General features: G+C 43.7%; 4 protein-coding genes across 6 annotated transcripts; all 4 read right to left on the reverse strand.

Annotated features, from left to right (window-relative positions):
- Positions 1 to 1372: 1372 nt before the first annotated feature.
- ube2f (ubiquitin-conjugating enzyme E2F (putative)) lies at positions 1373 to 123916 on the reverse strand. 2 transcript variants are annotated; one of them, XM_056289225.1, is made up of 10 exons: positions 123735 to 123916; positions 121183 to 121375; positions 106213 to 106242; positions 103786 to 103851; positions 63889 to 63956; positions 47418 to 47488; positions 45999 to 46056; positions 29614 to 29646; positions 26377 to 26439; positions 1373 to 3030 (listed from the first exon to the last, which is right to left on the reverse strand). In XM_056289225.1, exons 2-10 carry the CDS (start codon positions 121295 to 121297, stop codon positions 2980 to 2982), a joined length of 555 nt encoding a protein of 184 aa, XP_056145200.1. In that variant the 5' UTR covers positions 121298 to 121375; positions 123735 to 123916; the 3' UTR covers positions 1373 to 2979. The 2 variants fall into 2 exon arrangements, with proteins under 2 accessions (XP_056145200.1, XP_056145201.1); XM_056289226.1 differs by lacking the exon at positions 103786 to 103851.
- Positions 123917 to 158464: 34548 nt separating this feature from the next.
- On the reverse strand, positions 158465 to 183417 carry LOC130121228 (putative methyltransferase DDB_G0268948). Its single transcript, XM_056290107.1, has 6 exons — positions 183307 to 183417; positions 182693 to 182853; positions 174278 to 174494; positions 166441 to 166544; positions 158674 to 158811; positions 158465 to 158561 (listed from the first exon to the last, which is right to left on the reverse strand). The coding sequence occupies exons 1-6, from the start codon at positions 183415 to 183417 to the stop codon at positions 158465 to 158467; spliced, it is 828 nt and encodes a 275-aa protein (XP_056146082.1).
- Positions 183418 to 192023: 8606 nt separating this feature from the next.
- On the reverse strand, positions 192024 to 194774 carry gdf3 (growth differentiation factor 3). The gene is made up of 2 exons (XM_056288906.1): positions 194507 to 194774; positions 192024 to 192877 (listed from the first exon to the last, which is right to left on the reverse strand). Exons 1-2 carry the CDS (start codon positions 194772 to 194774, stop codon positions 192024 to 192026), a joined length of 1122 nt encoding a protein of 373 aa, XP_056144881.1.
- A 9240-nt stretch (positions 194775 to 204014) lies between these two features.
- trappc10 (trafficking protein particle complex subunit 10) lies at positions 204015 to 229877 on the reverse strand. Of its 2 annotated transcripts, XM_056289347.1 has the most exons (24): positions 229721 to 229877; positions 228023 to 228104; positions 227654 to 227789; positions 225342 to 225541; positions 223335 to 223530; positions 222835 to 222946; positions 221636 to 221883; positions 218009 to 218155; positions 217273 to 217387; positions 216579 to 216655; positions 216318 to 216409; positions 216033 to 216173; positions 215314 to 215423; positions 214685 to 215217; positions 212419 to 212560; positions 212149 to 212307; positions 209965 to 210194; positions 209455 to 209475; positions 209173 to 209273; positions 208715 to 208838; positions 207822 to 207986; positions 207515 to 207695; positions 207122 to 207316; positions 204015 to 205470 (listed from the first exon to the last, which is right to left on the reverse strand). In XM_056289347.1, the coding sequence occupies exons 1-24, from the start codon at positions 229779 to 229781 to the stop codon at positions 205223 to 205225; spliced, it is 3816 nt and encodes a 1271-aa protein (XP_056145322.1). In that variant the 5' UTR covers positions 229782 to 229877; the 3' UTR covers positions 204015 to 205222. The 2 variants fall into 2 exon arrangements, with proteins under 2 accessions (XP_056145322.1, XP_056145323.1); XM_056289348.1 differs by lacking the exon at positions 209455 to 209475.
- Positions 229878 to 239338: the final 9461 nt, after the last annotated feature.

Consider the following 239338-nt stretch of genomic DNA (forward strand, 5'->3'; position numbering starts at 1 on the left):
AGCGGAAGTATCAATACATGAACTCAACATCTTGAAAAGTCCAACATAAAGTACAAAACGTTGGGCTTCTGCCAGCACGCCATAACAACAGATGGGGTATCACGTGTTGTTCTTGTTTACGTTCCTGGATTATGTCCGTGCACTGTTGTAGAATCTTCCAGAGCCATTGGCCTGGGTTTGGACACGGTGACTGACTTGGGTTATGGAGGGCGACTTAAAGAAATGTTTAATTTATGCTGAAAGACTCAGCGATTGGGTGCCGGTATTCCAAAAGAGTCAACTAAGGCCATGATGGAGTGATACGCATGGCCTCAGAATTACTGTTTGCCTTACGCACAGAGTGGCTGAATGGACCTGCACTGTGCCAGGAAAATAACTGGGTATGTCCACATGCACACGCCACAGACTCACTCGTGCACTCACACATATACTTGATATCCGTCATTGTCTCAGGCTTTGTTTTGGCAGCTGCCTGTAACAGTTCTTTTTCTCCGCTTTTGGGTGAATGACACTCATCTTTGCACTGGTGTCCTTTTCCTGGGCAGGTACAGCAGCAGAACGAGAAGGGACAGAAAATGATCACAGCATGCTAACAGGAAGTCACATTGTCTCAACACATCAGCATTCAGGCAAGCAAACACACACACACACACACACACACACACACACACACACACACACACACACACACACACACACACACACACACACACACACACACACACACACACACACACACACAAGCTTAGGTATTGGGGCACTGAGCTAAAGCTGCACCCTCTTGCTTTAACTCTTCTTCTACAGTCCTACAACATGGGAACCATACAAACACCCAAACTGCGCTGTTGGTGTACTCTGGGTTTGTTGTCTGCAGTGAATAATGGTCACTTCAGAATAGTCCTCGATACTTATTCTGCACACTGCAAACGCATACGTGGATAAGCAGGAGCAAAAAGGATCACGTATCCCTGCACAAACAAATCACCTACACCCACACAGACACACAAACACATTCTTTTACAAGCATTAAGTTCAATCTCAAACACCTAATGTTCAACATCTTTAGTAAAATGCACCACTGGCAGATCACATACACTTTGCCTCATGCAAATGTGTGAATGCTAAGCTGAATAGCGTGAAGACAGACATTATGTTCTGAGATACTGCGAGCACACACACACACACACACACACACACACACACACACACACACACACACACACACACACACACACACACACACAGGCTCAATGTGGGAGCCTATGTGTTTGTGTGTATATGTTCACATGTACAGACTCACAGATGCATATGGGTATGTGTGCATACACACCTACATATCACACACACACACACACACACACACACACACACACACACACACACACACACACACACACACACACACACACACACACACACACACACACACATTACATCTAAGGAACTGTCCTGCAGCAGACAGACAGGATCAGGCTTAACCTGTAATGCATCTTTGTCATAGCAAGCCAATGTCCACCGCTCTTTGCGAGGACCTTATGTCTTTGAAAGGTCCTTGTGTCCAACTATTGAGACAAAAATGTTTTGACATGATTCAAACACTCTGACTCGGTGATGAGTTGTTTTCGTCACGGAAAAATGTCGGTCACAGAGGGTGACTGTAAACGATGCAAAGGGAGGTGTTTTAGGTTGCACACTTAACTCATAAAACACAAGTAGAAAAACTCACTGGACACAGGCATGGGATTAGTAGATTCTGTGACGCACAGAATAAAGCATTTAATGCATTAAATGTCATCCAGACCCAAGTATGAATGACCACTTGCTCCACCTCCGTCATGTGTTGGCAGGGCATGTGCGTGTGTATGTGTGTGTGTGTGTGCGGGTTGTTGGAGAGTTGAAATATAACAAAGACAGATGGAGGACAACAGAAAAGGAAAAGAGCGGCAGTTGGGAAGAGAGACAGAAAGAGCGAGGGAGAGGACTTGAAAGCACTGTGCAACATATGGCTGGGGTAGTAGTGGTGGTGGTGGTGGTGGTGGGGGTGTCAGCAGTCAAGGTGCTTCCTGCCTTCGACTGATAAAAAATGGCAGTCCGTGGTATCTCTTCTTCTTGATGTCATCTTTAATGTTGTTTTCTCTCCCAGCTGTATCCCACCTGAGCTATGAACAGACAGGAGCTGATGGGTGTGTGTGTGTGTGTGTGTGTGAGAGTGTGTGTGTCTGAGGCACACAACATGGTGGGAAAAGGAGGGGGGCTTTGACTCATTCACATGCTGTCAAGTGGGGGGGTTCGGCTGCAAGCTTTCCAGTGTGAATGTTCACAACTCACTTGTTTGTGTGTGTGTGTGTGTGTGTGTGTGCTAGCATGCTTTGTCTCCGTGTGTGTTAGCGTGCTTTGTCTCCTTTGCAACACAAACATGGCAGGCACTGGAGCTGATAAAACATGATAATCTTTCTTTCTCTCGTCTGGTCGGTTGTTAAAAAACAGGAGAACTTGGTTTAAATTTCTCCTGAGCTGAGTTTTTCATTCCCTCGCTGCACGTTAGCATGGCTCACATCTGATTGGCTTAGACAGCAGGGGGCAGTCCCGCTACTGGGCAATAATGCTGCGACGAACAGGCATTGGTGTTAGCACAACACTCATCCAATCAGTCAGGATTGGGTGAGTGTTTTCTCTTCCATGTCACAGAGGTCCTTCTTCAAACACATCTATTTTTTTTTCCTTTTCTCACTTTTTAATTTCCGTCCCCCCCCCCCTCCTTCAGCGGCAGAGAGGGTGTTGCAGCTGGGTCAAAGCTGGGGTCAGCGTGCGATTGGTCGACGAGATAATAGGGGAGGTGTACGAGTTCAAGGGTCGGCGGTCGTTTCGCCACCATGGAGGCATTGGGAGGGACAAGCAGAGCTGTTCGGTTGGTTGATTTGCAGGTTGGTTGGTGCAGAAAGTTTGCAGATAGACGGTGATTGGTACAGGATGTGTCTATCATCTGGCATAGTGCTTGATGTAATCTTGAACCTTATTCCGGAAATCCTCCTAGGTTGTAAAGAGAGAGAGAGGGAGAAAAAAGGGTGGGAGGTAGAAAAAGCTTAAATTAGATAAAGATGGAAATAAAATGGCGAATAAGTCGGGCAGTTTACAACGAAACGAGAAAGACCATCAATTACACAACTGATCCATCAATTTATTCACACTTTATGCAAGAAATCGAACGATTCAAACCCAAAATTTACACAATACAGATGGACAAAATGTCCTCCTTTACAAAATAATGATTTAGCGTGTCATACAATTTTGAGCTCAAACACTTTTAAAACCAATTTCTTTCTTCCAGCTAGGGTTTCTGTGTACTCTGGACTTGCTGTAAATGATGTTGACATCTGAAGTGGGACCACATAGACTGTTGCACAGGCTGGAAACAGAACGTAGTATAAATAAAACTATGGGTTATGTCAACCATGGTACCTAGAATCATTTTTTTTTAAATTTGATTTCTCCCCAATTGAACCTGGCCAATTACCCCACTCTTTCGAACCGTCCTGGTCGCTGCTTCACCCCCTCTGCCGATCTGGGGAGGGCTGCAAACTACCACATACCTCCTCTGATACATGTGGAGCCGCCAGCCGCTTCTTTTCACCTGACAGTGAGGAGTTTCACCAGGGGGATGTAGCGCGTGGGAGGATCACGCTATTCCCCCCAGTTCCCCCTCCCCCCCGAACAGGCGCCCCGATCGACCAGAGGAGGTGCTAGTGCAGTGACCAGGACATATACCCACATCTTCATGTTATGTCCGACCAAGCTGGAGGTAACACAGGGATTCGAACCGAAGATCCCCGTGTTGGTACTCAACGGAATAGACCACTACGCTACCCGGACGCCCCGATTTTTAGATTTGTAACTATATTCAATTGGCTTAATAAGAGAAACCAGCTGGATTAGGCTTGGATCAAATCACTGGTGAAAATGTCAAAAAACAAAAAAAAAACAAAAAACTGTGGTCTCTTGCTCTGTGTTTATATTTCTTTCCTTGGACATTGTCGCTTTTCCTCTCTCTGCTCCTCCAAGCCTCCCCCTCTCTGGCTGTGGTGACCCTCCTTTCACCCCCCCACCCCTAAAAACCTGGTCTCCGTCACTCATCCCTCCAAGTAATGTTTGCCCTCGTTCCACTCCTCCCTTGCCCTCTGCCATCCCTTATTTGTGGTTGCTTTGCCTCTCTATTCCTGGCCCTCTGCCTCCTCATGGGATTTGTGTTTTCCTTTTACCCCAGCCAATCCTCCCACCACTCCTTTTCCCCCCCATCTCCATCCTGCCTCCATTCTCCTCACTCTCTTTTTCCTCCTTTCCCTCTATTGATTCTTCTATCAACTCCTCTTCCTCTTCTCTCCTGTGACACTCAGTGTTTCCTTCTCTTATTCTCCCTCTCCTTCACCTGATTGTATCAGAGCTCAAAGCATCAAGAAATCAGCTGCCCCTTCCAGCCTTCCTCCTGGTGGTCTGTGCTCCCCATTTGTGTGTGTGTGTGTGTGTGTGTGTGTGTGTGCAGGGGGGAGTTACTTGAAATGGACAGGCTGGGGATCTCTCCAGATCTTGCATGGTTAAAGCTACAATCCTTAATATCCTCTTTTTTAACTACTGACACCAAATTTCACTTTCAACGTGTTCATTCTATGTAAGACGTCATTACATTACAGGCTAAAGACATGCATGTTAGGGTTAACACTCCTGTCTGTGCCCCTGAGCAAGGCAATGGAAAGAAGAACTGGGGTTGGTCCCCGGGTGCTGCAGCTACCCACTGCTCCTATACAATAGCATGGATTAAATGCAGAGAACACAATCGTGGTAACCTTTATGAAATAAAGTGGCTTTCTTTTTATTTTACTCAGATGCATTTCTCACTTTTCATAATTGGAGCTCATCCAACACTGTGTTGCCGCTTGCTTCCAAACCAGTGTGCCAGCACATCAGTTATATTTGTTGGTAAAAGAATATAAACATCACATCATGATATGATCCAGTACCCCGAGTGAGCATTCACACATCATTTTCTCTTTACGAGGTAAAAAAAATGTCGCCTGTGACTCTTACTGCAGTTCCTCCCTGCTGCATTCCACCCCTCTTCTGAGCTAAATTACCACCTCCCTTCTCTCTCTCCACTCGTTTCCTCTCCTCTGACTTCCTGTCACCCTCTCATCCCCTCATCACTGCTGGGCCCCGGGCCCCTAAATCCCATCATGCTCTACGGTATGCGTCCTGCTGTGAAAAATTAACTCTCACAGTTGGGTCTCCCAATGACATCAGGGCACTGATTTACCAAGAGAGCCACGGTCACTCTGTAACCCACACACACATCCCTGCAGGCTCCTGGGTAGTCACTAGACTACGACAGGTGTGTGTGGGTGGGTGGGTAAGGGGTGCAAAAGAGAGCAAGAGAGCAGGAAAAAGATGGAGAGAGATTGAGCCAAGAACAACAACTGGATGACAAATAAACAGCAGTAACTTCATCTATGATGACAAGAGGCTCAGTTACCGCACACACAGGGGCAACACCGCTGCTGAGGAACATATGCCTCCAACTGCTTAGTGTGGTAACCAAACACACAGACCACGCACATGAACACATGGGACATGTAATTTCACATGAACCTCTCTCTCTCTCTCTCTCTCTCTCTCTCTCTCTCTCTCTCTCTCTCTCTCTCTCTCTCTCTCTCTCTCTCTCTCTCTCTCTCTCTCTCTCTCTCTCTCTCTCACACACACACACACACACACAAATTAATTCTTGCAGTCCAGTTTAAGTGTCAAATAAATCCTTGCTTCAGAAACCAACCACAAAACAATATGCAGACAGCACAAAAAACATATAATAGGAATAAGATCTCCTTTAGAGTTTTGGGGAGGGACAAATTTAAGGATGAATAAATTCAGTCATATTCTTCTGTGCATGTTTTTAAGTCAGTAAAACCACAATGAAATTTTATTAAAACATATGGGGGGGAGTTGGCCCCAGATTAGGACACTTCACACAAATATAAACAGTAACAGAAAATTCCTTCCTACAGCAGCGTAGAATAACACAAATTGTGTGTTAGACTAAACAAACAAAAGGTTAGACCTGTCTCAATGGTCCCCCGTTCAAACTGAAAAAAAATACAAGACTTGGATTTTGTTCAATTCAATTCAATTTGTAAAGTTTTTGTTTTTGTTTTTGTTTTGTTCATTGTTGTTGTTTGGGCGGCACAGTGGCGCAGTGGTTAGTGCAGTCGTCTCACAGTAAGAAGGTCCTGGGTTCGAGCCCCGGGGTAGTCCAACCTTGGGGGTCGTCCCGGGTCGTCCTCTCTTGCTATGTCCTTTGCGTGGGTTTCCTCCGGGTGTTCCGATTTTCTCTCACAGTCCAAAGACATGTAGGTCAGGTGAATTGGCTGTACTAAATTGTCCCTAGGTGTGAAAGTGTGTGTGTGCGTGCGTGTGTGTGTTTGTGTGTGTTGGCCCTGTTACGGACTGGCGGCCTGTCCAGGGTGTCTCCCCGCCTACCGCGCAATGATTGCTGGGATAGGCTCCAGCATCCCACGACCCTGAGAGCAGGATAAGCGATTTACATAACGGATGGATGGATGGATTTTGTTCAAATTGTTTCGCCTGAATGGACAGACCAGTTCCAATTACCGACTCACACACAAACCTGGAGGCCTTGAAAAACTAACATAGGGTAGTGAAAGGACAGAGGGCCACAACTATGTTTGACATGTTGGGTAAAGCCTCATTATATTATCTCATGCAAACAACAAGTTCGCTGTGAAAATGCCACCATATACTTTCTTCCCCCCCGTTCTTTATAATAAGCCATCTCTCTCACAGTACTTTGTGAGAGAATTTGGCTGAGACTGCAACTTTGTAATTAGTTTGAGGATTGCAAGCGAGTTTCAGTTTGTTGCAACTTCTTCAGACTACAGCCAGCCCCTTTTTATCCAGCCCTGCCACCACTTCACCCGGGTAAAGAAATTAACCCTCCCCCAGTGATTTATACAGGTACTATATAGAAATAATACACTGCCTTCTGGGGATGCAGATGCAGGTGAAAGCCTGCAGGAGCTCGTGGCTTCCCCTAAAATCTGCCAGAACTGGGGAAACAAAGTGAAGGAAAGTCCCCGACTACACGAGGCACAAGTGGAGAGAAGGGAGGGGAGGGGCGAGGAAGCGAGGGAGGGTTGGGAGCTCAGGTGTGAGTGTGTGAGTGAGTATGTGATTGAGAGAGAGGGGTGCAATTTCTTCTTATATGTGAAACATTTGAAAAACAGCACCTTTTGTCAAGGAGCTGGAACATGTGATTCCAGAGTACAAGGGAATGGACGACGCAGGTAAGCTGCGGGTGGTCCTGGGAGGGGGGCCAGCGGCGAGCATTGCAGCAAGATTTATATTTTCCTGCCACAGCCTGAGAGACAGTGGGCGACGGCACCTATCACTGTTTGTTATTTGCTGTCGTCATTATTTAGCGAATGCCTCTCAGCAGACACTTTTGGTCCGGGGTGATGTGCGGGCTGTAGGTGCGTGCATTCTCAATGAGTGTGGCACCCTGGGGCCGAGCGCACGGCCTTGGCGTTGTTGGTGCTGTGTTCTTGCCAGCTAGGCTGTGGAATCATAAACTATTATTGCTACTGTTGTCTGATATCATAATCATTGTTGTTGTTGCTGTTATGAAAATCATTGTTGTGTTGTGCTGTTTTTTTACATGCTTTGGCAATATGTACAAAAATGTATGTCATGCCAATAAAGCAAATATTGAATTGAATTGAGAGAGAGAGACAGAGAGAGACAGAGAGAGAGAGAGAGAGAGAGAGCGAGAGCGAGAGAGAGATTTTCAAGCAGCCTCACAGTTCTGTTTTCCTCATTATTAAGTTCCTCATTATAAATGAGACAGGCATTTCTGTGAGTCCGTGCCTCCGCTTTAAAGCCTTTTGATACACCTCCACAGGCTTTGGGCAGAGGGGAGAGTGTGTGTGTGTTTGATGAGTGTGTGTGAGAGAGAGAGTGTGTGAGAAAGTGTTACTGCAGTGTTACCACTGGTGTACCATCATGTTTCAGTCAGGGCTTTCAGTAACGAAACTCACCCCACCAAGCACACACTTGAAATAATTCTAAATGTAATCTGAATAAGTTACTCCTTTGGCATACTGTGACTGAATACACTGCTGATTACTTTTAGAACAATGTACTCAGTATTCAGGCACTGAACACTTTTTCAAAGTATTCTGCCCAACCCCATTCGGTTGATTGATTTTGACAAATTTGTCAGGTTAACACAAGTTTAAAACAAAACATTTTGAAGTTTGAGTGCAGTTGTTGTGAAGACGCATCTTCATGCAGTACAATACAACATGGCTTTAAGAGAGTACGCCTCTCAGCCCTTACCTGAACTTGTTACCAATGCCTCCGCACACCCAGCCATGCATCATAGCATACATCAATAAATCACTCAATACTTGGCTCATTTATTATTGCCCAAGCAGAGAACAAAATCCAGTGGGACATAGGTTGGCAATTAAGACAAGGCAGCTATATCCAGGACATTTGTTTATGTCAATGGCAATTAACAGACAGGCACAGACACATATGTACAAAGATATGCACACAAGCCCAATGGTGGGTATATGGGGACCACCAAGTTACAAGACTGGGCTTACACTAACTTACTTTGTCTTCAAAGGATTAAAACATCCACCCCCCCCCCCAAAAAAAGAAGACTAATAATGCATAACAACGCTTCTGATGAGTCAAGGTCTCTGGTTTCTTCCAACCTACGCTGATGTCACTTACTCCTGCTGTGCACTAATAAGACTGTACAGAGCTCAAAATACTGCTCTATCCAACACCACACAACAGTTACGGGCAACAACATGCTTATCGGGATGCAATAAAAACTGTGCATGTAGTCGTGTAAATGGCTATTGATTGGAGCTAAGCCGGACTCTTGAAGTTTAAAGAGGGAGAGAAAGACATTGAGAGTGAGAAGATGAGATGATGAGAAGGAGAGAGAGAGAGACAGGAGGGGGACGGAAAGAGTGAGAGAGATGGGGGTAGAGATAGACTGATAGACAGTTGGACTGGTGTCTGGAGGAGACTAGAAACAAATCAAATGAGCTCTATGGACCTTCATTAGGATGCAGAACAACAGGGTAGCACAGCTCGAAACAACTCAGGGCCTTCTTAATGAAGACATCCATCCATTATCTGAACTGCTTATCCTGCTCTCATGCTGGATATCCCAGAAGGTTCCACTTTCCTATTGTTAAGACTGTGATACAACTTCACTCAAATTTTCCTGAACTTTGCAGAATATGCAAATTAAATAGCTGGAAAGGCTACTTCCTGGCATGCAACGGTATAAAACCTGAAACTACTCCCTGTACCTGAAGAAAAGAAACCCATCATAAAACAGACATGCTTCTTTCTATTCTGGCAAAGCTGCTGATATTCTGTCAGTCAGATGAAATACACACACCCACACCCACACCCACACCCACACACACACACACACACACACAAAACCCATTCCCAGCTGCATCATACTAATCCCATAATAAACACCTTGTCAAGGATGTTCCGGGATCCACATCGACCACATCATTTAAATGGCTTAACAAACACATTCTGGTGTGTCAAGGCAACCCTTTTGAAAAGAACATCTAATTCCCAGAGTACAGCTGAGCACTTTTCCTAAACAGAGGATCACAAAGATCATCCATGATTTAGAGGATGATCACTCCTTAATAATAATAATAATAATATTAATAAAAAAAAGCCCACCTGGTTAGCAGAAACAGGACTTAACCCCCCCCCCCTCCACCACCACCACCGCTATATAGCTGATATTTTTTTCCTGGAGAAGAGACTGCATAAACAGAACAGCCTTGGATAACGAAGTTACTAGAGCCATCAATGTAGTAGGGACCAGACAGTAACACTATGTGGTTTATTTGGAGATACTATGTGCATCTGCAGGCCACATTCTCTTTTCCCATTCATCAAGAATGGACTGTGATCTTTTTTTTTTAGACCCCCCCCCCTATTTCTCCCGAATTGTACCCAGCCAATTACCCCACTCTTCTGAGCCGTCCTGGTCGCCGCTCCACCCTGTCAGCCGATCCAGGGAGGGCTGCAGACTACCACGTCTCCTCCGATACATAAGTTGCCAGCCGCTTCTTTTCACCTGACAGTGAGGAGTTTCACCAGGGGGACTTAGCACGTGGGAGGATCACGCTATTCCCCCCCAGTCCCTCCTCCCCCCCGAACAGGTGCCCCGACCGACAAACCAACCGCAGGAGGCGCTAGTGCAGTGACCAGGAAACATACCCACATCTGGCTTCCCACCCGCAGACACGGCCATTTGCGTCTGTAAGGACGCCTGACCAAGCTGAAGGCAACATGGGGATTTGAACCGCTGATCCCCTTGCTGGTAGGCAACAGAATAGACTGGACTGTGATCTTTAATTTCATATGATGCAGACGTGTGGCTGAGGGCAAGTTCCCTGCTATTCTACCTCTCAAAAAAATACTTACCAATGTGCAAATACTATTCATAGCCATTAATACTGCTAAAATAAGAATCTGAACTATTGCTCTCCTGGCATAGTGCAGCCTAATCATTATTTATAAATGCAGACAAATCCCTCAGGGTAAACAAAAACTAAACTGCTACAATCTTTGTATATGGAGAGCTACAAAAAGCAAAGAACCTTCTTTAGAATAAGGACATCACTCCCATGAAATGCAGATGGCTCGGGGAGACTAATCGAGAATTTCTCCAGTTTTGCAACAAATAAACACAAACAGGGCTGGGACGTTCGGAGAGTGCATGTGAAGCACATAGATGACATTTACATGGTAATCTGAGTAATGGCTCACTGTTAGCGTTAGGTTTCTATGCATCTGCAAAACTTCATCACAATGCTTCTGTGTAGATTAACACAGTGCTTGATGACGTTCTATCACAGCACATTCATGTGCATTTCTCTTACTGACTCACTCAGGAAACAGACACACAGTTCATTAAGTATCACATGTGCATGTATGAATCTTCATGCGTTTTTTTTTCATAAACACGTGGACAATATTCTGACTTTTTTATTTTCCTCCCTTTTTCTCTCCAATTGTATCTGGCCTATTACCCTACTCTTCCGAGCTGTCCCAGTTGCTACTCCACCCCCTATCCCAATCCAGGGAGGGCTGCAGACTACCACATGCCTCCTCCGATACATGTGGTCACCAGCAGCTTTTCACCTGACTGAGGGGTTTCACCAGGGGGATGTAGCGCGTGGGAGGATCACACTATTCCCCTCAGTTCCCCCTCTCCCCCTGAACAGACCAACCAGAGGAGGCGCTAGTGCAGCGACCAGGAAACATACCCATATCTGGCTTCCCACCCGCAGACACGGCCAATTATGTCTGTAGGGATGCCAGGCCAAGCCAGAGGTAACATGGGGATTTTGTTAGGGTTTGCACCCGACCCCAAGAGCACAAACACAGAAGGCACAATATAGCGGGACCAACAGGCTAATTTATTGAAGAGAAAACTCAGGAAGTCCACTTTCACCAGGAAACGCGAAGTCCACCTTTAAGCCGGGAACCGTGGAGTCGCCCTTTAATCCGGGAACAGTGGAGTCGGCCCTTAATCCAGGCAGGAGGGGGGGGGGTAAACAGGAGGATACCAAAGGAGAACGGAAAATCACAGCAACGCTGGAGTGAAGAAATCCTCTTCGTAAACGGAAAGCAGCGCACAGGGGAAGGGGAGCAACGAGGAAGGTCCAACAGAGAAATCTCCAGGGAAGATCCAGGTAAGTAAACAAACTTCGATGAGCAGGACAAGCACAAGTACTCTCCCAGGGAACGGCACGAACTGGCAACAAGCTGAGAGTGACACAGCCAGATATAGGGAGGTGATTGCCAACAGGTGAGTGGAGGGGTAACGAGGAAACAGGCATCAGGTGGAGTTGGCAGAGCTCCGGGTACGCTTACACTGCAGAGCGGGTGTGGAGCGGGGAGACGTTGAGCCTTGGCCAAGGTTACACTGCAGAGCGGGTGTGGAGCGGCGAGACGTAACAGTACCCCCCCCTCTACGGGAGCCACCTGGCGACTGACCTGGCGCCCCCGGGTGGGCACGGTAGAAGTCGGCGAGGAGAGAGGGATCCATAATGAGCTTCCGCGAAATCCAACTGCGCTCCTCAGGTCCATAACCTGCCCAGTCCGCGAGATACTGGAACCCGCGGCCGCAGCGCCGGACTTTAAGCAGCCGGCGGACCTTCCATTGAGGATGACCATCTACAAATTCCGGAGGCGGAGGCTCAGGAACCGGGGGCATAAGAGGACTGCTGGAGACGGGCTTAACTCGAGAGACGTGGAAGACAGGATGAATGTGCATGGAGGAAGGCAGCTTCAGCCGAACAGCTGCCGGGCTCAGGACTTTCTGGACTTCAAAAGGACCAATGAAGCGGGGCGAGAGTTTCTTGTCGGTTGTCTGGAGGGGAACGTCCTTCGTGGACAGCCAGACCCTCTGTCCCTTCTTGTACTCCGGCGCAGGGGTACGTCGCCGGTCAGCCCCTCTGCGAGCGCGCTCCCCAGCCTTGAGCAGTGCTGTCCGGATGGTCCTCCAGACACGCTGACAGCGTCGCAAGTGGAGCTGTACGGAGGGAACGGCCACTTCATCCTGCTGTGGGTCGAACAGGGGAGGTTGATACCCCAGGGATGCCTCGAATGGAGAAAGTCCAGATGCAGAGCTGACCAGGGAATTGGTGGCGTACTCTACCCACGGTAGGTACTCACTCCAGGTGGAGGGCTTGCTGTTACATACACAACGCAACGCTGTCTCCATGCTCTGGTTTGCCCTCTCGGTCTGACCATTTGTTTGGGGGTGGTAGCCCGAAGACAGACTTACTGTGGCTCCGATGCCTTTACAAAATGCACGCCACACTTGTGAGGTGAACTGAGGACCTCTATCGGAGACTACATCTGATGGCAGGCCATGAAGCCGGAAGACATGTTGCATCAAGAGGTCCGCGGTCTCAGCAGCCGAAGGAAGTTTGGGAAGGGCTATCAGATGGACGCCCTTGCTGAAACGGTCTATGACGGTGAGAGCCACAGTGTTTCCCCGAGAAGGTGGTAGTCCGGAAACGAAATCCAAAGCCACGTGAGACCAGGGGCGGCTAGGAATAGGGAGTGGCTGCAACAGACCAGATGGCGCCTGGTGAGAGGCCTTGCTGCGGGCGCAAACAGTGCAGGCCGCTACAAAGCTCTTGACATCCTCCCGCATAGTTGGCCACCAGAAGCGCCGAGCGATGAACGACTGGGTACGACTAACTCCTGGGTGACAGGAGAAACGACTGCTATGACCCCACTGAAGAACTCGAGACCGAACAGCATCTGGGACGAAGAGGCGACGGGGTGGCACGTTACTCGGAGCGGGTTGAGCACGTTGGGCAGTGCGAACAGCCAACTCAAGACCAAAAGTGACCACACCGACCACTCTAGCCGCAGGGAGGATGGGTTCAGGCTCTTCAAACGCGCCTTCCTTCGGGTGTAGCCGAGACAGGATGTCAGCCTTTACGTTGCGTGTCCCAGGACGGTAAGTCAGAACATAGTTGAAACGACTAAGGAAGCCAGCCCACCGAGCCTGACGACTGTTGAGACGTTTGGCTGCCCTCAGGTGAGTCAAGTTCTTGTTGTCCGTCCAGATGAGAAACGGGTGCTCAGCGCCCTCGAGCCAGTGGCGCCATTCCTCCAGAGCAGCCACTACAGCCAGTAACTCCCGGTTTCCAACGTCATAATTCTGCTCGGCCGGCAGAAATCGGCGGGAGAAAAAGGCGCAAGGTTGGAGTTTCTGGTCCTCAGCCGACCGCTGGGAGAGCACCCCCCCTACGCCTGAATCCGAGGCATCAACCTCTACCACGAATTGTCTCTTGGGGTCAGGATGGAGCAGCACTGGGGCCGAGGTGAACCTTGTCTTGAGGACTTGGAAAGCAGAGCTGGCAGCAGGAGACCAGATGAAGGGTTTGGCTGGGGAGGTCAACGCAGTAAGCGGTTCTGCCAGCTGGCTGTAGTTGCGAATGAATCTCCGGTAGAAATTTGTGAACCCTAGAAAACTCTGCAGCTCCTTACGGTTGGTAGGTTCCGGCCAGTCCACCACTGTCTGGACCTTGCGGGGATCTGCTCTGGTCCGTCCCTTCTCTACGATGAATCCCAAGTAATCCACAGAGGGGGAGTGAAACAGGCACTTCTCCGCCTTGACGTAGAGTTGGTTCTGGAGGAGGCGCTCCAGTACCCTGCGAACATGCTGGACGTGTTCCTCAAGAGACTGGGAGAAAATGAGGATGTCGTCCAGGTAAACGACGACAAACACATCCAACATGTCACGGAGTACATCGTTCATAAACGCCTGAAACACTGCTGGTGCGTTTGTGAGTCCGAACGGCATCACCAAGTACTCATAGTGGCCTCGGGGTGTTTTGAAGGCGGTCTTCCACTCATCGCCTTCCCTGATTCGCACGAGGTGGTAAGCGCTCCTCAGGTCTAGCTTGGTGAAGATGGTCGCCTGTGAGAGAGGCTCAAAAGTCGAACTCATAAGTGGAAGCGGGTACTTGTTCTTAATGGTGATTGCGTTCAGTTGCCGGTAGTCAATACAAGGTCGAAGTCCCCCGTCCTTCTTCTTCACAAAAAAGAACCCTGCAGCAACAGAGGAAGACGAGGGCTTGATGAGACCTGCAGCAAGGGACTCGGTGATGTACTCATCCATGGTCGCCTTCTCAGGGAGTGACAAGTTGTAGAGGCGGCTACTGGGAAGAGTAGCCCCAGGACGGAGATCAATGGCGCAATCATACGGGCGGTGAGGCGGGAGTGACTTAGCACGGGTCTTGCTAAATACCTCACCAAGGTCATGATACACAGGGGGCACGGAGGAGAGATCAGGAGGCAGGGGAGTAGGCGAGCTCAAAGGCGTAGCACTAGGAGCTGCACGAAGGCATTGGGCATGGCAAGTAGAGCCCCATCCAAGGACTGTGCCTGTGGACCAAGAGATGTGGGGTTCATGGTGTCTGAGCCAGGGGCGTCCCAAGATAACTGGATTAAGCGGGGAACGTATGATGTAAAATTGCATTGTCTCTGTGTGGTTACCTGCAACGGTGAGAGTAACGGGGACGGTCCGCTGTGTGATACAGGCTAATCTCCGGTCATCCAAGGCAAACGCATCAATGGGGGTCCCAAGAGACTCAAGGGGAATGTCTGCCTGCGAGGCAAAGTCAAGGTCCATAAAACTATCATCTGCTCCGGAATCAATCAGGGCTCCAAGGGAAAGTCTCTGGCCCGCCCAGACTAAGGCAATAGGAACAAGATGGCCGCGAGATTCGGACCCACGGGAGAAGGAAAGGCGGCTTACTAGGATCTCCCTTGGTCCTGGTAAGCCTACTCTTTTGGCCGTGAGGGACAGTCGCGGAGTCGGTGCCCCTTAAGACCACAGTACAGGCAAAGACCTGCCTTGAATCGGCTCTCCCGTTCAGCAGGAGTAAGTCTAGCACGTCCTACCTCTATCCGCTCTTCTACATCCCCAGGTGGCGTTGTCGCGAAAGAGTCAGAGGAGGGATTGGCCGGGGAAACGGGAACAGCGGTTCGGTCTGACGCAGAGGTAGTTCTGGGATTGAAGGAAGTTCCACGCAAGGCCTTCTCACGCTTTCTCTCCCGGATACGTCCATCAATGCGGATAGCGAGAGCAATGAGGTCATCCAGAGATGAGGGTTCTTCTCGGGTAGCAAGTTGATCCTTCACCGCCTCGCTCAATCCTCTACGAAAAGTGGCACGCAGGGCCTGGTCATTCCATCCGCTCTCAGCGGCAGCCAGGCGGAAGTCGACGGAGTAATCTGTGACGCTGGCGCCGCCCTGCTGGATGTTATTCAGTCGTGAGTCAGAATCCCGACCGCTTACCGGATGGTGGAAAACCTTACGTAGCTCTGCGACAAAGTCTCTATAAGAGTTACAGTAGCTGGCCCCCATGGACCAAGAAGACGTAGCCCACTGCGCTGCTCGACCACTGAGCAGGTTGGTCACGTAAGCGATCTTAACAGCATCACTGGAGAACACGGTGGGCTGGTGTGTGAAAACAAGCTCACACTGCATAATGAAGGTAGAGCAAGTTTCAAAGTTACCGTCAAATGGGCGTGGACTGGTAATGATGGTTCCACGGGGTAAATAAACAGGAACCGGAGGATCTACTGGAGCGGCGGCCACAGGGGGCGCACTTGCTGGCGGTACAGGCTGGTTCAGCTGCTGGTTGGCAAGAGCTGCTGAAATGGTCTGCAGTTGTTGCATGATCTCTGCCTGCTGACTCGCCATCGCCGCCTGCTGGACAGCTAAAGCTTCCACAGAAGCTTGCAGGGGTTGAACTTGAGACTGGAGACCCTGCACAGCAACCGAAGCCTCTTGTAATTGCTGGGAATGGGCGTTGGTAATCTGAATTTGTTTTACTAGGGCTGCTTGCACCGGATTGGCTGTGGGTGTGCCGTCTGTGCTGGCTGGGGTCGTCATGGCCAGTTCGTACTGTTAGGGTTTGCACCCGACCCCAAGAGCACAAACACAGAAGGCACAATATAGCGGGACCAACAGGCTAATTTATTGAAGAGAAAACTCAGGAAGTCCACTTTCACCAGGAAACGCGAAGTCCACCTTTAAGCCGGGAACCGTGGAGTCGCCCTTTAATCCGGGAACAGTGGAGTCGGCCCTTAATCCAGGCAGGAGGGGGGGGGGTAAACAGGAGGATACCAAAGGAGAACGGAAAATCACAGCAACGCTGGAGTGAAGAAATCCTCTTCGTAAACGGAAAGCAGCGCACAGGGGAAGGGGAGCAACGAGGAAGGTCCAACAGAGAAATCTCCAGGGAAGATCCAGGTAAGTAAACAAACTTCGATGAGCAGGACAAGCACAAGTACTCTCCCAGGGAACGGCACGAACTGGCAACAAGCTGAGAGTGACACAGCCAGATATAGGGAGGTGATTGCCAACAGGTGAGTGGAGGGGTAACGAGGAAACAGGCATCAGGTGGAGTTGGCAGAGCTCCGGGTACGCTTACACTGCAGAGCGGGTGTGGAGCGGGGAGACGTTGAGCCTTGGCCAAGGTTACACTGCAGAGCGGGTGTGGAGCGGCGAGACGTAACAGATTTGAACCGGCGATCCCATTTTGGTAGGCAACAGAATAGACCGCTTCGCTAACCAGACACCCAAATATTCTGACTCTTATAAAGGAAACCAAGCTAACGCTGATCACTAATACAAATACTTAAAGTGATGAGATATTAACAAGCCTCCATATCCTGGTTAATATCTACAGGCAGTGTGCCATCCGTCATATTCATTTTTCTGATAATCATTAACTGCTGTGTTTACAGTGTATAGTGTTTCAATTTACCACATGATAGATGGAATATTTATATATTCTGAATGCTAAATGGTTTTTGCTGAGCATGTAAACAATGGCCCCATGTAATAGCTTCTCCACCCTGTAAGCAGATGAGAAAACAATCATTATGCTAAACACACAGGCTCTTTCTGGTCATTAAGCCTTTTCTATTCTGGTGTCATGTTTACTAATATTCTTTATTTTACACACACACACACACACACACACACACACACACTCCATTCCCTGTGAGGAGGCTTTTTATTAGCCTCTTTAGCCAGCAAATGCATCCAGAGTGCAGCCGCTGGAGGAGTTCCACTTCAAAACACACACACACACACACACACACACACACACACACACACACACCCATGCATCAACACATACACAGGACTCAAAATAAATAAGCACACACATACATACACACACACACACACACACACACACACACACACACACACACACACACACACAGTGCAGAAGCTGTAGCGCTGTGGGAGGGAGTCAGAGTTGCAGAGTTGGATGAGTCCATGTGTTGAGCTTTTCTGACTGCAGAGAACCATGAATGTATGATACAGAGAGAGAGAACAGGGGTGGGGGAATAAAATGACAAGAGGAGAGAGAGTGAGAGAGCGGGAGAGAGAGAGAGAGTGTGGGAGAGAGTGTGGGAGAGAGTGAGAGAGAGAGAGAGAGAGAGAGAGAGAGAGAGAGAGAGAGAGAGAGAGAGAGAGAGAGAGAGAGAGAGAGAGAGAGAGAGAGAGCATGAGTGCATGGTAATGAGTGAGGTGAATAGTGAGAGAGAGGGAGATGCTGGAGGGGAGAGAGGGTGAAAAAGTGTTAAATCATAGGGAGGAAAATAAAATAGGGTGACCAGAGAATGAGGGGGACATAAAGAGGGGGGAGGTCAGAGATAGATGTAAAAGGAGGGAGAGTTTAGCGACACAGAGAGACTGGAAAGGGAAAGGAAATTCCGTCACTGCAGCAAGTCAGTGGACATAGACATGTCAGTGAGAAACTCTCTTTCCCTCTCTCATTCAACGCACACACACACACACACACACACACACACACACACACACACACACACACACACACACACACACACACACACACACACACACACACACATTTGCAATGAGAAATGTTTGATTCACCAGAACCATTTATCAAGGGACAAATGACAAATGGTCACTCATCACATATACAGAAAGACCAGTGTGACCCCCCCCCCACATACACACAAACACACACGCATGAGAAAACCTCACATTTCCCTAAAAAAAATTATTTTTATAGATATCCTGGACATGGATTTAGGATATTCCCATAATCTAACAAATTGTCATGGAGGCATCTGAGACATTACATATCAGTTATAGCCCACTACCACTAGTTGGCGTATTCCACCCATCAGGGATAAGAAGTGTTGAGTGAAACGATGCAGTTGGTCAAAACTGAAATGAGGCTTTACCACAATATGCTGGAGCTGAAATGACAGAGACAACACTGCAGTGTTACTTCCAGTGGAAATAACTCTGAAAGCAACTACTACTGAATATACCTAGGAGGAAAAACAACCGTTTGTGGCATATTTTCTTTAAATGTGGAATAACACCGCGTTAACAATGGATTCTGTGGATTCTCACTTCTTCTCGGGAGAAAACTGTCCCTCCACGTTTGCCCTGAAAATGTTGTTTGAGCATCAAGGTCCTCAGACATAATGAGGGAAAATAATTCGATGTTTTTGTGAGTGCTTAAACAGCACTGGCGGCAGACATGCAGGCATGACTAATGTGCAACCCCTCTGTGAAAACCCCCAGCGTGAAGAGCTGAGAGGTCTAATTGGTGAGGTGAATAAATTCGCAAGCAAACAAAAGGAAAACTACTTACCGTGCTTGTTCTGTACCATCTACTTGGCTTCTGCAGCCTTTATAGAGACAGTTTTAAACAAAACAAGCAATCAGAAGTGGAGTGAATTAGCGGGGGAGGGAGTGTGTGTGTGTGTGTGTGTGTTGTGTGTGTGTGTGGGAGTCTTTGGAATAGGAGTGCAGGTTCAATGTTAAGAGGCCTTTTACTAAAAAGTACCCCCAAAAAGAATGCATTTGGGTTTGTGCGTGCCGGAGGGAGAATGTGTGTGTTTGCCGGCACAGCATGTTGTGAATTTGTAATGCACATGCATATGGAGACATCACACAACAGCCACAGTGCTGCATCATCTTCAGTCCACACACAGTTTGCACAGACATGCTTGGTACATGTAAAGTAGCTTTTTTTTCCCTCCAAACACAGTGTGTGTGTGTGGCTTTTTAAATAACATAAGGGCATCGAATACCAGGTTTTTGTATGCACGTAGAGTACTTGGGCTTGATCCCAAGTAATTCACATCACTGCCTCATATTCACTTACCTCTTCAACATGAGGGAACCGTGAGGGTGGAACATTTTTTTTAACAGTTAAAAGAAAAGTCGTTTTTTTTAAACAACCTGGGTCTTATTTTCATAGTTTTTGCCATAATCCATATCATTATATAATTTATGATACCCTTTTTTCTTTCTTTCTTTTTTTAATTTCCCCCCTTTTTCTCCCCAGTTGTATCCGGCCAATTACCCCACTCTTCCGAGCTTTCCCGGTCATTGCTCCACCCCCTCTGCCGATCCAGGGAGGGCTGCAGACTACCACATGCCTCCTCGATACATGTGGAGTTGCCAGCCGCTTCTTTTATCCTGACAGTGAGGAGTTTTGCCAGGGGGATGTAGCACATGAGAGGATCACACTATTCCCCCCAGTTCCCCCTCCTGCCTGATCAGGCGCCCTGACTAACCAGAGAAGGCGCTAGTGCAGCGACTAGGACACATACCCACATCTGGCTTCCCACCTGCAGACATGGCCAACTGTGTCTGTAGGGATGCCCGACGAAGCCCCAGGTAACACAGGGATTCGAACCAGCGAGCCCCATGTTGGTAGGCAACGGAATAGACTACCATGCCACCCGGACGCCCTATGATAACATTCTACTCTCTGGCTTCATGGTGAAGATCTTGGATCCTGGACCACTGCTGGACACAGCTTTACAACGGGCCATCACGACACAAGCTTCAACAAGTCCATTTATCCTGACTATTAAACCACGTATTTGGAAGTGAAAATGACAGTGTGAATTAGAAATGATTACCTAAACTTTCAAATACTATCAATGGTTGATAACAGAGGTTTTTTGGGGTGCTGTTTTTATTGAAGGGAAAGGTTTTAGGCTTGTTCTCAAGACGTCGTCGAAAAGCTCTGTCTAGTGGTGGTCCCAGGTCCAAAATGTTCAAAATGAAGTCAGTGAGTAAAATTATGTCAAAACTGATTTGCATAATGGCAAAAACTACAAAAATACAACCTAGACTGTAAAAGAACAGAATGCTAATGTTGAAGTGCTGCAGCAGGAGAATAATGTCTCAAATCAGACTTTATCACATCTGCACAGGGGTCAGTCCAGTCACGCTTTATGTTTCCAAAACATCAAAAAACGTGGTAAGATATTACTTTTAAGTTTTTCCAAGATATTTCAAGTGTCTACTTTGCATTTCATGTGTTTTTATTCAAGAGCTTTGCAAATGCATCTTTCAGATTTTACTCAGAAATGTCATTCGGCAAGTGTTTTCACTGGACACTGATACCAGAGGCACCAGATGCTGAGTACAAACAAAAATCAGCTGCAAAACATTTTAAGCTGTTGAACCAACACAGTGTGCCAGCATCATTATGTGATTAAACATGCTAAATTCAATAAAAGTTATTTTAATGTTTCTCCAAATTCCTATGTGATACAGCAAATGTGAAATTACGTTTGTGTTCAGCTAGACATTGTCCATCATAATCTCTCATTTTTTTTCAGGGAGCAAAACGGTTGAAAAAGTTTGTTGTCCAGTGAATTTAATCTATTTTAATACTATCTGTTAAAACAACTCAACTAGAATCCACCATCACACTAATAATTGATTACAGTAGACAAATTTTACTACAAAAAAAGAAGAAAAAAAATCAATATTTTTATTTTTTTTAGGTTGCACACCATCACTTTTGTGAAGTCGCCTCTAATTTTACAGGAAAACGGTGAAAAAAGATACATCATTTAAACTTTCAATTTACTTTTTGGTAAATAAGTGAATGTCACATGGTATCAGCTAAACTGAACCACATCTTGATACAGATATTCACAAAACAGGAAAAGACAATTCCTCAAAAAATAAATCACAGCCAAATAAATATTTAAAAACAAAACTTTAATGGATCATTTTGAGCTGCAAGTGGTTCATCAAGTGCAAGTCGAGGGGTTTCCTCACAATAATCAATAGGTGCTGGGGTTAGCTTCATGACTGCTGCTATTTGCTTAAGTCATGCCCTTCAGTTTCTCCAATTAAAACACCACTGTTCCTTCTCCTCTCAGCTGCATGTATGGGTGGTGAAGATGTAGGAAAGTGATCGGTCCTGCTGGCTTGCTTCCCGTGGTGGTAGCTAAGGTACAATAAAAGAAACGTTTAATACACTGGTTCAAATATACCTTGACTCGGTAACACTGAAATCTAATTAACGTGTGGAATATTCATGCTAATTTAACATTCATCGTTACATAGGTTGGAGCTGTAATGCTACGCATCTTTGTAGTGCACACTACTGGTATTGGGTGTTGTTGTATAACCAAAACCAGTAATTTTACTTTCCATCTCACACACACACACACACACACACACACACACACACACACACACACACACTATCAAGGGGTACCTTAAAATGTCAGGAAATTGTAAGGCTATAAAGAGGGAGACATCATCATAACTACCTGGGTTTGACTAAACTGTGTTTCTGGACACCAGACATCACAGCCTGTCAACCTCCAGACTGCATAATTTGATGACAAAAATGCCGCTCGCTCCTCCTTGCTAGCCTCTCCTCCCTTCCAACAGAGTCAGGCCTCAAGTTTGCCCTGTACCGAGAGCATCTTTCTTTATCTGAGAGATGCATCTGTAAAATAACGGAAAATCTGTTGTATTTGTAAAAATAGAATTTTGTCTTGAAATGTTGTACATTAAATATAAACATTGTGTAAAATTATAAAGTTTTCCAAAAATACATAAAATCATTGATTCAGTCATTGAGTAATGTGGATGACATCTTGGTGAAGTAACTAAACTTTGTGTTTCTGAATGACATGACAAATTTATTACACAATCATCTCTAACAGACCATTGCTTGGCTATCTAAGCAAAGCACTAACTTTTACTATAACCTTCAATTATTAATTTTTATATGCAATAAAGTATTTTTTTCATAAAATCACTTATCTCTTTTTGGGCAACTTTCTGAATGAAAGGCAAATCTTTGCCACTTTGTACCAGAGAGCAAAAAAGTGAAATGATCAAAAATGTAAAAGAGAATTACTCACCTTGTATCCCCTTGTAGTGACCTTCAGGGGTCCTCTTCGTAATATAACCAGTTGTCACATGACCCTGATCATGTGATATGGCCAAACATGGCCTGGGAATTTCATGTTGCTGAATTTGATGAAATTCGAATTTGCGGACAAAAGACTTTAATTTTTTCATATTTCAGAATAAAAATATCTTGACCATTCTTTTTACATGTTGTAAAATAACTTAAGACTGAAGAGGTCACTTAATTGAGTAATGAAACGTATCTGTCAATAAACGCTGTATCCAGATGAACTGATTCAATCTTCTTTGATTTTCTTACCTGGATTATTGAGCATACATCAAGACATGTAAAATAACATTTATTCAGTTATGCCAGGAGTGTTTGTTTTTGTGATAATTTTATAAGTTTTTCTAGTTTGATTTTTAGTGCGGACAGTGTTTCTGAATGACATTTTGGCAACAGAATTATGTAAAAACATGACTTTAACACAAGCACTTATCTTATTCTATAAAGGAAACCTTCCTCCATGAATTCATGGCACATTTACACAGATTAATGATAATTCAAATCAATTTATTGCTTGTGGACACAAACATTCACATGGCACGCCACTGACCCAAATATACTTCTATGTTCAGACACGGGGTGGCCAAGGGTTGGCTGTAGATTTGAACGAGACCACGATTTCCTTAACTTTCCTTAAGCGCTTCTGGCGACAAAACACAAGTGTGTTAGCACTGTCAAAAGCTTGTAACTGACACTCATCCTCAGGAACACTTCATTTGTCATTTCACTTCATGCACTTGTGTATGTGAAATGAAAGGAAATGCCGTTTCCCCTAGCCCACAGCAGTACAACACAAAGACAAAAACACATCCAAAAACTACAAGAACACAATAATCCAAACTAACACATATATCAAAACGAAACAAAAAATCCCACACCGTGTCTCAATCACAAAAACACACTCTTGCGCGTGCACGCGCGCACACACACACACACACAAAACACAGACTAAAAGGTCTATGTGGTACACTGATCTTAACTACCCCTGTAGACCTGCATACCTCTGGCTCATAAAAAAATGATGCTCTTCAACTGATGCATAGCATGACCACATGTATATCAACTCATGCAAACATGTAATGGCCATTAACTGCAGCCATTATCACACACTGGCAGGCACATCTCGGAGCTATATCACAAAGAAGGATCTATAGAGTGCCAAAGGTTAAATACAGTACACTGAAAGACTTTCAGCTGACCTCAAAGTAGACTCGACTCAGTGGTCTCCACTGGAGGTCCAGTTTGTTTGGCTGGACCTCCAGGAGAGCAATTAGTGACAAGTGCTCTGAGGACTCACTGCAATGCCCCAAAGCTTACAAACACTGTCTGATGTATAAAGAGATTGGGGAGCGCAGTTAAGGGGTGAGAGAGGGAGAGAAAGACAGCGATAAAGAGAAAGGTAGTGAGAGAGAGAAAAAAAACGAATGAAAAGGAGGGGGAGTGAGAAAAAAAATGAGAAAAAGGAGACAAAATAGTGTGAGGGAGAGAGAGAAAGAAAAAAGCAGAGAAGACTCTATCAGTCAGTGTGCCTGCTCTTTCTTCTGAAGTGTCCTGCAGAGATGTTTGGCTGAGCGTAAGGTGGGCACTTGGTGTCACACAACCAAACTCCCTTCTGTTAAAATGTTGATAAAACAATGATGAAAAAAGATTAACAAAGACTTACTGCATGCGTGGGTTTGTTTTGTGTGTGTGTGTGTGTGTGTGTGTGTGTGTGTGTGTGTGTGTGTGTGTGTGTGTGTGTGTGTGTGTGTGTGTGTGTGTGTGTGTGTGTGTTGTGTGTGTGTTAAGGGTGGGCAGTTCAAAATGTTATTTGCATCACAGTTAGCCAAAAAAAGATCATAAAATCTATGAACCTACTTAAAAAAAACCAAAAAACAAACAAGACAGGCTTCTCCTATTTCAGAAATGACACGTTGCTATTTTTTCCTGTCATCGTTTTTCTTTCAGCTTTTCCTTTTATTTACACTACAGTAGCTGATTTTTGTTACCACAGTTATCATTGCATGTCTCCACAATTAAAAAAAAAAAGGTCAAATCCTGCAAAACCTTTGTTCATGGATGTAAGAGTCAAATTTACTCATTCATGTGCAAATACATGCACATTGATGCACGCAAAAACAACCACGTCTTCGCACACCTAAATATATAGTTATATATGCACCAGACGCACAAACTCACATATCCAGACACGATCGCAGATGCGCAGAGTAATTTGTAAGGCCTGTGTAAATGAGAGTGCATAAACTCAGAGACCTCATTCAGGGAGATGATTTGACTTTCAAATTCCAAAACCTGCTGCTAGCTGCACAGGCACAGAGGTAAACATGGCCATGTTCAAGTACCTGCCAAAAAAGGGAAAACTTTTTTCCAAGTACCCCAGAGGAAGGCTGAAATATACAAATTATTCTCCATCTGCTTCAAATGCACAAGGTTTGTGCATTAAATTTAATCTCGTCTGTTCCCTGTACAGAGCTTTTAAATGCATTTTCTGTAAGCACCTCTCTGGTCAGAAACACTTCTTTGTGCTTCCACTCACCAAGCCTTTGTAAAACACACCCTACTATTACAGTTACAACACAATACTTTCTAAAGACCCAAGGAGTTTGACCCATCCATCCATTATCCAAACCACTTATCCTGCTCTCAGGGTCACAGGGATGCTGGGGCCTATCCCAGCAGTCATTGGGCAGTAGGTGGGGAGAAACCCTGGACAGGCTGCCAGTCCATTACAGGGCCGACACACACACACACACACACACACACACACACACACACACACACACACACACACACACACACACACACACACACACACACACACACACATTCACACCTAGGGTACAGCCGATTCATCTGACCTACATGTCTTTGGACTGTGGGAGGAAACCGGAGCACCTGGAGGAAACCCACGCAGACACGGGGGGGGGACATGCAAACTCCACACAGAGGACGACTCGGGATGACCCCCAAGGTTGGACTACCTGGGCTCAAACCCAGGACCTCCTTGCTGTGAGGAAACCACACTAACCACTGCGCCACTGTGCCAACCGAGTTTCACCCAACATGCAGAAAATGACTTTACACAAAAAATGTGTCTTTCAAAGAGGCTTTACATGAAAACTAGTTGTGATATTATTGGTGATATTATGGCGACTGCAGAGGTAGGCAGGGAATGGGGAACTTGTTTGAGGAACCATGGTGCATACTTGTAACTGCGAGCAGTGTGTGAGAGGTAAGCATAGAAATCTACTTAGTTGGACAGCCTTGCTTAAGACTCAAGCCATTATGGTTATGTGTTTAATCAAGAGGAAATCACTGACATTATGGCACGTGGACACTGTTGGATGAGATCCCTCACACCAAACCACCGGTGGACGTGGGCATATTCCACTTTACTGTCACCTGAATTGATTGTGGAAACTAATAAAACAAAGTTTGTGGTAGGTGTATTTAATCTTGTCTTTTCTGACCTTGTCTCTCAGGTGATGCTCTGCTGCGTCAATATTCAGAGGGTCATCAAAGTTGAGCAGATCCTGGTTAAAAGAAAGAGAAAGGGAGACAGAGAAGAGTGACCGAGAGAACCGCATTGGTATTGTAGGCAGGGAAGGGGCAACTTGTTTGCGGAATACAGTTTCATAATGTTACTGTCAATCAGACAATTTTGAAGTTTCCTGAAAAGTAAAAAAAAAAAACAACCAAAAAACCAAAAAAAAAGTCCAGAAAATGTCCTGGTAGGAATGGCTGCACATTACATGTCTTGATGCATGCTCAATAATCCAGGTAAGAAAATCAAAGAAGGTTGAATCAGTTCATCTGGATACCTGGTGTCCAGATGGATGGATTGCATTTATATAGCACTTTTCTAGCTGCAAGGGCCACTCAAAGCACTTTCTTGAGGGGACAGATCATAAATTTTACTAACACCACATCTAAATGTTCACAACAAAAATGAACTGATTCAACCTTCTTTGATAAACTGCACATTACAGCACTATTCGCTGTTTGTCGCTTGCATCCAGTAACTTCTCCCTGACACTGTGGCCTCTGGCTGTCAGAGGTTTTACCCCGGAGTGACTCCTACAGCAAAAACAAATAGTACAATTACCCTGTTGCTGGAAACATGCCACGTGTGGCAAGCAAAACGAGAGGGTTATAGGAGATATACAATGGCGTCCGGTGTGAGAGTTTGTTTTTTGATGAAGAGCTAAGCTACAAAGCGTGACCTGGCATGGAGGCCCATTATAGTCACCATCCTTATCGTAGACATCTAATTCCTCAGGGTAGGGAAGGTTAAGCATCAAAATGTAATTTAACCCCTAACAGCAAAATTGGAAACACGACTGCAGTGTAATAGCTACTAGATGAGCTAAAGTAATGTAATTACGCTCAGTTAATTTGGATGGCTTTGTATCCAAAGAAGATTTTCTTTCTTAACCAGCGTGGTCAATTTGGAGAATGTGATTCCAAATGCATTATCGTCAAAATGTTTGTGTGTATAGTCAACAAGTCAACCCTTTAGGCCCTCCTCTCGTCAACATACCCCTTGAAATGGGACTTAAGTATTTTTAAGTAACTGCAATGTTTTTCAGTTAACAAACAGATAGAAATCAGATACCAGCCTCTCTAATTCATGTAATTCCTAATTTTACAACCCCGGCTGTCCTCAAAACGCCTGGCACAAACCAAGCATCAACAGCCAGTTGGCGGAGGTCTCTGGCAGCCGTGATGTGTAATCTCATCCTCTTTGTTTTCTTCTTGCTTCCATGTGATGTGACAGGATAGAAAGGGTTATTCATAATTACAAGGAAAATGATTTCCCCTCCGGTAATAATTATGGGCTTATTAAAGCTGCAAATGAGCTATAAAGCTGTAAACAACAACCTTGGTTGATTTGATCCTCTGTTTGGATTGCCTTACTCAGTATTTCGTTCAGACCTTCTTCCTTGGAAATGCGAGAAACGTAAAGTGGATCAGGTGTGGCAGCAGGAGCTCTCCCTGGCATCATCAACTTATACATTTAGCAATAGGAAAACAGTTGAATAATTTTTGATGATGTGCAATGCTAATTCCCAGACTGTTTCCATCCTCCATCCTCCATCTTGAGCAACAGGTTTTAGAGTAAGTGGTCTTTCACACCAAACACAGCATGTGCCGCGCTCGCTGCAGCACAACTTGAGTAGCCTTTCACACTGAACGTGGTGAGCTTGCTGAAACTCGCAAAAGAGGCAAACTTTTCAGACAAATCAAAGAAGATTCAAGTTGTGCTTTGGAGGAATATTTCAATTGACACCAGAGCCACTCATTCTCCCTCATCAGCTTTCTCCTCGTAACAAATCTGTACTTGGGGCGTCCGGGTGGCATAGCAGTCTATTTCGTTGCCTAACAACATGGTCTCGTGTTACCTCTGGCTTGGTTGGGTGTCCCTACCGACAAATTGGCCGTGTCTGCGGGTGGGAAGCTGGATGTGGGTATGTGTCCTGGTCGCTGCACTAGCGCCTTCTCTGGTTGGTAGGGGCGCCTATTCGGGGGGGGAGAGGAAACTGGGGGGAATAGTGTGATCCTCCCACGTGCTACATCTCCCTGGCGAAACTCCTCACTGTCATGTGAAAAGAAGCGGCTGGCGACTCCACATGTATCGGAGGAGACATGTGGTAGTCTGCAGCCCTCCTTGGATCAGCAGAGAGGGTGGAGCAGACAACCGGGGCGGCTTGGAAGACCGGGGTAATTGGCCAGGTACAGTTGGGGAGAAAGAGGGGGGGGACAAATAAAAAACCAAACAAAACAAAAAAACTCTAATTATCAGATGCACATTACACAGACAACTGCAGTATCTATCTTGCCATATTTTGGTTTACAAAAATAATATTTTGAATAGCCTTATAATAAAATGTAAATTATGAAAAAAAAACATATTTCTAACATGTTCAGTTCCTGCTAAAATCAAGCATTACTCCAGTTTGCCTATTTTGTTGTGTCATTTTCTCCATTTCTATTGGGCATGGTGTCTTATGTCACAGCACTTTTGTGTCAGGCAAAAAACAGACAAAAATGGGTTTAATGGTGAAGTTTGCATATTTGGTGTGAAAACAGCTTAAATGGGCACAGAAATACTACTCTACCAAATCACCCAATCACTTCTTGCTAAATTAGGAGTTTTATGAGGTCCCTAAGTATTTAATGTCAAAAAGTGATTCCAAGTATCCATCCATCCATTATCCAAACCGCTTATCCTGCTCTCAGGGTCGCTGGAGCCTATCCCAGCAGTCATCGCGTGGCAGGCGGGGAGACACCCTGGACAGGCTTACAGGCCATCACAGGGCCGACGCCGACACACACACACACACACACACACACACACACACACACACACACACACACACACCCCTAGGGACAATTTAGTATGGCCGAGTCACCTGATTTACATGTCTTTGGACTGTAGGCGGAAACCGGAGCCCCCGGAGGAAACCCACGCAGACACAGGGAGAATATGCAAACTCCACACAGAGGACAACCCCCCCCCCCAAAAAAAAGGTTGGACTACCCCGGGGCTCGAACAGGACCTTCTTGCTGTGAGGTGACAGCACTAACCACTGTGCCACAGTGCAGTGTGTGTGTATATATATATATATATATATATATAAAATAATGATTCCAAGTAATTTGTCAAATCCAATATTGCTCAATAAGTTGAAATAAATTAAACTTACGGTAAACAAAGAGTTCAGTCCCCAGACAACATCCTAGAAAAAAGAAAAAAGAGCATTAATGAATATTAAGAAATACAATAGTTACATTCTATCACTTTTACACCTGCCTGTGCTGAACAGATGTATAGCACAGGAGTATAAGACAGAGACAAAGACTTGGATGAACAGACAGACGGACATAACTTGGCAAATAAAAGCTGCCATAGATAAAGAAATAGAATGAATAAGTAATTGGAGAGATGAGTTAATGACAGTGCAGCAACCAGTTCATCAGTTAGGACAGCGGTCAGCTGAGTAACTTAACAAGTTATAGAAACCAATATGATGAACAGATCCCTTGACTGCGCCAGCTACTGTCATCATATTAAATGAACACAAGATGTTCCAAAAATGGCTCTGCTAATTCCCTTCCTGATCAAAACCACACAGAAATGATTAAGATGAGGCGTCATTAGCATAGATAGCTATTATGAACATGTTAATGGATTTTACATGCTCTAATTTGCAGTTTGCTGTGGACTAAGGAAGAGAACAGAGAGGGGACAGAAAGAGGAGACTGCAGACAAGAGACGGGGCTGCAAGAGTGAGAAGGAACAGAATTAATGAATCATACAATTGTGAGAAATATTTATAAAAGCATCTGAAATCCTAAAAAGCATGTTAACTGTTACAGGAAAAAAAAACTACATGGATTTTTTTTAGTAGAAATTTGCTTTCTAAGTGGGTAGCTTTGAAAAGCTACAGGTCCCTCGTTTATTTCAGCACTGGGATCCAAATTCAGTTCAGATCAACTTTACTGTCATTGTTCAAAGTACATGCACAACAAACAATGAAATGTGGAATTGGATACTCTCAGAATAGAGTACATTTTGGTCTGGTAAGTGAACAACGGAGGTGCAAGGAACCATTATGTGCTACTACTTCTACTGCTAACAGTACTGGCGTAGTTAATATATCACTTACATGGTTCAAATACAACTGGCGTAAAGTGATATGTATAGGGTAACAGAGCAGTAAGGCAGCGAAAACAAGAGTCCTACAGATTAAACAGAGCTAAAACTAATGATATGATAGTAAAATCAAACCAACCCAACCACTGAGGATGCACAAGCCAGTGCATTCTTAGTGCTGGTCCCAAGCCCGGATAAATGGGGAGGGTTGTGTCAGGAAGGGCATCTGGCATAAAACATTTGCCAAATCAAATATGCGGATCAGAAATCAGATTTGCATAGTAGATCGGTCGAAACCCGGTTTACCAATGACCACCACCGGTACTGTTGGCCAGCAGGGTGCTGGTGGAAACTATGCTACTGTTGGGTGAAGGAGAAGGAGAGGGGGAACGCATGTCCAGTGCCAGCGGGAGAGGAGGAGTTTAGAGGTGAGAGTTGGAACTTTGAACATTGGCACTATGACTGGTAAAGGGAGAGAGCTGGCTGATTGATGGAGAGAAGGAAGGTAGATATACTGTGTATGCAAGAGACCAGGTGCAAGGGGAGTAAGGTCAGGAGCATCAGAGGAGGGTTCAAACTCTTCTACCATGGTGCAGATGGGAGGAAAAATTGGCTAGGGGTTATTCTGAAGGAAGAGTTTGTCAAGAGTGTGTTGGAGGTGAAGATAGCGTCAGACACAGTGATGAGTATGAAGCTGAAATCGAAGGTGCATTGATGAATGTTATCAGCGTATACGCCCCGCAAGTTGGGTGTGAGATGGAAGAAAAAGATGAATTCTGGAGTGAGTTGGATGAAGTGGTGGAGAGCGAACCCAAGGAGGAGAGAGTGAGAATCGGTATACACGCATACACACATATACATCACCGAGTTAATTACTATGACTCCCACATTTCAATAAGCAGAGGAACAACCCAATGACCGCATAAAAAGAGGCAGATGCTGGTGAGAGACTAAAAGGACAAAGGGGAAGTCATCACAAAACAGAAAAATAAACTAAAGCAGAGAGAGAACTATCTGTAGGTGTTACTGGGCACTGCTTACAAACTCTTGCTGCCAGGCCCCCTGAATGACAGTTTGGATTTGCATTGAAATTAAAAAGCCAGCTACATCTTGCCCCCCCCCCCCAATATCAGGGTTCATACACATTTTTTTTTACCAATAAATTTCCATGACTTTTCCATTCCTTTCAGGCAAATTTTCATGACCATAGATTCTCTGAAACATCTGTGTATGAAAAATACATGTATACATGACCTATAAACTCTGAGCCGATGCATTTAGTCTTCACCTCAGGCCCATTCCATAGCTTGACGTGCATGTCTAGCTGTTTAGCCTGTACATGGTGGTTCAGGCTTTCATCAAATTCCATAACATACAATTTTTGCTTCAATACTTTGGACAAAGTCAGTTTCTTAAAATAAAGAGCCAGTCCAAAAGTACATGAGCACTTCGCATTCACCACATGCAAATCTGGCAGCTATCTGGCTGTCGGGGAACATGACTTGAAAAAAAAACTGGCTTGTGTCGTCACGTGACTTGTAGGAATAGTGAGAATTAGCCACCTATAAGCGCCCACAGTACCTCTGCAGTTCAGTTAGGCCTTCGTTTCTGGACACAGTCCCTTGTTTGATAGTGGACTAGGAAGGACTGCAGCTGGCTGCGGGTGCCACGTTGGTCACCAGGGTGAGAAAGCCAGTGATGGGGTTAAGAGTTGATTCGCACGCAGCAGCAGCCTGGCACTTAGCTCCTTTAGCATGGCTAGCTAGCGTGCCCTCTCCTACGTTTGAAATGTAAAACGTTTTACTTCAATGTCCACATTCTGCACATCCTCGGTCGTGGGGCCTCATTTATAAAACTGTGCAGAGGATTCACAGCAAAAGGTTGCATATGGACAAAACAGAAAGTGCTTACACACAAAAAAAAATCTGATTTATAACAGCGCGTACGCATGTCCTATGCAGATTTCCCTTTATAAATCACATTCAACTCCAAATGTGGTGTGCCTGTGTGGTGTGAGTGAGGTCACTTAGACAAGTGATGAAACGTTTCTCTCTCAATAAACGTCTCCAGATGAACTGATTCACCTTTCTGTGATTAAGGAAAATAGCACTTAAATGGCTTGAGAAAGTTAAGTTTGCAAAAAGTGGCGAATAAGCCTAATCATTTTGATTTTAAATTCAGATTCAGACAACTTTATTTAGCCCAGAAGGGCAATTCAATTTCACAATCTACCCAAGCCATACACAAACTCACAGACAAGTGGCAATCAGTAGTATGTCCGAGACAATAGACAAGGGCAAGAGATGCACACTGTCACCCTTGTGGCCATGTATGTAGACTCACACGAGGACCAGAACAAGGACAAAAATTCACATAAGTTAAAAGAATAGAATGAATGAATGAATCCTCCTAAAATGCATTGCACATTGTATTCCACCACTACATTCAGTGAACGCATAGGCCCACAAGCCATGTGACAAACAGACAAGGGTATAAATCAACGATTGTGGTTTAAAACAAAATAAGGCATTCATATAAAATGACTACTCTCGGCATTTAACAGCCTCATAGCAGAAAGAATGAAAGACTTACAATAGTGATTTGTTTTCGTAGGGGGCGCTTTATAGTGCCGGCCTGAGGGCATTACAGTGAATTCACTGGACAGGATGTGGTCAGATTGGCTAATAATTGGTTTTGCTTTCTGGGTCACACGTTTCTCCCAGAGGGAGCACAATTTTACTCCAGTTAAGGTGATGCTCCTAATGAGAGCAACTTAAACCTTAGTAAAAAGTTGAGGTTCAGCACCTTGCTTAAAAATAATAATAATGATAAAAATAATATCAAAGAAGGTTGAAGCAGTTCATCTGGATACAAAGTTTATTGACAGATATGCTTCATCACTCAACTGATGAAGTTGAATGATGAGTTTCTTCCCTGGATCATTGAGCATGCATCAAGATGAAGATGATAAAAAATAATAATAATAGTTCATTCAGGAACACTTGAGGGATAGTGCAGAGGGTCTGACCTTTGACCCCTTGAATTAAGCTAAACTCTGTTCTCTTTGCTATCCTGCCTTTATTTGTGGTTGGCTGGAATAAAAATGATTATAGGCATACTCCTTTGCTTTTCGACACTGTTTAACAAGATGACTCATTGTTTTTGTATCTGTGTGTGCGTGCGTGTGTGTATAAAAAGAATTTGACTTGCATCACATTGTCAACAACAAAACAACACAAGAGGCTTACAAAAGGATTATAAGCAGGAATGAAAAATAATGAGGGCAGAAATGTAAAAATAATGTTTACATTGTGTGTGTGTGTGTGTATGAATGCAGTACAAAAGTAATCATTGAATGTGTTCCAATGTATATTTTTGGAAATATATTCAAGATAAATGTTCCAATGTAGGGCTAAATGAAGGTGTGTGTGTGTGTGTGTGTGTGTGTGTGTGTGTGTGTGTGTGTGTGTGTGTGTGTGTGTGTGTGTGTGTGTGTGTGTGTGTGCGTGCGCTAAAACAGAGGACACAGGTGGCCAGAATTGTACTGTAGAGAGTGTCCTCCTACGTTCAAAAATAAACGAATGAATAAATGAATCAATGAATAAACAAATAAAAATTAAAAAACACCTCCCTCACCCTTTGTGGGTAGCCACTTCAGCTTAGCGCTTAGTCACTTTTACCCATAAACTTCCACACACTCTTCCGCTGTCGCACACTGATATTTACTAACACACTTGAATTCAGGAAGCTGACTGCAACGCACTTACAGAGTTGCCTGGTTGGACTAAATAACACCAGATTGAATTTTGACTTGGACTAACCTCACAGGCAAAACACACACCCATGAACCCTCTCAAAGATGCAGGCACAGGGGACAGGCTTGCATTGTGCATGCAAACATAAATAAACACATTCGAAATTAGGGCACTAAATTTATCGCACGGTTGCTTTTTTAATTTTTCCATTCTGGATGATTACTTTTCAGACACGAAACACACAAAACACACACACACCCACACACACACACACTTTAAACTGATTATGAGTACTACAATGCAATGTAGCCCCGCTGCACCTCATAACAATTGCCACTGTAAAGAATGCCCTTTTTTGTATTATTGCGATAACGGACACACAAAAACATGTAAGTACAGATTTACATGTGCATATGTAAAGCAGTTCTCCTTGTGGGGCCTTATTGGAATCAATGCTGAGCAGAAGAAACACAAACAACAGGTTATCGTACTCAGCTTGAATATACTGTGTTTGTGTGTGAGAGAGAGAGAGAGAGAGAGAGAGAGAGAGAGAGAGAGAGAGAGAGAGAGAGAGAGAGAGAGAGAGAGAGAGAGAGAGAGAGAGAGAGAGTGAGAGCGAGAGCGAGAGCGAGAGAGAGTTTTCTGTTTATCTATATTTGTGAGGACCAAATGACCCCAAATCTTCATCATGATTGTAAAATGTCAAACCAGCTACCAGGTCCCCACAATGAAACCCATTATTTCTGAGCTAAGGGTTGGGCTTAGGACTAGAGTTGTAATTGTAGTTATGGTAACTTTATGTCTGGTATTAAAGTTAGGCATTAGGCATCTCCTCTGCCTTTTTAATTTGCTATTAAAATTAGATGCTGGGTGCAAGAAGCTGAGATGTTTGGTAGAGTCAGATGACATCAAGATTGAAGGTCAATGTCAGCTGAGCGAGGGGGCAGACCTCCCACTATCTGTCAGATGTTATTCCTAAATATCCCTGTCAAGCTAGCTGATCATCAAGCTCAGTAAAAACCACATGAAAATGAATTGGGTTTTTTTAATTAAAACTAATTCTAGTGCCTGTTAACACATCCTATCAGAATTGAACCTAGGTTTTTTGACACTTGCATTATCACCTCCTGACTAGCTCCTTGCTTGTGTTGTATTAGCTCTCAGATGTACACTACCGTTCAAAAGTTTGGGATCACCCAAACAATTTTGTGTTTTCCATGAAAAGTCACACTTATTCACCACCATATGTTGTGAAATGAATAGAAAATAGAGTCAAGACATTGACAAGGTTAGAAATAATGATTTGTATTTGAAATAAGATTTTTTTTACATCAAACTTTGCTTTCGTCAAAGAATCCTCCATTTGCAGCAATTACAGCATTGCAGACCTTTGGCATTCTAGCTGTTAATTTGTTGAGGTAATCTGGAGAAATTGCACCCCACGCTTCCAGAAGCAGCTCCCACAAGTTGGATTGGTTGGATGGGCACTTCTTTGAGCAGATTGAGTTTCTGGAGCATCACATTTGTGGGGTCAATTAAACGCTCAAAATGGCCAGAAAAAGAGAACTTTCATCTGAAACTCGACAGTCTATTCTTGTTCTTAGAAATGAAGGCTATTCCATGCGAGAAATTGCTAAGAAATTGAAGATTTCCTACACCGGTGTGTACTACTCCCTTCAGAGGACAGCACAAACAGGCTCTAACAGGTACTATTTAATGAAGATGCCAGTTGGGGACCTGTGAGGCGTCTGTTTCTCAAACTAGAGACTCTAATGTACTTATCTTCTTGCTCAGTTGTGCAACGCGGCCTCCCACTTCTTTTTCTACTCTGGTTAGAGCCTGTTTGTGCTGTCCTCTGAAGGGAGTAGTACACACCGGTGTAGGAAATCTTCAATTTCTTAGCAATTTCTCGCATGGAATAGCCTTCATTTCTAAGAACAAGAATAGACTGTCGAGTTTCAGATGAAAGTTCTCTTTTTCTGGCCATTTTGAGCGTTTAATTGACCCCACAAATGTGATGCTCCAGAAACTCAATCTGCTCAAAGAAGTGCCCATCCAACCAATCCAACTTGTGGGAGCTGCTTCTGGAAGCGTGGGGTGCAATTTCTCCAGATTACCTCAACAAATTAACAGCTAGAATGCCAAAGGTCTGCAATGCTGTAATTGCTGCAAATGGAGGATTCTTTGACGAAAGCAAAGTTTGATGTAAAAAAAATCTTATTTCAAATACAAATCATTATTTCTAACCTTGTCAATGTCTTGACTCTATTTTCTATTCATTTCACAACATATGGTGGTGAATAAGTGTGACTTTTCATGGAAAACACAAAATTGTTTGGGTGATCCCAAACTTTTGAACGGTAGTGTACGTCGCTTTGGATAAAGAAGTCTGCTAAATGAAATTGTAACATTGTAAGTAGAATTAGGCTCGGGGTTAAAGTTAGGTTTAAATTTGGGTTATCTTTGGTTGAATTTAGGGTTAAGGTCGGGGTTATGGTTGGGGGTAGTATTAGAATTAGGGAGAGGGTTAAGTCTAATTTTAGGGGTTAATAACTTGGGATGCACTGATATCCCTTTTCTCTACTGCCGACACCGATTCCAAATACTAGTCATTAAGTTTCAGCTGAAGCCAGGTCCCGAGTCCCGGGTCCCGATCCACTGCATTACTTTTGCATTACAGTGCAGACTTAAATCATTAGTTTAAGTCTGGGGTCAGTGGGCAAAACGATTGAGAGAGAATCAGTTTTGTTTTTCCCCATCAATAAAGAAATACATTGCTCATTGCATCCATGTGCCAAAAATGCAGTAAATCAAGCCACTTTGGTTTTATTTATGACGTTACGCATTGCTTTTGATATTGGATTTTAGTCTCAGGTAAAATCTCCAATACCAATACTCCATTTTAGCCTGGTATTAGCCTGATACCCAATACCAGTATCAGTACATCCTTAACTCTAACATATTTTCGGTCCACATGAGGATAGAAAAACAAATGTGTCTCTGTGTGTGTACCTCTGTCTATGCGCTCCCTCGTAGAAGTGGAACTACAGAGCATACTGTGTGTGGATATTCCCTGACGCCCACTAACCAGCCCCCAGCTATGGGTTAAATAGTGCCACTGCCTAGTGGATACCTTGGGAGAGGAATAGGCTACGGGAGTAAACCCCTACAGAAAATCAACGTCCACAGTGCTGTTGTTTTTTGTTTTTCTTGCCCTTTTGTATCTGTCTAAGTGGGAGAGTACTGCTGGCATTGTGTGTGGCTGCCACTTCTCCCTCTCGTAGCCCCCCTTCCCATCCACCCTTGTATGTTTGTGCTATGTTAACCTGTTGTCTTGTTTCATCCTGTTTATTGTAAAGCAACTTTGAGTGTTAGAAAAGCGCTATATAATATTGATTTATTATTATTTGTATTATTATTATTATTATACTGGATGCCTTTGCAAAGGCATACAAGCAGCTTGGCCTGACCATTAACATAAAAAAGACCCATATCCTCTACCAACCCCCACCCAACAGAAATATGTCTGATCTGCCCCCACCTATCTCGGTAGACAACACCAGACTCAAAAACGTGCAACAGTTCCCATATCTTGGTAGCCTTCTCTCCTCCAAAGCCAACACTGACATTGAAATACACCATTGTCTCAGTTGTACCATCCGGGCCTTCTCAAGATTGAGTAAAACGGGTTTTTGAAAACCACGACCTTCCGGCCAGAACAAAAATTCTGGTGTACGAAATGGCAGAGCTGCCCACCCTACTGTATGGGTCAGAAACCTGGACGACATATGGTACCTGAAGGCACTCGAGGCATACCAACAGCGATGCCTCAGTAAGATCCTTAACATCAGCTTGGATGATAAGCGCACCAACTTCAGTGTCCTCGACAAGGCCAACATGCCTACTATAACTATATTATAACATCGCACAACAGCTGAGGTGGATTGGCCATGCCCTCATGTCTGACTCTCGCCTCCTGGAACAAGTCCTTTACTCTCAGCTCATGACAGAACGCTGTGCTCCTGGAGGACAAAAGAAGTGATATGAAGATAACATCAAGGCCCAAATCAAAGAGTCTGGCATCGACCTTAACACCTGGGGACAAGCAGCAAAAAACAGGGAGGTCTGAAGACTGGCTGTCCATGAAAGTATTGGGTTCTACAACCATGGCCTCCACCACGCAACTGAAAACAAGCACAGACTCAGAAAGGAGTAGATTACCATAAAGGCACAAACCAAATCCTCAACCATTTCTTCACACCCTTGCCCACATTGCCCCACAACATGCGGCTCCTGGATCGGCCTCTACGACCACCTGAAGACCCATAAGGAACTAGAAGGAGGACCCCGAGTGACCGCTGATTAGGGTGACCTCTGTCTATGTGCTCCCCATCCCTGACAAATTATCGCTACCCTTGACACAAACCATGATTGAAATCACCACTTGGCCAGAGAGGCAGAACAACTGATAGGGTACAGTGTACATGCCAAATCACAGTCCATCTGTTTCTCTCCAAAAGGCAGATGCAATGGCAACAAGGGACCAAGTGGAGAGGGGGAAAGAGAAAGAGATGGTGAGAGAATTAAAAATAAAGTTGTCTACCTAGAGTGTTCGTAAAAGTGTAAGAAACAGGTCATTTGTCCTTCTGTCTACTGCACATTGCAACCAGTGTAGCAGCAAATAGAACCAACTACACTTTGCTGAAATTATGCCAAACAATGTATGCTTTTTGAGTCTTTTCATTCTGTAGCTCCATTTTTTGAAAATCAGGCTTTGAAGGACCCTAAAAATGTATGGTAAATTGATGCAACATGTATAGCATGTCTTTTTATAGATGATTTAGATTCATAGAGTGTGTCATTCAGCCCAACTTACAATCTATGGATAGGGAAAGGCTTTGACAACATGATATAGAGTTTGAACCCAAGTTTTGTGGAGTAATTTAGCAGAGCATTTTAAACTTTCCACAAACCGTCCAGGTAGCGTGGCGGTCTATTCCATTGCCTACCAACATGGGGATCGCCGGTTCGAATCCTCGTGTTACCTCCGGCTTGGTCGGGCATCCCTACACACACAATTGGCTGTGTCTGCGGGTGGGAAGCCGGTTGTGGGTATGTGTCATGGTTGCTGCACTAGCGCCTCCTCTGGTCAGTTGGGGCACCTGTTCAGGGGGGAGGGGGAACTGGGGGGAATAGCGTGATCCTCCCATGCACACTACGTCCCCCTGGTGAAACTCCCTACTGTCAGGTGAAAAAAAGCAGCTGGAGACTCCACATGTATCGGAGAAAGCATGTGGTAGTCTGCAGCCCTTCCCGGACTGGCAGAAGGGGTGGAGCAGTGACCAGGACGGATCGGAAAATAGGGTCAGTCATAGTTTTCAGTCGCGTGACTGACACAGAGCCCTGGCAGGCAAAACAAAGTTCCAGCATGGCGGCCAACAGTGGAAACTCTGTAGAGCAGCAGCACAGACCTGTCAATTTTCCAGCTGTTCCAAGCAACGACTATTTGGATCACCTTACGAAAGAAGAAAAACAAAGATATATTACCAAACTACAAGTGTTGGGCACTTGCGATCCATATACAGCACCCGCCACATTATTTCAGTCTCTAAAAACAGCGAAGTCCCTGCCAGAGCTCCAATTTGGCGATGTTTACATATATCTTGTGGAGAATCCCTCTCCTTACACTGCCGCCAGGATGAAAGCTTACAAAAGTACAGACAGTTATATGTATTTTCGTTCTGGATGGATCAATAATGCTGCCGTTTGGGAAGTGTTTTGCCCACCAGGTGGGCGTTCGAATATGAATATGACATCACGTGAAAACTATGGATTGGCCAAGTACAATTGGGGAGAAAAGGGAAGAAAATTCGTGAAAAAAAAAAAAACTTTCCACAAATCACCTTTGACTCAAAGGCCCACATTTGTCGGTAAACATATTTAGAGGAAACCAAACCAGAATGAGTTTCACCAGGCACTTGAACAACACAAAAGAAAAACAAAACAAGCACGAAACCATACAGACCCATGGCGCACCTGTGCTGCACATGTAGGTGGAGCTAGGCAGTGTTCAATAAGAAAGGGGGCTCTGTGAAAAGCGCGTCCCACGGAGTCAGTGTGGATTGATACATTTAATAAAACGGAAGCATTTTAGTTAGATTATTATTATTCCAAGGAATTTTGAAATCTATATAGTCAATATATCAAAGACTAACGAGCACACATTTACTAAGTGGCCTTCTCAGGTCGTCCATGAGTGAGTGAGTGACCACATTTTGCAACGCAAAACCCACGGTGGCAGTTGTGCGGCGCCTTGGGGAAAAACAACTCTATAATATTTATTTTTGAAATTTTTGGTTTGCAGGGAAGATTTGGCAAAACAACTCGAGTCAAAGGAATACCAGCTTACCGACTGCTTGAAAATGGTTGAATTACCGAAGTGGGTAGCAAATAAATTGAGAAGCAGAACTTGGGCAAAAATGTGGCAAGATCGCTTGCCATTTGGTGTACACTACCATTCACAAGGCCTTACGCCACAAGATCCTCACATACCGATTAGCATAGATGATTACCATGAAAACGGAAACCCTGACCAACCACGAAATTATTTGTGCCTTGCTATAGGTTGTTTTTTTTTTAATCCCCCCCTTTTTTTTCTCCCCAATTTTAGCTGGCCAATTACCCCATTCTTCTAAGCCATCATTGCTCCACCCCATCTGCTAATCTGGGAGAGCTGCAGACTACCACATGCCACCTCCTGTACATGTGGAGTTGCCAGTCACTTCTTTTCACCTAACAGTGAGGAGTTTCACCAGGGGGGGCATAGTTCCCCCTCCCCCCAGAACTGCCCCCCCAACCCACCAGAGGAGGTGCTAGTGCAGTGACCAGGAAACATACCCACATCCGACTTCCCACCTACAGATATGGCCAACTGTGCCTGTAGGGATGCCCAACCAAGCTGGAGGTAACACGGGTATTCGAACTGGCGGTCCGTGTTGGTAGGTAACGGAATGGACCGCTACGTTACCCGGACACCCATGCCTTGCTATGGGTTGAGCTACACAGGAAAACAGAAAGAAACCAGTTAACCTGAAGAAAAAGCTTTCGCTACATGTTTGTAAAACTAAGAAATACGAGAGAAATCACAAGAATATTTACTGTTTTTTTGACTGGACAACTCAGAGGTTCAAATAAGAGTTTCTGACCAGGCAAATATGAGACACCCTCTTTTCTGCCACAGAGTAAAGTTGTCTCCAACAACTTAAGAGAAGACTTAAAGGAAAACTCTTACCACTGCCAAAGATATCTCTCTATCAAATTTGTCTTGCTTACCCCATCTAAACCAGCCCCTTGTCCTACAACTGTCTCCATGTCATCTTTTTTCCTGGAGCACATGACTACACGTCCCTGTCAGTCTCTCCACTTTCTGTTATCCCTCACGGTCTCAAATACAGTCTTACACCCCCTCCCTCCTCAAGAAGGGAGGGAAGGTCAACTGCATTAGGGAACCTTCTGGGAGATGTTAAGTTAAAGAGCTGAAAAGATCACGAAAACTTGACTCATTATGTGAATGAGGTTAAAATTGTCATCTGGGTTGGAAGATAGAAGGTGACTGAGTGCCACATGGGCTCTCACTCATTAGCTCAAGCACTGTGATTGTACCAACAGGATGCAGGTGTTAATACTGTAAACTTGTGTTTATAAGTTCCTGCACTTTCATTTGTTCATTTCAACATGTCTTGCTTGCCTTGTGTTTTATATTTGTACGCGCTTCATGCACACATGTATGGCAGCACACAAACCCATTAGGATACAGATGTGTGTGAACACACCTGCATCCAAACAACTCAACATAAACACATGCATTATAGTATACCTACACACAGACACCTGGGAACACACGCACATACACATGCACACACACACACACACAAAAAAAAAATCAGATGCCCATATGCTTAAAGCTTCAGTTTTCAACACTGGTGTCTGCAACGCCAGAAGTCTTTACTAGAACTTCGTGAAATATCTGCCAGCTTTTTCTACCTGAAAATATTTAGCTTTAAAATTAGGTCTCTAGTGGACACAACATTTATTCACATGTTGAGTTTTTTTATTTTATTTAATTTTTTTAATTTTTTTTCTATTTGGGCATACATTGGCAACATGCGAGATATTTTACTGGCTGTAAAATGTTTAAATGGCAATAATTCCCATGATTTTCAGCAAATAGAGCTTGCTCATTTCTACATGGTCAGATACATCTCTTGAAATGTGAGAGAAAATATCCCTTAGAAAGGTGGAGATTAAGATGAGGAATGAAATGTGCAAAGTGGTACAACAAAGACAGAAACGGTGCAAAAGATGTGAAATAAAACCAAGAGGTGAAAGAGAGACAGGGAGGGATGGGGAGTAAATGACAGATGAGTGAGCAGTCTGCAGAATACTCTTAACAACTTTTGTGGTCAATAATTCCACCTTCTTCTTGCCTAAATCCAGATCAAAACACTCGTTCTCGTTCAGGTATTTGTAGACACACCTGAAAGAGAAGGAGTGTTTTGTCATAGACTAAAATAGTGAGAAACTATATGTACCAGGCATAAAGGGAGTGAGCTGCTCCCAGCTGTATTTGGATGGACAATATGGATCACCACTATAAGATATGGGTAACATCAACACTACCATTTTATTACACTGACATGACAGGTCTAGGCCCTTAGCATAACACAAATATACAGGAATCAACAGACAACCATTACCATGTTCATTATATTTTCCCCTTCAAGACAGCAACTTGTCACAGAACAATAAACAAGATTCCCTAGATCCCCTCTAACTACTTTAGTCGATTGGAGTTACAAGGGTGTGTGCCTGTGTGTATGTGTGTGTGTTAATTTGATTTATTCATGTTTCAATAAATAGTTGGATAAATGTAGGTAGGGGGATGGTCATGTGTGCCATCATACATGCACAGGTTAATGGGAAAAATAAGCTCTGGCTCGCAGCAACAGCTCATTACTCAAAGATGCTTGGCCACCAACACACACCACACATAAATATCCAAAAGTCGCCTAAACATCATCCAAATATGCAAAGGCACTCAACTCTAAGGGATAAAAAAATTAGACAAAAATGCCAGGAGCCTGGGATAAAATAAAGATGACTGAACAGACCAGTGTACTGTGCCTAATATGGCCTGTTGGGAGGAAATAAATAATACATGCCAAGTACCAGTCTAAAGGAATATTCCCATCAAATATCTAATTCTGGCAAACCTTATTATCCCTCTGTCCCCATTGACTGCCTGCCATGAATGTGAGAAGAGATCTGAGATGAATCATTGTAACTTTAGTCAAATACTCTGAAATAGGTGTGGGGACGTGCTATCCACAGAAATAAAGAACAAGCCTGTTCACTTTATTCAGTGCATCATCTGTGTAAATCAAATCCAATACTTGTCTGAGCATAGCTAAAGTGGCCCCAATGTGTGGTAGGAAAAGGAAAGTGCAGGCATGCTGCCTGATTTTTCAAACCAATAGAATGAAAACCTTAAAAACACTCTTAAAAGGGGCGTCCGGGTAGCGTAGCGATCTATTCTGTTTTCTACCAACATGGGGATGGCTGGTTCAAATCCCTGTGTTACCTCCGGCTTGGTCAGATATCCCTACAGACACAATTGGCTGTGTCTGAGGTGGGAAGCCCAATGTGGGTATGTGTCCTGGTCGCTACACGAGTGTCTGCTCTGGTCAGTCAGGGCACCTGTTCAGGGGGGGAGGGGAACTGGGGGGAATAGCGTGATCCTCCCACGCGCTACGTCCCCCTGGTGAAACTCCTCACTGTCAGGTGACGAGAAGCGGCTGGTGACTCCACACGTATCGGAGGAGGCATGTGGTAGTATGCAGCCCTCCCCGGATCAACTGAGGGGTTGGAGCAGCGGCCGGGATGGCTCGGCAGAGTGGGGTAATTGGCCGGGTACAATTGGGGAGAAAATGGGGGGAGAAGCTAAAAAAAAACAAAAAACAAAAACAAAAACAAAAACAAGAGACACACCGAAAGAAAGAAGGAGAGAAAGAAAGGCGAGGTTGTGTTCTAACATCTTTGTCTCTCCACAAGCAGGAAGGTATAGACAGACAAGTAGACAGACAGGTCGGCAGACAGACAGTGGAGAGGGCAGATACTAGAGAACTTTAGCCATGCTTTGAAATCGCAGACAGAGGTTGTGGGTCAACTGTGAAACCATTACATATAATACAGCTCTTTGGAGGTGGGGGCAACTGGGTGGGAGGAAACCAAAGATAAATCTGAAGCAGAACCCTTGGAGGAGACTTGGAAGAGCCACACAATGTCTTCAGGGACACATTCCACTTCACTTCCAAAGCCAAGCTTAAGCAATAAGCACCTTATTTACATATTTCCATTATCAACAGGCTTTCAAGAGTGCTTTATGACAAGATATGGCCTGGATTTCCCTTTGTGCAAAGGAGTTTTCCGATATAAAGGAGGGAGCAGAGAGGACTGCTGACATTTTGCCGATGATGGTAGAGTTTAAAATTGGTATGTAGGGCTCAAGATTGTGAACACATTAAGTTGCACTGTGACACCTCTATTCAATGTAACTTTCATCAAAAAGTTGCAGGATGATAAAGGGCGTCCTTTATATGCTACGGAAAACTGTTTTTAAACTACTTTCAAAAAAGTTGATGAATCAGAGTCAAGGTTAATGTGTGTTCGAAAAAGTCAGAGCTGAGGCCTTTTAAGAACAAAGTTAAAAAGCCTTCATTTCCATGTCTGTGCTCTGTAGTTCAGCAAAGGAAATTCCCTTCTTGTTCTGAAAGAATTTTCAATCATTCCTGACCGTATTTCGCATTTCCCCAGGTTATTAAGATGCTGTCAGTTTCTATGAGTTGGAGGTTATTCAATGACTCAGTGGCTTGCTTGATTTATCTGGCAAAATATAGTAATTTGCCACCAAAAGGAAAATTACACAGGCGTGTGCTATGATTAGTGTTCTTTTTAGCCTATTGTAGCCTGGACCTAAATTGTGTAAATTCAGCATCATTCAGCCTGGCATATTTTCATGTGTACATTTACCTTAAATGTTTATGTTACTCTCAGTTCAACATCATGGTTTAAGAGACACCAATATATGGAAACATATATATAAAATTTATTTTATTTTTATTTTGAGATACTTTATAGATACCCATGGGGAAATTAAGCTCTGCATTTAACCCATCCTAGCTGTGTAGCTAGGAGCAGTGGGGGCAGCTGCTGTGCAGCGCTCGGGGACCAACTCTAGTTCGTCTTGCCATGTCTTGGTCAAGGGCACAGACAGCAGTATTAACCCTAACATGCATGTCTTTTTGATGATGGGGGAAACCAAAGAACCTGGAGAAAACCCACCGCAGACACGGGGAGAATATGCAAACAACACATAGAGGATGACCTGGGATGACTCCCAAGGTTGGACTACCCCGGGGTTCAAACCCTGGACCTTCTTGCTGTGAGGTGACAGCGCTAACCACTGCGCCACTGTGCTGCCAATTACTCCACTACACTATCGTATGCTTGTTCCTTGAGCAAACAAACTATAGTCAACAATCAAAATTTGATAAACATCTTAATGTGAATGGCAGGAGAGGGAGATTTTGTTTATTTCTTTAATTAAAAAATTAATACTTACCTTTAAAGTTCTGGTTGGTGCCCAGCCTGTGCCATCAATAGAATGTTCCCGTAACAAGCTACAGACACACAAAAATACACAATCACATTCACTTCATCTGCCCAGGATATTTCTGACACTTAGCAGCCATGTGCGGTCAGTAAGGTTTTATTGTTTGTTTCCGCAACTGATGCCACCAAAAGAAATCACAACAATTTTTTTTTCCACGTTGATTTTCACTTTGGGGAAATTGATTAAGGCATAAATGTATGTTGCTCTGAGATGGTCTGGGTCTGGTGGCCTGTCAAGGGTGTCTCCCTGCCTGCCGCCCCATGACTGCTGGGATAGGCTCCACTTTCCCTGTGACCCTGAAAGCAGGATAAGCAGTTTGGATACTGGATGGGTGGATAAATGTACGTTAAGGGCTTAACTTTAAAATGTGACAGAAAAAGTGGTCTGGAGTTATACTAAAGCACAATAATAGCCTTTGTAATTTTCTAGTCACTGTAACTGGAACAAAACAGCAATATTTTTTTATATTTATTCCAGCCAACCCATTTTTCAGAGAGGGAATACTTCAAAAGTTTGGATGACACTTGATTTCTTTTCTCTGTGAATGCTGCCTCAGAGGAAAAAAGAAAGCACTTCCAGCATAGTGTTGACATTTTTTGTGTTCCCATTCCGCTCTGCTCTGGCTTGGCAAAGCAAGATAGATCTGAAAATTAAAACTGAAACCACAATATGAAAACAATGTTCAATAACCTGTAGCTCTGCTCCAATTTCTCAACACTGCTGGCAACTGCATCTCCTTGTCAGTGCCAACATCAGTCATGACATGGTGCTAGTCAGATCAACTGAGGTGGTATCTGTGCAGTTGAAAGGTTCTCTACATTTGTCCAGATGACTGAAATTCTAAACTATAAACATATTACATGTGTGTTACTTCCAGCAGGATTTCATCAATGTTTCAGCACTGTTAAAAATGGTTATGTGATGCTTTTGATTGTAAGATCTCGAATGTATTTTACATGTTCAGTTTAAGTGAGCACGTCTGAGGGCGAGGAACCGTTTTACTGATGTAGTTTGACAGGTTTTGATTGTGAAGGGTGCATATTTCCTTTTTTGTAAGTGAATGAATGGCCTATTGTGTTAAAGAATGAATGAATGAACAAACCAGAATGAACTGGACAATGAATGAAGGTCACAGCTGTGTAAGGATGAGGGGGAATAATGATTTGGATACACAGTGGAAAAGAACAATGGACTGAATGGCCTGACACTACTTACTCCTGTCTCAAAGCATCCAAGTGTGTGTGTGTGTGTGTGTGTGTGTGTTTCCTAAGACAACATTAAAAAAAGAATCATACAGACAACTGTCAGAAAACTGGGGGGAAAAGATATGTAAATAGATCAAGGAGTCATAGAGCATTCATGGGGTACCTCAGACAGATCTCCCCGGTCTCTGCAATGTTGGGGTGCCATATTCTGGTCAGGCATTTCACTTTGGGAGGCTGGAGAGAGACCCAAAGAGAGAGAAAGGTAAGAAAATGGGAGAAGGAGGGAGAGAGAAGCTCGAGATGGGGCAGTTGAATTGAGAGTGATGCAAGGTTATAGGCTGGGAGGGAAGGAGGGAGGGAGAGAGAGACAGACAGAGTGTAAGAAACAAAAGCCAACAAGCTTGGCCAAAGACAGAAACACACATACATAACCGAACCATTGCAGGCCAAAAGTTATAAATTACCAAATAGCATGTCAAATATGAATATGGGAAGACATGTGTTTTCATCTGAAATACTTCAAAACATGTATCAACCCAGGACATGTCTCCCTTGCAAGCACGTGTGCATGCGCGCGCGCACGCAGACACACACACACACACACACACACACACACACACACACACAACCTGGCACATGCCAAGGACACTTCAGTTTTCCCCGCTTTGCAACTTTCCTCACCCACTTTTTTTTACACTTATATTTATTGGATTTTGCATTTTACAAACCACATAATCAACATACAAAATAAATCCAGTATTATTCCCATCCCTCCCCTGCTCCCTAACATGTCTCCAATGCCCCCCCCAACATCCTCCAAAATGACATCAAGTACAAATAAATATACGACAGATATACAACAAACAAAAACCTCATTCACATAAACACAGACAAGGGAGAACTTTTTTTTAAACTAATGATAAAAAAATACACTAATTTTTATCTTTTTAAACTAATTCTTAGAACTGCTACAGTTCTGCTCCAACCAAGAGATGAGTAGGTTATGAACTATGCCAGTCTGTTATTTGGGTTAGGTTATCATAGTTGGTAAGAAAAGGCCTCCAGACTCTTTCAAATTTAGTTGCATTCCCCTTCACTGTAAATTTGATTTTTTCAAGCTTCGGGTAAAACATAATCTCTTTAAGCCATCTTGTATGGGACGGTAGCGCCGCTCTTTTCCAACTGAGGAGGATGAGATGTCGAGCTAACAGAGTAGTAAAGGCAACCACACTGCACATTTCAGTCGACCACAACAGGGCAATAACGGGCTGAGGCACAACAGTCATATTATGCATGTACTCACCCACCACCTTTTTACTGCATTCTCTAAAGCTGATCAGGGAATGAAAACTTGAAATCATATCATAGTCAAGTGTTGGAATCAGACAGGTGGAATTTACTTCTCTACCCCAGAGTCACGTTGGCAGCCTTGACTGTGTGCAGCATAGCGCCCCCAAAGAACAAAGACACTGTCACAGATGTGAAGCACAAGTCTTCTTACAAAACTTTCAATGTTGTGTTTTAATGACTCGTAGCTGCTGCAGCGCATTCACCGCCTACTGTCTCGTATCTGCATGTGCAAACACACAGCTAAAACAATCCTAAACAGCTTGTGTGTCTTTGTTGTGAACACAACGATACAGGACCATTGTATTACATTTCTACTTTGAAGAGGGCTCACTATCGACTGCAAATTTTCAACCAAGTGGCAACGGTATCCCGATCGGACGCTTAACATGGACATCGTAAAACAGATGGTTTTGCACTGGTTCGACAGAGCTTGAGCTAGCTTGTATGAATCACGTTTATAGCCAATCAACATCCCAGAGACACAAGATGACAAACCAGAAGCACTTAAAAACTTTCACCAAACGTTTAAATTGTTGAGCAAATTGAAGGTGACAGAACACGTCTCATTCACATCTGTTACTGATGGCGTTTCCGGTCTTCCATTCTTGACTGCAAACCCACAACAGAGCAATATGAGAGGAATTTTCCTCCCAAAGAAAACACAAATATAACAAATCCGACAATAAAGCTGATATCCGAAAATCATCATACCTTGGTGATGGGTCAAAATGTTTTGTATTATCTGCTAAACTCATGACGGCTTGCAAAAAGTCAGAGACAAACTGTGGAGACAATCTGTCTGTTACTTGGGTTTGTGCCAAGTGTTTTTGTATCACAACGCATTAATAGGTTTATAGTCATATTTTTGAATTTATTCATCTCTTATTAAATAGTGGTCTACTTTCACACTTTACATTTTCTAACCATGCCAATAAAGATTCCGTGAACATTGATAATAATAATAATAACAATAATAATAATGCATTTTATTTGTGGGCGCCTTTCAGAGCACTCAAGGACACCTCAGTTAAAAAAACAAAAATAAGCAGCACTGTATCAGACAGCATAAAATCAAAGCAAAGCAGGGTAGACAATAAAACGTTAATACAACAGGCAAGTATATAATCATCATCAACACCAAACTCAATAAAGTGTGTATCAGACGGAATATGCCAGTTTGAAAAGGTACGTTTTGAGATAGGATTTGAAGGTTGAGAGTCAATGTTGTGAATGTCTTGTGGGAGAGCGTTGCATAGACGGGGGGCAGAACGACTGAAGGCTCTCGACCCCATGGTAGTCAAGTGGGCCGATGGTATAGTGAGTTAGGAGAGCAGAAGAGGATCTGAGAGTGCGGGAGGTCGTGTGGATATGAAGGAGTTCAGAACGATATGACGGAGCTAGGTTATTAAGGGCCTTAAAGGTGAGAAGCAGGATCTTGAAGTTAATACAGTAGTGATAGTAAACAGATAGCAAAACATAAATAAAACAAGTGACGGTATAGTGAGAAAGAAGAATGAGTAATTGTAGTATGACAAACAGAAATAAATAACAACATTGGGGGGGGGGCGTAGTGGTCTATTCTGTTGCCTACCAACATGGGAATCGTCAGTTCGAATCCCCGTGCTACCTCCAACTTGGTCGGGTGTCCCTACAGACACAATTGGCCGTGTCTGCGGGTAGGAAGCCCAATGTGGGTATGTGTCCTAGCCGCTGCATTAGCGCCTCCTCTGCTTGGTCGGGACGCCTGTACAGAGGGGAGGGGGAACTGGGGGGAATAGCATGATCCTTCCACATGCTACGTCCCCCTGGTGAAACTCCTCACTGTCAGGTGAAAAGAAGCGGCTGGCAACTCCACGTGTATGGGAGGAGGCATGTGGTAGTCTGCAGTCCTCCCTGGATCGGCAGAGGGGGTGGAGCAGCAACCGGGACGGCTCAAAGAGTGGGGTAATTGGTCGGATACAATTGGGGAGAAAAGGGGGAAACCATCAAATAAATAAACAAATAACACTGAGTGATTGGTAGAAGCTGTGAAACTGTGGCAGTGAGGAAGAGGCAGAGAGAGAGTCAGAGGAAGTTTATCTCAGCATATTTCAACAGAGGCAAAACTCAGCACTAGCAAGTCCCCGGTCATTTTCTTAGCAGGAACCGAGAGCTGTCTTTAACGAGTGTCGCTTGTTGGACTCAACCTTTGCCCCGTCTAAACTTTATCCTGTACTGTGCAAAAAAAAAAAAATGCAAAAATGCCCCCCCCGTGCGTGCGCGCGCGCACACACACACACACACACACACACACACACGCAAAAAGTGATGCACTGTCTTTTTAAAAAAAAATTTTTTTTTTAGATACTTTATTGATCCCTTTGGGGAAATTACACTCTGCATTTAACCCATCCTAGCTGTGTAGCTAGGAGCAGTGGGCAGTCGCCGTGCAGCACCCGCAGACAAACTCCAGTTTGTCTTGCCATGCCTCGATCAAGGGCACAGACAGGAGTATTAACCCTAACATGCATGTCTTTTTTTTTTTTTGGAGGGTGGGGGAAACCGGAGCACCTAGAGAAAACCCACCACAGACATGGGGAGAACATGCAAACTCCACACAGAGGTCGACCTGGGATGACCCCCCCCCAAGGTTGGACAACTCTAGGGTTCGAACCCAGAACCTTCTTACCGTGAGGCGGCAACGTTAACCATGTACCACAGTGCTGTCCGGTGAATTTGAATCACGGTGAATTTAGCAATTCACCATGATTCAAGCTTGCTTCTGAAAGTTTCTCCCCCCCCAATAACAAAATATAAAACAGAAGTGCAAAGGTGAAACCATCCGCACAGGAACATTTCTTATGCCTGAAACAAAAAAATCAACACAGGGGGTTTAACACCTGCACCATAGAGGTGTACATGGTTGTTTTTACACTCATAGGCATCAGCTGGTCTGCCCTGGTTGGTTGTTTTTTCTTATTTTGTTTTCAATTTACTAAAAAAATGTTTGATAGGCAGCATCAGATTTTTAAAAATGTCAATATTTCTTTGTAGATTCAGGAGACCAGAAGGCTGCAGAACAACTATACTGAAGCTACCAGTCTTAATTTCTTTGATGGAACATTTTCAGCAACGACCTTTCTTCCATATGGAATAGAAAATATCTAAACTTAAATAAAAACAATCACCTTTGCAAACAAAAATGATTATGAGCTTTGATGATGTTTGATAGTTTTTTTGTTTACAAGGTAAATTTTAATTTAGTTATTTTGGTTTCACCGATGAAAAATGTCAGTTAAATTAACACTGAAGGTATATTATCTGTTATAAAGAGAAAATGGTGCAGTCTGAGACATCCATCAGCAATCACATTGAATGTTTGACTATACCTACGTCAACTACACACTATTAGAAATAATAACAGGATTAAAGGATTAAAATGGATTGCACCTCCTCTCTTCAAATCTGTGCTGTTTTCCCTTTTTTACTGTCCTAATCTTTTCTGTAATTTCATTTGTTTTGTTTTATGCATCAAACTTTATGACACGTCAATCATCTTATTCAGTGTACTTTCTGCTTTATTTGTCCAGTCATCGTTCATTGTACTGTTTTTTATTTTGCTGTTAGGCACTTTTAACATTTGTTTTAGGAAGAGATATACAAAAGAAAATGAAAATAGAATTATTCATCGATTTATTTATAATACTTTATCATTTCCTCAAAGCTACACTTCCTCGGGCCTTTCAATGCATATCACAAGGCTGCAGTAGCATAAAGGAATGAAGGCTTGATGCCGAAACACTTAGATTTTGTCAACTGTCATGTATCAAACTATTTAAAACTACTGAAGATACAAAATTAGCAATTGTCCTTCCTTGGTTGTGCGAGATCCCTCCTTGTTACTGACAATATCACAACAAGGCCAGACAAATATGTAAGAAGCGATAAAACAGAGGGCTGGCTGCAGCAGACCACTTGAGGCTCTGCAGCAGACCACTTGAGGCTCTGCAGCAAATTTAATCCCCAGTGGGTGCAGTTTGTTGTATCTGTATAAACTTGGACTGGTGGCCTGACCAGGGTGTCTCCCCGCCTGCTGCCCAATGACTGCTGAGATAGGCTCCAGCATCCCCACGACCCTGAAAGCAGGATAAGCGGTTTGGATAATAGATGGATGGCTGTATAAACTAATTTTAACTCAATTAAACACATAGTGGTGATAAAAAAACTTTAAAAATGGGACGTTTCGGCATCAAGCCTTCCTTACTGGATGCCACTACAGAAGTATCGCTCACAGCCATCAAGCATCACAACTGCCAAATAGATATAGGGTAACTTTAAATAGGATACAGATCCCAGTAGGTGGCCTGCCAGATATAATAACAATAATAACAATAATAATAACTATTTATATAGAGCTTTTTAAAAACACGTTACAAAGTGCTTTACAAAGACATAAAAACAAAATAAGTTACCAGATAAACAGTAAATAAAAGTAGAATTGATATAGTAATAATGACAAGTGACGTATGGATTACTAAAACACGGCACGGCATGGTGGCCCAGTGGTTAGCTCTGTCGCCTCACAGCAAGAAAGTCCTAGGTTCGAACCCCGGAGTTGTCCAACCTTGGGGGTCATCCCAGGTCATCATCTGTTTGCATGTTCTCCCCGTGTCTGCAGTGGGTTTTCTCCGGGTGCTCCAGTTTCCCCCACCATCAAAAGAAACATGCATGTTAGGGTTAATGCTCCTATCTGTACCCCTGACCAAGGCAATGGGAAAAGAACCGGAGTTGGTCCCCGGGAGCAGCATGAATGCGGCAGCCTACTGCTCCTAGCTACACAGATCACAGCTAGGATGGGTTAATTTGCAGTAAATCAATTTCCCCAAGGGGACTGATAAAGGAAAGTTAAAAACAAGTCAAATAAAGAGGGAAGAATAGCTGATTCAGGGCGGCACGGTGGCACAGTGATTAGCGCGGCCGCCTCACAGCAAGGTCCTGGGTTCGAGCCCCGGGGTAGTCCAACCTTGGTGGGTCATCCCGGGTCGTTTTGTAGACTTTTAGCTAGTTATGGTTAAACGTTGTGCCTGGGGCACTTGTAACAGTGACACTTGTTACCCAGAGAGGTTGGAAGGAGATGTACATTCTCTTTCCTTTTCCAAAACCAAAATCAAACCCTGAAAAGTGTAGGCTGTGGATAAAGCTATGTGGACATCCTCAAATCCAGTTGAAGCCCTCAAAGATAAACAAGCACAGCTTTGTCTGCTCCAAGTTAAGTAATTACTTTTATTAACCGTAAAATAATGTTAAAGCTTGATGGACTTAGCAGCAGTAACTAAGGGTGGCGGGCCTAGGCGAAGGGTCAATTACTAACAGACCTCTGCCGGACGATCTCAGGCTGCATTCAGGCTCATAAGGGGTTAGTAAGTCAGAGATATAATTAGGGGACAACCCCAAAAGTGCTTTAAAAGAAATCATTAAAATTATAAAATCAATTCTAAAATGCACAGGTAACCAATGCAGAGATACTGAAATATGTGCTATGTGGACTCTTCTATTGGATTTTGTAAGTAACCTTGCTGCAGCATTTTGAACTAGTTTAAGTTTAAGTCAGAAAGGAACACAGCGAGTTAAAGTAGTCTAAGCAGGATGTAACAAAAACATGAATGACAGTTTCCAGATTCTTAGCAGATAAACAAAGATCTAGTTTTCAAGTTATTACCAAGTTGCTGAAAGCAAGAGATTGAATGACTGACTTCACTTGTTGGTCAAAGTTAAGTTTGTTGTCAAAGATAATATCCACATTTCTGCACTAGGTTTTGATGCAATAGGAAAGAGAACTTAAGTAAGAGCAGAAGTGCTCACTGGAGGGGTCTGGACTTATGATAATGGCTTCTGATTTATCTGAGTTTAACTGAAGAAACTTTTGAGAGAGCCAGTGTTACGGCCACGGGTGTGTCCGTATAGTTTTGTGTTCCCTCCTGTATCTAAACCTCACTCTGACTCTACATTCAGGTATCCGCCAGGTGCTCCTCATCACCTAACCAACCGGTCAACGAATCCAATCTTCATCAGCTGTTCAGTCTCCCATTTAAACCCCCACATGTCTTCAGTTCACCGGCCAGCTAGTTTAGTTTGTGTGTTGTAGCTACTTTGTGTTTGTAATGTCTGGCCCGTTTTTGGTTAAGTTTGCATTTTGACTATTTTGAGTTATGTTCAGTTGTTTAGCTCTTTTGGACAAGGGGATCAAGGTAAGATGCCCATGGGCAAACACCCCATCACGTAGCTTACCTCTGTTAGACACACTAGGTTAGCAGCAGTTGCCACTTTTTGTCTTTAGGTTTGGTGCTTTTCAGCACTGTCAAGGGTGGGGTACTGTTGTTAGTAGTTTATTGTTTTGGCAACCGTTCGGTTCCCTTGTCCTGTCATTGTCAATAAATATATTTATTTTATTATATTTATACGTTTATGTCTCACTGTGTTGCACCCTCACCTCACTGTTACTCAGTACACTAATAGTTGCACCCTCTCCAGACCGAGGGTCGTAACAATTGGGGGCTCATCCGGGATATTGGCGGCTTTGGTCTGGCTAGTTGCTATTTCCTGTAGTGTGCTGTGTTGGGTGGTGTTAAGCACAGTGTTCATTATTGTTTAGTTTTAACAGGTGTTGTTGGTGTGTTCTTGGTTTAGTGGTGGGTATGGCTGTGGCTGCTGGTCCACTTCCTTTCGTCCTCTGCCATGGTGTTGGTCCTGGTGGCAGACTTTTGTGCCGACGCAGACGAGATCCGATGCTAGGGCGGAGCTGCCGGCCAGGCTGTTGTGGTTCAATCCCTGGTCCCCTGTGTTGCACTCGACGTGGGTGCTGACACCCGCCTGAGAGGCAGGCTGAGTCAAGTCTCCAGTGGGAGATTTGGGGGGCGGGATTTGTGGCAGAGAGAGGCTGGAGGGGAGTTGCAGACGGTAGACCTTTAGAGCTGTGAGTGCGGGGCGCGCTGCGCTCTCTGCTTCCACCACCAGCTGGTCCATGCTGGCACACCTTGTGTTGTGACTGTTTGGTCACGAGTTGTAGCTGGTTCACCTGTGGGTCTAACGCAGCTACGTCATTTGGCGTGGGTCGCCACGGTGACCGAGGTGTGGTCACGAGTTGTAGCTGGTTCACCTGCGGGTCAAACGCAGCTACGTCATTTGGCGTGGGTCGCCATCGTAACTGTGTGGTTTTTGTGTGGTCACGAGTTGTAGCTGGTTCACCTGCGGGTCGAACGCAGCTACGTCATTTGGCGTGGGTCGCCACCGTGACGGTGTGTGTGCTACTTTGTGTTGTCTGTCAGTAACTTGTTGTGGTTGAGAGCCACTTTGTAGGTGACCGTGGGAAGGTGCTGGCCATTTTTAGGTCACATTTTTGATGTAGCAAAGCTACTTGTGGTGACCCTTTGTTGTGGCTGAGGTGCTCCACCTTTTTGTTTGGTCACATGTTGCTCTTATGTAGCACATTGTCAGTTTTTTTTTTTTGGTTCTTGTGGGGTTTTTTTTTTTGTTAACAAGCCTGTAGGGGCTTGTTTTTATGGGTGGGGGTGTTACGGCTATGGGTGTGTCTGTATAGATTTGTGTTCCCTCCTGTATCTAACCCTCACTCTGACTCTACATTCAGGTATCCGCCAGGTGCTCCTCATCACCTAATCAACCGGTCAACGAATCCAATCTTCATCAGCTGTTCAGTCTCCCATTTAAACCCCCACATGTCTTCAGTTCACCGGCCAGCTAGTTTAGTTTGTGTGTTGTAGCTACTTTGTGTTTGTAATGTCTGGCCCGTTTTTGGTTAAGTTTGCATTTTGACTATTTTGAGTTATGTTCAGTTGTTTAGCTCTTTTGGGCAAGGGGATCAAGGTAAGATGCCCATGGGCCAACACCCCATCACGTAGCTTACCTCTGTTAGACACACTAGGTTAGCAGCGGTTGCCACTTTTTGTCTTTAGGTTTGGTGCTTTTCAGCACTGTCAAGGGTGGGTTACTTTTGTTAGTAGTTTATTGTTTTGGCAACCGTTCGGTTCCCTTGTCCTGTCATTGTCAATAAATATATTTATTTTATTATATGTATACGTTTATGTCTCACTGTGTTGCACCCTCACCTCACTGTTACTCAGTACACTAATAGTTGCACCCTCTCCAGACCGAGGGTCGTAACAGCCAGGTTTTAACATCTGCAAGACAGGTTGAATTTTGACCAGTTGTGCTGTGTTGTGTTGTTTGAGTCAAATGTGAAATAAATCGAGAAGTCGCCCACATAAAAATAGAAACTGATATTGTACTTATTAAAGATTTGACCTAGAGGTAAAAAATAAATGGGAAATAATAAAGGGCCAAGGACTGAGCCTTGATGCACTCCATAGGAGAAATGGGAGGTGGAGGATTTAAAATCATCAATGGCCACACAGTATTTCTTGTTAGAAAGATTGGAGTAAAGCCAACATAAATCTATACCTGATATGCCAACCCAATGCTTAAGATGTTCAATTACAATCCCATGGTCAACTGTATCACAAGCTGCAGTAAAATCTAAAAGCAATAAAACAGATTTTTTTGGTCATTGTCGGCTGTTAAAAAAATATCAATAAGAACTCTAAGAAATGCTGTCTCAGTCCTATTACCCACCCTAAAACCTGACTTAAATTTATCAAAGAGCCCGTTGCCGGGTCGGCGGTGGTGTAGCGGTCTAAGCATCGGCTTTGTGTTGATGCAGTTGCCCACTGGGGACCGGGATTTGCGCCCCGGTCTCGTCAGATCCGACTATGGCCGGACTCGAAGAAGCAGCAGTAATTGGCAACGCTGTCTTCAGGAGGGGGGCGGAGTCTGCTTGTGTTCGTCACATGACTGCGTCTCTGTGTGTGTCGGAAAAAGCAGTGGTTCGGCCTGGATTCGCCTTGTCACGAAAGTGGGGAGGCATCTCCTTTGAGACTGCCGGCTGGAGAGACGCAGTTGGCGAACGCATACAGTATGAGGGTGGGTGTTTGAACTAAATTGGGATCGATTGGCCACTAAATTGGGAGAAAAAGGGGAAAATCAGAAATAAATTTATAAAGAAAGAAAGAGCCCATTGCCATTCACATGATTAATGAGCTGCCCAGCAACTATTTTTTCCAAGACATTAGCCAGGAAGGGAAGTTTAGTTAGGTTAGAAGTTTGGATATGACTTTCAATCAAATGCAAGTCAAACAAGCTCCGATTAGATTTGGAACATCACATGGCAGTCAGGCTGAAAATGGGGCTCTTCGTAATCCCTTAGCAGCTAATGTTTTATAATATAGGGTTTTATCCAACATCCAAACAACCTCATCTGACCCACTGTGCTGTCTGTTTAAATTTGTTGTTATTGTACTCCAGGGCCAGCAGAAAAACATAAAATATGTTGAACGGCTCTCACCCATTTACAACCTTGACTAAAAGCAGCCATACATCCATGCAACTCTTAAAAAAGCCTTTACCGGCTCTTTAATTAAACCCCAGTTAAGCAGCTGCATGACTTGTGTGTGTGCTTGTTTAAGTGTGTCAGTGTAAATTGATTACATGTTCTAAACACACAAACACACAGCATGCACACACACAGAAGAGCACAAACATACAGGCATGCACAAAAGAGCTTGCACACACTGAGACAAAGACAGAATGCAACACAAGCTGACGTAGGAAGGACAATTACACACACAGAGACAATCACATATAAATAAATGCATACTGCATACACAAACACAAAGAGGAAGGCTGAAATAAAGCCAATGAAAGATGGATGGATGAACATATGAATACACTGATGGATAAGACACAAAGAAACAAAGAGGTGAGCAGAGGAGTATAACTGCTTCAAGCAGCAGCCATATTCACGCACGCACGCACACACGCACACACACACACACACACACACACACACACACACACACACACACACACACACACACACACACACACACACACACACACACACAGAGAAAGACACAGACAAAGACACACAGACAAGATATAAAATTCTACCCCTTGGACGACAGATTCTGTTCACTCCAAAACAAAATGTTTTTGAATTTACAATTAATTGTGCTTAATCAAGCATTCATTTTTGGATAGTCGGGAGAATTTCTTTGCTTGGTGTCTCCAAGGAATTCCAAAAACTGGTAAAACTGCATTGGCAACACGTGGAATTATTTGCTTCCCTAACCACCTTTTTTATGTGATGTAACCACAACAGACACATCCAATGGCTTTTGTTGTGTTAAAGCAAACTTTTATGAAAGATTATGAGACTAAACTACTTGTTAAGATAGCTGTGCACTGCACTGGTTAATATCTGCCACTTCATTGCCCTATGTGATGATGTTATGTAGGCCATTACATTTGAACAAATAAAATGAAAATAGGTGTGACGAATTAAAAGAATGAAATGCAATACATAGATAGATAGACAGATAATTTTATTTGCCACACAGTCAAGGCCGGTGGAATTTGTTTTTGGTACACTTTACACTCTGCAACACAATACATACATGGACAACAACAGACACTCCACATATTATCACAAACAATACAGTTACACAATAACAGAAATAAACATATCAGGCATACAGGTGGTATTTATGCCAGTAGTGTGTGAGGAGGGACTATAGGGAGGAATTCAGAGTCCTTATAGCTAGGGGAAAAAAACTGTTTGCGAAGCATTTAGTTGGTTGACAGTGACCTGTAGTGCCTCCCTGAGGGAAGGAGCTGGAAGAGGTGATGAATAGGATGTGAGAGGTCGGAGGTGATCTTCTTTGCTCACTTTACAGTCCAGTTAGTATGTAGAGATTCAACTGAGGGGAGTGGGTTGCCTATGATTTTGGATACCTTGTTGACAATCCGCTGCAGTTTTTTCCATGTTTGACTGTCTGTGCCGCTGTACTGTACTGTAATAGAAGATGTTATGATGGACTCGATATTGGCTGAGTAAAACAGAACGAACAGTTGACGTCTGATCTGATATTTTTAAGCTGCCTAAGAAAGTAAAGTCGTTGTTGAGCTTTTGCAATGATGTGTTCAGTGTTAATTTTCCATTTCAGGTTATTGCTGATGTATGTTCCAAGGAATTTAAAAGAGTCCTGGTAGTGATGGGGTCTCCATTCATTTGTATGGGTGTTTTAGGATTCGGCATGCATCAGAAGTAAATAATTAGTTCTTGAGTTTTGGCTGTATTAAGCAGAATATTGTTGTTTGCACACCAAGAGACAGCTTGGTCTACTTCAGTGCGGTACTGGGTTTCATCATTGTTGGAGATACGGCCTACAATGATTGTGTCGTCTGCATATTTTATTATTTTCACAGAGCTATCTGTGGATGTGAGGTGGGTGGTGTAAAGTGAGAAGAGCCAGGGGGAGAGAACACAGCCCTGAGGAGCAGCTTTACTGAGGGTAAGAGGGTGCGAGGTTAGGTTATAAACCTTCACCCTCTGTGGCCTGTTCCACAGGAAGCTCCGAATCCAGTAGCATATGGCTGGGTCAATGTTCATGTCCAAGAGTATGGTAAAGAGTTTGAGTGGGTTGATGGAGTTGAAGGTGGAACTAAAATCTATGAACAGGATGTGTGCGTAGGTGTTTGGTGATTCCAGGTGTTGCAGGGCATGGTGCAGGGCTATGCTAACTGCATCCTCAACAGACCGGTTGGCTTGATAGGCAAATTGATATGGGTCCATCATTGGGGAGGTGCAAGATTTCAAGTGTGACAAAATGATGCACTCAAATGCTTTCATGGCCACAGATGTTAGGGCAACTAGTCTGAAGTCATTGAGGCAGGTGATCTTTGAGGACTTTGGCACAGGAATGATGGTAGAGAGTTTGAAGCACTGTGGGACTGTACACTGACTTAGAGAGGTGTTAAATATGGTGGAAAATATTGGGGCCAATTGTGCTGCACAGTGGCTCAACAAAGCAGGACTGATGCTGTCTGGCCCTGCTGCTTTCCTAATGTTCAGCTTTTTGAATGTTGCTCTCACCTCATCCTCCTGGATGCAGAAGGTTGGCATTGGAGTAGGGGTAGGGGGGATGGCTGGTGGAACAGGTTTTTCAAACCTTGCGTTAAACTTATTTAATTTATTTGGGAGGTTATGGTCATTATCTGGAGGGCAGCAGGAGCGTTTTTTGTAACCTGTCATTTCCTTAAGTTTTTTCCATATTGCTCTGGAGTTACTGGAAGAGAATTGTTGTTCGAGTTATGTTGCGTAGCTGGACTTTGCTTTTCTTATTTCAGCACACAACTTATACTTGGCTGATCTGTACTAATCCCTGTTTCCGTTTTTGTATGCCCAGTTCTTTTCTTTGTGTAGGAGGTGTAATTCTTTGGAGAACCAGGGTTTTTTATTGCCGTAAAATGTCAAGGTTTCGGTAGGGATGCACATTTCCTCGCAGAACTTGATATATGACGTCACTGTGTCGTGAGTTCATCGAGGGAGTCACAAGCTACACTAAATTTATTCCTATTAGTGCATTCAAAACACCCTCGAAGCGTTTCAATGGCATCCATGGACCAGGATCTGACAGATTTGGATGTTTTCTTGATGGATTTAAGCTTTGGTCTGTATTTTGGGATGAGGAGTAACACAGCGTGGTCGGACTTTCCCAGTGGAGCCCTCGGGAATGCACGGTAAGCATTTGAGATTGAGACATAGCAGTGATCCAATGTTTTGTTTTCTCTGCTATGGCAAGTGACTTGTTGCTCATAGTTAGGTAGTTCGAGGGAAAGATTCATATGGTTGAAATCATCTAACACGATGACAGATGTGTCAGGGTTGAAGTTGGGAAATGTGTTGCGAGAATTCGCTAATGGCTGTGTTAGCATTAGCTTGTGGTGGAATGTAAACACCAACTAATACAATTGAAGCAAATTCTCTGGGAAGGTGATATGGTCTGCATTTCTAACTGATGAATTCAATATCATAAGGGCAGTAGCGATGAAGGATTGTTGTGTTGTTACACCAGCGCTGATTGACCATGAGACAAATACATCTGCCTTTTGACTTGTGAGATAGTTTGACTCACTTGTCGGCTCTGAAGATAGTGAAGCCAGGGGGGGTTACCACTTGATCAGGGACCGATTGATCTAGCCATGTCTCGGTGAAGCAGAAGGCTGAGCAGTCTCTGTAGTCTCTGTTGGTTTGTGTTAATGACAAAAGTTCATCCATTTTATTTTTTAGGGATCGCATGTTGAATAGGATCAGTGCCAGTAGCGGGGGCTGATAGGGCCATCTCCTGAACCTGGAGAGCACCCCAGTTCTCCGTCTCCCTGTGCTAGGTGTATTTCCCCAGAGTGGCGATCCAGTGTTGTTTACAACCAGTATATCCTCTGGAATATTGGCAGATAGTCCCAGACTGCCAAATGTAGTCCTGATCTACAGCAACTCCTCAAGGTTGTATTTTCATAGACTCGATGTTTTTCTGACATAAAACAGACAAAAGTGCAAGACACAGCAGCACAGCAGGAACAGGCCCAGCCTCGTGGTGGCCATCTTGAATGCATGCATAAAGGACTACAGATCATAAACGAGTGATGTTACGTTTTGCCTCAGGTTACATGATAATCCTGGGCAAAGAGCTCTTTGGTGATACCTTCCCCTTTATCCCCACACACATTGAGGAGTGATGAGACCACACAAATACACACACGCACGCATGCACACTCCAGACAGCATACAAGAAATACTGGGTCAGTTAGATGGCCCTGAAGTCTGAATTGATGTGTATCTCACCTTGTTTGTATATTGTGCGACAGCCACAGGGCCATTTGTTCCCTCCCAAGAATCAAACTGTATATCTAGGAGTGTTACAGTATGTTTATCAGCCCAATACAGGCTGTTGTTGACCACACACACACACACACACACACACACACACACACCATACTAGGACAAGATGGTACCACCCATTAGGGATGGGCATGATTAATCGATAATCGATAATTGATCGTTAGGAAATTAGTCAATCACGTGGATTTTTTTATCGATCAACGTCCATATCACATAGAGGTTGAATTAATGAATCTCACTCCGTGGCAGCAATGTTGAAAGAATGAATTTCACTGCCTGGCAGTAATGAGACCTCTTAACCAGGCGGGGGTGCAATTTTTATATCTGGAGACCGAAAACTGAGCTAGTACCAACCGGCTACCATATTGGAAAAATAGCCTTCAACATGTAGCGCGTAAAGCGAAGTGTGGCTAGCGCAGCCACCGGAGCCGCAGCCACACCGGCGTCTGCCATGGCACTACTTTTCGGGGAGCAGTACTCCACTCCACGCGACATTGGCATCGAAGTGGTTCAGAACTTTCTGAGGGAGACTCCCCCACCCCTGAATTGTAACCCCACAGACTGGTAGAAAGTGAATGGAGGGAGGTTCCCCAGGCTGGCGAAGTTAGCGCGAAAATACCTCTGCATCCCCGCAACTTCGGTCCCTTCGGAGCGAGTGTTTTCAGCGGCTGGACTGACGTCAGGTCACTAGGCTGCGTTCAGTCGCGTCTCACCCCTGAGCATGTCAACATGCTCATCTTGCTGAACAAAAACCAGTAGGCTGGAATTACTTGAATTTGTTAAGAGTGGACTGTGGACAGTTATCCTTTATGTGAGTAACTGTTATTTATTTTATCTCTCTCAGCTGGAGGCCTATTGGAGTCGTTCAAAGCTACATTTTGTGAAAAACTGTCAGCACTAAGTAGGCCTAATGTTTTTATTTTATTTTTTAATTTGCATATTTTATAAATAGCCTACATATAATTTATATTGTGGGGAATTGTTTCTCAAAGAGGCTCAATAGTGTTTAAGAGCGCAGCAGCATTGGCTCTTTAATTTGTGAAGAGATTTGACTCGGCCGGGCTCGTGGCTGCCTTTTTTATGCGTCGTAACAGAATGTGATATGCCGGTTTTTTACAATTAAACACTTAAACTTTAACTACCTTGTGTAAAAGCATTGTGGTTGTACTATAAGTTAACTATAAGTTAACTCCTTTGATTAATAAAGATTTAATTGAGGAAAAACACGCTTTCTTCGGTATTTCTGCCATAGGCATTTTTTTCATTAAAAGTAATTAACAATCGATAATTGATCGTTAATTTTCGCGATGATCGATCAAGGAAATTTGATCGTTTGCCCATCCCTACCACCCATGACAATTTTGTAAGCGTCACTCAACACACAACTAAAACAGGACATGATAGCAATGTTTACTCCCAAATAAACACACTTGAAGTTTTGAGGTTTATTTCACAAAAATGACAAACACTCCTGAGAAATGGCTAGACTACTCACCACCATGTTGTAGGCTTCAGGGACATCTATTTCAAACTGGAACTTTCCACTCTGGTAGTAACCCTCATCTGGAATAGGAGCAGCAGAGAGAGCAAGAGAGAGAGCAAGAGAGGGAGAGAGAGATGAGGAGACTTGGGGTCAATCAATACATGAGTAGATGGACTTGACAGTTTGATGTCCTCAGGGACAAAATTCTTTTCCATGCTTGGTGCATCTTAACAGCATACGGAAATACCGCACATTACTCAAATTATGGCCGTGTTGGCAAGAATTTGGCAATACAGGTGTCACGACTTAATATAATGTGTTATAACACTACAAATGCTGCAATACTTTGTCAAAACATTGGGAAACTGTCATGAAGAAAACACCTCTGTGCATAAAATCAGTGTGATCAGAGCCATCGCTAGCGTGGCACTAGTGACGCGTGCTGCTGTCGTGGTTCTGACCTGCAACCTAGTGGTGAGACGCAAGCAATACAATGAAGTTGTGCCATTGCCACATCTACCTGTGTAACCTCAAGAGTCGATGTAGTGTTTCTGTAAATCAATGCAATTTTATGTAAGATAGTATACTCAAGTGTCAGTTTTTTCTTCCACTCCTAACTCAAATACACAATGACACACAAACACAAACATGAAATGAATTTAGACTGGGAATCAGCAGGTACCTTCTGACTTGATATACAATAACATTTTAGAGCCGATTCAATATATGTTGTGATTTTTCAATTATCACGTTATCATATTGTGATTAGATATGACAATTTTTTCAGACTCCATCCCAACATCGAGAGTGAATGTGAAAACTGTAATAATGCAATCAAAATGTGCAACAAAATGCATTTATTTTATACCACATTGTTACAAATGCTTAAAACATTACTATACTTGCCTGAGTAAACATCCAAATAATGCGTATTCAAATGTTCAGAGATGTAGAAATGATTAGGCTACACCAAACATCTTCACAGCATCTGTTAATTGTGTTTCAACACGACAATGCAGGGGAAATGCTGTGATATTAAAATCATTATAGCTTAGTATCGTGATTTTGTACTGAATCAGTTTTTCTCACCACCCCTATAATAGACCACACAATGTTCACAAAAGGAGCAACATAACTGTTCTGAGATCCCATGTGTGGGCATCAAACTGATATATGACGTTAGAGATCCATTGCCTTTCCTGACCGTGAGGCTGAATTTTTTATTTTTTCCACATGCTAACATTAAATTTTTCCAAATGTGGGGGGTTTCTCTCCAAACTGCTGTATCGTCATTTCAGAAAGTAAAAAATAAATAAATTAAAAATGGTGTTTGATGTTAGTCGCTCATCATTCAACAAGCAGACATCAACATCCTGCAAAATGTTGCGGTTTCAAAAAATAGGTTCACTTTTTTTATCCAAACCTTCACAAAAACTTCACTGATCACTTCAATATTGAGAAAGCTATGCTGAATCTTCACACAGGGCTTCAACACAGTCCAATGGGGCAGTTGTTTCATCTTTCAAAACCCTGAAATACACACCCCAATTCCAATGAAGTTGGGACGTTATGTAAAACGTGAATAAAAACAGAATACAATGATTTGCAAATCCTTTTCGACCTATATTCAGTTGAATACACTACAAAGACAAGATATTGAATGTTCAAACTGATAAACTTTATTGTTTTTTGCAAATATTCACTCATTTTGAATTTGATGCCTGCAACACATTCCAAAGAAGCTGGGACAGGGGCAAAAAAAGACTGGGAAAGTTGAGGAATGCTCAAAAAACACCTGTTTGGAATGTTCCACAGGTGAACAGGTTAATTGGAAACAGGTGAGTGTCATGATTGGGTATAAAAGGAGCATCCCCGAAAGGCTCAGTCGTTCACAAGCAAGGATGGGGCGAGGTTCACTACTTTGTGAACAACTGTGTGAGCAAATAGTCCAACAGTTTAAGAACAACGTTTCTCAACATACAATTGCAAGGAATTTAGGAATTTCATCATCTACAGTCCATAATATCATCAAAAGATTCAGAGAATCCGGAGAAATCTCTGCATGTAAGCGGCAAGGCCGAAAACCAACATTGAATGCCCGTGACCTTCGACCCCTCAGGTGGCACTGCATTAAAAACCGACATCATTCTGTAAAGGATATTACCACGTGGGCTCAGGAACACTTCGGAAAACCATTGTCAGTTAAAACAGTTCGTCGCTACATCTACAAGTGCAAGTTAAAACTTCACCATGCAAAGCGAAAGCCATATATCAACAACACCCAGAAACACCGCCGGCTTCTCTGGGCCCGAGCTCATCTGAGATGGACTGACGCTAAGTGGAAAAGTGTGCTGTGGTCTGATGAGTCCATCATGGACGTCGTGTCCTCCGGGCTAAAGAGGAAAAGGACCTTCCAGATTGTTATCAGCGCAAAGTTCAAAAGCCAGCATCTGTGATGGTATGGGGGTGTGTTAGTGCCCATGGCATGGGTAACTTGCACATCTGTGAAGGCACCATTAATGCTGAAAGGTCCATACACGTTTTGGAGCAACATATGCTGCCATCCAAGCGACGTCTTTTTCAGGGATGTCCCTGCTTATTTCAGCAAGACAATGCCAAGCCACATTCTGCACGTGTTACAACAGCGTGGCTTCGTAGTAAAAGAGTTCGGGTACTGGACTGGCCTGCCTGCAGTCCAGACCTGTCTCCCATTGAAAATGTGTGGCGCATTATGAAGCGCAAAATACGACAATGGAGACCCCGGACTGTTGAGCAACTGAAGTCGTACATCAAGCAAGAATGGGAAAGAATTCCACCTACAAAGCTTCAACAATTAGTGTCCTCAGTTCCCAAATGCTTATTGAGTGTTGTTAAAAGGAAAGGTGATGTAACACAATGGTAAACATGCCCCTGTCCCAGCTTTTTTGGAACGTGTTGCAGGCATCAAATTCAAAATGAGTGAATATTTGCAAAAAAAAACAATAAAGTTTATCAGTTTGAACATTACATATCTTGTCTTTGTAGTGTATTCAATTGCATATAGGTCGAAAAGGATTTGCAAATCATTGTATTCTGTTTTTATTTACGTTTTACCAGTGGCGCCCCCAAGGGGTGGCCAGGGGTGGCCATGGCCATCCTGATACTATTCCTGCCCCCCCCCCCCCGCTGGCCCCCCAGCCACGAGTCTTATATGCATAATGTGCTTCTATCTGATATTTTACATTAGATGCTGTTCATTTAAATCAATAATGTATATTTTTCTTAACTCTCATATTGACAGTTTTCAACTAGCCTATACAGTATAATACAACAGCACCATAGATTTCCCGAAAATCAGTCATGGCTTTTGGTTTTGGTGTGCCACCCCAAGATTTTCAGTGGCCCCATTTGGCCACCCCTATGAAAAATTTCTGAGGGCGCCACTGCGTTTTACACAACGTCCCAACTTCATTGGAATTGGGGTTTGTAGTTTATCTCCTTTTCAAAAGCAAGAAACTTGGGGTTCAGTCAAACATATTTTAAAGAACGATCACAAACCACGATCTTTCTTTCTATCATATAAAGATGACTATTTTGCACTTCCACAAATACATTTTCCTCACTAAATCCATGCCAATCTCTGGAAGTATGTGACTGTATCTACAAGGACTACACGACTTCCTGTTTTCAAATTTGGACGTTTACAAATGTTAGGATTGTACCGTGTCAACTGCAAAAAGTCCTCCCAAATCAAATTGGATCTTGCTCTTAATGAAAACATTATGAATAAACATGAAATGGATGAAGCTATGTGTGATGGAGCCTGAAACTGGAATGGATCTACATTCCCATCCTGCACCTGCAAGATTACTCCCATCCTGATCCCATAACTCAGGAAAAAAAAAAAATCTACATCCTGTAACTAGTGTGACTTGCACCAAAACAGTTTGCATCCCATCCGGATCCCGGAAAAATGACTCCCATCCTTGTTTTGTTTTCTTGTTTTTTTTTTTTTTTTTTTTTGGTTAAGGGGTAGTCTACCTATTACATAATGCAACAATTTTGATTTGAGATTCTACCAATGTTCATCCCTTTGCCTATCGTTCTAGTCTCTGGACAGTACTTTTCCATGCTTGCTATAATGCGTGGCTTGAACTGTTCAGTGTCTCAGACTGTAGGTGTCAGAGAGCCATGGTGAGACAAGTTCATAAAACCATAGATCAGTGTTTCCCAACCTTATTTATGCCATGGCATACCATTCTCCACTATAGCCCTATTCGAACTAGAGGGGTTAAAACAGGGGTTGTGGTATTAAGAAATTTGTCAGGCTCATTTGAATGAGATAATTGGTATCTATAATTTCATTAAAATCACACATCCTGTTGGCAATTCCTTAATTACTGTACGTCCATGGGTGAAACTAGAAACTAAATCCAGTTTGAATACGGTCTATGACACAAAACATTCGTAGGCTGATAATAATTTACAATTACCAATTTAATTAAGTTTTACTGGATTAAGAACTAGTGCCTCAGACACTTTCCACAGACACTTTACTCATTCAGTATATCTGCACACTTGTATTGTATAGCAACTGCACTGCACATTGAACATATAAGGGATTAGGAACACTCTCATTTCATTTCATGTGCTTACGTACATGAAATGAAACAAAATATAATTTCCCCCATCCCACAGCAGTGCAACACAGATAAAAACACATATCCAAAACCTACAACACATATCAAACTACAAAAAAAAAAAAAAAAAAAAACAAAGAAGAAAAATCCCTTTCCTAGAGAACGAACGCCAGGATGACTGTCGGAACTGCCGGTCTGCATGGCCTAGCAGCTAGCTTAGCATGCCTCGCTTCCACATCCTGTCAGACTGCCCTCGGTGTTACCTCTTTGGGTGCAACTCTGGCCAGGCCATGGTTCCTGGGCCCACCAGATGCAGCAGACCAAGCTCTCCCAGCCGATCCAGCAACAGCTCTCCCAGCCATCAATCGAAGACATGGACAGATGTGAACAAAGACACTGCATGGACAGTACTGGGTGAGGCCGCTGCAAATGTGAATTCGCGCCGCCACCTTCCCACACCGGAAGCGGAAGCATATGTATTCACCGGGATATACCTTCGATATACTCTCTGGATATTTTTCTAAATTTCTAAATTTTATTGTATTTTTATTTTATTCTCATTTTATTATTATTGTTGTTCATTTTCTCTTGTTACACAGTTTTGGAGTTGCCAAAAATCATTTCACTGCTTACTGTATTTGTACATGAAGTATGTGAAAAATAAATATTTGAATCTTGAATCTTGTGAACATATCCTTTAAGCCCTGGGATATTCTAGTAGTTATGTTGGCCACTGGCACACGCTCCAGCATGGATCAAATCCCAGCAGAACTTTCTCAGCCATGTCTCCCCGGTCTATTTCCTCTCACTGTTCCTGATATCTAAATGCAACCAGAAAAATTCTACCAGGTGGGTGGATGGACCACAGAAGCCTGCACAAGTCAGCAGAGATTAACAAACTCGGCCGATATCATCTGTGTGTGACAGCAGCCAATGAATTCCGGGAGCTAAACTTCCATCTGAGAACTTAGCTCGGGGGAATAGAAGGCTACCTGTCATCCTTAAGGTCTATACATACTAGCTCTAAATGGAAGGATGACTTAGACCTGCTTTCCATTTCAAATTAGGTATTAGCACATATACAATCACACAAGCACACACATAAAATCACACACACAAGAACGCAAATGCAAGCTCAGGATCTGGTTAAACCAACTCTTTTCCGATACACCAAACCCTCTGTGACCAGACACACACGGAGGTTTACACGAACATGTACATGCATGTAATAAAGCCAGTGAGCTTCCTTACAAACACACATGTTTAGATTTTTTTTTTAAAATGCTGTTTTTCTCTGTTAACTCAAGTTATCTTTTGGTTCCTTCCTTATCCATCTACCTCTGCCACTTGGCCAAACACAAACACATAATCCACTCTCTCACCGGTCCATACAAAACCTTTAGAGCCAATTAGGATTTTTTTCCCCCCATGAGCACACAAGGACCTGTGTCAATAGGGGTCTTTAATGAGTCAGGTGGCATTTCAAATCTCTTGTCTTGATAAAATGGGGCCGTGTGGTTTAAAAGGGACAGCCATAAATGGATCAGGGCTCTCTGATGGGTAGTGAGATAGGTGGGCAGATAGCGAGATAGAGCGAGAGCTAGAGAGCGCGCGAGAGAGAGAGAGAGAGAGAGAGGAAGGAAGATCGGGGAAACAGGAGAAGTAAAGACAATTGCCCATGCCAGTTTAATTACAGTCCAACAACAACTCGTACAGCCACACCTGAGCAGTGACTCATACCTTAGACACCTTCTCATAGCAAGAATCAAGAAGAAAATTAAAAAGACAACAAGTTGGAGAAGGAGTGCAAGAGAAAGACATCATGACAGAGGAATAGAGTGAGGTCTAATGAAAGGGAGACATTGAGAGAGGTGATAACAAATCCAGCCACCTAGACTGGGTCAAAATGGGTAAAAAAAAAAGGTGTGTGTGTGTGTGTGTGTGAGCTTGCTTTTAAATAATCTTTCCATTATGCAAAATACAAATACAAGAAGAAAAAAAACCCAAGAAAACAAAAACCCAAGGCCCCCCCCCCCAGCACTCACAGAACAGAGAGATACACTCACCGGCCACTTTATTAGGTACACCTTGCTAGTACCGGGTTGGACCCCCTTTTGCCTTCAGAACTACCTTAATCCTTCGTGGCATAGATTCAACTAGGTACTGGAAACATTCCTCAGAGAGTTTGGTCCATATTGACATGATAGCATCACGCAGTTGCTGCAGATTTGTCGGCTGCACATCCATGATGCTAATCTCCCGGTCCACCACATCCCAAAGGTGCTCTATTGGATTGAGATCTGGTGACTGTGGAGGCCATTTGAGTACAGTGAACTCATTGTCATGTTCAAGAAACCAGTCTGAGATGATTCGAGCTTTATGACATGGCGCGTTATCCTGCTGGAAGTAGCCATCAGAAGATGGGAACACTGTGGTCATAAAGGGATGGACATGGTCAGCAACAATACTCAGGTAGGCTGTGGCATTGACACGATGCTCAATTGGTACTAAGGGGCCTAAAGTGTGCCAAGAAAATATCCCCCACACCCTTACACCACCACCACCAGCCTGAACCGTTGATACAAGGCTGCAAATTGTAGCCTCAGTTTCCTGTTCTTAGCTGACAGGAGTGGCACCCGGTGTGGTCTTCTGCTGCTGTAGCCCATCTCCCTCAAGGTTCGACGTGTTGTGCGTTCAGAGATGCTCTTCTGCATACCTCGGTTGTAATGAGTGGTTATTTGAATTACTGTTGCCTTTCTATCAGCTCGAACCAGTCTGGCCATTCTCCTCTGACCTCTGGCATCAACAAGGCATTTTCGCCCACAGAACCGCCGCTCACTGGATATTTTCTCTTTTTCGGACCATTCTCTGTAAACCCTAGAGATGGTTGTGCGTGAAAATCCCAGTAGATCAGCAGTTTCTGAAATACTCAGACCAGCCCGTCTGGCACCAACAATCATGCCACGTTCAAAGTCACTTAAATCACCTTTCTTCCCCATTCTGATGCTCGGTTTGAACTGCAGCAGATCGTCTTGACCATGTCTACATGCCTAAATGCATTGAGTTGCTGCCATGTGATTGGCTGATTAGAAATTTGCATTAACGAGCAGTTGGACAGGTGTGCCTAATAAAGTGGCCGGTGAGTGTATATTGAGTCTGTTGGTTATTGATGGTCAGAGCAAGTGCATAATATTTCTCAGAACACCAACCTGAATAAATGCATTTGTTAGACACCCTGCCCCCTAATAGTATATTCCACAAAAGGCCCCCAAATCTTTGCAAATTTAGAGGGACATTTAGACACAGAGTACCTGATGTCTTCCAAGTATAAACAGGAAATCATCTCATTGAGCTATTTTTCATGACGAGGGGATGAACATTTCCTTTTCTGCAAAATAATCCTTTTAGCTATAACCATTTAGAGGAGAAATAACAGAACTCAAGAAAAACACAACTACTCCATTGCAGCGCCCCTATTGGCCCCGTACATTTGTATGTTTGGAGCAAAACTGTGTAAATGACCAGAGATATGTACTCACTAAATGCTTTGGCTCAGTAATCACGATGCACATTAGAAACCTAAAATATACTTGATACACACAACAACAAAAAAAACTCAGATCCATATACACAACCCCTCCTTTCCACCATCATTAAGCAATGAGATCTTCGTTTATGTTTTATTCCCAAGAAATTACTAGATAAAGTCTGCCTCATGAATTTCAGGATTTTATCATTTCAATCCAATGTTCTGATCTTGAACTTTTTACTCTCAACCAAATCCTGTGGTCCATTTTTTAAAATCGTGAACACAGTAGTTTAAAGTGAAAAAGCAAATATGAATTGAACCTTGACATGTTAAATCATAATACAATGCATAATAGCACAGCATTATGTGGTTTTAATGCACACCCAATCAGAAACGAGCACTCTGTGACCATGGTATGGGTTATTCTCAATCACGTGACTTTTTCATTGACAACGAACAGCTCCGCCATGTTGGAGGACACCTAAACCTTAGCAACCACTGTTTACACTGACGTTCTCATTGTCGATCTGTGTTTACAAGAACGAAATTTTAAAAGAAAATCGGACAAATGGAAATAAAACATTGCAGTGTGATCCACTCTTTGAAAAAACAGTTTGCAAAATAATTTTTACAAAGTTCCAGCCTAACGGCACAAAGGATCAGATTCGATTTGAGGATTTTTGACTGTTATTGACCTTTGTGTTATTAAATATATTTGAAAAGAGAAGCCATTTAGAGGAAAACAAAAGATAGTCCGCTGTGGAGGCCAGGCTTTCTTAAAAATATAGTCTGCATGATTTCATTTTCATTTCCCTTTTTTGCTTTTTCTCCACGTTAGCTTTTTTATATAAGCCCCAGGCAAAAGTTGTCTATGGCTCATTATATATGTGTGTTAATAAATCTTTTGCTAGAACATTATTTTATTAGCATTAAAAGATTAAATTGGGACCAACGACGGTACTGGATACCTTTTTACTGTCCTAATTTTTTGTTCTCATCAGTAGACTAATTTGTACTGCTGGTCGGTGGTGCAGTGGTTAGTGCGGTTGCCTCACAGCAAGAAGGATGTGGGTTCGAATCCCAGGGCTGTGCAACCTTGGGAGGGGGGGGGTCATCCCAGGTCATCATCTGTGTTGAGTTTGCATGTTCTCCCCGTGTCTGCGTGGGTTTCCTCCGGGTGCTCCGGTTTCCTCCCATAGTCCAAAGACACGTACAGGTGAATCGGCCGTACTAAATTGTCCCTAGGTGTGAATGTGTGTGTGTGTGAATCTTGTTATGGACTGCTGGCTTGTCCAGGGTGTCTCCCCGCCTGCCGCCCAATGACTGCTGGGATAGGCTCCAGCATCCCGTGACACGAATTCAGATAAGCGGATGGATGGATGGCTTTTTGGCTGTTAGGCCAATCTCATGCAATTCCGCGATGGCTTCGATCAAGTATGACGTACAAGCTTTAGATGGAAAAACCAAGGAGAGATATATGGAAAAATTCGCACTTATCGATATGTTAGATCGATATGTTAACAAATTTACAAAACAAAAGCAGTTTCTTTCCCTGTTGTACTAATTATATTCAAACCATGTAATTTTAAGATGTAGCTTATAAATGCTGATGATGATTGACACACAGTTGAAAAACATCTAATAAAATTGAAATGTTGTCTTTATCTTTAAATGCTTTTGTTTCTTAAGAAAGTATATTATAAGTGTTATACAATGCGTAATATATAAGTTGAAAGTTGTATCAGTCTGAAGGAACTACTGAGTCACACACATTTGTCAATGCACAAGAAACCAAGGCCATTTTATCCACTGTTGTCATACCAGCACTATCCTTATTACTGAAGTAGTGTGTTGGTAAAATTTCTTGGAAAATTGTACATTTTCTCCGTACTAGGCCAATGGCACACTCCTCATGGATGCAGATAGATGCCGTTTTTTTTTTTGTTTTTTGTTTTGTCTCAATTACTAAAGGACCAAGTTGCTTTTTCCCTTTTGTAAGAGCAGGTATCTTAACTTCTGCATGATACTCATTTTTCATCTGTAAGATCTTCCCGACTTATCCTCGATATCCATTTTCTTCTTCTTTCCTCTGACAACCTTCAAGTTTTTTCTCCTTGATGGCTGATTATCTTTGGAAAGTGGAATTAGGAGTTGTTCCGCTCTCTGTCAGCTCAATAGGAACAACCAAAAACAGTGCAGAAATTAACCATTGTAAAATATCGAACCACGATAGCTATTCTTTATGAATCAAACCTTGAAACAAATTCTGTCCACTCTGACTGTTTAGAAAATGTTTAGCACCGCGCAGTGAGAGCAACACAGTATCCTACGGATTGGAGCCGTTGTCCTCCAACATGACGGATGTGTTGCCGTCACGTGATATGTGATGTAATATGAGAATAACCCATGAAAAATGTCAATGCACTTTTATGAACTCTAATTAATAGAGCATATTAACCTGGTTCAGTTCAAAATCCACTGTTAGGGGAGTTTCAATTTGGTGTTTGTCCTAGATTGTTAACTTCTTGATTAGTGAAGGGGCCCCATACTTCAAGACAGTATAGAATCATTGGTTCGATTACAGAATGGAATATTTTGAGCCAGGTTTTAACAGAAACGTTTAAAATTGAAGAGTGTTTGATGGTAATAAAAAGCCCCTCTTGATCAAAAAGACATGCATGTTAGGGTTAATAGTCCTGTCTATGCCCCTGACCAAGGCAATAGGAAAAACAACTGGAGTTGATACCTGGGCACTGCAGCTACCCACTGCTCCTATACAACAAGATGGGTTAAATGCAGAGAACAAATTTCATTGTAACCTGTACAATGACAAAATAAAATGGCTTTCTTCTTCTTTTGTTTTTAATCTCTCTCTCTCTCTCTCTCTCTCTCTCTCTCTCTCTCTCTCTCTCTCTCTCTCTCTCTCTCTCTCTCTCTCTCTCTCTCTCTCTCTCTCTCATTGCCAATAGATTCCCAACTCCATCCAGTGATAACAAAATGAAAATTTAATTGGGCCAGACAAACAGTCTGCTCTGAATTATAGATAACAGATGGAGAAGAGAGAGAGAGCAAGTGACAAAAAGAGGCAGTGAGATCCAGACAGAAAGGATGAGTGGTAGATGAGAGTGACGGGGAGGGGGACTAGACAGAAAGGAGATCTAGGCCCTAATCCTAGCCTTGAGGCCATGAATAAGTTAGGACCGTGAGCAGTGCTTCGGAACAATAACTCCAAGTACCATCAGTGCATAGACAGGTAGATATTAGGCCACACATACAAACTAACATCTACATAATCCAACTATTCAAGGCAATTCACAATTAATTCTTTCATTATGGAGGTCAAAGTGTACTCAGTTGACAACCAAACAGCAAAGAGCGTGATTGTGCTTTGCAAAAACACTGAGTTACTGGGTTTGTCATGGGCAACTACTTTTACCTTGCATAAGAATCCCAATGCACATAGAAAAGCAGTTTTTCCCACACGTCTAAAATATACTTGTGATGGTAGCGGGCAGGATCAAAAAATGGTCTACTACATGTGACAAACATCAAACACGTGTGAACTTTAACACAATATTTTGACTTTTTGAATATTTCTATTAATTTCACATAATGTATTTCACAGATGTATTTCACCCCTCCATCTACCCACATGGGAAGAATAAGACAAAGTTAAAAAAAAAAAAGGGTATAAAACACTCTTCAGTGTATAAGAACGGAACTGTTTGTCAGAGCACTGAATCTTTCTAGATTTTTCAAAGGGCTCCAAACCCTGTGCATATGGGAACGCCTCTGGTGCTGGTCCACTATCGATATTCACAGCCATGCAGCCAGATGCTCCCTTTTCAGTCTGTTTCTCGGGTCAGGTTTTGACCTGAAAAACAGACACGACTTTAAATTAACTATACAGAAATTAGATCCAAATATATTACGTGCTAAAAGAAAGATAAAATCCACTTACCCTGCTGAGGAAATCCATAAAAAAATCAGTAGTCTAACCTTTACTCATGTTAGTCTGTGTCTTTCTAACTGCCACAGTCCAAACAGAAAACAAATTATAATCTTTCTTATTTTGAGCCAGGACAACTTTTTTGCATGTTGCACAATGGTGAAGTTACTTGTGCTGAATACACTCAAGTCTTGTAGCTACCAACACAGCATATAGTTACCACTTTCTTTCATAGAATTTGAAGCTACAACCAAAGTCAGAGAACAATTACACAACAAGGAGAAAAGGAGTTGCTTTACCTGGTCCGTGCTTGTAAAATATCCACGATGTCCACATCTTCTAACATAATACCATAGAATGTCTCTCTCTGTGTTTCTCTGCAGAGCATGTACGAGATTGTCAGGAGACCCTTCTCGCGATAGCAGAATGAACAAGTATGCGAGGGGTAGAGTGACGGGAGATTGTCCACTAGTTAACTGATCGTGGATGGCGTCATTCTCTCGGACAGATAAAGAAAATTAAAATAAAAAATAAATATATTTTGGGGGCCGTTAATATACATGGCCAGCCCGCCCAAGTAAAGCCTATGTGTGGGAAACACTGAAAAGTGTAAATTACAACAAAACAGGTACTCTGAGATAGGTAAGAACACAAGTGGAATGGCACCTGATTTTTAACCGTTTTTCCCACTGTATCAAAGGGTATTAAGAGTCCTACACTCCTCAAAGGAACTAGTTTTCTATGACTCACTGTATGACTACATTGGGCAGCGAAGTCAATCTTATATTTTCTGAATGTTGGGGTGAGAAGCTGTCAGTCAGAGAGTGGTGGGATTATCAACAGGAGGTCTTTGTATTTGCAACGAGAAAAGTCAAACAAATAATAACAATAAATTGCATTCATAACGCGATTTATCTTGACAACCAAAGCACTTCATATTGAAGGGGGGAAACTCACCTCAACAACCACCAACATGTAGCACCCACCTGGGTGATGCACGGCAGCCATTTTGCACCAGAACGCTCACCACATTTAAGCTTAACATGGAGAGGGAGGGAATCATTGCGCGAATTACACAGGGGGGTGATTAGATGGCCAGATAGAGAGAGTCAGGTTGGGAGTTTTTTTTTGCAAGGATACTGGTGTACCCCCTATTCTTTGCAATAAGTGCCATGAGTTCTTTCATGACCCAACAAACGCAACTTGATTGATTGATTGATTGATGACCACAATGAGTCAGGACATCGGTTTGACGTCTCATCCGAAGGACGGCCTCTGACAGCACAGTGTCCCCGTCACTGCACTGGGGCATTGGGATTTTTGTTGTTTTATTAGGACCAGAGGGAAGATTTCCCCCTACTGGCCCACCAACACCACTTCCAGCAGCAACTCGGTTTTCCCAGGAGGTCTCCCATCCACGTACGAGCCAAGCCCACATCCACTTAGCTTCTGTCATTCAGCAGAACCAGGGTACATGTTGGTATGACTGCTGGCAAATATAAATACAGATATAGGTGAACACCAAGGTTCTCGTTTTGTTCTGGGAGTAGCTAGCCAATTGAGAGAAAAAAAACTGTGAAACCTTACATCAGCCTTTGTGAGGACAGCAAAACTCAGGCAGCTTGATCAGGCCAAAGAGGAAGTCTACAGGGGTAGAGATAGGATCCGGTACAACAAAGCCAGAAATGTACTCAAAAAGGAGATCAGAGTGGCAAAAAGGTACTACTCTTTAAAGTTTTAAAACAGGTTTTCTGCTAATGACCCATCATCAGTCTGGAGTGGTTTGAAAGGCATTACCAACTACAGGAGACCCCCCCCCCCACACACACACACACACTCTGCAGGGAACCATCAACTGGCTGTCGGTCTAAATGAGTTTTACTGCAAGTTTGAAAAGTAAACATTCACACCCTTCACCCTCTCCGTTCACAACACACAACCAACTGCACCCCCTGCTAGCCACTCCCCCCTCCCCACCGAGCCCCCACCCACACTCAGGATCTGTGTTGAGGACGTGCAACAGCTCTTCCAGATACAGAAGACCAGGAAGGCACCGGGCTCGCATGGCGTGTCACCCTTCCGTCTTAAAGTCTGGCCTGACCAGCTGGCCTCCATTTTCACACTGATCATCAACAGCTCACTGAAGCTGTGTGAAGTCCCCTCCTGCTTCAAGCGCTACACTATAATCACGGTCCCCAAGAAACCCCGTATCACAGGATTAAATGACTACAGGCCCATTGCCCTAACGTCTGTGGTCATGAAACCCTTTGACAGACTGGCGTTGGCCCACCTGAAGGAAATCCCAGGTCCCCTGCCCGACCCCCTGAAGTTTGCCTACTGAGCAAACAGGTCAGTGGATGATGCAGTCAACATGGACTACATCTTCCAACACCTCGACTCCCCAGGGACATACGTAAGGGTCCTGTTTGCAGACTTTAGCTCAGCGTTCCACACCATCGTCCCAGATAACCTCCACTCCAAGCTCACTTAGCTCACTGTATCAGCAGCCCCGGTCTACCAGTGTATTAAAAACTTCCTGACGGACAGGAGGTAGCTGGTGAGGCTGGGGAAAATCACATCCAATACCTGGACAATCAACACTGGCACCCCCCAAGGAGGTGTCCTCTCCCCTCTACTCTTCTCCCTCTACACAAATGGCCGCACCTCTGGTGACCCATCTGTTAAACTCCTGAAGTTTGTAGATGACACAACCATCATTGGTTTTATCTGGGATGGTGATGAGTCTACATATAGATGGGAGGTTGATCAGCTGGCCCTCTGGTGTGGCCATAACATGAAGCTGAACATGCTCAAACAGTGGAGATGACAGTGGACTTCAGAAGCCCCCCAACACTGCCCCCCACCATACTCAACAGCACGGTGTCTGCTGTGAAAACCTACAGATTTTTGGGTTCCACAATCTCCCAGGGCCTAAGATGGACACCTAACATAGACACAATCATCAAAAAGGCCCAGCAAAGGATGTACTTTCTCCGCCAGCTCAAGAAATGCAACCGGTCTCAGGAACTGCTGCTTCAGTTCTACACTGCAATCATCCAATCTGTCCTCTGCACATCCATCACTGTCTGGTTTGGATCGACCACCAAAGAGGACAGGGACACACTACAACAAACAGTTAAATCTGCAGAGAAACTCATTGGTGCCAACCTGCCCTCCATTCAGGACTTATATACCTTCAGACTCAGGAAATGGGCAAGCAACAACACTGCAGACCCATCACCCTGGTCACAACCTGTTCCAACTCCTCCCCTTTGGTAGGCACTACAGAACACTGTACCCAAAAACAACCAGATATAAAAACAGTTTCGTTCCGTGGGCTGTCATTCAAATCAATGCTTAACACTGTCAAATAAATCCAACTATTTGGTATATACTGTACTGTACATTGTATGTATACTGGTATGCTCTGTCATGTCCATCTACCTCAGGCATGTATGCAAGTAACCTGCTAACATTTATTTCAGCATCTCTGATATATTCTCTGCACCACTGCACAAGAAAGGATGAGAGAAAATATATTTTGTAGATTTGTGTCTGAGAAATGAAGGAATATTTTTCAGTCATAATTTGTCTTCAATCTCATTTTGTTAAAAGAAAATATTGTGAATTGTATCGAATAGTGAATTGTGTATCATTACATCCCTAGTGTCTGGCATATTCTGAGAGCTTTAATTCATTTTATTCTATTATATGTTGTTTATTTAATTTAACTACGCCCATTTTTCCATGTAAAGGCTAATCGCTTTGTTTAATCAAAATTGTCAAATTATTTTCCACTACTTGATATTTCGAGCATTTTTTATTTTCAACAAATTGTGCTATGGAAACAAAGATATTAAAATAAATAAATAAAACAGCAGACCCGCCTTTAGCCAAGGTAAGGTCAACTGCTCTCACTGCAGATAGAAAGTCTGTCGGTGTCACCACCACATACACGTCCTCATCTACTGGAATAGGGCATAAACAGTGGCGTACTGGCCACTGGGCATACCAGGACAAATCCTGTTGGGCTGTCGCATCAATAGGCCGGTGGACCATCAAAAAAACCCACACAGGCCCTGTGTGCCTGTCATTCAGGGTGGGCATGTTACTTTCCATTGCAAAAGTATTTGAATATGTTCAGAATCACCTGTCAAAAATAAAATATTATATCATTGCCAGCAATGACTAGGGTGCTAAATCTAGTCGACTATTCATGGGGCGGCACGGTGGCCAAGTGGTTAGTGTTGTTGCCTCACAGCAAGAAAATCCTGGGTTCAAACCCCAGGCCGTTCCACGTCCTCTCTGTGTGGAGTTTGCATGTTTCCCCGTGTCTGCATGGGTTTCCTTTGGGTGCTCCGGTTTCCTCCCACCATCAAAAAGACATGCATGCTAGGGTTAATACTCTTGCCTGTGCCCCTGACCAAGGCAGTAGGAAAAGAACTGGAGTTGGTACCTGGGTGCTGCAGCTGCCCAGTGCTTCTATACAACAGGATGGGTTAAACGCAGAAGACAAATTTCATTGTAACCTGTACAATAACATAAATAAAGAGGCTTTCTTCTTTTCTTTCTTTCTCTTTTACGTCATGCGCTTCCAAGAAAGAAAAGTTGACAGCTGAGTTAATAACTGTAATTAGCTTAATAGCCAGCACAACTGGAGACCAGTGGAACAAATTTAGAAAGTTGTTCCTCACAGCTATTTATGGTGAATGTTGAGTGGTCCACATGGTGGCAGAAGCAGTTGTTTGGCGAATGAACAGATAACTTGAAAGTAGGGCCTGGGCAATAAGACCACAAACTCTCGGTAAAACATAATTATAAACAGAGACTTGGCTGAAGAAAGAGATCATTTGTAGATCTTTTAACAACTGGTATTTAATGTTATCCTAGATCGAAAATGAACAAGATGCAAACATATTGTGAAAATAAGAATAAATTGTTTTCCTCAGTGTTTTTGGTTTTCTTTATGTTGTGTTTTTCTAGTTTTTCGTATTTACTCACTGTTTTCACATGTTCTCGATATTTTTATCTTTTCATGTTTTCTTGAAATTTTTGTTATCGCTGTTTTTTCGTTTTCTCAAACTTTTAATGTTTTCTTGTAATGTTCTTACAATATTGTTGTGTTTTCTACTTCTGAGCCATTGTATAATAACCCATTTCTAACTGAATAAGAATCAGTTTCTTTTTTGCCAAGTTTTCGCATACCCGAAATTTGACTCTGCATTTGCTCAGCGTAGCACTTAGACATAGCACAAAGAGGTAAAAGGTAATATAAATATGTATTCAAGTTTAGCGAAATGTGTTTCAAATTCCCAATCTCTTGTGTGCAAAAAATAGTGCTCGTCTATGCACAGAAGCTGTAGCAAGATGTGTCTGCAGTAGAAAAACCTCATGCATGTATGACAATATAAAAAATAGAAATATATCTATGTTGAGAGGGGGATAAGACAAATGTACACTGGAGAGAAAGGACACATTAATAGCCGTCAGAACAATGGAGGCTGACAGCTCCCTATCACAAACAATACCACACAATTGGGCTGCACTGTGAAGTGCAGCGCTGCATTTGCTAGAGTTTTAGGTAGACAGTCTCACAGGATGTGCATTGCTTTCTTCTTTTTTTTATTTTTTCTTGGCAGAGGAGTTGCCAGGTTGCTCCCTTATGTATTTTCTCTTTGTCCAGACAGCGGAAAAAGCTCAGCTGTTGGGCAGAGCAGCGGGATACTAAGGTGGCTCTTGCAGGATTCCAGCAAGATTCCATGCTTATCCATAGACAGCTGGGTAGACTTGTCACTGCCGTACCATTTTTACACAGGTGTTCACCAGAATTACCACCTTTTGCCACTAAAGCGATTGTTTGCCTTAATTAGTGTGTACTGCAAATTTTTCATCGTCATGCTACATAACGACTTATAACTGACACGATGTTACTTTGTGACTCGTTTAATTTGTAAATTGCCACCAATAAGCAAAATCATTCGGCTGGCCACCGACACCAACTCGTTTCCCCATCTTTGATTAGTGATCAGCACATAGGACGCATTGGCGCATGTTGTTGCACGCTAAGCATTTTTTGTAACGACATCCCCGTTTTAACTATATTAAGCGACTGTCACCAGTGTTGTTGTATACGGTATGCTACTAAAAAAGCTATTCACTGCAAAAAACCTATATTCATGGGGGGAGACTGAGCACAATGAACTCGAATTTTAATGAGCTAGTTTGTCTGATACTATAACGTATGATATTCAGCATTCCATCTGTGTGACTCAGCAAAATGAGACCATATGAGGAAGTGATAACAAAAAGAGTGTATTGCACGTGTACAGTGTAGAGAAACCATCAATGTGGTTAAATGGAGACAAGGGACTGAGAGTGTCCCCCCCCCCCTTTTTCTCCCACTCTTCCGAGTCACCCCAATCTCTGCTCCACCTCCTCTGCCGATCCGGGGAGGGCTGCAGACTACCACATGCCTCCTCCGATACATGTGGAGCTGCTGGCCGCTTCTTTTCACCTGAAAGTGAGGAGTTTCACCAAGGGAACGTAGCGCGTGGGAGGATCACGCTATTCCCCCCATTCCCCTTCCCCCCTGAACAGGTGCACCAACAGACCAGAGGAGGTGCTACTGCAGCGATCAGGACACATACCCACATCTGACTTCCCACCCGCAGAGACAGGTCTGTAGGGACGCACGACCAAGCCGGAGGTAACACGGGGATTCAAACTGCTGATCCCCATGTTGGTAGGCAACAGAATAGACTGCCACGCCACCTGGATGCCCCTGAGAGTGTTGTTTTTGACCCGTACATTTGGGGGATAAAATGTGTCGAGAGAGCGAGCGAGAGCAAGAAAGAGAGAGAGAAATGGCTCATGTTTGAAATTATTTCACCTCCTTGTCTGAGAACGTGATGGTTTCTGTACAGTCAGTAGGAAAAGGGGCAAAAAGTCTTTGTATTGGCACTGATTGAAAGAAACCCTTTTGAAAAGGTAAACATTACAAAACACATTTGATAGCAGCTAAATGAGAGTCTCAGCTTTTTCCAGCCACTCACTGATTTTCAACTTGATGGAGTAGAAAAAATAAACACTCTAAAATTATTTACGGCAAGGAGGTTAAACATTAGTGTTGATTTATCAATTTATAAACAGCATATAAATAACATGTTAAAGGAATCATAATACAAATGCAGAGTTCCAATGTCCTTGATAAAAAGAAAAAAAATTGGCACCAACACACACACACACACACAAACAATAATAATAATTGATTACATTTATATAGTGCTTTTCTAGACACCCAAAGCGCTTCACATTGAAAGAGGTAACTCACTTCAACCACCACCAATGTGTAGCACCCACATGGGTGATGCACGGCAGCAATGCACAGTATTAGCCGGTCATGGCCCAGAAGGCTAATATCCAGCATTAATAAACATACTGTTCTATAGTAGGGGTGTGCACAAGTAGTCAAATACACGGTTAATGTTGGGGGGTCCCCAATATTCTAATTCAGAAACAAATTTCAGTGTATTCTATGTATATGTGGTGTATCATAAAGATGCAATGGTGTAGAAATGCAGTCTAGAAGCTAGGTTCTGCTGGGTCTCCAAGATAATCTCATGTGTTTTCTCTGATAAATGCAATGACTACGTGACGTGTGGGACAATTTTAAATTCTTGAATTTGTTTTTATACCCATGGCTCTTGCCAGGGAGAGAAAAAAAACTGTAAAAGTTTCCATGATTCAGTATGGCATCAAAAAGGAAAAGTCAAGTCTGGCAATATTTTGATTAGGAAAACAATACTAATGTTGTGTGAAAGATCTGTAATGCTAACTGAAACATCCTACAGTCTGTTGACCCAACAAAATGTTACGAGAAGGCGGCTGCACATTGCCTTCAACAATGATATCTCAATGTTGACATTCAACAAAGCTTTTCATTGATTTTCACAGATGCACCACAAGTATTGGGAGGGTCCACAGCATGCTGTCCTGCTTTGTATCCAATAGAGGTTCGCCATCTGGTGGATAAAATGTGAGGGTAACACTAGCTCCCAATTCATGAGATGCTGATTTTGCTCCAAATCTAATTAATCTATCATGGTAAACCAAATGTCTGCTCATTAACCTCTTTGAATATTCAAATATCAGTCAGAATGTGTACTCCTATTGTATAGATCTTAGCCCCCCAGACCAAAGCAGTTTGCATAATGTTTTGTTTGTATGTGTAAATATTTGTGTGTGTGTGAGTGTGTGCGATTATTCACTTTGAGTTGCTAGGACAACCAACAGCAAGCTCCAACACTGGCATGTGTCCAATAGTTTAATGACATGACCCCAAACCCAACTAACCCTTACTCCCCAATATGCCAACCCACACCAACGATACACTGATGAGCAAAAACATATGAACACTCACAGGTGAACCAAATAATGCTGATCATCTCCAAACAAGGACACATTTTAAGGTCTGGGTAGATTAGATGGTAAGCGAACAATCAGTTCTTGTAGTCAATGTGTTGGATTCAGGAGAAATGGGCAGGAGTAAAAGACCTAACCTACTTTGACAAGGGCCAAATTGTTGTGGCCAGACGACTGGGTCAGAGCATCTCTGAAACAGCAAGGCTGGCGGAGTGCTCCCAGTCAGCAGTGGTGAGTACCTACAGACAGTGGTCATAGGGACAAACCACAAACCAGCGATAGGGTGTTGGGCATCTAAGGCTCATCGATGCATGAAGGCAACGAAGGCTATCCCATCTGATCTGAACCGACAGGTCTACTGTGGCACAATTCACAAAAAAGATTTTAATGCTAGTTACGGGAGGAATGTTTCACAACATGCAGTGCATCACACCCTGCTGCGTGTGGAGCTGTGTAGCTGCAGACCGGTCAGAGTGCCCATGATAACCCCTGTCCACCATCAAAAGCGCCTACAATGGGCATGCAAGCATCAGAACTGGATATAAGAGCAGTACATGCTAAAATAACAAAATAAAATACAATGGCAGGAATACAAGAACAAATGGAAATAATAGTGAACATATTTTGCAAACTCTCTGTAACAACACAAGTAATAACTAGACCATGTTTGAAAAGGGCGTAGGATGAAGTAAAGAACTTTTCTGGTCCTACCCCTTTCTTATACTTTATCAATCAAACCAAAACAAAACAAAACTTTCAAGACAAAACAAAAGTGGAAAAAAGAAAAGAAATGCCAATGCATAGAGATCAAAATAAACAAAATAGTACATGTCAAACAAGGCACCTTACACGTCATGTATCATGTCATGTTATTCCAGTCTACCTCTTTGTTCATCCATCCCATATCTATTCAATATGTTGTTTTTTAAGAGTTGTTTAAACTTACTTATTGATGTACACATCTTCATTTCTTTTTTACAGTTGTTCCATAGACTCGTTTGATGGATATACAATGAAGTTTTGCATTTGTCCTCACTAGTTTTTTGAATATACATATTCCTCTGAGATGGTGTTTACTGTCCCTCCTTTGGATCAACTTTTGGACACTGTTTGGTAACTGCTGATTTTTTACTCTGTACATGATTTGAATTGTTTTGAAGTCAACCAAATCCTTAAATTTTAGTGCTTTCAGTGTTCCCTGATGGCAGGGGCCTTTCAGCAGGATAATGCACCCTGCCACACTGCACACATTGTTCTGGAATGGTTTGAGGAACATGATGAAGTGTTCAAGGTCTGGCCTCAAAATTCTGCAGATCTCGGTCCAACTGAGCATATGTGGGATGTGATGGATCGACAAGCCCAGTCCATGGCGGCTCCATCTCACAACTTACAGGACTTGAAGAATTTGTTGCTAATGTTTTGGTACCAGATACCACAGGACACCTTCAAGGGTCTTGTAGAGTCCATGCCTCAGTGGGTCGGTGCTGTTTTGGCGGCACATGGAGGACCAACAGCATATTAGGCAGGTGGTCATAATGTTTTGGCTCATCAGTGTAAATAGCACTGTTTATTTGTTAACGGCTCCATTCCAGCTATGTGTGCATCAACAAAAAGAACAACAACGACGTAGCAGATGAACCCCAAATTGCTCTGCTCTCTCATTCGGGTGAGAAAACGGCCACTGCTCTCTGTGGGGGCAAATGCAGGGCAGGAGAGAGAGAATGGAGACATGAAGGGGGGGGGGGTAAAAGGGACAGAGAACAGGAGAAGAGCAAGCGGACTAAGGCACAAGTCTAACTGGAGGATAAGGAAAAGAGGGAGGGTAGGAATGATGAGTGGAAGACAGGTGAGAGTAAGGGTGAAGGAAATTCATACAGGATAAAGATGAGAACTTGCCTTGGATTAAGTTGACCAAGGAGGGATAAAGAGGGTTAAAACGGCAGTGCACAAACTGTTGAAAAGATAAGTGATCTCTATGGGTGTTTACCTGAAATTGTTTGTTGTGATATATCAAAATGACCAAGAAGTCTCCTTGACTAATACCAGAAAGTATGTATTGATTGCTGAACAACCTAATACCTATAGTAACCCTCACAGTTAAAGCGAGACATCCTTACACCTATTCTTTCATAAAGGTTTTAATGTTTATGAACATTAAAAGCATTATGGGTAGTTTTTCTAATTAAGGCATTAAAAAGTCATCTGTCTCATCCCACATCCTAAGCATCTAAAGGAAAGTTCAGATCAGTCAGTAAAATGTCATTTAATTCACGTCCTGCACACAAGCAAACCATATCAAATAACGGCATTTGAGGAAATCGATATTTATAAATCGTGTTATTCATGGAACGGTGTTGACTTCATAGACTTAACATTGACTTGGTGTTCTCCATACATTGGGAGAGGTACGAGATGTCAATAAAGCCTGTTTAAAAGGAAGTAAAAGTATTGCTGTGTTATTGTGAAAATTCAGCTCACTTAAAATCCTCACAGCTCAGCTCTGACTTTTCACATACTTCCCACAATCCTCTACTCTTATTCAGAAAGCATGAAGCCATTCATTCTATGATTGAATATTCATGTCAGCAGCATCTTGGATTCGGAAAGATGGGCTTGAAATTTTGACCCCAAGCAGTACCAGTTCAACTGCTCAGCCACAGTGAAATTTGGGTTATTGCGGGAGCTGAGCCAAATTTATCTGATTTCCGCTTCTCAAACACTGAACTTTGAGAAATGTTAAATATTATCTGATGGTAAAAACGGTTTGGCTTTACAGACAGAGTATTTCCTTTTATGGAATACAGTTAATGTCTGAGAATCCAAGTTGTGAGGTGAACATACAAAGTAAAAGTACACATGCAAATGGGATTGATATTTTCTCTTCATTCCATTTCTGTGTGCAACCCAAAACTTGAGGAGCCTAGCAAGCCAGAGGAAATCTCCCAACAGTATCAACGTGCAGAATGTCTCGCAGTGTTGTAAGTGTGATCATTTCATCAGCATTGTCTGGCTTGCAATGCCCAAATGCCATGAGTGAATATGTGAACTCCAAAGTGTTGCAGTAGCCCACATAACTAAACAGGGCTGGGGGAAGGGGCAGGAGTAAAAAAAAAAAAATTTCTTGCTCCATTTGGTTAATTAAGATTAATTGGGAAAAATGTAACTTGGCCTGAAAAAACATTGCAATAGATTTGAACTAAGAGCAGGGAAGGCATGGTTGAACTGTCAAGTTAGCCCTGATTTTATATGTGGGCCAGGAAAATACATTTCACAATCAAAACTGTCTCACCGTTAAAATATTAGTTGGATGTGCATGCTACATCAACGTTAGTAAATGAATTTATAATCTGGTCAAAAGATGTTGGATTACTTTTAGAGCAAAAGACATGCACCTCCTTTGTCAATTGATGCCAAATTTGGTGAAATTGCTGGGGGGGGGATTGTTTCTGTTTAAGACAGCAAAAAAAAAAGCAATAGTTGACATGTATTAGAATAAGCGGGTAGGAACTGGAGAGAGTGGGGCGGGGGAAGGAGGGTGCAGGAGATGAAGATACGACATGGTGGGGCTGAGAAAAAAGCAAGATTCAGAGTAAAATCAGAAAATACACTTTTGTTTAGCCCTTGTATTTATCATGTTTAGTTTTACTTCTATCTTTTATCTCATATCTTACTTATATCTTGGCAACAGGCATGGGCGCAAGTCCATGAATACTGGGATGGTGTCCAGCGCTTTACCTGTGCACCCGTCCATAGGGTTAGTGGTTGTGTCAGGAAGGGCATCCAACGTCAAATTTTGACAAATCAGTATGCAGATGACAAGGCCAAACTGGATCGGTCGAGACCCGGGTTAACAACGACCACCATCAGTGCTGTGCCCTCACAGGATACTGATGGAAACATGGGCAACATTACGGGGTTGGCAAGGGGGGGCAAATGCCCCCCCCCAACTCACAAAGAATAATTAAAATAATATATCACATAACATTATTTAAAAATATACAAATATTATTTGCTGTAATTAAACCTACTGTGCATCATGTTCTTCATAAATTTTATGTCCATTATAATTCTGTTATCCTCTTTCAATGTTGTATTATGTAAATTGCATTAACACAACATCCATTGCACGCTGTCCGTCTTGGGAGAGAGATCCCTCCTCTGTTGCTCTCCCTGAGGTTTCTTCCTATTTTTTCTCCCTGTTAAAGGGGTTTTTTAGGGAGTTGTTCCTTATCCGATGAGAGGGTCTAAAGACAGGATGTTGTGCTGCTGTTAAGCCCATTGAGGCAAATTTGTCATTTGTGATATTGGGCTATACAAATAAAATTGATTTGATTTGATTTGATTGTTACATTGCTGGGGGCAATGAAACAATCTGACGCGAACCATGTTAGCTAGCAATGGGAGGCTAATTGAAAATGTCCAGAGGTGTTAATATTTTATTAAGTTATTTTGCAAAGAGAACAAAAATAAATAAGGCTGAAAAGAATGGAAATGAAAAATCGCATCAGGACGATGCAACATTTCAGAGCAATCTGTGAGAAGTGGGCAATGCAGAGATGGAGCCTCCACAGCTTCAGCAACAAGAAGCAGGCAACGCCGTGGTGTTACAACCTGCAGCTCGAGATCCTATTCTTGGTGTAGGAAACTGTTTGAATTTCGTGGAGAATGCCCCCTACCAACCTATTCTGTTATTCCCAGCAACAGGAGGGGGAAGATTTCCAAAAGAATGGTATTGCAGCGAATTCGGGGGGCAGCTCGGGAATCGCCGCATCCAGGACGTGAACCCGAGATTTCCCACCATGCGGGCGACAACGTTAACCAATCAACTAAAGGGTCCGACCCGTTAGCCAAGGGCTACCGAGCCTGTTCATCCGTGATCGCTACATTACCCCCTTCCTTCGGGAGGGACATCCCCGGCCAGGCTGTCACAGCCGGGACACGAACTCGTATCTCCTGAACTGTGAGCAACAACGCTAACCAGTCGACTAAAGGGTCTGACCTGTTAACCAAAGGCTACCAAGCCTATTCATCCGTGAGCGTTACATTGCCCCCGTCCTTCGAGATTCGCGTCCCCGCGAATCGCTACAGCCAGGACGCGAACCTGGGGCTCCTGCACCGCAGGCGACAACGTTAACCAGTGGACTAAAGGGTCCGACCCATTAGCCAAGGGCTACCGAGCCTATTCATCCATGACCATTACAGTATGTTATCTACCCATGGCTTCTGTACAGCCCTGTCGCTGATTGGGCATTCTGTTACTCATGCCGTGCATTTAGCATTGCTGGCCACAACAAAGAAGAAACATTTCGAACGGTAGGATTTGGAAATTGGAAGAAGACAAATTGGAAGAAGGCATTGGAAAAATTCGGCGACCATCAAAAATGCAATACACACATTTCTGCAGCTACGAAGTTGACCGCTTACATTAATTCATTAAAAACTGGCAGCGTTGCTTCCCAAATCAGTACAGCACAATTACGTGGTTAAAAAAATCTTTGCCCCACCCAATTTTGGGGCCCAAATGTCGCCCATGGATGAAAACTATCAAATCCGCTGTGGTGACCCCTAGGAAACAGGGAACAAGCCGAAAGAAGAAGTTTTACTTATATCTTCTATTATACTTTTTTTCCTATTAGAATCCATTTTTCCTTTTGTAACCTAACCTACCCTAGATAAAGAGACACACGTGCACGCATGTGCATGCACACATATACACACACACACACAATATTCCAAGAAAGCACAACATACCGGACAAAATCTTGTTCACTGGTGACCGTGTGGAAAAGTGTACTCAGTGAATTTAACTTTCCAACAGTTTGGTTTGTTTCCTTACCTAGTACAATATTTCCTAACTGAATGCGTCAGCGACAAAATCTGTTTGACTGCATTATTTTCTATTGGAATGTCCAAACCGTCCGCAACCGATGCTGCACTGCGCAGTGCAATGCGGCACGCCGTTATGCGCTGAACTTTTGTCGGACGCCCTGTTTCTATTTACTTCCTGTCAGTTATGTTGAAAAGCGCTGTGTCATGTATGAGGAATGTCTCCAGTCTGATGTCGAGCGCACAGCTGATAGATAAATACGTGGTTGGTTTACATTACGGTTTCAGTGTGGACAGAGAGCATCTGATGTAACCTGACATTCAGACACTGGCATCCAGTTAGGACACACAATAGTCCAAGCGAGACACTATTTATTCAATAGACATATGAAGCAGGCTGTTACAGGGAAGTGTAGCCCTGGGATGTGTCACTGGCTGCCTATGTCTGTGCTTGAATGAGAGGCACGAGGAAACACCTCATGAGGCCTAGCCATAGTTTTCAGTCACGTGACTGACATGGAGCCCTGGCGGGCAAAACAAAGTTCCAGCATGGCGGCCAACAGTGGAAACTCCGTAGAGCAGCAGCACAGACCCGTCAATTTTCCAGCTGTTCCAAGCAACGACTATTTGGATCACCTTACGAGAGAAGAAAAACAAAGATATATTAACAAACTACAAGTTTTGGGCACTTGTGATCCATATACAGCACCTGCCGCAGTATTTCAGTCTCTAAAAACAGCGAAGTCCCTGCCAGAGCTCCAATTTGGCGATGTTTACACATATCTTGTGGAGAATCCTGTAGTGTATGGCGATACACACGAAAGCAAATGTTTTTATTTGCAGTAATATGTATTTTATGTTTGACCTCTGACCCTCGATATCTATTGGTTGTGTATGTTGTATAAATGTATGCGCGCCACTCTGGTGCGCGCCCTTGGAAGAAGACAGAGCAAAAGGGTCACTCGTGTTTTCGTGCCTGCTTAACGCAGTCGTTTTGTAATGTTACTACGGTCTAGCAAATAAAAGAGGAAGACCAAGATACACCTTGATCGTTGTATAATTCAGTTATCCTGTTGATACACGACAAATCCCTCTCCTTACACTGCTGCCAGGATGAAAGCTTACAAAAGTACAGACAGTTATATGTATTTTTGTTCTGGATGGGTCAATAATGCTGCCGTTTAGTAAGTGTTTTGCCCACCAGGTGGGTGTTCAAATATGAATGTGACATCACATGAAAACTACGGATTGTGGAGGAGAACCTTGAATGGCGCAAGGGTTCACCCAGTGGATGGTTGTTCTCCATCCACAGATGGTTTGACACATGCTGGTGGATGAAAACAACACGTTTGAGGGGAAAGATTTAACCGACTCCAAAACTGATATCTCATGTGGTTAAAGATTAGAGAGCTGAGAAGAAGCCACAATATGTGGCTCCTTGGTCTTTTGTACACTGGCCTTTCCTCCAGGTAGCTGTCCTTATTAGTGTTGTGCCCCCGACAAATGCAACAATTAATATGTGAATAGTGTAAAGTGCCTGGGTATTTAGGTATTACCTATCGTTATGTTTGTAGAGGCAGTTGATTTTCTGCAGCATGCACAGAAACATACCCAAAACCCTAACGTTCCCCACTTCAATATAAACTAAATATTTAACTATTTCCATAATCTGAGATACATCATTTTATTTAGGTATCTCAAGTAGGTCTTTTTTAATATTGAAGATTGTCATACTATTTTGCTTGCTTTTCTTTTTCATCTTAAGCTGTTTGCATGTCCCTGAGTCTTGACTGTAAACAGCCCACCAGGAGAATTACTTGGGTTTCCTTTATCAATCCCCTTGGGGAAATTCAGTTACTGCAAATTAACCCATCCCAGCTGTGATCTGTGTAGCTAGGAGCAGTGGGCTGCCACCTTCATGCTGCGCCCGGGGACCAACTCCAGTTATTTTCCCATTGCCTTGGTCAGGGGCACAGACAGGAATATAAATCCTAACATGCATGTTTCTTCTGATGGTGGGAGGAAACTCGAGTACCCGGAGAAAACCCACCGCAGACACGGAGGGGGAACATGCAAACTCCACACAGAGGATGACCTGGGATGACCACCCCCCCCCCAAGGTTGGACAACCCCGGGGTTTGAACCCAAGACCTTCTTGCTGTGAGGTGACAGTGCTAACCACTGAGCCGCCCAAATGTATAACTTACGTTATATGCATAAACTTGCTGTCAATAAACCCGAAGTGGATAATGTTTCATGAGTAGGAAATGACAACAAAATAATGAGTGTGCACGATAAACGGGCACAAACGCGCAGGTACAAATTGGGAAGGAGATGATGTAAAGTTCATCTTTTGTAGGGATGAGATCCCCATAACGCTGCTGGAATCGAAACTGTATTTGAGAGCTATCACCACTAGGTTTAAGCATCTAACACTGATGGGGCATGTGTGAGAGCCTTTTTCTTCTGTAAAAAAAAAAAAAAACCTCAAAATGTGCATACCAAGTAAATGTATCACTACATCTAAACCATTGGAATGAAATGAAAAAGCATGAAAAAGACTAAATGCTCTTAATATAAGCAGTGTTTCTGATATTGCCTTGTAAAGGCTATTAAGTTTCAATGTGGCAAGCTAAAGAAATAATAGAGAGTGGGAGCCAAGGAGAGAAAGAGCGAGAGAGAGAGCGAGAGCGAGAGCGAGAGCGAGAGAGAGAGAGAGAGAGAGAGAGAGATGCTTGATATATCTCTTCGTTCAGTAATCAGAGATGTCAGACAATTTGTTGCTATCACTGCTAAGCTAATATCAAAGATACTGCAATTATATTCATTTACATAATTATTCAAATAAATATACAGGAGTACAAACATGCAGACCGGGAACGGGACACACAAACACATGCCATGGATACAAATGGATGGATGTGCAAGAGAAGAGACTACATCCTCTCTCTACCTGCCCTTATTGTTTTAGTAGGAGTTCCATCTTTATTTTTTTTTATCAAGGCTGTGTTGACTCAGCAAACAACAGCCGTTTAATTATTTTACCATAAAATTAAAAAAAACAAGAGCTAGTTAGACAGACAGATGGATATGCACTTAGTGGCCCCTTTATCAGATGACACGCTCATTAATGGAAAATTGCAAATAGCCAAGCAGCAATTCTTGTGGCTGCCGCTCAAAATATACAGCATGTAGACATGGTCAAGAAGTTTAGTCATTCGACTAAATATTAGAAAGGGGAAGATGCATAAGCTAAGAGACTTTGACCGTGGAATGACAGTTGATGCCAGATGTGGTGGTTCCAGTGTCTCAGAAACTGCAGGCATCCTGAGATTACACACTACAGTCTCTAGAGTATACAGGGAATGGTGCAAAAACAAAAACAAAGAAAAAAACCACCCAGTGAGAGGCATTTCTACAAGTGAAAACACCTTGCTAACGAGGCAGGTCCATTACAGAGAATGGCCAGAGACTCATTCAAGCTACAAGAGGGCCACAAATACTCCAATAACTGCTCTTTGCAACAGTGGTGTCCGGAAGGACATCAGTAAACTTAAAATGTATCAAAACATGACATGGATTGGCTACAGCAGCAGAAGACCATGCCAGATTCGACTCCTGTCAGATGAGAACAGGAAAATGAGGCTACAGTAGGCATTGGATCACCAAGACTGGATGACTGAAGACTGGAAAAGTATAGTCTGGTCTGAAAAATCTTGACTTCTGCTTTGACATGCAGATGGTAGGGTCAGAGTTCGACATAAACAACATAATAAATAATAATAATGGATTACATTTATATAGCACTTTTCTAGACATCGAAAGTGCTTCACATTGAAGGGGCTAACTCACCTCAACCACCACCAATGTGTAGCACCACCAGGGTGATGCACAGCAGCTATTTTGCACCAGAACACTCACGGCACATCAGCTTGAGGTGGAGAGGGAGGAATCATTGAGCCAATTACATGGGGGGATGATTAGGTGGCTAGGTGGAGAGAACCAGGTTGGGAATTTTGCCAGGACACCAGGGAACCCCCAACTCTTTCCTACTCTTTGCGATAAGTGCCACTGATCTTTAATGAATTAGAATCAGAATACTTTATTATTTACACTTTATGTATTTATTATCTATGACCACAGTGAGTCAGGACCTCAGTTTAACATCTCACCCGAAGGACAACACCTCATACAGCACAGTGTCCCTGTCACTGCACTGGGGCATTGGGATTTGATATTTGTTGTTTTTTTTATTAGGACCGGAAAGAAGACTACCCCCTACTTTCCCACCAACACCACTTCTGGCAGCAACTCAGTTTCCCGGGAGGTCTCCCATCCAAGTACTAGCCAAGCCCATACCTGCTTAGCTTCTTTCTTTTGGCAGAGCCAGGGTACACGTTGGTATGGCTGCCGGCAATGAATGAATTAAACATGAATCCATCCTACTTGCTGTTAAAGGCACAGGCAGGTGATGATGGTGTACTGTTGCTGGGAATATTTTTGTAGCACACATTAGGCCACTTAATACAAACTGAGCATCAATTTGTATTAGGTTTGTACCTGAGTGTTGTTGCAGACCATGTGCATTCTTTTATGGCTACAGTCTACGCATTTTCCAATGCCTATTTCCAGCAGGATAATGCAGCATGTCACAAAGGATCATCACAAGCTGGTTTCACCAACATGACAGTGACTTCACTGTACTCCAATGGCCTTCACAGTCCACACATCTCAATCCAATGGAGAACCTAAGGGATGAGGTGGAGCAGGAGGTTTGCAGTAGTCACATGAAGCCAACAAATGTGCAGGCACTACGTGATGCTATCAAGTCAACATGGATCAAAACCCCTAAAGAATATTTCCAGTGTGTTGAATCCACACTGCAAAGAATTCAGGCTGTTCTGGAGGCAAAAGGGAATCCTAGCCAATGCTCAATTGTTACCTAATAAAGCAGCCACAAAGTAAGCAATTGTGGATGTGTGTATAGATAGGTAGGTAGATAACTAAATAGCTAGAAAGAGCAAGAGGAAGAAAATGAAAAAGAATAAGAGAACAGGATGTACAGAGAGAAATAGAGATGTGTGTGTCTAGGGAGTCTCTGGTTTTGAATTATTGACATTCTCCATTTCAGCTCCTCTATAGGAACATGACACCAGACCTCTTTATAATTGCAAAATTTTGCTTTTCTCTACACATTTTGCAAACAGAGGTCTTCCTTTAAACTTTACTGGTGTTGCAAAGCACTCAGACATGGGCTATGCGCACAGGCCATATGAAAGGCTTGTGAGGGGTTGGAAAATTAAAAGCTCATGTATATAAACATCCTACTATAGAAGCAAGATTGCCACAGTGACACTGTGTCTAACTCTCCACATCATAAATACTGTGGATCAAACACACTTCATGCTGAGGCAGAGCTCCGTTTTCAGTTGAGTGAGTATGTTTGCAGCCTCCTGGGGAGTTTAGCTCTCCTCAGTGATCTCTCTATGAGCCATTACAAAGTTCCATTAGAAACACAAATGAATATATATATACATACATACACACACACACACACCTCAAAATTTCAATACAACTTTTATTTCTCAAACTCTTCTTTTACCTTTGTATTTTCTAACTCTTTCAACTCTTTAAAGCCTTCTCTCATAACCAGCATCGAAGGCAAGAGGAGACACTTTTATTTATATTTAACAGGGTGGTACAAAACCAAACATTAAGCCACTGTAGGTTGCCTTTTTCAATTTAAATTACTGGTCTACGGCATGTTCTGCGACTACTCCAATCTAATGCACCACCGACAGCTTCAACATCCAGAAAACAATGATTTTCAACTAAATTAGCTTTAATTTCAAAAACTTTCATTTTCATGTGGCTTTTACCGAGCTTGACCATCAGCTAGCTTGACAGTGACATTTAGGAATAATGTCTGACAGATAGTGGGAGGTCTGCCCCCTCGCTCAGCTGACATTGGCCTTCAGTCTTGATGTCATCTGACTCTACCAAACATCTCAGCTTCTTGCACCCTGCATCTAAATTCAAAAGGTCAACTTGGGTCACTGTAAAAGAACTTGTCATTCAACCTTCATTGGGCATGAGGAGAACATAATGATGTGACAGAGCATGATAGGAAAACAGAAAAGGGCATAAAATAACTTGGGGAAATAAAATGTTGAATATAAATGAGGACTTAGAGAAGCACACCTGATGTTTTCTACTCTCGCAGTTCCTGTTCAGAGTTAAGCAATAGCTGCTTTCAACTTACATTCCATAACATTGTTCGAATGATTTTTCCAGCAAAGCTGGTTTACCCCATTGACAAGTACAGCTTATATCCTTTTTTTTTTTTTTTTTTTTTTTGCATTTGTACCCACATGACCACTTCCCATGCTTTCTGTCCATTGCTTCTGTCTCATTACACCCCGTTCATCTGTATTTAATTTTATGGTAGACTACAGCATCTGTACCACACAGCTGATCTCATTCTTTGCTCTGCATGAGATGAAAGTAACTATTTTAAATTCTAAATCTGTCCATTGTTCTTACATCTACTGGTTTACAAATAAATCTCCTGCTTCAGACAAATGTCTGATATGAAGAATAAGTTGCAGATACATTCCTTGTGATTAGTTCACTTACATGAGACTGATACAGCAATCTGATGGCTTTTGTTTAAACTACTGTCATCTGGTAATGCCTCCAAAAACATTAACATTAATAGGTCTTGAGTCGACAAATTGTTGATGCAACTATTACAGAATATCAACTCCAACTCGTGTTCAACATGTAAAATTGAGGGATGGTTTACGGGTATGTGTGAATGGGGTTAATGACGGGGAGGTTACTGAAAGAGTGAAAGTTGATCCACTTCACAGAGAAGGCATAAACAGATAACTTATTTATACAGCACTTTCCTAAAACAATGTTACAAAGTGCTTTACAAAGATATAAAACCAGACAAAGCAAAAATGAGAATAAGACCAAATAAGAGTAAAAATAAAAACTGCATAAATAAATAAAAACAAATATCAAACATTTGTAAAAGCTTTCATAAAAAGACAAGTTTTAAAACGAGATTTAAAAGAAGCTAGAGACTTGGTTTGTCTTTGTTCAACAGGAAGAGAGTTCCACAGTGTGGGGGCTCTAACAGCAAAAGCCCGATCACTCTTTGTAACAAACCGAGACCTTGGAATAACTAGCAGGGCTCCATCTGCAGATATTAATAGTTGAGGGGGCATATACCAGGTCAATAAATCACAAATGTATGTAGAAGCAAGACTGTTTAAAGCCTTAAAAATGAGCAATACATTTTTAAAATAAAATTGAGGGCGTTCGGGTGGCGTAGCGGTATATTCCGTGGCCTCCCAACATGGGGATCTCCGATTCGAATCCCCGTGTTGCCTCCAGCTCTGGTCGGTCATCCCTACAGACACAATTGGCCATGTCTGCGGGTGGGAAGCCGAATGTGCGTAGGTGTCCTAGTCACTGCACTAGCGCCTCCTCTGGTCTGTCGGGGCACCTGTTCGGGGGGGGGGATAGCATGATTCTCCCATGCGCTACGTCCCCCCGGGTGAAACGCCTCACTGTCAGGTGAAAAGAAGCGGCTGATCATCATCGCAACGCAATCGTGACAGCTCGCATTCCTGACATTCCTCTCTTGCTGTAGTTTGTAGAGTCGTAATATTGCAGGCAAAAGCAGGTTTAATAGTGTACTCTTTGTAGCTACATCGTACAATAAATGCTGCAGTGTAACCTTTTATATTCGACTTGCAATTGTCTATATTAGGATATGTTTTTTCAAAAAGCACAAAAAAGCATACTTTTAGGCGAAAGTTCATCTATTGTTTGATCACCTTGACATTATGTAGCATGGACGAGATTTTCAATAAAAATGTTCTATAAACCTATCTTCCAATAAATTCAAATGTCCAATATTTGCTATTATATGTTTTTTGACATCAATGACAAGTTAGCTAGGTAGCTAGCAACGCAAAAAAAGGGTCATGAAATGTTATTTTAAACAACCAGACTTTTCGTCCACGCTACATAACAAGGTGATCAACCAGTAACCGCCTAAAAGTATGCTTTTTTGTGCTTTTCGAAAAACATATCCTAATATAAACAATTGCAAGTCAAATATAAAAGGTGACCCTGCGCATGTATTTTACGATGTAGCTAAAATGAATACACAATTAAACCTGCTCTTGCAATATTATGACTCTACTCTACAGCGAGAGAGGAATGTCAGGAATGCGAGCTGTCACAATTCCACTGCAATCACGGCACCCAGACACATTTTGGCAGCCTGGATACGGGGCCGTGCCTATAGTCCCCGGGTCCTATATTCCCCGGGTCCTATGTTCCCCGATCGGGGAACATAGGACCCTTTCGAAAAAAAAAGGGTCCCATATTCCCCGTTTTCCCCTAAAAAGGTCCTATAATCCCCGTTGCAATAGACACCGGGGAACATAGGACCCTCTTTTGGAAAAAGGGTCCTATATTCCCCGCTGTTTCCAGGGGAACATAGGACCTTTTTCCAAATAAAGGGTCCTATATTCCCCGCTATTGCCAATCGAGGAACAAACCGGGGAACTTAGAACCCTTTTTGCAAATTAATTTCCTTAACGGGTCCAAAATAATAAAAACTGGGGTCAAGGCTGAGATGTAGGCTACGATAATCTATTCCTCCGCTGATTAAATTAGGCCGTATTACCATTGTTGGCTGTTGTATATCGCAGGCCACCTTGAGTGTGTATCCAAATTCGGCCTATAGAGGAGGCTGTAATTTGCTTTATTGTTATTTCTTACCAATATTTACTGCAGTAGGCCTAGTTAGTTGGCTCTCCGGCTCAGCATGGACAGTCGGCAACCAACGCAAGTTTGTCTTGCAGTAGGCCCGCCTACCAGTATAACCTAGCCATTTCCACCTTCGCTCAAAGTTCAATTTGCACAGCACTGGAGACTTCAGCCACTTTCTTGTTACTTTGCAGTTCGTTTTCCATATTAAATCACTTGGCAGACTTTCTTTCAAAAAGACTTTAATGATGAACTTTTTAGGCAGAGAACTTAGACCAGGACTTGAAATTTAGGACCAGCACAAAGTATCCATCAACGGGGGCTGCCTACCTTACACAATAGGCTAATTGCCCAATAATAATAATATGTGCTTCTCAAAAAACTAAAGGCTTGTGGAGGTGCTAAACCAAAAACATGAATCAAAGACGAACATCAAAGGATGTAAGGTAACACTCACCAAATGGTAAGAAAATAACAGAGGCAGTCCTCTATTTCACCATTTTATTGTCTGGCATCAGTCATTAAGGTTTCTGAAGAAGACCACCCGGCCAAGTTAATGACTGATGCCAAACAATGAAATGGTAAAATAGAGAATTGTGTCTTTTTTTTTCATTTGATGAGTGCTACCTTACATCCTTTGATGTTCTTCTTTAATAATAATAATAATAATAATAGTAATAGTAATAATACCAATAATAATAATAAGAAATAATACATAATAATAATAATAATAATAATAATAATAATAATAACAGCCTAATAATGATAATAATAATAATAGCCTAATTATAAAAGAGGCCTAATAACAAATAACAATTACAGGCACAATACTATCAATAGTAATGCTGATAATAGGCTATTAATAACAAAATGCTTCTAGTAAAAGCTTGGCTGAAAAAGGGTTGGTCTATGGCAGAAGCCCCCCAGAAAAGGCATGGTCTAAAACAAAAATCTCCAAGGCCTAACTAGCCTAACGTTAAGGCTTTTTTCTTCTTCAAAAAATCAAAATGAGTAGTCCTAGTCCATTAGGCTACTCAACAAAGAGGGGCTAAAACCCTGGATTTGACATTGCCGACGCTGCAGGACCCTTTGCGCATTATAGATCCTTCTGATTGGGACTGTTGGCTCCCTCGCAACTTCTGCAATCACCCCCTGTCGGAATTCTGCACGGTGCACCATTTCTCCGTCAGGGGGATGCACGTGTTCCCCAACATCGTGCACAATAATGTTAGCATCCACGTCCTCCACTTCAAATCTATTTGTGATCAGTGGCACTCTACAGTTCCACCTCCAGCACCTCCATCTAATGGTGTCTTGATTGGTGCGGTGCTTCTGATATCTGAAGTTCTCATGTACCAACACTTTGCCCCCTCGATCACCATCCATAACTATCGCCATTGTTTGTCTTCTTGTAGGCTAGTAAGCACATGACAGTGAGTCCACGAGTTATCACCGATAACAACCGATTGTTGCAAATTGTTGCAAGTTGGCGGGCGGTTTAGACATTGGTGAATTTTGATCATGTGGTTTAGAACGCCAGGAAACTTGCGTGCAGATGACCACACATCCACGACAAGTCTTAAATATTTCCAAACTCGAAATCATGTGTGCATTTGGCTATTTATAAATTATTTTTCGAGCAATATGTGTTTTGTGATTCAGCTTTAGCGTTGTTGATTAGCCTTTCATTCATATTTTGTCAAAAAGGCGTATTCATTAGCCTAGGCCCATGTCCCGTTATTTCTGTAGCATACAGCATCTTAGAATCTTAAGAGACCAGGCAGATGTTGTTATTATTTTATTGTTATTATTATTATCATTACAATTATGATGCTTAAAGGGCCTTACTGAGCAGATGGTTTCTATCTAATATCTGTCAGATGCTTTTCCCAATAAGCTGGTGTGGTTATAATGGGAACGACGGCTTTCTAGGGAACATAGAAGTGGGTCGGAATTGGCCTCTTGTCGGTATCAGCCAGCTTTTGCAGGAGTCTATCCCTGGTACAATGCGCTAGACCTCTGGGAGATGGACTGCTGAGGACGGAACACAACACCTATCCTCAGCTCCCAGCACTTCTCGCACAATGTGCTACTCATACGCTGAGTTGGCGGCACCCGGGATCGAACTCACGACCTTGCGATCCATAGGCGAGAGCTCTACCGACTGAGCTATGCCCGGGTACAGTTGCTCAAGGAACATAGGCTTACTATATTACATTCAGACACAGACGAGCCAGCTCACCTACTCGGCGAGGCGCATTTTCCTCGGTAAGTGACACATTTCGCGCATAAATATCAGAGAACTACCGCGGTGGGTTATGCGCCCAAATGTAAGCTATAGCCTAATAAATTGAAATTGGTGTAGTGTCTAAAGTTTCCACATACTTTAGCCAACCTGGACTTTGTGAGTTCGTTTTTGCGATATAAAAATAGAAATAGTATGATTCATTGTCTTCTTAATAATCTGCCCTAAATAATGCATTATTGAAAATGCACTTTTTGCGCCAAACAGCGTCAAACCTGCTGACCGGGGAACATAGGACCTTTCTTTATAAAAAGGGTCCTATGTTCCCCGGGTGCCCTAGGGGAACATAGGACCCTTTTTATAAAGAAAGGTCCTATGTTCCCCTGCACATACAAAACGGGGAACATAGGACCCTTTTGGGGAAAAGTGGGGAATATAGGGCCCTCTGTATACAAAAAGGTCCGATATTCCCCGGTCTCATACAAAGCGGGGAACATAGGACCCGGGGACTATAGGACCCGGGGAACATAGGGAGGACCCCCTGGATACAATTTGGCCTGACAGTGCCCTTGCCATGAAAGATATAACAGGGCTTTTTTTTCTTTTATATGTTTACATTTATCATGTTTGCTATATAATTGATGATTAGAGCGGAAATACATTTAGTAAATCCTGTTAACCTGATTGACTGCTTCATGTCTACTATAAACCTGGGTTGAGGTGTTAAATTAACACCTCACATTCTTTCCTCTACACAGTGGTCTGACAGGCAGCCGACTTTATTTTGTAATGTGTCTAACAAGTTAACATAGGAGTCATGAGTTATGTCCTGGTTTATGAAGGATTAGGTGCTGGTGAGACTACATGCACTATCAGCTTGTCTCTTTTCAGTTTTTTCAGTAATCTTTCTAATCCTTTGGGTCTGTGTTTTATACACAGATGAGTAAACAATGCTCTGGAGAGCTAGTGCCTGTAGGCGGCTTATTCAGTTTTTACTCAGATGGGAATTCAGGGCAATCCTTTCACTAGTGATCAGACTTTAAGATATGTGATTTCACTTTTCCTGGAAAAGGGAACAGAGGGAAAGATCTACACATCTTTCTAAGCCATGAAAGTGACACAAAAATTACCAGCCACAGGAAGTGAAAAGGAAGAAAAGAAGAAAAAAGTACATACAGAAATATTTATTCACTTCTATTTTCCTAGCCATTGCAGTCACTGCATCTAAGTTTCCCGCCAATGTTGTCCCAAATACTGAACCTTCTGACAAGATCAGACTGATCATATCATGGCTACTTGCAGTTGACTTAGCTCTCTCCCTTTCATCCTATAAACTACTGAACACATATACATGCAAACACACGCACAAACATAGAAACACATGAAGAAGCAAACACACATCTATCTGGTGGTAATCCATCTGGGAAGAATGAAAAGGAAGACGGGAGCCCCAAAAGAGTAGCTCTGCTGCATTTGGTTCATACGGTTTTCCAACAGGTAGTCTGATCCGCTAGAACATTTGCCAAACAACAAACTGACTGAGGAAATCGGGACGGAATTGCACAACGGGAACACCATATGGAGGGGGAATATTTTATTCTTACATGTCGTCCACGATCTAAGTGCACACACACCATCTGCCTCTTCACAGAGCAGACACACTACCATCGCTCTCTCGCTCAAACAAAGCTCCACTGCTCAGTCTCTCTCCCTTCTCTAACAGACTCAAAAGAATCCAGATCTCTCCCGCCCAGAGCATATGCACATTGCACCCATGCACGTAAACACGCACGCACACACAAACATGCACAAAGCACCCTTCATTTCTCTGGATGCGGTGAACTTGGGGGAATGCTTGTCATTGCTGTAGGCTGCGACTCAAAAAGGATGACAATGGCCACCAAGAAAAGGTGGCATTAGTGTGCATTCTTTATGCAGAGAGTTGTTGTATCAGTGAACATTGAGACTGATGGTTGCTAGAGACAGACAAAGACTTTATGTAGTTTTTTTTTTGGTCTTGCTTACTGTCACACTGTACATCTTATACGTACCATATGTAAGGTATTGTTGCATTTTGCCCTGCAACTCATTGGTCCTATTTCTGTTGTGGAACTTTCTTGTAGTAAGTTATATTTATTGTGCCTTTTTTGTACTTGGCAAGTGAATCTGATTCTGGTGCTGGTGGTAGATTTGTAAATGTATTTTTTTCTTATGGGCTGACAGTTCTTTCATTTTTATAATGGACTGGACAGCCATGAATACCTATCCAGTGTGACATACAGAAAAATAAGATGAAGTCCATGATCCATTAATAAAATCAAGCAACCTATAAAACTGATATTAACATATATCAATATTCAAAATAACAGCAGTACTAGGATCAGAGCCAGAGCACCTAGATATCAGATTCAACACTGTCCTATACTCCAAGAATTGTAATGAGCAATGGAGAAGCCATTGGTGGGGGGAAGAAAAAAAACAAAACACAAGCCATGGAGGTTTTTAGTCTATCTGTTGTTTCTCTTACCAGGAGACACCACCAGCTGGAAATGATGCAGCTTGTCCTCATCTGGGAAACTTGCTTTGCATGTACCTAACCAAGAGGGGTTTGGGATGAGGAATGAGAGAAGAAGCAAGCAGGTTTTAGTCCAAGGAACAGGGTCAAATTGTTCAATGGAGACTGTCCTTTCACCTGAAAAGCTAAAAGTCAACCCACCATGTTCAGCAAGGTGGATTGCAAAGATGTAAAATGTTTGGTTACATCAATATTGTATTTATGTTGTGCTGTTGTAAAACCCCTTGAGGCAAACTTGTAACATGTGATATTGGGCTATACAAATACAATTGACTTGACTTGACTTAGTGAGCATCTCCAGTGTGTTGTTAGCCCACCTAACTTGACCCACCTCACTGAAACTTCATAGTGAATGTGATTTTGTAGTGTTGCATGTGTAGTATAGTGTAGTGGTTCCCAGTGAATTACAGTATAGTGATTCCCAAAATAGCAATCGCTGCGCTGCACTCAGGGAGTCTTAGAAGTCCGCTAGCAAAATGGGGATGAGTATAATTTCACTGTTACTTCATTTGAAGATAGGACAGTGAGACAGTTCCACAAGAATGAAACGTATCTACCAGCTCCAGGAAGTGCTGCTCTCTTCTGTACCTGACCATCAACCCTGGCCTCTGACTCCCCTGCACTTGGGGGTTGGGGGGGGCATGCCAACTAGAATTCCTCAACAGTGTTCCATCATGTGTAACATTAATATACGCATTCATTATTACACCATCAGGAGTAATAACTGCATGCAGGTCCACGTATAATCATTGATGTTTGCCTTTGATAGATTTAGTTTAGTAAACAAAACATTGTAGTATAACATGGTTGCTATGTTAAAACCTTCCCTAATTGACCCTATACTGTTATTATCAATTATCAATTGAAGTCGTCACCTTAGTATTGCGTCTACTAAGGCATGGCATAAGAAGCTTAGCAAATTCAGCTGAAGGAGGCCAAATGGCACTTCATTCCCCCCTAGTGTTTAATGGGAGTTACTACAGTTGAAAGTTGCACTGATACCTTTGATGGCCAAAAGGCAGCGATCCCACCAGTTTAATTTCACTGGTATTTCATTGACGATAAAACAGTGAAACAGATCAACAAGAATGACTTTTATAAATCAAAGCTATTATTCTTTCACGTGGTATTAGTGAAATATAATAGCAGGTGAGATAAAACTTCGCGAATCTGTCAATTTTTTTTAACAATCTTTGTGTTGCTCAGGTGTTTTGTGTATCTGTCAGTTACACACAGTTTTTATCGAATGCTGTGTCTATACAGGAGGTCTTGCCATTAAAATAATTGAGATCTGCAGTCCCTGAATTTCCATGTACTCTCCATGTTCTCTTGGGTTTCCTCACATTGTCCAAACACAAGATGTGAAAATGAGTGAGAATGTGTCTTTGTTCATCCTGTGATAGACTGGCACCCTATCAAAGATTTTTTTTTCTGCCTTGCACCCAGTGGCCCCAGCATCCCAGGGCTGGAAAGGGTTGGTGTAGACTAGCAAATGAATGTTTGAATGAATAATAAATTTATTAAAATACCCCAACCAGCAGCTTTACATAATCAAGGAGCTGACTGGATGCAAGCCACAGCCAAAATAATTAATATCATATTTAAATTGCCCACACAGACGAAGGTCGTTTTCGGGGCTTCACCTTTACCAGATCCATAAATAATTTCGGCCCAACAACATCGCATTTGAATACCATCTTTGAAATGAGACAGCTGCCACTAAGTATGTAAATGTTGTACTAAATATGTCTACTGCATCATAGCCTCATGAAATTATGGTGACATTTTGTGTTTCTTAAATGTGTATTCTATAGGGTTCCACCTGCCACCCAATGACTGCTGGGATAGGCTCCAGCATCCCCGTGACGCTGAGCAGGATAAGCGGTTTGGATAACGGATGGATACAATAAATGTGCATTCTGCAGGGTGTCATTTGTTTTGTGACATTTGTTATCTGGCGGCTGTGCAAAAAATATTTTACAAGCAGACTAATGAATTATCACTACTATGTCTAGTAAACATTTATCTGAAGTGGAGATTATTTTTCTGGGAGAAAAGTCAAAAAGCTATTCTTGTGTCCCACAGTTCTCAAGGCAAACTAAGTGCACCACAACATTTATAAATGCCATACACTTTCATAGCAACCCTGGCGAGCTAGCCAATGGGTGAAATACTGACACACACTGATCCCACTGTTTGGCTGCAATGACTTCAGAGGAACTGACCACAGGAGGGAATTATTTTTCAGACATACGTCAACATGAGGTGAAACGACATTAACCTCTCTGTGGGGAACACAAGAGGAGTGATTACCTCTGGGAAAAGGACCTCGACTGTGAGTGAAGGGGTGCAGTTCAGGGAAGTGGTAGGTGTACTTACTAGGGAGGTTGGCTTCAAGTTCTGCAACTTCTGTAAAAAAAAAATTAAAAAAAACAGAAAAAAGTGAACAAGAGTTAGTGATAGATGACTACAGACGAAGCACACATGTGCAGTTTGAAACAAATGCGGTACACACGCAAAGACACAGATGCACAGCCAGACTGATATATATATTCGCTCACAGACACACATTAGGGCTGAATGATATTGAAAAGCAATTTACATTGTGATATTTTCTTCCATAAGTACTGCAATACTGAAAAAAAAGTTGGAATTATATAATTTCACCAGATATATGCAACTATTAACTTCAATAGCTCCATTTGGGGCAAATGAACTACTAGCAAAGATTTGGGTGATTTTAGAAGGGGGAAAAAAGCAGTTGTTCAATCTGCTCATCTATGACTGAGTGAAAGACAGCGGTATCCAGAAAGAATTCAGGCAATTATAGGAGGCTTCATATCATCGTCCTCCAGTTTAAAATACTGCATTACACTTTAAACTGCAATATCATATCAAGGGAATTAACATGACAAAATAGTGGATTTCACATTATTGCTCAAATACAAGCCTGTTAAATTGCAAACTTATTTTGAATGAGCCAAATTGGAAAAGAAATAAACAGCAACCATACAGCAGTTTCCTGAGTGGCTTATAAATGAATAAATGAAATAGAATTACACACCTCTTTAAATGATCTTGCTTGTTTTCATTTCTATCAAGCGGTTGAAAAGGTTCTAGCATAAGTGTGGTTAGTGGGGGTGCAGTTGGACCTGTCTCAAGGTGACGTAATTGGCTGCAGACAGGTTAAAACATGGCTGCACCCCAATCAAGACTCACACCAGAGACTGGAAGCGAGCTTAAAGCGCCAGGATGTAAACCCGCTCACTTGCCAGTAAAAGCCTTTCAACTTAGACTGAATACTGATACTGAAACAATACATATTATTCAGCTCTAACACACACACACACACACACACACGCACGGACGCACACATACACACACGTGCACACACACACACACACACGTGACCTCACAATCAAATAATCTCTCAAACACACACATGAAGAAGTGTATGATTTTTTTCGCCGCTAGTGTATTGTGACTCAGGTGTCTCTTTGGATTGCCTCCCCAACCTGCGATTAACATATGGCTTATGTTTAAACACTTGAGAATCCACTAACAGAAATTCAATTTCTTTGGCTTGCTTCTTCCATGTCAAATGTACAACCACTGTCATTAATCAAAAAGGGCATTTTAAGACAAATGGCCTAATTGCAAAAATTAATTGTGCTAAAGTCCTATGACTCTTGGGCTGGGTCAAAGTTGGATTTCCCTCATAAGAAATCGCCACAATTTATGTCTGAAGCCAGGGGCTATGATAACAACACAGACAGGGGCATTTGGCAATTATTTAGATTTTATGATGGGAAAGTCCAGCGGCACGGTGGCACAGTGGTTAACGCTGTCGCCTCATAGCAAAAAGGTCCTGGGTTCGAACCCCGGGCAAGTCCAACCTTGGGGGTCTGTGCGGAGTTTGCATGTTCTCCCCGTGTCTGCGTGGGCTTCCCTCGGGTGCTCTGGTTTCCTCCCACAGTCCAAAGACATGCAGGTCAGGTGAATCGGCCACACTAAATTTTCCCTAGGCGTGAATGTGTGTGTGTTGGCCCTGTGATGGACTGGCGGCTTGTCCAGGGTGTCTCCTCACCTGCTGCCCAATGACTGCTGAGATAGGCTCGAGCATCCCCACGACCCTGAGCAGGATAAGCAGTTTGGATAATGGATGGATGGATATATGGATGGGTTAGTCCAGTGATTGATCTCAACTATCTAAAGAGGGATCCCTCATCCAGCTGAATGGGTGAACAATAGGTACCAAGTGACCCAGCTAGCAAATCAGGTAACAGATTTAGATATAAAACACTGAATAACTACACTTGGTGATAACAAAACATTAAAAAACACAAGGTAAAGGATGCTTCATCAGGGATCCACAGTGAGACTATTAAGTCACATTGACTTTACTCAATGGGATAAACACCCCATTGAGACCTTGCATGCAGATTCTGTAAGATTCTTGGAGAATCTTACAGAATCCTACATGTCTACAAACAATGCATGCAGGACAGAATTAGGCCAATACCAACTAATACTGAAAATACACAAAAGAACAATTAACTTTTGGACACACCTAAAACTAAGTGCCCCCCCCCTTTATCATTACCAAGCCCTGCAATGCCAAAAGCTGAGGAGTAATAGGAAGCCCCTTACCCAACTGGTCCTGAGGCTGAAACCACAAACCTGTTCTATTAACACACCTCAGGAACAGAACACACCACCAATCAAACTCAATCAAATTACGGAACAGTTAAAACAAAACTACATCACCTATTGGAAAACACAAACAAAAACACAAAGCAAAATGCAGTTCTATCTGGCTCTAAATCAACAGTACACCATAGCAGATTTGAGCATGGTGACTGATCAACAACTAAAAAGAACTGCGACCGTGTACAGACTGAATGAGCACAGCCTTGCTATTGAAAAAGGGGAGACAGAGGAAGCCCTGGCTCCCTGCAGAGCAGAGGCTATGCTGTCACTGCACCCTCAGTGAGCCTGAAACAGCTACAATTCCTCACCACATGTGAAAAATATCAACATCTTACACAAGCACATTTTAAACAATTCCAGTTAATAGCAAAAGGTTTTCTTAACCCATTAGATGAAGAAAATTTACCAGTCCTACTAGGGGAAGACTCAAAGAGCTGTAAGTTAGCAGCAGTCTACATATGTTGCTGCCTGCCATTAAGACAGTGAGTGACAGTCACCTGACACATGTTGTCACTGTTATATTTGATGACAGTTTATTTGTTTTGTACTATGTTTCTTGGCGCACTATGTTTCTTTTGCTGTCATATATTTATTCGCTTTGTTTTCTAATGTTTAACTTTTCAAAGTTTAAACACTTGCTTTGGCAATATGTACTGTATTACATCATGCCAATAAAGCCATTTGAATTTGAACAGAGTGAGAGACAGAGAGAGACAGAGAGAGAGAGACCAATGCAAGGTTCAACCGCTGAGTTTAAAGACCCCCTTCCAGACATAAAATGCTGTGTGAAATAATAAATTGTCTGATGGGCTTTTTCTGCAAAATAAGTTCAATTATCTTGTTATAACCCTTAAAATAACATCTACTCCTCCCTCATTAAAAAAAAAATCCAGAATATATGAATATGCAAATTATCCCCGCTCCCCCAATTCAAATCTCCCCCACCCCTCCATCACTCACCGGCACCTGCTCACTGTCAACTCTGCTCATCAAACCGCCGCTTGTTTTCTGTTTTGCTTGCTACTGTACGCTACACAATCGCAAGTGGTAATATAGGAGTAATTCTGCCATATATGTTCGAACCAGAAACCGATTCCAAAGAAGAAAAAGAAAAGCAAATTGGACAGGGTCGCGTACAAGTGGACATGTCAGAATGGTAATGTATTTTATGCGTCACTCTACAATGTTAGAAACACAACGGTAATAGATAACATCAGCCTTTAGCTTGACTACATTATCAATAAGCTAATAATATGTTGCTAATGTTAGATAAACCTTTGTCCCGCTTGTATCATGCTCTGACAAGGTATCTACCTTTAAAGAGAAACACGCACATGCACGGTGAGGAAGAAATGCTTTGAAAACCATAGAAAGTCTCTGGAGAGAGAGAGAAAGAAAAATAAGCTTACTAGTTGACCAACATGTTGGTTTGTACTCGCTGTGTCCTCTGGATAAATGGACGGCACAGCGTCGGGCTTCAATACAAGTTTTGTGGCAAAACCACAAATACATTTTCAAAACAGAGCTCTTGAAAATTGCTACTGCAAACCTGTGTTTTCTCTGGAAGTTTTGCTGGGATGTTACAATCTTCCCAAATAAACTGTACCCATTTCTCTCGGATTTTCGGATCCTTTGGTAATAAATGAAGGCTCATTGTTTCTCCTTTTGTAAATTTAAAAGCCGAAAACAAAACATCTCTGCCATTGTCTTGAAAGTAGTGAAACTTCTAGCTAGCAAAATGACGATAAGTAGCTACACCTGGCTTCTCCTCTGGCTTGCATTGTCGAAGCGGGTGCACATAATAAGCACCACCCCATCCACAAACAGGTTTGGTTCTTTAGGTTTATGATGTATGAATCCTGCCTGACTAAATCCGTTTTTTTGAGTATGTCCTTGGTACACTGCAGTTTCAAAGCAGATATGCTCAGCCATGGCATTGACTGCTTATTCTGCTCCTAATACATCTCATAACATTACCCTAACACCACATGGGCATGATAACAAGGTTAAAAACTTGATTTTCATCAAGGGGGACTTTAAATATAAGGCACAATATATGCAGGGACAGATTTCTCTGAAGGCGCAGCACTAAAATTTACTTCTGGGACTGTCACTAAAGTACACACTGAGAAAAATTAGCTTTCCCTGGGCATATTCTATGGTACAAAATTCTGTCAATAGCAATGTCCTGTTTTAACAGCTTCAAATAATCTATCACCTTTATCTTGTAACCACTGCCTGGATCTCGTTTCAGAGGCTCATACGTATTCATGTCGCAAAGTAACGTCATAACTTTCTCATGATAGTCTGTCTGGTTTAATAAAGCAGTGTATCTGCCTTTGTCCGCCGGAAGGATAATGATGTCACTGTCATTACTGAGAGTCGTGAGTGAATTCCTCTCATCTCTGGTGATGCTGGACGGCAGCGCCTTCACATTGCTGAGGCAATTGAAACTTTCTTCCACAGTTGCTCTGCATCCGGGTCCAAGATGATGTTATGGATTACTGATTCCATGACTGTGATCAGTTCCACTAGCAGGATTTGCCTCAGCGCAACAGCAAAATTCAGCCCCTTAGCAAGGATGTCTTTCTACGCCTGGGTAAGTCTGTTTGTCGGAAAAATTCTTCACCCACTTGTCCACATCGTTGGCATGTGTCTGGTGTCCATCTATCTCTTTTGAGGGCGCCAGAGCGATGTCTCTGGCATTCAGCAAGTAGGTCAGACTTCTTTTGCTGCCTGGTTTTCAACTTTCCGTGTTGTGCTAGACAAGTCTTCCCCATGAACTCCATCACATGTTTGGAAAGTGTTCTCATCTAATCGCGACGTCAGTCTCTGTTGGATCTGCTCCTCTTTGGCTTTCAAAGCATCGATGGTAAAAGTAGTTTGTCTCACCTGTTCGTTCAACAGCTGGCTTTTGCTTTGCTAGCTCGGTGGCTTGACCAAAGATTTCATTTGCAGGCTCTTCCCGCTCTGTCTGCACCTGAGGCTGAATCTCAGGTGGTTTCTATAGTCTGCCATATTATGCGCTGTTTTTGAATGTTTCTGTGCTGTCACCTCAGTTAATTCACTTTAGCCACCAGGAACACACCACCAACAGTTGATGTTAGGGGACCTTTAAAATGTCTGACATACAAACTGGTCTGGCACTGAAATGACAGTATTTCTATCAATTTTTAAAAACAAAAATACCCACATATAATCAGATGGAAATGTCATAACAAAAGATTTTTCAGTGAACTGTCAACAAATATGGTACAATTCAGATACAATTAAACCTCAGATCAACTGAAGGACAAACTTACAAAAATAAATAAAAAAAAACATAAAAAGGGATACAAAGCGATAAAGTAGGCACATGTTGAACTCAACATTGCATAACCTGTCATATAACGAACTGGTCCAAATGGCTTTGGGGGTCAAGGCGTCAGAATACAGAAGTGAGTTTTCACAGTGTAAGTGCAAGCATCGTAATAGTGCAATCATTTCTGTGAAATCCAGGTTAAGTTGTTTTTCATGCATGTGTCAACAGATGTGAGCGACTGTGACATGAGCTGATGTGCTGAAATGCTGTGCCAGAGCCAGCTCATGTGTCCAAGTACTCCTTCAACTTTTCTTGAATTGACCTTCGCCACTTTGTCCTCGTGAAAACCAAACCAAGGACATCAGGGAGAGGACAACTTTAGCTACCCAGTGCAACAAATATAAAATGGAACATTCCAACAATCACTTAAGAACAAGTAAGATGTAAAAGAATTTTCATGGACGAAAAGAAAGGTGGTCTTGAAAAAAACTATAAAGGTATGAAGGCAAGTGGGAAGTGCGTGTTAAGGAAAAGAGGGGTGAAGGATATGAATATCAATATGATGGCTGGTAGAGACAGAGAAAAATTGAGATAGAGAGAGTAAAAAGAGACTAAATGGGTGTGAAGGTGAAAAGGAAAACCCAAAAGAAAGACAAGGGCAAGCCTTTGAAATTCATGAGTGTGGGAGGCAGGTGTCTCAAAGCTGACTGTCAGAGCACAGAGAGGAATTCATAAATAAAAGGTAGAGGAATTCATAAATAAAAGGTAAGAAGAAAGATGCAAAATACAGAGAGAGAGAGAGAGAGAGAGAGAGAGAGAGAGTGAGAGAGAGAGAGACCCAAAATTTTTCATTTGTACGAACGGATTTGTACTCTTTAATGAATTGTAGGTTTTCCAGCTGTTTTTTAAATGCTTTGGCAATATTGTTCATGTGACAGTCATACCAATAAAGCACACTGAGCTAAAAAAAAAGAATCAATAGAAAGCGAGACAGGGAGAGAGCTAACCAGAGACAGAAAAAAAGGTAGGCAAATGGAAACACAAGGAGGATACTACAATACATCTGCAGTGGGTCATCAAGGCGGCCCCAACATATCACTGGTACCCAGCCATAAAATAAATTTCTCACAAATCATCAGCAGAGATCCCACCCACCCCAAACATGGACTGTTCTCCCCCCTGCACTCTGGGAGGCATTACAGGAGCCTCAGAGCCAACACTACCAGGCTCAAAAACAGCTTCTTTCCCCAAGCTGTTACCCACCTGAACGTCTGTAAATATGTTTATACTCGTGCTCTTTTTTTTTCTTTTTTCTTTTTTAACTTATCTTTAGCTTTTAGTCTTCATCTGTATATCCACTACTACTACTACGTTCGGCTGGGGGGTCGCCACAGCAGATCATCCGTTTCCATCACTTCCTGTCCTCTGCATCTTCCTCTGTCACACCAGCCACCTGCATGTCCTGTCTCACCAAATCCATAAACCTCCTCTTTGGCCTTCCTCTTTTTCTCCTCCCTGGAAGCTCCATATTCAGCATCCTTCTCCCAGTATACCCAACATCTCTCCTCCACACATGTCCAAACCATCTCAATCTTGCTTTTCTTGCTTTGTCTCCAAACTGTCCTTCCTGAGCGGTCCCTCTAATATACTCGTTCTTAATCCTGTCCTTCATCAATCCCAATAAAAATCTTAGCCTCTTCAACTCTGCCACCTCCAGCTCCGCCTCCTGTCTTTTTGATAGTGCCACTGTCTCCAAACCATATAACATAGCTGGTCTCACATACATCTTGTAAACCTTCCCTTTAACTCTTGCTGGTACCCTTCTGTCGCAAATCACTCCTGACACTCTTCTCCACCCATTCCACCCTGCCTGCACTCTCTTCTTCACCTCTCTTCTGTACTTCCTGTTATTTTGTACAGTTGGCCCCAAGTATGTAAACTCATACATCTTCGTCACCTCTACTCCTTGCATCCTCACCACTCCACTGTCCTCCCTCTCATTCACGCATATGTATTCGATCTTGCTCCTACTGACTTTCATTCCTCTTCTCTCCAGTGCATACCTCGACCTCTCCAGGCTCTCCTCAACCTGCAACTTACTCTCGCTACAGATCACTGTCATCCGCAAACATCATAGTCCACGCAGACTCCTGCCTGATATCGTCCATCAACCTGTCCATCACCACTTCAAACATGAGAGGGCTCAGAGCCGATCCTTGATGTAGTCCCACCTTCACCCTGAACCCATCTGTCATTCCAACCGCACACCTCACCACTGTCACACTTCCCTCATATATATCCTGCACCACTCCTACATACTTCTCTGCAACTCCCGATTTCCTCATACAATACCACACCTCCTCTATCGGCACCCTGTCATATGCTTTCTCTAAATCCACAAAGCCATAACGTAACTCCTTCTGGCCTTCTCTATACTTCTCAATCAACATTCTAAAAGCAAACATTGCATCTGTGGTGCTCTTTCGTGGCATGAAACCATACTGCTGCTCGCTGATCATCACCTCTCCTTTTAACCTAACTTCTATAACTCTTTCCCATATCTTCAAGCTATGACTGATCAACTTTATACCTCTGTAGTTGCTACAGTTCTGCACATCGCCCTTATTCTTGAAAATCGGTACCAGTATGCTTCTTCTCCACTCCTCAGGTATCCTCTCGCTTTCCAAGATTGTGTTAAACAATCTAGTTAAAAACTCCACTGCCATCTCTAGTAAACATCTCCATGCCTCCACAGGTACTATGTGATCTGGACCAACTGCCTTTTCATTCATCCCCTTCATAGCTGCCCCCACTTCCTCCTTGCTAATCCACTGCACTTCCTGATTCACTATCCCCGTATCATCCAACTTTCTCTTTCTCTCTCATTTTCTTCATTAATCAGCCCCTCAAAGTACTTCTTCCACCTTCTCAAAACACTCTCCTCACTTGTCAGCACATTTCAATCTCTATCCTTGATCGCCCTTACCTGCTGCACGTCCTTCCCAGCTGGTCCCTCTGTCTAGCCAATCAGTATAAAGTCATTTTCTCCTTCCTTAGTGTCTAACCTCTCATACAACTCACCTTACGCCTTTTCCTTTACAACCTCTCTCTTCACTTTACGCTAAATCTTCTTGTACTCCTGTCTTTCTTCATCTCTCTGACTATCCCACTTCTTCTTTGCCAACCTCTTCCTCTGTATATTTTGCTGTACTTCCTTGTTCCACCACCAAGTCTCCTTGTCTTCCTTCCTCTGTCCTGGTGACACAGCAAGTACCCTCCTAGCTGTCTCCCTCACTATTTCTGCAGTGGTTGCCCAACCATCTGGTAACGCTTTACTACCACTCAGTATCTGTTTTAACTCCTCCCTGAACGCTACACAACAGTCTTCCTTCTTCAACTTGCACCATGTGATCCTTTGCGCTGCCTTCATTCTCTTCTTCTTCTTGGTCATCCTATATACCACCATCCGATGTTGCCTCGCTATGTTCTCCCCTGTCACCACCTTGCAGTCTCTAATCATTTTCAGATCGCGCCTTCAACATACGATGTAGTCCACCTGTGTGCACTTTCCTCCACTGTTATGTTCTTCCCTCTTCTTGAAATATGCATTTATGGTGCCAATTAGTGCTCCCTAAATTCCATCAGCACATTAAGTGTGCTACTAGGGGAGCAAATAAACTGGACAAGGTCTACTCCAACATCAAACAGGGCTACAGGGCTAAACCACTACCACACCTGGGCCAGTCTGACCATGTGTCCCTGCTCCTAATCCCGGCATACACCCCCCTCAGGAAAAGTGCTCTTACCACAACTAAGACTGTTAAAATATGGCCTGAAGGTACTGCTCATCAGCTGCAGGACTGCTTTGAAAGAACTAACTGGGATATTTTTGAACATCAGGACCTGGAGGAGTATACCACAACTGTCCTGTGCTATATCAAGAACTGCATGGACACTGTTACCGTGGACAAGCAAATCCGGGTTTATCCCAACCAGAAGCCATGGATGACAAAAGAGGTCCAGAGCCTGCTGAGAGACAGGAACACTGCTCTCAGGTCTGGTGATGGGGCACAATATAGTGCTGCCAGAGCCAACCTGAAAAGAAGCATCAGAGAGGCCAAGGCAGCTTACAAAAATAAAATTGAGGACCACTTCAACAGCAACAACACAAGGCAAGTGTGGCAGGGAGTTCAGCACATCACCAGCTACAAATCCAGCAACCTCACAGCTAGCTGCTGATGGTGACGCCTCACTGGCAGAGGGGCTTAACATCTTCTTTCCCCGCTTCGAGGAGAAGTTACTGGAGGCAGCCACGTTCCATCCACCAGCCTACAGCAGCCTCATCCTCACAGTGAAGGAGCATGAGGTGAGGCGCACACTGAGGGCGGTGAACCCGAGGAAGGCTGCGGGTCCCGATGGCATCCCTGGACAGGTGCTGAAGGCATGTGCAGACCAACTGGCGGGGGTCTTCACCAAGATCTTCAATCAGTCCCTAACCCAGTCCACCATCCCACCCTGTCTGAAGTCATCCACCATAGTCCCACTGCCAAAAAAGTCCACTGTCAGCAGCCTGAACGACTACCGACCTGTAGCACTCACACCCGTCATAATGAAGTGCTTTAAGAAACTGGTTCGGAGTCACATCATCTCAAGCCTCCCACCCACTTTCGACACACACCAGTTTGCCTACAGAGCAAATAGGTCCACAGAGGACACTATAGCCACATCTCTCCACACCGCCCTGACCCACTTAGAGCAGCAGGGGAGCTATGCCAGGCTGCTCTTTGTGGACTTCCTGCATTCAACACCATCCTACCCCTCAGACTGGTAACCAAACTGACAGAACTGGGCTTTGCTTATTCCATCTGCCTCTGGATTAAGGACTTTCTGTCTGAGCGCCCACAGAGGGTCAGGGTAGGCCCCCCACATCTCCTCAGCACTGGCTCCCCACAGGGCTGTGTGCTGAGCCCCCTACTCTACACCCTGTACACACACGACTGCACCCCCCCCTCACTCCAGCAACACCATCGTCAAGTTTGCAGATGACACTATGGTGGTGGGGCTCATCTCGGGGGTGGGGGTGAGTCTGCATACCGGGACGAGGTGGAGCGGCTGTCTGTGTGGTGCACGGAAAATAACCTGATCCTCAACACCTCCAAGACAAAGGAGCTGATTATAGACTACAGAGGAACAAAATGGACAGTCATCACCTTTTCTTCGGCGGGGACTGTGTGGAGAGTGTCAGACTTGCGGTTCCTGGGCATACACATAGAGGAGGGCCTGACCTGGAGTGTTAACACCACAGCGCTGGTTGAAAAGGCACAGCAGAGACTCTACTTCCTGAGGATCCTCAGGAAGAACCACCTTGCCACCTCACTGCTTGTGTCCTTCTACCGCTGCTCCATAGAGAGCATACTGACCTACTGCATCTGTGTCTGGTTTGCCAGCTGCACAGTAGCAGAGAGGAAAACCCTCCAGAGGGTCATCACCACTACCCAGAAGATTATCGGATGCCTACTCCCCTCCCTGGAAGACCTATACAGTTCCCGCTGCCTCAAAAAAGCCCAAGGCATCCTCAAGGACCCATCCCACTCAGGACACCATCTGTTTGAACTGCTGCCTTCAGGCAGACGTTACAGGACAATAAGAGCTCGGACAAACAGACTAAAGAACAGCTTCTATCCCCAAGCCATAACCGCACTAAATGCTGCTAAGTCTTGATTCCTGACTTTTTGTGCAATATGTTGGTGTCCAGTAGAGTGTAGAAATGAATGTGTGTGTGTTTTATGTTTTTTATTCTTTTTATATTGATCTTTGCACTGATAAGAACTGCACTTTCAAATTCCGTTGTACTTGCGCAATGACAAATAAAGTTCTATTCTTCTACTGCACCCCCCCTCACTCCAGCAACACCATCATCAAGTTTGCAGACGACTCTATGGTGGTGGGGCTCATCTCGGGGGTGGGGGTGGGTCTGCATACCGGGATGAGGTGGAGCGGCTGTCTGTGTGGTGCACGGAAAATAACCTGATCCCCAACACCTCCAAGACAAAGGAGCTGATTATAGACTACAGGAGGAATAAAATGGACAGTCATCGCCTTTTCTTCGGCGGGGACTGTGTGGAGAGTGTCTCAGACTTGCGGTTTGCATACACATAGAGGAGGGCCTGACCTGGAGTGTTAACACCACAGCGCTGGTTGAAAAGGCACAGCAGAGACTCTACTTCCTGAGGATCCTCAGGAAGAACCACCTTACCACCTCACTGCTTGTGTCCTTCTACCGCTGCTCCATAGAGAGCATACTGACCTACTGCATCTGTGTCTGGTTTGCCAGCTGCACAGTAGCAGAGAAGAAAGCCCTCCAGAGGGTCATCACCACTGCCCAGAAGATTATCGGATGCCCACTCCCCTCCCTGGAAGGGAGGGGAGTGGGCATCCGACTTTGGGTTATTGAGTATAGATAGATAGGTAAAAATTGCAGTTTTAACCATTTAAAATTAAATTGACAACACCCCCGTGACCCTGAGAGCAGGATAAGTGGTTAAGATATTGGATGGATGAAACACAGTAAACTGTGCAAAAAAAAATTAAGGGTCATAAGTAGTAACTTCCTCCTGCTCCTTTTCGAACATATAATATTTGTTGGATTCTCTATTGAGAATTGTTTGGTTTTATTCTTATCATTTGTTGTTTTTTGTTTTGTTTTTTTTATGCTTGGCCATTTTTTCTTTTATTTTGCATGTTCGAAATAAAGACATTTGATTTGATTTGACTTTCTGAGGCCACTGTGTCACACTCACTGAGCACTTCTTTAGAAATACCTATTTGTGCAAATACCTAATCAGCCAATCATGTAGCAGCAGTGCAATGCATTAAATGATGCCGATACAGGTCAGGAGCTTCAGTTAATGTTCCATCAACCATCAGAATGGGGAAAAAATGTGAGCTCAGTCATTTCGACCATGGCATGATTGTTGGTGCCAAGTTGATTTGAGTATTTCTGTAACGGCTGACCTCCTGGAATTTTCACACACAGCAGTATCTAGTTTACTCAGCATGGTGTGAAAAAAAAAATCAAGCAAGAGGCAGTTCTACAGATGGAAACACCTTGTTGATGAGAGAGGTAAATGGAAAATGGCCAGACTGGTTTGAGCTGACAAAGAGGCTAAGGTAACTCAGATAACCACTGTACAATTGTGATGAGCAGAAAAGCATCTCAGAATGCACAGCACATCGAACCTTGAGGCAGATGGGCTACAACAGCAGAAGACCACCATCTGGTTCCACTTCTGTCAGCCATGAACACAAAACTGAGGCTGCAGCGGGCACAGGCTCAACAAAACTGGACAGTTGAAGATTGTTAAAATGTAGCCTGGTCTGATGAATCTCGATTTCTGCTGAGGCACACAGATGGTAGGGTCAGAATTTGGCACCAACAGCGTGAAATCATGGACCCAACCTGCGTTGTGTCAACAGTCCAGGCTGGTGACGGTGGTGTGGGGAATGTTTTCTTGGCACACTCCGGGGCCCGTTAATACCAATCAATCATCGCTTGAATGCCACAGCTTATTTGAGTATTGTTGCTGACCATGTGCATCCCTTCATGGACACAATTTACCCATCTTCTAATGGCTACTTACAGCATGATAATGCACCATGTCATACAGCAGAAGTCGTCTCAAACTTGTTTCATAAATGACAATGAGTTCAATGTTCTTCAGTAGACTTCCCAGTCAGCGGATCTGAATTCGATGGAACACCTTTGGGATTTGGTAGAACGGGAGATTTGCAGCATGAATGTGCAGCTGACAAATCTGCAGAAATTGTGTGATGCAATCATGTCAACATGGACCAGAATCTCAAATGTTTCCAAAGAATTGAGGCTGTTTTGAGAGCAAAGGGAGGCCCTATCCACTATTAGTATAGTGTTCCTAATAAAGTGCTCAGTGAGTGTATGTGACAATGTATTCCACTGTCTGTCTAGTATGTGCACACATTTAGAATTAAAAGTTAGAAAAAAATACTTGACTTAATGAATAGGTTGAGTTTGTGTTGTTGGCTTGTTACTACTGCACAGTGATTGCTTTTGAATTCCCCGTTCATGTACCTAGGAAATGGGAGGCAACAGGATACCCCAGAAAGGACACACTTCACTGCAGGGCTAACACAGAACAAAAAACACAAACACACTCACTTCTCTGTTTATACAGATCAGCAGTCTAGAGTCTCTGATTTGCTGTCATGTGCATACCTTTGGAATGTGAAAGCAAATGGGAGTTTCCAGAGGAAAGCCATGTAGACAAGAGAATAATTTTTTTTATCTCACAAAGAACAGCTGTGATCCAACCCAGGACCCTCTTGCTGAGGGAACAGTTAGGTAACCACTAAAGGCACCACTAAGCGTACAAGACCGTACTTTGTGAGGACGACACCAACCACCAGAAAAAAAACACTTGATGCCTAAAACGTTCCTTCATATGTGCAATGTCACTGCTGGGTGCAGGTTATATGAAAAGCTGTAATTAGTTAAAATGGGCATGTTTGGAAAACAGGGCAAAGCATCACTGAAGTAGCGCAAGGTTCAACTGATCTAAAATGGGGCTTTCCCCATCTTTAATTTGAGATCAGTACGATAGACTGAGGTTCCATCCATCCATCCATCCATTATTTTGACCGCTTATCCTGCGCTCAGGGTCGCGGGGATGCTGGAGCCTATTCCAGCAGTCATTGGGCGGCAGCCGGAGAGACACCCTGGACAGGCTACCGGGCCATCACAGGGCCGACACACACACACCCATTCATACCTTGGGACCCTGGAGGAAACCCATGCAGACACGGGGAGAACATGCAAACTCCACACAGAGGATGACCCTGGATGACCCACCAAGGTTGGACTACCCCAGGGCTCGAACCCAGGACCATCTGCCTCTGAGGCAACCGTGCTAACCACTGTGCCACCATGCCGCTAGAATGAGGGTGCACATGTTTAATTAACCTAGTCATCAAAGATGAGCGCTGAACTAATAATATGCAATTTCATTCCATAATATTAAAATATTAACATGTAGAATTAAAACCACTGGTGGTGATATTCTAATACCATATGTCACTGGAAATACCACCGCTTTACCAAGCCAAGTTGCCGTGCTTCACGTCATTTTTTTATGCAGATAGCTTATTCTTATTTATCAGACAGTCCCACCAATCCAAAGGAAGACACCAGCTGTCATGCCTACCTCACCCTTCTTTGTTTTCCAAGAATAAAATATATTGAGCTTGCATGAATAAATGCAACCAGACAGAGAGAGATAAAGAAAGTGAAAGAGGTCCCTGGGTACCTTTGGTGAGGAGACGATCCCTGACCGAGACTCTGTGGGCGGAGTCGGAAGCTCCAGAGGTGCGGCCTGTCTTTCCCCCGTCGTCCCTCTTAAGCTTGCTGGCCAATGTCAGCATGGCTCCAACACTGCAATGTGCTCGGTACTGCCCCTGTGCTGTGCTGCGCTGCACCGCACCACACTGTAGCTCAACTTCCTGAGAACCACACACAAAGACAAAATGGAAAGGCTATGTTACATTGTATGATATGGTACAATATTTCAGTGATTAATAAAATGTAAATGGCACTTGAACATTTTCAATACCAGGTGTGATCACTTTTGCGTGTGGGGAAAAAATGGAAGGTCTACCCCTCCACAACCTGACAGCAATTCTACAACAGCAAAACTGTTCCAATTGTTGCAGTTATTACATTGGTTTTTTTGTTAATAATTAAAAAAAAACTTAATCCCACATCAAAGTGTCTAGATATAAAATTGGTCCTTTTTATCATCACAATTAATTGTGATGATATAAAGGACTAAACTGCTTTATGACCCTTTTGCATCTCATATTAACATTAAAAAGACTAATTGTGCATTTTGTGCAACAACTCAAGAGACAAAATACATTTTTACTGTACAACTCAAAACTAGTCACATCTGGACTGTCTTGCATTACTAAGTTTGTGTCAGACTCAGAACTTAACAAAATGCCAATGCCACATACCAGCTCAAACCAAAAGGTTTACATGTACTCACTGGCTTATATCAATTATTTACATAGATAGTATGTTATAATAATAATAATAATAACAATCATCATCATTACATTTATATAGCACATTTATATGTATGTTATAGAAAAGAGTCAATAGTAATGTATGACTAATAGTAATGTATGTGGTTGGAGGAACAGGAAAAACTGAGCTCATTAGAAGATCAAAAAGTAACAAGGCGATATAGAGAAACAATTCAAACCATCTCTGTATTATAAAAACCCATTAATATGACCTGTTAATGCAACACTTTCAAAGGAGTTAGTGGAGTGTCCACAATTTGTAGAGCAGCATTTTCCAGCAGGATTATTGAATGGTTTATGATTATAGAAACACTATTAGGTCCGGGCCACACCGTCTACCTGAGCAGCACGTGAGCACCGTGGAACCTCCTGCTTTTCATTTCGGTGCACATGTTAACAGGTTAGTACAGCCACACAGCACACATGAGCAAATCAAAATTCTAACAGAAAATTTTCATGCTAGAAAATCTGCACACAGGAAATCAACCAGGCTAAAGCACTTAACAAGATAGTCTGCCTGATGACATACGCAAAAAAACAAAAAACAAATGGATTTCCTCCAAGAACACAATCAAAATGATGAAACAATTCAGACTGTGGCGTCCTACAGTTTCCACTCTGCAGCAAAGGTCTTTCCAACCAATTTAAGTACACGGTCTGCGATAGCACACCAAGCAACTGCAGGAGAGCAGTCTCTGTGTCCAGTAGCGACACTGGGTTGGGGGCAGCATGAGAGTGGGAGGGTATCAGATATCTGAGAGCCCATGAAATGTGTGTCACTGACTCTGATCCCCCCCCCCCCACCTGCCTCAGTTGTCAATCATTTCACTCTGGCCCCAATTGCAGCATTCACCGTGCCACTAGCAAGCTAAATTTCCCAAGGGTGGAAGTAGTTGCCTCAAGTGCTCATAACAGGGATGGAGTAAACACACAGAACACACAGGCACCCATACAAATACATCTGTCAAGATTTAGCCTAGTCTTTCTGTGCACACACACTAGATTCTCACTCTCTGACATTCAAAAAAGTCATGTTCATAAACACACTCAAATAATTTACAAGTTTCGCACCTTTGTTTTTACCCAAAGTCAGTGACCTATTCAAATCATGTATGTATGTATGTATGTATGTATGTATGTATGTATGTATGTATAGGGTCGCATTTATAAAAGTAAAAACTTGAAATGGACTCTCGTAATAAATCTCATGACTCAGAAACCTATCAGGATATTCAGAAATAAGTGTGTAGTATATGAAAATAAAAAAACACCTTCTCTTAGAATTAAAAGTTAAGATGATGGATGGATGATGTTTACACTGTTCACACATGAGGAAAACGCGTTTGACGTGGAGCATCGTGCCTAGACACTTAGCTTTAAACCAAAGGGAGGGGGAATGGTTGGGGTTAAATCTAGCAGAATAGAAAACCAACAGCAATACTGGTGGTGTCCGAGGACCGGATTGGGAACCACTGCTTTAAACGGAGCGTTACACAGCTTTTTTTTTTCTTAGCCTGTTAATAGACCCATATCAGTGGAGTTGCTAGCACCAGAAAGCTTGGTAGAGTAGACTGGCAGGTGCACCTCAAACACAGCAAGCCTATAGGTGTGTCTCCACTTTGGTTTTTATCACACACGTTCTGCGCCGCTGCAAAAAGAAACGTCAGTTGCGCAGTTGGTTAGCGAATGAGTTTGTTTGTTAGCTAACCGGCTAACTCATATGACTGTAGAGAGAGAGTGTGTGTGTGTGTGTGTGTGTGGTGTATGATTTTACCTGCCGTCTGACAGACTGCGATCCGTCCTACACCATAATCAACGAACACTCCCGCTCAAGACGCTGGCTGCAAACCCAGCTTCAGACTACGAGAGGCACTTCTGAGGGCGAATAACCTTTTTTTTTTTGAATAAATTATTTAAGACTTTGGAGGTTAATATAAAGAAACTGGGGAATCGGGCTGTCAGAACTTCTCTCCGGTTAGCGAAGCGGCGGAAGTAGAATGACTGTGCCGTTCGTTATTGTCGTCCGGTTAGATATAGGCGGAGAAAAGAATTATAGTTCCGCAGAGCCGGGGATTTGTATTGTAGAGAGATGACGGTGTTAACTGAACATGATATAAATCATGGATATTGCTACGACATTCACATTAACAATAGTTAATGTAAATCCTCCAAAAGGGATTTAGTTTCTAGATACCCAAATCAAGGTTGAACAAAATAGTGTTTTTAATATAAACTGGGTACAGCCCCTTCATTCATGAAATAGAATGACAAATAAAAACATGTTACAACAAAGGTGATGAAATTAATCATTAAAGGGATTTATACCATAGGTAAACAAGGGCAGATTAAAGCCTTTCTAATGGGAGGGGAATGCCTAGTAGCGCTCTTGTCACCTCTCCCCTGTTGATTAGATTAAGTCAAGTCAATTTTAATTATAGCCCAATATCACAAATTGAAATTTTGCCTCAAGGGTCTTTATAGCAGTACAACATCCTGTCCTTAGACCCTTGCATCGCATAAGGAACAACTCCCTAAAAAAAAAAAAACTTAAACGGAGTAAAAATAGGAAGAAACCTCAGGGAGAGCAAGAGAGGAGAGATCTCTCTCCCAAGACGGATAACGTGCAATGGATGCTGCGTTTACACAATTAACATAATACAACATTGAAAAAGGATAACAGAATTATAATGGAATTATAAAATTTATGAAGAATAAGATGAGCAGGGGTGGCACGGTGGCGCAGTGGTTTGCGCCGTCATCTCACTGCAAGAAGGTTCTGGGTTCGAGCCCCGAGGTAGTCCAACCTTGGGGGTCGCCCTCTGTGTAGAGTTTGCATGTTCTCCCCGTGTCTGCCTGGGTTTGCTCCGGTTTCCTCCCACAGTCCAAAGACATGTAGGTCAGGTGAATCAGCCATACTAAATTGCCCCTTGAGGTGTGTGTGTGTGTGTGTGTGTGTGTGTGTGTGTGTGTGTGTGTGTGTGTGTGTGTGTGTGTGTGTGTGTGTGTGTGTGTGTGTGTGATGGCCTGCCATCCAATGACTGCTGGGATAGGCTCCAGCGACTGAGAGCAGGATAAGCGGTTCGGATAATGGATGGATGGATGTATGGCTGGATGATGAGCAGAATGCCAAGCAGTGTCCAAATGCGACCGGAACGACACAAGCCACGCGACCAGCATCACCATGTGAAAAAAACAAAATTAGTCACACATCTTAGTGAGAGAAGGATATAACATTTAAACAAACAAAATTACATGGATTTATGAGATATAAAAAAGAAAATGTGATGAGGGGGATGCCAAGCAGCGTCCAGGTGGTGACCACCGTCACCACGGAGACCTCGGAGGAGGACAGACTGCACGTGCACACAAGGGAGACTCACATGGCACCATTCATACACACAAAAAGAGTAACGAGAAGACATCATTCAGAGAGAGAGAAAGGACATGTGAGAGGACAGTTTGCAATGAAAAATAAAATAAAAAGATTAGGTCATGCTTACTCTGCCATGTCCTTAGCAGTAAACTGAATTTTTTTTTTTTTGGTTGCTGGAGGTCAAAGGCTATTTAATTTCGCCTAAGGAATATGAAAGAGAGAGGTGGTACAGTACAGTACAATATGCGTTTGTGTGTCAAAAAGTAAACACGAGAGAGGAAATGTCTTTGTATTTCTTCGTTCCCTCTTTGAATGAGGTGGTACACCATTGCTGACCCTATCTCAATAATAACATGCACCTATTATAGTATTTATGATTAAAAAGTTTGAAAACTCTGCGATGCAACACTGAATTTATTTTTTCATCAATGGGCACCAAGCAGCAGCAGCAGACAGCATACTATATAGAAAAAGCATCACAGATCTTTAGTCTTGGTGTTGCAGACCTCTAAAAGACAAAAATTATAGTCAGTGCCTCAACTCTTCTTGATGGAAGAAACTATCCACACTAGGTTAAAAAGACTTGAGATCAGATAAGCCACAGGGAACAAATCCCAACCGTTGTCCAACTTCTCAATCTCTTCTGGGGCTAAGTCATTCTGACAAAGAGAAGTGGAAAAGACCTTAGAAAGGATGGTAAGGCATCCAGCGTGAATGAGAGGTTAATTGCTGAGGCTAGCGTTGCATCTCCAACAAGGTTAGATGTAAAGTACAGTATTGCTCGTTTCCATCAGTGGTGATGGAGATTCCAGCCTCAATTGCCATGTGTGCACAGATCAGGTCATCAATCACTTCAAGCTAACAAAGGATAGAAGCCATTATATTTTTATAAATGCTGAAGCTAAATCATATACATTGTTTCTGTAAATTAAATTCTTACCTCTTTGGTGCTGAGCAGTACAGTCCCCTCAGCAGGATATATGTATATCTCCTTCTCTGAGCTGTTCACACATTAAAGTAATCTTACCAGCCATAATCTCAATAATGGCTGTCAGGCACCAACACCATTAACCAACAACAGTAATCTCTTTCTGAAATGCAAGTGGGGTGAACTGCACTGTGACCTTCCCTTAGATAGAGATTTCCTTGTCACCTCAAATGTAGGGGGAAAGATGAACCGAACAACTAATTTTGTTCTTGGAGCAGACCAAGCACACAATGCAGTTTTTTTTTAAACAAAGCTACATTTGAAAAGACTGTTATGGATGTGTCCATAACAAAGAACCATAAACCAAGGCTTTAACTATAAATAGGAACTGGTTCTTGATTGACTATTGTGGGTAAACGAAGGTTGAAGAGAGAGAGAATCTGGTATTTGTGGACGAGATGTTTATATTGAATTTCCTGTGTCTCTCTTAGACAGATCCAAGCTACTAGGCTTTCCAGTATGCTCACAGTGATGGAAATGGCTCCATGACAAAGTTAAATCCACTATTTTCTCATCACACGATATACTTCACATTCACCCAAAGTCATTATTTCCTCAGGGTTATATTGAGTAAGGGCAGGGCATACATCAGTGCTCGGTTTTTGTGTTCACACTATCAAATTATAATAATATTAAATTAATCTTGTACAGCACTTTTCTAGTACTCAAAGTCACTTTACAATAAATGGAGTGAAACAAGACGACAGATGAACATAACACAGACATACAGGGGTGGATGGGAAGGGGGGCTACAAGAGGGAGAAGCGGCAGCCACACACGATGTCAGCAGTACTCTCCGACTTGGACAGATATAAAGGGAAAGAAAAGCAAACATCATAAATCACATAAATCAAAGATGCAGGTCAAGCGCTCAGTCCCCAGCCTGCCCCAGACCAGGGGTGTATGAGCGGACGGGGGGGGGGGGGGGGGCACGAGAAAGCAACGGAGAAAAGATGTGTCTTGAGACGGGATTGGAAGAGTGGGAGGGATCTGAGTCTCTAAGGATTTGGGGAAGTGAGTTCCAGAGCCTGGGAGCTGCCCTGGAGAAGGATCGGTCACCAAAGCCGCAGAGGTTGGACCTGGGGGTAGAGAGAAGGGAGGCTAAGGTGGATCTGAGGGACCGAGAGGGTTGGTAGGGGGAGAGGAGATCGGTGAGGTATGGGGGAGCCAGTTTGTCAAGGGCTTTATAAATAAGAACCAGGATTTTGTAATTGATCTGGTGGGAGATGGGTAGCCAGTGGAGGTATTTTAGGACTGGGGTGATGTGGTGCCAGGATTTGGTGAAAGTTAAAAATCAGGCGGATGCGTTCTGGACCAATTGGAGTCTCTTGATAAAGCTAGCACTGATGCCATAGAGGAGTGAGTTGCAGTAATCAAGGCGGGGGGAGAAGAAGGCATGGATCACTATCTCAGCAGCAGGGCGTATAAGAAAACTTAAACCATCATTAGTGATTTTCTGACCACTAGATAGCAGATGATAGTGCTACAAAGATTCACAAACACACTCACAGCTAAGCAGGACTCCCTATTTGTATGCTATTTCACCCAGATGGCACCATCTTATCCACTTCAAAACTTATTGTATTTAACCTTAACCCCCACCCCAACCCTGGCCCTAACCTTTACCCGTAACCCTAAACTTAACCCTTAACCCAAATATTGAGCTAATGTTAACCCTAGGGTGAAATGGCATATAAATATTGTTTCCCGAGCTAAGCTGCTCCTCGTCCCTCTCATCCTGTCTGTATGGTGACTAAAGTGCTCGTGACAACATGCAAACAATGGGCTCACAGTCCATTTCTTCTGATTAATGGTCACAGAGGATTCAAAAGTAACTCCAGTGTTGTTCTATTTCTTCTGGATGTGTAAGTATGCAATTGTTTACAAAAATGTTAGCCTGCAAACTTCTAACTTTACACACATTTCTATTTTGTTGCACTCGCTTCCTCTCATCTGCAAGCTTCAACCTACACAGCGTTCTCAACTGTGGAGTTACGACCACAGATTTATAATGTTTGTGTATATGTGTGTGTGTGTGTGTGTGTGGGTGTGTGTGTGTGTGTGGGGGTTTTCCTGGATTGCCACCTAGCTGTGGTGGATAAGCTTGCGTGTACCAATGATCCCAAGAGCTATGCCATCCAGCGTTTGGCTCCTGGTAGGGTCATCCGAGGCGGATTGGTCAAGGCCCACTCAAGGGGGAGGTTCCAGACAAAGCGCGAGCCAACAAAAACCTCAACGGCAGAACTGGTGGAAGATGTCCCGTGGTCACAACGACAGTGAAGGTGGATGAAGGCTGCAACAGAGGGTGGTCCCCAATCATCTTGGTTCTCCATGCCATTGGACTCTGGCCACCCCCTGCCAAGGACCGTGTGGTGGCTGCAGGCACATCAGCCACTCCACGTAAAAAGCTGTCATGCGCAAGCGTCCTCTCGCATGGATACCCACAAGAACCTAGAAGGAGAACAGTCATGCTCGACCCCGAGTGACTGCTGGTGACCTCTATCCTAGTTTCCATCCTGCACCTGAATGTCTGAACCTGCCTTGATTTTCATTGTCCCATTTAATCAAATTCACCAGAGAAGTAAAACTGATTAAAATGAGGGGAGAAAACACAAACCCAGCCAAAAAAGGGCTGGGTTTGGTCAAACCCAGCCAAAAAAGGGCTGGGTTTGGTCAAACCCAGAGTCTCTCTCTCATTCGGCCACAGAGGACCCCCCCCCCCACACACACACACACACACACGCAAACACACACAAAATCATCATTACACTCAGCACATGATCCTTTAGCTTTTGATTTAGGTGTACCAGCACACATATCAGCACTGACAGACTGACAGAGTCGGCACTAACAATAACAACTCCTAAAAAGTCATTTTATGACTTCGGGTAAAGCTTAGCAGTGAAATAAATTCTGAATAGATTTTTCTATAATTCTCTGAAAAAGGCAATCACTAGCTGATAAACAACCATCTGTAATACCCCGGATAAAGATGAGAGCTTGGAAATGGCTTGGTCATTGCTGGGTATGGAGGTATCACTAGGCTTTTGAAGAACAGGCTGGACAGGAGAATCAGACAGCTACAGTCATTTCAATGGTTGTACCTTCCCCATATGGAATGAATCATTAAGGTCTTCTAAATAATGGCTATTTTGCTAGATTTAAAAAGTATATTGCCCCCCCAGACCCCTCCTTCACTGCTCCTCAAAAAAAGAAAAAAAATCCTAGAATTGCCCCTCTTGACCTCTTCTGAATCCCAGATATTCGTTCAAAATCAAACAGCTGTAAGCGCTGCTGTGTCTGCACCTATACTCATGGTTGGTCCAGGGCTTTAGCTATTGATGGATATTAGATATTGATTAGATATTAGATACGGAGGTGTCTGCTGGTAAAGTTATTTTATGAAGCTTGTTCTGTCATATCTGCTTGCTGGCCAATACTTTGGCTTCAAACTCGTCGCCATCTGCCTCATTCCTCCACATTAGACTGCCATACTGAGGAGGTCGATGGCCATGCGTCGTTTTCCTCCTAGTCCTCACCCAGCTGGAACAATCAAAATGAGTAGCTACAAAAACCTTTATGATTTGGATATTTGCTGATTAGTTGTCTAGTAATCAAAAAGCACATTCGTTTGCATGTAAATAATCGTGACTGTATTTCTAATTTTTTTTCATTAATTACATAAAAATTACATTTTTCACCACCGTTTCAGGCAAAGTCACATCGCACCAAAAAAAAAAAAGTTTTTCTGATGAAGGCAGTCACTTTAAAGAAAACTACACCCGACTCTTCTTGGTCTATGTCTCCAAATGAAAGAACAATTAAGGGAGGAGAAAACTAATTTGAAGTACACTTCTACCCAAAAGGGACGATTAACAGAAATCCAAATAACTGAACATGCAGCACCTGAGGGAATTTCACACTCATGTTTATCTGTTCAGGAGCTTTTGGCAAAATGGGATATTTAAATATTTGCTGAGGACTTCGATGCCTGACGCCCAGTGCTGACACTGAACATGTTCACAAAACATCCTCCTTGCATCTTTTTACATAAGCTGTGTCCCTTCGGTCCTGAAGCTGCTGAATCTTGATACGCAGCTCACAAGTTCCCTTTATTTCACTTGATACCGTATCACAGCGACCAGAGCGTCCCCACGGCACTACAGTCCCCTCATGCGAGACATTTTGTTAATTCATTTTTGGTTCAATTTCTATTTATTTACTTTAGGTGCCACATGATTGTTTTTGATTAGTCATTAATTAGCAAAATTTCAAATAACATAAGGCAAACCCAACCTATATTTCTTGTTTCTCTTTTTATTTGATGCACAACCATCTCCACAAAAAGACCACAGCGTACTCTGTTTATATGCTCATGGAGACACCAAGCATGCGCTGAAAATTCAATAAAGATACTAGGGCCCGAGTTATGTACCCTATCAAAAGTCCGTTTATTCTATTTTTGCTAAAATATCTTTTAAGCCACATGTGGTCTTTACCAACCAGGTTATCATTCCTCCTGCTCTCAAATCATCTCCATCCTTTCTATAAGTCAATGCAGGAATAACCTGCCCACCACCTCCGGTCAAACCAGTAGATTTGGTAGATTCATCAAACCAACAGACACCCATCCGCTGTCAAAACCTGAAAAACGACTACTTTAAATAGTGCTTCACATCAACGTCTGTAACAAATACTCCCCTCTCCTCTTAATCCATGTTTTGGCTCATTTCAGGAATCAGGTACATTTATTTGTCAGTTTGACGAAGGGCAGAGGTTCATCCTGGGGAAGAAGGCATTCATTTCCGACATTTCCATGCCATCGGGGTGGGTGTGTGTGTGTGTGTGTGTGTGTGTGTGTGTGTGAGAAAGAGAGTGAATTAATTAATTGTGAGGCGCTTTGAGTGGCTGTTGCAGCTAGAAAAGTGCTATAAAAAATGTAACTTGATTGATCGATTGATTTCATTCCATGCACCTGCACACATGAAATGAAACGAAATACCGTTTCCCCCAGCCCACAGCAGTGCAACACAGACAAAAACATCCAAACTACAAGAACACATATATATCCCAACTACAAAAAAACCAACAAAAACAAAACAAACACATATCCAACACACTAACAAAAAAAAAATCCCTGTCCAAGACAGTGAACGCCAGGATAACTGTCGGACTGCCGGTCTGCATGAGCTAGCAGTTAACTTTACCCGTCTTGCTTCCGCGTCCTGTCAGACCACCCTCGGTGTTTCCTCCTCGGGCGCAGCTCCAAGTAGAGCCGTGGTCCCTGGGCCCACCGGACGCGGCAGACCAGGCTCCCCCAGCTCTCCAAGCCAGGCACCTTCGACACACCTCCCCACACTCCACACGACGACACCAAAAACTCAGTCAACGCTAGGCAAGGCCGCCACTAGACCGCCCTCGGTGTTATGGGAACTGCCGGTCTGCATGGGCTAGCAATTAGCTTAGCCTGCCCCGCCTCCGCGTCCTGTCAGACCGCCCCTCGGTGTTTCCTCCTCGGATGCAGCTCCAGGCGGGGCTGTGGTCCCCGGGCCCACAGGATGCAGCAGACGAAGATCTCTAAGCAGTCAAACAAAACACAAACCTAGATGCCGATGTGGACAAAGACACTGCATGGATGGTAGTGGGTGAGGCCGCCACTAATGTAAGTTCACGACGCCATTTTCCCACACCGGAATTTGTGTGTTTATCTATAGACTATCCGTTCATTTGAACATAATCACTGAATGCATCCATCACAAAGAATGTTATGCTGCAGTAGAGGAGCACATTTGGGGAAAGGGATTACGGGCTGGGCAAAATATCGATCTTATACCAATATCATGATATGATATATTGTCTGAGATTTTGAATTACTGATGATTATATACCAAAAATCTGATTCTGAGGACGTCCAGATGGCGTGGCAGTCTATTCCGTAGCCTACCAACACAGACCCCATGTTACCTCCGGCTTGGTTGGGCGTCCCTACAGACACAACTGGCCGTGTCTGCGGGTGGGAAGCCGGATGTGAGTATGTGTCCTGGTCGCTGCACTAGCACCTCCTCTGGTTGGTCGGGGAGCCTATTCGGGGGGGAGGGGGGCATAGTGTGATCCTCCCACACCCTACGTCTCCGTGGCGACTTCTCACTGTCAGGTGAAAAGAAGCGGCTGACGACTCCACATGTATAGGAGGAGGCATGTGGTAGTCTGCAGCCCTCCCCGGATCGATGGACTGGGGGGGGGGGGTTGCAGTGACCACGACAGCTCGGAAGAGTGGGGTAATTGGCCGGACACAACTGGGGAGAAAAAAAGGGGGGGGGGTAAAGAAAAAAAATCCGATCGTGTTTTGTGAAAGCACCAATAGTCATCCTAACAATATTGATATCTACGTAACTGGTTCGAAAATATGGTGATATTTGATTTTGTCCATATTGCTCAGCCCTATCGAATGGTATTAACTGTAGATGTGAACAAGACAGGAAATAGTGGTACAAAATAAGGGATAATATTAACCAGATTCAGAATTGCACATAAACCCATTGTCACATGGGGGCACAATTAGTTGTTTGCCCTGAAAAGAAATTTTTTTAAAAAAATGCTAGAGTGTAATAAAGCGAAAGTGACCGTGGCAAGATGAGAGACAACATATTGATAACAGTACAACCTTTTGATACCAGCAGTGGACACGGTTACTGGGGTTTTTAGTAGTCCAGTATGAAGTATTCCAGTCCAAGTCCACATTTTGAAGGTCTTGGTCTCGTCTCACACTTCACATCGTATTGGCTTGGACTGGACTCGATCTCAGACAGGCTTGCACTAATTTTTCAAGACAGGTCAAGTCCAAGACTTTTTTCTTTTTAGATTTTTGAAATTGATACCAGCCTTCGATAACACTTTAAATACGCGTAATAAGTGTTAGTTGATAGGCAATAAGGCCCTGATAAATATTTATAAAAAAAACGTATTAACGTTATTATGCGTTAACAAGTCTGTTAATAATGGTATTATAAACATTTTTTCAGCCACTAGATGGCGCTTGTAAAATATGCAAAAGACTCGTCATAGGTTGTAAATTCATCCATACATCCATCCAGTCTTAACTGCTTATCCAGGTTGTAAATCCAATCTGCGTAACAGTTTGCACGTGGCATCTAAGGACCCTTGTGATTAAAGGTTATTAAAGGAATTTTGATAATCCAAAAAATTCCTGACTTATAAGGGCTATGTTGCTTATTAACACTTATTGTAGTCTTATGAGCCTTGTCATGGGTGCCACGGTGGCTCAGTGGACTGTTTCCTCACAGCAAGAAGGTCCTGGGTTCGAGCCCCAGGCCCTTTCTGTGTGGAGTTTGCATGTTCTCCCCATGTCTGCGTGGGTTTCCTCCCACCATCAAAAAGACATGCATGTTAGGGTTACTACTCCTGTCTGTGCCCCTGAGCAAGGCAATGGAAAGAAGAAGTGGAGTTGGTCCCCGGGTGCTGCAGCTGCCCACTGCTCCTATACAATAGGATGGGTTACACACAGAGAACACGTTCATTGTAATCTGTACAATGACAAAAATAGAAGTGGCTTTCTTAGGTCAAGATAAAAAAAATGGCAAAACAAAGCAGTTCGCTCATTTATCACGAAAGGATGTCGTGAGGAGCAGGAGGAAGAGAATTCAGCTCAACCAGCCATCATTGTCAACCCAGACACCTGCTGTGCCAGTCTCTCAACAAATGCCAAGGAACAACACGTAGCTACGTAATTTCAGTGTTCAACACAAAGCCCTGTCGTCTCCTGCTGCCTCTAATCATGAAAAGCTAATTTACAATTTTGCACTGTAGTCACCCTAATACCTCTTTCAATAGTAGTTTATTGGGTATAGTTGTTGTGTTCTTATGGACAAAGTACCCGTAGATGACGTTATGTAATGGAGCTTTTATTCATATCTCTCGGCTGTACATGTCCACCTGACTGTCAAGGCATTGGAGTGCGCAGTTCTAGGTTTTGGCGCTTTTGCACCTAATATTTATATCCTTTCTGGGCGGGGTTACATCCGGTCAACAACATGTAAACAATAAGTAGTTCTGTATCAACAGTGAATGATAGAACATTTATCAATACACCACATTCCTCCCCAGAAACTTTAAACCTCTCATATTTTCATCTGACACAACAAAAAAATACCCGTTTTCCATCCACAGCAGTGACATTCTTTTTCCTATTACAGTCAACACTCAATGAACAGTTGTTTACAATCAATGTTTCTCCTAAGCAGATTATAAAGCTAACCTATCAGGTGCTCGCCTGTTTCGCTGTGGTCTGGTGCGTGGTGCTTCCGTAGCGGCAGATGCTTCATCTCTTTCCAGTTCACCACTGGGTACCACCTCTGTTTCTGGAGCCCTGACAAACACATGTTCTGCAATGTCAAATTCTGGGTCTCCTGTGTTGTCTGTGGTCTTATCTGTGATCAACTGGTCAATGTGTTTCTTGAGGGTTTGTCCCTCTACCTTGACTAAGTAAGTCACTGGCCCTAGAGCTCGCTCTATTACCCCTGGTTTCCATTTCTTCCCATCCCCTACCCGAAAATCCCTAACCTTCACCTTCTGATTGGGCTGGAGGGTTCTAGGACTGCCTGTAACCTTTGTGTGTTTCTCTTGCATCTGTGCTGAGAATTTTGGCTTTATCAGCGACAACCTGGTTCGAACCGGTCTTTTCAGAAAGAGCTCAGCTGGGGTTTTCCCTGTGGTTGTTGATGGAGTGTTCTTATAACTAAACAAAAAAACTATCAATGCACTGTTGCACTAGATACCCATATTCCTTCTGCTTCTCTAAAGACTGTTTAAAAGTCTGGACCAACCTTTCTGCCTGTTCATTGGAGGCTGGATTGTAAGGAGCGGACTTGATGTGTTTGACACCATTTTGTTCTAAGAAGGTTTCAAACTCCCTTGACACTAGCTGTGGGCCATTATCTGAAACGACCACTTGGGGGAGCCCCCACGCTGCAAAGATGCCCCTCATTGCATCTACTAGGGCTGTAGCTGTAGTCCTGGTCATAAGCTTGACCTCTGGCCAGCGCGAGTATGCATCACTGACCAAAGGAAACTGCTGTTTCCCTTTTTCTGCAAAATCGATGTGGATTCGTTCTCATGGCTACTCTGGCCATTTCCATGGGTGTACGGGCGCTTTGGTGGGCAGGTGTCCGTTTGCTTGGCATAAAATACAATTGTTTACCATATTTTCTATTTCCTGATCTAAGCGTGGCCACCAAAAATGGCTTCTGGCTACTGCTTTTATCTTCACAATGCCCAAATGCTCTGCATGCAACTCTTTCAAGAGTGTAGGTCTCAGTGTCATGGGTATGATTACCCGTAAACCCCATAACACACAGTCGGCTTCCACTGTGAGCTCATCACGTCTGTTCCAGTATGGCTTTAATTCTTCATCTGCTACATGTTTAGGCCATCCTGTCTGTATAAAATGCCTAACTTTTGTGAGCACCGTCTTCATCTGTTTGGATTTTAATATCTTTGGCTGAGACTGGCATTGCTTCTAACCAAGACACTCTGGGTTACTCGTTGGTGCTTCTCCCTGTACTGGGAGCCTGGACAGACCATCTGCATTTGCATGCTGTAAGGAGGGTTTGTAGACTATGTCATACTGATTGGCAGAGAGGAGTAATGCCCATCTCTGCAGGCGGGCAGCGGCTAACGCTGGCACCCCTGTTGTTGGCCCTGGAATCTTTACTAAAGGCTTATGATCCGTCACTAATATGAATTTCCTTCCATATAAGTAGTCCCTAAATTTTTGTATCCCAAAAATGATGTCTAGTGCTTCTTTCTCAATTTGAGAGTAGTTGATCTCAGTCTTGCTAAGCGTGCGTGAGGCATATGCGATTGGACATTCACTACCATCTGCCATTCTATGTGCTATCACTGCTCCTAACCCATAGGCACTTGCATCACCCGCTAGTAATAGTGGTAGCTGGGGGTCAAAGTGAGTCAGCACTGTGTCTGATGTTAACTGGCTCTTGGCCTTCTCAAAGGCTTCCTGGCACTTAGTAGACCATACCCATGGCTTGTCTTTTTGCAACAACTCAGTCATAGGCTTTATGATAGTGGATAAGTTGTCCATAAACTTCCCATAATATGTCAGTAGGGCTAAGAATGCTCTCAGTTCTGTGACATTCTTTGGGGTGGGAGCATTTGCTATGGCTGTTACCTTCTCTTCTATGGGGTGTAACCCTTCCTTGTCTATTTTGTGCCCTAAATATGTAACACTTGGCTGACAGAAGGCACACTTGTCTTTGTTCACCCTTACACCTCTGTCTTGTAACTGCGCCAGCACTCGTTCTACATTTTCCCAGTGTTCGCTTTTGTTGTCCCTGTGATGAGTATATCATCTAAATAGCACACCACCCTTGGCAGCCCCTGTAATACCTGATCCATGATGCGTTGGAATATTGCTGGGGAGCTTGCTACTCCATATGGCAACCTGTTTAGATGATACAGCCCCTTAGGTGTGTTTATAGTTAGGTACTGCTTGGATTCATCATCCAGCTCTACTTGCTGATATGCTTGTGTGAGGTCTAACTTGGTGAAATACCTGCCACCTGCTAGTTTAGTTAACAGGTCTTGTGTCTTTGGCAGAGGATATTTGTCTACCTCTAGCCATGGGTTTATTGTCACTTTATAATCCCCGCATATTCTGACTTCACCATTTGTTTTGGGGATACATACTATGGGAGTAGCCCATTCACTATATTCTACCGGGGTCCATACTCTTTTTTCTTGCAGTCTGTCTAGCTGTTGTTCTACTGCTGTAGTCAGTGCAGAAGGCACTGATCTTGCTTTGCAAAACTTGGGCGTGGCGTCGCTAACCCCCTGTAACCTTGCTTTTACTTCTGAAATGACCCCCCTGTCTCTCTCAAACACCTGGAAGTATTTCTGATACATCTCAGTCAGTGGATCTACTACCACCGGTACATGGTTCACTCTAGACCAGTCTAACTTTAAGAACTGGATCCAGTTTCTACCCATCAGTGTTGGCCCATGTCCCTTACACACTAACAAAGATAGCTGTTCTGTTTGCTCCCCACACTGTACTTTCACTTGGAATTTACCCAACAATGGAATCGGCTCTGAAGAATAAGTTTTTAAAACTTACATCACATGGCATTAGTTGACACTTGCTAAACCTCTGTCTATACAGTTTCTCATTTATGATACTCATGGCTGCGCCTGTATCTACCTCCATTTTGATCTTTACACCACTACATCTCACCATGACCATAAATGGTCTGACATTCATTATCATTTTTAGGCCTACCGGTAACGGAAAACAACCCCAAGTCTTTTTCAGTTCCTGTTACCCCGATGATGGTCAGCTTGTGAGTTTTGTTGGAGGCCCTGTAGTCCTCATAATCAGTCTCTTCCTCCGATGCACTTTGCTGCTCGTGGGGAGACTCCTCCCTGGTGATGTAGCGAGTCTGCCTCTCTGCAGGAGTGGCCCTCCTGCTCGTCCTAGGTCCCCGTCTGGAGCTGCCGCCGTGGTTGGCCGTCTCCGACTCCGATGATGCAGTGGACCTGCACGCCCTCTCCAGATGGCCCTTCCGGTTGCAGGCTCTGCACTGGAACTCTTTGTACCTGCATGTCTGATACAAAAATACTCTAAAATTCTTGCAAGAAGATTGGAGGATCTTCTACCTAGAGTAGTGGGAGAAGACCAGAACGGATTCATTCAAGGGAGACAGGGTTTTCATAACGTTAGACGAGTGCTCAATATTTTATACAGTCAGAGGGAGGCGCCTGACACGGCCTTACTTTCACTTGATGCAGAGAAGGCCTTCGACCATGTTGAATGGCCTTATCTGTTTGAAGTGTTAACACGATTTGGCCTTGGGGATACATTTATCAAATGGGTAAGATTGCTTTGTACAGGGCTTACTGCAGAAGTTTTGATGAATAGTAAGGTTTCTAAACCTTTTAACATTTGTAGAAGTTGCCCTCAAGGGAGCCCTTTATCACCTTTACTTTTTATCCTAGCGATAGAACCATTTGCTATAGCGGTGAGGACACACAGCGATATTTATGGAATTCGAGAGGGACATCTGGAGCACAGGGTAGCACTCTTCGCCGATGATGTGATATTAATGCTTAAAAATCTGCATAAATCTATCCCAGCGCTCTTAAGCCTTATTGAATCATTTGGGAAAATATCTGGTTATAAAGTTAATTACTCCAAATCATCTATAATGTTACTGAATGAAACAGAGAGGAAGAATGGTCTTGTTTATGCTTCTACCTTCAACCCAACAGACACATTTACATATCTGGGAATAAAAATTGTCCCTGAGGTGAATAAGATTGCTCAGTCAAATTATGAGCCCATCCTGGACGCTAGTATTGCTTCGATAGAGCGTTGGACATCCTTACCTATTTCAATGATCGGCAGGATTAATATCCTAAAGATGAATATACTTCCCAAATTTCTTTATTTGTTCCAGAATATCCCCCTACCCCCTCCTTCATCTTTGTTCACGAAAATCAAGAAACTGTTTACCAACTTTATTTGGCAAAATAAACGTCCTAGATTACGTCTATCTTTACTTTATCTACCATATGATCGAGGAGGCCTGAAATGTCCAAATATCCAATGGTATTACTGGGCAGCACAATTAAGGTCGATTATGTTTTACTTCTCATCTGGAAGTCCCCCAGCTTGGATTGATCTGGAAGCCTGCTCTGTTAAACCAGGCTTACCGTTGCACCTGTATTTGTATTCAGCAGACCGTAAATATCTGAAGAAAAATACAGACAACCCTATAATATTGAATATGATTGATGTTTGGTTTGATGCTTGTAAGTATTTGAATATAAATATGTCCCGGTCACGCTTCAGTCCTATTTGGGGTAATGCCAATTTCAAACCAGGGCAAAATGATAGGGGATTTAAATTATGGGCTGAAAAGGGGTTAAGGAAAGTGCAAGACATGTACAGGGAGGAGGATGAAGTATTCATGTCCTTTGAGGAAATATCTACCAAGTATGACATTCCAAGGAATCATTTTTTCAAATATCTTCAGCTAAGGAGTTTTATATCATCCTGTCAAAGCCATTCATTAGACATTCCTACCATTTCTATATTAGAAGTTGCAGTCACAAAACACTGTTATGATAAAGGTTTAATTTCAACTATGTATGACTTATTTGTATCTGGATCTGATGAATCATCAGAGACAAAACTGAGATTATGGGAGGGAGATATAGAGGAGGAAATATCTTTAGAAGAATGGAGTGAGGCATGTAAAGAGGCCCAGAGACAGATAGTTAGCAGCAATCTAAAGCTTCTACAGTATAAATGGCTGATGCGTACATATATAACTCCTGTTAAATTGCACAAGTTTAATGACAATATTCCTGATACTTGTATTAAGTGTAGTGAGGCAAGGGGGACGCTGTTTCACTGTATATGGGAATGTGTGGAAGTGAAAACCTTCTGGCAAGATGTTGTTGATATGATTGATCAAATTTTGTCAAAGAAATTACCATTGAGTCCAAAGCTTTTTATTCTTGGTTTATATCCTACCACCCCACATTTACATAGCAATGAGTTCAGATTTATAGATATGTGTATATTACAAGAAAAACGTTTAATTGCTCTTAATTGGAAAAGTGTTGATGGACCAAGAATTGGTATGTGGGTTAAAGAAATGGCTTCAAACATGTCAATGGAAAAGATAATGTATATTGTTAGACGTAAACAAAGTGTTTTTGATAAAATCTGGGGATTGTTTCTGTACTTCCTAAGACGTAATACTAATGTTGGTAACTTGCTTCATCAAGAACAAGCTCTGGGGGAGTAGAACAACTCTATCTGACTGTTTATATGCGTAAAAGCAACTGGAAAAAACCACACCCTCTAATCAGTCTGAAAGAAATTATTGTTATTATTATTTTATTTATTGAATTTTTATCTTTATTATCTTCTTTAACCCTGCTTTGAATTGTATTACTTGTTATAGGGACAGGGTTATGGGGGGGGGGTAGGGTGAAAATGTTTGCTGCACTGTGCTATTACTTGTTTTGATGTAATTTGCAAACAAAATTCAATAAATATATTGCTTAAAAAAAAATGGCCAGCTTGCCTTCATCGTCTGTCCATCCATACTCAGTAGGGCTTGGCACCACAGGGTTAGCCTGCAGACAGCACTTCCATATTGCTGCCTGATAGTTGGCTCATTGAACATGCATAAAGAGACAGTCTCTACATGGTGGCAGCTGGCTGGACTCAACCTCTCCCCTTTTGGTGCAGAAGAGCTGGGAACGCAGTTTGTTCACCTCAGCAGTGCTGCTATTAGCAACATACATCCGACAGGTGAACTGCTCAATTTTCTGGAACAGCTCATCACTACTGCTGTCACATTATATTCGAATATCGAATTTAGTTTCGAATTTGCATAAAAACACGAGATTCGAACGTAAATGGGGAAATTCGAATTGAATAAATAAATAAATAAATACATTGATTGTACTTTAAAATTATTAATTAATCAATGTCAAAAATGCCGAAAGTAGGCTACGGCAAGAATTCCAGCTCTAATTACCCGTAAGTCCATTACCCATAAGTCCATGGAGCGGAAACGTAGGCCTAGGCTGCAGCCAGAAACGAGAAAATGGAGGAATTTGGTGCTGCCGACAACGAGCCCGATGATCAGCATACCAGAAAGATCGTCACTCCAGAGAATCTTAGGAGTGCGATTTGGAAACACTTTGGTTTTTGGACTGTAAATGGAAAGACTGAAAACAAGGACAAGGTAATATGCAAACTATGTGAGCGTGAACTAGCATACCATAGTTCCACGACCAACCTACATGCAGTTCCATCATCCGGCCGAATACAAAGAACTGCAGGACCCTGCTGGTGCGTCTGCTGCTGCTAAACAACCCAGGCTTGGTGAAACTCAACGATACTACTCGTGAAAATGTACGCCAGATACTAAGCGATAAGGAAATTGCACTCACTACAGATGGGTGGACGTCTGTAGCCACAGACTCTTATGTTACAGTTACAGCACACGTAATGTCGGAGGCATGGGAACTGAACGATTTTGTCCTACAAACAAAAGACTTGAGAAGTAGCCACACTGCAGAAAACGTCGCGGAGTGCATTTCTGGCACACTGAGGGATTTTCACATTCCCCGTGAATCGGTGATCGCAGTCACAACAGACAATGCACATAACTATGTGAATGCTGTGGAGAGGTACCTCGATACCGTTAACATACCTTGCATGGCACATACAATCAATCTAGCTGTACGTAAAGGGCTAGACGTCAGAGCCATAGACACGACACTTAGCAGGCTAAAGAAAGCAGCCGCACATTTCGGCAGGTCACCTACCGACAGCTACCTATTGGAGGATAAACAGCCTTTGCTGGGCTTGAAAACTGATAAATTAATTAACGATTGCATCACGCGATGGAAAAGTACATATGAAATGATCTGCAGGGCATCGGAACAACAGGCAGCTGTTGCAGCTGTAATATTTGAGAAAAAATGGTCAAATCTCGAACTAACCACAACTGAATGGTCCATGGTCGAACAGATGCGTGAAATACTTAGACCGTTCAAGATTGCGACTGAGGCTTTGTCAACTAACAAATATCCCACAGCTTCTGCTGTATTGCCTTTACAGCATGTACTACTGTGTCAACTTGGCTCACCCATTCCTAATGCAATGCCCAGCTTGAGGGAAATGACCGCAAAGATCGACACAGATTTGAGGAAGCGTTATGACAAAAATAACGAAGCAACATTCATGTTATTGAATAAAGCAGCATACCTGGATCCCCGCTTTCATAGTTTAATGCATTTATCAGAGGAACAGAAGGACCAAGTGCACCTAAACATTAAAGAAGAAATGGCCGTGAGATTTGAAAGTGGGACAGATGAGCATTCATTAAGCTCAGACACTCACGCAAGGAAAACAGCCCTGACGGCAATGGGCGATCTGTTTGGAGAAACATACAAGGGAAGGGGCGAGACGAGAGACGACCAAGACAATGTACTGCACCAAGAGATGTGGTCCTACCGAAGAGAGACAACGATGCCAGCAGACAGCAATCCTCTTCTGTGGTGGAAGACGCTGGGTAGCGCAAAATATCCCCACCTGGCGCAGCTTGCAAGAAAGTAGCTGAGTGTTCCCGGGACATCAGTGCGTTCTGAGCGAGTCTTTTCCATAGCTGGGAATATTGTTAACAAGAAGCGCTCCGCTCTAGCTGAGTGTTCCCGGGACATCAGTGCGTTCTGAGCGGGTCTCTTCCACAGCTGGGAATACTGTTAACAAAAAGCGCTTTGCTCTTGACACTGAACATGTTAACCAGTTGATATTCCTGGTGAATAATTTGTAGCCTCTCAGTCCAGTTAGGCCTATGTGTAGGCTATGTATAATCGCATTTACAAAGGCCACATAACCCACTATTTTTTATTTTATTATTACTATTATTATTTATTTTAGATATTTAGTTTGGTGGGCTTGCCTAGGCTACTTATAGGCCACGTTCTGTCAGTAGCCTACGTTACATTGCCATGGCAGCGCTGAATGCAGCCCAATTGCCGTGAGGATTATTGACATTAATATTACTTGTTTGAGAAGCATACTCTGTGGTAATTGTTTTTGAAAATATGGCAACATTTGACTTCATAATTTGCATTAAACTTCACTAATTATTTCGACCGAAATATGTTGTGTCTGCTTGTCCCCTCTTGTGGATACAAATGGTAAAACGCATGATCAAAATAATTACTGGTCAATAAATTACAGGTTATTTTTAGTCTTGCCATTTTAAAGACCGTTTTTTACGTGGAAATTCGAATATGGGTACAATTCTGCCACGAATATCGAATATGTTTTTTTCTTAAAGTGACAGCCCTACTCATCACTCACATTCCATGTCTGTCCCAGTTGACTAAAAGTCTCTTGGCAGGAAGTGTGCTTTCTCACTATCTTCAGGGCATTCAGCTTCCCTCGACCAGCGAATGCACTGACAGTGTTGCAGCCTGTGAAGGCATGTAAGCCAATTAGGCTGTCACAGATGCTGTCTCCAAGTGAACTTGCCAGTTTGGTGATGTCAACAAACCGTGTGCGGTTCTGAGTCCCACACTTCTGGTAGATGGGACAGGTGATGTCCTTCTGGAAGCCAAGACAAAGCACCATGACATCAGTGTCCTCAGCTGTGATGATAACTGACTTTGAGCCCGCATTTGCTGCATGCAATGCATGCAGGAGCAGACGGGTGTCAGCTTCTTCATGTGTGGAGTGCAGTTCTGCTGCTTCCTCACACCCATCTTCTGTCAACTTGTAGCAGGTTTCCTCACAGGTCATGTACAACACCTTGCCATGCAGCATAGCTCTGTATCGTGGGAGTTTCCACTCTTCCACCAGAAACTTGATGAGACTGGTCTTGTTGGAGGAACTGCACAGAAATTTTCTCCACTGCTGGGCGTGGTGTCCCCCTGCAAGATTCTTGTACTGGAGAGTGATGTCTCCACCCCGGTTCAGTCGTTCAGCATCTTTGATCGAAGTCTGGTGATAGACATCAAAAACAACATCAATCCTTCCACTCTGTGCTCCCTCATGGAGGACCTGGGTCAAGGCTGACTCTGCCACCTGTGCAAAGGTTTTGTTGTTGCCATTCATTTTTTGGACCAGGCTCATCCCATCAATGATGGAAGTAGATGGGATTGGGATGTCTTCTGCAGGAGATATTCTTTTCAAGCTCTCTGGCAAGTGCAGCCTTGTTTGTTTTTCGTAAGGACCCATCAGCATTTGCCAGTGCCCATGGTAGTGGGCCCAATGGGTAGGCAAGGACATCCTTCAGATTCACCTTCCTGCTTTCAGCCACCAGGATCATGTGACTGAAAAGGTTTCTATCTGCCTTCAGAACCACATCCTGTGCTTTCTTTCCATGAGCTTGTTTTGTGCTGACATTGGAGAATGTTTTCAGACTTTGCTTGGTCATCTTGTCGTGGAATTTCACAGGTGGTGGGTCTGCATCTAACCTTGTTTGCTGGAATGCTTGGTAGGCCTCTTCTCCTTTCTCAAGAGCTCTCAAGAGATCTATGGTCACATCAGGTGGAGCCATGTTGCCAGTGGAGAGGCTAACCAAATCAATCTCATCAGGGGACATAGGATTGAGCCAGTTATTCTCCATAAGGTCCATGAGAGACTGGACATCTGCTTCATCTCTCTTGATCCTTGGACTCTGTAGATCTGGATGAGACCATTTGCACCTGCCTTGACCTGTCAGGTCTCTCAGCTGTCTGAGGTACATGCTTCTATACTCAGGTTTGAGATAATATTTGGTCACAGCTCCTGGCTTCAAGCTGAATCCCTTTGTCCCTCCAGCTGTTTGGGTGTCTTTGTTCACCGTTTCTTCTATAGCTTGGTCAACAGGGATTCGGCCAAAGGGATTGGTGGAGCCCAGTTGGACTGAGAAGCCTCCTTCCATGAATTCTGTGTACACATCTGGGTGTGTGATGGGCAGCTCAGACATCTGGGCGTAGTAGTAGGGGAGGTAGCGTGCATAATTCATCCTGTCATAAGCAAAGCACCATGGGATCACTGCTCGAATGCTAGCCAAGTGTAGCATCCAGTCTCCCTCTCTGGATGCTCGGATGAGCCCCAACAAGATTTCAACCATGTACAAATAGGACATCCAGAAGTTCGAGAGGCTGCCGTTTCCACCTCTAAGGAACTCACAGTAGACTTCAAATAGATCCATGATGCGTGTACAAGAGCTGTTCTCGAGGACCTCCTTCAAAGCATGTTGTGAGACTTCTTTCCCAAGGCTGTCAATGGTCTTCAGTGTCTCATTCAGGTGAACCATGTCATTCCTGTGAGTTTCTTCCAACCAGGACAGGAAACCATTCAAGGTCAGTCGCATGAGAGCCTCATACAGGAGCTTGTGTAGTCACACTGCCCTGTTGTACTTGCGGCCATCCATAACACCAGCAATTGAGCCTTCTGCAATCATGCCAGACTCAATGCAGAGGTCTTTGAGTCCAGCATCTTGGAAACGCTTTCCTATTATTGCCAGCAGTGTGCAGATGGTGTGGAATACCCCAAGCCTAACGATGATATCATGGAACTTGTCATGGTGTTTCCATGTGATCTCGACAGCCTTCGCATACAGGGCTTGGTCAAAGACACAGACAATCTTCCTCAGGCCTAAGCACTGCAGGATGCTCAGTGACTGGTTAAGCACCTCGTTGACAGTAGACATTTGTGTCGCTGGAGCATTGATGGTAGGCAGATAGCCTATATTGTCGGGGATGACCGTCATCTCTCCTCGAGTCAGGATGCTGAAGCCTGTCCAGCTGCTGACTGACTGTTCTTCTTGTTGTGACATGCGTGCTAGGACCCAAAGAAGGTTTTTCTCTCTGGCAAGCTTAGTTTTGGCTGCAGTATCGGCATCTGACTTTTTGCTTTGTGGTGGCCCTACCCGTTGTCCAGCATTGTAAGTTGGTAACATTGGTGGGGGTCCATCAATGCTTCTCTTCTTTGTTTTGGGAACAGTGGGCATGGGTTGGACAGGAAGTGGGTTGACTGGCTTTGCTTGCACAGCAATCCCATTGACTCTGTGAGATGTTCCCTCACCACTGACAGTTTCTTCAAGACGGTCGATATTGTCCAAGGCTAAAGTTGTGAATATGCCAGGATGGATGTTAGCTGGAAGGGCAATGCCACTCCCTGATGATGAGAGTTTCTGGAGACACAGGGCAGTGTTGATCTCTTCCATCTGTGAACAGGACACACTGTGACCAGGATGTTTATCAACTCTACATTTCCTGTCAACGATTTGACACTGAATGGCAGAACAATGTGCTTGGAAGGCTTGGTATTTCCACATGTCACTGCATATACTATGTCATGGCAAAATGACTGCAGAAGGCACTGCACTCTCTGGGATGCATGATCAGGATCATTTGAGCCTGTGAGTAGAGAGTACAGGAAGATAATGAGCGACTCTGGAATGGTAGGACATTCTGCTTCTGGTTTGACTTCAGGCGGCCAGGTTTGAGGAACATCTTGACTTTTAATGTCTGCTCTCAATTTGATGGCTGCTTTGGCTATAACACCTTGTGCACTGACACTTTTCAGGGTCTGCAGCTCCCTTTTGAGAGACTGATTTTCTTTGGCAAGTTCCCTCATGGACAAGTTATCGGGATAGAGGAGGAATTTTCCTTTCTCATCAGGGAATATCTGCAAGGCTCCAGCAAACTCACTCTCCAGGTTTCGCCTTATGTGCTTCTTGGTTGATTCCTTGACTTGGGCAATGCCTTGGGAGTTCATTGAAGCTACCAGTCTAGAAGAGAGATCAGTCATTGTCATCACTTGAGGATTGCCAAAAAGCTCCATCCTCATTGTATGCCTTATTCACAGCAGCTTCATACTGGGCTGCAGCATCATCATCTTCATTGCTGGCAACCTCTCCTTTGGAAACCTCTTCTTTGGTGTAAAGTCTATAGCATGACCTGTGGTAGTGCCCTTCAGCTGCTACAAGGTCTCTACTCACAATGGCAAGGATTCTGCTGTCCCTTTTCTTTGTGGCTGCACTCCTGATCTTTGCATCAGCTCGCAGTTCGACACTGCACCAGTACTTCTCTCGTATTCTGTCTCTTGGAATATTTGCTGTTTTTCTGACAAAATATGCACTCCGCATCATAAGTCCTAGATGTACTTGGAGCATGTCGAGCTACTCTCTTAGATTGTTTCTCTTCAGCAGAGACACAACTTTTCTTTTCTTTTGCAAGGAGGCCATCAAGAATTTGCTTCATAGTGAAGATACTGCGACACTTTCTGTGGTAGTAGATTGCTGGAATCTGTCCCTCAGGAATGTCTTTTGCCAGTTTCAAAACTGGTGCATGATTTCGTATCTGAGCTGCCCTAAGCAGAGTTCTCCATGAGTCGACACTTTGTAGTGAAACCAGCTTATCTGTATCATCAGAACAGTGGATAATGCACTCCACCCGTGGGCGCTTTGGTATTGGGTAAAAACTTGCTTGTTCACCAGTGGCCATATTCAGTCAGTTTTCACCTGCCACATACAAACAAGTACATGTAACTTAGGTGTATGAACACTACTAAAACAAAGTTTACTTTGCTTCACCAGCGTCATATTACCATTATTTATCTTACATAGCCACAAATAGATACATTACCTAGTTGCTATGCAACAGCTGTATTGTCCACATGAGGCCGCTAAAATCAACACAAGATGAAAGTTCCTCGTAGCCACTTTAACTAATCATATTAACATATACATTAAAAGAACATGCTAACATTATGGGAAATTAGCTTACAATCTTCTCCAGAGTGAGACAAGAAGATAGATACCAGTTTCCTCTATATGTGTTTAGTAGAAAGCTATCTGGCTGCACGTTAGCCTAGCTTAGCACAATGAATGGAAGTACACAGTACTGGTTATCCTTGGTTGTTGGCCAACTAAGAACTGTCCCAGAGTTTAAGCTAGGCTAATCAGTACCAGGGGTGTTGAAATGCTACATTTGTAAAAATCTGGGCAAATACACAATCGTGAGAGGCACAGAAACAGGTTTCCTGAAAGAAAAATGAAATAGCTGCTCATTTGGAAAGGTTATCATGTATTATTTTACTTCTGTTAGTGTACCAAATAAAATGGCACCAGTGAAGTTGTGTCACCTTGGGTGATATCGATATCTGGTCTGACCCATGGACTAACTGGCTTTGGTCTAGTTAGTTTCTTAGTAATAATGCCCTTCTAATTTAAGGTTCACAATCACCTCACACAATGAAATAGTATGGGTATATTATACATTTCCTGAATCTTTACAGTCCTGTGAGTATTCCAGTTTTTGTGTTTTGTGTCCCTGATATTCCTAGATGCCACAGGGCTAAAAGAAAGTATATAGTTTAGGCGAACATTGCAGAAAGATGTGTGTTATTGACGGGTTGAAGAGCTCAAGTGACCTCTATATTTGTGAGAAATATCCACAACAGGGCTTGAATGAAAGCTAAGAAGGTCCCCTTTAAAACGATACCAAAGACAATATTATAGAACATTGAAGAATGTCCTGACCATGAGGCTAAACCAGGATATGCACCAGCGTCTAAAATGCAATTTAGTTTAGCGGGTGGTTAACTTCATGAGCTGATAACTGTGATACAGCTGCCACTCAGGAATGGTTATCATACCAAAATATCATCTACAGACATGGATCCTTTCAAAAATTATAAGTTTTGCCACCTTGAGTGTACCGAAATAGGAAATTTTGGGCTCTGGCCCATTGACTACGTCGCCAGTGTTGTGTTCTTATGGACAAAGTACCCGGAGATGACGTGAAGTAATGGAGCTTTTATTCATGTAAACTACTAATAAGACACATTAGTCCCTAGCTAACGAGTCTGACCCTTTAGCCGAGCGGTTAGTGATGTCGCCTTGTGGTGCAGTACATCCGTATCGAATCCCACACCGGGCAAGAAAATAACCGGTTACATTCATATCTCTCGACTGTACATATCCACCTGACTGTCAAGGCATTGGAGAGCGCAGTTCTGGGTTTTGGCGCTTTTGCACCTAATATTTATATCCTTTCTGGGCGGGGTTACATCCGGTCAACAAGTAGTTCCGTAACAACAGTGAATGATAGAACATTTATCAATACACCACAATAGTTTTTTTTTTTGGATATATAAGATTTTATGCTGCGTCTGCTGTGTGGCTACCATACCAGGCTATGTACACGTGTCATTTTTAACCTTACCGAGCATGTTGGTGCCAGTGTACCTCTTGATTATTGATGCTGCTGCATGAGTGTGTGTGAGAGAGAGAACTTGTAGCCGCCGTGCCAGGCTATTACTCCATGGGCCAAGACCCAAAACAAGACATACCGGTACCATCTGGGTGGGCAAATTCTAGTTGTGATTTTTTTATACCTCTACATCCCTAGTTTATGTTTTGATATGATAGACCTCTCAGACTGGTAGCTTTTTAGCGGTCATCGCCTCATGAAGTAAACCACCCCTGAAAGTAAACAGCATTTTTGCTGCAGGTGCATATGCTGGTGTAGGCTCATGGTCAAGACACTTTTCAATGTTTTATAATATTGCGTTTGGTATCATTTTAAAGGGTGCTTTCTAAGCTTTCATTCAAGCCCATGTTGAAGCTCTCTGACAAACATAGGTCACTAGAGCTCTTCAAACCATCAAAAATACAAATTTTTCACCTAAACTATACACTTTATTTAAGCCCTGTGGTATCAGGGAACATCAGAGACACAAAAGACAAAAACTGGAATACTCACAGTCACAGCACTCCAAGGATTTAGGAAATGTGTACCATTTCATTGTTAGATGTGATTGCAGGCCTAAAATTAGAGGGGGTGGCTCTGGCCGAAATTTCTCAAGTTGTCAGGTAAATGTAAAATTGTTTCCATAGCTCTTTAGGTATGCCTTGCCAAGTAAGTGCAAAGGGAAATGAAGGGACTCCGCAGCGTGGTTCTGGGCCGCTCAGACTCATGGGAGTTGGGCAACAAAGATATTGGGGAAAAGCGGGAGGCCGAGATACCGGGCTTCGTAGGATCAGAGCCCGGTCACTAAAATACTGCTACCTGAAACAGGCGGTTTCCTGTGCAAACTCAGAGTCCCTCTTCCAGATGGCAGCGAGGAGCTTGAACCCGTTGATGCACAACATGGGTCAAAAGTGACCCGACTGAGTTTTTATGTTCTACATCTTTGCAATAGATGAATTTCATCATTCAGTATTCCAGATATTCCTCAATTAACTTGTTTTTGATCATCATACATCCTTTTATTTTTTCCTTTCTTACTTTTTGAATAAAAACCCTTTTTGTATCACTACCCTTCTAATGCACAACATGGGTCAAAAATTACCCATATCCATTTTCTATATGGCTGACTGTTTCTATGATACATCTTTGAAATAAATGTATTTTATCATTTACTATTCCAAGTATTCAGTAAATATCTTGTTTAGCACACATTTTTATTTTTCCTTTCTTACTTTATGAACAAGCACAGCTTTTGTACTTCTATATCACGTTTACACATGGGTCAGAAACGACCGACATGCATTTACTACAGCATTTGGTGAGGAACTGAAATTTGTTTGCTTGCAAGTCGGAACATGTTAACCTCGCACAACTATTCACCTGCCCGACATTTCACAGCTCAGCACAACTCCCTTAGCACATCTGATACATGCAAGTCTTGTTTTACAATTGTTCTAACGTTACCTAAGAAAATATTTGACAATTGTGAAAGATAACTGTACATAATAGTTGACATGGCAGCATTTAGGTACGTGTGGGGCTGTTTCCTGGACAACTGCAGAAGACAGTTCATCCCCAGTGACTTTGTCATGTAGATGAGCAGCTTGTGCCACTCCGAGGCAGGTGCAAGTTCCTGCAATACATGCCCAGCAAGCCTGCTAAATATGGGATGAAAATGTTTTGGATGCGCGATGCAAGGGTAACCTTATGCAATGGATGGAACCGTCTATACAGGGAGGGAGGCAGCCAGGAGAGGAGGTTCAGAGGAACCTTGGAGAGAGAATGTCATCCAACAATTGTGCAGTGGAATATACAGCACAATACAGAAATGTAGAAGTTTTAGCACAACGCCTACATAATTTTTCCAATCTTTCATAATGTGTATCTTAATTTTTGATTTGATTTCTCTATAAGCAAAATAGTAGAATAGAATAAAATGCAATGCAACAGATTATGGTGTTAGAATTTAGAGAATTCTATGTTGAGTAAATTTACAATCTTTTTCCCCCTTTCATAGGTCGCAACATCACAATGGACAACTTCTTCACCAGTGTCCCTCTGGCTGAGAAGCTCCTCGAGAAGAACCTGACCATTGTTGGGACTCTTTGCCAGAACAAGCCGGACATACCACCTATCATGAAGCCATCCAAATCACGGGAGATTCATAGCTCAGAATTCGGATTCAATGGCAACATGACCATGGTGAGCCATGTGCAGAAGAAGGGAAAGGCGGTTGTCCTCCTGAGCACCATGCATGATGACAAAGCAGTGGATGACAGCAGTCAGAAGAAGAAACCAGAAGTGATCCAGAACTACAACAAAACAAAAGGAGTGGACACAATGGATCAGATGGTTAGCACCTACTCATGTAAGCGGAGAACACGGAGGTGGCCCATGGTGCTCTGGTACAATATCCTGGATGTTGCCCCCCTCAACACCAACTTTACTGCACAACACCCTGATTACACGGGTGGTGTGAACCATGCACGCTGGCTATTCATCAAGGAACCGGGCAAAGAGCTTGTCATGCCACATATGAAGAGGCACATGGAGGGCACACCCAAACTCCAAAAGCATATTATTGAAGCAATGGGAAGATGTGGGTTAAAAATAAAAAAAAAACACACAGCCAGCACCCAGCCACAGGAGGACAGACAGGAAGAGGTACATGACTTGCCCAGTTTCCAAAGACAGAAAAGCCAGCAGCTGGTGTTCCCAGTGCACTAGGCCTGTGTGCAAGGAGCACAAACATGTAGTGGTCATTTGTGAGGCATGTAAACATTGAGATGGCAGTTTGTGCTCTAGTAATGTGATCAGTTGTGTTTTATTTTGTTTGGTCACATTACTGTAGGTACGGTACAATAGCCGTGTTATCTGAGGTATGTGTGACAAAATCATGTTGCAAATATTAAATGTATGAGTATGTGTTCCCACTCACTGCTAAAGTAATTATTTGAAACAAATTATTATAGTATTAATTCATTTAATTTTAAATCACTCTTGAATGAATGGGTCATTTTTTACCCGTGTGTAAACTTGTAGTAATACATAAACTATTTTTGTTCATAAAGTATGTAAGGAAAAATGGAAATAATGATCCGTGGTAATCAAAAAAATATTTCAAGAATACTTGGAATATTCAATCATAAAATAAATGGATTTCAAAAGATAGAGCAAAGAAACACTCAGCCAGCATGACATAACATGGGAAATTAATGTGGGTCATTTTTGACCCATGTTGTGCATTAGAATTCTCACAAGTAAACGGCAAGCTGAGCAAATCTGCTGGCCGAGAAGCAGGTCGGAGCCGACGAGGTGAGCTGGAACAGGAGCTGCTGCAATTGACCGGCAAGTGCACTCACCTGTTAGTCAGCGAGGTCTGAAGCTCCGCTTGAAGGGCATCGGTCTCCCGGAGGCCGTGACTAATGGAGCTCAGCTGTTCCTCATGCTGAGTGAGGCGCTCGCCTTGAGCGCGGCTTCTAGGGTGGCAGAGTCGGCTGGGTCCATAGGATGGTCGGATCGTACCGTCACGCCGAGGGCAGGAATGGAGGACCCAAACGCACGACTCAGACAGACTGGGCTAGAACAAGGCTTTAACAAAACGAATTTACAGACACCAGAGAAGGCTCGAAACAGGACGTGCCGCATCCGGCGACCAAGAGTCCATACGTGTGTAGGTGTGTGTGTGAGAGATCCGACAAGGAGCCAGGACAAACAGGGGGAATATATACGTATGGGAGCCAATCAGGGAGATTGGGCGCAGGTGCGAAGGGCAGGGCAGGGCAGGAAAAGAACAGCCAATCGGAGAAAGGGGGGCAGGTGAGTGAAGCCGGAGCAATCAGGGTTACTCAGACAAATGGGGCACAGGTGAAACACCAACCAGGGGATGGGAAACAGGTAGGCCTTGATGTCCCAGACCACACAACCATGACACATTTAACCTCCAGCTACTATGCGTAGAGTGGCATCTGGCTGTCACTTCCAATCAACACCAGCAGGACAAGTAGTGACCAGTGACACCAACACTGGTCTTCCAGAAGAGAGGTGATGGACCAGAGGCTTTGCAGAGGCTAATGCACTGCATGACCCAGATGTCCGTGTCCAGTTGAGTTAAGAGACAGACATCTCTGCTGGAAAGTGACTAATGCACATCTCTGTAGTAGATGTCCCACTTGTTTAAACTACCGCCTCTGTATTGGCGTCTTCAGTGATAAGTCAGGTACTAATAGAGGGATATGCAAGGCTAGAAATTGGCTTTCCAACTGTATATCAATGATTGTCCCGCTGCTGACTTCAGTGATGGTAATGATATATTAATGATATTGTAATATTAACCCAGCCACTGAGGATGCACAAGCCAGTGCATTCTTAGTGCCGGTCCCAGGCCTGGATAAATGGGGAGGGCTGCGTCAGGAAGGGCATCTGGTGTAAAATCCTTGCCAAATCAAATATGCGGATCATAAATAAGATTTCCATACTGGCTCGGTCGAGGCCCAGGTTACAAACAACCGCCACCGGTACTGTTAACCAGCAGGGTGCCGGTGGAAACTATGCTACTGTTGGGGGAAGGCATATCCAGAGGCAGCAGGAGAGGAGGAAGGGTAGGGGTGTGGAGGTGAGAGTCGGAACTTCGAATGTTGGCACTATGACTGGTAAAGGGAGAGAACTGGCTGATATGATGGAGAGAAGAAAGGTAGGTATACCGTGTATGCAAGAGACCAGGTGGAAGGGGAGTAAGGCCAGGAGCATCGGAGATGGGTTCAAACTCTTTTACCATGGTGCGAATGGGAGGCGAAATGGGGTAGGGGTAATTCTGAAGGAAGAGTATGTCAAGAGTGTGCTGGAGGTGAAGAGAGTGTCAGACAGAGTGATGCGTATGAAGCTGAAATCGAAGGTGTATTGATGAATGTTATTAGCACATATGCCCCGCAAGTTGGGTGTGAGATGGAAGAAAAAGAAGAATGCTGAAGTGAGTTGGACGATGTAGTGGTGAGGGTATCCAAGGAGGAGAGAGTGGGGATTGGAGCAGACTTCAATGGTGTGTTGGTGAAGGGAACAGAAGTGATGAGGAGGTGATGGGTAGGTATGGAGTCAAGAAGAGAAATGTGGAAGGACAGATGGTGATGGATTTAGCGTAAAGGATGGAATGGCTGTGGTGAATACATACTTCAAAAAGAGGGAGGAACACAGCGTGACGTACAAGAGTGGAGGAAAGTGCACACAGGTAGACTATATCTTATGTAGAAGGCACGATCTGAAAGGGATTGGAGACTGCAAGGTGGTGACAGGGGAGAACGTAGCTAGGCAGCATCGGATGGTGGTCTGTAGGATGACTTTGGAGACCAAGAAGAGGAAGTGAGTGAAGACACAGCCGAAGATCAAATGGTGGAAGTTGAAGAAGGAAGACTTGTGTGGAGTTCAGGCAGGAGTTAAGACAGGCACTGGGTGGTAGTGAAGAGTTACCAGATGGCTGGACAACCACTGCAGAAACAGTGAGGGGGACAGCTAGGAAGGTACTTGGTGTGTCATCAGGACAGAAGAAAGAAGACAAGGAGACTTGGTGGTGGAATGAGGAAGTACAGCAAAGTATACAGAGGAAGAGGTTGGCAAAGAAGAAGGGGGATAGTCAGAGAGATGAAGAAAGTAGACAGGAGTACAAGGAGATGCAGCATAAAGCAAAGAGAGAGGTGGCAAAGGCAAAGGAAAAGGCGTATGGTGAGTTGTATGACAGGTTAGACACTAAGGAAGGAGAAAAGGACTTGTACCGATTGGCTAGACAGAGGGACCAAGCTGGGAAGGATGTGCAGCAGGTTAGGGTGATCAAGGATAGAGATGGAAATGTGCTGATAAGTGAGGACTGTGTGCTGAGAAGGTGGAAGGAGTACTTTGAGGGGCTGATGAATGAAGAAAATGAGAGAGAGAGAAGGTTGGATGATGTAGGGATAGTGAATCAGAAAGTGCAGTGGATTAGCAAGGAGGAAGTGAGGGCAGCTATGAAGAGGGTGAAGAGGGGAAAGGCAGTTGGTCCAGATGACATACCTGTGGAGGCATGGAGATGTTTAGGAGAGATGGCAGTAGAGATTTTAACTAGTTTGTTTAACACTATCTTGGAAAGTGAGAGGATGCCTGTGTGCCGGCTTTTCCACGATAAAAGCATATGACAGGGTACCGAGAAAGGAGGTGTGGTATTTTATGAGGAAGTCGGGAGTTGCAGAGAAGTATGTAGGATATGTATGAGGGAAGTGTGACAATGGTGACGTGTGCGGTTGGAATGACAGATGGGTTCAAGGTGGAGGTGGGATTACATCAAGGATCGGCTCTGAGCCCTTTCTTGTTTGCAATGGTGATGGACAGGTTAACAGATGAGATCAGGCAGGAGTCTCTGTGGACTATGATGTTTGTGGATGACATTGTGATCTGTAGCGAGAGTAGGGTGCAGGTTAAGGAGAGCCTGAAGAGGTGGAGGTATGCACTGGAGAGAAGAGGAATGAAAGTCAGTAAGAGCAAGATGGAACACATATGCACGAATGAGAGGGAGGACAGTGGAATGGTGAGGATGCAAGGAGTAGAGGTGATGAAGGCGTATGACAGAGGTGCCCAACTCCAGGCCTTGAGGGCTGCAGTGTCTGCAGGTATTTCTTGCAACCATGCACTACACCACCTGATTTAACTAATTCCTTTCCCTCCTTGGTCCAAGAGGTGAGCTAATTAGTTAAATCAGGTGGTGTAGTGCATGGTTGGAACACATACCCACAGACACTGCGGCCCTCAAGGCCTGGAGTTGGGCACCCCTGGTATATGAGTTGAAATACTTGGGGTCAGCTGTCCAAAATAACAGGGAGTGCAGAAGAGAGGCGAAGAATAGAGTGCAGGGAGGGTGGAGTGGGTGGAGAAGAGTGTCAGGAGTGATTTGTGATGGAAGGGTACCAGCAAGAGTTAAAGGGAAGGTTTACAACATGGTAGTGAGACCAGCTATGTTATATGGTTTGGAGACAGTGGCACTGATGAAAAGACAGGAGGTGGAGCTGGAGGTGGCAGAGTTGAAGATGCTAAGATTTTCATTGGAAGTGACGAAGGAGGATAGGATTAGGAATGATTATATTAGAGGGACCTCTCACATTGGACTGTTTGGAGACAAAGCAAGAGAGGGAAGATTCAGATGGCTTGGACATGTGTGCGGGAGAGATGCTGGGTATATTGGGAGAGGGATGCTGAATATGGAGCTGCCAGGGAGGAGGAAAAGAGGAAGGCCAAAGAGGAGGTTTATGGATGTGGTGAGGGAGGACATGCAGGTGGCTGGCGTGACAGAGGAAGATGCAGAGGACAGGAAGAAATGGAAATGGATGATCCGCTGTGGCGACCCCTAACGGGAGCAGCTGAAAGTAGTAGCAGTAGTAATATTAATAATGCTATTCTGCGTCATACCCATTGGGATAAATAATATTGAATGTTTCTTGTCTCATCTCATTTATTCTAGAATCGGTACAGAGCAGGCTAGCTGTAAAGCCCATATATCATATGTTAAAGATGCAAAGGCAGCAAACAAACAAGACAATATAAGGCACCTGCTGCAGCAATAGATCCCAACCACCACTTATTACATCAACAGGGATGCTGAAAAAAAGGTTTATATTTCCTACGTAAGACAGACTGCACAAATATGTGGAGTGCATGTAACTTTTGATAATGATGCAATGTGATAATGTCCATTGTTAGTGTAAAGGAGGGCATTTCATGTAGGTAGCCCTGATGCCTACTGTCCTTAGACCTGTCAAGGGCTGACTCAGTGTGTGTGTAAAAAAAACCACAAAAAACCCAACAAAAGTGATGGCTACACAGACTTTATATAACAAAGTTTAATTTAGTATCCTCCTACTAAACTAAATCAGTGGAGGAAAGGTCCCCATAATACACCCACACCGCTCTGAATAAAGAGGTTCATTAAAAACTGTTGCTGTAAAGTTTTATTCCAGTGTAATGCAACCCAACAGCAGCTAAACGTCTTTTGATTAAAAAAAAAGCAAATTCGTATTGTTTTAAACGACATCTCTATAACCACGTCAGATCATCAGACATGCGTAAATAAGGTTCTCAAAATAGATGAGAGGAGTAGGCGGGTGAAAGAGCTGAAGCTCCGGTCTGACACGTGGACTCATGATCAAACATTGCCCTCTAGTGGATATTAACAGAACTTGTAGGCAGTACTGATAGTGCTGCCATTCATATTTGGAAAATACCAGGATCCTTTTTTTTCCCCCTTTTCTCAGACACATTTTTCATCGCAGGGAGGGCTTCAAAGATTTGAGCTACAAACGTGACTCCATTTCCTTTAACATCCTCATCTTCTCTGACAAGCCTCACCCTTACTTGATCCCTGCACCATTTGAATTAAGTCGGTTTATTTATAAAAGCTTAAAATGCCCGTCCTTAATTCTAATGACTTTTGATTTTCATTTTGTTCATCTGGAGATGAAGTTCCTCTCTGCGTACATAAACACACACCTAGAGCTACACAAATCAAATGGTCGTTATTTGACTAAACAGCACATTTGCTTTTGGGTTGTTTTGTTTTCGTTTTTGTTGTTGTTGCTGTTGTGTGTGTTGTTCGTTTTTACCTAGCCAACCCAGTTCAGTCCTTAGTGTTCAGAAACAGTCATATTTCAAGTAATCCATAATGAATGTAGCTGAATGTGAGCTGACCTCTGAGCCCGTGGTGTGCCTCAGTGTCCACAGACTGATGACAAAGAGTCAATTTCCAACGGACAGGGTGAAAAAGTAATTTAGAGGGAAGATATTGGTGCTTCAAGTTTCTCCCTCTCCTGCTCTCTCCCCCCCTCTCTTCCACACACACACACACACACACACACACACACACACACACACACACACACACTATGAAATTGTACAAAAGCAGCTGGAGCAAGTGAAAATGGATTCCAGTTTCTAATCATGATGCAACATAAAGAATTACTCAGCCCAATGTTGACAACATGACAACAATTACTGTTACTTTACCACATAATTAGCAAAATCACAAAGGTGAATCAGCTTACATGCCAAGTACCCATGACATATAGCTATCTTATCTGAGGTCTCAGTCAGAAAAGAAAACTTTCACGTTAAAAAGTTAAGTCATTGTTTATCTTCAGTGAGTAAAGATGTATGGAAAAGCACTTAATAATAACCTTTTGAAACAATATTAACAAATGCATGCATTTACCGACAACACACCATGATCAGGTTAAAAAAAATATCTGACGACAAAATATAGCACAAGATGTGTTTTCTCCAAATGCATTTTAACACTTTTTTGGGGTGCTGACAAGAATCACTCCCCAGCTGGTTTGGATGCAAGCAAGTAGAAATACCTCACACCCACCACGACCTCCGCCTCTGGAGAGGTGACCTTCATCACTGACAAAAACCTGGTAGGTAGACATGAGATGGATACAACATTTGTCACTCATCAAGTCTGGGAAGGCATTGATATGATGATTGATTTGGCTGTGTGTGAGTGGGGTGTTAAGTGTGGATTACTTCTGAGTGATGTCCCTGGACAGCTGGCTGGCCTGCTGTGGGTTTTCTCTCAGGAGGGCCTGAAAGCTGGAGAAAGATTCCACCATCCCAATGTAGCTGGACAAAGGCATGGACCTGTTCACCCACACGCACTCCTGCCTGGAGAAACACACACACACACACACACACACACACACACACACACTTACATAAAACATGTACATATTTTCAAATCAAAGAGAATCTCTAGAAAAGAACAATTCTTCTCTCTATTTCCACAGACATTCATCTTCAAGTACCCGTTTCAAAACAACAGGTTTTAATTTCTTTTTTTGTCTTTTTCTTTTTATCATGCTAGTATTATACCCATGGCCTTAAACTTTATATCCCATCTCGAGTTCTGCTCTCAAAATACAGGGCTCCTGTGTGTACCCAAAGTTAAAAAGAAGTCAGCAGGTGGCAGGGCCTTTTCCTATCGTGCCCTGTTCTTGTGGAACAACCTGCCTGCTGCCGTCAAACAATCACAGTTGGTTAAGTCCTTTAAATCCAAACTTAACTTTTTGCCTTAACCTACAATTAGTTGCCCTTAAATGGAATACTTCATGACCTGTACTGCATGACGGGTCAGTTTTTGTCTCAATGAATTTACCAACCACTGTTATGCCAACAAGACTAATAGAGTAGATTATTGACTATTGAGTATTGTAAACTGTTCTCTTCTCTCACATGTCTTTTCTCTCTCTCTGAACGATGTTTTCTCCTTTCTCTTCCCCTGTATATGTGAATGGCGTGATGTGAGTCTCCCCTATGTGCACGTGTAGTCTGTCCTCCTCTCAGGTCTCCACGGTGACGGTGGTCGCCACCTGGATGCTGTTTGTCGTCATCCTCATCACATTCTTTATATAGCTTATAAATCCATATAATTTTGTTATCCTGTTTCAATGTTGTATCCTTCTCTCTCACTGAAGTGTGTCTAATGTCTTTTCTTGTCTCTTCTCCCATGTATGTGAATGGTGTGATGTGAGTCTCCCCTGTATGCATGTGTAGTCTGTCCCCCTGTCAGGTCTACATGGTGATGGTGGTCATGTGGTTCAGGTCCTGGGCTGTTGCGGTGGTATCTGGATGCTGCTTGGTGCCCTCCTCATCGTATTCTTTATCTACTCATATATTTTCGTAATGTGTGTGTGTGTGTTAGTTAGTGTAGATAGCGGGACCGAAAACTAAAGCACTTATGATCCTAATTCTTTTTGGAGGTGGTAGGTATTGTCTCAGAGAGTAAGGGAAAAATCCCAGAAGATTAAAATTATGCATAATTATGCATAAATATGCATTTTTGTAAAAATGGCTAAAAACCACTTTTCTCAGCATTTCAGGTGATTCTGGGCATCTTTGATTTTTTCCACCTATATAAAAAAAAATTTCTGGGACTTACAAATGTTTTGGCATTATGCAAAATATATGCATTTTTGCAAAAATGCACTTATGATCCTAATTTTTTTTGGAGGTGGTAGGTATTGTTCCAGAGAGGACCGGAAAATAGCAGAAAATTAAAATATAATTATAATAATTATGCAAAACATGCATCTTCTAAAAATGGCTAAAAACCACTTTTCTCGGCATTTCAGATGATTCTGAGCATTTGGGGGGAGGGAGTTGGAGTCGGGGGGGGGGTTAGGGGCAGGGGGAAGGCGGTTAGCTGGCAGGATGAAGAGGAGGGAGATTTAGACGGGTGGATAACCAAACCGCTACATTGTAGCGGGGTTCTTCTAGTATATCTTATAATTATAATTCTGTTATTGTCTTTCAATGTTGTATTCTGTAAACTGTCTTCTTTCCTGTACACACACCATCCATTGCACCTCTGTCCATCTCGGGAGAGAGCCCTCCTCTGTTATGCTCCCTGGGGTTTCTTCCTATTTTTTCTCCCTGTGAAAGAGTTTTTTTCAGGGAGTTGTTCCTTATCTGATGTGAGGGTCTAAGGACAGGACGTTGTGTTGCCATAAAGTCCCCTGGGGTACATTTGTTATTTGTGATAATGGGCTATACAAATAAAATTGACTTGACTTGGGAGAGATAAAGACTCATACAGAGTGAGAGCACTTCAGTTTTACTGTAAAGAGGTATATTAGTTGATAAAAGGTTGGCAGCAGATAAACATTGGACTTAGTCCATTCAGCGCGATTTGTGACACTCCTGCAACACAGTACTTTTGTAATCAGCCTCTGTGCTATCTGGAGCTGCTGATCCGAAGGGGCAGTTCAGTTTTGCCTTTTTTTTTCTTCTTCCACTTAGTTTGGTAGGCCAAGTTACTCGACGTCGGGTGTTTTCACAAAGCGGACAAATGCAACTCATCTTTGAATGTCTTCTAGCCTGTTCTTCTTCGTACTTGTGTTTTTATAATCTATTTTTGCCATTTTAGTTTCATGTTAGCTTTCCACTGACACTGAGCGCACACAGGTGCAGCGCGACTGGAGATCAACTGGTAGTTTGGTCAGAAGGGGGGGGTGACAGATTTTCATCGGTCAGTGGTTGTAACTAATGGGAAATTAAATTTCAATGGATCATCGCTAGTAGAAAATGTTTTGGGCAAAATCTTTTAAAATACCTGTTTAAATATATTTTAGAAAAATTAAAATTGGAGACTACTTAAAGAACTGCAACATAGTCATCAACGAGCCGCATGAGGCTCGCGAGCCGTGGTTTGAGTACCGCTGCTCTAGGATGAGGATATTTCATTGGTATTATTGACGCTAAGGCATTTGATTTGAAAAAAACCTCTGTGTTCATTTAATTTGAAATAATTAATTAAAAAGTTAAACCTTTTGAAAACATTTTCAAGGATAAAAGATTTGAAGTGACAGGCCAGAGATATAAGATCTTTTTACTTTGTCAGGACCCCTTAGCGAAATAACTCCCTGAAGGGACTATGAAATGCCTGATGAGAGGAGCTGACTGTTACGGGTCTAGATAGATCGATGCCATCGGCTATCCACTAGTTTACCTTAGATACACATGACCCGCGCTCCGTAACATGTTACATCACTTTGAATATACTTGGCTGCACTGAGCAACTCGTGTGTGTGTCATTCTTTATAAGATAGCCTACTGAAACATGGTGCCAGAAGTCGGAGAACTTATTTCTTATTTTACTAGCTCGCATGTTTAAGTTTGTAGGCCTGAGTAGGTCACATGTCGGAGGATTCCGATTCAGAGCAAAGTACTTCTGCTGAAGACGTTGTCACAGAGGAGCTAACGCTAGCATTACCGGCGCCGATAGCATCACATACAATGGCAGCTAACGTGAATATTCCACCACCGTCCCCGATGAGCTTCACAGGTGATTGGAGTGTCAATTGGGACATTTTTCGGGCCGAATATGAAGACTACGTCCTCGTCACGGGCATACTTGGCAAGGACAAGAAAATACAAGCGGCTACTCTAAGAAGTGTGATGGGAAGTGAATGCAGGCATATTTACCGCCACAATCTGAACCTCTCAGAAGATGATCAAGGGGATCCTGACGCCATACTGAGAGAGTTGGGGAAATACTTCAAGCCAGCAAAAAACACAATATACGAGAGGTACATTTTCGGGAGTTGCAAGCAGGAGGAAGGAGAATCGCTTGATACCTTTGTGACGAGACTGAGAGAGAGGGCAGCAACCTGTGAGTATGGACAGTTGAAAGATGAAATGATCCGTGATAAGATAGTCCTGGGAGTTGCAAGCGAGGCCGTTAGGCGCAGGCTGTTGAGAGAGAAGGATTTGAACATGGTCACAGCTATTGACATGTGTCGCGCAGCAGAGCAAACTGACATCCGTATGAGAGCAATGGAGTTTGCAACAACACCGCAGCCGGAGGCAGTGCATGCCGTTGCTAGGCAACCCAGACAAAACCAATGGAAACAGAGCAATCCACCCAGAACAGCAGGAGATGCAGGCAATTGCAAATATTGTGGCAGCTCGCATTCAAGGGGCAGAGAGCATTGCCCGGCCTTCGGGAAACAATGTAGGTCATGTGGGACACTTAATCACTTTTCTAAAGTGTGCTTAAAGAGCAAAAAGGGGCATGCTGAGGGCAAGGTAAACTGTGTGGAATACACAGAAGAACCCCCAGAGCATAGTAATGATGCAGATGATCTGTACATGTTTGAGTCAATCGGCGCAGTACACACCAAAGGAAAGAAGTGGTTTGTGACTCTGAAACTCCACGACAAGCCACAACAATGTCAGCTGGACTCTGGAGCCACCTGCAATGTAATGGGCTTTCAAGACAAGAAAAGGCTGGCCCCAAACACACCTCTCCGCCCGAGTGACACCAGACTGAAGCTGTATTCAGGGGAAACACTGAGCTCTATGGGCACCTTTGAGACTGACTGTACTGTGAGAGGCCAAACACACAAGCTCTCATTCGAAATAGTGAGGACCAGCCAACATCCTCTTCTGTCAGGCTCCACCTGTGAACGCTTAGGGCTCATGCATTTCACAATTCCAGAGGATGTGCTCAAAATGGAACACACACAACCAGGAGCCCTAACTAAAGAACAGCTTATCAACAGATACAGTGACGTGTTCAACTCCCCTGTGGAATCCGTGCCTGGGGAGGTCCATTTTGACCTTGATCCTAGTGTTGCTGCAGTACAGAGTGCCCCTCGCAATGTCCCAATCGCAATGAAAGCAGCAGTCAAAGCCCAGCTGGACAAGTACGAGGCTGACGGCCACCTTGCGCCTGTCACAGATCCTACAGATTGGATCAGCAACATGGTGATTGTTAAACAATCGGAGAAGCTGAGAATATGCATTGACCCTAAACCATTGAACAAAGCCCTAAAGCGCTCTCACTACATCATGCCTACCTTGGAGGACATTTTGTATAAATTGCCCAAGGCCAGAGTCTTCACGTTAGTGGACGCTCGGGATGCATTCCTGCAATGCAAACTGGACTATGAGAGTAGCCTCATGACCACGTTCTGGACCGCCTGGGGGAGGAAGCGGTGGCTCAAGCTACCATTTGGAGTATCGGTGGCGCCCGAGGTATATCAGCGCAAGCAGCACGAGCTCCTCGCCGGTCTGAAGGGCGTTGAGCCCATTGCAGACGATATCCTGGTCGTCGGCTGCGGGGACACAGACAAGGAGGCTGGGGACGACCACGACGTCAAGCTTGCGGCGTTGATGGAACGCTGCCGCGAGGTCAAGCTTCGCCTCGGCCTGAAGAAGTTGCAGTTCAAGGTGGCTGAGGTGCAGTTTCATGGCCACATTCTCTCATCTGCTGGACTGAAGCCCGATCCAGAGAAGGTGAGAGCCATTATTGACATGCCGAACCCAACAGATGCCAAGGGCGTGCAGCGTCTCATTGGCTTCGCTAACTATTTAGCCAAGTTCATGCCTCATCTATCTACTGTCTGCGAGCCGTTGCGACGCCTGTTGGACAAGGACACACCCTGGCACTGGCTGCCTAAGCACGAGGCGGCGGTTCATGAGCTTAAGGCGCTGGCGACAGCCATGCCCGTCCTGCGCTACTATGATGTAACTAAGCCAATCGCAATCCAGAGCGACGCCAGCCAGAGCGGTCTCGGTTGTTGTCTCATGCAGGAAGGTCAGCCCATCGCATTTGCCTCGAGGGCTCTTACCCCCACCGAAAAAAACTATGCACAAATTGAGAAGGAGTGTCTCAGTATCGTCTTCGCCTGCCAGAGGTTTCACCATTACCTATATGGCCGCGACCCAATCACAGCAGAGACGGACCATAAGCCTCTGATCTCTATTTTCAGCAAGCCACTTCTCAATGCGCCCAAGAGACTCCAGAGCATGCTCATGACTCTGCAGAACTACGACCTGAGGGTAATCTACAAACCAGGCCCAGAGATGTTCATAAGCGACACGCTCAGCAGAGCTACGGCTGGATGCTCCGGCAGAGGGACTGCATATCAGCGACACGCTATCTGCTCTCTGCAACAAGAGCAGGAAGACATACAGCACGTGAACCAGGCAGAGTACCTGAATGTGACTAACCAGCGGCTGGAACAGATCAGACGACACACCGACAGAGATGAATGCTTACAGGCACTGAAGAACACTGTACTCGTGGGCTGGCCAGATGTAAAGGAGGAAGCGCCCCTCATCGCTAGGGAGTACTGGCCCTTCAGGGATGAAATCAGTGTGCAGAACGGAGTTCTGTTCCGGGGGCAAAAAGTCATCATCCCAAAGTCACTCCGCCCAGAAATGTTGACGCGCATACATTCAAGTCACATAGGGGGTGATGCATGCTACCGACACGCTCAAGAGACATTGTACTGGCCCAACATGCAGTCAGAGATAAAGGACTTTGTAAGCAGCTGCTCGACCTGCAATGTGTACGCCCACAATCAGCAAAAGGAGACCATGCTCTCTCACGAAGTACCAACCAGGCCATGGCAGGTCTTGAGCATGGACCTATTCAGCTTCAGACAGAAAGACTATCTCCTAATAGTCGACCACTATTCCGATTTTTGGGAGATTGAGCTTCTACCCGACATGTCTGCAGAGACAGTCATCAAGCGATGTAAGGCACAGTTCGCCCGACATGGTCAGCCAGAGAAGGTTATTACAGACAACGGCCCTCAGTTCACAGCTCAGTTCACACGGTTCGCTTCTGAGTGGGAATTTGAGCACGTGACCTCCTCTCCCAGACACCCGAAAGCGAATGGCAAGGCCGAGTCGGCCGTGAAGATTGTAAAAAATCTTCTGCGTAAGGCCGCGCATGATGGTGAAGACCCCTGGAAAGCCGTGCTTCACTGGAGGAATACACCTACGGAAAACATGGGCAGCAGCCCAGCACAACGCCTCATGTCCCGCCGGTTGAAGACGTCCATCCCGGCGGCAAGCAAGCTCCTGGAACCAGCTGTTGTCGTGGGCGTCACTGAAAAGCTGCGCCACAGGAAGCAACTCGCCAAATCCTTCTATGACAGATCTGCCCGTGAATTGCCGGCACTTGAAATTGGGGAAGTCGTACGGATGAAGCCCCTGCCAGGTGATAACACTGGCCGCTGGAGAGTCGGAACTTGTCTCCGCAGGGTTGCGCCGAGGTCTTATCTTGTGGACATTGATGGCTCCCTGTACCGTCGTAACAGGATCGATCTCAGAGTGGCTGAGCCAGCTGCACGAGCCGCGCACGATCCTGTTGAACCCGCTGCGGCACACACACCGGACGGGGATCCAGCTACAGAAACTGTCATTGAGACCCCTCAGGCTGTGTTCGAGCCGAGCCCCATCAGGTCCATGCCCAAGGCGCCATCTACTCCTGTTGGCGCTCCGCGTTCGGATGGACACACTTACACAAGGGTTGGACGGCTGTCTAAACCTCCACTGAAACTCACTATGTAATCTGAATAATGTTGATGGTTGCTATGTGGGAGAGAGGGGGAAAAGAGGAGAAATGTTATCATACGCTACTGCGGTTATTACACTGGTATGGGATAGGAAGAGATTTACTGCTGTTGCACTGTTATTGGTTGTTCGTATATGAAAGTAATTTTATTTTGCACTAACTTCATGTGTATGTGTTTATACTTGGAAAAGGAGGATGTTACGGGTCTAGATAGATCGATGCCATCGGCTATCCACTAGTTTACCTTAGATACACATGACCCGCGCTCCGGAACATGTTACATCACTTTGAATATACTTGGCTGCACTGAGCAACTCGTGTGTGTGTCATTCTTTATAAGATAGCCTACTAAAAACACTGACTACTTGTAATGTGACTGTCTCTGGGACAAAGCGTGTTAGAAAATAGAGCATTTCCTCACTCACCACTCCTTGTCAGGGTAGGGGATGGACTCCAAGGCTTGTCGATAGAGCTCAACTGAGCTATGGCCAAGGTGGGGACTGCGGTAAGGTCTCAAGGCGGCATAAAACTGAAGAAAAACCATACAAAAGGATACACGTAATCAGCACGGGTGTCGAAATGATGCCTTGCACTCATTTCTAAGTTGTATTTTATTCCACTTCAAAAGCAACGGTGATGTTGAAAAATGTTGTTTTGATGTGGAATATACTAGACTAGTTCAAAATAGTGCTGCCTACTAGTAAAAGAAAAAAAATCTTACCAGGTGAAAGTCAGAATAACAACTCCAAAAAATAAATAGCCACGAGTAACTAATGCTGTTAGTCAAGGGCTAGCGAGTCTACAAATCTGTGACCGTTACACTGTTACATAACTGTGTAAAGAACGAGTCTGCTACTACTTTCGGCTGCTCCCGTTAGGGGTCGCCACAGCGGATCATCCGTAAAGAACGAGTGACAATCAAAATAGTGAGTAGCGAGTGATTTGAAACACCTAAACTGTACATTCACATGGGTTTCAAATAAAACATTGGTCAATATTTTACTAATCAGAAAAGTTAGAAGTACAAATTAAATTAGAGACTAATTACAACATAAGTAACAGTACTTATTAAATCATTACTAAAACAGAAAAGTGACTGATGAGCAGTGCCCATTAAAGTGAAATTCCATTCCATTATCCAAGCCACTTATCCCAATTGGGGTCGCGGGATGTTGGAGCCTATCCCAGCAGGCATTGGGCGGCATTAGTATCGATTTTAGGAACCAATAAAATTACAGCTGTAACTAAAAATTAGTAGAATAGTGACTATTGCTTTGGTTTCAATGACTAATGTAGTTCAGGGAATTAATGTTAAAACAGCCCGCCACAACTAGTGATTGACAACTGGTGTTGTATATATGTACGTCTTCAATGTAAAATATGGCTTAACATATGTTAACCCATCATAATTGAGACTGACACCTCAAAGTACAAACTGACATATTTAAAGTACTTCCTCAAATAGCACACTGCCTGTCTATGACCCAAAATCATCTTTTCCTTCAAGTCAAATCAAGTGAAACTTTAGTTTTCAGCCCCAAATCCCAATTTAATCCCAGAGGGCTTTGCAATCATATGACATCTTTTGTAACATACAACACCGACTTTCAGTTCAAATGAAGAAAAAAAAATCCACAGAAAAACCTTACCAGGTAAAAGAAACGAGAGAAACCTCAGGAAATCTGTTCACTTGGTGCAAAGAGTGAACAGAGTAGATAAGCAGTGAAAGAGCTGCAATAACCACTTAACGAGACACTTATTATACAAGTTGTAGAGAGAATGCAGAATATAATTACGACACACGTTATAGGGTAATAAGGGAAAGCTTTAGACAAACAAAGTCGAATATAAAGAGGATGTTTGTGTTATGCTCGCGAACCAGAACCCGACCCGTGTGGCGAAACCCAAGGCAGACAGACACAGGATGACTTCAAAATCCAAAAAGGTGGTTTTATTGTGGGAGGGGAATGTATGGTGCGAAAAACGTTCTGTTAGTGGGATGTGTGAATAAACTATGTGTGGTGTCCCGTGGTTTGCGTGTATAACTATGTGTGAGTGTTCTTAGCCTATGTGTGGTGCGGTATGTAAATGACCAGGAGGTGTTGAAATAATGTGCGTGCACCTGGCAAGAAAGTCCAGTCCGTGATCCAAGAGGGGTTGTCCGAGGAAGTCCGGGTCCGAGAAGTCGAGTCCGAAAGGAGGGGTCCAGGTAGAGGGACAAGGGGGGGGGGGTCGCAGGAGAGGTCTGGGGAAAAACGTGAAGGTCGCTGGGGACGAGGGAGGGTCTTGGGAGGAAACAGAGACACGAAGATAAGACACTGGGGAATAAACAGAATGCAAGGAACGCTGGAGGGCTTGTCAGAGCTTTACCGCAGGGTTCAGTACGTCGAAGCACGGAGTGGTGTTCTGGGAGACTTCTTGTAGAAGGCTGCCTGATTGCCGCAGGTGTGCCTGATGGATGATGGCAAACACCTGGTGCAGTGCAGCGCTAGTCTCCTCAGAGCGCGAGCCGAGCGCTCGGATGTTTCCGGCACGTCCGAGCTGGGGGAGTGGCTTGAACGTGCCGGGGAGGCAGCTCGGGGCGGTGTAACCACAACAGAACCCCCCCCCCCTCCTACGGGAGACACCGGGCGACCGTCCGATAGCGTTGGGCCCGATGGAACTCCTCCAGCAGTGCGGGGTCGGCCAGGTAGGACCGGGGAACCCAGCTGCGGTCCTCGGGCCCATAGCCAACCCAGTCCACCAGGTATTGGTACCCACGTCCCCGGCGGCGTACGGCGAGCAGCCGGTCGACATCCCAGACCACGTCACCACCGTCGAGGACCCTGGGGGGTGGAGGAGCTTGGACAGGGGGAGACAGGGGGCTGGAGGCTACCGGTTTGAGGCGCGAGACATGCAAGTCGGGGTGGATCTTGAGTGAGGTAGGGAGACGGAGACGCACCGCCGAAGGGTTGACGATGCGGTCGATGGTGTATGGACCGACGTAGCGGGGAGCCAGCTTCCGGTTGAGGGTAGGGAGGGGCAGGTCCCGGGCCAGGAGCCATACCTTCTGGCCAGGTCGATAAGCTGGGGCCGGTTGGTGCTGCGCCGGGCCCGCTCTGTAGCTCGCAACATAGCGGCCCGGGCGGTCTTCCAAACGCGCCGACATCGGCGGAGATGGGCCCTCGTGGACGGGACCGCCACCTCCAACTCCTGATGGGGGAACAGAGGGGGTTGATAGCCAAAGGAACACTCGAAGGGGGACAAACCGGTAGCCGAACTCTCCATGGAGTTGAGCGAGTACTCAGGGCAGGTACTTGCTCCAGGAGGCGGGGTTGCTGGTGGTAATGCAACGCAAAGCCGCCTCCAGTGCTTGACTGGCCCGCTCTGCCTGCCCATTGGTCTGGGGGTGATACCCAGAGGAGAGGCTGACCGTGGCCCCAATCCCCTTACAGAAGGCCTGCCACACCTTAGAAGTGAACTGGGGACCACGGTCAGAGACAATGTCCAGGGGAATCCCATGGGGTCGAACGACGTGGGAGACGAGAAGGTCCGCCGTCTCGGCTACAGAGGGAAGTTTGGTGAGGGCAACAAAGTGGACGGCCTTGGAAAACTGGTAGACAATGGTCAGAATGGTGTCATTGCCTTGGGACACCAGTTACAAAGTCCAAGGCAATGTGGGACCAAGGTCGGCCGGGGACAGGAAGGGGGCGCAGGAGACCTGCTGGAGAGCCTTGCTGCGAGCGCAGGTGGTGCAGGCAGCCACGAACTCTCTGGTGTCTGCCTCCATGGTGGGCCACCAGAAACCCCTGCGGATGAAGGTCGCCGTTCGGTGGACACCGGGGTGGCAGGCAAAACGGCTGGAGTGACCCCACTCCAGCACCTGGGGCCGGACAGAGGGAAGCACAAATAGCCGTTTCCGGGGTCCATTGCCTGGGCCCTTCTCACCACCGATTCGATGGCCCAGGTGACGACACCCACCACCCGGGCCGGGGGAAGGATGTGTCTGGGGCGTCAGGGGACCCCTCGGGAAACAGACAGGAGAGGGCGTCTGCCCTGACGTTCTTGGTGCCCGGGCGGTATATAGGTGAGGGTGAAGTCGAACCGGCTGAAGAAGAGAGCCCAGCGCGCCTGCCTGGGGTTGAGCCTCTTAGCCGTCCGCACGTAGGTCAGGTTCTTGTGATCGGACCATACAATGAACGGCTGCCCTGCTCCCTCCAGCCAGTCTCCACTCCTCTGGGGCGGCGTGGACAGCCAGCAACTCCCTGTTGCCGATGTCATAGTTCTTCTCCGCAGGACTGAAATGCCGGGAGAAGAAGGCGCACGGGTGGATCTTCTGGTCCTCCTCTGACCGCTGGGAAAGGACGGCTCCGATGCCCGTGTCCGATGCGTCCACCTCCACGATGAACTGCCTGGACGGGTCCGGGTGGGCGAGCACCGGAGCCGTTGTGAACAGCCTCTTCAGGGCCGAGAAGGCGGCCTCTGCCTCCGAGGTCCAGGAGAAGGGGCGGAGGTGAGTGCAGTGAGGGGGGCGGCCACACGGCTGAACCCCCTGATGAAGCGCCGGTAGAAGTTTGCAAACCCCAGGAAGCGCTGGAGTTGCGTCCCGTTGGTGGGCCGTGCCCACTCCTCCAGCGCTCGGGTCTTCCTGGGGTCGGTGCGGACGAGCCCCTTCTCCACGATGTGGCCAAGAAACTCCTCGGAGGCGGAGTGGAACACACTTCTCGGCCTTCACGAAGAGCCTGTTCTCCAGCAGCCGTTGGAGGACCAGGCGGACATGCTGGTGGTGTTCCTCCTCAGTCCTGGAGAACACGAGGATGTCATCCAGGTACACCACCGCGAACGTGTTCAGCATATCCCGGAGCACGTCGTTGACCAACGCCTGGAAGACGGCCGGGGCATTGGTGAGGCCGAAGGGCATAACGAGGTACTTGAAATGCCCTAGGTAGGTGTTGAAGGCCGTCTTCCATTCATCCCCTTCCCGGATGCGTACCAGGTGGTACGCGCTGCGCAGGTCTAGCTTGGTGAACACTGTGGCGTGAGTGAGTGGCTCGAACGTGGAACTCATAAGGGGGAGTGGATATTTATTTTTCACCGTGATGTCATTTAACATTCGATAATCTATGCAAGGCCTCAGGCTGCCCTCCTTTGCCACAAAAAAGAAGCCCGCTGCCACCGGGGAAGACGAGAGCCTTACGATTCCTGAGGCCAGGGATTCTGTGATATAATTGCGCATAGCCTCCTTCTCCGGGACGGAGAGGTTATACAACCGACCGGTGGGAAGGGCGGCCCCGGGAAAGAGATCTATGGTGCAATCATAGGGACGGTGAGGGAGGAGGGAAAGTGCACTGTCCTTACTAAATACAAGGGCTAAATCGTGATAAATGGGAGGAACACCAGTGAGATCCGTGGGAGGAGGCACGGGTCTGAGGCCGCTGGACGGGGAGTGGGCGGAGCGAAGGCAGTTGGCGTGACACGCAACGCGCCAACCCAAAATCCGCCCAGTAGACCAAGAGATGTGGGGATCGTGCCGTTGCAATCACGGTCTTCCTAACACCAGGGGCGCGCAAAACCAAAAAACGCATAGTTTCCACGTGATTACCCGAAAGAGTGAGGGAAGCAGTGCTGTGTGTGATCTTACCAAGTGAACGACCATCTAGGGCTTGGGCTGTGAGGGGTGTGTCTAGGGGGACGAGTGGAACGCCGGCCTGCCGGGCCAGCGAGATGTCCATCAAACACTCGTCCGCCCCCGAATCCAGGAGTGCACCAATAGAGAGTGAGTAGGGAAAAGCTGGTTGTGCTCCTTCTTGGGCTGGGGCTGAGGAAGGGTCGTCAGGTTCACTAGGACACCCCTCGCTAGTGAGCTGGGTGTTTTGGGTTAGTCAGGCAGGCTTTGATGTAGTGGCCCGACCTCCCGCAGTAGAGGCAGTCACGCATCCTCTGCTCCCTAACCTCCAGCGGGAGCCGCGACCGACCCAACTGCATGGGCTCCTCCTCCGGCCTGGATCCAGAAGCCACCCAGGGTTGCGAGGGGGAGTGTGAGGGTGGAGAAAGCCCACGGGACGCTGACCCAGGGAAGGCACCGGTAGAACGGACGGGGGTTGGTCTATGGGAGGGGCCAGTGCGCGGGGCGCGTTCCTGGTGCCGCTCCCGCAGCCGTTCGTCCATCAGGAGGGCGAGGGTGACGAGCTCGTTGAAGGAGGCAGGGCGGTCCCGAACGATGAGATCTTTGATGGGCTCGCTCAGCCCCCTCCTGTACGCGCTCTTGAACGCAGTGTCATCCCACCCACTGTCTGCCGCGAGTATCCTCACCTCCAAGGAATAATCTGCCACCGACCTGGCTCCCTGCTGGATGGAATGGAGGCGGCTGGCAGCGTCCTGCCCGTCAGCTGGGTGGTCGAACACCAGATTGAACTCGCAGCGGAAGGCACCATAGTCCGAGGCGAGCCGCTCGGTATGGCCAACCGCCGCTATGGCCCAGCTGAGGGCTTTGCCGGTGAGGAGGGACATAACAAGGGCTACCTTAGTCTCTCCTGTCCTATACCTGGCTGGCTGGTGTTTGAACAGAAGCTCACACTGACCATGGAAACCCCTGCACAGCTCGAACTCCCCACTGAAGGCCTTGGGGCAGGGAAACGTCGGGACCAGGAAAGGGGAAACCGGAGGCCGAGCTGGGGGCAGGGACCGGGGCCAGAGCAGGGTGGTCGCTCATCCTGGAGACCGCTGTTGTGAGTGCAGCGATCTGCGCGGAGAGGGTGTCTAACGCGCTCGTGGCGGCCTGGGAGCCGGACTGAAGATCGCTGATCTCTCCGGTGACCTGTGTGAAGGCAGTAGTAAGCCCTGAGTGGAGAGAGGCAAGTTGGCAGCTGTGACTTCTTACTACTGCCTCTAGGGGGACGGGGCGTCACAGGGACCGTCTGCTCCTTGGGGTTGCCTGGGTCCATAATGGCTCCGACGTTCTGTTATGCTCGCGAACCAGAACCCGACCCGTGTGGCGAAACCCAAGGCAGACAGACACAGGATGACTTCAAAATCCAAAAAGGTGGTTTTATTGTGGGAGGGGAATGTATGGTGCGAAAAACGTTCTGTTAGTGGGATGTGTGAATAAACTATGTGTGGTGTCCCGTGGTTTGCGTGTATAACTATGTGTGAGTGTTCTTAGCCTATGTGTGGTGCGGTATGTAAATGACCAGGAGGTGTTGAAATAATGTGCGTGCACCTGGCAAGAAAGTCCAGTCCGTGATCCAAAAGGGGTTGTCCGAGGAAGTCCGGGTCCGAGATCCGGGAAATCGAGTCCGAAAGGAGGGGTGCAGGTAGAGGGACAAGGGAGGGAGATCGCAGGAGAGGTCTGGGGAAAAACGTGAAGGTCGCTGGGGACGAGGGAGACGCGGGGAGCCGTGGAAGTCGCGGAGGGAGAGTCTTGGGAGGAAACAGAGACACGAAGATAAGACACTGGGAAATAAACAGAATGCAAGGAACGCTGGAGGGCTTGTCAGAGCTTTACCGCAGGGTTCAGTACGTCGAAGCACGGAGTGGTGTTCTGGGAGACTTCCTGTAGAGGGCTGCCTGATTGCCGCAGGTGTGCCTGATGGATGATGGCAAACACCTGGTGCAGTGCAGCGCTCGTCTCCACAGAGCGCGAGCCGAGCGCTCGGATGTTTCCGGCACGTCCGAGCTGGGGGAGTGGCTTGAACGTGCCAGGGAGGCAGCTCGGGGCGGTGTAACCACAACAGCTTGACTCTACAATCATTTTATTTAATTTCTAGAACAATTAAATCAGATGAAAGAAACAAATCTTTTAGACCCATCAGTGACTAATAGTACATCTTAAGAAGGCATTACATAATTAAATGAAATAGTGAACATGCTGTAACAGTCAGCTTGTGCTACTATGCAAACGAGCCAAGCCTGTAACAGGCTTATATTATGTTAACAGTTACAACATGCTTGGTTCGTTTGCATAGTAACATCAAGTATCTACCACACTGACTGTATTAGATAAGTAGAATCTGATTCGGCTTTACCAACCAAGAAAGTTTTTACATACCAAGAATCTGACTTGTCAAGTTTTTTTTTTACTGGGGCACTTGGTGGACATAACACATTTTTTAAAATGATATAAAGATACATCTGTAAAATGTTATTGTTGACAGATTATCAAAGATTTGAATTTGTATGTCTAAAATTAGTTTGACGATGGTTCTACCTGATTATCAGTAAAGGCGATGTATGTCCACAAAACCATAGCATATAGTGAGATATTTTGAAGGGTGAATGCCATACCTCTTGACAGACTTGGTTGAGTTCCTGTGAGCAGCAGCCTGAGTAGTTTAGCTTCATGTCTATGGTGTAGTTGAGCAAAGCCAGACAGCCATGCGGCTTTAGCACCCTGTGGGCCTCCTGGAGGAAGCGAGGCCGCTCGAACCAGTGGAAGGCTGACATGGCCGTCACCAGATCAACAGAACTGTCACTGAATGGCAGCTCCTCAGCTACACACTGTCTGTAAACATACAATTATGCTCTTGATCAGTGGTTATGCATTAAGTAAACAAAGACGAAATGGGACAGGAAACTGGACATCACGGTTTTCAAACGCATATCATGTGAACAGCTCCCATAGAGGATAAAGAGTGTTTATTCTGGAAAAGACAAAGCAAGAGCCTGGTAAAGGGAAGCATTTAAATGATTTTTGAAATACTAATACTTCCCTTTGAAATAATCAATAACATGCTCCCCTGTTGACATAACCTACATATCTGTCATTCAACTGCTACACTACTAGCTACACATGAGAAGTAGGAAAACATTTTGAAATAATTTATGGCCTTCTATTTTTAGGAATGCATATGCCCTGGCTATGTTGCGGTGTAAACAAAACAAAACAAACAAACAAACAATGTGGCATAGTGTTGGGTGTATGAGGGGCCATATGGGACATAAATCAAGCTTACCTCTCACATACTCTACTGAAAACCTCTCATGTTTAACACTGAAAATTAAACCACTTACATACGCTACTGAAATCATAGATTGTACAAAAGAGTGGACGTAGCTTCCGGGTCTGAAAAGTGAAGCCATGAAGAAGTGCCTTAAATCTGCATTTTCTAACGGCCAGCAGGAGGCAACTTTACTGGCTGCAAAAAGAAGCCTGGCTTCACAGACTCCCGTGTTAAACTGCCCAACTTCAAATTATGGTCAGACATGCGCGAATGCAGGCGAATGACCATCACCTGCCGAAGAGAAAGTCGTATCTTGTCGTGCTTGTAGATCAGTGACTGTGTTAGCGATGATGTTTATTGAGCCACTGCAGACACCGTACTGAGGAACACTCAGTTATACAGGTTACCGGGTGAGGGCCCGCGAAGCGATAGTGCTGGATGCCAGCTACCCGTATGTCGTCTTATTGCATCCTCGTCGTGTTGGTTAATGAACCAGGTTATGAGTACTAACCCTGCGTCATTCATGAGAACACGAAACATGGTGTCAGAAGCGGAAGATTTTGGAACTTTCACGCACATTTTTTCGGCCGATACTTTTTATTTTTTCTAGCGAGGACAACGGAGCCACCTAGCCTACGGAGCTAATCAGCGAACATGGCGGACGGATTTCGGCGGCCCAACCCTCTCGTCTTTGATGGCAACATCAGTGAAAACTGGCGGATCTTCGAACAGGAATATGACATTTTCGTCGCGGCGGCACACTCTGACAAACCAGCCCGCACCCGTCCATACATTCTCCTCAACTTAGCAGGACCAGAGGCCATTGAACGCGAATGGTCTTTTGTGTATGCAGCAGAAGTGAGAGCACCCGGTGAGGGAGGACAAGTCCTCGTTCCCGCTGAATCCAAGGAGGATCCCGAATGCCTGAAAAGAAAGTTTCGTGAGATATGAAACCCACGGTCCAACATTACAATGGAAAGACACAAGTTCAACACACGCAATCAGAGGGCTGATTTCTGCGAATGCCCTTCGGACTCAACTCAGCCAGTGAGGTCTTCCAGCGCTCCATGGAACAGATTTTTGCTGGATATCCCTGTGCAATTATAGTGGATGACATACTCATTGGTGGTAAGACTGTGGAAGAACATGAGGCTAACTTGAGAAAAGTGCTTAACCATGCCAGAGAGGTGAACTTGAGACTCAATCCTCTCAAGTGCAGGTTCCGGCTGAACCAGGTCAGCTATGTTGGTCATGTTTTCTCCAGTGAAGGCCTCAAGGCAGACCCCTCCAAAAGAAAAGCAACCAGTGAGATGCCAACACCAACAGATGTTCCAGCTTTACAAAGATTTCTCGGGATGGTTAACTACCTTGGAAAGTTCATTCCCAACTTTAGTGAGCTTACAGCTCCACTACGACAACTAACACACAAGGACACAGCATGGACATGGCATGAGCAGCAGCAAAATGCTTTTGAACAGCGAAAAACACACGTGTCTAGTCCACCAGTTCTGTCATACTACGATGTCAGTAAACCAGTGACGCTCACATGCGATGCTTCACAGTATGGACTTGGTGCTGCATGTCTGCAGGGAGGAAAACCTGTAGCCTATGCTTCACGCACATTAACCGGCACTGAAACTAGATACGCACAGATTGAGAAGGAGCTGCTAGCAGTAGTTTTTGCATGCTCAAAATTCAATGACTATATCTATGGCAAATCAGTGACCATAGAAACAGACCATCAACCCCTAGTCACCATACTAAATAAGCCTACACATGCAGCTCCAGCAAGACTGCCAAGGATGATGCTCAGACTGCAAAAGTATGACCTCACACTGATATATAAAAGCGGCAAACTTATGTATGTGGCAGACACACTGTCTCGAGCTCCCAGAAGCTCAACTGCTCAGGAAGCTGAAGAGGAGGACAGCTTTGATGTGATGATGGTCAACTACATCTCTTCTTCCTGGCTGTTGGAGTTGAAAGAACACACAGCAACTGACACAACTCTGCAGACTCTCAGCTCCATCATCAGACATGGATGGCCTAGCAGACCATCCAGCCTTCCTCATGCTATTCGTTCCTATTATCCTTTCAGAGTTGAACTGACTATTGAAAATGGTGTTATCATGAAAGGTCAAAAGGCTGTCATTCCAAAGTCTTTACAAAAAGACTACACTAGCGTTGTACACAGAGGACATCCTGGTGCAGAAGCAACTAAACAGAGAGCAAGGGGGATTGTTTTCTGGCTTACAATGACAGATGACATCGACAAAGAAATACGGTCATGCTCAGTGTGTAACAGCACAAAACCACATCAGCAGAAAGAACCACTCCAGCTACACCCAGTGCCAGATCTTCCCTGGTCCACTGTAGCAACAGACATCTTTGAGTGGCGTAATCAGCTGTACCTAGTTTTAGTAGACTCATATTCAGGCTGGTATGAGATTGATCTGCTCCGTGATGCTACATCGGCAACAGTCATCACCAAACTCAAAAGACATTTTTCAGTTCATGGGGCACCACACACACTCATAACTGACAATGGTAGACAGTTCACAAGCCAGCGCTTTAAGGACTTTGCTACACGTTGGGACTTCACTCAAGTCACGAGCAGCCCAGAGTATCCTCAATCTAATGGTTTAGCTGAGAGGGCTGTTCGCAGTGCAAAACAGCTCATGGAAAAGTCTCATAGAGATGGAAGTGATGTCTTTCTAAATCTGTTAAATCTCAGAAATGTACCACGTGACACAAAACGTGGATCCCCTGCACAAAGACTGATGTCAAGGCAAACACGCACCACTTTGCCAGTCTCAAGAAAGCTGCTTGAACCAGAGGTGTACAAGCCACTGGAGGTAAAGGCTCAGCTCCTCAACAAAAGACTGACACAGAAGGTGTACTATGACAGAACGAGCCGACCTCTTCAACCATTGATGGAAGGACAAGTTATCAGAATGCAGACCCCTCAAGGCTACAATCGAACAGGCATGGTAAAGGAGATCTGCAAGGAGCCCAGATCCTATCTCATTCACTCGGAAGGGAAGCTGTACAGGAGAAATAGGCGCCACATTCTGCCGGTTGTCGAGGCTGCTCCAGCACAGCACTACCCAGACGACAGTGAATGTCAGGACAGTGGACATGAACTTAACAACCAGCACACTCCAACAAAAGTGTCACACAACACAATGGACACTGAACAGTCACATATGAAAACACCTACAGCTGTGCTACCTGCTAAGACAACTGGAAGTCTGTACACAACATGCTATGGTCGTGTCAGCAAGCCAAATCCTAAGTATAAAGATTGAGTCAATTTGTCAGCTCAAAATTTTGAAGGTTATGTCATTTAAGTTAATTCTCTGATTTGCTAAGAGCTGACATTGAGGTCTTTGGGTTTCGTTTCAGGTATCTTCACATATAAAAGACCTCATTTTGTGTTAAAGTATAACTATATGCTTTGCTAAGACAACTACTTTCATATTATTCATTAAGGGCAAATTGTTTTCTTTGCATTTGATAATTCTCACTCTGTGATTATTGAACAGTTATTTAATGTATGTTATTTGAAGGTTTGTTCAATATATGTTATTCAGCAAGTATTGATAATTGACAACATGGTTTTGTTATGGTATGAGCATGAGCTAAGAAAGGAGGATGTAGATCAGTGACTGTGTTATTGATGATGTTTATTGAGCCACTGCAGACACCGTACTGAGGAACACTCAGTTATACAGGTTACCGGGTGAGGGCCCGCGAAGCGATAGTGCTGGATGCCAGCTACCCGTATGTCGTCTTATTGCATCCTCGTCGTGTTGGTTAATAAACCAGGTTAAGAATACTAACCCTGCGTCATTCATGAGAACACGAAACAGTGCTGAATGTGGGAAGTGCAGGATGTGAGGGGGGGGTCAACCACACACACTTCGTTGCTATTGGCTGTGGCTGCGGATTTGCCGGCCAAAGGTCACCAAAGTTGGATCCGACGCGAAGCAAAGACGCGAATTTTGAACGGGAGGCGAATATTCGTCAATGTTAATTTCGATCATGTTATAATTTGCATAATGGAGTTGACTTTACCTTGAAGTATGACACCTATCTTCATTAGCATCCTTGCTAGCACCAAGTCTGTGTTGCAGTTAGCCAATATGAACCTTAGAAGAACACAAAAAAGAAGGGGGGGTGCTCAGTGGGTGCTCAATGTGGGCCCCTGGGGCCCGAGCACTGCCCCGATCTACACACTGTGCGGTCGCCTCACAGCAAAAAGGTCTTGGGTTCGAACTCCTGGGTTGTCCAATCTTTGGGGTCATCCCAGGTCATCCTCTGTGTGGAGTTTGCATATTCTCCCTGTGCCTGTGTATCATCTATATTGTAGCGAATTCGCTACAATATTATGGTCACGACTACCAAAGCAAAAACCACATCCACGCAGATACGTCGGGTTCAGGCGACAAATGTCCCGTTTATTATTATTATCTGGCGACAAAAAGAACAATCCGTTGGCACAGTATCGTTAATATCTTGCTCCAGCCCACCTCTCGTCACCGATCACGAGAAAAGGAACGAGGATGACATTTACAGTGATTACAACCAGTGTCAACTAACACCACAAGATGGCGCCAGAAATACAATAAAACATTTATATAATTAAAGGTCATTAGAACATTACTCCCTTGGGAACAATAACATAATATTTGACGAACTTAATACATTTAAATGCAGGTATTTTCATTCCTGCTACACCTGTGTGGGTTTCCTCCGGGTGCTCCAGGTTCCTCCCACTGTCCAAAGACATGCTGCTCTGGTGATACGGCTTGTTTCGTCATTACTGCAAAACCTCAATTCAGTGAGTCCGCGACTTTAAAAAAAAAAGTCCGCTACTTGCAGTCACTTTACAGTGAAGTTAGCCTGCTACAGCGGTCACCGGGCTTTGCAAATGCAGTGGTTCAAATGAAAATGGCTGCTGCTCTGACCATCCTGCTACGTTGATTTGAATTGGAATGTCTGCTCTACTGTCATTCATTTCTATGGTACCACCATATAAATATAAACATATACACCTGTGGTAACTCCAGCTTAGAGAAAAGGACCCCACGACAACTTCTTGTCCTTTGAATGAACTTTATCTAGGACTGACAAACTCGACAGTAACATGTAGCAGGGTGCACTGTGAACATCCGACAAGTTGGACGGCGTAACACACACACATATACGAGAAACACAGCCGGTCTTTTCAAAATTAAGCTCCAAAATAAAAGCACATGTTACAACAACATCGAAGCAACTTATATACCCCCCCTCCCTCATAACAACTTGTTTTTTGCCAAGTGCCAATTATTCTCCAGTGCAACTTGTAGTCCGAGAAATCATTGCTATATGAAATAATCAAAAAGAGCTGGTTGCTGTAATTTCCCAAAATATAACCATTATTAATGTGTGTGACATATACTACATCGTCCTGCAAAATGAAAAGTGGCTGCTCTCTGCAGGTATTCCGCAGGGTTCCATTCTTGGTCCTTTATTGTTCTGCTTGTACATGCTACCGCTTGGGAAAATTATCTGTGATCATGGGGTGAATTTCCATTTTATGCTGATGATACTCAGTTATATGTATCTGTAGCGCCAGATGACCCCAATGCTCTCAATCCCTTGATGAATTGTCTGTCTAGTATTAAACAATGGATGAGTGAAAACTTTCTCAAACTGAATGAAAACAAGACAGAAATTCTCTTTATAGGCACTAATGCACAGAGAGAAATGATATCAAGTCGAATGGGAAGTCTGGCTGCACAGAATAAGAGAGTAGTAAAAAAAACCTGGGCGTCATCATTGACTCTGAATTGGATTTTAAATCACATATCAACAATGTTACAAAGGGTGCCCTTTTTCACCTAAAAATATTGCTAGAATTAGACCCTGCCTCTCCTTGGAAGACGCCAAAAAGGTGACGCATGCTTTTATCTCTTCGCGTCTAGACTATTGCAATGCACTTCTTACTGGTTACCCAAAAAGAAAAAAGTATCAATAGACTGCAACTGGTACAGAACGCGGCAGCAAGGGTCGTAACAAACACCAGGATGAGAGTATTGTATTGATCACATGACCCCAGTTTTAGCATCTTTACACTGGCTTCCTGTAGCATTGAGGATTGATTTTAAAATTATTTTCCTTGTATTTAAAGCTCTACATGGTTTCGCACCATCATACCTATGGGACTGCTTATCTGATGATGTTGCGAGCCGCTCTATTAGCTCCTCTGGTGCTGGCCTGCTCAGCGTCCCGCGAATGAACTACAAAAAGTGTGGCGAAGCAGCATTTTGTTTTTATGCACCGACGGCTTGGAATAGACTCCACCAACAAATAAGAGAAGCAACGGCCATAGATAGTTTTAAGAATCAGCTCAAGACCCATTTTTATGCTCTTGCTTTTAATTAATTCCATTTTATTTCTTTTACTCTTTTTTTATATTGTGCTGTGGTTTTATTTCTTGCCTTGTTTTATGTTTTTTGCCTAGGTCTGTGTTTTATTACTTTTAACTTATTTTATCTGTATTGTTGAGTTTTATTGTTTCCCTTGTTTTTAATATAAAACACTTTGAGCTGCATTTTATGTATGAAAGATGCTATACAAATAAAATGTATTATTATTATAATAATTATTATTATTATTAGTTTTAATATTCAGGAATACAGCTGTTTTCAGCCAATAAATTTGCATTGTCAGTAAAATTTAGATAATCTGTGAATTTAATTTGTATCATATTACTTTGAATTATAGCAACTCAAAGAGTCAGTGAACTGCATTTAGGTGTGTTAATTCCCGTGTGGCTCCAGGACTATTAATTAAAATTCAATTGACTGCAGTGACTGATGGGATAAGATCCAGCATCCCCACCACCCAGAGTAAGGATAATCTCTTTGGATAATGGATGAATGAATGACTCCAGTGGTGCGAGTCAGGAGTCGGAGTAGACTTCAGAAGAGTAGAACACCACTACACACTTGTGTGAGGGGATTTCAGTGGTGTATGTGAGAGGTTTGATTTCAAGTAGTATGTGTGAGAGGTTTTCAGTAACGAATGTGAGAGGTATTTGGTTGTTGATATGAGAGGTTTTGATTTTCAGCAGTATTTGTGAACGGTAAATTTGATTTATGTCAGTCATTCAAAATGTTTAATGTTAGCTGTATGAGTTTGCACACGAGGAATTTGACTCGGTGGAGTGTCCGCTTAAAACAAAAAGACATAAACACAACTCATAAGAAGGTTATAATAATAATAATAAATCAAACTAATATAGTGCTTTTCTAACACTCAGTCACTTTAAAATAAACGGCGGTGACACAGAACACTACACCAACACACTAGATGCTTCACAGCACCCCGACTTCTTACAGACACATTATCATTACAACTGAGTGCATTTTCAGTTATTTAGTTGTGAGGGGGGCCACTGTCTGTTCAGGTTTCACCAGACAAGGGGTTCATTGTGCCTCCCTTGGCTCAGAGTCCTAAAGTCTGTACAAAAGAGAAGACATTGGCATGCGGGTGGATGGTCTTTTTGCATTCTATTATCAGTGTCCTAGTTTTCAGGAGCAACAGAAAATCGTGCTGTCGGTCCCTGGATGCTCGTGCATTTCTCTGGTTTTTAAGTAGGTTAACTTGATCTTGGGGTCAGAAAACAAATATGAGGGATAAGGGTGAAGAATGTCTACTGCCTGTTATTATGTGAAATACAACTGGCCCTTCATTTAAGTGCACTGACCTATATGTGACGTTTGGGGCGGTGGCATGCCCCAAGGCCACCTCTAATTGGGCAGGGCTCACATCTATCCCCACCACAGAAGCAAAGTGATTGGCCAGCAGTACTGTGCCCTGCCCAGAGCCACAGCCCACATCCACAGCCAGTTCAAAAGGCTGCCCTTCCTGGAAAGAAAAGATACAGAGAACACTGGTACATGTTTAAAAGTTTAAGATTTTACATGAAGGCTTATCTCATCAATATATCATATCATTGTAACATATCGTATATTGTATATTATATCGTATCATATATCAAGGAATCAGTTATGATCACATTATCTAGAACAAAAATTTCACTGTAAGTCTAACAATATCCTTCATGCTGTTATGATTGGTTTCCTGTTTATGATTTGCTGCTATTAGAGGGGTTGGGTTTTACAGTAAGTATGGGTTAGTGTCACCGAAAAATAGACAATCGCTAGCATCAGGACCCCTACAGTTACATCAAGAAACAACTTTAGTTTCATTAGGTTATTAAGTCTTTTATGTCACCACAGAGGATGAATTGCTGATTTGAGGTCAACAAGGTGGATGCCACCACTCTTTCTGCACTCCCAAAATGCCCTGTGCGCCTACCTGTTTTTCCAGGAAGTGAAGCACTTGTTGTATTAGGTGATCCGATGGAGCGATTCTGTACTTCCAATAGGAGGCAGCGTGCTCCTTGCCTTCAAACAGACGGTGAGCCATGGATGATGGAAACTACACAGCCACTAAACAGCCCAAGACCTGTTGATCCTGGTGCTGGTGCCCTTACCTTTTGTAGACAACTGTGCTCAACTAAACTGGGTTATACAAAATGACTCCTCTTGCTGAAGAGAGACAAATGAAACATAAAAACTAAACTAAATTCCACTAATCTCGATTTTCAATTCAGTTTAATCTCAGATGAAGAGATGATCAAACCTGGATGTAATAGAGATATGCTAAAAGAATGTTTAGGACCTAAAAACACTCTTTCATAATGGTAACCTCACTCCTCCAGTCGAGCCAAGGGGGAAACTGAAGGGAATTCACTCTCTCTCTCTCTCTCTCTCTCTCTCTCTCTCTCTCTCTCTCTCTCTCTCTCTCTCTCTCTCCTTCTCTCTCCCCCTCCCTCTCACTTTCTCTCTCTCCCTTTCTCTCCCTCATTCTCTCTTGCTCTCTCTCTCCTTCTCTCTATCACCCCCTTTCTCTCTCCCCCTCACTCGCTCTCTCTCCCTCGCTTTCTCTCTCTCTGAAAAGGCAAAATACAGGGAAACAGCAGGCATGCATTGGAAGAGGGAGGTCCACCTAGAATAAGAAATCTAAGGGAGGGTTTTTCAGTGTTTTGAAACGTTTTGTTGCAGAGTAACCAAGGCTTTGCTTTGCATGTAGCTACAAACACTAGCAAGAAAACCTGTGGTAGTAAACATGAATTATATTGATTAATAAAATGACACCAGGGAAATTGGGTCACTGTGTGGTTATGGGCAAGTGTCTGCCTGTCAGGACCAATCACATGTCACTTGGGTGGGTGTGGGGCCTTGTTTTGCTGTTATTGAGGAGAAAGTTTACACTGCTCTCGATTTCCAAGTGAAGTACATTTACTTGTTCACTTGTGTACTATGGTATTAGCTGAATGCACACACATTTCAGCTTTGTCTGACTCAAAAAAAGCCTTTTTTTCTTGAGCTTTAAGTTGTGTACACCTAATAATGTGAAACATTCCCATGTGACAGAGCTTAATTAAGAAAACAATTATTTTTCTTCTAAGACACAATGTTTAAGTACAACTGCTGTGAATGATCACAGTTAGACTAACAGCATGTAACTTATCAGCATGTGATTAATGGTGCAGGAAATTGCCCATGCACTATAGGCAAATGATTCACAAGTTAAAATCAAAAACCAAGTTTATTGAGGATGAGCGTATACACACTGTCACTATGGGATATTTCAATACACCTCACAATGTTTCATGATTTTCAAGACCTAAAAGTTTGCAGATTTTTAAAGAAACTATAAAAACATCTAACTTGGAATATAGAATGTCTCACACAGCAAATATCAGGAAGTTGGCACGAATTTAAGATACAAACCCCAATTCCAATGAAGTTTGGACGTTGTGTAAAATGTAAATAAAAACAGAATACAATGATTTGCAAATCCTTTTCGACCTCGTATATTCAATTGAATACACTACAAAGACAAGATTTTTAATGTTCAAACAGATAAACTTTATTGTTTTTTTTTCCAAATATTCACTCATTTTGAATGTGATGCCTGCAACATGTTCCAAAGAAGCTGGGACAGGGGCATGTTTACCACTGTGTTACATCACCTTTCCTTTTAACAACACTCAGTAAGTGTTTGGGAACTGAGGATACTAATTGTTGAAGCTTTGTAGGTGGAATTCTTTCCCATTCTTGCTTGATGTACGACTTCAGTTGCTCAACAGTCCGGGGTCTCCGTTGTCGTATTTTGTGCTTCATAATGCACCACACATTTTCAATGGGAGACAGGTCTGGACTGCAGGCAGGCCAGTCTAGTACCCGCACTCTTTTACTACGAAGCCACGCTGTTGCAACACATGCAGAATGTGGCTTGGCATTGTCTTGCTGAAATAAGCAGGCACATCCCAGAAAAAGACATCGCTTGGATGGCAGCATATGTTGCTCCAAAACCTGTATGTACCTTTCAGCATTAATGGTGCCTTCACAGATGTGCAAGTTACCCATGATGCCATGGGCACTAACACACCCCCATACCATCACAGATGCTGGCTTTTGAACTTTGCGCTGATAACAATCTGGATGGTCCTTTTCCTCTTTAGCCCAGAGGACATGACGTCCACAATTTCCAAGAACAATTTGAAATGTGGACTTGTCAGACCACAGCACACTTTTCCACTTTGCGTCAGTCCATCTCAGATGAGCTCGGGCCCAGAGAAGCCGGCGGCGATTCTGGGTGTTGTTGATACATGGCTTTTGCTTTGCATGGTAGAGTTTTAACTTGCACTTGTAGATGTAGTGACGAACTGTGTTAAACAACAATCATATTCAAACCACAAGCAAATAAACAAATGTTTAAAAATAAAAGTAAATCCCATCAATTCTCCAGAAAAAACAAGTTGGTTTTCTTTTACTGAGCACAACACTTCCCAATGAGCCCAGATAACACTGAATTGCTGGATATCTTTCATTTCTCTGTAATAATTGAAGTCAGTCATCATCCTGGCTTTTACCATCCTAGTAAGTAACAGCTTTACATCAGTGTCTACTGAGTTGTCCATCTTCCTCTTTAAAAATACAGAGAGAGAGAGAGAGAGAGAGAGAGAGAGAGAGAGAGAGAGAGAGAGAGATAAATAAATGACAAAGGTCAGTGTTTTTTCCACCTTGGAAGTAATATAAATTTTGTCTGTCACTTTAATGGCTGTGCTCAGACAAACTCAGGGAATTAAAGCGTGGCATTAAAATGATAAGGTTTTATGAGGCATTTTGGTTTTGGACAAGGCTTTGGTTGTTTATATAATGTCTCATCTGGCTGAAGTCACAGTCTTGGAAAGTTTTTTTTTTAAGTCAGCACTGTCAAAGTTTAATATGTGTGACCAAAGTCCATAGACTAAGGGTTTTTTTTGTTTTGTTTTTTTAACTTCATGGCTAATCCATTTAAAGCCTTTCCATGTTTTTCTGAGTGAAAAACTTGCTAGTATGGATCTAGGATGGTAGTACGCATCATCCTCATGATAAATTCAACAAAAGATAAGAAACATCACAGTCTTTTTGAGAGAGAAAATCTATACTTTTTCTTTCTTCTGAGGAAAAATGCACAATATCATCATCAACTCCCTCTGAGCATTCTCCTTAATATTGGGGCATCACAACACATCACAATGCAGACTCATGTGACATAGACAACACAGGTGGAGTCTAGATCATGAGACCAATAAAATATGAGGTTAGTAGAAAGATGACACACCAGCGTGATCCATACAAGGGCATTTCTAAAATTTAAGTACATGCAGGACTTAACCTGGACCTCTGTAGGGGGTTCCAGGGGAATCCTAAAATCGATTTTTTTTTTATAAACAAGCTCTATTTTGATGCTTTTTTTAATACACTCTAGCACCATATTTACATTCAAAGTACATCTCTTAATCGTTGAAAAATTGAAATATGTATCTCAAAAACGGTTGTTTACTTTCCAGATTAATTACAAATTCTGATGTTGAAAATGTGAGTAGCATTAGCATTTTAGCCAATCAAAATTGCTTCACTCATTGAAAAAAATAAAAAAGTCCAATGGCGTCAGAGAAGGGCACCTCCACTTGCAGCCCCCAAATGAACAAACAGGTGGGGATAACAACTATCAACGGTTTCTCTATATTAGGGGCTGGTGGGGCCTGGCCCCGTCAAATGTTGCATGAAGCAGTGCACAACATGATCAATAATTCAGTGTAACAACTTGAAGATACATGCTAGGATGCACACGGACACATCATCAGCGACATTTCCTGAGGTCCTCAGGTGTCCCGGTTCTTTCAACATCATACACCCTTGCTCAGGAAACCTAGCCAGGGTGGATCAGGCCCTGGCTTGTGTCCCAGCAGTATTGGCCCACAGATCACTCCTTCTGATCTGAAGCCATCTGGAGGCTCTCTCTGCAGCTTTCTTGCAGGAAGACTTGATGGCTTTCCTTTTTGCAGTCCCAGTGATGCCAAGTAGAGTGCAGACCTTGCACAGTGAACGGCCAACAAAGCTTCTACACCCCAATTCAATGAGCTCACAAAGCACCTTCTAGCCTCTCCTCTGGCACTGATTCACTAGCTCCTGGTACTTGGACCACTTCTGCTCATTTGCCTCTTCCATTTGGTCCTCCCAGGTAACTGTCAGCTCTATAAGAAGCACCCGTTTTGAAGAGGCTGATGATAGCACTATGTCTGGCCTCAATGAAGTTGTCATAATGTGGTCCAGGAGCCTGAGCCAGCCCCCCCCCCACCCCCACCGCCCACATTGCCAAGTTGACTTGCAGGTCCGCCTGATGCAGAGGTGAAGACAGCAGCTGCTGATCTGGGCTGTGACTGAGGCTGCTTACCAGCCCTGACAAAGGCAATGTTCTTGAGTCCGATTTCGTTGTTTTTAGGGCATGGCAACTTTGCCTTGGATGACGCCTAATTTTACCAGGGCACCAAAGGCAACTGAGAAATCCAAGCCCACAACACCATTGTGCAATAAATACCACAAGAAAATACTACAAGATTGATTTCAGAGGTTTCTTGAAAAGGTTTTGTAACTAAAATTGTAAACTTGCACAGGCTTTAGGAAGAAATTAAAGTAAAAATTCAAGTAAAGTGGATTTTGTAAAGATACAAATATCTGAATTTGCAAAAAAAAACAACCCGAAACAAAAAAACGTAATATGTCTCTGAAGCGTTTTACCTTTCAAGTTGAACTGAGCGATATGATCCAGTTTAAACTTTAACGTACTTGTTTAAAAATGACAAGAATCCAGTTTGGATAAATCCAGTTTTGATAAATGGGAAACAGCGCTCTCTGCTGGCCAGATTTGCTTTCGCGCATGACATGTTTAATTTTCTTACACCAGAGCCTTTTGTTTCATCAAGAGCCTTATTTACAACTGCAGAGATAGTTGACTCTCTGGGTACCAATTTTCCATCGAATGTAATTGACTGACCATCCTCACTGAGGGCGTAATGCTGCCTATTCCGCCACAGTTGTTTAAGTGCAGAGCGCTGGGTCCTGGATCTCTCCGCTACAGGAACATTAAATTCCCCCTCCAGTGCCTTGAGTATGACATCGTAGGTCTCATCAGACATTTGTCTGCGTACATGTCCTCTGCATTCCAAAATGATGCAGGAGAGGATAAAGATTGTTTGTAAAATACCTGCAATGGTATTAAAGACAAAGTTATCCCCTTTTTCAACTCTAAACAGAGGATAATTTGACCTGCAAACCTACAAAAGAGAGTTTTAAATAAAGTATACAATACACAGGCCCAATGTACTGTTAAAGTTGATATTTCATAGTAAAGCACGCTTATGAACTCAGTAGGCTAGTACACATTGTTCACTAAGCTTTTATTTTGTCATTAGGGACCTACGTTTCATTTTTATATCAGGTTTAGCTAACACCATTTAATTCCTTATCCTACACTGCCATCTCGAATAATACTGAAAAAAATCATAACTTACATTGATATAAACCTCAGCTCATTCAGCTGTCTTATTATAGCAGATGTTTATATAATAATATTATATATAATATAATTTTATATATATATAATAAAATTAATTATAATAACACTTAATATATAATTATATTATACATAGTAATATAATTATATTATTATATAATAATATGATTATATAGCTGTCTTATATAACAGATATTTCCGTGCAACAATACACATCTTGTATTTATATAAAAGAATGCAACTGCAACAATATCTACTGAGATATAAATATATACCTATACAACTGTGTATGTATCATGCTAGCAATTTTCTTATTGTTAGACTAGCTATTTGTCTGTTAACTTTAATGTTTCTCAATTATATAAGAATGCACGAACAAGGATTCCACAAAATGAAGGGTGTTAACTGTAGTAAATCAGAGAATTGTTCACCTTTCAACATGTTTGAAGTATGGAAGTCTGCGGACAATTTAGGAAAGTCTAATGTCTAGTCAGTCACATGACTTCGCTAGCTTGACATGAATTAGCTACTCCATTGCCATCTAGTGGTCACATGCGGGTACTGCAAAAGAAAATATTTCCCTGTGTGCGTGCGACATTTCTACATAGTCTCTCCACAATCAACTCATAATTGCTCCTCTAAGCATCCTGTATAGGGGGGTGTGAGGGTGTGTGTGTGTGTGTGTGTCACTTTCTATCCAGAAAATTGAAATAAAAAAATGATACATACATTATTACATTATCGGCTGCAGTTATTATATTTTCAAAGGATTTTTTTAATGCTAGGCCAATAATGTAATAACCAGCCAATAACGTAATAACTTATTACATTATTGGCAAAATGTCGATCACAGCATCCTCTTCGTGGCTGTTCTTACCTTGACCAGGTAAGGACATTTTGCCTTAAGTCTGACAGCTCAGCCATCCTGACAATAGTGTTTTGGCCTTCAGTACAGTAGATCATGGGCCCCAAAATAGACAAGCACACCCCTACCTCATCTTTCCAAATCCAACCTGCTTGAATACAAGGCAGTGACACAGCTGAAACTCCTTCAAATACTTCCAGAAAGACAAAGAAAGAAAAAAAAGAGGAAAATGTATATGTTGTACATCCCCCCCAATCTATCCTTTTTATATGATTGTATTTGTTGACAGTGTGATATTAATTTCATTTCTGTAATCTCATTTCATATTATGAAACCAGCAACTGGATGGGTGAGCTATTTTGCAAAATATGCCAAGTATAGTGATTGGTTTGAAGAATGGGGCATAGTCTCCAGTGCACCAGTTTTGTTTCACATAACCGCTGTGTAATCTGCGCTCTTTAAATCAACTTTGAGACATCCTTTGTTCAATGAGAAGAGTGGATCCAAATTTCTCTCTAAACAGTGGTTTCCAGCAAGAGTCTAGATGGAGAAAAGTGTGTCATATAACAGTGTGTTATATTTTTGAAACACACAATGTTTCACTGAACACTTTTGCATTAAAATTAATAAAATCCACAGTCTGTCATTTTTTTCCATTAGGCAATAGACAGCCAGGACGCTGATCATATTCAGCTTCCATACTGGTCCCGACAGTCAATCTGGTTGATGTTCATTCTCTTTGGACAGTGATGTTTTTTTTTGTTGCTTAGTTTTGATATATGCGTTAGTGTGTTCTTGTAGTTTTTGGATGTGTTTTTGTCTTTGTGTTGTACTACTGTGGGCTGGGGGAAACAGCATTTCGTAAATGATAAATAAAGTCTCCTTGATTCCTGATCTAAAGATAATGGTGTTTTTTTGTGTATTTTTTTCTTCTAAGCAGTCAAATTAAACAAATATTTTGCTTCTAGTTAATTTCAGCACACACTATGTTTTGAGATTTGGGTGACTTTTTTATTCCATTTTTATAACTGCATACATTGAGTCCACACTTGCCTTCAAAACTGGCTGCTGTAAAGCAGAACCTGTGCATGCAGTATGATTATGAAGACGGCACAGTCATGCCCTGAGACAATGCCAAGTCAGGAGGAACGATAGGTAGTCTTTGCTGCACTAAGCATGGACAATGATGCTACATGACCATTCAAAGGGACCTGTGCATTCAAAATTGTCTCCGAAGAGTTTATCAAATTTTTCTTGCCTCTGTTCCCCCCCACTTAGCTGTTTCACTTTTTTCGGCTCATGAAATATGAACCATCCTATACTGGATATACACTTGGTGTCCAGTAATTATCACGGACCAATCTGGAACATGCAAACATCACAGTAAAATTATCTTTTACCTTCACCATAACCCAAGGAATAAACTAGTCATATTCTTTAAACTTGATCTTTAACATTCAGACTTCCTTTGCCCCTTTGATTTGTCAGTGGTTATTTTATCCACCGTAGTTTTTCAGCATTTACAACATGTTACAATAGTAAGGCCCTTGTTGCTGTATAGGTTTAGTCTATGCAAATATGTATTATATGCTTAACCATTCAACAGTTTTAAATAATTTCATAGTAATACGAATTATAGTTTTATTAAAGGGTAGGCCGTTCTGACAACCATAATTATTTTAAATTTAGATATAAAGCCACATTAGCCATGAAACAATCCTCCGAAGAGCATTTAAAGTCTCCTCTTCAAAATGAATAAAATCTTTGTATCGATTATTTCTAATGTGGACCGCAGGGAGGCGCCAAATTGCTTTCATATGTGCGGTTCTATGACAGTTGTTTTTGAGGGAGTCTAAAAAGGTGCATAAAGACCCTCCATAGTACTTTAAACACCACTTGGTCAACTAAAGGAGCAGCACCTAATAAATGTGCTTCTCCTGCAGACACACCTATGATAAAGTACACCACAGCAGTTCTGTTGCATTTTTATTTCAAATTATGAAAAAACAAAAAACAAAATCTTTTCCAAATTTCCCCACAGAAATGTTAAGAGTCAGGCAAATCCCAATTTATAAAAATTGATTGCATACTATGTAGTCACAAAGTTAAAATTCATTCAAGTATAAATACTTCAGCAAGTCTGTATGAAATCTGGATCTCCGAATCCTTCTCCCAGGAAAATCAAGTGTGGTATTCCTCCTTAAGCAGGAATAACGCACCAACCTCCTCAAGGGCCTCACAAAACTGTGCAGGGATCTCAGCGACAGCCACACTCATCCACCACCATGTCCTGGTAGTGTCTGAGCACCACGTTGTCATTGTTGTCGTAGTAGAGCATGGAGATGGGAGAGAGACGGATGGGCACACAGCAGGGCTGTGGCGTGCCGTGCGGGTCCAGGGAGTGCACCAGTGTCTGCAGGATGGCGTGGTTGGTGCCATTCAGACTCTCGCTGAGGGGGAAGGGGCACTCACCATGGCAGTAGTTAGCCTGGTAGCCCTGTGGAGCTATGATCCAATCCTGCCACTCAACATCTTTGAAGTCAATGTAGAGGCGTCGTAGCTTGCAAACGTTGCTGGGCGACACAGGGAGGTGGATGGCACTTCTCCTCCGTCTGGATCGACACTGGTCGGGGTTCAGCGAAACAATCACCAGCGAGGCCTGGATCTCTGGGAATGTGATGTGTGGCTCCGATGGAACTGCATTGCCAGGGTAAAAAGGGAGAAGCTCCTCTGGGTTTGAGCTATGAGGCTGCAGCTCCATCACCAGTCCATAGTTGCGGCCAGGCTTCCGCCAGTTTTCTGCAAGGGAGGTGATGTCCAGGGTGAGGGAGGTGGGCTCTGGATGGATCTGCACAGACTGGGATAGCAGGAGCCTGCGGTTTTGCTGGTGACTGGCTCCCCTTAGCGTGGCCCTGACCACTTTATAGAGAGACACACTGAGGGCCTGGGGTCCCAGGAGGAACCGTGGAGAAGTGAACAGGTTCCACTGGAACTTTATTTCCAGCTGCGCAAGTGAGAGCTGCTCCACTGGCTGTATGATGGACAGGTTGAAGAAATGATGTTTCTCTGTACAACCCTGGCAGCTGTGGCTCCATCCAGACATCAGCTGACCTGCATGACATTACAGAGACAGTTAACCATCTAGACTTATTAGACAGTTACAAAAAAATCAAGTGCATCTTCAGCTGTCTTGTCTTCATTACTCACCAGCATCCAACCCTGGAGGAAGGCCGACTGAGAGCTGTGTTACTTTGGTATGATCAACCTGTACACTCAGGGGGCAAATAGTCTCATGGGGCTACACTTTATAACAGGAATAACCAACGATATGTACTCAAGTGTTTGGCCCCGTGGGACTAGTAGCCCAATACCACAGAGCGTGTAGTTATATCAAAGTCATAAGGTATATCCACTGGGTAAATTTGACATAAATATCACATTCAGCAGGGGAGTAAAGGGAGGGGGAAATTAAAACCTACGCCCTCTAGTGGTTTATTTTCCTACCGGAGAATCAAAGAAGGTTGAATCGGTTCATCTGGATACAACGTTTATTGACATACGTTTCATCACTCAACTAAGTGACACCTTCAGTCTAAACTGACTGCAGGTATCCCCACCCCTTATAAACAATACAGTACAATACAGTTGCATAACGACCGAAATCAACGACCAGTTTCATATGCAAATATGGGTGTGACCATTAACTTGAGTTTCAATGGCCATCCGTCTACCGGAGAACATTCATTTCTCCATTGACCAGTTTTGAAATAAATAAATAAATAAAGCCACCATACCAGCATAGTTACAGGAAATGTAGACATTTGAGGATGTATACACACAGCAATAAACTATGATATATTCGAGAGAAAAAAACAAGTATTTTTGTCTGTAATTGCACTAAGATGATCAGAATTAATACAAGGTTGACTCAATAGGTGGCACAGTGTAGCCTAATACTTATATATCACGTGATTCTGATGACGCGCGAGAGTCAGACGGAGGGCAGGAAGTGAAAAGCAGAATGGACGAGATGGAGCTAGTTTAGCCGGAACTGTACTAGTTTAGACGATATTATGAGAGAAGGGTATAAACACAGAAAGTAAGATATGTTGGACAAGATCCTTATGTTATGAAGAGTGATTTTTTTTTTTGACGAAGTGGTCACTGCACTCTCGCGCGTTATCCGACTCCGCTCCCCCCGACCGCAGACGACGGTTCGCAAGCCATTTTGTTTTTCCGGCGTTTTCAGTCAATTTCTTGCACCCCCCCCCCCTTCGTTAACAACAACTTTTGGTACTCAATAAAAACTCCTTGTGGTTTCTCAGTTAATGACGCCAAACATAGGCATTTCCAAAGTTTGCGATAGCGCTTCCTATGTAGAAAATCACTTCCTGCCTAGTTCGTGACGTCATATGCAAACAACCTTCTGGCCCCAGTGAGACCAGTAGGCCAATAACACGCCGTTCTTTCAAAGTCATTGAAATTAATTAAACTTAATGGGTAATGAAACGAGAACCTTAAGATGGGGCCATAGCGGTGGAGAAAAATCATAGTTACCCAGTTTTCTCCTAACAGAGTCTAGTGTGTGGAAAGTGTAAATTAACAATTTTATCGTCGTACTCCGGTTGAAACACAACTATATAAACACAATGTAAAGAGGAAAGAACATCCAGTAAAGCACGTGTTACTCTCTTCTAATTGGCTTTCAGTTAACCGGTGTCTCAGCAGCCAGTCCTCTACCTTGGTCTTGGACGTATCGGATGATGTTGCCGCGGACTCCGTACTCAGACACCAGGCAGGAGTCGCTGTCCCCGGCGTGTCCGTCCGCCCGCCTCCGGAACATCCTCCACAACACGGGGGGCACCCGGCGCCCGTGGCCCGTGGGCCTGGGCCGCTCAGACAGACCCAGCGCGCTTAAAAACAAGCGCTCCTCGCCCCGCATCTCCTCGACGTCCGAGAGAGCGTTCACGTTTAAAATCAACACGTTTAAAAACAGTAAAGGCCACATGTTCACGCCGAAGATGTGAGACTGCGAGGCCTCCCTGCGCTTAAAAAGTCTCTCCTAGTATGTGCTGGCTTCCTCAGCCAATCACTGGAAACCCGCAGCTGATAGATTTCTGGCGCTGACTGACTGATAGGCGGCAGTGACTATTGGCCCCCCGTGGCTCGATGGCTTATGTTAATGAGCGGCGGCCAGGCCGCAGATAGGATGACTATGGGGAGTGATGGGTGATGGGTAAATAAAACAACCGAACCGCCCTCTTATCAGCGTCTCCGTTTTCATTGATCGAAAGAAGACTGTCGCGTGTTTCTTCAATTGCTCGCCTTTTGTTGTCCGTTTTATAAAACTACACTTCTTGCCCCCCCCCTCACATTTTTTTAATGTTTCAGAGGGATGTAAAAATGTGACTCAGCTTCATCAGTCGCATGATCCCATCTCAAGGGTTTGCGCAACACACACACACAAGGGTCGCCACCCTCTATGTGGAGACATAAGAGACGCCCCCCCCCCCAAGCTCCCTACATCTTCTCCCCCCTGGTGATGCAATGATTTGTTGTTGTTTTTTGGGGGGGGGTGTCTTTGACAGATGACGTCACACACAAGCGCGCTCTGAGTCAGCCGCACGTTTCTGGTATTTCTGTGGTAAACGATGTACTCTGCTCGGAGCATTTTCCTTTCATTCGCTTTCTTTTTTCATCGCTAAAATTGTAAGAAAAGAAGACACACAACAGACACACACACATATGAGAATCCACGTTTAAAGGGTAATGGGAAATGTTTGTCAGAAGTATAAAATCTGAACAGGAACCATACCCATCAACATGATACTTCCATGTGAAGGTGGGGCAGTTACTTTTTTCGATAAGATTACCTCCGTCTGTTGTGCGCTGACAAACCAATGTCCAGCTATAGTTTACAAATGTGATGTGTGCTGATGTTAAGCTCAGCCTTTAACTGCACCATTCAAATGAACGCAGCTGTAATATCAATCAAACATGTACGTATTCAAGTAAAGGATCTGAATACTTGCACCATTGTCACCAACTAAGTTGAATAAGTTGGCTTTTCATAAATGTGTTCTTGATTCTTTCCTTGTTATCATTTTCACAGCCAAATGACGTAAGGAAACCAAATGTTATCCAAAGTGCATGTATTGAAGTTCATTTCATTATGTATTTACAAGTATCTGAAGTTCATCTGCACAATACAAACAAATACAAACAAATACAAAGTACATGGCTTCTGTAACATAAGCAACGTAAAACAAGTTTTTCTAAACATCTAAGCATCTTTTGCCCTGTATGTATCGGCAGATGTGTGTGTAAAAGAGACATAAGTAAAAGAAAGAGCATGTCTTCTTTGGTCAGTCAGCTTGCAACAGAAGGCTAGTCCATATCTAAATAACGCAAAATAATACAGCAATGCAGATAAAAGAAGACACACAACTAACCCTAAACCTCTGTGTCAGATGTTTGGCATGTTTTTTTCTGATTCCCTGCAAGAATAGAAATCCCTTGAAGTGGTATCTGTCTTGCACCCTGAGTGAAGTAACAGCCTACAAGTTCAGGGAGACACACATACTCAAAGAAGTGCTGTGCCTTTTTCAAAAGAGCACTCCAGAGCTGTGGGTCAGGCGCAACACGCAATACAGCGCAGTCTTTCGAAGGCCACAAAACAAAGTCACAGTACTCTAGATCAGCCACAAACATTTGTGTCTGGACCTGCTTATAGTATGGACTACCCTTCTTAAACTGTTGCTCTCCATCCACTACTTCCAAACAGAAGTGTCTGTCACTGCATTCCTCCTTGACAGTGCTCTCGCAATGCTTTTATGGCCACTTTATCTCAATGCAGCCTCTTCCACGGCAGGTGCATTTCACCATCCCGTCTGGCGATGCCCCAACCTGAGGAAACTTCTGGTTTATGATGAAGCCACACTCAGTCATCTCTACATCACAGTGATGTTTCTCAGCCTGCACGCTGTACTGTGTTCTTGCATTCTCCTCATTTTGTCTTCCCCATGAGGTAGCAGCACATTTGTTCAGAGGCCCGCTGTTGGGATAACAAACTGTTTTTACTGTAGACAGTGCAGGCTTGTCCAAGTCAGACACGAAGACTGAATGCATATTTGATGCAGTTATCCTTCCAGTGCGGAAGTGATGTCAAGATGAGGATTGGTGCTGCTTTCTGGTCTGTCTTTCAATGAAGTGTGCCTGCTCAGGTGAAACGTCGACCTTATTTGCCAAGGTTTTGCAGTGCAGGCTCAAGACAGAGTTCACTGCCATCCATTTTCTCATCACGGACACAGTGCAGCGAATCTGGTGCTGAGAATGGCTGCACAGGTCTGCAAATGCGTCACAATAACCGGGCAAATTTGACAGAATTGAAGCTTTCGGGGATACTTTCTGCAGTTGTGCAAGATATAACGCCCACTGCTCGTGTGTAGCAATGCCGAACTTGCAGGTGTTTGATGAAGTCCTTAGAGCAGGCGTGCTCTCTACCTCACCATCCAGGAGTCTATTCAGAGACTTTCTTTTCGCTTTGGCAGAGGTGAAGTCAATCCTGTGTCCTGCCTCTGCTCCCACCTTTGTGATGTTGCTTGGTATCTTCCAGTAAGGGTGATTGGGCTTTTGTTGTTAGAGCCCCCACACTATGGAACACTCTTCCTGTTGAGCTAAGACGAACTAAGTCTTTAGCTTCTTTTATGTTCTATCTATCTATCTATCTATCTATCTATCTATCTATCTATCTATCTATCTATCTATCTATCTATCTATCTATCTATCTATCTATCTATCTATCTATCTATCTATCTATCTATCTATCTATCTATCTATCTATCTATCTATCTATCTATCTATCTATCTATTTTTCATAATATTGCTGGTCTTATGACACATAGCATTTTCATCTCTAAATGGTCGACAGAAGGATCATATTTGTTCCAAGTTGCTGTAGCACACTCCCATTTGTTTGTTTTTCTATCCAACCTATTCTCAGCAAACAGCAGCAAAACCACGTTTCGGCAGCATTGATTTTCTTTTCATCTATTTTACGCTAAGTTCATTCTTCACTTCCGTATATCATTACTGGCTATACGACTGTTTGTAGTATCTTCATTTTCAGATTGGCTGAGATGGCACGATCTTTCCACGCACACACACACACACACACACACACACACACACACACACACACACACACACACACACACACACACACACACACACACACACAGAAACACACCTTGCTAGCAGGAAATGGCATGGAATCCAATCATAGTTGACAACCTGGCCGCTTTTTTTGGTCTAGAGACATTATCATCTATTTATATCGCTCTCTTGATCTATAATTTCATTTAAATATTGGCATTTATTTTGAATCTATAAATGTAGTTATTCATTTTGTCAGCATGTGTGTGTGCGCGCTCATGTTTTGGTTGTGCGACTACCAACACTACAAGGCTCTTATCAGCGGGGGCTGTCTCTCAGATATGCGGAGGCACTTTTAAGGGATGTGCTCCGTGTCCGCGGCAGTGTGAGCCTGGTACAGCGATCATGCCACGACCTCGCCTCTAGGCAACCACGGGGAATGCCTGTGCCCATCTATCACCGAGTCCCTTCCAATTACATGACGTCTGAGCCTTGCTACACCTCTCTGCACCTCGTTCCTCCGCATATGGTCTGAGTTTATGAGTACATGTTTAAGATTGCGAATGCAATTGTGTAGGATGCCTCTGTGCGTGGGGAGTTGGGGGCAGAGGAGCTGAAAAGCGAAATAGTGTGTGTGTGTGAACTTGTGTGTGTGTGAACGAGCGAGAGAGAGAGAGAGAGAGAGAGAGAGAGAGAGAGAGAGAGAGAGAGAGAGAGAGAGAGAGAGAGAGAGAGAGAGAGAGAGAGAGAGAGAGAGAGAAAATGAGTGGGGGGGGGCACGATTGAGTAACACACCACTGCTAATGTTGAAAGCCCCCCTCGTTCCTCCGGCTGCCAGTAATATAAAGTCCAGGAGGGCCAGACAGTCCATAGCTGGAGAACAACTTCATCAACATCATCCACACCTCGCTGTGCTGATCCTAAACACCCATTCTGGAGGTCTGAAGAGCAAGATGACATACTGGTAAGCAGACGTGTATATGTGTGTGTGAGTGTGTGTGTGTGTGTGTGTGTGAGAGAGAGAGAGATAGGGAGAGAGAGAGAGAGAGCGGGAGAGAGAGAGAGAGAGAGAGAGAGAGCGAGAGAGAGAGAGCGGGAGAGAGAGAAATGAAGAGTAGGCAATGGAGAGGACACTTTCTCAATTTCCACAGCAATGAACCAGAGAGATTTACTTGGTGCATCGGTGTGTGTGTATGTGTGTGTGTGTGTGTGTGTGTGTGTGTGTGTGTGTGTGTGTGTGTGTGTGTACGCATGTTTTTCTGTCCGTCCTTGGTTTCCAGTGGGAAGTTAAGTGTTTGGCTATACTTTGGCTCGGCCTTGGCGCTGTGCGTTATATGGGGAGCAGCGGCAGATGAACAGGCATCCACCCTTGCAGTGACTGAAGCTTTACCCGGTGACTGGCCTGACACTGCCTTTAAGACAGACAACAGCTCCACTGCAACCCCAACTCACCAAAGCAATGAGGAAGTCATAGCTGGCACAGAAATGTAAGTACAGCTGGCTAAGAAGCTATGTATCCCACGTTGTCTCTCTCTCACACACACACACAAGCATATACAGATGTGTGCAAACACACTCACACACATATTTGTGCACATGCACACTGTATGTGTACTCTAAGATGATCTGGTGGGGTCCATACTAAGGAAGCCTTACCTAAGACACCGGCGATACTCAACCATGTGCCATGAAGAGCCATGTGCTCAGAGGAATTCTTTCAAACCCAGAGTTTCATCCACTGTCTAGTCAACGCACCTTGAAGTAGACAGAGGAGGACAAAATAGTGAAATCTGGGGCGTCTGGGTAGCGTGGTGTTGCCTACCAACATGGGGGTCACCTGTTCAAGTCCCCGTATTACCTCCGGCTTGGTTGGGTGTTCCTGCAGACACAACTGGCCATGTCTGGTTGGGAAGACAGATGTGCGTATGTGTCCTGATCGCTGCACTAGCGCCTCCTCTGGTTGGTCAGGGCACATGAGGGGGAGGGGGAAATGGGGGAAATAGCGTGATCCTCCCACGTGCTACATCCACCTGGTGAAACTACCTCACTGTCGGGTGAAAAGAAGCAGCTGGCCACGCCACATGTATCCGAGGAGGCATGTGGTAGTCTGCAGCCCACCCCAGACCGGCAGAGGGGGTGGCGCAGTGACCAGGACGGCTCGGAGAGCGGGGTGATAACAATTGGGGAGAAAAAAAAAGGGGGGGGTAGTGAAATCAACAGGTGTGGTGTTGGATTTGAAAGATAGCCTGCATACATATGGCCCTTCACTGCACATAGCTGAGTATCACCGCATGACAATATTATATTGTTAATAAGGCTATTAATTCATGGCTCAGGAATAAATATGCCCCAATGCAAAACCAGCTAAAAACCACTTCCTAAACAGATTAAACCTTTCAAATGACTGCATATGATTCCATCAGTTATATTAATGGGATGTTGTCTGTGATGAATTGTCTGCTTAAATAGTTAGCAGTGATGATTTGCTCAACTGTTTGTCTGCAGAGTAAACGAGATGACTTCCACATGGACAGTTCACTCAGTGTTCGTGCCCACACCTTCCGCTGCCGTTGCAGCACCTCCGACACGTGCCAGCCCATCCATCCCTCCGCCTGAAGACATGTCACAGGCCCAAAGCACGTCAGCAAGCAACTCTTCTTCGGCCTTGTCTAGTCCAGAGGCAATGCTAAACATGCCTGCCACACCACCAGCAGTTGTCACACAAACAATCAGCTCCACTCCAAGAATGAAACTCACGCAGCCTCCTAACCTACGTCTCACTTCTCCATCAAAAACACCCACTCTAACCCCTGGCTTTTCCCCTCCCTCGCCGGCGGACAGAACAGAAGAGAAATGGGAAGAAGAGAAAGGAGTCAAAAAAGAGATGGTGCCAGAGAAAGCCCGGAAGGAGCCTGTGTGTGACTTTGATCCCTGTGTGCATCTGCAACGTCCCTGCCCTGAAGAGAGAGAGGTCAAAGGGTGGCGCTGTAGGTGTCCTGGCCTTACGTCTGACCCCTCTGTGACCCCGGACCCCGTCGTGGCCCTGGAGATCATGACGGTCTGGCCGCGGGCTGCCAGCGTACGTTGGTGCGCGCCGTACTCGGCCCTCAGTGCGTTCCTGGTGTGGGTGCTGAGACAGGACGGCAGTGCCATCAGCAACAGCAGCGTGAGCTCGTGGGCGAGGCAGACCAACGTCTTCGGTCTGGAGGCCGGGCACAAATACAGCGTGTGTGTGAGTTCACTGAATGGCTTGGGCCTGTCTCACAGGCGCTGTGTGCCCGTCTCGACCCCCCAGGACACCGAGGCCATTGCGTTACATACCCTGATAGGAGGGTGCGCCGCCCTCCTGATGCTGGCCGTCGTGCTGAGTGTGTGTTTATACACGCAGTGTAAGCGAGGGCAGATGCAGGGCACGCCCGCGCTGCTCAACCCCGCCATGCCATCACTTCACGACCCCCGCCTCACCAGCCTGGTGTCCATCTCCAACCCCGCCTACGCCAACTCCGATGAGCTGACTGCACTCTCATCCGGTAACACACACTACACCCAAGGGGCACAGTCCAAAAAATCAACAAATGTAAACAAGAAATAGATGCAAATGGTATTAGCATGTTAACAAGCCTTTTTTTTTTAATGATTCGGCAACATCACAGCCATCGCTGGTCCTGGCCAGCCGTTATGTTTGAAACCTTACTGAATACGTCATTAAGGGAGCATGCATCCTGGCAAGGGGCGGCTGTCTCTTGTCTTTGTCGTTTATGCTTCGCCCCCGTCTTACAGCTGCTTTTTTGTTTGTTTGGGGGTTTTTTTCACGTTTTTTTTTCTCCCCAATTTTATCCGGCCAATTACCCAACTCTTCCGAGCCGCCTCGCTTGCTGCTCAACCCCCTCTGCCGATCCGGAGAGGGCTGCAGACTACCACAGGCCTCCTCCGATACATGTGGAGTCGCTAGCCGCTTCTTTTCACCTGACAATGAGGAGTTTCACCAGGGGGATGTAGCACGTGGGAGTATCACGCTATTCCCCCCAGTTCTCCCCCCACCCACCCCGAACAGGCGCCCCGACAGACCAGAGGAGGCGCTAGTGCAGCGACCAGGACACATACCCACATCTGGCTTCCCACCCACAGACACGGCCAATTGTGTCTGTAGGGACGCCCTACCAAGCCGGAGGTAACACGGGATTTGAACCGGCGATCCCCGTGTTAGTAGGCAACGGAATAGATCATTACGCTACCCGGATGCCCTTACAGTTGCTTCTTTAACTCTTCAATATAGCCACACATAAGCACTCACTGCTACTGAATACGAAAGCTCAGGATTTGTACAAAGGTTAGTTTTTCCATCAATTTCACAACTAGATTATGCTTTTAACAACTTTGTTTTCTACTGTGTAGTATACAATTTTCCTTATATTCTACTGTCCTACTCTTGTGTCCTCAACCAACTCTGCTTTTTGCCCAAATTTCCCATTACCAATGTTGGATTTCCCTTTTTCTTCTCAGAAATGTCATGCCATTTAATAAACTCTTTTCACGCTTTAACAGACATAGAGCCTCTCTTCATGGTGCTTTCCACTGCAAGGATACGCTATTAGATTACTGGGGAAGAACAAAGCCCAAACAATTATGTGTGTTTCGACATGGCCGTGCATGTTCCTGAGAGCCCGCGCACAGGGAACTTGGCAGGAGTTTGAAATATTCCAACATTCAGTGACGCAGCGCTGAACTGCAAATGGGTTCTCACTCATGGCCTAGTCACAGCATGCCAAGTGCTGGTCCGTAGCATTTACAAAGCAGCACAGGTTAAACCAGAGAAACCTATCTAAATAACCAATCTAAATAATCTAAAAAATAAATCATCTCTGTTACGGGACACTCAGGAAGGACTCAGGCGCAGACACAAACGGACTTCAGAGTTTATTACAGGGGGGGCAGCTAAGGCAACAACGCACAGACGAGGGAATTGGGCTGGGGAAACAGCACCGGGGACAGAGGCCGTGGGTGGTGGGGAGAGCCGGGCAGAGCAGAGATCTGGAGCAGGTGGAAAAACTGGAGAACATCAGTCAATCAGCAGGTTCGAAAAATACAGACAAAAAACAGATTTGAGAGCAAGGGCTCGATGCAGCACACTGATGGATCAGAGGCTACTGTCTGGCAGGGTGGAAGTGGCAGTGCTGGTCTTTTATAGCAGGTTGGCTTGATTATGGGATGGGTTGTAGCTGGTGAGGCTCTGCTCACCTGTCTCCACTCACACACAAACAGAGAGAGAGAGAGAGAGAGAGAGAGAGAGAGAGAGAGAGAGAGAGAGAGAGAGAGACTGACACTCGGGTAGTGGCTCAGGTTAAGCAGCTTTTGAGGTGGAGGGTGTTGAGAAGGGACAGATGTAACAGTACCCCCCCGTCTACGGGCGCCACCTGGCGCCTGACTAGGCCTGCCAGGGTGCTGGGCGTGAAACTCTCGGACGAGGGAAGCATCCAGGATGTGGCGGGGGGGAACCCAACAGCGCTCCTCAGGGCCATATCCTCCCCAATCCACCAGATATTGCAATCCTCGACCCCTTCTGCGCACATCCACCAGCCGCCGGACAGTGTAAGCAGGATAGTCATCAATAATCCGGGGTGGTGGAGGAGCTGCTGCTGGGGGGTATAAGGGACTGGAACGAACAGGTTTGATATGAGACATGTGAAAGGTGGGATGGATGCGAAGGGAAGCAGGGAGTTTCAACTGGACTACAGAGGGATTAATGACACAGTCCATCTCAAATGGTCCTAGAAATTGTGGGGAAAGCTTACGGGACTCCACTCAGTGGAATGTCCCAGGTGGCGTAACTCTGACTGCCAGAGAAAACAGAAGAGGATAAGATAGCTCAGTGAAAAAGACAAGTTTCGGAAAGAAGGAGGCCCGAATGATAGCGGGATAACAGCAAAAAAATAGGTGAAGGAAAGTATAAAAGATGAAGTGTGGATAAAAATGAAAGGAAAGCTCTGGATGGGGTTCTCCCGAGGATAACTATAAGACTGAGTGTCTTCCTCCTCATCTGCTAAAATGTGGATATAAAAACACTGTGCCACCACCAAGTCATTTCCAAGTATTTTTTTAATATCTTTAATATAGTTGGCGATCAAAGATTTTGATTTAAATCACATTTATTTACAGAGTTATGTACAGTGGCCAAAGAAGAGCAGTATAATTACAATACGGGGGGGGGGGGGGGTCAGAGGGATTAGGAAAAGGATATGTTGACTTTTGTTCTTTTAAACGAATGAATAAACTCATTGATGACTTTTTTTCATTCATTTATTCAAGACTTATGGTCTGTGTGCATAGCTTAGACACAGATTCAGCAACACACATACCCCTCAACACTCAGTAGATATACATACTGTACATGGGCAAACAACTGATAGATAAGACAACAGATAGACATTATCCACTGATCCTTTTTCATAGTCTCACTTGGTCAAACAAACTCACACAGCCATACTCGCAGAGCCACACACACACACACACACACACACACACACACACACACACACACACACACACACACACACACACACACACACACACACACACACACACACACACACACACACACATACACACACAGCTACAAATGCACAGAAACATACTGGACACACCCTGTCAAAGTACAGTACTTCAGTAGTCATGGCGACTCCCACAGAGCTAGACATACACACACAGGCTATCTAGGGCTTTGGTGGGTCTAAATGAACACACGTTTTTAAGGGAAGGTTGACACTGCATCAGCTCTGGCTATGAGTGGGGTGGGTGGACTGGGTTTGGCATCATGTGGCTGCAAAGCAACATGGGACAGCAAATCGTATTCTGAATTTCATGGCGCAGGAGGATTTAAAATTAGAATGAGCAGTCCATATACAGAACTATCGTTCCATCCAATGACACTATGTACAAAGTATGGCAAAAAAAAAAAGAGAGAGAAATTGGGGAGGGAGGGTAGGGGCAAAAACACCCCACGAGGTCAATGCTATCAGCAGGTGTCATTCATTCATTCATTGCTGTGACTAGTCCATGATATCTCCAGTGATGTCCAAGTTTCATGCTGTGGAGATGGGGGTGGGGGTGGGTGAGTTGTCCCCAAAAAGGAAGCGAGCCCATCATAGACTTGGACAAAGTCCCAAGGACCCAACCTTCCCTACTGTTCAACAGTGCATTGCCGAGTTCGTTTGGGGCTTGGGTTGAGCCAGTCCAAGTGTGGGTGCGCAGGTGGGAGGTGGTGGTAGTGACGTGGGGTCTGTGGGGGTGGTCCAGCCACCAGGGTCACGTGGCGTTGACCTCCATGATGTGGTCATCTGCCGTGGGCAGCACCAGGACCTGCCGTGCGTGGCTGTGATTGAAAACCTGGCCGGGGCTGAAGGGCTCCAGGCGTGGCATGGGGAGGCCCCTCTGCTGCTGGTCCGTGCTGCCCAGTGAATGGACACTGCCACGGCTACGGATGCTGGCCGTGTCCCCCTGGTCATCCAAAGACTTGTCAAGCAGGGAGAGAGTGTCGTTCTCCACGCAGCTGTCTGTTGATTGCAGGGAGAGGAAGAGGCTGAAGGCAATTAAACTCAACAGGCAAAGCAGAATAATATAAGATACTGACGGGTTTTAACTCCTTAGAAAATCTTGTGAAATCTTTCAAGTCTGAATGCAAAATGAAATGTCTCCTTTTGTTAAGAAAAACACTTCTTTTGAAGGACGCTACCAAGCAGTTCTAATATTGCTGATTAATAACATAAACAATATAATGTCTTCCATAGTGACATCTTACGTTAGGATAAACAGTAAAAGCGGTCAAGTTTTAAAAGTTTTGGCCTCAAGAAAGATTTAAAAGAGCTCAATGTAAAAATTATTTTTATGTGACATGTGCTCGTTGAAAAACACTGCTAATCTTAATAGGACCTAAATTATTTGATTAAGAAACACAGTCAACTTTCTAAACTGAAATGTGTTTGTATCCTACTTTGTCACTGCAAACTTACATTTGAATATTTTAAAATGACAGAAAACACATAGCCTAGTGTGGAAATCAGTACTCCTCACCATTTAATAAGCAATAGTTACAAGATATATGGATCCCTTTCATTAAAAATAAAACATCAAGGGGTGTCCGGGTAGCATAGCGGCCTATTCCGTTGCCTACCAACACGGGGATCACCGAATTGAATCCCCATGTTACCTCCGGCTTGGTCGGGCGTCCTTACAGACACAATTGGCCGTGTCTGCGGGTGGGAAGCCAGATGTGGGTATGTGTCCTGGTCGCTGCATTAGCGCCTCCTCTGGTCAGTCTGTTCGGGGGGGGGGGGGCTGGGGAGAATGGCGTGATCCTTCCACGTGCTACATCTCCCTGGTAAAACTCCTCACTGTCAGGGGAAAAGAAGTGGCTGGCGACTCCACATGTATTGGAGGAGATATGTGGTAGTCTGCAGCCCTCCCCAGATCGGCAGAAGGGGTGGAGCAACGACCGGGACGGCTCAACGAGCAGGGTGATTGGCCCGGTACAATTGGGGTGGGAAAAAACAAAGGGGGGGGGTGTAAATAAATAAATAAAAGATCAAGATGAGGGATGTCTTTGTCTGTAGACCACAAAGAAAAACTCAAGTTTCACTCCATCTCCTGAGGAGCCAATTTCTAGTTACACAGCCAGACCAGTCTGAAATAGAGACAGGAGGCCTCTGTGTTTAAACAAGCTGCAAGTACCTTGTCAGCCTCTACCCTTCTTGATTTTTTTTTGGATTATGTCCTAAACAAAGCTCTTTTCTTTTCTTTTATGTTAATTTGATTGGTTTTGAATGAATATAATGTTTTCGCGAATGTTTAATTGTGATTTGCTCATCTTATTCAAGCAGCTAACTGCTGCAGACAGAGTTATGTGACAACTATGCACTATAAGGGACTTATTTTCTTTAGTCAGTTTTCCATTGTTTTGTAAGAGCATGTCTTGTCTGTGATTTTGTTCAAAAAAGAATTACTGGTACTTTTGGTATGAAAACACAACCAAATGTCTGCCAATTTTTGGTCACAAGATTACTCAAGATAGCAGGTGAAACAACTTTTTAAACGTTAACACTCGAACTCAGTGATGATAACAATGGTTACATTCAACAAGCATATAAATAATTACTTGGCTACACAGGTGAAGTAAAAAACTACAGGAATGTGAATAGGAGGTCTTACCGGGGTCAGGCTGGATAGCGGGTGCTGCAGTGTGAGGCAGGTACTTCAACACTTTGATTTTGGGGAAGGGCAGGTGACCCGCGAACAAGGGCATCACCTCAATTTGCACCTTGTGGGTGGCGCTGGCAGACATGGGCATGGATACCATCCCAGAGCTCTTCCCACACACAGCCCAGTTACTGCTGCTGTCAGCAACTGTGGGGGGAGAAGGAGACAGTTTTGTCTATGCATCCACCCACAAATGAGGACATGTACGTAATGTTTCATATGTGGACACACTTAGGATGTTGGTATGAAACAGACAGTTTGGGTATCAGCGATTTATCAAATTTTGCTCTCCCACTTTCACCCACTCTTTCTCTCTATTCACACATAAGCGCTCTCCTGGTTTACCTTCATACATGAGCTTGGTAGTCCTGAGCCCATCTGTCTCGGCCTTGCCCTCGTCTCCGATCTCTCCCTCTGCAGGCTCAGTCAGGCGTGTGATGCACACCTCTAGCCCACAGAGTGTGCCAGAGCGACAGTGCTGCTCCCCAGCGGCAGGCAGGATCTCCGCTCGTACACTGTACAGGGTCTGATTGGATCAAATAGTAGAAGAAAAACGGCGGTGTTTCTTCACAGGCTACTTTCACACAATTTTAAAATGGTGGTGGCAGGCTGTAAAAGCTGAGGTAAACTGAAAGATTTGTAATGCACTTACAGTGACTCTCTCCAGCTGGAACTGGTAGTGGAAGGGTTTGAAGGCAGAGATGTCTTGCTGGAGCGGCGAGAAGTTGGCAGAAAATACACACTGGAGACAGGAGGGAAGATCTGCCCTCCACCTCACCTCCCATAAGCAGAACACACTCTGCTTACTGCACACCAGCTAAAGTGTGACAGAAATGGCTTGATGTCAATGATAGATAGGATGGATCAATATCTGAGAGTAGCCTAATAGTAAATAGATCCAGACAGCAAAATAAGACAAATAAAAGCCTCTGGCTTGCTGTAAATCATAGTTTCAGAAGTTAAAACATCTTATTTAAGTTGTTTCACGTTGTAAATACTAGTGGTATACATTAGAAACACTGAAATATATTTGTATAGACAGAATCTCTCTGCCAGTTGTGAATTTCTATCAGCTTCTCTCTCTCTCTCTTTTTTTTTGATAACCCAATTGTACCCGTCCAATTACCCTACTCATCCGAGCCGTCCCCGGTCACTGCTCCACCCCCTCTGCCGATCCGGGGAGGGCTGCAGACTACCACATGGCTCTTCCGATACATGTGGAGTTACCAACCGCTTCTTTTCACCTGACAGTGAGGACTTTCGCCGGTGGGACATAGCGCGTGGGAGGATCACGCTTTTCCCCCCCAGTTCCCCCTCCCCCTGAACAGGCACCCCAGTTGACCAGAGAAAGCACTAGTACAGTGACCAGGATACATACCCACATCTGGCTTCCCATCCACAGACACGGCCAATTGTGTCTGTAGGGACGCCCGACCAAGCCGGAGGTAACACGGGGATCCGAATCGGTGATCCCCGTGTTGGTAGGCAACAGAATAGACCACCACGCCACCCGGATACCCTCAGTCTATCAGCTTCTCTTATTACCTGTTTCGCTTTAGTATTGAGTGACTGCAGCTCCAAAGAGGTATGATGTTTCTCCGACAGCTTCAGATCTGACAGCTGGAAGCTCACATCCGACACATTCTGTACACACACCTGGATGTATTTCCTGAGGATTAGGGCAAAAAGGTCACAGGTCAGAGGAGGATTAAGCAGAAATACTCTGCATTCAAAATGTCAAAAAAGAAAAAAAATCAATAAATAAACTCTGTAGGCACTCTGTTTATTAAGGCTTTCATTCTGGAGTGGTATTTTAATTCAGCCAATGTCACTGAAAAACATTTAAGAATCAGTTTCATTATCACAAAGCAATAATTTTGTGACCAGAGGAGTCAATTTTGTAAAACAGCTGTTAGTTCCGTTTGGACTCAAATCCTACATTTGTAAAGTCTTATTTTGAAAACAGCTGTGAGAGAAGCGAGCGCACACTGATCCATGCTTACCTGTTGCCAGCAGATAGCAGTGAATGTTTTGTCTTGAACGGGATGTAGAAGGTGAGAGCCAGCAGTGTGGAGTAGATAGACCAGGGGCAGTCTATCGACATCTGTGGACAGACCAGAAAGGAGTCACAAGAAAACCGCTAACTGGTCTCGTGTGAGTGTCTAAATACTCAGTCAACAGATGTGTGGACATTTGGCTGATTGATGTAGCCATTTCTTCACTTTTGTAGGAAAACCTAATTTGAATGGAAAGGAGGCTCTGGATGGACTATGGGTAAGACAGACCACAATTTCCAAGATGCATGCCTGTAATAAAAAAAAAAAAAAAAAAAATCGCTCAAAAAATAAACACATTTCTGTCGTTATTTTGTACTTATCCCATTATGGTATTGTAAAAATTTAATTGGTTTAAAAAAATGACAGCATATTTTAATATAGTTCTCAGACTGATGTCTTCTGGAAGACACAAATACCCTGCTGTGTTAATTAAAACTCAATGAAATTATGAAATGAAAAACAACAGGGACCCAGTGAGTGATACCATTGTAAAAACCATTTCTAAATTCAAGATTTCTTTATAAACTGTACTTAAGAGCAGTGAATAGGGCTTAACAGATACTGATATCATCACAAAACATCTCAACCAAATGTCTGACAGTAACTCAAGAACCAGGGTGAAAAGGTGGGAAAGAACAAAATGAGCCAAGTCGTCTGTGAGAAGTGCCCCTTAAACGCAGGTCTCACATGGCTGTAGCAAGTCCTGTGTAAGGACGCTTTTATCCAGCGGCCCCTTACCCTCTGGTCGATTGCAGTCATGGGGGTGTCAGGGTGGCTGTAGCTGCGTGGCCGATGGCGGATCTCCCCATTGGTCAGCCTCTCGTTGGCGGGTCGGTCAGGCCCTGATGGGATGATACATAGCACCTCCAGCTGGAACTCCAGGGTATGGTAGGGCGGGGTGGGGGGCAGGCTGATGCTGGTCACCTTCTCAGATGACTGAATGGACAAAGCACTCTCCCCCATGCGCTCTGGATATGGTGAGTGGGGGGGGGTCACAACATGAAATTTTACATTGAAAACACTGATTGTTAATTTTTTTCTTTTTAATTAATGCTCAGTGATATCCATGCATCTATCACAACTGTCATTTTTTCATCCATCACACTATTTATCCTTGTGTTAGTAACTCTACAACATTTGTTTGGTACATACATGAATATAGGCTCCAGCATCCCCGCGACCCTGAGAGCAGGATAAGCGGTTTGGATAATGGATGGATGGACAAATCATATTTCATTATGATACATCCAACATACCCAGCATACCTATTTATTTATCTTTCTATCCCCTTGCCATACTTTGTGTTTCATAGAATAGTCGACTATCAGAACCACTAGTCGACACTGCACAGACTAATCATTTATCTGTGGTAAAGCAGTGGCAATGCATCTACAGCAGATATGCAGCTGGGGGCGCTGTGGTTCCATCATAGATTTGCTGGAACAATCATGTTCTACGTTTTGACACATGTTCAATAATCCAGTTAAGGAATAATTTTCTACATTATGCCATGTTAAATAGAATTTAAGGTATTTAGAGAAGGAGAGACTCCTGCTATCCCTGATGACAGCTGTTGAAAACATGAACAGAACACATAGTGTCCTCTTAAAAGCCTTTAATTTTACTTTAACTGATTTTAAATACACAATCATCCGTGTTTAATATCTATGCTAATGATTTACGCAAATTACATTGTGCTCCACAAGACCCATTCACCTCTCATAAAGTATCTTATAATGTTGGGGAAAAAACCGCAGCTGACAGTGCAGCTGTATTTTATACCGTTATCCTCCTTTGTGAAGCGAGCCATATTTAATCATTTAACCTGTAATGTTAAATAACTGAATATCCATCCATTATCTGAACCACTTATCCTGCTCTCAGGGTCGCAGGGATGCTGGAGCCTATTCCAGCAATCATTGGGCAGCAGGCGGGGAGACACCCTGGACAGGCCGCCAGCCATCACAGGGCCCAAACACACACACACACACACACACACACACAGACAGACACACACACACACACACAGACACACACACACACACACACACACACACACACACTTTCATACCTAGGGACAATTTAGTATGGCCGATTCACCTGACCTACATGTCTTTGGACTGTGAGAGGAAACCGGAGCCCCCGGAGGAAACCCACGCAGACACTGGGAGAACATGCAAACTCCACACAGAGGACGACCTGGAACGACCCACAAAGGTTGGACTACCCTGGGGCTCGAACCCAGGACCTTCTTGCTGTGTGTCGACCACACTAACCACTGCGCCACCATGCTGCCATGACTGAATATGAAAAACTGTAATGTCAAATTCCTCATTAGACATCAGATGCTCTATGTTTGTCCCCACATTAAAAGTACTTTCAAGAAATGTGAATGCTTCTTGTTGGCGACACCATTTAATTTACATAATGTAGGACAAAAAGGATCAGACGAATAAATATATACTGTATTGAACATTCAATCTAAGATAATTTAAGGCTTTTAGGCTTTTAAACAGCTGCCGTCACCCCGACAACCACAAACGCACTCAGCTGAAAGTCACCAGTTAACATGGTCAACTAGTTAACCCAAAACACCTGCAAGAAAGCAGTCGCATTGTTACTGCAGTCAAACTCTTCAGCGCAGACAAGCTTGCCGGAGGTTTAGTCCAATCAGATTGCGGCTCTTTTGTAAACAGTCTCTCAGAGCCAATCGAGGACTCTGCTATTTCATCTACCCTCAAGTTGATCCCACCTACTGTATATTAGTTAACCCTTTACTGGTTGTATTTGGGACCTTTTTGATGAGAATTGGGTGGAAAAAATATATGTCTCCCACAATTAATCAACTACTCGACTACATTTTGGGAGTAGTTGACTACTAAAATGCAACAGTTGTGAATGCCCTAGTGTGTGTGTACTGACCAGCAGCAGGGTTGAGGATGGAGGCTGTGCAGGTTGTAAAAGGCAGGATGGGCATGGTGTCAGTATTGCTGAGCTGCAAGGCGTCTCCCTTCTTCACTGTATAGTGGCCCGTTAACAGAGTGAACTTCACCTTCTGGGGCAGACCCGCCAGCAGTGGCTCTGAAACCACAAAGCCATGACAGGAAATAAGCACAGCAGCCAACAATGCTCAGCACTGCTTGGACAGTGTCCCTAAATCTATTAGTCCTAAATGTGGTGCTGCAAGCGGACCTGAAAGGGGTTCCACTGTGAGCTCTGGCTCCTGAGAATAGACCTCGTATTGGACCAGAGGGTAGATGTGGGGAAGTACAAACTGGACCTGGCCCACCGTGGCACACAGCTGTCGCAAGGTGTAAGTACCCGGCTCCCCACTCTGCACAGAGAGACAGAGAGATGGGAGCGAGAAAGAGGACATTTTACAGAAGAAGAAGGACAGGGGTGGATGTCAGAAAAGAAGGCACAGATGGGGTAAGAGACAAAAAGGAAGAAAAATTCATTCTTTTTATAACAGTGGCTGGAAGAGAGTAACAGGAGGGATCAAGATTGATTGTGTGACATGGTAAATCAGGGTTTTTAGAAAGAGTGAGAACATTAATTTTCCAGGACTTTTCAAGATCTTCCATGACTTTTTTTGGATCAATATGACAGTCATCGATCACAAAAGGTCATATTATTCAGTATTAATGTGAAAATGTTCCTTTTTGCAACAGGAATAGCATCTAAAGGACACCTAGTTTTTCTCCGGTTGTTTCTGTATCTCTGGGGTGGCAATGAAAGAGTTTTTTCCATCTGCCAAGTACATATCATGATGTCAGTTGGCAGACATAAAAACTACAGCCAAGTTTATGGATACAGAAGCTTGTGCAAAATGCATTCTGATAAATGTAGACACTAGCCATGTTTCCAAATGAATTTTAAGCAAACTTGAAGTGTCGCAAAAAAGAAAATGTGAATTAGGTGCCTTTCCATCAACTGTTTTGGAGAGAATAAACTAGGTTACGCAAAGCGTAGTTTCGTCAGAAGTATAGGCTACGTTGTGCATGGCTGTAACAGAGTACAAGAAATGGAGGTTGCGAAACGAAAACAAAACCAGTTGCCTTGGCCATCTGTGAGAGAAAATGGGGAGAGGACTTCAGAAAATTGTTTCATTTCGGAAAGTTGTAATTGTTCTTTCATGTCCGCTAAAATGGGCCATGTCTCATGCTGTCCAGAGATGAAGAAAAAGAAATACACGTTATGAGAATATCTGGGAAGACCCTGACAGAGGAAATAGCTGATCAGTTATATGAGTTAAATGTTCGCTACGTCAGAACTTCATCAGCAAAGGTGTTTCCATATCCCATTTAACCCATTAACCTTTTTCGAAAAAGGCAAAAACCACCTCAAGCGAGCGCAAAAACATTTTTGTGAAATTAAGGAAGTTTTTTCAAATTTTGCTGTTTCCATAAACCTTTTCTAATGCGATACTTCAAAACGGGCTTAAAAATACGTTATGGAAACACGGCTATTGTCAGAAAGGCTCTGTGAACAGGAAAAACCCGATTTCTCTGTCAATATAGTACACAGTGAGGATCTTATTGCTTCAGTTGACTACAATACCCATCTGCACTGTGCACATTCACAAAACCACGGGCAAAATGTTCCTTTAACTACCAGTGAGAGCCTCAACAGTCTCTTAAAATAAACTGTGTAACTTTTAGCTGGTCACTGAATCTATTTATTTATTTTTATTCCCCCTCCCCCCTTTCTCCCCAATTGTATCTGGCTGATTACCCTACACTTCCGAGCTGTCCTGGTCACTGCGCCACCCCCTCTGCCGATCCGGGTAGGGCTGCAGACTACCACAGGCCTCCTCCGATACATGTGGAGTCATCAGCTGCTTCTTTTCCCCTGACAGTGAGGAGTTTTGCCAGGGAGACGTAGCATGTGGGAGGATCACGCCATTCCTCCCAGTTCCCCCTCCCCCCCCCAAACAGGCGCCCCGACTGACCAGAGGAGGCGTTAGTGAAGCGACCAGGACACATACCCACATCAAGCTTCCCACCCGCAGAAACGGTCAATTGTGTCTGTAGGATGCCCAACCAAGCTGGAGGTAACACGGGGATTCGATCCGGCAGTCCCCGTGTTGGTAGGCAACGGAACAGACCGCCATGCTACCCGGACGCCCTGGTCGCTGAATTTATACCCCAACCTACATGTGATCTCAGCTAAAATGCACAAAAAAAAAAAAAACCAATATTTCTAGATTTGATCAATATAATTTTTCAGGTGTTTTTTTTTTTGTTGAATGGACTATAAAACAAAACAAAACGCAAAAAGAAAAAAAAAGCAATATTAGTGGGAAAAAAATGACATTTTGCAGCTTTATTAATTTCCAAGACCCCAATAATATAAAAATATTTCTAGATTTGATCAATATAATATCTCAAGTGTTTTTTTTTTAATGAATGGACTATAAAACAAAACAAAAAACGCAAAAAAAAAAAGTTCCTCTTACTGGTGCTGTGAACGTGATGCTGTTATTCCCCGGCTCCAGCATTACATCCTGCACTTTCAGCATCTGTGACCCATCGTCCATGGTAACAGCGGGAGGGCTGACACAGTTGGGTGTGTCTGGCGACGAGCTGCTGTCATGGCGGCGCATGATCAGGTGTGTGTTTTTACACACCATGCCCGTGGAGTTGATGGAGTTGTCCGAGGGACTCCTGTCCTGGATCTCGTCCAGCTCTAAAGAGGGATGGATGACAGCGGATGACGGCAGTCCCCCTGATGAGTTCCCATGGCTGAAGTATACTGTCCCTGGATTTGTTTGTCTCTGAGGTCCCTTAGACCTCCCGTGAATCCCTACTTGCTCCAGACTAAAGTGAATACTAGCGGCCAGCTGCTGTATGCACACTGACACGGGCATCAGGAACCGCAGGCTGAGCTCAACCTGGAGCGCTGCACCAGAGTGCACAGAGGCCATAGCTGGAAGAAACTGCAGCTGTGTGAGCTGGGCAAATGCATTCATGCCGAGAGTCACTTTCATGGCTATGGAAGGAGGAAAAAAGAATTCAATAGATAATATATTTATATATATAAAAAAAAACATCTTTGAGAGGTACAAGCTTGTCTCTGATCACTTACACTCATTTGTTGATTTGCAGGCAAAGGTCAGGATTTCCTGACAAAAGTGCTTCCTCTCCTCATTGATCAGATTCACATCACCTGCCAACAAGGCACTGGTCTGCAGGTAGCTACAGTTAAGTGTTAAGGAAACCACAGATATGGGCTCCACACAAGGTACTTTCTGCATTAAGTAAGGTTGTTCAAAACACAGCAACTTTATCAAGTAAACACACATAAAATGCTTTTATCTGATAAACACCTTTATAAAGTGAACACTAATTTAAGCCTTTGGGACAGAACCCTTTTTGTTTTCCATGCAAATTTCCTACAAGTTGTTTTCTGAAATGACCACTACAACCCAGCATTAGCATCACCCAAGTCAAAGGAGCAGCCCACTAACCCAATATTACTCAGTGGCAAGAACTAGGCTGTTAGAACAAGCTTGAACTGTCCATAATAGTCACACTTTTCATCATCTCAATTTTAACAACACAACTCATTTGAGTTTTTTTTTTCAGACACTATTAGAGAGTCTAAATACATTGATTCATAAAACAAATTTCTAAAAAGGTAATTTGATGCAGTAGCACCGAAATGTTACTCCTGTTGCACCCAATTGATTATAAAAGCCAAATTGGACCATGTTGCTCCAGTGTTATTCTTTCTAAAACAAAAAACAAAAAACAAACATCTGCAAGCCTGTGGTCTGGGTCAGTGTTTCTCCTTTAAAAAGATACTCTCCAGTGCGGCCCAGCAGCTTCTGACATTCAGCAATCTGTTTCCTGGTGTGAGTAACAGGCAGGCTCCACCCCTCTGACACATACGACCTCAGAGCATCCTGCAAAAAGACCTCTGCCCGCTCAGGGGCCCCCTTCCTCCTGATGAAGACACAGATAGTTCACAAGTTCATCACCCCAACTTTTTGATTGGACCTCTGTGGTCAGAGTAGCAGAAAATAGTCTCAAGACAGACAACACTAGACAAAAGCACTGCGATAACTGCACTAACAAGCCTGTTCTTACATGTAGAACTCGGCCAGGCTTTTCCCCACCAGTCTGGCTGACCTCTGCCTACCGATGGCCCTGTACATCTCCATAGCAGCATGAGACAGCTCCTGATGAACAAACACACCAATACGAGAGAGAGAGAGAGAGAGTGGGGGGTAGACAACAGTAAGTTTCCATTAAAGGGGAATGTGGGAATGTGTGGTAACTTCCTCCTATTCTTTCCCAAAAATATGAAGCATATCAAGCAGTTAGTATTGCAATAATACTGGCACTTACAAGATAGTGCCTCTCAAAGGCCTCTACAGATGATAAGGCTTCTTTCAGCTTTTTGTAAGGGCTCTGCAAACTGTTGACTAAAAAAGAAGAGTGACAAAAAGAACAATTTAAAACAAAGCACAGTTTTTTTGTCATCTTGCCAAGAAGGTGAAATATTTCTCAATCACAACTTAGTTGTGCATGACTGGACTGGCAAGCTGGTGTTGCTTTGCATTTTAGAGAAATTTCACTCTTGAATACATTTCATGTTACATCTATCAAGTGGTCTGTTTCATTTTCATTTGAGCACACTGAGTACTGGGGAAAAACAACTGAAATTTTCTTGACAGTGTCATATCAACAGAAGACAGGAACACTTTACAAAGAATCACACGGAAGAAAAAAATAACAGCGTTGTCGTGCTTTGTTTTAGACATGGGGTGGTAAAATACACACTTTTAACCTTTATTTACTGCACACACCACAAACTGAATCCTACATTTTTCATTAATGTTATCATTCCAATGTAGACATCTAAGGTTATGTATAATTTATAATTGTATATTGAACGATCTGTTTTTCAGTATCAGCTTGTGGGTCTGTTTATGCATCAGACAAATTCCACTTGTGGCCACTGAGGTGCAACTGAATTCTGTTGCCAGTATTTGTGCTTTGCTGCAGGCCCTCTGGTCACAGTTTTGTCTGTCTCTCTTACCGGTCTCAGGCCTCTCATCGCCCAGGCCGGCCAGCAGATCCACAGTCCTGTTCAGGTCCTCAGAGGTCGGCCCCTTGTCTGATATCAGACCACACAGCTCCCCCAGGGACTTCAGCTGCAGAAGAGTGTATGTTAGTGTGTGTGTTTGCTAACTCCTATCAACTACTAAAAATATGACTCTCCTATCAACTGATAAACATATGAAAGGATTTCAGATGAATTCCTATAAAATGTTCTTGTTTATGTTCTGACTCTAGATGTGCGATAATATCAGTAATAGTAAAAAGAAAGCTCTACTTTGATTCCAGCAGTTACTTTGTCACTTTGGGTGCCACATTTATGAAATGCAGAATCTCTAATTTTGGAAGAGGAGGAGGAGGAGAACAAGAAGAACAAGAACAAGAAGAACAAGAATGAGAAGAAGAAGAAGGAGGAGGAGAACAAGAACGCGAGGAGAATGCAAAGGAGAAGAACAAGAACAAGAATAACAAGAATGAGGAGAAGAACAAGAACGAGAAGAACTAGAACGAGAACGAGAAGAACAAGATCAAGAACAAGAATGAGAAGAACGAGAAGAAGAAAAGGAAGAAGAAAAAGAAGAAGAGGAGAAGGAGGAGAAAGAGAAGGAGGAAGAGAGGGAGAAGAAGAAGAAGAAGCAACACCTGGTGACTTGCAACTCATGAGAGATGGTGCAAACTAAGCTGAGGCTAGATCTGAGGTTTTCTGTCTCTGTTACCTTGTCAGTGGCGTAAGCCCACAAGCCTACAGTGTGGGAGCAGTTGTCAGCTAGCTGGGCCTGATCACAGCAGCCCTCGATCCTGTGGAGAACCTCGAGACAGCTCAGGAACACCCAGCAGTCCAGCGCCCCCTCCAGGATAGACACCTTGAGAACAACAGCTGCATATTAAGATGTGATACATCATCTTATTTCTGTGGTACTTGAAATATGCCATTAAAAGTCATTATGGCAGTGGGGTGTGGTTTAGCCTTGGTTGCAGGCAGAGAGAGAGGGGGTATTGGTCGCGGGAGAGCCAATGCGCGATAGCTAGTAATTAGTGATCAGCCAGAGGCAGTCTAAGTTTCTCTGGCCACGGTGGTATCAGAGAGAGAAGAGTTCGGGCTGGAGGTCCCAAAATTGACCAAGCCTGCCTCCCTCCATTATGAAAACCATCTCGCACCCTGCCAGAAAGCCAAGGTTTTCACGCTGCAGCAGTGCTTTGCTGATGTGTTCTCCCTCCTGCCAAGTAGCACAAATGTCATACAGCACTGCAGAGTGACATCTCTGGATGTGACGGTGTACTCTCATCCATACCGACTGCCTGAACACAAAAAGAAAACTGTTCAGGCAGAAGTCAAAACCATGCTGGAAATTGGAGTAATAGAGGAGTCTAGCAGTGACTGGACTCCATTGCCCTTGTGGGCAACTCCGATGGATCTATACAGTTCTGTGTAGACTACCGCATGGTGAATGACATGTCAAAATTTGACACATATCCAATGCCGTGGGTCACCGAACTGCTAGACTGGCTTGGCTCTGTTCTCTTTTTTTACGACACCGGATTTAACCTAGGGCTACTGGCAGATTCCCTTGTCACCAGAGTCTAAGGAAAAAACAGCTTTTTCTATGCCAAACAGTTTTTACCAGTTCATGAGACTTCCGTTCAGGCTGTTCTGGAATTCCAGCCATATTCCAGAGCCTCACGGACTGGTTGCTGTGACCACAAGCTGCGTATGCTGCATCCTACTTGGACAACATGATCATCTACAGTTGCACCTGGGACTAGCATATGCGGCAGGTGGCGGCAGTGCTCGAGTCTCCAAGGCAGGTGGGGCTCATGGCCAGCCCAAAGAAGTGCAAAGTTGGGCGGCAGGAGGTATGATATCTGGGGTACCACTTAGGTGGCAGGCTGGTGTGCACCCAGATAGAGAAAACCACAGCAATTATAGATGGTTCATCCCCGCCTTTGCGAAGCTGACCAGTCTCTTGACCGATCTCACCTGAGAGGCTGCCTAAGATCCGGTCCCTCTCTGGATAGCTGCAACACTCCTAACTTCTCTGTCTTTTGTCTTGCAGACTGACACGTCAGACAGAGGGCTGGGGCCCATTTGTCTCTGGAGGTGGAGGGAGTCGATCGCTCAGTGCTGTACATAAGCCGCAAGCTGGCGGAGATGGAGGAAAGGTACAGCACCATAGAAAAGGAGTGACTGGCCATCAGTTGGGCACTCATTTGCCCTCTCTTCGGACCATGCGCCGCTCCAGTTGCTCAACAACACGAATGATGCTAATGCGTGAATCACCTGTTGATATCTGGCCTTACAGCCTTTTAAGTTCACGGTGGTGGGGGTATGTGGTAGTGGGGTGTGGTTTAGCCTCGGCTGCATGCAGAGAGAGAGGGGGCATGGGTCACGGAAGAGCCGACGTGTGGTAGCGAGGCCGATTAGTGATCAGCCTAAGGTGTGCCAACTAACAAACTGCTCTTTAAATTCTGCAGTGAAGCTAGGTCCTGGACTGACAAATATGGCGAGAGAGAGAGAGAGAGAGAGAGAGAGAGAGAGAGAGAGAGAGAGAGAGAGAGAGAGAGAGAGAGAGAGAGAGAGAGAGAGAGAGAGAGAAGGGAGCAATGCCTGATATCCACTCTAAAGGAAGAGTGAGGCAGCTCCAGCAACTGAGAGCATTGGCCCATGCGGGAAAAGAGAGACAGACTAATAAATAAGATGCCTGTGTTTATACACCTAACCTGTGCGCGTCCCTCCATCCTGGACACTCTCCATTGGCAGCAGTCATGTATGCAGGTTTTCTTTAAAATCCAGCACTACAGGGGCATCCGGGTAGCATGGCGGTCTATTCCATTGCCTACCAACACAGGGATCGGCGGTTCGAATACCTGTGTTACTTCCAGCTTGGTCTGGCATCCCTGCAGACACAACTGGCCGTGTCTGTGGGTGGGAAGCCGGATGTGGGTATGAATCCTAGTTGCTGCACTAGCACCTCTTCTGGTCGTTTGGGGCGCCTGTTTGGTGGGAGTGGGAACTGGGGGAAATAGTGTGATCCTCCCACACACTACGTCTCCCTGGTGAAACTCCTCACTGTCAGGTGAAAAGAAGCGGCTGGTGACGCCACATGTATTGGAGGAGGCATGTGGTAGTCTGCAGCCCTCCCCGGATTGTCAGAGGGGGTGGAGCAGAGACTGGGATGGCTCAGGAGAGTGAGGTAATTGGCCAGATACATTTGGAAGAAAAAGAGGGGGGAAAAAAAATCCAACACTACACCGACTGATTTCACTGATAAAAACAATTTCAACCAGACAGAGAAGGAAAAAATGGGGGAATGGGCTGCTGTAGCATTATGTTTGTTTGCTTCGACAAAACTGATACACAAGGTTCTCTGCAGCACAGCATTGAGAACCGCTGCTTTACCAAACCATAGGATAACAGAGAAATATAGGCTTGATAGCCATCGAGTTGAACCAATCACAAGAAAACCATAATTGTCTCTGCAAGAGTGTGACTGGTCAGTGGAAGTTAACTCACACACCCAACACCTCTGCCCCTCATCCCTCTACAGTTTCCATTAAGTGCATTTGTCTGACATCTTGCAGTATGAAAACAGTGAAAGTAAACTTAACAGGGATTGTTTCTTTTATTTTACTTCTCATAAGGGTATACACTGGGTTAATTTGGTTCAGCTGAGGATGGCCAAATAGACCGTTTACTCATGAATAAAACATCTACAAATTATTCACTTAAAAAAAAAATCTTGTGAGCTCATTGATACTCCACATATTCCAGCATGAGTCAAATCTGCAGCCACCTCAGAGTAGTAGGTAAGGAAAACAAATGTGGAAAAACAACAGTAATGATGACAAAAAACAAACAACAAAAAAAATAAATCAGTAAATGGAATTTTACTTCTCGCTTTCAGGGCAAGATTTATGGAGAGTTAAATACAAGGAATCAACATTGTCAAGCGCACTTAATGAATTTGAGCTTGTTGTGATCAGCTGACCATGCTGATGAAAAGAAACTGAAATGGAGAGCTTGATTGAATTAAGTTGTGTGTTTGTTTGATGTCACACTGCATAATAGTCTGTGGTTAATAGATTGTGCATCAACATCCCCTGCGGCATTGATAAATTACACAACCACAAAAGGAGAGAGGGACATTGGTGGGTTGCTACCTGGAAACAAGTGTGTGAACCTTCAAATAACCCTGGAGATTAGATATGGTGGGAAGAAGACAGACTGGATACAGTAAAGTGAATGGTTGAAGCCTTCTGACATACAAAACATCTCATCACATTATAAATGTCACACGACAGACTGAAGGTTACCTTTACCTCCACATTGGTAAAATGCAGCTCACCTCTAGTAGGCGTAGCTCCTGGACGCAGTTGTGGAGTAGCTCCAGGGCTCTCTGCGTGACCTCCCAAGGCCTCTGAAGGAAGATGAGCAGGGTGCACTGGCGGGAGAACAGGTAGCTCCTCAGGTCCAGCAGGCTGGCCACCCCATGCTGGATCCCGTCCCTCTTCTCCATGTCGATGGGCCGACGCAGCAGCAAACCACCCCAGCTGCGCACGGGGGCACAGAACGACCCAAGCCAGTTGGCTCCATCTGTAGGATGAGCGACCCAGCAATGTACAGAAATCAGTCAGCCTGACATCTTAATTTTTTTGCTACTAATATAACATGTTACATGTGACATTTGGCAAACACCTCAGTCCTGTCACACTTACAGTACAATGAGTCCATTAATTTTTCCCTGGGAATATAACAGGAAACCCTTGCAGTTTTATTATCACGCATTGGTCCCTGACCATGTGCCATTGAGTGCCTGGTGTATTCAGGTTTTAATTCCAATTTAACATTACACCCTCATATATCACTCCTTAGTTCTATCTTCTCTGCTCGAATGCATCATTAACGGATTCTGTTTTCTTCTTCTTCTTCTTTTGGCTTGTTCCCTGTTTCCCAGGGGTGCCACAGCGGATTTGATAGTTTCCATTAGTACCCTGTGAGGGCACAGCACCGATGGCGGCCTTGTCAATCCGCATAATAATTTGGCAAGATTTTACATCGGATACCCTTCCTGACACAACCGCTAACCCTATGGACAGGGACACAGGTAAAGTGCTGGATGTCATCCCAGTATTCATGGACTTGTGCCCATGCCTGTCGCCATTAACTGATTCTGTTTTAAGTAAGCCAAATTCATTTGCCTAAAAACTTGAAAATGGTCAAGTCAAGTCAAGTCAAGTCAATTTTATTTGCATAGCCCAATATCACAAATTACAAATTTGCCTCAGTGGGCTTTACAGCAACACACAAGCCATTTAGTTCTTGTAACACAATCAAATGATGATATAATGATTTTAAGATTAAAACAGTCCAAAATAAGCTAAAATCAGAGATCTCATTATGAGAATATATCACTGGAAGTATTGATAAGTTCAATAGAAAAAAATTTTTTTTTTTCTTTTTGACACCCATTCTTAACTGGTATTGATCCACATTTGTAAATTATATACACTGAGAGAGTGAAACAGAGAACATTGGGCTCAGTACCTCCAGCTCCAAAGTTGAGGACATACTGAGTAAAGAGAGCATCCAGTTCATCGTACTGAACCAGAGCATCCTCAAACTGCTGTAGCATCTCGAACACAAAGGCCAGCTCCTCCTGCGCAGCACACACATACACACAAAAATATGAGATACATACCAACACTAATGGGTGCACATCCTCAAAAAATGCAGGGAGAGAACTGTGGTATCCTGTGTGCCCACAAAAACACATTCTTGACACACACAAAAGCAGACAGTGAAGATGGTGTATATGAAGGTTGGATGTAATAAGACAGATAAAATATGCCAGCGGAGAAATTTCAGAGGAGCTATGCATTTGCAAGCATTCTCATAGAAATGGTTTAATCATGTCAAAGACTGGCGAGACAAAATTCCAAGCATGACATAACCTCCTCTCTTCCCGCCACAGAAACTGCAGTCCAAAAAAAAAGAAGAAAAAAAAAGAAAAGAAACGCCCCCATAACCGTTCTTTTTTCATGTACCTGCACCATGAAGTATTCACAGAAGCTCCAGCCAGGCTGGGTGCGCTTCTCTCTAAGTGTGCGCATGTCGTCTTCAAAACGGCCAAGGTTCTTGGTGAAAGACATGAGGAGGAGGGTGCGCAGCTTCAGCAGGAAAGAGCTCCACGACTCCTGAGACCTGGACGACTCCTTTAGAGGATCTGACAGGACCACACACCTACGAGAGGGTTAGGGGAGGAATTAACCTTTAATATGCCAGCAGCACACTCGTTCATTTTTATTATCATAACTCATTTACATTCACACTTGCAGACATTCCCATTGCAGAGTAGCACAACTAAAGTATTCAACTGATAGCCATTGGAGCAGAAGGTTCCTTGCTCAAGGGCCTGTTCAGGCTACATGGGGATCTGAACTAGCAAACCTTTGGTCACAGGCCTGCATAGCCAACATTGTAACAAAGCAGATAGGAGTGGGGAGAAGGGAGTAAGGAACAGTGGCAAGATAGCGTGCCTATAAAAGATTATACATGCAGTAAATCTATTGAGGCTTTTTCACATTACCCTGTGGGGCTGGGTGAAAGATCAAGCTCTTTGTTACAAACTATATTCATGAATTAAAATCCATCCATACATCTATCCATTATCCAAACCGCTTATCCTGCTTTCAGGGTTGCGGGATGCTGGAGTCTATCCCAGCAGTCATTGGGCGGCAGACAGGGAGACACCCTGAACAGGCCGCCAGGCCATCACAGGAATTAAAATATGATAATATGAATAATATGATAATATAAATTAAAATATGATAGCGAAATAAGAGGTCACATAATAATGAAAAATTGAATGTTTCCTTTTGGGTGTATTGCCATAAAATATAAGATGAGGATTATTTGCTAATCAAAATGGTCCATGAGCAGATTCTCTTACATGAGCAGATTCTCTCATGCTACCATGTGATTATAATAACCTTCTAATGCATCTAACTAATAGCTTGCACACAGTGCAGCGATGTTACTTTCCATCACCCTCAAGTCAGCCAGACTAATAGAGGAAGTACAGTATGTTCAAATATGAAGTCTTTACAACTAACTACATATGGCCAGGGCCTTTTCTCGTTCTCTCACATTATTAATTATACATTATATTAATTCATACGATATTCTAAAACCGCAGCCGGGCACAACAGATATGCTATCGAGAATCTAAACCTGCCCTCATTGCAATAACTATGCTGGTAAAACGCTTACGCTTATCAAATCTCCTGCCTTAGTTTGCAGCAGTCACCTGTAGCCATTTGAAATCAACAATTTTTTATTATTGTTCAAATATTTTTATTTATAAATGTAGTGCAATATGTAAAGTCTATTTCTTAACTAAAAACACACTGATGTAACCCAAACACTGATCTCAACAGGCACATAAACTGAATAGCTGAAGCAAATTTAGCTTTTGTGAAACAGCGGGGTGTCAAATTCATATTGATTAGATTGCGCTGAAGCTCGCATGAGAATAGCTTGGTGTTTGCTTCGACAGGGGAAAAGGACCAATCTTTATTAGAGAGGCCATTAAAAGGTTTCATTTCAATGATACTTAGTGAAATGTCAGCGACTACAACAGACAGGAATTTGTAATTTCCATCTGCTCAGTCTCCCGTTTCCAAACAAGTTACATCCACTCTACCTGTGTGTCATGATGCATGTGTCAACAGTACCATGAAGAAATAAAGTATATTCTTAATATTGTTAATTTCTAAATGCATCTGCTTACTAAAACATGAGGATCCCTTAAACAAGATACCCTTTTGTGCTTTTATTAGATGTTTTGGGGAATTTAGCTTTACAATAAAAATAAAAACAATGGGCAACAAATGTGTAAGGACATTAAACGCTAAAATTCAGGCTGGCTTCCACATTCACTGCTTGTAAGAAAAAGTACACTGTAGATTTCACTGAGCGTCAAGTGTAACTGAATGCGTTGGCTTGTTCAGTCAGGCTTAAATCAACTAACTCTGCATGTCTTGTCTCCTCACCTGTCATTCTGCTTGTTGCAGAAGTCATTGCGGATCTTGTCCACAATGGAGGAACGCGGAAGGATATTAGTCTTGTTCTTCTTTTTGGCATCGTTGGTCTCCACGACAACGATGACCCAGTCTGCCGAGCCGTGGGCCCGCAGGCTGTTCTGCCAGCGCATCATGTCCTCCTTTACCGAGCCCTTGTATGCCTCTGTGTCCTACAATGTGGAAGAACAGATACATTGCACAGATTTATAATAAATGGATCTGGAGAGAATGAAAAACATAGCATATATCTTGGCAATTTCCTCAACATTTGATGTACTGCATGTAAACTGTGTCCTGGACAAATTAGCAGTGCTATTATCAGTGAACTCATCAGTCTTGCAATAGTGTAAAACAATGTGCACCAGATTTGCAAGGTCTATAAGAAAAACGAGTTCTGTGATTTACTCAATACATTACAGAAAGTTACATGTATTATTTATAAGATCCCCCCGATAGCTGTACCTTTGAAATATGTAGATTGAAAAGGTAAGGGCTGGATAAGCTTAAATTCTGATGCATGCTAACAAGTAAAAAAATGAAGCCCTTATATATCTATGTCAACGGGAACAGGCTTGATTAGGATATATTGTAGCACCTTTGCACAAATAAGTTGGTTCACAACTGACCCTTTACACAATTCCAAATCCTGGGAAAAGGCACAATGTAGGTAAATTAGTATCATACATGTTTTAAATGAAGAACCTCATTTGAATCACAATGTAATAAACCCCATACAGGCTACTGTATGAAATAAGTTATGGTAGTGTGCTAACAGACAGATTTTTGGCATGCATACACCGTACACTGACTGTATGCTTGAGTGCATGCATAACTGGAAAGACAGACAGTTACACACACACACACACACACACACACACACACACATTTATAGGCTCAGTTACAGTCATGCTCCAATTTAGCCTCTATGTCAATGTAATAAAATGCATCTATTTATTCTCAACAGGAGCATGTACTAGACCTGTCCGTTCACCGCTGCTCTCCAGTGACAGCTTACATTCACAGTATCGAATAGCAGAAACTACCCTCAATCTTGAATGAGAGCCTTCAATTTAGTGAATGCCTCACATGCATCCTGTTGAGCCCTGAGAGAGTTTTAATGACCTGAGTCAAACGCTGCCTTCATTGGCATCACAGCCCTCAGGAACACTGAGAAATTGAACAGGTAAATCGAAAATCTTAGTGCAATTTCTCCCAAATTCAGAAGAGCCATGCCTGCAAGGAAATATTATCTGTTTTGGTCATGAGTTGGTGACAGCATTTCCTCAAATGAACTAGCTTCCCATGACAAAGTGTCTCTATCAGCATTGAGGTTCCTGCTTTCCTCCTGGTTCATGCTCAGCCTGCTCTCTACTACTGCTGTTAACTGATTGGACAAATGGACAGTTTAGACTGAATATAGTTGTCTCTCAAACAGTTAATGTATGTAGGGATGTTAATTAATAACTGTTGTTCAAATTTTCACCATTTAAAAATAATGTCAATCAAACCCTGTCAATTTAACCAAATTATAAAAACTTCTGGTATGGAAAAGAATTGGTTGAGTCGGGTTTTTTTTGGAGGGAAAATGCTGAATTTAGACACTACACAAGAGGGACTTTAGATTACTGGAAAGGGTTTTTTTTGGAGGAAAAGTGCTGAATTTAGACACCACACAAGAGGGACTTTAGATTACTGGAAAGAGTATTTTCACAAGGCCCTGACCCTGAAAAGACCTCGACGGTGGAAAAATACGGGCAAAGCGAACAACTTAGTGTGGGAGCGTTCAACTCAAAAATTTATGAGTTGTGAAGTAATGTGGCAAATTTTGATAGATTATTTTCTGGCATATAGCAGCATATAATTACAGGCATAACTGGGCTTTGTGCTAATTTATAAACAGTGTGTCTTGGGTCATAGCTGTATGACTTTAAATAAGCATGACCTACATATTATAAATGTTATGCTTTCATAACATGACCAACATCCTGCTTTAATATAGCCATCGATATCTTCTGTTTACCTTACACTGTAACAGGAATTCCTCACAAGATGATTACTTAGCCTACAGAAAAGTGGGGCATGATTTTACACTACATCGGACTCATGCATCAGGTCCACTGGACCACACTAATGAGGTATCTATGCATGATAACATAGCCTGCTGATGCACAGTACCCTTCGGTTTCCTTGGGTAGTTTATTGAGCAATATTTGCTTTATTGATTGTGGGTGTTGGAAAGAGTGTGTGTGCGTATGTGTGTGTGCACGGTGCATGTTACTCACACAGCAATCTGTCCAGTAGATGTGCAGAAAGGGGAAGGTAAGAAGAGCTTTGTTGCCTTCTTTGGGGATTAGCTCCTCTTTAAACTGGACAAAGTTAGCCTCAAGGTGGATCATTTTTGGCGCACGGCCATAAGTCCTGTAGACACAGCAAAGTAGTTTTATATGAGCAAATAAGCAGTGTTAACAACCATCACATGCATTACACAGACTGATTTCATTCTGTCCACAACAATGTAGTAAACCAAAACCAAGAACCACATGTACCTCATCCATCTTTAAGATGGCATTTAAAAAGACTCCATATATGATGCCTACAATTTCCACTTAATCTTGACAAACTATATTCCATTATGTATATAGCAGTCTCACCTCCTCCATTCCATTGGCTCTCTGGGAAGCTGTTGGGCCAATGGGGTATAGAGAGATGTGAACAAACCCTGGTCTCCAGCACCTGAGAGCAAAGAGGAGCATAGATGAATGATAGATGAGGGAACACTGAATGAACGGAAAACAAGATCTGCTGATACCCAAAATGAAGCTATAAAAAGGAAATTACTTATATTCATCATTCAGCAAAACATGACCACCTTCTGAGCTTTTGCTGTTTTATCTCTTATTAAAGCCAAGAGGAACAGTGTTTCCATTTCATGAGTAAACTGTTTTCAAGGTAGGTCATGTATAAATAACATGTGCATGCTTTAGTTAGTAGAGCATGGAGATAAAAACACCAGATTCTACTTCAGACCAACAGATGATATTATCTTTTCCTTTCACCAAATTCCATCTAAATAGGACAACTGCATTTCCACTTGCCATTGCTAGCATTCTATCTAACCACAACCATCCCCGCCTGTCAGATTTTGTGCTTTCATGCTTTGGGGATTCCTAGTTAAGTTCTGTGCAATGAAAAGTATGTGTTCATTAGCCATAGATGGAGAAATGGTGGAACCCCATAACATAACGCCCAATCCCAAGTCTTCATTGTGTGGTTGGCAAACAGATAGGATGAAATGAGGCCTTCTAACCTATCATCCACTCAAGTCATGCTGTAAATAAGTTATATAAAAGCTTGGTTAGGCACAAGTACACATGGGACAATAGTTCATTTCATAAACTTGTCATAACACAAAATCATGAGTGCTCTGTAAACTAATAGGTTAGTTTCTCTGCTAGAGGCTAGACCTTCGGTTTCTGTGCTTTGTATTTGGCTGCCTGTCACATGCTACTTAGCTGTAATGGGTTAATTCTGTTTTGAAAATTTCACTTCGCACAGTTACTCGGTGAGACTCAAAGTTAAATATAATCTGAGAGTTTTTCCCTGAATGGGAATGTTCAGTGTCTCGACATACCGTTGCCACTATTCTGCATTCTAGATGGCTACATGATAAATTTATCAATTAGCAATGTTTCATCACGGTAAGCTCCACCATCACACGTAAGATTTTTAGATTTGCCCGAGCCTATCGCCTCCTGTCCATTCCGATCCTAAAAGTGGAGTACCCTGCAGTGAGAAGTAAAAGCTGGCCCCCATCACCAGTGGGGTCAACTCTTAAAATAACCCTTCTAGGAGGCTTGCATTGGACGCCAACAGGGAATTTAGGAATGCCAGAGCGATTGACTCTCAACCCATATTCAGTGTTGACCACTGTCTGTGCCGCCTGGCAGACAAAACACCGTGATCATGTAGTCATGATTGGCGGGGGCGCAAGGTGAATCCCTACTCAGTGACATCAGGTAACTAGACCGGGCTGCAGCAACGAGCCGTGACGTAGTACAGACAGCAAGGCCTGTTAGCCAACGTGGCTAGCCGGCTCAATTCATTTATTTTACTTCAAGGAACTTTTTTAATACAGCGTCGGCGCACCGGACAGTATCCAAACATCAATATAGCGGCGCAGTCGAACGTAACAAGCCGAACTGAAGCACCGAATCGCTCCACTCAAAGGCAATGTGTCAGGGCTCGCTATATCCCAAGGCTAGCTTAACCCGAACTAGCTTAGCTTAGCTGTCAGAATTGGTGGTAAAAACGTATGACTGCAACATCTCTTGTTTTGAAGAAACACTCACATGTCACGATTGGCTTGTTTTCCATTGTATAAATTATCGGCTTTTCTTCCTGAGGCTCCATGTACGTTAACGGTAGCCCCCCATGAAAATGGCATGCAGCGTTTTGTTATTGGTAGGTGCTTATGTGTGCGGCTGTCTTGATTCGGACGGGGCCTGTGTCCCCCGAGCACTTCCTGGAACACCTTCACAAAAAACACATGACCTCTGCGTCGTTAAAGGGACCGCACGGCTGATTTCTTCGATTGCCAGGACAGAAATGTGCCAGGATATTTTATAGTTAATTCATTTTAAGGCACTAGTAGTCACCAAAAATTACACTAGTACTTATTTTCAAACACTAGTCGCTATTCTAAAGTCACCTTTTGTTATTGTACAGTCACTTGTCACTAATGTAAAGTCACTAGTTGCTACATTCTGTTAGAATAAGCACTAGTTACTAATTTCATCATTAGTCACTTTTCTCTTTCACTATAATTCAATAAACAATAATTATTTTATTTTAGTTACTAGTAAGTAATTTAAAAAAGCACTAGTCACTATTCTAATAGTATTTTTAGTAACTAGTAACTTAACAATAGTGTTTAAAAAAATAAGACCCAGTTGTGGGAGTGCAGGAATGAGGAGACGGAGAGATCGAGTCGAGTCAATCCCGTTTACTCGCCACACAAAACAACACGAATACAGCTCAATCTCCCGTGGCAACCAGCTAACCGCTAGGCTGCTGCAAACATGGCTCACCCCGGAAAGTCTAAGCGGTGCCTACGTCAGCGCTCCGAATGTCTGCCTTAAAGGAGCAGCAGCCCCTGGTGAATCTACCCTCAATTGTGTATCATCACAGTGTTTAATGTTTAGTGACAAGTGCCTAAATGACCCATAGTCCGCCAGCTGAATGTGTGACAGGCTGGAAGGATGAATGGTGCATTCACAGTCTGTTGCAAATTAGGTTCATGTTCATTACTTTCTTTGTTGTGTTGTGCGCGGTAATGGTGTTTAACTGTGATATACAGAGTAGTCTTGATCTGGTAATCTGAGATCGATTGCTTCCGTCTTCACCCACTACCAAGGCGAGTTCGCGGTAATTTCCCCGTTCCAATAAAATACTCATTGAGGAAACGCCATTTTATCACTTTAGTGATTATTTCACCCCTTTTTCAGGTATGTTGTGGATTATAAACAGTTAATGTTACTTTAGTAACTTGCCAACATGTTAAAAGTGTTCAGATATTGTTATTGGGATGTTTTGAGCAAATCAGAGCCGAATTTTGTCGAGCTTAGTTAAGTGTCTATGTGTGTGAGAGAGAACATACCCCTACACTGTAGCAAAGCAACCTGTTGTTTTGCCGAGTCCAGACACCATTTTGTGCTAATACTGTGGATTCACTAGTTGTAATATATTTTGCACTGTTATTCGTGTAACATGTCTGATGCACTTTAGTAAGTTTTGGTGAATTTTATGAGAGTTACTGAGCTTCAACTGTTTTTGGTAAAATACGGTGTGTACTATCTTACTTCTCTACTTACCTGTAGCTATGTTATTTTGTAAATTGTTGCTTATTTGTGAAGAATTGATTCCAATAAAATACTCATCGAGGAACCACAGTCTTATCACTTTAGTGATTATTTCACCCCCTTTTCAGGGGTGTAACGTTTTGGAGGCACCGCTGAGATATGCTCTTCAGATGTTTGGTCCCCACAGCCTGGCAGCCGAATTCGGAGGCAGCTAAATCCCCCCCAGAATACAGCCCAGTTAGGCTGCAGTGAGGAAGGAGTTGCTGTTTGAGGGGAGGTGGAAGCTGGTTGTTGAGTACACGTTACCTGAGACCAGCCAGAGATCATTGGGTAAATTGAAGGCCATTCAGGTTAGAGTCAACTCCTGCACAGTAAAGGTTCCTACTGTCCTGTCAACATGACGACAGTCCTAGAAGAGCTACAGGAAGAGGTAATAGTAGAGTTACATACCCTGACCAGAGACAATTTGCTCAGAGTTTGTGGTTTTCTTAACATATCAGGTGATCAAAGTGCTGATGTTGAAGGAAAGTCTCATATATCACCAGGTGATTCATGTCAGAAGAAAGCAGACCACTGACAGCTTTTGTTACGCCATGGGGGCTTTATGAGTGGATTCGCATCCCATTTGACCTCATAAACGCCCCTGTGGCCTTCCAACATTGTATGGAGGAATGCTTGGAAGGGCTTCGGGATAACATCTGCATTCCTTATCTGGATGACACACTGGTCTTCACTCGAACCTTCAAGAACCATGTGAAAGATTTACAGAAAGTGCTACAATGCCTCAAAGAATACGGCATCAAACTCAAGCCAAGTGTGATCTATTTAAGACAGAGGTCTGCTATCTGGGCAAAATAGTCTCTGCAGCAGGCAATAGAGTTGATCCATCCGACTTCAAAGCTGTTAGAGCACTAAAAGACATCAGACCTCAGACTGTGGGCCAACTCAAAAATGATCGGTCTACTCACCTACTATAGGCAGTACATCAGAGACTTTTCACGAAAAGCCGATTGTCTATATGAGCTCACGAAAGCTGACTCGAGTGGCGCTCCTGACAATAACAGGAAACCAAAAACACAGTTAAAGAAAGTGAGCAAATGCCATGTGGTGTCCTCAAACAAGCCGATCATTTGGACAGACCAGCACCAACAGGTACTTGAACATCTGATTGACTGTTAGCTCTACCCACCAGTGTTAGGCTTCCCTGACTTCACTCAGCCATTCATTGTACACACTGATGCTTCACACCAAGGCTTGGGGAGCGCTACTGTACCAAAAACAAGATAGCAAGCTTAGAGTCATTGCTTATGGCTCTCACACATTAACGTCAGCTGAAAAGAACAATCATCTCCATGCAGGCAGGCTAGAATTCCTGGCTTTAAAATGGGCAATCACTGACAAGTTCCATGATTATCTGTACTATGCTGCAACTTTTACTGTGTACAGTGATAACAACCCACTCACTTACATTCTATCAATTGCAAAATTGAACGCGATCACTTCCAGGTGGTTTGCCGAGTTTGCTGATTTACACTTTATGATTAAGTACAGACCTCGGAGGGAGAACAGTGACACCGATGCTTTGTCGAGAATTCCTCTGGATGTAGAGTCACTAATGAGAGAATGATCTGAGGAGCCTAACACCATTGCTGCTGCCATACAAGCTGTTGAGGTACAGAAAAAGTCCCCTGCAACATGGTCATTCATAGCTATCCATGTCAGCCTCAGCTGAAAGTGAACCAGTCACTGTGTAAATCAGCCCCATACCAAAAGAAACACAAAAATCTGATCCAGTCATCTGCCCTGTGTTAGAATGTAAACTGTCAGGTTCCAAGCCACCACTTAGGAAGCTGAGAGCATTCAGTCCAAAAACAAAATGCCTCTTTAGAGAGTGGGGCAAGTTGACAACAGATGATGATGGCATTCTGTACAGAACTACCACTGCCCGTAAGCAACTAGTCTTGCCAGACCAATACAAAGGAAAGGTGTTGGAAGAGCTACATAATAACGTGGGACACCAAGGCACTGATCGCACAGTATCTCTAGTAAGTGACCGCTTCTTCTGGCCATATATGCAATCAGACATAGAGCACTACATCACTAAAGTCTGCCCTTGTCTCAAACAAAAAAAGCCCTGACATGACACAAGAGCCTCCTTGACAAATATTGTGACAGCGCAACCATTTGAATTGGTACGCATTGATTTTCTCAATCTTGACCAATGCAAAGGCGGATATGAGTCCTTGTTGTTGTTGATCATTTCACGCATTTTATTCAAGCATACGCCAGCACAATGAAGTCTGGAAAAACTGCTGCAAACCTCATCTTCAATGACTTTTCCCTGAGGTTTGTCTTTCCTTCTCGCATCCACCATGACCGAGGGGGAGAATTTGAGAATCAGTTGTTCAGTCAGTTACATAAACTCAGCGGAGTGGCCGGGTCCAGAACAATGCCCTTGTCACCCGATGGAGAACGGTCAAGTGGAATGTATGAATAGAAAGTTGCTGCAGATGCTTAAGACACTGACAGACCCAGAAATCAAACTGGAAGGAGTCCCTGAATAAGCTGGTGTATGCCTACAACTGTACACGTTGCAAAGTGACAGGCTACTCGCCATTCTATCTCCTGTATGACAGATCACCCAGGCTTCTGGTCGATATGCTTTTTGGGCTACACATGGAGTCCGGTTCCAGTGACCAGTGAGATAATGTGGAGAAATGGAAACAATGTATAGAGGAAGTGTGTGCCATTGCCAACCAAAGTGCTCGAAAGGCTGCTGAAAGGAGTAAAAGATACTATGACACAAAATTAAGGTATCCAGTGTTACAGCCTGGTGAGTGTGTCTTGATTAAAAACTTGACACCCACAGGAAGACCAGGTAAACTCCGGAACTATCGGTAGGATACAGTGCACACAGTAGTGAGACAAATGGTGTCTGAACTGCCAATTTATGAAGTGAGACCTGAAAAGGGTAAGGGATGCTCCAGAGTTCTGCACAGAAACTTACTAATGCCCAGTGATCACTTACCTTTTGAGACACAACCAGAGTTGGCTGAAATGACAAACGGAAACGGAAAGAGAGACACCAGCCTGCATCTCAAACTCAGGAGCCTGATGAGGACAGCGGGGACGAGTATGAACTTCATTATGAGCCACTCCAGGCCCCCACAGTGTCAACAGAAAGAAATGAGACATCAGGTGAATCAGATATGGAGCTTGAACACAGACACCCACCAGCGGAGGAGAGAGTTGAAATGCCAACTCTGGTTGCACCACCAGCACAGCTTCTTGAAGGAGATCAGCTGGAGGAGTTCAATGTGCATGCTGAAGACCTGCAAGGCGATGAAATAGACTTACCTGCTGGGAATTTGTCTGATGAGCACTCACCACATGCCTATCCCTCAAGTACTGCTGCTGAACCCGAGAATCCGCCCTACCAGCAACCACAAAGAGAGAGACACCCACCGAGATGTACGACCTACAATCAACTTGGCATCCCTTTCTGCTACAGTGTCCAACCAGCACCTCAGTTGTTACCTGTCTACCCTGCGCCAGGACTGGTCCCATGCTGCTGCACTTATAGCCATACTAGTTCCAACCCCCCTTCATGTATGGACTCCAGCAAACGTGAGCCAACAGACTTGACATGAATGACTAAATCCCCGAACAATTCAGAGACTGTTAATACAGATCGTTGCCATAGACAAATTCATGGACTGTTGACTTTGACTAGTGCCCTGGACAATTCAAGGACTGCTTGACAATTTATGGACTGTTCCTATAGACATTCATGGACAATCTGCAGACTGTTTATACAGATCATTGCCATGAAGGACTAATGAACTGTCAAAAGACTGCTTATAGACTGTTTATGCAGTGGCTAGTCACCAGACATGGATTGTGACCCTTGACCTTTGTTTGAGTCCCAACTCGCAGAAGAATATCGTCAGAGTCAAGTTCACTAGAGATTGTGAAAGATAAAATAATAATAATAATGTCAGGGCGACGTTTATTTTGTAGGGGAGTGTGTGACAGGTTGGAAGGATGAATGGTGCATTCACAGTCTGTTGCAAATTAGCAATACAGTAGGTTCATGTTCATTGTTTTCTTTGTTGTGTTGTGAAATTTTAGCGGTAATGGTGATTAATTGTGATCTACAGAGTGGTCTTGATCTGGTAGTCTGAGATTAATTGCTTCCGTCTTCACCCACTACCAAGGGGAATTTGCAGTAATTTCCTCATTCCAATAAAGTGCTTGCTTGCTTAAGGTTGTCCGTCGTGTCCGATGATGACAATCCTGTCACTTGTGAGTCTTTTTATGGCTGTAAAGCCCAATCCGCGAGGAAACACCATCTTATCACTTTAGTGATTATTTCACCCCTTTTTCAGGTATGTTGTGAATTATAAAGTTAATGTGACTTTAGTAACTTGCTAACATGTTCAAAGTGTTCAGAGATTGTTATTGTGATATTTTGAGCAAATTAGAACCGAATTTTGTCGAGCTTAGTTAAGTGTCTATGTGTGTGTGTGAGAGAAAGCGCTCCCACCCTGTAACAAAGCAACCTGTTGTTTTGCCGAGTGCAGAAGCCATTTTGTGCTAATACTGTGGATTCACATGTTGTAATATATTTTGCACTGTTATTCGTGTAACATGTTTGATGCACTTTAGTAAGTTTTGGTGAATTTTATGAGAGTTACTGAGCTTCAACTGTTTTTGGTAAAATACGGTGTGTACTGTCTTACTTCTCTACTTACCTGTAGCTATGTTATTGTTTAAATTGTTACACATTTGTGAAGAATTGATTCCAGTAAAATACTCATCAAGGAAATACCGTCTTATCACTTTAGTGATTATTTCACCCCCTTTTTCCGGGGCGTAACAAATTCAACCCACCATGAAAAACATGGCTGAGGTGATTAGGCACTAGTCACTAAAAATTAAGTTGTCACTTGTCACTATTGTAAACCAGATGCTAAAAAATAGGTACTAGACCTAAAAATACATTTTTAATTATCTCCAAAACAATTCTACTTTTAAATATACATTAGTCACTTGTAACTATTTATTCAAGCTAGTTGCTACCCAGTAATTATGTGCTACTTTTATTGGTTGGGTTTGAATAATAATTATAGTAGTCATTATTATAATAATGAATTATTATTATTATTATTTAATAATAATAATGATAATTGTAGTAATCGTTTTTCAAAAGTGACTAGCTGTTTTTCAAGTAGACACTGTCAACTTTTTCATTTTGAGTAGTCAAATCTGAAATTTAATATCAACATCTAGTTTTGGGTGGCAGTATTTAGCGCTGTCGCCACATAGCATGAAGGTCCTTCGAACCCCGGGGTTGCCCAACCTTGGGGGTCATCCCAGGTTGTCCTCTGTGGGGAGTTTTGTTCTCCCCGTGTCTGTGGTGGGTTTTCTCAGGGTGCTCCAGTTTCCCTCACCATTAAAAAAAACATGTATGTTAGGATTTATACTCCTGTCTGTGCCCCTGACCAAGGCAATGGGAAAAGAACTGGAGTTGGTCCCCGGGCACAGCATGAAGGCGGCAGCCCACTGCTCCTAGCTACACAGATCACAGCTAGGATGGGTTAATTTGCAGTAAATGAATTTCCCCAAGGGGATTAATAAAGGAAACTTAATTGATTAATTAATTAGTTATGACTAGTCTTATTAATTAACTAGTGTTAAAATATGTCAAGCAAAACATACAAATTGATATCTTTATTCGGAATAGAAACTAGATTGCATTAAAAAGCTACTTGTCATTCTGAAAAGCAGCAAGTATGTGACAAGTGAAATAAAAATAGCAACAAGTCACTGATTAATATTTACTAGTAACTAATTTATAATGACTATTGGAATTGGATTAACAACTAGTGCTATTTAAACAGTGACTAGTAGATAATGGATAATGAAAAGTTGATATCTAATATGTGATGCCTCATAAGGTTCAATTGATAAGCAGTTTGTTATTTTCCTAATAAGAATATAATAGCGACTAGTACCTTTAAATTAGATACCAGTCACTAAAATAGAAGAAGTATTAATTGAATTGTTATCAGTAAAATAGAAACGTGACTAGTCATAATCAAATTAGTAAGTAGTGCTTATTCTAATAGAACTAGTCTAGTTTTTAGCAACTAGTGACTTTTCGATAGCAGCTAGTGTTTAAAGAACAAGTACTAGTATCTAATTTTTTGGTGAATTGTGCCTTAAAATGAATTAATGATAAGAGGGCGTGCTGTAACAGAACAGAATAGAATCACTTTATTTTTCCAAGGGGAACGTAGCAGCCAGTTCAAGGCAGATTGACAGAATGTACTAATAAATTGTACAAATATATTAAACAAATAAATTATACCTGTGTTATGAATATATGTAAATTTTCATACAAATACATTACTACTACCTTACTTTTAAACTAGAGTATAACACTAATATTCCATACTATAAATATACTACTAATAATGTAGAAATGCTAATACTTATACTAATATTAAGACAATTTTCTAAAATACATGCTTCAGCTAATTTGTTCAGCAGCTGTTTTGGACTTGAATCCAGGACCTGATCAACAGCTGTAAAACCCTTAAAAAAAAGTCTAAAGAAAACCCAAATTACCCAACTCACTGTGTCTACAAAAAATAAACAGGACAAATGTTGACAGTAAGGTTGTGCCACAAAAAGAGAGGCTTGTTTTGCCGTATGTTTTTTTGTTTTTTTTGTTTTAACCAATGTATCCTACACAGAGTCAATCTGCAAGTGGAGTTCAGGTTCTCTACCTGCAAAGGCAACCTTTACTGATTATCAAAAACCGATTACAATAACTCCGTCCTTTGGATGATCTGTGGGATGACAACAGCACAGGGTTTTGGCATTTTCAGCATGTTTGATCAGCTTCTCCAAGAGGGGGACAATCCCCACAAGTGAAACAGGGGCACTCAGAAACTAAAAATGGCAACATGTATCTGATAAGACATAGAAACAGATGCTGACATGTGTTCGACAGAACATATCGACCTTATCAATATCAGTTTAGGATAGCAGTTATGGCGATAAAGGATGAAGACAGAAAAATGGGGAGAAAAAACTAAGAAGTAGGATGTAATCCCAAGAGTTTTCCAGAGAGTGTCTGAGGCAGATGTTAGCAGTGTGTATGTGTATGTCAAGTGTCCACTTGTGAGTGCACAGGTTTAATCTCAATAAGTTCTGCTGTCCGAGATCCGTGACTTATCGTAGTGTCTCCGGACAGCAGACAGGCTCTACAGCCACCCAAGGGCCCCAAGGTCGTGCAGACACCCCACGATCAAGAGAACAGCTGGAGCCCAAAGCACAGCAATCCCAGAAGAATACAAACCATTCCCCAAAGGCACAAGCTGGGCCTGCACCCCTGAGGTGTACCCCCACTGCCAACCCCTAGGCACAGGTATAGGGTGCACCTGTGGGCATGGGATCTGAGCTGCAGAAGGCAAGCACAGACTGCCAGCCCAGAGTCGGGCCCTGTGACCAACACACCACTGGGATTGCCCACCCAGTAGGCAGAGGGGCCCCATGAATGGCTAGACGGCCCATCTGGCTGCACGCACAGAGCATACATTCATGTAGATTAACCCCGGCCACCCCGGCTCATCAGACCAAAACCACTCACACCCCTCATGAATTGGATATACTACCTTTGACTGAATTGTAAAAAAAAGGTATTGTCAATACAAAGTGCAGACACCAACTCTTGAATTCATTGGAAAGTATCCATCCTTCATAGCACTTAAAAAAAAAAGTACTCACACAGCTAACTATTTGCACACTTTATTGTGCCACCAAGTTATAATAAAAAAACAAAAAAATCTGGGATCTGTTGCATTTGAATTTCATGCTTGGGTTCTATGCATTTCACTCTATCAGAGAGAAACGAAAATTCTTGAAATTTGATCAAAGGCAGAAAATTCCTTAATAAGAATGACTTTTAAATGAAACAGTAAACACATTAATCTTTAATAAACTTTACCTCCCTATTTGGGGGCCAACACCTACCCAGGCATAATAGTGTATCAATCTACACGTTGTGACATTAAACATAATGATGTATTATCATATACC

The sequence above is a fragment of the Lampris incognitus genome, chromosome 11 (assembly GCF_029633865.1).
Source record: "Lampris incognitus isolate fLamInc1 chromosome 11, fLamInc1.hap2, whole genome shotgun sequence".
Classification (NCBI taxonomy): domain Eukaryota; kingdom Metazoa; phylum Chordata; class Actinopteri; order Lampriformes; family Lampridae; genus Lampris; species Lampris incognitus.

What these genes read in the sequence shown, in the direction of transcription:
- ube2f (XM_056289225.1), bottom strand. Translation starts at nt 121,297, where the DNA reads ATGCTGACATTGGCCAGCAAGCTTAAGAGGGACGACGGGGGAAAGACA. An exon ending in CCAGCTGGTGGTGTCTCCTG is followed by an intron (nt 63,957 to 103,785) that starts GTAAGAGAAACA and finishes CTCCTATTCCAG; the next exon opens with ATGAGGGTTACTACCAGAGT. An exon ending in CACCAACCAGAACTTTAAAG is followed by an intron (nt 29,647 to 45,998) that starts GTAAGTATTAAT and finishes TCTTTTTTCTAG; the next exon opens with GATGTTGTCTGGGGACTGAA.
- LOC130121228 (XM_056290107.1), bottom strand. Translation starts at nt 183,417, where the DNA reads ATGGCTCACCGTCTGTTTGAAGGCAAGGAGCACGCTGCCTCCTATTGG. An exon ending in CCCTACCCTGACAAGGAGTG is followed by an intron (nt 158,812 to 166,440) that starts GTGAGTGAGGAA and finishes GTGTTTCTCCAG; the next exon opens with GCAGGAGTGCGTGTGGGTGA. An exon ending in TCCAGGGACATCACTCAGAA is followed by an intron (nt 158,562 to 158,673) that starts GTAATCCACACT and finishes TCTACCTACCAG; the next exon opens with GTTTTTGTCAGTGATGAAGG.
- gdf3 (XM_056288906.1), bottom strand. Translation starts at nt 194,774, where the DNA reads ATGTGGCCTTTACTGTTTTTAAACGTGTTGATTTTAAACGTGAACGCT. An exon ending in CCGATACGTCCAAGACCAAG is followed by an intron (nt 192,878 to 194,506) that starts GTAGAGGACTGG and finishes AATGTCATGCAG; the next exon opens with GTCAGCTGATGTCTGGATGG.
- trappc10 (XM_056289347.1), bottom strand. Translation starts at nt 229,781, where the DNA reads ATGGAGCCTCAGGAAGAAAAGCCGATAATTTATACAATGGAAAACAAG. An exon ending in CGATGAGAGGCCTGAGACCG is followed by an intron (nt 216,656 to 217,272) that starts GTAAGAGAGACA and finishes CTTCTTTTTTAG; the next exon opens with TCAACAGTTTGCAGAGCCCT. An exon ending in CCTTTGAGAGGCACTATCTT is followed by an intron (nt 216,410 to 216,578) that starts GTAAGTGCCAGT and finishes TTTGTTCATCAG; the next exon opens with GAGCTGTCTCATGCTGCTAT.